This window comes from Homo sapiens, chromosome X (genome assembly GCF_000001405.40).
Source record: "Homo sapiens chromosome X, GRCh38.p14 Primary Assembly".
Taxonomy (NCBI): Eukaryota; Metazoa; Chordata; class Mammalia; order Primates; family Hominidae; genus Homo; species Homo sapiens.
In genome coordinates, this window is record NC_000023.11 from 40,544,748 (window position 1) to 40,833,105 (window position 288,358).

Below are 288,358 nucleotides of genomic sequence, written 5' to 3' on the forward strand. Positions count from 1 at the left end.
TAGGCCAACACTATTTGCTCAGAACACACCCCCCAGAAAGCACGGGGCAGCCACAACAACTGATCACCTTCCTAACCCCTTTTGAGAGTTTTGCCATCACTGAGGGCCCTTGACCTGAACATGTACTTGGTATATGAGCGGGGGCCTCTTGCTGGGAAACCATGCCAAAAATGAGAGGCAAAGGACACAGCTCAAGAGCAACCACGCTGCTCTCCTGAGTGTACAGGTACAGGAGCTCCTGCCTCTCCAGCAGTTGAGATGACCATGTTTATTTTGATGAGTCGTGTTTGCCTTCTTAGATTGATGACACTGCTGGCTGAGGTTAGAGAGCCATCTGTGTAAGAGGACACAGCAAAGTTCACTGGCCCACACTCACAGCAGATCTTGGCTGCATCCTTAGTAAGCCTCCCATGATCCTTGACTGCTCCAGGATTGACACGTCCCGTGAGACAATGGGCACTTTTGCAAAGAGGAGCAGAATTAGAAATCTCAGTCTGTTTCCTCTGCAAAGTGCCTTTCTCGCTCCAGATCCTGATTATTCTGGTTTGGCCTTGTATAAATGTCCTGCTCTGAACAACAGCTTGGATCCTCTGGTTGGGCAGAATGGGAGAATCAGTGCTGGACAAGGAGTTAGGGGACCCAGATTCAGACGCCAGCTGTGTCCCTTTTTTTGGAATGAAGGACTTCTTCCCCTAGCTTCAAAGAATGCCACCAGCAGACACCCTTCCCCCATCCCCATCAGGCCCTTAGCTATGGCCAGGGCCGCATCTTTTCCCAGGATAGCCCACATCTGATGACTGATTGACAAGGGGGAATTAAGGCTCGGCCCTCTTATTCCATCTTGGGACAGCTCCAAGGGTCATTCAATCTTTCAACCTCCTTATAGAGTGGGCTAAGACTTCCCTAAAGACTGCATCATAGCTCGACTTCTCCTTCTGCCCACTCTTGCTTTCTTCTCTTCCCTTCCTCAGTCATGGATCCCACAGGCTCTCCCTAATAAACCTCCCGCACACTAAAGTCCACTTCAGAGTCCTACTTCCCGGAAAGCCCAGCATGCAACAGGGACCCTGAGAAAGTTCAGTACCTTTTCTGAACTGTCAGGAGGTTGTCCGAGAGCCACAGAACTGTGTTTTGTGCTACCTCTCTTTGTGGTCATTTTCTCTCAGCTGCTCACTATAGATTCCACCAGCTCTTGGCAACTAGACCCACCAAGGAACCCAAAAAGGCCCAAGAACCCAGTCACAAAGATGTATTCATGCTGGAAGTGGCTGCTCACCATGGCAGGCTAGCAGGCGGTGCTGGGACACGGTCTATAGCTCTCGACTCCAATCCAAAGAGCATGGCTGTATTTGGTTTTCAAGCCCATTTGCTGCTTAATTCTAAGGAATAATTTCCCCACTCAGTTCCTTCAACCTGGAGACAGGCCTGGAAGGTTGTCCACTGGACTGCTTTATCCCACCATTGACCTTTTCTACCTCTCTTCCTATAGAGCAGCCCTGCCCAATAGGCATAGAATTCAAGCCACATATGTAATCTCCAATACTAACAGCTATATACACAAAAGTAAAAAAGAAACAGGTGAAATTGACCAAAACAATATACTTTACTTAACCCAATGTGTCCAAAATAGGATCATTTCAATATGTGATCAGCATGAAAATAAGGTATTTTAAATTCTTTTTGTTCATACTGTCTTTAACATCTGGTGTATCTGACATAGTACATCTCAGATTGGACTAGCCCCATTGCCCATTCTATTGGACTAATCACAATACAGTTTAGGCAACCGTATTGGACAGAGCTGGCATAGATTATACATCAAGAGAGTTGCAGAACAAGGCATATGAGAATCTAGGATTTTGTAGCAGAGCGCTTCGGTTTCTAAGGCCGATGAGTTTGAAGCCTCAACTCGTAGGTTTTTGCTGGCCCTTGTATCTCATTTTTCCATAAATTAAGGATAGGCCAGGCTCAGTGACTCAGCCCTGTAATCCCAGCACTTTGGGAGGCCAAGGCAGGCAGATCACTTGAGCCCAGGAGTTCGAGACCAGCCTGGGCAACCTGGCAAAACCCCGTCTCTACAAAAAATTCAAAAATTAGCCAAGTGTGGTGGTGCATGCCTGTAGTCCCAGCTGCTAGGGAGGCTGAGGTGGGAGGATCGCTTGAGCCCAAGAGGTCAAGGCTGCAGAGTTGTGATTGTGCTACTGCACTCCAGCCTAGGCAACAGAGCAAGACCCTATCTCAAAAAAAAAAAAAAATGGATAATGTAAGGATAATATTCTACCTGCCTCATAATATAGGTGTGAGCCTCTAACAAGATAATGCCCCTAAAGCAACAATGACATCATAGATTATCCCAAAACAATGGCTTTCGAACTGACTTCCCCCAACCCCAAGGCCTACCAGCAGCTAGCAACATTAGCCAGGACTGAGGCTTGTAATGTTTGAAAGCAATACCAAAGACATGTTTATTTAGAGTTGCATTTGTGTGCCTCTTACAAAGTCTTGACCAATTTTCTAATCCCAATCAGGAAAGGAAGCGTTTGGAGTGAGGTATAATGCTACGTGTTCCTTTAGAATGTAAAACGTTTAATTAGATGCCAAGAATTGAAAATCTTGATTCAGAGCCCGAAATGGCTAATAAGGTTTTATTGTTGCTATCACTTAGAGTTTTTATAGAACTTTAGGCTTGCAAAGTGCTTTTCAATCACTTGAGAGAATCTAAGTTTGTTAACAGCGAGATGAAAAAATGTTCCATTCATCAGGAGAGACAACATACATAATATTTTAAGTATTTAAGAATTATGACCCTGCTGTGAGAACTACTACAATTACTTCTATGTGGATACAAGAGATTCTAGTTATAGACATAGGACATTAATGCAGATACCAGTGTTATTACCCTGCTGAGTCTGCAAGGGCGAACTTTTGCAAGTCAGGAAATAGGAAAGTTTCTAAAACAAACATTAGCTGGCTCTAGTTACATATACGGAGCTTTTTGCCCACATGTGATTTTTGAACATTTTTATAAAGGGGCCCTTAAGGTTTTGTAGGTGATCATATTATAAAGTCATACATAGTTCCAAAATGGCATAATCTGTGGCCCTGGGTCCCTGAAATCTCCAGGATTCTGCTGTTGGGCCTCCTGCAATGGGAGACAAATTTGTACCAATTCCTCTACACATATTATCAGTGGGGCAGCATTGGCTGGAAAGCATGTGAAAAGCCAATTTCTCCTTCCCATGTATACCCAAGGCGAATTCAGGGCCTCTAGCCTGTTGGATGTATCAATTAGCTTCTGCTACAACTCAGCTCAGAGCATACAACAGTGAGTGTTGGTGGATCTGGATGGTTGGTTAGGTGACTCTGCTGATCTCACCTGAACTTGCTCACATGTTTGGGAGGCAGCTGGATGATGGCTGATCAAGCTTCAACTCAGCTTTGCCCTAAATGTTTCTCATCATCCAGCAGGCTAGCCAGGACATACTCTCATGGAGATGGAGCCTGGTATGGTGGTGCACGCCTGTAGTCCCACCTACTCCAGAAGCTGAGGCAGGAGGATCCTTGAGGCCAGGATGTTGAGGCTGCAGTGAGCTGTGATTGTGCCACTGCACTCCAGCCCTGGGAGACAGAGCAAGATCCTGTCTCTTTAAATCAATAGATAAAAAATTTAAAAATATCATGGAGATGGCAGAGGCCTAAGAGAGAGCAAGCTCCAATGCATGAGCCACTTCGAGCCTCTGGGTCATGCCTGCTAATAGCCCATTGGCCAAAGCAAAACACGTGCCTGAGACAATGTCCAGAGCAGGGTTAGATCAACGTACCTGCTATGGGAAGGCACTGCAGAGTCACATGACAAAGGGCACGGATGAAAGGAGGGGTGAGACTCGTGGCCATCCACACGTACTGCCATGGGTCGGGATGGATTAGAATCATTTTCACCAGGCACAGTGGCTCACGCCTGTAATCCCAGCATTTTGGAAGAAGAGAATGGGTAGACTGTTTGAGTCCAGGAGTTCAAGACCAGCCTGGGCAACACAGCAAAACCCCCGTCTCTACAAAAAATTACAAAAATTAGCCAGTCATGGTGTTGCGTGCCTGTAGTCCCAGCTACTGGGGAGGCTGAAGCAGGAGGATCACTGCTCTTGGGACGTCGAGGGTGAGTGAGCCATGGTTGTGCGACTGCACTCTAGCCTGGGTGACAGAGTGAGACCCCGTCTCAAAAAAAAAAAAAATCATTTTCTTGAAAAGGAAGATGCATTATTGACATATGCATCCATTTTGACTGAGAGAAAATGTTCACTGGAAACACCAAGCTAATGCCAAGCCACTACTTTCTGCCCTCACCTCTCAAAACAGTTAATAGGCCAAAGATCAAGGGAAATATTCCCCCAGCTTTATCAAAGTATGATTGACAAATAAACCTTGTATTTATTTAAGGTGTACAACATGATGGGGTTTTTTTGTTTCTTTTTTTTTTTTTTTTTTCTTTGAGACAGAGTCTTGCTCTGTCACCCAGGCTGGAGTGCAGTGGCGTGATCTCGGCTTGCTGCAAGCTCCGCCTCCCAGGATCACGCCATTATCCTGCCTCAGCCTCCCGAGTAGCTGGGACTACAGGCACCCGCCACCACACCCGGCTACTTTTTTGTATTTTTAGTAGAGACAGGGTTTCACCGTGTTAGCCAGGATGGTCTCGATCTCCTGACCTCCCAAAGTTCTCGGATTACAGGTGTGAGCCACTGCGCCCAGCCAACATGATGTTTTGATGTAAGTATACATTGTGAAATCATCCTCCTAATCAAGCCCTATTCATCACCTCACATATTTACCCTTTTTTGTGAAAACACTTAAAAGATGTCTATTAGTGGCCGGGCACAGTGGCTCATGCCTGTAATCCCAGCACTTTGGGAGGCTGAGGCGGGTAGATCGCCTGAGGTCAGAAGTTCGAGACCATTCTGGCTAACATGGCGAAACCCCGTCTCTACTAAAAATACAAAAATTAGCCAGGCATGGTGGCACGTACCTGTAATCCCAGCTACTCAGGAGGCTGAGGCAGGAGAATCACTTGAACCTGGGAGGTGGAGGTTGCAGTGAGCCAAGATCACACCACTGCACTCCAGCCTGAGCAACAGAGCAAGACTCCGTCTCAAAAAAAAAAAAAGATTTGTAGAGACAGGAGTCTCACTGTGTTGCCCAGGTTGGTCTCAAACTCCTGGCTTCAAGTGATCCGCTTGCCTCAGCCTCCCAAAGTGCTAGGATTATAGGTGTGAGCCACCATGCCTGACCAAGAATGCTTTTCAAGTGAACCCCTTCCTAAACAACACTAGCCCTCCTCCTGCCTGCCTCCTTTGAGTGGCCTCCACTTAACGCCCTAAGCACCCTGCAGAATTCAGCCTCAGAAAGCAGGAGGTCAGGAGTTGCAGGCCTCAGTAGCCATGACTTGGCTGTGTTTGGGCGGCTGCCACACATGCTGGGGAGAGATTCTGCTCTCTGCCATTCGGCCGTGCATCAGTTGGCCCCGCGCCAGGCCCACACTCAGGCCCGTCTGTCAGGGTGGCACCTGGCCCTCTCGCAGAAGCAGATGGTTTCCATTGATCTTTCCTTGCTAGTCTTTTCTGCATTAACACTCCAAACCAGCCCAGCTTAATCCTGGAACTTAATGGAATCCTCACATGTTCTAGTTTCCTGTATGTTTTCCCCGGTAGCCAAATTGTTTTTCTTTCTTCCTTTTTTTTAAAGTTTTAACTTTTCTGCAATAGTAGGATTATAAATGGATTTGTATATACAGAGGGAAAAATCAATAGCTTGTATTTTTGAGGACAAAATGTAACCTCACAGCAAAGCAAAGACAATTATGAAAAAATCATTTGTTTTTCCATTTCATAGGTCTCCACATACAGCTCACCTCACATCCCTAGACCAAACCGACCTTCACCTCCCTGGAGGCAGGAGACTCGGCCTAACAAAACCTTTCAGGGTGAGAGAGAAATAGGAAGGCTCATCCTTTCCTTTGCAGTGGCCCAGAGAACAATATGGATTGAAAAGTTTTGTTTTTAAAGAAAAGGCATGGAGCTGGGCGCAGTGGCTCACGCCTGTAATCCCAGCACTTTCAAAGGCTGAGGTGGGCGGATTACCTGAGGTCGAGAGTTCGAGATCAGCCCGACCAACATGGAGAAACCCCGTCTCTACTAAAAATACAAGAAATTAACCAGGTGTGGTGGCGCATGCCTGTAATCCCAGCTGCTCGGGAGGCTGAGGCAGGAGAATCACTTGAACCCGAGAGGTGGAGGTTGCAGTGAGCCCAGATTGCACCATTATACTCCAGCCTGGACAACAAGAGTGAAACTCCATCGCAAAAAAAGAAAAAGAAAAAGAAAAGGCATGATGTTTTCAGATGTTACAGATGTTCCAAAGGCAAAACAGCACGGCCGCCCTGAGGCTCCAGCTTGGGAAGAGACAAGTAGCTCTGGTGACCTGGCCCGGGGAGAGCAGGGCAATTTCCCTGGTGCCTGGGCCGGCTGATCTCTGCCTGCAACCCAGCTTCATGCAGGTTTAGCTTTGGCTAGCGAGGCTGCCCAGCAGCACCTAACAATGTGCAAATCACAGCCTTGGTTGGGCGCTCCTTCTGCTGTGTGCCCGAGATGCCAGCGTTAGAGTAAATAAAAGGGGAGGAAGATCTGGGCACGGTGGCTCACACCTGTAATCCCAGCACTTTGGGAGGCCGAGGGAGGCAGATCACCTGAGGTCAGTACCAGCCTGGCCAACATGGTGAAACCCCATCTTTAATAAAAATACAAAAATTAGCTGGGCGTGGTGGTGCACACCTGTAATCCCAGTTGCTCAGGAGGCTGAGGCAGGAAAATCACTTGAACCCGGGAGGCAGAGGTTGCAGTGAGCTGAGATCACACCACTGCACTCCAGCCTGGGCAACAGAATGAGACTTTGTCTCAAAAAAAGGTGGCGGGGGGTGTTGGTGGGGAAGACCTAGGAGCAAATACTTCAATATGCACAGACTAGCTCTGGCCAATAGAAATATACTGCAAGCCACAGGTGTGATTCAAAATTTTCTAGTAGCCTTTTTTTTTTGGATACAGGGTCTCTCTCTGTCACCCAGACTGGAGTGCAGTGATCAAGGCTCACTGCAGCCTCGACCCCCCAGGTTCAAGCAACCCTCCCACCTCAGCCTCCCAAGTAGCTGGAACTACAGGCTCATGCCACCATGGCTGACTAGTTTTAATATTTTTTGTAGAGACAGGGTTTCACTATGTTGTCCAGGCTGGTCTTGAATTCCTGGGCTCAAGCGATCCTCCCCGCCTAGGCCTTCCAAAGTGCTGGAATTACAGGCGTGAGCCACCATGCCTGGCGTAGTTTTTTAAAGTAAAAAGGAACGGTGAAAATAATTTTAATAACATATTTTATTTAACTCAGTACATCCAAAATATTATCATTTGAACATGTAATCCATATGAACTGTTATTAATGAAACATTTTACATTCTGGTTTTTGTACTAAGTCTTTGAAATCCAGTGTGTATTTTATACTTACAGGACATCTCAATTTGGAAGAGCTGAAAGCTTGATAGCCACATGTGGCTAGTGGCTGCTCTATTGGACAGCATGTGCCTGGGGTTTTTTTGGAAGGGGACTCAAGAAACAGTTTTAACAGGGATTGCCTCTCAGGAAGAAAATTAAGAGAGACTAGGGGAGAAGAGATGACAAGGTTACTTTTAACCATAAAGGCTTTTATAGCGCTTGAATTATGTGCCAAGTATATGGGTTGCATATTAAAAAAACACACACACCCTGATTTTTTTTGAATGATATATTCAGTGTTGGCAAGGAATAGGAAAATAGGCACGGTCCTACACTCTTGGCAAGAATGTATGCCGATCCCATCATTCTGGAGGGGGAATTGGCACAATTCTATGTCTAGAAACGTAGTCTAAAGACAGGAATCAGCTGGGCACAGTGGCTCATGCCTGTAATTCCAGCACTTTGGGAGGCTGATGTGAGCAGATCACTTGAGCCGTGTTCGAGACCAGCCTGGGCAATATAGCGAGACCTCATCTCTAAAAAAGAAAAGAAAAGAAAAAGAAATGACTCAACAAGAGAAGCCAGTATGTTATGAAAAAGGATGCTCACCTCAGCATCTTAGTTCCTACTGGAACATTGAAAACATCCTAAGTGTCATAAACCGATGTGCAGTGAAACTGCACCCTCTGGAGGGGGTGCCTTCTAAAGACAAGTGATCAGAGATTGAAATCACCAGTAGTCAAAACTGCCTCTGAAAATAACACAGGACAGCGACATAGCAGAGACTCAACACTAAATTCTACACAGCAAGGTCACTGTTTCTCAGAGTGAGTCCCAGATGCAGTAATTTGCTCACATGTAGGGGCCATACTGTGTGAGAAATATGTACCCTAGACACTAGTATCTCCTGGCAAGATTGGAGAGAGACATTTGAATTGAAAGCAGCGGAGGAAATAGAAGACTTGTGGCTTCCATGTCATGTTCATTCCTTGAGTGAACTGGTGGGCAAAATCACCCCTATCATTTCAGCTGTTTTCTCTTGCTCTGCAAAGTGTATACAGTGCAATTGACATATTTTAAAGGGTCAGATGATGTGACTCTGCTGCATATTGACATGTGACTATAAAGAAAACAGATGGAAAGGTATGCCCCCAAACATTATGTTTTTTAACGAATTATTTTTTCTTTTACCTTTTTGTTTTCATGTGCATTTATCTGTATTTTTACATTTTTCTCCAATGAACAGCCTGAGAGTGAATTTTGTATTACTTCTGGAATATAAAAATAATTGTTTTAAGTCAGTGCTTACCCACCACAAAGTAGCCCACCAAGGCCAGAAGAGTTAGAAGTTCATCTGGATCCCCCAGGGCCTCCTAAAAAGGGAAAATGGTGTGTTCTCTCCTTCAAGCCCAGGGTACATTCTATTTGCCACCACAGCCAAAGGGACTTGGGAGGCATTAGAGATGGTGCTGGTGCTTTCAGAAACTGCGGTCCTGCTGTGGCCCCCTGAAGACAGCAGCTCCCCTGCCCTAACACGATGCCACTGCCCCTGGGGTTCAAAAATATGAGAAACATCTCTTGCAGGGATGGCTCCCCATTCTGGGGACCCAGCTACCTCATCCCTTCCCCTGAGGGCTTCTGTCACCATCCCATTGATTGCCATGCCACACAGGGAGCTAGCGCAGCTGAACTACAGGTGAACTACACAGCAGGATAGACTTCGGTAAACACAGGACACCTTTCAGAGGAACGAGCAGAGCCTCAAAACACTCAGTTAGGTGCAGGTTGAAAGCGTGAAACAATCTCTTGCAGCAACTTGCTGCCATTTCCAGTCAGCAAGCTCCCGCCTCTGAACGTGCTAATAAGCATCACTCCCAGGTACCCACGGCTCACCTGGAGCATACAGCATCTCACTGAATGTGCAGAACGAGCCTCCAGCGGGCCGTCATCACTCCTACTCAACAGGTGAAGGAAGCCAGGCTCCGGGAGACAAATGAACTCACTTAAGTGTCTCAAGGTGCACTCCCTGGGAAGGAGACTCCTGAGGCAGAGTTGAGCCTGTAGGATGTTAAGTACTCTTGGAAAGAAGGAGAAAGAATTGGGGGAGCAGAAGGGAGGGAGGGTGGATGGTGGAGTGAGCTGTGATGCAGGCTCTGAGACAGCCTCAGCCATCCCCACGGGAAGCTGTGGAGCAAGACTGGCTTTTCAGAGTTGTCCTGAGTTGGGCCAACACATGGTTGGATTTTTAAGCTCTAGCTGGTCAACAAATGGGGATTTCCCCAAAAAGCGATGACCTTGATGAGGCACTTTCTGGAGCTGCTAAGGGCTGAGGGTGTCCGCAACAGCCCTGCCGATAGCAGAGGGAGCAACGGATCCTTCCTTGAAGGGGATCACCGTGACCACCACACCAAGGTCACCCAACTAATGAGTGACAGAGCCGCCATTGAGAGCAAGCAACTTATCAGTGCTTTCTGCTCTGCTACTGAGTTAAGCTGCCTCCTCTGAGCTCCAATTTTCACAGCAGCTCTGGCCCTCCACCTAGACTGGGTCCTCTCTCTCAGACCTTCTAGAAAAGAGCTAGCCCCTTTTGGAATCTAGATAACAATGCCGTTCCAGCTGCATGCAACCTGGGCCAAGTCTCAGGAGTTCCCTGACCAGCTATTCTAGTTTCTGAGGCTTTGGGGTCTTTTACTTTTGCCCCAGTTAAGCCAAACATGGCAACTTCTTCCTCTTTAGCCCAAGGGTGAGCCATTCTGCCCCCCAGCCCCCATCACCGCCATCACCTCTACAACCTCCTTCAGCCCCACCTCATTCTTTAGCAGTTTTAAGAAAGGCTGTTCCTAAGTGAATCAGCGCAGGAACAGAAAGGCAAATACTAGCCAGGGGTGGTGGCTCGTGCCTGTAATCTCAGCACTTTGGGAGGCTGAGGCAGGTGGATCACCTGAGGTCAGGAGTTCGAGACCAGCCAGGCCAACATGGCAAAACCCTGTCTCTAGTAAAAATACAAAAATTAACTGGGCATTGATGGCAGGCACCTGTAATCCCAGCTACTTGGGAGGCCGAGGCAGGAGAATTGCATGAACCCCGGAAGGCAGAGGTTTCAGTGAGCCGAAATCATACCAGATGGAGACTCTGTCTCAACAAAAAAAAAAAAAAAAAAAAAAAAGAAAGGCTGCTCCTAAGTGAATCAACAAAGGAACAGAAAGCCAAGTACCGCATGTTGTCACTTATAAATGGGAGCTAAACATTGAGTACACATGGTCACAAAGAAGGGGACAATAGACACCAGGGCCTACTCGAGGGTGGAGGGTGAGAGGAGGGAGAGGATTGAAAAACTACTTACGGGTGCTAATGCTCATTACCTGGGTGACAAGATAATCTGTACACCAAATCCCCATGAGAAACAATTTACCCTTCTAACAAACCTACACATGCACCCCCTGAACCTAAAATAAAAGTTGGAAAGAAAAAAAAAAGGCTGTAATTATCTGAAGGAGTTTTACCAAAACCTAAGGAAATTCACAAGGGAAACAAAGAACATTGGCAGTGCATAGTGGCAATTCCTAAGTATAGTTTTCTCATCCTGTGTTAGCTTACCAGGCATCAGTGAGCTGAATCAAAATCCTGATTCAGAGGTGCCCTTTTTCTTTTTCTTTTCTTTTTTTTTTAATTTTTAATTTTTAATTTTTTTGAGAATGAGTCTCCCTCTGTCACCTAGGCTGGAGTGCAGTGGCGTGATCTCAGCTCACTGTAACCTCTGCCTCCTGGGTTCAAGCGATTCTCATGTCTCAGCCTCCTGAGTAGTTGGGACTACAGGCACCCACCACCATGCCTGGCTAATTTTTGTATTTTTAGTAGATATGGGGGTTTCACCACATTGGCCAGGATGGTCTCGAACTCCTGACCTCCAAGTGATCCACGTGCCTTGGCCTCCCAAAGTGCTGGGATTACAGGCGTGAGCCACCGTGCCTGGCTCCCTTTTCTCTTTCTTCTTTTCTTTCTTTCTCTTTCTTTCTTTCTTTTTTTTCTTTTTCTTCCTTTCTCTCTCTCTCTTTCTTTTTCTTTCTTCTTTCTTTTTTTTTTTGCGTGTGTGTGTGTGTGTGTGTGTGTGTGTGTGTGTGTGTGAGACAAGGTCTCACTCTGTCACCCAAGCTGGATTGCAGTGGCCCAGTTATGGCTTACTGCAGCCTCCACCTCCTGGGCTCAAGGGATCCTCCCACTTCAGTCTCCCGGTAGCTGGGACTATAGACCTCAGCATCTCAAACAGCTGGGATTACAGGTGTGTGCCACCACACCCAGCTAACTTTTTAAAAAATATATTTTGTAGAGATGGGGGTCTCACTATGTTGCCCAGGCTGGTCTCAAACTCCTGGGCTCAAGTGATCCTCCCACCTCAGCCTCCCAAAGTGTTGGTATTATAGGCGTGAGCCACCGCACCCAGCTGAGATGACCCTTTTCACTTCTCAGGTGTGTGTGTGTGTGTGTGTGTGTGTGTGTGTTTTAAGGCAGGGTCTCACTCTGTCACCCAGGCTGCAGTGCAGTGGCACAATCACAGCTCATTGCAGCCTTGACCTCCTGGGCTCAAGTGATCCTCCCACTTCAGCCCCCCAGTAGCAGGGACTATAGGCATGCACCACCACACCCAGGCCACACCCAGGTAATTTTTGCATTTTTTGTATAGACAGAGTTTTACCATGTTGCCCAGGCTGCACTTCTCGGGTTTTTATGCCCCCTCTTCACCCCCCACCAGCCACACAGGGCAGGAGTTAGTGGGCCACTCATTCTTGTAGCCCATCCAGAGATGAGTGACAAGGAAGACAACCCACACAGGCAAACAGCAGGCCAAATCATACCCCTCACCCTTCCTTAGGGGAGGGTTCTTTCTTCCTTTCTTTTCTTTCTTTCCTTCCTTCCTTCCTTCCTTCCTTCCTTCCTTCCTTCCTTCCTTCCTTTCTTTCCCTCCCTCCCTCCCTCTCTCCCTTCTTTCTCTTTCTTTCTCTCCCTTCCTTCCTTCCTTCCTTCCTTCCTTCCTTCCTTCCTTCCTTCCTTCCTTCCTTCCTTCCTTCCTTCCTTCCTTCTTTCTTTCTTTCTTTCTTTCTTTCTTTCTTTCTTTCTTTCTTTCTTTCTTTCTTTCTTTCTTTCTTTCTTTCTTTCTTTCTTTCTTTCTTTCTTTCTTTCTTTCTTTCGATGGAGTTTCACTCTTGTTACCCAGGCTCCAGTGCAATGGCGCTGTGATCTCGGCTCACTGCAACCTCCACCTCCCGGGGTCAAGCCATTCTCCTGCCTCAGACTCCCAAGTAGCTGGGACTACGGGCATGTGCCACCATGCCCAACTACTTTTTGTATTTTTAGTAGACACAGGGTTTCACCATGTTGGCCAGGCTGGTTTCGAACTCCTGACTTCAGGTGATCCACCCGCCTCAGCCTCCCAAAGTGCTGGGATTACAGGTGTGAGCCACTGTGCCCGGCCCTGAGGACTGTTATTTCATTTGGAGAGAGTAGGATTCTGGGATCTAAATGCACACAGCAGTGGCTTGGGAACAGTGGTCTTGCTGGCTGGAGATTGGACAGAAATGAGTGGGTTGGGGGAAGGGCATTGATGTAGGAGCTGAGGGACAAAGGAAACAGGAGAAGAGGCAGAAATGGGTTAGTGATGGACAGGGACGGTAGCAGCCTTTGTCAGAATCCCACTTGTCCAGCCAAGTGTATTAGTCCGTTGGAACAAAGGACCACACACTGTCTGGGTTCACCATCAGAAGTGTATTATCTCAGTTCCGGAGGCTGGGAGTCAAGCTCCAGGTGTTGGCAGGGTTGGTTCCTCCTGAGGGCTATGAGGGGAATCTGTTCCATGCCTCTCCCTCAGCTTCTGGTGGTTTGCTGGCAATCTTGGGGGTTCCTCACCTTGCAGAAGCATCACCCCATCTCTACCTGCACCTTCTCATGGCATTGTCCCTATATGCATGCCTGTGTCCACATTTCTCCTTCTTATAAGGACACCAGTCACATTCGGGGGTACTGGGGATTAGAGTGCTAACACAGTAGGTTGGTGCAAAAGTAATTGTGGTTTTTGCCACTGAAAGTAATGGCAAAAACCGCGATTAATTTTGCACCTTTGCACCAACCTAATATATTTTGGTGGGAGGAGGGACACAGTTCAACCCCTAACACCTACTGATTCCAAACTTAGAGTGTGGGTGTCCCTGGCTTTTGTCTACACCGCATGCCTGGCTATCTTCTTCTGGTAACAGCACTCCTCTTCCTTTAGAATGAATCCTTCAGGCTGGGCACAGTGGCTCACCCCTGTAATCCCAACAGAAGGCGGTAAGGGCGGGAGGATACTTTACACTCAGGAGCTTGAGGCTTGCCTGGGCAACATAGTAAGACTCCGTTCTTCAACAAAAAGGAAAAACAAAAACAAAAAACAAGAAACAAATTTAGAATGAATCTTTTCTTTCCATACTGCTGCCAATAACATGACCCCATCTTCCCATTATATGGATGGGCACGTGACCCAAGCTGGCCAATCAAACTCTCTCTCAGCCCCTCTAGGTTCTTCAATTATTTAAATACTTCTAATGTGTGGATGGGGAAGGAGACTAGGCCTGTTTCTGAAAATTGACCCAGGCTCAGTCTGCTCCCAGTGTTTGCTCTTAGGGAAGTCCTCTACAATTACATGCCTGGATTGTTAGAAGTCCAGGGTTACTATGGCTGGGGAAACAGCGTGGCTTTGAAGTTGGAACCCCAACCTCCTCACTAACTGGCTGATTCAGTTTTCCATGTTGCAGTTTTCTCATCTATAAAATGTAATAACAACAGTGATATTTCTCTCAGCGCATTCTTACAAGGATCACATATGTGAGAATATGTAGGAATATTCTATACACATATTTATCATTATTAGAAAGGACAAATTTAGGAATAGGGGAGCCAAAGAGTAAGAATTTGTCCATATCAGGCCAGGTGCAGTGGCTCATGCCTGTAATCCCAGCACTTTGGGAGGCCAAGGCAGGTGGATCACCTGTGGTCAGGAGTTCGAGACCAGCCTGGCCAACATGGTGAAACTCTGTCTCTACTAAAAATACAAAAGTTAGCTGGGTGTGGTGGCACACACCTGTAATCCCACCTACTCAGGAGACTGAGGCAGGAGAATCATTTGAACCCGTGAGGCCGAGGTTGCAGTGAGCTGAGATCACGCCGCTGCACTCCAGCCTGGGTGACAGAATGAGAGTCTGTCTCAAAAAACAAAAAACAAAACACACACAAAAAAACAAAAAACAAAAACAAAAACACAGAACTTGTCCATATCTAAGCAGTCCTGGCTTAGAGATCTTGCATCATGCATCACCATGGAAGAGTGGGCCTCTCTCCTTTCTCCAAGCTGCCATTGTGCTTCTTATTTTATTTATAAGAGACAAGGTCTCTGCCGGGCATGGTGGCTCATGCCTGTAATCCCAGCACTTTGCAAGGCCAAGGTGGGTAAATCACCTGAGGTCGGAGTTCGAGACCAGCCTGACCAACATGGAGAAACCCCGTCTCCACTAAAAATACAAAATTATCCGGGTGTGGTGGCGCACAGGCAAACCTGGAAGGCAGAGGTTGTGATGAGCCTGAGATTGCACCACTGCACTGCAGCCCGGGCAACAAGAGTGAAACTCCGTCTAAAAAACAAATCAAAACAAAACAACACCACATCTACTCTAATTGCTCATAAACGTATTCAGTTACTTTTCCAAACTATTTTCTCACTCACTCTGTCACCCAGGCTGGAGTGCAGTTGTGCGATCTCGGCTCATTGCAACCCTCCACCTCCCCGGTTCAAGCGATTCTCCTGCCTCAGCCTCCTGAGTAACTGGGATTACAGGCATGCACCACCACGCCCAGCTAATTTTATTTCTTGTAGAGATGGGGTTCCAGATTGGCAGGAGTATCGAACTCCTGGCCACAAGTGATCAGCCCGCCTTGGCCTCCCAAAGTGCTGGGATTACAGGCGTGAGCCAAGGTGCCCGGTGGCTTCAAAGGTCTTTAGACCTAGGCAGGAAGATACGTACACACTTTTTAAAATTTTATTTTATTTATTTATTTTGAGACGGAGTCTCGCTCTGTCACCCAGTCTGGAGTGCAGTGGTGCAATCTCGGCTCACTGCAACCTCTGCCTCCTGGGTTCAAGCGATTCTCCTGCCTCAGCTTCCAGAGTAGCTGGGACTACAGGTGCACACCACTACACCCGGCTAATTTTTGTATTTTTAGTAGAGATGGGCTTTCACCATGTTGGCCAGGCTGGTCTCGAACTCCTGACCTCAGGTGATATGCCCGCCTCGGCCTCCCAAAGTGCTGGGATTACAGGCATAAGCCACCATGCCCAGCCTATGTATACACTTTTTAAGAGTCAAAGAAATGCAAAATCTGTTGAAGTGCTCAGCCTAGGTGGGGCTTATAGATTTAAGTGAGGAGACTAAAGAGGTAGTTAATGTGGGCTTTGAACACCCCTTGGAGTTATAGAATCATTGATTTAGCAACTTTCAATGTCAATGTATTCTTTTTGCCACTTCAAGCATGCTGATAAACCATTAGTTTCCTCGTGGGCAGGAGAGGAATTCCCCCGCCCAGCTCTCTCTAGTTCCAGAGCTTATCTGTGGCCAAAATTTCTGGTCAAAAGTAACTTCATTTCCCTGGAGTGATAACCATGTTCCTTAGTGGGTAACATCTTTCAACCCAGGTAAGATTTCTAATTAAGTTTAGAGATGTTTTAGAGTGGCCTATATTTTCTTATAAAGAATCTGAGGTGGCTGGGCACTGCGGCTCATGCCTGTAGTCCCAGCGCTTTGGGAGGCTGAGGCAGGAGGATTGCTTGAGTCCGGGAGATCGAGGGTGCAGTGAGCCATGATTGTGCCACTGCACTCCAGCTTGGGTGACAGAGTGAGACTTTGTGTTTAAAAGAAAAAAAAAAGGCCAGGCATGGTGGCTCATGCCTGTAATCCTAGCACTCTGGGAGGCCGAGGTGGGTGGATCACCTGAGGTCAGGAGTTGGAGACCAGCCTGGCCAACATGGTGAAACCCCGTCTCTACTAAAAACACAAAAAATTAGCTGGGCATTGTGGTGGATGCCTGTAATTCCAGCTACTCGGGAAGCTGAGGCAGGAGAATGTCTTGAACCCAGGAGGTGAAGGTTGCAGTGAGCTGAGATCGTGCCATTGCACTCCAGCCTGGGCAACAAGAGTGAAACTCCGTCTCAAAAAAAAAAGAAAAAAGAAAAAAAATACAAAAACAAAGAAGAAAATTATTCTCAGCAAATTGGGCATGATATGTACTTGTAATGTTTAACAAATTTAGCCAGTTGGAGAAACAGCCATGTGACTCTAAACGTCAAATATGTGACTGATTGTAGTTTTAGGATTTAAAGTTTAATTTGTACTATTGAATTGTACCAGAATATTCAGGAGAACTTTAAGTTCACTGGATTTAAAAGGTTAACTTGTTAGATCAATGTTATTTAATATTTGAGAAAGTTTTGTTCATTCAGACTGAAGTATTTTCTTTTTGTATTTTGGTTGGGTTTTTTTTGTTTGTTTTTTGTTTTTTTAAACAGGGTCTCACTCTGTTGCCCAGGCTGGAATGCAGTGGTGCAGTCACCGCAGCCTCAACCTCCTGGGCTCAAGCGGCCCTCCCACATCAGCCTTCCAAGTAGCTGGGACTACAGGTGAGCACTACCATGCCTGGCTAATTTTTGTTTTTTGTAGTGATCCTTCTGGTCTCCCAAAGTGCTGGCATCACACTCGTGAGCCACCACACCTGGCCCAAGTGAAGAATTTTGTTTTTCTTTTCTTTCTTTCTTTCTTTCTTTCTTTCTTTCTTTTTCTTTTTTCAGAGTCTCGCCCTGTCACCCAGACTGGAGTGCAGTGGCACAATCTCGGCTCACTGCAACCTCCACCTCCTGGGTTCAAGTGATTCTCCTGCCTCAGCCTCCCGAGTAGCTGGGATTACAGGTGTGCTCCCCCATGCCCAGCTAATTTTGTATTTTTAGTAGAGATGGTGTTTCACCATGCTAGCCAGGCTGGTCTCGAACTCCTGACCTCAAATGGCCCACCCACCTCAGCCTCCCAAAGTGCTGGGATTACAGGCGTGAGCCAGCGCGCTCGGCCTCTTTGGTCATCATTAATCTTTCATTCTCCCTTTCCTAGATAAAACATTGTTTATTCTTGTTGTGTTTTTTAAAATGTTTTATTTATATAATAGAGACAGGGTCTTGCTCTGTTGTCCTGGCTGGTCTCCAACTCCTGGGCTCAAGTGATCCACCTGCCTTGACCTCCTAAAGTACTGGGATTACAGCCACTGTGCCCAGCCTTATTCTTGTTGATTTGTATGAGGGAAAGGATATTTTCAAATTTCCAAAAGGATAGAGTTATTTGGGTTATTCATTCTTGTTACACTCTAATTTTGTTGTATTAAGGTCTGATAATTGGCTTATATGATACCTCTTTTGGAATATATTCAGAGTTTCTTTGAAGGCTAAGACTTGGTTAACTTTTATAAATTTTCCACAACTGAATAGAATATGTATTCTCTGTAAAGCACAGCGTTTTATATATTTCCACTGAATTCTGGGCCTGGAGTCATCTCGAAGGCTTACTCCCTTTATGTGTAGTGCCTGGGCTGGGAAGACTCGGCACAGCTGGGAGCTGATATAGCTGGGGCTCCTCCAGTTTCTGCTATCCCTCTGTGGTTTCTCTGCATGGTGGCATCAGGGAAACCAGACTTCTTATATTGTGGCTCAAAGCTCTGAAGACATTCCAAAAGGGATAGTGCCAGGCAGAAGTCATATTGTTTGTAATGCCTTTTGTGGCCTAGCCTTGAAAATCACACGGCCTCACTTCCACTGTGTTCTATTAGAGGCGACACTTTTTTTTTTTTTTTAATCTTGCTCTGTCACCCAAGCTGGAGTGCAGTGGTGCGATCTCGGCTCACTGCAACCTCCGCCTCCTGGGTTCAAGTTATTCTCGTGCCTCGGCCTCCCAAGTGGCTAGGATTACAGGTGTGTGCCATCATGCCTGCCTATTTTTTTGTATTTTTAGTAGAGATGGGGTTTTGCCATGTTACCCAGGCTGGTCTCAAACTCCTGGCTTCAAGTGATCATCCACCTGCCTTGGCCTCCCAAAGTGCTGGGATTACAAGCGTGAGCCACCTCACCCAGTCGCATTTTTTTTTTTTTGAGACAGAGTCTCACTCTGTTGCCCAGGTTGGAGTGCAGTGGCACCATCAAAGCTCACTGCAACCTCAACTTTCTGGGCTCAAGGGATCCACCCACCTCAGCCTCCTGAGTAGCTGGGACTACAGCCATGCTATTATGCCCAGTTAATTTTTTTATTTTTTGTAGAGACAAGGTCTCGCTATGTTGCCCAGGCTGGTCTTGAACTCCTGACCTCAAGCAATCCTCCTGCCTTGGCCTCCCAAAGTGCTGGGATTACAGGCCTGAGCCACAGCACCTGGACTGCCCCTGAGTTTTGTTGGTATTGATAAAAACCAGTAGTCTTTTTCTGTCCAACCATCCTAATTCACTGCAGCCCAGCCCCTGTCCAAGCCCCAAAGGCTCTCCAAGGAAGGCTGACCCCTCCCTCGTGGGACCCCTGGGATGAGGCACCAACAGCTGGGATCCCAAGTGTATGGCTCCTTGCTTTTCCCTGAAACACTCAGCTCTTGTTTCCACAACACGTCTGAGGTGTTGCAGCAGCAGCCCCAACCGCACCCTCGATAAGAATCTGCCTTTCCTGGCCGGGCGCAGTGGCTCACGCCTGTGATACCAACACTTTGGGAGGCCGAGGTGGGTGGATCATCTGAGGACAGAAGTTTGAGACCACCCTGGCCAACAACGTGAAACCCCGTCTCCACTAAAAATACAAAATTAGCCAGGCATGGTGGCGTATGTCTGTAGTCCCAGCTACTGGGGAGGCTGAGGCAGGAGAATCGCCTGAACCCGGGAGGTGGAGGTTGCAATGAGCTGAGATCGCACCATTGCACTCCACTCCAGCCTGGGTGACAAGAGCGAAACTCTGTCTCAAAAAAATCTGCTTTTCCCAACAACAATCCGTACCCCGATGTTGAGCTTCATCCAGCTTCTTTCTGCTTGATGAGTTCCCCAAGGGTTCCCACGTCCCCCGTCTGGCAGCTGAGCCCACCAAGAGCTCTCTCCACCCATCAGACAGGGACAGACCCTGAATTCTCTAATCTCAGGAATCTCTTTGACCCCTCACAAAAACTTGCTCTGGGATAGTCTTTGTGTACCAAGGGTTACTGGGAGAAACAGGTTATATTGAGACACAAAGAAAGATCTTGCTCTACCCGTCCCTGGGGCCAGTGGTTATCTGTTGCCAATAAGATTTATAGCAGTAAGAGGGGTGGACCAAGGTCAGCTCCAAGGTGATCTGTTACCTCCTCCTAGACAGACTGTGTTGTTGTTTTGCCTTCCTTTTGTTTGCTACTTAGTCTCACTCTATTGCCCAGGCTAGAGTGCAGTGGCACAATCTCGGCTCACTATAACCTCTGCCTCCCGGGTTCAAGCGATTCTCCTGCCTCAGCCTCCAGAATAGCTGGGACTACAGGTACATGCCACCATGCCCAACTAATTTTTGTATTTTTGGTAGAGACAGGATTTCACCATGTTGCCCAGGCTGGTCTCAAACTCCTGGCCTCGAGTGATCCACCCACCTTGGCCTCCCAAAGTGCTGGGATTACAGGCGTGAGCCACCGCGCCCAGCCATGTTCCTTTATTTTTTGAACTGGTAGTACATTTGCATGGTTCAAAATTCACAACGTAACAAAAGATATATAGTCTCCCCACTCCTGCCCTCAGCCACCCATATCTTCTCCCCAAAAGCAACCAATTTGATCAGTTTTTTGTGTGTTTCCTTCAGAGTTATTTTATGTATATACTAGCAAATATACATATATCTCTATATATTCCACTCCTTTTTACATAAATGGTGGTATGCAACACAAAATGTTCTGCTACCTTTTTTTTTCACTTAACAATATATCTACAATTGATCCATAGAGCTTTCTGTTCTTATTACAGCTTCAGAGTACAGTGTATTCTGAAGTATAAATGTATTCTAAGCTATTTAACTGAAAGTATTTTGCTGGTGGACTCTGGTTGGTTTACATGCCACTTACAAATACAGTCATGCCTCACATAACAACAGGGATACTTTCTGAGAAATGCATGGTTAGGCGATTTTATCATTGTGCGAAATCACGGAGTGTGCTTACACAAACCTAGATAGCCTACTACAGACCTAGACTGTATGGTGTAGCCTATTGCTTCGAGGCTACTAACCTATACAGCTTGTGACTGTCCTGAATATTGTAGGCAATTGTAACACAATGGTAAGTATTTGTGTATTTAAACATAGAAAAGACACAGTAAATGGTATGATTTTATGGGACCAGCTTCATATATGCGGTCTGGACTGTTGATTAAAACATCATTATATGGTGCATAACTGTAACTGTACTGAATAAACTTATAAACAGGACCCAGACAGCTTTTAACAAGTAAATTCTTTTGCTTAGAAATAAATTAAAATTCCAACTAAAGGAGGCATCCTGCTGTGTAAGATAAAGAATGATAAAATATCCCAGAGGATCAGAAAAGATACAACTTACTTTTGGCTGGCTCGGGACGAGGGAGACGATATGTGTGGAGTGAAAAGACTGAGTCTGGCCGGGCTCGGTGGCTCACACCTGTAATCCCAGCACTTTGGGAGGCCGAGGCAGGTGGATCACCTGAGGTCAGGAGTTCAAGACCAGCCTGGCCAACATGGTAAAACCCCTTCTCTACTTAAAATACAAAACATTAGCTGGGCTTGGTGGTGGATGCCTGTAATCCTGGCTGCTAGGGAGGCTGAGGCAGGAGAATTACTTGAACCCAGGAGGCAGAGGTTGCAGTGAGCCAAGATTGCGCCATGGCACTTCAGCCTGGGCAACAAGAGCGAAACTCTGTCTCAAAACAAAAAAGAAAAGAAAAGAAAAAGACTGAGTCTGCAAGAGGGGAAATCACAGATGGATTCATTTAGAAAAAAATTCAGTTACATTGAACTATGTATAGAATGCACGGTATTGGGGGGTGCATTTAATTGAGTTGTTAGCTCAATTAAAAAAAAACTCTAACTTAAAAACTCCAATATTAAAACGGCATTTTATATACTGCTTGCCTAGGAATGTAAGTATCAGGCTGTTCAAATAAATCACAGACCTACTGCAAAATCTGACCCAGTTCTTAGGAACACAGACTATAAAACACCGTAATGGAGGCAAAAATCCACATCAAAATCTCCTTTGTCTCGGAAGATTGGATTTAAAGAAGCCCTTCTCTATTCAGTGACACTATAACTGGTAAATTAGAATAATACTATTCTTGCCTTTTGTCATTAATATATGCTTGCCACTTCTTGGCAAATGTCTCTGGTTTCTTTTTGGTTGGTGGGTAGAAGGTGAGTGTAATGCAGTTAAGGTAGCAAATTTTCCCACAAACAGGCACTGCAGACATGACATCTTCCCACAATGCACTTGACGCTCTGAATTATTAATTAGGGCGTTATATGTATTGCTCAGTGCATGAGGTTATATTTAACTCCATGTACTGAACAATCTAAGCTTTCTACCTTCCTGGGTTTGAAAATTAATTTGTAACAAGATTTCTTGTGTGTTTGTTCAGAAAAACATTCTTGTAACAAGGGTGGGAAATCATTTTAAGCTGACCCAGAGAGGTGAAAAGTCAGTTGAGGTCTGGGATAGAATCCCCAAATAGGAACATCCATAATTAACTCCTGGCACCCCCAGGTTCAATCTTCCAGAAAATTCTGTCTAGAAGTATTGGGAAAGACATCAATCAGATCTGAGTTCAAATCTACATTCAGCCAAAATCTAAAATACGGCCAGGTGCAGTGGCTCATGCCTGTAATCCCAGCACTTTGGGAGGCAGAGGTGGGTGGATCATTTGAGGTCAGGAGTTCGAGACCAGTCTGGCAAATATGGGGAACTCCTGCCTCTACTAAAAATACAAAAATCAGCCGGGCGTGGTGGCAGGCACCTGTAGTCCCAGCTACTCGAGAGGCTGAGGCAGGAGAATCAGTTGAACCTGGGAGGCAGAGGTTGCAGTGAGCCGAGATTGTGCCACTGCACTCCAGCCTGGTGACAGAGTGAGACTCCATTCCAAAAAAATAAATAAATAAATAAATAAAAATACAAAAATATTTTGCAATTATTAAAAAGATTTTTGCAGACATTTTGTGAAACAGATGGTACTGCAGCATTTTATGTAAAGACAAAACACTGGAAGCAATTTAAATGTCTGTTGGAATGGGTTTGGAAAAATAAGTTATGATACGCTGATTATGTTGTGAAGTGACTTAGGCCAATTTGGTCAGGCACACATGGAAGCTCTCTGTAGCCACCATTAGTCCAAAGTAAGTGGAGCCTACTTATTCCCCACCTTGCTACTGGGTTAGAACAAAAGCAGGTCTCAGGTCCAAATTGGCCAAATATATTAACAAGCAGGCACAACAATTGTATAACCTCTTCGATGGACTCAAACCCAGCTCTTGGTCGTTCGTGCAAGGTTCATTTGCTGCAAAGGCTACAGTGTCCTGAAAACAGGATTCCTTTAGCCTTGTAGGTGGAATCAGGCAACAAGAATGTTCAAATTCATGGCTGGACAAAGGGCTTATTGGACATCTAGCCTTAGGTGCTACTGAGCATGGGCCACATGCCCATCTAGATTCAATCACCTTGGTTGTGTAAGGGTGAGGAGGATCTCTAGCATAGCTCACAGCCAATCCGTATACCTTGAATACTTCTTAATTCAACAATAAGAGCCTATTTCTAATAGCCATTGTGCAGATTGACTTGAACACTCATTATGCTCATTAGCAACATATCTGGCAACACCTGTAAAGGGCAACGGACTGTTCCAAGAGGGTAGCTTAAGGTAACTACAGTAACACACATTGCTAACACACTATCTGTATATTACAGACACCATAACACAGACAATAGAATACTATGCACCTATATACTTCCTGAAATGGCATGGTAGCTGAGATATTTTATCTTTTTTTTTAGAGAGAGACAAGAGCTCACTATGTTGTCCAGGGTGGTCTTGAACTCCTGGCCTCAAGCAATCTTCCTGCCCTAGCCTCCCGAAGTGCTGGGATTACAGGCATGAGCCACCTTACCCAGTTGCTGAGACATTTTAAAGTAAAATAAGCAAGAATGTGTAATGTGATATTTTTCTAAGAAAAAATTAAAAATTATATATATGATTGAATAGGTATAGCAGAAAGTCTAGACCAATATAGAACTTATTTTTACCTCTAGAGAGGGAAGAGATGACAGAATCCCTCCATGTTTTTCTTTTTTCTTTCTTTCTTTCTTTTTTTTTTTTTGAGATGGAGTCTTGCTCTGCCACCCAGGCTGGAGTGCAGTGGCATGATCTCGGCTCACTGCCACCTCTGCCCACCTCCCAGGTTCAAGCAATTCTCCTGCCTCAGCCTCCTGAGTAGGTGGGATTACAAGCGCTTACCACCACGCCTGGCTAATTTTTGTATTCTTAGTAGAGACAGGGTTTCACCATGTTGGCCAGGCTGTTCTTGAACTCCTGACCTCAAGAGAGCCGCCCACCTTGGGCTCCCAAAGTTCTGGGATTACAGGCATGAACCACTGCACCTGGCCCATGTTTTACTTTATGCATTTCTGTATTTTGAGGTTTTTTTTCACAAGTATGCATTACTTTGGTAACATAAATTTTAAAAATTAAACTTTTTATAAAGTGATGTTGCATAATAATTATGTGATGAGATGCTGATAATATATTGTTGGGTAAAATGGTATTCCATTAGCTATGACAGCCATTGTCTCCTTACCTATATGCAAACCCGTATGGCAGATTGTATTTTCCAAAGATGGCCACACCAATAAATATCCGAATCCACAGGCTCTTCTTACAATGTGACTTTGACTTTGACAAGCCTCTACTGATGGGTGGAGGGTCCATGTTCCCTCCTCTTGAACCTGGGCAGCCCCTTATATCTGCCTTGACCAGTAGAATAGAGAGGAAGTGATGCTCAGTGACTTTCTAAAGCTAGTTCATAAAAGGTGCTATGGCTTCCACCTGGTTTTCTCCTTTTGGGGACACACACCTTAGCCTTTGGAATCCAGAGTTTCCATGGAATCCATCTGGTTACCCTGAAGCCACCTCCTAGAATGTCCATGTGTGGAGAGGTCATGTAGAAATAGAGAGAGAGTTGCCCAATATGCCCCAACACTTCCAGCCCCCAGATGTTTGAGTCTTTCCAGCACAGGTGCCAGGCATGTGAGTGAAGAAACCTTAAAGATGACACCACCTCCAGCCACTGTCTGACTGCAGTGGCACTGAGAGACCCCAAGCCAGATGCCACCCAGCCAAGCTGCTCCCAAATTCCTGATCACAGAGACGTGATCCTGCCTCTACTAAAAATACAAAAATCAGCTGGGCATGGTGACAGGCACTTGTAATCCCAGCTACTCAGGAGGCTGAGGTGGGAGGATCTCTGGAACCCAGGAGGTGGAGGTTGCAGTGAGCCAAGATCGGGCCACTGCACTCTAGCCTGGGAGACAGAGCGAGACTCCATCCCAATAAAATAAATAAATAAAGTATGGACTTTATTATTAATACATTAATATTGGTTCTGACAAATATACCACACTAATGTATCATGGTAACAATAGGGGAAAGTTGGATGTAGAGTATATGAGAATTCTCTGCACTATCTTTGTAGCTTGTCTATAAATTGAGACCTATTCTAAAATAAAAAGCTCATTCAAACAAATTCTAACTGGAAAGTTGAACCGGGCACCAAGTGGAAAGCTGAACTGTGGATGAAGGAGAGAGCAAATGCCGCACGAGAAGTCTGAACACCACGAGAGTTAGGAACATGGGGCTGTAAGCTCCTCCAGGGTGAAGTCTCAGTCTGAGGCACCCTTCTCTCCCCATCCCCAGTGCCACACCTAGTGCAAACAGAACTCAACTTCTGTGCAGAAGAAATGGGTGAGGACAATGACAATGCAAAGCCAGGCTTCCATGCTCCTCTGTAGGCTCTCCCTAATACCCAAGAGCGGGTCAGTGCAAGGTGCTCCCGCAGGCCGCTAGGTGCAGGTTTCCTGGAATGGCCCTGCTGGGGATGAGGAAGGGTATCTAGAGACTGAAGATTTTTCATTAATAAGTCATCGCATTCATAAAGGGGAAGTAGCTACCAGAGGTGATGAGAGAAGAGGGAGCACAGTTGTTTTCCTGAGGCTGGTAATGGATCCTTAATGACCAATTCACACTCCCGAGTCTAGACTCTTTCCCCTATGGTCAGCAGGACGATGCTCCATAACTGGGGGAAGCTGGAGTGTGATCTCCCTAGAGGAGGGAGGGGCTTGAAGACTGCTGGAAGCTTTAAACAGCTGCAGGGATGGGGAGGAAGGGAGGAAGCAGTGAGTGGGGCAGGAGAAAGGGTGGTCAGGCAGGTTTGAGGGCCCACATGACAGCCACTTCCCAGGGGTAGGGGAATTTCCACAGCAGCAATCAGCAGCCCATTATAGAAAAAGAAGGTGGGCAGCCACATGCTGGGAGGAAAGGGAATCAGGCTGTGGTTTTTTGAATCATGGGTTAAAAGCGGAACGGGGAAGGCAGAAGAGACAGAAGCGGAGCTGGTGGGAGGAAATAGAGGACCTGCTCACGACATCAAGCACCTCAACCAGCTCCTGTCAGCTCCAGAGATTCTGTCTTAAAAAGAGTTGTAGCAGAGATGAAATCTTGCCCTGTCTTTGCTTTTGTAATTATCTGTGCTACCGGAAAGGGGTCCAGATCCAGACCCCAAGAGGGAGTTCTTAGATCTCGAGCAAGAAAGACTTTGGGGCGAGTCCATAAAGTGAAAGCGAGTTTGTTAAGAAAGTAAAGAAATAAAGAATGGCTACTCCATAGGCAGAGCAGCAGCTTAGGGTGCCCAACTGATAGTACTTATAGTTATTTCTTGATTATATGCTAAACAAGGGGTGGATTATTCATGAGTTTTCCGGGAAAGAGGTGGGCAATTCCTGGAACTGAGGGTTCCTCCCCCTTTTAGACCATATAGGGTAACTTCCTGACATTGCCATGGCATCTGTAAACTGTCATGGTGCTGGTGGGGGTGTCTTTTAGCATGCTAATGCATTATAATTAACATGTGATGAACAGTGAGGACGACCAGAGTTCACTTTCATGGCCATCTTGGTTTTGGCAGCCTTCTTTACCGCATGCTTTATCAGCAAGGTCTTTATGACCCGTATCTTGTGCGGACCTCCTATCTCATCCTGTAACTGAGAATGCCTAGTCCTCTGGGAAGGCAGCCCAGTAGGTCTCAGGCTCATTTCACCCAGCCCCATTCAAGATGGAGTCACTCTGGTTCAAATGCCTCTGACATCTGGAAATTGAACTTACTGTGATCCTTTTACTCCCAGAAAATTCCCTCCATTTCATACTTATGGATAATAGAAACCATCATTTGTTAATTTATTCATTCACTCATTCATTCATTCATTCCTTCATCCATTGCTGTGTGCTTACAATGTGCTCTGTGCACATTGGGCACTGCTAACTTGGAGCTGAACCACGTGGAAATAAGCTTTTTCTTCTTTACCCCTTCAGATGGGACATAAATTCTCAGTTTATTTCCCTAAGATTTAGCTCTGAAGTTATCAGGGCCCAGTGTTCACACAGTGCATTATAAACACACAATATTAAATAAAGGGATGAATGAATAGTGAATGAACAAATTCACAAATAATGTTTCCTATTCATGTGAGTTTAAATATACTCATCCACTAGGTGCAAACTGAGAATACCCTACTTTTGAAAGTTTTTAGATACAATTTGATATGGTTACATGCTTACATCTTTTTTCTCCCTTTCACACAGCTACGAACTCTAACTTGCATGAGTCTTAAGTGGACAACTTATTGCATTTTCACCTATGTATATCCCTCATGTAACCACCACCTAGATCAAGACACAGAACATTACCGGAACCCCAGACAGTTCCCTTATGCCCTTCAAGTCAGCCTCCCTCACCTTCAGAGATAATTAATATTCTGACTTCTATTACCATAGATTCAGAAGACACTCTGCATTTGATTAGGTTTTTTCAGGGGAGTTGGGAAGAACTATCCCAAAGTCACTGAAGTCAGTATCCAGTGTCTCAATGAGATGAAGTGCCCACTAAAACTTGGAAATAGGTTTGTCCTCTGCCTCAGTCGGGGTTTAGTCAGGAAAACAAGATATATCAAGTAAGGCCAGGCTCGGTGGCTCACACCTGTAATACCAGCACTTTAGGAGGCCAAGGAGGGTGGATTGCTAGAGCCCGAGAGTTTGAGACCAGCCTGGGCAACAAAGTGAGACCCCCCATCTCTAATTTAAAAAAAAATCTCAGGCCAGGCGCGGTGGCTCACACCTGTAATCCCAGCACTTTGGGAGGCTGAGGCAGGTGGATCACCTGAGGTCAGAAGTTCAAGACCAGCCTGATCAACATGGTGAAACCCCGCCTCTACTAAAAATACAAAAATTAGCCCGTCAGCTGAGGCAGGAGAATCGCTTGAACCTGGGAGGTGGAGGTTGTAGTGAGCCGAGATCGCACCATTGCACTTCAGCCTGGGCAACAAGAGTGAAACTCTGTCTTAAAAAAAAAAAAAATCAAGCCAGGCGCAGTGGCTAACACCTGTAATCCCAGCACTTTGGGAAGCCAAGGCAGGTAGACCACTTGAGGCCAAGAGTTTCAGACCAGCCTGGCCAACATGGCAGAAACCCTGTCTCTACTAAAACATACAAAAATTAGCTGGGCATGGTGGCACACACCTGTAATCCCAGCTACTGGGGAGGCGGAGGCTGCAGTGAGCCGGGATCATGCCACTGCACACCAGCCTGGGTGACAGAGCGAGCCTCTGTCACAAAAAAAAAAAAAATGCTGACAGATCTTAAGAAAAGGATGTACTCATCAGAAGGTGAGGTTTGTCAGTGGAAGTATATAGGGAGCCTGAGAAAAGAATAAGGATAAGAATAAGAATAAGAATAAGAATAAGAATAAGCAAGCAGTGTCCAGATGACAACATGCTCATTTTAGCCAAAAATATTTTGGTTACAAGTCCCCAGACACCCAATCAAACCAGCTGATGCAAAAGAGAAGGTTGACATCACATCCATTAGGATGGCTACTATCAAAAAAAAAAAAAAAAAAAAAGGAAAGAAAAGAAAAGAAAAAAAAACTCAGAAAATAGCAAGTGTTGCTGAGGATGTGACAAAATGAAAACCCTTGTGCACTGCTGATGGGATTGTAAAATGGTGCAGCCTCTAAGGAAAATAATATGGCAGTTCCTCAAACAATTAAAAACAGACTTACCACATGCTATGGTTTAAATGCGTCCCCTAAAGTTGATGCCTTGGAAACTTAATCCCCAATGCAACAGTGTTGAGAGCTGGGACCTTTAAGAGGTGATTAGGTCATGAGAACTCTGCCTTCATGAATGGATTAATGTTGTTATTGAGAGAGTGAGTTAATTATTTCAAGAGTGGGCTTGTTTTAAAAAGCGAGTTTGGACCTCTTTTGCTCTCTTGCTCTCTGTCTCCCTCTTGCCTTCTGCCATGGGATAGCACAGCAAAAAGGCCCTCGCCAGATGGCAGCACCTTGATATTGGACTTCCCAGCCTCCAGCACTGTAAGAAAGAAATACTTTTCTTCATAAATTACCCAGTTGGTGGTATTCTATTATAGCAACACAAAATGGCAGCTCCAGACACCATATGACCCAGCAATTCCACTCCTGGGTATATACTCAAAATAATTGAAGCAGGAGCTCAAAGAGATTTCTTTTTTTTTTTTTTTTGGAGACAGGATCTCGCTCTGTCACCCAGGCTGGAGTGCAATGGTGCAATCTCGGCTCACTGCAACCTCCGCCTCCCAGGTTCAAACGATTCTCCTACCTCAGCCTCCCAAGTAGCTGAGACTACAGGTGCCCGCCACCATGCCCAGCTAATTTTTTTTTTTTTTTGTATTTTTGGTAGAAACAGGGTTTTACCATGTTGCCCAGGCTGGTCTCGAGCTCCTGGGTCCAAGTGATCTGCCCACCTCGGCTTTTCAAAGTGCTGGGATTACAGGTGTAAGCCACCACGCCCAGCCTCAAAGAGATATTCGAACACCCATGTTCATAGCAGCATTATTCACAATAGCAAAAAGGTGGAGGGTGTCCATCCATGGATGAACGGATAAACAAAATGTGTTGTATCCCTACAACAGAATACTATTCAGTCTGAAGAAGGAAGACGATTCTGACACATGCCACAACATGAATGAACCTTGAGGACATTATGCTAAGTGGAATAAGCCAGTCACACAAAGATAAATACTGTATGATTCCACTTAGACAAAGTGTCTAGAGTAGTCAAATTCATAGAGACAGAAAGTAGATCAGTGGTTGCCAGGGTCTGGCATAATGGGGGAATGGGGAATTATTGTTTAATGGGTAGAGAGTTTCAGATTTGCAAGATGAAAGAGTTCTGGGGATGGACTGTGGTGATGGCTGCACAACAATGTGAATGTACTTAATGCCACTGAACTGTACAGTTAAAATGGTGAAGATGGTCAATTTTATGTTACCTGTATTTTATTACAATTAAAAATAATTTTTACGGAGGTGGTGGATCACCTGGGGTCAGGAATTCGAGACCAGCCTGGCCAACATGGCGAAACCCCGTCTCTACTAAAAATACAAAAATTAGTCAGGCATGGTGGCGCATGCCTATAATCCCAGCTACTCGGGAGGTTGAGGCAGGAGAATCGTTTGAACCCGGGAGGCAGATGTTGCAGTGAGCTGAGATTGCGCCATTGCACTCCAGCCTGGGCAACAGAGCGAAACTCCGTCTCAAAATATAATAATAATAATAATAATAATAATAATAATAATAATAATAACAATAATTTTTAAAGAAGAGGAGGTTGAGTTATAAGAATTCTGGGCCATCACACATAGTTCTAAATCAGGGGATGCAGCTGAGTCTCCCCACGGATGAGAAAATAATTTTAGAGCTGGCAGGAATTGCAGGCACATTTGGTCTTTCCTGTCTACTTGTCTCTGGATGTTTGCTTTGCTCCTCTCTTTCTGCAGCCCAGCTTCTCCACCTCTGAGTATGTGGCAAAAGATGGTAATTCATAGGTCTCCCTGTTCAACTGTTATACAAGAATCACTAGCATCTTTTGGCCTCAATCCCAGAATTCTAGGATAGAGAAGCCCATTGGCCCAGTCTGGGTCATGTGACCACTCCTGCTTTAGTCTGCCAGGGATGTGGACTCATAAAGTACAGACAGGGCCGGGCACAGTGGCTCATGCCTTTAATCCCAGCACTTTGGGAGGCCAAGGCGAGTGGATCACTTGAGGCCAGGAGTTCAAGACCATCCTGGCCAACATGGTGAAACCCCATCTCTACCAAAAGTACAAAAATTAGCTGGGTGTGGTGGCATGTGCCTGTAATCCTAGCTACTCAGGAGGCTGGGGCAGGAGAATCGCTTGAACCCGGGAGGCGGAGGTTGCAGTGAGCTGAGATTGCGCCACTGTACTCCAGCCTGGGCAACAGAGCAAGAGTCCGCCTCAAAAAAAAAAAAAAAAAAAAAAGGTACAGACAGGACCGTAGAGGTCATGGAAACGGTGGGAAGCTATCATAAATGGCAAGGTGTGGTCCTTGTAGTCATCCCCAATATATGGTTTATTACAGTGCCCTGTCAGTCTGAAACAAATATTCAGTCTGCTTCGTGTGTACGTTCCAGATGTGGACATGGATACAACAGAGCTTAATGCATTAAATATTTGCTCTGATTGTATACTCACCAAGTCTATTCTGACTAATTCAAAGAGTCCTATGTCACTTGCATTTTTGGAGAGAAAACACTAGCCAGGTTGACATGAATATGCAGACTACTACATACTTATATATCTCACTGTAAATGAACAAACTGCTGTTCGCAACATTAAGATCTTATGAGTTTATTATTTTGGGTTGATGTCACCCAGTTGGATTAACTCTCGGATGCTGATAGAACTGGGATTCTCAGGCTGGAAGGCCAAAGCCTGGCTTTTGCCTCATAGTGAATTCCCACAGGAGATAGCATCTCTACTATCTCTCGGAAGACAGCCATTAGCATGCCAACCACAACACTGGCCTTTCTTTGGAAACTTCCACACTCACTGAAGACATGTTTTGTAAACACAAGATTTTGCAAACATAATTTGAAACCACATACAAATAATTTCTACCAAGTCAAAAAGAAGTGCTCCTTCTCAAGACTCAAAAAAAGCAAACTAGATTTTTAAAACCTTTCTACTGGAAAATACAGCACACAAGTGAACATACAATATCAATGCTCAGAATATGGATAATCACAAAATGAACACTAGTGTGACAACCACCACCACCATTCAGAAATGACCAGCACCCCTAAATACTTCTCCATGTCTCTTTCAGACATATCTTTCTCCCCTCCACCCTGGAGGTAATCACTGTTCTAATTTTTTATGGTAACCATTTCCTTGCTTTTCTTTAAACTTTTGTCATCTATGCTGGATTCTTTAAAAATATAGTTTCTGGGTTTTTTTTTTTTTTTTTTTTTTTTTTGGAGATAGCGTTGCCCTCTGTCACCCAGGCTGGAGTGCAATGATGAGATCTTGACTTACTGCAGTCTCAACCTCCTGGGTTCAAGTGATCCTCCTGTCTCAGCCTCCCCAGTAGCTGGGACTACAGGTATGCGCTACCATGCCTGGCTAATTTTTTTTTCTTTTGAAACAGGGTCTCACTTTGTCGCCCAGGCTAAATTGCAGTGGCACAAGCTTGACTCACTGCAACCTCCGCCTCCCAGGTTCAAGCGATTCTCCCGCCTTGGCCTCCCGAGTAGCTAGGACTACAGGCACGTACCACCATACCTGGCTAATTTTTGTATTTTTTGGTAGTGATGGGGTTTCACCATGTTGACTAGGCTGGTCTTGAACTCCTGACCTCAAGTGATCCACTCGCCTAGGCCTCCCAAACTGCTGGGATTACAGGTGTGAGCCACCGCGCCCAGCCCAGACTTTCCTTGTTTTTGATGACTTCTGAGGAGCAGCAGTCAGATATTTTGTAGAATGCCCCTCTATTGGCATTTATCTGATGTTTTTCTCATGATTACACTGGGGTTATGGGTATGGGGGAGGAAGATCATAGAGGTGAAGTGCCTGCCATTATCATTGTATCACATCAAGGGCACACACTGTCAACATGACCGATCACTGTTGGTGTTGACCTTGATCACATCGCCTAGATAGTATTTGTTGGGTTTTTGCACTGCAAAGCTGCTCTCCCCTCCCCCACACCTTTCCATAGTGTATATAGTACCTTTTGAAGAACATAAATTCTTAATTTTAACTGCATGGTCTGGGAGAGGGGCATGATCTTCGCCTCCACAGGGCTCCTGGATGGGATGTCTCATTTGCAGGGATCAGCTCATGTTATCGCGCTCACTCCGGGATCACTCAGAACTCACTGCTGGACTTAATTGGGGGACGAGGGCGAGACTTAAGGAAGCAAATGGAATTATGTATTCTTTCAAATCTTGCATCTGGACCTCTAGTTTTGAAACTCAAGAGCCAAGAATTTGACATTTGTTTTCAGGTTCTCCTGAGAGTCCTCCCCTCAGGGCAACGGATGGCTGCAGTCTTGCCTATTTGGCCTGTGGGGAGGGTGGAGAAAGGCTTCTTTTAGGCTAACAAATGGGGTCATAACTTCAAATATTGTATTACCCTGCTACACACATATCCATCTCTAAATGCTTCAGTGGAAAAGTTAACCGCACATCACCAGTTGTTTACTGAGCGCTAAAGATTGAATCAGCAGGGCTGCATTCACGAAGCAGAACTGCTGACGATTCAGAATATGACCTTGAGTACATATGCCCTTCCCTAGGCTTCAATCTCTCAATCTATGAAACAAGGAGAGGGCTTCCGACAATGTTTATCTTGCTAAATTCCAAGGTTGTAGAGAACAACAATGCCCCTTTGCAACCTCAGGTGAAAAGGGCCCTTAGGTGTAAAGAATACACTATTCGCTGTTAGCTCAAAAGGGGATGTTATTTCTCAAGACATAAATGGATTGTGAAAGATTGTGAGGTTTTCTGGGGGAATGGGGGGGTGGGGACTTATTTTATATTCCAGTCTATTTACAAATTTTTTCATCTTCCTCAAATTCAAAGAAATAAGAATGTACTAGAAGTCTTAAGAACAGAAACATTCACTCCTTTCCCTGTTTCCTTAAGCTGGATGAAATGGCAGGAGGTCTGCTCCACTTTTAGCTGATTATGTCCCTAAATAAGGTTTAGATAAGTTCTTGCAGGGCCTGTGATTCAAAACCTGTTCTAAGACATGCAGGGAGATGGACAAAGAATTTTAGTTGGTGTGAAAAGATTGTGAATTTATCATGCTTAAAAATGAATTTTTAAAAATGATTAATTTTTTTCCGCCGGGAGCAGTGGCTCACGCCTGTAATCTCAGCACTTTGGGAGGCTTTAGTGGGTGGATCGCCTGAGGTCAGGAGTTCGAGACCAGCCTGGCCAACATGGTGAAACCCCGTCTCTACTAAAAATACAAAAATTAGCCGGGCGTGGTGGTTGGCGCCTGTAATCCCAACTACTTGGGAAGCTGAGGCAGGAGAATTGCTTGAACTCGGGAGTTGGAGGTTGCAGTGAGCTGAGATCGCACCACTGCACTCCAGCCTGGGCAACAAGAGGGAAACTTCGTCTCAACAACAACAAAAAAAGTGATTAATTTTTTTCGAGTCAGTCACATTAGAGTGGATGTTTTGGAGGGGTGCTTTAGACATTTTGGTTCTAATAATTTCACATGCCTGATGGAAAAATCTCTCTTCTCCCTTTCAGAGTTCTCTAAAGTCCCATTTGTACAAATTCTCCTCTAGAGGAAAAGCAAGTTTGAGAGTTTCCTGTTTCTTGACGTTAGGTGAGGAAATCGACTCTGTTCCCTAAATTTGAGAGTGGCTTTGGTAAGCATAGTGTGTTCTAGAAAGTTCAAACTATTTAGTGAGTGTTTCTCTTTTTTTGCTTTCTTTATTTTCTAATAATAAAAAGACAGGGCCTCACTATGTTATCCAGGCTGGTTTTCAACTCCTGGTGTCAAAGGATCTTCCCACCTCGGCCTCTCAAAGCGCTGGGATTACAGGTGTGAGCCACCACACCTGGCCTCGAGAGTGTCTTTCTGATTCAGTTTTCAGTTGGGCAAGGTTTTCCTAGGGTGGGTCTGCTACCTGGGGAACTCCTGGGGTCACTGTTTTTAACTCGCTCTCATTTTTTCATCCTCAGGAAACTCCAAGAAGAAAATGGGACTGGAAACTGAAGAAACAGTAAGGCATTCCCCCCCTCCCCCCCGCCAATAAGTCTGTCTTACATTTGTGCAGTAAATCATGCTCAAACGCCTTCAATGGCTTAGTGTAGGTCTCTTATGTACAATTTAAAATCCTCAATAAATGTGCCTAACTGAAAGTTTTAGCTCTGTGCCTCCTCTCTCATATAATCTCTTATTTGATTACTGATGCTTAACCTGACGGGGCTTTCTCCCCACCTTAACTACAGTTTTCACTGGAACAATCTCCCCATCTCCTATCCTTGGATATGAAATCATTTCCACCTTTCAAGGTCATCAGCTGGGGCGTCATTTTCTACCTACAGACGCTATAGTGTGTCCCTTCTTGCCTCACATCATAGGCAAAAGACTATGAACTGCGGGAGGGGAGGAGCCTGGTCTAATTACTATGTCTAGCCTTCATACATCCTCATAGAACACCTTGCCCAGATTGGAAACTGAGTGAATGGACAAATTAAGTAATTAATTAACTTTCTGTCCCATGACTCCTTGTAGATTGGAAAGTCTTTGGAGGTAGAGTTGCCAGACTTAGCGAATCAAAATATAGGATACCCAGTTATATTTGAATTTCAGATAACCAGTAATACTTCTTTTAATACAAGTATGTCCCATAAATTAATTGCGACATAATAACAAATAATCGTTGTTTACATGAAATTCAAATTTAACTGGGCGCCCTGTATTTTATCTGGCACCACTATGTGGAAGGCAGGGGTTCCCCGTTGCGCCTGGCTTCTTCCCAGTAGGTGCTCGGCGTCTGTATACTTGTTAGAGCGAAACCCCAACCAGCCCCGCCTTTCACAGCTGGCGTCCGTAGCCGGGCGGAGGCACACGACCAGGAAAGACAGACACCCTGGTTGGAGACCGTCGCTCGAGACTGGCAGAAAGATCTGCACTCGGGAGGCACCCTCACCCCGTGGGCTCCGGGACCCCTCGACTAGCTCCATCACCCATTCCGACTACCCGCCCTACGCTCCACCTCTTGACCCGTCATCACCGACCGGGGGGCGGGACTGCCCGACTTTTCAATCGCTGCCTACCATTGGTAGAACTCTCCATCCGTTACTTTAAGTCCCGCCTATCAGGCTGTCGCTTCCCAGGTTACGTCCCTTCCGTAGGCCGCGGCGTAACTGGTGATTGGTGGAGAAAGCGGCAGCTGTCCCAGCGGAAGCGACGAAGGGACGGGACCCGGGAGCCTGGACGAGTCCGAGCGCGTCACCTCCTCACGCTGCGGCTGTCGCCCGTGTCCCGCCGGCCCGTTCCGTGTCGCCCCGCAGTGCTGCGGCCGCCGCGGCACCATGGCTGTGTTTGTCGTGCTCCTGGCGTTGGTGGCGGGTGAGGAGCCGGGGGCCGGCAGGACGTGCCTGGGGAGGTCCTGCGCCGCGGGGCTTGGGGGTCGGGGGCGGCCGCGGGCGAGTAGCTGCGAGGCAGGTGCCGCAGTGCGGTCCGTCAGCGGCGGCCTCGCCTCAGCCGCGTCCCCGTCAGCATCTTCTCTGGATCGGCCGTGGCGGCGCGGCCTCACGGGCCGCCGGGGCCGGGGCTGGGCTGCGTAGGGGGCCCCTGAGCCTGCCTCCACCCTCCACTTTGAGGGCGGCGCGTCCGGCCGGCTTCTTGCGCCTGAAAAGGCCCTTCAGAGTACGGAGATGCATTTCTCAGTGAACTGGGATTGAGTCGCAGCCCGCTGCGAAGAAGAGAAGGCAGACTTTTTAGCTGCCACTGGCTGCCACGATGTTTTTGCATTTGTATGGTGCCTTCATTTCTAGTGGTTGTCATCAGTAATTGCTGAAATCCCTGCCCCTCCCTTCCCTTATGTATATTTCCGGATGCAAAAGTTGAGATGGAGTCATTATTTTTATATGACTTATATTTCTTAAGGCGAATACAAAGCACCTCTCAATAGTTTGTCAGAGTTCCAAATTTTAAGGATTTGGAAACAGGATGTGAGTCGCATTTTTAGGGTCACATGTCAATAAATGGTAGCTTTCTGAGTAGAACCTAGATTCCTAAGCATTCAGCAAGAGGTGAAGAAATCAGCTAATACGTGGCCTCTTACTGCATATCATGTGGTAATGTATTTCATTTGACAGCAGTCCTTAGAGGGCATCATCTTTGTTTTGCAGGGTGATCAACCTAAATAAATTACCCAACACTAAACAGGTTGGGTGCTGGATTTGATTTCAGATGAGGTGGTGCCAGCGCATCGGCCTTTTCCATTATATATGTTGTGTTGCACAAGTAACGCTATTACTGTGTGAGAATGTGGGAGTGATGGGGACTGAGACTGGAGGCACAGACAGTAGTGAACAAGAGGCCAAGTTGAGAACGGCTTGGAGGAATGGGTGCTCTGATCTCAGTGTGTCAGTTTAAAACCTATGGGAGGCCGGGCGCGGTGGTTCACGCCTGTAATCCCGGCACTTTGGGAGGCCGAAGCAGGCAGATCACCTGAGGTCAGGAGTTTGAGACCAGCCTGGCCAACAAGGCAAAACGCCATCTCTACTGCAAATATAAAAATTAGCCGGGTGTGTTGGGGCACACCTGTAATCCCAGCTACTCAGGAGGCTGAGGTACGAGAATCGCTTGAGCCCGGGAGGCGGAGGTTGCAGTGAGCCGAGATCGCGCCATTGCACTCCAGCCTGGGCGATAGAGCCAGACCTTGTCTCAGAAGCAAAAACAAACATACAAACAAACCAAAAACCTATGTGAGGTGTTGGGAGGTCCTGCTTGTGGAATGGCGATTTAATTCTGCACCAGTATGCTCTTGAAATCTGCAGATCTCTGTCCCTAGAGGTGCGGGGGTTTTGTGTGTTAATGATAGTTACGTTGTATCCATGCCCCAAACGTTTTCGAGTTCTTTGTTTCTTTCTTCTGTTTCTGGCTCTGGAAAGGTCTTTCTGATCTACTGAGATACTTTGAGGGAATTAATTTTAATTCAGTTTTTGAAATTTTAAAAATATTCCCTTTGATCCTGTGGTTTAACTGAACATCTATTGAGATTCCATGTTTTAATATTTTGACTGATATTATTTTGATTCAGTGAGGTATAGGCTTTTTTGTTTTGGGTCTGAGATAAAATAATTGCTTCTGCACATGGTTTGAACATGTTTTCCTTACTAGCATAGCCGAGTTCATACAGAACAAGAACCTGATCCTGTCAGCTTCTGAATTGCTCAGTCTTGTCAGATGAGGTTCAGTTATTATTTTCCACAATGACTAAATGTGATGTAGTGGAAAACATCTTTAAGAGCTCTGACTTCTCTATTCCAGGCAGAAACAAAAATAGAAATCCTTTAAAACAGTGTTGCCAAACTAGAGGGAGAACTAGGGACCTAGAGAGAGAGGAAGGGAACTAGGATTTTGAATACCATATCATGAGGCGTATTTGATAAAATTCAGATATTTAGCCTGGAGAAGAAAGGCCAAGGGTGAACACATGGAATTTGAAGTGATGTCATGTAGAAGAGGGAGATAGGATCCATTTTTTTATTATTATTGATTCCATCCACCATTCGTAGACGATAATAGCACAGTATAGTGGAGTTCCTAGAGGGAAGGACACTTAGCCCAGACTGGGGAGGCTGAGGAAAATTTCCCATGGGAGGTGCCTCCCAGGGCTAATGTGTTGAAAAGTTGGGGTGGGAAGAAAAGGTATTTGAAACAGAACAGCATGTGTAAAAGCATGGCGATGTGAGAGCAAAGGGGCAAGTAGTTTGGTGGGGCTGAAATGTACAGGATTAAGTTGGGGAGATACCAGAAATAAGGCTGATGAGGTTTCTTGGGTGTTAATGCTTTGGGTTTTGCCTCAGAGTCTCTGGGCAGTGAGAGAAGGCATTTAAGCAGAAGGGTGAATGATCAGATCTGTATTTTGAAGCAGTTATGGGAAAGGCTGGATTAGAGAGTGGCATGACAAGGGTCATAAGGCACCCAATTCTAGCAAACCTGGAGAGGGCCTGAAGAGTGTGCCCTGGACATAGAGGGGAAAGGATTTGTGAGATAAGAAAAAAAGATGAAATTCAGTGGCTAATTAGCTGTGTTGCTGAGGAAGATTTAAAGACGACTGATTCCAGCCACTGGGTGGAAGGAAGGTGGTATCATCCTTCAAGATAGAATACAGGAGAAGTGTGTGGAAAGATGGTGAATTGGGTGTGTTTTTGGTGTTTGCAGCCTTAGGAGTAGTTGGGCTCAGCCTGGGAGAGATGTAGAATAGGAAAGCAGTAAGAGTCAAGAATGGAGCCCTCAGATCTCCAAAGTGGAGTATGCTAGGTGATCCATTTGGATGCCAGATGAATGTACTAGAAATTCCATTTATATCCTTTTTGTTTTTGTTTTTGAGACAGGGTCTCACTCCGTCACCCAGGCTGGAGTGCACTGGTGTGATCACAGCTCACTGCAGCCTCGACCACCCAGGCTCAAGCGATTCTCCCACCTCAGCCTCCCTAGTAGCTGGGACCACAGGCGCATGCCACCATACCCAGCTAATTTTTTGTTTGTTTTTGTAGAGATGAGGTCTCAAACTCTTGGGCTCAAGTGATCCTCCTCCTCAGCCTCCCAAAGTGCTGGGATTACACGCAGGTGTGAGCCATCGCACCCAGCCTCTATCTTTTTTTTTTTTTTTTTCCTTTTTTGAGACAGAGTCTTGCTCTGTCACCCAGGCTGAAGTGCAGTGGCACGATCTCGGCTCACTACAACCTCCGCCTCTGGGGTTCAAGTGATTCTTGTCCCTCAGCCTCCCAAGTAGCTGGGACTACTCTTGTTGCCCAGGCTGGAATGCAATGGCATGATCTTGGCTCACTGCAAGCTCCACCTTCCGGGTTCAAGTGATTCTCCTGCCTCAGTCTCCCGAGTAGCTAGGATTACAGGCATGCACCACCATGCCTGGCTAATTTTGTATTTTTTTAGTGGAGACGGGGTTTCTCCATGTTGGTCAGGCTGGTCTTGAACTCCCAACCTCAGGTGCTCTGCCTCTTGAGTAGCTGGGACTACAGGCATGCACCACCACATCTGTCTAACTTGTGTATTTTTTTGGTAGAGACGGGGTTTCACTATGTTCACCAGACTGGTCTCAAACTCCTGACCTCAAATGATCTGCCTGCCTCAGCCTCTGAAAGTGCTGGGATTACAGGCATGAGCCACCACACCTGGCCTCATTTTTGTATTTTTAGTAGAGATGAGGTTTCGCCATTATGGCCAGGCTGGTCTTGAACTCTTGGCCTCAAGTGATCCGCCTGTCTTGGCCTCCCAAAGTGCTGGGATTACAGGTGTGAGCCATCATGCCTGGCCTATTTTTATCTTATCTCTTTTTGAATAATAATGGTCAGGTATTTTGTAGACTGTCCCTCAATTTGGGTTTATCTGATGTTTTCTCATTATTAGATTGGGAAAAATACTACACAGGTATCTCATCCTTTTAAAAACTTTTATTTTTGTATGCTTTGTAATATAGCACAAATCAAATACATAATCTATTACTATAGTAGAAGTATATACTTTACATGGAGAGGATGAGAGGGACAGAGAGAAGAAAGAAGGGCTACTTTCCAATTTTGGGCTGACAGGGTTGAAATCTAAAAAGTTTGGCTACCACTGCTTTAAAGGACAGGAAGGGAAAGAAACAGAGGAGAAGCAGCCAAAGGGATTGCAAGGAAAACCAGGAGCCGTGGCTGCATGAAGACCAAAGCAGGGGCTTTTCAAGGAGGGAGTTGCCAGTATCAAATGCTTTGGGAAGTTAGATAAAATTAAGGGATGGAAATTGCCTTTTGAGTTTGGGGAGTCGTTTCAGTGGCATGGTGGGCTTGGAAGGTGTGGGCGGCCAGGTGGGGTGGCTCACGCCTGTAATCCCAGCACTTTGGGAGGCCGAGGCAGGCGGATTGTTTGAGGTCAGGAGTTCGAGACCAGTCTGGCCAACGTAGTGAAACCCTGTCTCTACCAAAAAAATACACAAGTTAGCCAGACGTGGTGGTGCGTGCCTGTAGTCCCAGCCACTCAGGAGTCTGAGGCAGGAGAATCTCTTGAACCTGGGAGGTGGAGGTTGCGGTGAGCTGAGATCCTTACCACTGCACTCCAACCTGGGTGACAGCAAGACCCTGTCTCAAAAAATAAAAATAAAAAAAATTTTTAAAATTTTGTGGGTTAAGTAGTAAACTTAAAATGAAGTATAGAAGCAAACGGTGGTTGACTGCTCTTCCTGGATTCTTCCTCTGAAGGGGAGCAAGGCTGGTAGCTGGTGGAGACTGGTAGGACCAAAGGAGGTTTTTTATGGTTTTAGTTATAGAATGGGAGTGCCTTGAGCGTATTTTTATGCTGAAGTGAAAGGGCCAGTGGAGAGGGAAAAAACTGGTGGTTTGAAGTGTGACTTCATTCATTCATTAACTCAACAAGTACTTATTGAGCACCAATGTGTCGGGCTCTGTTCTCAGCCCTGGGGATAGTGTGTGAACAAGACGCACTGAAATCCCCGCCTTCATGGAGCTTGTATTCTATAGGGCCATCTTTTGATGGCTATTACCATATAGCCACCTCACTCCTGATGTGTTGTCTGTCCTAGAAGAGTGGCTTCCTTAACAAACAGTGAAGGAACAAAGGTCCCTAAAAAGACTGAACACAGGATTGTCTTAGTCTGGAGGAGGGACATCCCTGCCCTCATGTCTGGAGGGAGAGGAGTTACAGATAGGGGCTTATGCAGATAAATTTGTGGTGGGGAGAGGAAGCAGGTAGCTCAAGAAATTCCTCTGTTTTCTCTGTGAAGCTGGAGATGAGGTTATCTGGTGAGACTGAGTTGGGGAGTGATAGCATAGGAAGTTGAAAGTTAGGAAGCCCATTTCAGTTCAGTACAAGGAAAAACTTTTCAAAGGACTAGAATGTTAGGAAAATGGAGCCAGTTGCTGGCAAATGTAGTTCGTATATTGAGGTGGTGTCCCCATCACTGGTAGTATTGAAATAGAGGAGGGGTGACTTTCTGCCAGGTATCCCTGAGACATGCTTATACTTATAATAAGCAGAAGTTTGGACAAATGACCTTCCTCTGTATAGGAGTCCCTGACTCTAAGGTTTTCTAAAGCTCTGGGCTTCTGAAGGACTGTTGTACAGGCATGGAAGTTGAAACTACGAAGCTGGGGCAAAGTTATTTGGTATAGGTTTGCCAGAATTGAATGAGTAGGGCCGTGTCTCAAAACAAGGGTATCTCCAAATCAAAATATGGTTTTTTAAATGTGTATGGTACCTGGGGCTGGGCGCGGTGGCTCACGCCTGTAATCCCAGCACATAGGGAGGCTGAGGCGGGCCGATCACTTGAGGTCAGGAGTTTGAGACCAGCTTGGCTAACATGGTGTCACCCTGTCTCTACTGAAAATACAAAATTTAGCCAGGCATGGTGGCACACACCTGTAATCCCAGCTACTTGGGAGGCTGAGGCAGGAGAATTGCTTGAACCTGGCAGGCAGAGGTTGCAGTGAGCCAATATTGTGCCACTGCACTCCAGCCTAGGCGACAGTGTGAGACTCTGTCTCAAAACAAACAAACAAAATATGTGTATGGTTCTTGGGAAGCATAGGTCTCTTGGTTCCCCATTTTTCTTAGTGTTTGCAGTACTACTACTTTAGTGAACCAAGATATCTATCAGTTACAAAAGACCATTCCATTCTGCTAATTTTTTTGGTCTGTCTTCAGCTAGAGCAGTTTGGACATTCCTGTTCTGACAGCTGTGCCGGATTGAAATTTGTAACTCCCGTGTATCAGCACCAACCTGAAGCCTTTTATTTACTGTCAATACTGCAACACCAAAACATTTACTGTTGCTTCCAACTTTATTTCCATCCCCTGTTAGTGGTACTTTCCTTAGGTCAAGAGAATAACACTGATTCTTTACTAAAGTCTAATTTTCCCATACTAGGTGTGGCTAACATTTGTTCTAGACTTGGAGCCCATTTTTTTAATAGGAACCCCAAATTAAAAAATCAGCCAGGCATGATGGCATGCATCTGTAGTCCTAGCTACTCAGAAGGCTGAGGCAGGAGGCTGAGGCAGGAAGATCACTTGGGCCCTGGAGTTTGAGGCTGCAGTGAGTCATGCAGACTCAAACTCAGCTTGGGTGACATAGCCAGACCCTGTCTCTAAAAAAATAACTAGGTACAAATTTCATCCTTAAATGTAAACAACCAATCGTGTTCACTTTGGTTGCCCAAAGACTACAAAAAGCTCAGGGGCTCTGCCCTTAGGCCTGGCAGTGAAGCAGTTCCCAGGCAGAGTTTCTGTTTTCAAGGGTGCTCAGGATTTGGAGAAAAGTTCCTTTCAGTAACTGAAATTAGCTACTTGTCCCTGTGTAAGCTAGACATCACGAGGTTAATAGATAATGGATGAAGAGGCCAAATACCTCATCCTTAGCTGTGGAGAGCTTATAAAATAGTCCCTTTATTCTCATCTTTATCTTTTAATCCTGAATCCTTAGACTAGTTGACTTTATCATTACAGAATACCTTTTCTTACCCTCTTGACATGTCAACTACAAATACTGTTTCCTGGACTTTGTTTCTAAAGTCTGAAGTGTTTTTATGTTTCTACTTGTGACATGTATGCCCCCCCCCCCCCCCAACATTTGACAGTCCTTATTTCACTAGGGTTGCCTATGGGACATAAGGAAAGATGTTACCTATCCTAAGACATAGTAACCTGGTAAAATCTTATAGTGAAATAATAGGAACTTTATGAATTTGCATTGTGTAGAAAGGATTGATGGTAGAAATAATTTAGAGATTTCAAGCTTCTTCCTTTTTAGTCTGTGCCTGGGCTTTGTTTTTTGTTTTTTAAATTTTGGAGATATGCCACTGATTTCTAATTCCTGCCAAATTGCCACATGCCTCTTTAAGAGCCATCAGTAGGAAGGTGTCTATATCATTAGGAAACCCTGTTTTGTAGTTGTACCTTTGTTGATCTCTTTTTGAGACTTTTGTTTGTTTCTTGTTCTTATCAGGCAGACCCTGAACCAGAATAGGTTCAGAGAGGCTCTGATAGTTGTACTTTTGTTCCAGCAGAATGTGTGGACTTAAATTCTTAGAGTGATACTTTGAAAAAGAATTTGTTATTGTTTAGGACTCAGCATTTTGACCAGTCATAATTTAATACGCTAAGTCAGTGGTGAATGGGGAAACATGTATTATATTTAATAATTGTCAAGGTAAATGATTTATGATGTTGATAATTCATTTACTGATCTGTTTTCTTTTCAGGTGTTTTGGGGAACGAGTTTAGTATATTAAAATCACCAGGGTCTGTTGTTTTCCGAAATGGAAATTGGCCTATACCAGGAGAGCGGATCCCAGACGTGGCTGCATTGTCCATGGGCTTCTCTGTGAAAGAAGTATGTATATATTTTTTAAATGTTTGGAGCTGCTTTTAAGAACATTTTTACTGATTTCTGCTAATAGCCCAAAAAAGCATCAAACGAACGTAGGTACGTTTGGTACAGATTACAAAAGTTAAAAAGCTCATCTGGACCAGGCACAGTGGCTCACGCCTGTAATCCCGGCACTCTGGGAGGCCGAGGTGGGAGGCTCAGTTGAACCCAGGAATTTGAGACCAACCTGGGCAACATAGTGAGACTCCCATCTCAAAAATAAATGAATTAATTTTTTAAAAACCCATTTGTAGTTGGGAAGATTTTGGATGAGTGCTTCAAGCTTGGCTTCTGAAACAAATCATTAGAAATCATTAACTATATAATTATTTATTCATAGTAGTGAAATTCTTTGTATATTAGAGAATGCATCTGTCCTACTCTTAATAGGATATCTACTTTCTGGTTTTTTTTTTTTAGTATAGGCGATAGATTCACTATGAATGATAAAATATATATGCATTATGCCTGAGGTTAGGAAAATAATGTGGTCAGTAGCCATGGGGCAGCCAAGGACCTTGGTTTCCTAGAATGGAGCTATGACCTGTTGTAGTAATTGGCTGCTTATGTGATTGTAGGGGGCGGGAGGGTCTAGATCCAGTCAATGTGAGAGATCGAAAGGTAAGGGCTCAGAAGAAAGGAAATACAGCTTGCTCGGTGCTATCATCTCCTTCTCTTTGTAAGTCTGGTGCTTTTGATGTGGTCTCTAGATATATATCATCAGTCACTGAAAGGAACTTTTCTCCAAATCCTGAGCACCCTTGAAAACAGAAACTCTACCTGGGAACTGCTTCACTGCCAGGCCTAAGGGCAGAGCCCCTGAGCTTTTTGTAGTCTTTGGGCAACCAAAGTGAACAGGATTGGTTGTTTACATTTAAGGATGAAATTTGTACCTAGTTATTTTTTTAGAGACAGGGTCTGGCTGTGTCACCCAAGCTGAGTTTGAGTCTGCATGACTCACTGCAGCCTCAAACTCCAGGGCCCAAGTGATCTTCCTGCCTCAGCCTCCTGCCTCAGCCTTCTGAGTAGCTAGGACTACAGATGCATGCCATCACGCCTAGCTGATTTTTTAATTTTTTGTAGAGACAGGGTCTCGCTATGTTGTCCAGGCTGGTAGGTCTTTAACTCCTGGCCTCAAGCAATCCTTTCTGCGTCAGCCTCCCAAAGTGCTGGGATTACAGGCACGAGCCACCACACCCAGCCTGTACCTAATTCTTTTTTTGTTTTGTTTTGTTTTGTTTTTTGCTACAGGGTCCCGCTCTATCACCCAAGCTAGAGTGCAGTGGCCTGATCTCGGCTTACTGCAACCTCCACCTCCCAGGTTCAAGAGATTCTCCCACCTCAGCCTCCCCGGTAGCTGGGACCACAGGCGTACAACACCATGCCCAGATCATTTTTATATTTTTTGTAGAGACAGGATTTTGCCATGTTGCTCAGGCTGGTCTTGAACTCCTGGACACAAGGAATCTACCTGCTTCAGCCTCCCAAAGTGCTGAGATGACAGGCGTGAACACCACACCTGACCATCTAGTTCTTTACAACCTTAAACTTGACTACTGATGGCTATTAAAATAACTGAGAAATAATTATTAGTAAACTAATGATAGTTACTTTTAGTAGGAATTGTTTTATTTATAAAGATCTTAGTCTAAAGAGGATGTTTTAATGACCATCTTGCTATGTCTCTGTGAAAGATAAAAGTGATGCTGTATATGAGGGCAAAAAATGATGTGGGGGAAGAAAATTTCCATGGCTACATGAAGAAAATATTTTGTGATCTGAAATTTGAAAGGTACCTATGTTTTGTTTACTTGCTTGCTTTTTTCCACAAAAGGTGTCAGATGACTTACTATTGGACTTTATTTCAAATCTGTAAAATTTTAAGAAAATGAAGAGGGTAGAAATCAGCATTCTTGATTAGGGGATTGCAACGACTGCCACAAATAAAATGTTTACTTTCCCTGTGAATTTTCCTTGTCAGTGTCATCTCAGAACCCCTTAACTCTGCTTATTAGATGTTATTGGGGAGGTGGGTTCCTGAGTTGATAATTAAGCACCGCTTTGTGCTTTTCAATGTTTAGGACCTTTCTTGGCCAGGACTCGCAGTGGGTAACCTGTTTCATCGTCCTCGGGCTACCGTCATGGTGATGGTGAAGGGAGTGAACAAACTGGCTCTACCCCCAGGCAGTGTCATTTCGTACCCTTTGGAGAATGTGAGTATTTATTATAAAAAATTAAAGGGATGCATTTTACATTTTCCCTTGTCAGCTGTCATTATGAATTGCATTCTAAACATACTTCTCTTATCTGTTTTTGATGCACAGTTTCTTTTGAAATTCTTTGACAAACACAATTTCTTTTTAAGAAAATTACATGATGATTGTAATTAACTGAGGCTTGGCTGTTCTCTGTGGATGAGAGTACTGTTTAAGATAAGAGATAGAGAAATTGCCCCACTCAGAATAGCCAGAGGCTTGAAAAAGAGAGCCACTAAAGGAGAAACCAGTTGGGGTTGTATCCTGCTACTGTTTTTTTGGCCATTGTCTTGTCATCTTCCCTGCAGGATTTTACCTCTTTTCGTGTGTAAGGACACTGGAGGCTGCTTGCTGGCTCACTTACTCCTTCACTGGCTATTCAGGCAATGTGGGTGACTGTGCTGATCTAAGAGGCCCTCCTTCCATTATAAGCATATAGAAGTGCTTGAAAGAATGTCACAAAAAACATTTTTACTAGCATAACTAAATTTGAATGCAAGAGGGGGTGATATACACAGGTGTTACATATGGATGGAAAACTCAGAAGCCATAGTGGTGAGCAGAAGCTGACGCTGAAACTGTGTTTCCTGCAGAAAGCCAGGGACTAGAAATGCTGTCAACTTGTTCTTGAAAAGCAGACTAGTAAAACTAGTAAAGCTGGCTTGCTGCCCTTGGCTGTTGGACCCAAAGAGTCCCCTGAGATAAATTAGAATTAGAATTATAGGCTTATGCTGTGCAGAGTGGTTCTTTGCAAATTCACATGACCTGCCCCATAGGGACATCTCCATAGCCAAGGGCTCCTTTGGTCAAATACGGAAGATGAGTGGAATTTACAAAGCACCTGAAGGAAAAAAAATGCCATGAGAAACAGGTGCAACAAACAGAATTCATCTCCTTAGAACTACGGAGAATAGGCCAATTTCCAAGAGATCTAAAAATACATACATTAAAATTGTGAAAAAAAGGGCCAGGCATGGTGGCTCACGCCTGTAATCCCAGCTTTGGGAGGCCAAGATGGGAGGATTGCTTGAGGCCAGGAGTTTGAGACCAGCTTGGTCAACATAGCAAGACCCTATCTCTAGGGGGAAAAAAAAAGAAAGAAAGAGAAAAAATTTGTGAAAAAAAGGAAGGAACAGAAACTATGAGGGAGTTATAAGACATTTTTGATACATGGTGCTTTAGCTGATACTTCAAAATATTTCATAATTTATATTGTGATTCTTTAACCCATGAGTTATGTAGAAGTATTTTTTCCAAATGCATGGGTTTTAAAAAAGTAATTTCTAATTTTTAAATTTCTAAGTTCACTGCATTGTAATACTGTGGTCTATGTGATGCTGAAGTTTTGGGATTTTTTTTTTTTTCAGACTTTCCTGTGGTCGAGTATAGATTATTTCCAAGTACACATGGCATACTTAGAAAAAATTACTGTGCAGTAGTCCACAAGGCAAATCTCAACAAACAATAAAGAATCAGTGTCATATAAACTAACTTCTCTGACCACAATGCAGTTAAATCTGAAAATAATAATAAAATGATATCTTAAAAGGGTATTTGGAGCCCGGCACCATGGCTCACGCCTGTAATCCCAACACTTTGAGAGGCCAAGGCGGGTGAATCACTTGAGGCGAGGAGTCCGAGACCAGCCTGGCCAACATGGCTAAACCCTGTCTCTACTGAAAATACAAAAATTAGCCAGGCGTGGTGGCACGCATCTGTAGTCCCAGCTACTCAGTGGCTGAGGCACGAGAATTACTTGAAACTGGGAGGTGGAGGTTGCAGTGAGCTGGGATTGCGCCACTGCACTCCAGCCTGGGTGACAGAGCGAGACTCCATCTGGGAAAAAAAAAAAGGTATTTGGATCAACATTTCTCCTTTCCCCATCCACCCGTCTCCCCCAGCGTCTTCTAACCATCATTCTACTCTACTTCTATGAGTTCAACTTACAAGTGAGGTCATGTAGTATTTGTCCTTCTATGCCTGGCTTACTTCACTTAACATAATGTCCTCCAGGTTTATCCATGTTGCAAATGACAGTTTCCCGCGCTTTAAAGGCTGTATAGTATTCCATTATGTTTATATACCACATTTTCTTTCTGCTTTTTTCTTTTTTTTTTGAGACAGAATCTTGCTCTGTCGCCCAGGTTGGAGTGCAGTGGCGCAATGTCATCTCACTGCAACTTCTGCCTCCTGGGTTCAAGGGATTCTGGTGTCTCAGCCTCCTGAGTAGCTGGGATTACAGGTGCATGCCACCACGCCCAGCTAATTTTTTGTATTTTTAGTAGAGATGAGGTTTCATCATGTTGGCCAGGCTGGTCTCGAACTCCTGAGCTCAGGTGATCCACCCACCTCAGCCTCCCAGTGGATCTCAGTGCTGGGATTACAGGTGTGAGCCACTGCACCCAGCTGCACATTATCTTTATCCATTCGTTTGATTATGGACACCGAGGTTGCTTCCATCCATATCTTAGAAATTGTAAATAGTGCTGCAGTGAACATGGGAGTGCAGATATCTCTTCAGCATACTGACTTCAATTGCTTTGGATATATATACCCAGAAGTGGGCTTGCTGGATCATGCTTTAGTGATCTATTGCACAAAATGGTGACTATATTAAATAATAATGCATTGTGTATTTCAAAATTGCTAAAGGAGTAGATTTTAGATACTTTTACCACAAAAAAAATATAAGTATGTGAGGTGATGGATTTGTTCATTAGCCTGATTTAATCAGTCTACTTTGTAAACTTATAACAAAACATAACATTGTACCCCATAAATATATACAGTTACTATTTGTCAGTTAAAAATAAAATAAAAAGTATTTGGAAATAGTAACAAACAGAAGATAACAACTCCTCAGATTTAAAGCATATGGAACACCCAGTAGGCAAAAGCCAGATCCACACCTACATACGGTGAAATTGAAGAGTCATCAAGGAAATGGAAAATCTTAAAAGCTGTGAGGGAGAAAAGACACTGTCATTACAAAGGAATGAGAGTAGAAGGAAAGCAAGGAAAATGTAGTGATTGTGTAGTATGAGCTAGGCTGAGTATTATTTGCATTGTCATAATAATGAAATGATGCTGATCAAGTGAAAATTTTGATATAACTATTGGGTAAGAGTGGGGAGATAGAAACAGAAGCAGAGCGCATGGATGGCTCAGCGCATGGATGGGGCAGTGGTTGGTGATGTGAGAGAGCTAAAGCCTCATTTTCTATAATGGATAGTAAATAGACAAGACCTAAAATTGAAAAATCAGGAGATGTAATTTAAGTGTCTTATTTAGAGATGTTAAAAGCAAAAAAAGTCAACAAGAAAAGATAGTTGGAATAGATGCACTCCTAAATAATTCATGGGTTGAGGAGGAAATCACTGTGGAACTTTTTAAATTATTTGGAACTGAGTAACAATGAATGTAGCATTTATTTACAAAATTGGGAGGTGCAGCTAACGTGGTAAGAAAAGGGAAATTTATAGCCTTAAATGCATGTTTTAGACAATTTAGGTTGTCTAAGAATGGAAATTAATGAGCTAAAGAAAGCGGAAGAACTTCAGAGTAAATACACATAAAGTAGAAGGAAGGGAACAATACAGATCAAAAGGCAGATTATTTCACAGGGAGCATTTAAGTCATTTTTTATGTGATTTCTGTGAAAATCATTGCAGAAGATTTTCTTTAAAATTATAAAAATCCAAAATGCCATTTTGAGATTTTTATTAGCATGTAATCCAAAAATAAAGATTTAAAAACAGACTAGCCTCATTTTACATGAGAAGAAGCTGTGCTGTGTGAGGAGCTCATTTTATTGCTTGGCCCTGGTTGGCTGCTCAATGCTTTTCCTAGCAGAAGATGGTAAATGAGATAAAAGATTCAGGGGCAAACCCCACAAAACATAAAAATCAGAGTATCTTAGAATTCCATTTAACGAAGCTTCCATTTGATTAGCTAGCTGTTTTAGTTAGAATTTCAAGTCATACAGGTACAGAAATTTGAGGACAGATATGCATCTCCCTTACAATACAGTGAGAGAAAAACCATCATTCGATATTAAGCAGCCAAGCTTTTTACTTTTTGAGCTTAGCTGCCTATATAATTATTTCTTTTCCTTCATTGGTGTTCATTTGATTCATGAGCTGCTTCAATTTGATCGCTATGGACATGGTTCCTAATCTTCAACTTTCCTGAACCGAGCGCCATTTCACTAAGTGAAGTGAGGCTGGAAAGTTTGCATCATTTGCTCATGTATTCCCCTCACAGCCTGAGGAGGTAAACTCTATGATCGCTAAAGGAAAGCACCTATAGATGATTCAGGGCGGCTGCTAGCAGTATGCTTTTGCAACTTTGAACTCTCTTCCCCCTCTTCACTTACTCATTAACTCATTTTGAGAGAATTTGGGGAAGAGTTAATAAGCATCTTGAGTAAGAGAAAAAAATTATTTCATTTCACAGAATCATAAAATTGATCACTTAATATTGATGCTGGGCCTGGGCATGGTGGCTCACGCCTGTAATCCCAGCACTTTGAGAGGCCAAGGCAGGCAGATCACATCAGGCCAGGAGTTTGAGACTAGCATGGCCAACTTGATGAAACCCCGTCTCTACTAAAAATACAAAAATTAGCCAGGCGTGGTGGTGCGTGCCTGTAATCCCAGCTATTCAGGAGGCTGAGGCAGGAGAATCACTTGTACCTGGGAGGTGGAGGCTGCACTGAGCCGAGATCGCGCCACTGTACTCCAGCCTGGGCAACAGAGTGAGGCTCTGTCTCAAAAAAAAAAAAATGTGATGCTGGGATTTTATCAGTAAGACATAATCACATTGATTTCTGCCTGTATCATATTAGCGTTACTTTGCTACTTGTAAACATGAATCTTTAAGTAGTAAGGGAACTACTGAATGAAAGATCAATGTAAGAAATCTCCATTAAAACAAAAACATGACTGTACTGCTTGTTTTAATACAGTAATACTGGGAATGAAATAATTTTTTTAGGGGAAAAATAACTGTAATTTATTTTTTTAAATCATGTACTGCAAAACAAATCTATGGGGATAGAAGTCAGAATTTTTGTTACCCTTGAGGGTGGAGGTAGTACTTCGAGGGCGCTGATAGTGTTCTGTGTCGATCTGGCTGGGCTACCTGAGTGCATGCATGTGTAAACATTTGTTGAGCTGTTACCCCAAGATTTGTATACTATATTATATGTATTTTGCACTTTAATAAAAAAATTGAAGGAAAAAAGTAGGTCTTATCACCATTGGTTATTTCAATCTAATAATATCAACATGTCCTAAGATAAAGGCTTCAAAAACCTTGTGACATACTTAACACCTTATCTAAGAGTCTTTAGGCTATCTGAAGACAAATGTTAAATCTCATTAAACATTTTTAAAATTTTGAAATGAAAGATGAATTCCATTTTTATTTCAATTAAATTCAATACTCAGATTCCTCTAACCTCTTAAATGCAAATTAAATACTTTATTGTGGAATATGCATTCATCGTGGCACATTTAGTCAATATTGAAACCAAATGTATTGCTGCTTCAAATACATGAATGACCACCAGAAAATGGTTTGTGCTAGATATAGTGTTGTGTCCATCAGGTTTAAGTTATTTTCCACTGAGGCATGATGGGAGATACAGACTTGGCTTACCAGGGGGCTGTTTAATCTTCTGTGCCCTCAAAAGGGCTTGTTTGGAAATGATTTCGGGCTTCTAAATTTCCATAGAAAGTGCTGGAAAAAAGTTTAAGGCTTCTTTTTAAATACCATCTGAATGATTTTTCTTCCCACTTTGGTTCACATAATAATTGCGTTCTTACTCTTAAATTTCAGGCAGTTCCTTTTAGTCTTGACAGTGTTGCAAATTCCATTCACTCCTTATTTTCTGAGGAAACTCCTGTTGTTTTGCAGTTGGCTCCCAGTGAGGAAGTAAGTGATAAGGGTTTTATTCAAGACATTTTAAAAAATAAGCTTTTATTATTTGAAAATTATGAAATGTAATTTTATTATGAAAATATAAAACTAATTTATGAACAATGTTGTCATACCTCTGGGTATTGGAACTAATCTGTAGAATTTGAGCAACTTAAAATTTTCTATTCTTCTTACAGAGAGTGTATATGGTAGGGAAGGCAAACTCAGTGTTTGAAGACCTTTCAGTCACCTTGCGCCAGCTCCGTAATCGCCTGTTTCAAGAAAACTCTGTTCTCAGTTCACTCCCCCTCAATTCTCTGAGTAGGAACAATGAAGTAAGTGCAGTTATTCAATGAATACATGAATATCATTAATTTCCGTCTTTTTAAAAAATAGAGACAGGGTCTCACTCTGTTGTCCAGGCTGGTCTTGAACTCCTGGCCTCAAGCAATCCTGTCTTGGCCTCCCAAAGTGCTGGGATCACAGGCTTGAGCCACTGCATCTGGCCTCCCATTCCTTATACTACTTGAAATTTTGGAAATTTTGCTATTTTAGAAAATGAAAGATTGTGCACATTTACTGCTGGGGTAGATTCTTCTTTAGTGTAATTTTCTTATGACTCTCATGAATAAACTGATCCTTTTTGTGAGTTGAGCTGTGGTAAATAACATCACATTTTAGCACGAGGGTTGCCACCTATTAATTCAAACAAGCCAGAGGTCATAGATCTACTTGGTGACTGGTGGAGCTGTGTGGATCTGGTAACTTGGAAGCCATTGTTCACTGCCTCTGCTGATTTGTTGCCACATTTTTCTCATTCATTCTGGACATTGCAGTGGAGGGAGCCACCTCTACTTTTGACTCCTGTCCTTCAGTTTCTCCATCTGCTCATGCGCCCTCTTAACCATGTGGCATGCCACTTTCGTGGTGGCCTCCCCTTTTTATTTGCTGTGGATGACCAGGGCCATCATCCTTTATTCTCTGATGTGGAAACTATTCAAGGGAAGTGAGCAAACTGGGCCAATGGTAGGATGTCATTGCAGAGTGCCAGGATATCCTGATGCTTTGAAGGAAAACCACTGGAGAACTTGGATGCTTTATCATGGTTTTGCCAAAAATATAGCTATTGAGTGGCAGTCACTGTGCTAGGGAATGGCCATCACCTTTTTGTTAGGAAATAATGTTTTATATGCATTTTCAATTGAAGCAAACATACCAAATGGAAGATAATTATATAAATTCACTTATATGATCAACATTTGTAATATCCTGTGCCTTGCTTGGTAAATGGCAAATAAAGATCTCTGGTGCACATTTAAAAGAATGCTCTTTTTTTTTGGGCTCTCTGAAGGTTGACCTGCTCTTTCTTTCTGAACTGCAAGTGCTACATGATATTTCAAGCTTGGTAAGTAGGCTGCTCTAATTTTTTAATTCCATTTATTTTGGTTTCTAGAGAATCCTTGAATAATAGTAAAGGCAGTTGAAAAGTTTGATTAAGTATGCCCTAGATTTATGATCCCATGAAAATTGAAAAATTAGTGGCAATATTGGGAATTTTGAACACATCCATGTTATAGTCAAATTATTTTGCATTTCTGCTTTTTAGGGAGAGACAACATATCTTCCAAGAACACAAGCCTGGGCGTAAGAACACCCTGGCCATAGTCCTAACTTGGCTGTTGATTTCTTGTGAGACTTAATTCCTATCTATATCTTTGGGCCTAAAATAGAAATAATAGTTTGGACTAATAATGCTGTCAGTCAAGTCAAGAAGGGACGAAATCCGTCTGAAGGGTATTTTTTTGGTGAATGATTTTTTAAAAATCATCCTTGTTACTGAAATAGAAATTCTTATCTGTTTGCTACCTTCTGAAGTTGTTTTCCAAACTTTTTCAACAGGTGTTGGTTCGGGGAGTCTGGAAGTGTAGTGCATTCCTGGGATCAAACTGGTCCAGCCATCTGTTCTTTCATACGTTGGCCCATACCTGAGTTTTTAAAACTGAGGAATTTTGTTGAAAGCTTTTATTAAATATCCAAGGAGTCTTGTACTGCTCCTAAACATGAGATTCGTGTTGGATTTATCAGAAACGCTTATTCAAACCAGTTTCTTTTGCCACCATTTTAGACTATTTGCATGTTGTGGTACACTGGTATGGTTTAGTTTAGCCTAGTTTAGTTAGGCATAAAACTTTAACTGGCTGTGTTTGACGTCTTTCATCTTACTTTATCCGCTACCTTTTTTTGTTTGTTTGTTCTCCTAAGCTGTCTCGTCATAAGCATCTAGCCAAGGATCATTCTCCTGATTTATATTCACTGGAGCTGGCAGGTTTGGATGAAATTGGGAAGCGTTATGGGGAAGACTCTGAACAATTCAGAGATGCTTCTAAGATCCTTGTTGACGCTCTGCAAAAGGTAAATATCAATGCGACATGAGAGGTTGGAGTATGACCATTTCACTTTTAGCCTCTTAATAGAAAAATCTGCTGTTTCAAACACTGTTGATTGAACTCTTATTTGCCTTCTTTGGGGCTCCTCTAATTATACTGGCCAAGGATGGAGTAGGGTCAAAAATGTATATTGATATATTTCTTCCTAATGCTAGAAAGAACAGCATTAGGAAAAGTTATCTCACACAAAGCTTTACAAAATTATTGTGGTAAAATATATATAACATAAAATTACCACTTTAACCATTTTTAATTGTACAGTTCAGTGGTATTAAGTGCAAGTACGTTCACATGTTGTACAACCATCACCATCTTCTATTTCTAGAACTTTTTCTTCTTCCCCAACTGAAACTCTGTACTCCTTAAACACTATGAGATAACTGAAGTAGAACACCCAGCACAGTACCAGACAGTAGATGCATAATAAATGCTAGTTCCCCTCTGCCCTTGAAGTTCTTCACCTGCATCCTTTCAGTGAGGCTTCATATTTTAATCTTTATAGATGTTTGTGATTAACCAGAGACCACTTAGGAAGATTTCATTTCTCTTTCCAACTTCCCTTCCTCCAATTTATATGCTGACAAATTCAGTCTCTTCTTAAAGTAATTTTAGTCTAAACATTTGAATATATGTTAAAGCTTAACACTTTTCTGTATAGTTGAGCAAAATCAAAACCTTTAAGACTTGCTTATTGTAAGATGTAGTATATTTCATGAGCCAGGAGGTAAGTGTACATTGTTCTTGTAGCTGCACAAAAGCTTTAAAAATAATTTTAATAAGTATGTATTTGACTCACTGCATAAAATGATAAGTAGGAGGTAATGCATATGTTAATTAGCCAATGTGGACTTAAGCCATTCCACAATGTGTACATATTTCAAAACAATATGTTGATGTGATAAATATATATGATTTTAATTTGTTAATTAAAAATGAAAAAAGTACATAGTTGAGATTCCCAATAATGTTAATAACTAACTTTCAGTTTGCAGATGACATGTACAGTCTTTATGGTGGGAATGCAGTGGTAGAGTTAGTCACTGTCAAGTCATTTGACACCTCCCTCATTAGGAAGACAAGGACTATCCTTGAGGCAAAACAAGCGGTGAGTATATTTTGAGATCCTGCTTTAAAACTGTAAAATTAACTTCTTATAAAAAAAAAAAAACCAAGTCCTATATCACCTAAGGGTGACATGAATGAGCAGTCAGTAAATCTGAAAAACAATTTCAGTTAAAACGTAAGCTTCTTGTTCACATACATATGTGTGCTTTGCCAGTGATGATCAGTTCTTTAGGGTTATAATCAGATAATGCAAGAATTTGAATTAGGGATAAAAGTAAATCTGTCCAAGATTATAATTCAAATATCAGTACACACAAGGAGATATCAGAAGTTAATGTGGCGCCAGGTGCAGTGGCGTGCATCTGTAATTGCAGCTTCTCAGGAGGCCAAGGCAGGAGGATTGCTTTAGCTCAGGAGGAGTTTGAGGCCAGTCTGAGGAAACATAGCAAGACCCTGTTTTGAAAACAAAAAGAAGTGAATGTGTGCGGGAGTGGTGTGGTGCCCACATCCTATGGGCTCTGCTTTTCTAGCAGGCACATTGTCTTTGTGGCGTAGTCCCTCACTTACTGAGATCCTCTGTGTGCACCTCTTTATGATTTTGATTTACTTAACAGTTTTTTTGGGTATGGATCTTGCTTTGATTTTAAGCATTTAGAGGGTCAGGGTTAAGCATTACCATGGTTGCTGGCCATGGTAAAATACATATCTGTTTATGTGTATGTACGTGCACATTTACATACATACATATATACTTACAGCTGCAGCAGAACCTAGGGAGGGTGATGGGAAAGAGTAGTGTAGATGCTCCCTAACATCCTACGTCTGAGAACATTGCTTAGGGCTGGCTGTATCACTTGCAGCAGATAGATATCCACTCAATTACATACACCTCCGCTTCAGACCCATTTGCAGCCCTCACCCTGCTCAGTTTTACTGAAGTCAGTGTGGGACTTGGAGTCGGAAGGTCGAAGCCAGTGCCTGTTTGAGATAGTCTAGCGATTACTGGTTTGAGATTGTTTCTTTCTAAATTAAATTGGGGATGGAAGGACCTTTGTTTCAGACAGCATGTCAGTCTAGACAACCACCCAAGATTTCCCACCATAAAACGTCTAGAAATGCTAGATAAAAATAAAGATCTTTTAAAAAGTACATAGTTTGGGCTGGGTGTGGTGGCTCACGCCTGTAATCCCAGCACTTTGGGAGGTTGAGGCGGGCGGAACACCTGAGGCCAGGAGTTCTAGACCAGCCTGGGCAACATGGTGAAACCCCGTCTCTACTAAAAATACAAAAATTAGCCTGGTGTGGTAGCGGGCACCTGTAATCCCAGCTACTTGGAAGGCTGAGGCAGGAGAATTGCTTGTACCCGGGAGGCAGAGGTTGCAGTGAGCCAAGATTGCACCACTGCACTCTAGCCTGGGAGACACAGCAAGACTCCGTCTCAAATAAAAAAAAAATTACAAAAATAAAAATACATAGTTCAGCTCGCAAGAAAGGGAAATTCTCTTACAGAGTAAATAAAGAAGAGGAGGCCGGGTGCGGTGGCTCACACCTGTAATCCCAGCACTTTGGGAGGCCGAGGTGGGTGGATCACAAGGTTAGGAGTTCGAGACCAGCCTGGCCAACATGGTGAAACTCCGTCTCTACTAAAAACACAAAAAATCAGCCGGGCGTGGTGGCGCACGCCTGTAGTCCCAGCTACTTAGGAGTCTGAGGCAGACAAATCGCTTGAACCCGGGAGGCGGAGGTTGCAGTGAGCTGAGATTGTGCCACTGTACTCCAGCCTGGGTGACACAGTGAGACTCCATCTCAAAAAAAAAAAAAAAAACCGAATGTGGTAAGCAGGCCGCCCTAAGGATATTTGCCAGCTGGGTCACCAAGAGTCCTTTGGTGCCTTGTGTGTGGGGGATGGGAATGGACAACTCCAGATAAAGCTGGGGACCCCGAGAGAGCTGTGCCCTCAGTGAGAGGGTAGACTGGAAATTTTTGCCCACCAGCACAGGGAAACAGAAAGGCACCTGGGCTCTGGGTGGTCAGCACATGTGTTGAGAGTGGGGATGCCTCCCAGAGAATTCTTTTTTTTTTTTTTTTTTTTTTTTTTTTGGATTTTTTGGAGATAGGATCTTACTCTGTCACCCAGACTGGAGTGCAGTGGCACAATCTCAACTCACTGCAGCCTCCACCTCCCAGATTCAAGTGATTCTCCTGCCTCAGCCTCCTGAGTAGCTGGAATCACAGGCATGCACCACCACACCCGGCTAATTTTTGTACTTTTAGTAGAGATGGGGTTTTACCATGTTGGCCAGGCTGGTCTTGAACTCCTGGCCTCAAGTGATTTGCTCACCTCAGCCTCCCAAAGTGCTGGGATTACAGGTGTAAGCTACCATGCCCGGCCTATGAGATTTCTTTTTAGGGTGATAGAAATGTTCTAGAATTAGATTGTGGTGATAACTATGAAACCACTAAAATTCCTTGACTTGTACACTTAAAATGGGTAGGAAAAAGAACATGTTTATCAAAAAAAAAAAAAGGAAAGAAACAAAGAGGTCTTCATGGGCGTGAAATCCTTTAACGTTTGCCTCAGCTCTGAGCTCCCCGCAGGTAAATATGCATGCCTGTGTACCCATTCTCTCCTACATTTGAAATCACTCTCTTCCATTAGTTTAAGGAGACAGGAGTTTAAGGAACATTTACTGAGTACTCACAACATTCCAGGTGCTGGGGCTGTAGGGACAAATAGATCTCGGTTACATTTTCGTTCTCATCCTCACTGCCAGGCACCCTGCCCCCATTTCTCCCACCTCATTTGACTGCCGCCTCCTAACTTGTCTGAACTCATCTGTCTCTCTGCTTCCCAGCTGGCTCCTCCCAAATCCATCCTACACATTGTCATCAAAGTTATCTTTTTTCTTTTCTTTTTTTGAGACAGGGTCTCGCCCTGTCCCAGGCCGGAGTGCAGTGGCGCAATCATAGCTCACTGTAGCCTCAAACTCCTGGGCTCAGGTGATCCACCTGTCTGAGCCTCCTGAGTAGCCAGTTCTATAGGCTTGAGCCACCACACTCAGCTAATTTTTAATTTTAATGTTATCTTTTTAAGACAAACCTGATCATGTCACTCACTTTCTGCCTAAAGCTTGTCAATGGCTCCTTATTGCCCAGAGGCTCATGTCAGATTTTCTGTAGCTTCCCTGCTTCTAGCTTCATCTCCTGCTGTGTTCCTACTTTTAAAATTCTCTAGCCAGAATGAATGATATTTCCCAAACAGTGCCTTTGTCAGAATGAATTCAGTTTCCCAAACAATGTTTTTACACAGCTCTGTATTTTAAAAAAAAGTGTTAAGTGGATCATACATACATAAGTATATAACATATTTAATACTAGTTATTTAAATAATAAAAATAATAACACTGTATAGCTCCGTTTTCATATGGCTATAAAGAGCTACCTGACACTGGGTAATTTATAAAGGAAACAGGTTTGATTGATTCACAGTTCCACATGGCTGGGGAGGCCTTAGGAAACTTACAATCATGGAGGAAGGGGAAGGGGAGGCAGGCACCTTCTTCACAAGGTGGCAAAAGAGAGAGAAAGTGGCACACTTTTAAACCATCAGAGCTCATGAGAACTCAGTATCATGAGAACAGTATGGGGGAAACTGCCCCCATGATCCAATCACCTCCCACCAGGTCCCTCTCTCGACACGTGGGGATTACAAATCGAGATGAGATTTGGGTGGGGACACAGAGCCAAACCATATCAATAGCTTAAGAGAATGCTTGCTTCTTTGAAGCTCCCTATTTTCTCCCTCTACCCTCCCTCATCCAGAGGTAACTGCTGTCCTGGATATCATGTTAATCCCTTGCTTTTCTTTACAGATTGACTGCATATGTATTTGTTCTTAAACAGTGTTGTTTGGTTTTGCCTGTATTTGAATTTTATATAAATTGAATCATACTACATGTATTTTTCTGTGTTCTTTGTTCAGTATTCTTTTTAAGATTCACTCAGGCTGACAAATGTAGCTGTAGTTTAGTCATTTTACTGTTACATATTCTGCTTGTAGGGATATACCACAATTCCATTCTGTTGATGATTTTTTTTTTTTTTTTTTTGAGACGGAGTTTTGCTCTTGTTGCTCAGGCTGGAGTGCAATGGCACAGTCTTGGCTCACTGCAACCTCCACCTGCTGGGTTCAAGCAGTTCTCCTGCCTCAGCCTCCCGAGTAGCTGGGATTACAGGCACCTGCCACGCCTGGCTAATTTCGTATTTTTAGTAGAGACGGGGTTTCACCATGTTGGCCAGGCTGCTCTGGAACTCCTGACCTCAGGTGATCTGCCCGCCTTGGCCTCCCGAAGTGCTGAGATTACAGGCATGAGCCACTGTGCCCAGCCTTGCTGCTGATATTCTTATACATGTCTCTTGGTACACATATAGAAATTTTCCCTAGCGTATGGACTTACTGGATCACAGGATATGCACACCTTCAACTTTATTAGGTATTGTCCAGTTTTCCCAAGCATTTGGACTGGTTTATACTTCCACCATCAGTGCAAGTGTCGTCTCCACAAAGGCGCTCCTTCTTGCTTCCTCCTAGTATAAGTAGCTGTTATGCCACTTATGAAGAAATGTTTGTTAGACAAATGAATCACAGTCACTAGACTGGGATAATTTCCTATTTTAAAATTCTTCCCTCTTGATTTTTCTTTCTTTTCTATATTGTAGAAGAACCCAGCAAGTCCCTATAACCTTGCATATAAGTATAATTTTGAATATTCCGTGGTTTTCAACATGGTACTTTGGATAATGATCGCCTTGGCCTTGGCTGTGATTATCACCTCTTACAATATTTGGAACATGGATCCTGGATATGATAGCATCATTTATAGGATGACAAACCAGAAGATTCGAATGGATTGAATGTTACCTGTGCCAGAATTAGAAAAGGGGGTTGGAAATTGGCTGTTTTGTTAAAATATATCTTTTAGTGTGCTTTAAAGTAGATAGTATACTTTACATTTATAAAAAAAAATCAAATTTTGTTCTTTATTTTGTGTGTGCCTGTGATGTTTTTCTAGAGTGAATTATAGTATTGACGTGAATCCCACTGTGGTATAGATTCCATAATATGCTTGAATATTATGATATAGCCATTTAATAACATTGATTTCATTCTGTTTAATGAATTTGGAAATATGCACTGAAAGAAATGTAAAACATTTAGAATAGCTCGTGTTATGGAAAAAAGTGCACTGAATTTATTAGACAAACTTACGAATGCTTAACTTCTTTACACAGCATAGGTGAAAATCATATTTGGGCTATTGTATACTATGAACAATTTGTAAATGTCTTAATTTGATGTAAATAACTCTGAAACAAGAGAAAAGGTTTTTAACTTAGAGTAGCCCTAAAATATGGATGTGCTTATATAATCGCTTAGTTTTGGAACTGTATCTGAGTAACAGAGGACAGCTGTTTTTTAACCCTCTTCTGCAAGTTTGTTGACCTACATGGGCTAATATGGATACTAAAAATACTACATTGATCTAAGAAGAAACTAGCCTTGTGGAGTATATAGATGCTTTTCATTATACACACAAAAATCCCTGAGGGACATTTTGAGGCATGAATATAAAACATTTTTATTTCAGTAACTTTTCCCCCTGTGTAAGTTACTATGGTTTGTGGTACAACTTCATTCTATAGAATATTAAGTGGAAGTGGGTGAATTCTACTTTTTATGTTGGAGTGGACCAATGTCTATCAAGAGTGACAAATAAAGTTAATGATGATTCCAAATTTGTGTCATTGCAGTACTAAATCTATTTTATATTGTAAAAACCTAACAAAACAGGCTTTTCTTTCATCAGGATTGGCTGTTTTGTTGTACAGATAATTTCATGGTGTTTCTTTTACACTTGTTTATTCTCGCTGCCTCCTGAGATTTAGTACTAATGTAAGGAAGGCATTTTAATTACCATTCTTGTTACTGAATTTATATAGGATATATGAGAAATGCATACTTTATGTAGGAAAGGGTTACATTTTTCTATAGCTTTTTTTTTTTTAAATTAAAAACATTTTAGAGACCAGTCTTGCTAGGTTGCCAGGCTGAACTCCTGGCCTCCAGTGATCCTCCTACCTCAGCCTCCCCAGTAGCTGGGATTACAGGTGTGCACCACTGCACCCGGCCCTGTAGCATTTTTAAAGATGAATAAGCAACTAATTGGTTAGAATATGAAGGACTGTCTCAGGTAAAGGTTTAAGGTAACAATTTGTTTTCTTTTTCAAAAAACAGGATCTTTAACTTCATTATTATATAGCAAGATTATTTTAGTATGAGCATTGTAGCCCTGACCCTGGGATCCTTCCTTGTATTTAGTATTAGCTGTTTCTGCATCTTCTTTGCAAAGATCATCAAATTATTTATACATAGCATTGAGTTTGGCAGGTTTGAGAAGGTAGGGTTTATTTAGTTGTCAATTACTGCAAGATGCCCTTGACAATTACAGTTTCAAACCCCCATAGAGTGAAGGAAATGTTGGTTTTCTTTTTGCCTCTCATTGAAGTATAAATAATAGGGAAACTGATACTCAGCTTCACAGGGAAGAAAAACTACATTGTTCTAAAATCACTCTTCCATCCCTACTTCCTGCCAGAGTGATGGGGGTGAGGGTTTTCAGCTGTTTATCACCAAAACAGTTCCCACTCTGACCCCATGGAACGCAACACTGCCTAAGTGTAGGGAGCAGGAACCTATCATGCGTCAGGGTGGTTAGAATCCATTTGTCTTTCACAACTTTCTTATATAAACATTGCCGGAGAAGTTAGATTGTTATGATTAAATATGAAATAAACCAATGCCTTTTTAATTTAAAACTGATGAGACTTTAAGTTCTAGGGGAAGAAAAAAAAATTAATTACATGACAGCACTAATCCATATAGGGTAAATGGCATCAGCATCCTTCTATCTATGTTAGGCAGAGAGCAATTCATTAAAATAAATGTTCTGCCAAGATTATTATACCTGTTGCTGATGATTTGCTCTTAAATTAAGTCTAATTTGCTCAGGAACATAAATCACAGTGTCGATTTGTGTGAGAGGCAGAAAAGGCAGACTCATGGCAGACGATTCCACTGACAAAGAGAAAACCCAATCACTTTACATCTCATTGGTGGACTATTCTAGGTTTATAAAATATCTGAGATTCTGCATATGTAGATATTGCTTATGGCCTAATTCTATTAGGAATAATATAGAATTGATTTTTATTTTCTTTGGTTATGTGTTTTTTTGAAGGAATAATCTGAATCCATTTTCATTGATACCAAGTAATATGGAAACTGTAAACTTACTTTTTTTTTTTTTTTGAGACTGTATCTCACTCTGTTTCCCCGGCTGGAGTGCAGTAGTGCAATCACAGCTCTACAGCATCAACCTCCTGGGCTCAAACTATCCACCCACCTCAGCCTCCCAAGTAGATGGGACCACAGGCATGTACCACCACGCCTGGCTTATTTCTTGTAGAGATGGGGTCTCTCTATGTTGCCCAGGCTAGTCTTGAACTCCTGGGCTCAAGCAATCCTCCAGCGTCAGCCTCCCAAAGTGTTGGGATTACAGGCACGAGCCACTGCGCGCCCAGCCTAAACTTAACTTTGTTAGGGGGACGGAGTCTTGCTCTGTCAGCCAGGCTGGAGTGCAGTGGCACAATCTCGGCTCACTGCAACCTCTGCCTCCCAGGTTCAAGTGATTCTCCTGCCTCAGCCTCCCAAGTAGCTGGGATTACAGGAACCTGCCACGATGCCTAGCTAATTTTTGTATTTTTGGTAGAGACAGGGTTTCACCATGTTGGCCAGGCTGGTCTCGAACTCCTGGTCTCAAGTGATCTGCCCGCCTCAGCCTCCCAAAGTGCTGGGATTACAGGTGTGAGCCACTGTGCCCCACTCTAAACTTAACTTTTTATTTTATTTTATTTTATTATTTTTGAGACACAGTCTTGTTCTGTCATTCAGGCTGGAGTGCAGTGGCACGATCCTGGCTCACTACAGCCTCCGCCTCCCGGGCTCAAGTGATTCTCGTGCCTCAGCCTCCCGAGTAGCTGGGACTACAGGCGTGTGTCACCACGCCTGGCTAATTTTTGTATTTTTTGATAGAGACAGGGTTTTGCCCTGTTGGCTAGGCTGGTCTTGAACTCCTGACCTCAAGTGATCTGCCCGCCTCAGCTTCCCAAAGTGCTGGGATTACAGGCATGAGCCACCGCGCCCGGCCTAAATTTAACTTTTTAACGGACGATCAAACCAACAATTTTCCATGTAGGAACCAGGGTCAATGATCATGCCGACTGAGTCATACAGTGGCATTAAGCCTTCTAACTTTGGGCACAGGTGGTTTTTTTCTAGCCTTTTCATGACAGAATGACTGACTATTCTGTGTTTTCTTCGGAAAATACAGTCGTTGGGGAAGGCCATCAGTAAAAAGCATTGTGAGTAAAATGCATCAAGAGTCATACAGGTGAATTCAGTTCACTGCGTTACCACTTACAAGTTGAACAATCTTGGGCAAACCCCTTAATCTCTCTGAATCAGCATTTTTAATCTATATAATGGGGGTAGTAATACCCCAGGTCTATAAAAGTTAGCATTCAGTAGGAGAACACAAAGTTTGTGAATGCTTAATAAATATAAGCTACAATCTTAGCACTAAACTCAAGGAACTCTGCTTGGACCCAGCATTGTGCCATTGATAGTGCTAGCCAGTTTCTTGCAAGCAACAGGAACAAACCTTGTTTAAATTTTGCTAGTTGTCCTGCTAATGCCCTTTTACTAGACCAGGGTCCAGTCCAGGAGCACGCATTGTGATACCATGTTTTCTTAGTCTCCTTTCATCTGACACAGTCCACCTTTGAAGAGTATTGGCCGGTTATTTTATAGGACGTCCCTCGGTTTTGGTTTGTTTGATGTTTGCTAATGATTAAATTCAGGTTATACATTTTTAGAAAGAATACCACTGGCTGGGCGCGGTGGCTCATGCCTGGGAGGCTGAGGTAGGAGGACCACTTGAGTCCAGGAGTTCAAGACTAGCCTGAACAACATTGGGAGACCCTGTCTCTACAAAAAATACAAAAATTAGCCGGGCGTGGTGGCTCATGCCTGTGGTCCCAGCTACCTGGGAGACTGAGGTGGGAGGATCACTTGATCCCGGGAGGTTGAGGCTGCAGTGAGCCAAGATCACGCCACTGCACTCCAGCCTGGGCAACCCTGTCTGGAGTGAGACTCTGTCTCAAAAAAAAAAGAGAAAAAAAAGAAAAAGAAAAAAGTAGTATTATTCTGTAGTTACTGTTTGTGTAAGACAGGGGAAATAAGGAAACATGCATATACAGGTTGACTACCCCTTATCTGAAATGCTCGGGACCAGATGTGTTCCAGATTTCAGGTTTTCTTGGACTTTGGAATCTGGTTGAGCATCCCCAATCTAAAATTCCACAATTGGAAATGCTTCAGTAAGCATTTCCTTCATGTGTCATGTCTCAAAAAGTTTTGGATTTTGGAGCATTTTGGATTTCAGCCTTTAGATTTGGGATGCTCAACCTGTATCTTCTTACTTTTGTAACGAGAAACATAGGAAATATAAGCCAGAAAACAATAAAGCTAATTATAAGATGTAGGAGTAGACAGAATGGAATAAATAAGGGAGGAAACAGCACTACTACAACGAGTAGACCATTTTGTGTAGTTTTAATGCCAGAAGGTCAAAGGAGACAGCTTCAAGGGGCTCCCACTGTCCAAAGTTGGGCCAATTTCAACATCAAACTTAAGAGGACAGTAATAGATTATAACCCACTGAATAAAGTGAAATAAAATGAATAGATTACAACCCAGTGAATAAAATGACCATATTGATAATAAGTAGATAAGCAACTTAATGGGGAGAGAAGGGAGGGTATTCCTTATATTAGAATGCTGACTGATATATGTATATATGTATATGTGTATACATATGTATACACAAATACATTTGTTTATATATACATATATGTATATGTATATATTCACATATACATATATACATCTATGTACATGCGCATATACATATATACATATGTATATATGTGTATATGTACACGTATATGTATACGTATATATGTATATATGTACGTATGTTTATATACATATGTACATATATGTATATAAATATGTACATATATGTATATGTAAATATTGATTGGACAGTAAATATTGATTTGGACAAGAATCACTGATGAATGCTAAATCTATGGGGGAGAGAGTCTGATAAAGAGCAGGCTATTTAAATAGTCTTTTTTTTTTTTTTTTTTGAGACAGGGTCTTGCTCTGTTACCCAGGCTGGAGTGCAGTGACACAATCATGGCTCACTGCAGCCTCCACCTCCCAGGCTCAAGTGATCCTCCCACCTCAGCCTCCCAGGTACCTGGGACTATAGGTGTGTGCCACCATGCCTAGCTAATTTTTGTTGTTTTTTTAAAAAAAAAATTTATTTATTTTATTATTTTATTTATTTTTTTCAAAACGGGTTCTTGCTCTGTCACCCAGGCTGGAGTGCAGTAGCATGACCTCAGCTTACTGCAGCCTCCACCTCCCAGGCTCAAGCGATCCTCCAACCTCAGCCTCCCAGTAGCTGGGACCACAGGCCCATGCCACCATGCCCAGCTAATTTTTTTGTATTTTTGGTAGAGACAGGGTTTTTGCCATGTTGCCCAGGCTAGTCTCAAACTCCTGAGCTCACGTAATCCACTTGCCTCAGCCCCCCAAAGTACTGAGATTACAGGAGTAAGCCACCACGCCTGGCCCTAATTTTTATATTTTTTGTAGAGATGGGGTCACGGTTTGTTACCCAGGCTGGTCTTGAACCCCTGGGCTCAACCAATCCTCCCCGCACAGCCTCCCAAAATGCTGGGATTACAGGCCTGGGCCACCGCGTCCAGCCGGTAGTCCCCTTTAATCTGGAATAAGACAGAGAAACAAAACAAAAGATTGGAGGAAACCATGGTTCAATGGGGGCTGAACACAACCCATTCCCTCCTGCCTGTTCATTGTACTGGGGGACGGAGACCAGACTACAATGACAAGGGGCATTTTATAGCTAGAGAAACTGAGATACACAATACACTTAACTAACGTTCTTGTAGCTACTGGAAGATGCTGGATAACCATACAGCCTTCAGCCATTGTATTCACATGAGGAAAACAATGAAAAAGGCAAAATATTAGAATCAGGGCCACAGATGGCTCTAAAATTACTTTCAGCAGTAACTGAAAATAGCAAGCCAATATATCTGCCTATTGTTTTATTCATTCAGCTTCTCTTGAGCCACAGTGCTATTTATTCCCTTTGGTAGAATTTAACAGCAAATATTCCAGGAAGTCAGTACAGGACATGGCAAAAAAAAAAAAAAATTTCATAAAATACTCAAATCCTAAGTGTTTTGTTTCACAGCCATAATTCAAAAGCAGGTATGTTTTTGTAAATGTTGGCCAGTGTTCCATGGCAAATTTAATGAACTACATTTCTTATTTTTATTGTTTTAAACCACAAGACAGAAAATCACTTAAAAAATATAATGTTGCAATCATTAGAGTGATACTGACTCAGACAAGAATCGTCGATGTACGCTAAAACTAGCAGGTTAAATATTTAATGAGGAAATAGATATTTACATAGTCTCAAAGTATCTCTGCACAAATTACTTATTAATTATAAAGGGAAAAATACTAACTTAGCAGTAGAGAAACCTGGTGAACACTACCTTAACATCACTAATAACCAGATATCACATGCCTCCCAATGTAAGGCACTGGGGACATGTCGTTGCTGTAGTGTTTGTGCCAAAAATGAACACCCTGAAGGTAGCTGTCCTAGTCCATTTGGGCTGCAATTACAAAATACCTTAGACTGGGTAATTTATAAACAACAGAAAGGTACTACTCACGGTTCCAGAGACCAGGAAGTCCAAGATCAAGGTGCCGGCAGATTTAGTGTCTGGTGAGGGCTCACTGTCTGCTTCATAGATGTCTCCTTCTCTCTGTGTCGTCACATGGCAGAAGGGATGAACAAGCTCCTTCCGGCTCTTTTATAAGGGCACTAATTCCATCCATGAGGGTGGTGCCCTCATGACTTAATCACTTCCCCAAAGGCCCCACCTCTTAATATCACCTTGGCGGTTGGTTAAGTTCCAACCTACGAATTTTGGGGGAAGGCATAAACACTCAGATCATAGAAGTAGTCATGAGGAAACATTGAACCCCAATTGAGGGACATACTACCAAATTGCGGGCTTGAACTCTTCTAAAATGTCAAGGTCGGCTGGGCGCCGTGGCTCACGCCTGTAATCCCAGCACTTTGGGAGGCCAAGGCGGGCGGATCACCTGAAGTCAGGAGTTCGAGACCAGCCTGGCCAACATGGTGAAACCCCATCTCTACTAAAAATACAAAAATTAGCTGGGCGTGGTGGCACACGCCTGTAATCCCAGCTACTCAGGAGAATCACTTGAATCTGGGAGGTGGAGGTTGCAGTGAGCTGACATTGCATCACTGCATTCGCATCACTGCATTCCAGCCTTGGCAACAGAGCGAGACTCTGTATCAAAAAAATAAAACAAATGTCAAGGTCATGAATGCCGAAGTAAGGTAGAGGACCTGGTCTAGATTAAAGGAGACTAAAGTGACATTACAGTTAAATGCCATGTGTAATCCTAGTCTGGATCCTAGACTAGAAAAACAAAATTGTTATATTGGACATTATTGAGACTATTGGTCATATAAGAATACTGATTGTAGATTATAGTATTATATCAATGTTAAATGTCTTGATTTTGATGGGTGTATTGTGATAATGTAAAAGAAAGTTTACAAAAATCTATATGCTTAGAAAATACACACTGAGGACAGGCATGGTGGCTCACGCCTGTAATCCCAGCACTTTGGGAGGCTGAGGAGGGCGGACCACCTGAAGTCGGAGTTCGAGACCAGCCTGGCCAACATGGCGAAACCCCATCTCTACTAAAAATACAAAAATTAGTCGGGCATGGTGGCAGGCACCTGTAATCCCAGCTGGAGATTTGGGAGGCCAAGGCAGGAGAATCACCTTGAACCTAGGAGGTGGAGGTTGCAGTGAGCCGAGATCGCGCCATTGCACTCCAGCCTGGGTGACAGAGACAGACTCCGTCTCAAAAAAAAAAAAAAAAAAAAAAAAAAAAGAAAGAAAAAGAAAAGAAAAGAAAAAAGAAAATACACACTGATGCTCTTAAGAAATACTGTTAAGGGCCAGGGGTGCTGGTTCACACCTGTAATCCCAGCACTTTGCTGAAGCAGGCAGATGGCTTGAGCCCAGGAGTTCAAGACCAGCCTGAGCAACATGGCAAAACCCGTCTCTACAAAAAATACAAAAATTAGCCGGGCATGGTGGCACACATGTAGTCCCAGCTACTTGGGAGGCTGAGATGGGAGGATCACTTGTGCCTAGGAAGTTGAATCTGCTGTAAGCCATGATTGCATCACTGCACTCCAGCTTGGGTGATACAGAGAGACCCTGTCTCGAATTAAAAAACAAAAACAAAAACACCAATACCCTTTGGCTAGAGAGAAGAGTAAAGCGAATATGGCAAAATGTTAACAGTTGGTAAATCTAGGTGAAGGGTATATGGGAGCTCTTTTGAGCATTTCTTTCTCTGTTATACCTGTTTTAGACTTTTCTAAGTTTTCTCAGCTTGAAATTATTTCAAAATGAAAAGTTAAAAAGAACAATTAAAATTAAATAATGCCACCTCTATGGTCTGCTGCACTGGACTTCACTGAAGATTTGTGTAGGTCCAGGGTCGTTCCCATCAAGCAGGATTTCGTAGGAACTGTGACCAAGAATCTTGGTTAGAAGAAAGAGTGCGATGCACATTTTTCACAACTGGGAAAAGGGATGAAGCCATCGTTGTATTTACTTGTCTTCTCCCGGCATTTTCTTTTGAAAGATAACAGTAAACTTGCCAGCCATGTCTCGTGATTGAGTCACATAGGACCTGACAGCTTCACGTTTGTGAGGCAGCGCTGAGAGTAGAAATGCCAAAAGCATTAATGGCAAATAAATATTATTTGAAATAATGATAAATCTTTAGCTGTTCAGTCTCATCTATTAAGCACAGTGAACTGTACAGCAGAACTAATTTACCTGTGAGGAGAGGTAATCGCTGGACAACATTACTGATGTTCTCTAATCCTAAAGCTGTTTCGTCACTACCTTTGCTTCAGACACGTAAAATCCTCTGCAGTTTTGCTGAATCCTAGCCCTGTATCTTCTCAATCCACCTTGGAGACCCTTTTACCTCTAAGTATCCCTTCAACTGCTGGCCAAGTTCCAAGATAATATCTTACCCTCTATTTCTAGTGTAGGTCTGGCACATTTGTCATGATTATAACAATCAACAAATGTCTACTAGACACATATGTTATACAAAGGCACAGCCAAGCGTCTACCAGGAAAGTTACATACACATCGTCTGTACCTCCATTTTTCTAAATTTTCTGTAAAATGCCCCTCTGGGTGGGCAGGCCTTGTCTTGTTCAATTTGGGTCACACCCAGTCAACATGTTAGAAAGGTTTGGAGGGAGAAGGAATATTTCATTTGGTGATTTCTTCCCTGGCCTAAAGGAATTTAACTACATAGTTAGAAAGACGTAAACATATCAGAAGTTACAGTAATTTGTGTAGAGGAGTGAGGTGAGAAATAGGAAACCTTACTCCTGGTTTCCCATGAATTCGTTGTGTCACCATGACAGATGACATGATCTCAAGGCCTCATGCCTCCTTTGTAAAATGAGATGGATGAACTGGGTGATAATAATGACAACAGCTAAAATACACTGAGCACTTACTATATATCAAGGCCTATAGTAAGCACTTACTGTGGATTAACATGCTGAAACCTTGCAACACTGCTGTGAGGTAGGTACCACTATCATCCTCATTTTACAGATAATCCATGAGATCCTTTCAACTCCAAATTTCTATAATTATGTGACTTCAAGTTAAGTAATATGGTAGATTGCATTTTTCAAAGGTGGACACAACATTTCCCATCTTATATGCTCTCTCTATATATAGACACACACATACATATACATATATGCACACACATACATGTATACATATATGTACACACATACATATGTACACATACATCTATACATATATGTATACATACATATATATACACATACATCTATACATACATGCAAGCACACACGCACACACATGTATACATATATGTGCACATGCATACATATATGTACACACATGCGTGCATATATGTACACACATGCGCGCATATATGGGCACATACGTGCATACATATATGTGCACATACATGTGCATATATGTGCGCATACATATGTGCACATATATGCGCACATATATGCATGCATGTATGCACACGCACATATGTGCGTGCATATATGCACACATATGCATATGTGTGACACATGTATATGCACATATACACATATGTATATACATATACACGTGTGTGTGTATGTATACATATACACGTGTGTGTGTATGTATACATATATACGTGTGTGTATGTATACATGTATACGTGTGTGTATGTATACATATATACGTGTGTGTGTATGTATACATATATACGTGTGTGTGTATGTGTATACATATATACGTGTGTATGTGTATACATATATACGTGTGTGTGTATACATATATACGTGTGTGTGTATATGTATACATAGATACGTGTGTGTATGTATACATAGATACGTGTGTGTATGTATACATAGATACGTGTGTATGTATACATAGATACGTGTGTGTATGTATACATAGATACGTGTGTGTGTGTATGTATACATAGATACGTGTGTGTATGTATAGATACGTGTGTGTGTGTATACAGATACGTGTGTGTGTGTATACATAGATACGTGTGTGTGTGTGTATACATAGATACGTGTGTGTGTGTATACATATATACGTGTGTGTGTATATGTATACATATATAGGTGTGTGTATATATATATATATATATATATATTGTGTGTGTGGCTGGGCACAGTGGCTCACACCTGTAATCCCAATGCTTTGGGAGGCTGAGGTGGGAGGATCCCTTGAGCCTGGGAAGTCGAGGCTGCAGTGAGCTGTGATTGTGCCACTCCACTCCAGCCTGGGCGACAGAGTGAGACCAGATCTCAAACAATCAATAAAGTATTTTTAGAGATGGGATCTCGCTCTGTCGCCCAGGCTGGTCTCAAACTCCTGGGCTCAGGCAATCCTCTTACCTCAGCCTCCCGAGTAGCTGGAACTATAGGTGTGTGCCACTGCACCCAGCTCCTATGCTCTTCTTGAAGTATAACTTTGAGAAGTGGGTCTATCTACCCTCCATTGAATTTGGGTGGCCTTGTGGCTATGGAAAAAGTGATGTCATGTTGACTTCTGAGGCTAAGTCCATAAAAACCAATATAGCTTATGTTAGTTTTCTATTGCTATGCAACAAATTACCCCAAACTTAGAGGCTTAAAACAATACCTATTTATTAGCTCATGGTTTTGTAGGTCAGAATTCTGGGCACAGCATGACTTGGTTCTCTGCACAGGGTGTCACACAGCTGAAATGAAGGTGTTAGCTGGACTGAGTTCTTGGAGGAGCAGAGTTGAGGTGAGGACCCGCTTCCAAGCTCATTACATTGTTGGTTGAATTCAGTTCTTTATGGTCATACGACTAAGATCTCTGTTTCTTTGGTCAGCTGGGGGCTGCCTGCATTTTTTGCCATCCATCTTCAAAGCCGGCTATGGAGAATATCCTTCACGTCAAATCCCTCTCATGTTTTGAATCTCTGAATTCCGGTCTCTGACCTCTAGACCCAGATTTAAATGGTTCCTGTGGTTACGGGAGGCTCACTTTGTGAATCTCTCTATCGTAAGATCTACTGACTCAAAACCTCAATTACATCTGCAAAATCTCTTTTGTCATGTAATCATGGGAATAATGTCTAATGATATTCATAGGTTCCACTCACACTCAAGGGAAGATTATACAAGGGTGAGGGTCATTGGGGCCATCTTAGAATTCTGCCTACCCGATAGCTTCTGCTTGATTCTCTTGTTTACTCTTGATTACTCTTGTTTACTCCTGGAACTCAGCCACCATACTGCGAGGAAGCCTGAGCACCCTGTGGAATGATCCACATGGAGAGAAACTGGCCCCTTAACAGCCCCAGTTGAGCTCCCAGCCAATAACCAGCATCAACGTGCTATGTGAGTGAGCCATTTTCAAAGTGGATCCTCCAAGCCCTAGGCTGAAATATCCCCACTGGTGATGCATGGGACAGATGAGCTGTCCCTATTAAGTCCTGCCCAAATGGTAAATTTGGGAGTAAAAGAAAAGATTGTTGTTCTAAGCCACTAAGTTTGGGGGTGATTTGTTATACAGCAATAGGTGATCAAAACCAAGTAACTTACGTGAGACAGTCTGTAAGTACTGAAAGCTTCTGTGGAAAAGGAGCGGTAGCTTCTATTTCTTTTAGGACATTGGAGCATCTGGCAGCGTAGGCCTAAAATGTCATTCAATACATGCTTGCTGATTTATTAGTTCAAACTTATACTGACCTGATTTACAACAGTATACCAGTCATCCATATTTGGAAGCTCCGCATTTTAAAAGGGTTATCTAAAAATTATGCCACTTTCCTTTGGAGGAATGGCTATACTATATATTTTTAAGCCATATTTGTAAAATGTTTGGGGTGTAAATGAACACAGATAATGAATATTCATTTTAAAGGTACAATAGGCTTGTATGTAAATCACTACATAAAGCATTAGTATTTCAATGCATGTTCAATCACTTCTCAACAGTTGCTGTTTTTGTTTTTGGTTTTTGTTTTATTTATTCATTTATTTTTGAGACGGAATCTTGCTGTGTCTCCCAGGCTGGAGTGCAGTGGCACAATCTCAGCTCATTGCAACCTCTGCCTCTGGGGTTCAAGTGATTCTTCTGCTTCAGCCTCCCGAGTAGCAGGGACTACAGGCACGCACCACCACACCTGGCTAATTTTTATATTTTTAGTAGAGATGGGGTTTTACCATATTGGCCAGACTGGTCTCGAACTCCTGACCTCAGGTGATCCTCCCACCTCAGCATCCCAAACTGCTGGGGTTACAGGCATGAGCCACTGCACCTGGCCAACAGTTGCTGTTTTTATTGGAAAAAAACAGAAAGCACTGGAAAAATAATCACCAGTTTTGTCATTAAGGAATTTGCATCCACAGATATCAAAACTATTAGGTGAAGGAGAGGCCAGGAGAGGTGGCTCATGCCTATAATCCCAGCACTTTGGGAGGCCGAGGCAGGCGGATCACCTGAGGTCAGGAGTTCGAGACCAGCCTGGCCAACATGGCAAAACGCCGTCTCTATGAAAAATACAAAAATTAGCCGGGAATAGTGGCACACACCTGTAATCCCAGCTACTAGCGAGGCTGAGGCAGGAGAATTGCTTGAACCCGGGAGGTGGAGGTTGCAGTGAGCCAAGATCATGCCACTGCACTCCAGCCTGGGCAACAGAGCGAGACTCTGTCTCAAAAAAAAAAAAAAAAAAAAAAAAAGGAAACTGTTGGAGAATAGAATATCCATACACTCTCAAGGCGGCTCCCCCTGGATTATTTGAAGGGAAAAGGTAACTGTCCAATGGAGAAACCAGGCGAATAACTTTTTTTTTTTTTTAATATATTCATTTTGTTAAATGCATCTGGTCTGAACCATGGAAGATACAGAAACAGTTTCGAAGAGCATTTAACACTGGTTCTTTCAACTGTGGACTGAAAAAATATAAAGCATATGGAGACACTGAGTCTGACAGCTACTCAAACAAGTGGGCCAGAGCTGGTTTCAATGGTGCCAAAAGTACAGGTACTCTACCCCCTGCCAAATGATCCTACCAAAAAAGATGCCAGAAGCACACAGAGGAGATGGGTAACAGACACCTGGAAGGTACAAATTCTCCATGATATGACATTTTCAACATACTAGTGGAACCCATATATGTAGGCTCCATTCTGTCTTGAACAATTCCAAAATATTAAAGAAAAACATCAGGAAGTAGATAGATTACTTAGAGAAAACTTTGAGTTACTTTTAACCAAAGTTATTTCTACTATGCTTTATCACTGACTCAGTAGCTGCCCTCAAAAAAAGAAATATTTTATATATAATATGTATTTTACTAAAAGTATTTTTTACCCATTTCCAATGGGTTGATTGACCAATCTCACTAATCAGTAAGAGTGCTCAACATTTCCCATTTTGGGCCATTTCTATCACTCTCAAATTTTGGTGAATCTGCCCTAAGTTCCCAGCATCACAGCATTCGTGGATCTGAGTAGACATTCCGGAAAACACAGAGATGTTCCAATACTCTCTGTTCTTAATTTCATCTAATTAGTTTTAAAATTTATTCTCTACTCACAAAGAAGCATAAATAAAGGTTTCACTCTTATGTAAAGACCTGACAAAACATACAATGGTCCTCTGCTGATGTGGAAGCAAGGACAGTTTTCTACGATAGTCTGTTCTTTATAACCTATAACTGTTGTGGGAAAAAAAGAAAATCCATTTCTTATTGTAATTATTTTTCTTGTTTGAGGTTTCTTTTCCACACCCTGAATCTACAATGACCCAACCACAAGTTTGGGAACATTGCTTCTGAGGCCCATTCTCTGATGAGAAAGTTCAGTCCCACCTGGGGAAAGTACCTGAGTCCCAGCCTTTTCAGCCTAACATTACACCTAATATCTAAAGTAAGAAATCAGGCTAGGTGTGGTGGTACGCACCTGTAATCCCAGCCACTTGGGAGGCTGAGGCAGGAGAATCGCCTGAACCCAGGTGGCAGAGATTGCAGTGAGCAGAGATCGCACCAGTCACTCCAGCCTGGGCAACACAGTGAGATTCCACCTCAAAAATAAATAAATAAAATAAAATAAAATAAAATAAAATAAAATAAAACATCCAAGTATCCACCTTGGGTTGCAGGAAAATAGTTAATATTATGCATTTACAAAAAATGTAACTATATAATGTGAAACACCATAAAGTCAGATGGCACTGCACGAGGCATTTTTGCTTGTTTTTCTTAGGGAAAAGGAGTTCTACGGAAAATTCTCTCATCCTCCTCTCTCTGCCGCCGACTCCTCTATGTCCAAAGTTTTTTTTTTCTCCCCCCTGAGAGGGAGTCTCACTCTGTCGCCCGGGCTGGAGTGCAGTGGTGCAATCTTGGTTCACTGCAACCTCCGCCCCCTTGGCATTCAAGCGATTCTCCTGCCTCAGCCTCCCAAGTAGCTGGGATTGCAGGCACGCACCACCATACCCGGCTAATTTTGCATTTTTAGTAGAGACGGGGTTTCTCCATGTTGGTCAGGCTGGTCTCAAACTCCCGACCTCAGGTGATCCGCCCACCTCGGCCTCCCAAAGTGCTGGGATTATAGACGTGAGCCACCGCACCCGACCTAGGTTTTTGTTTAAAATTGGGCCTTTGTTCTTATTCAGTAAATCTATGTCACAGGATGAGCCAGGATTTAAATATATAATTTTTTAGTATCTTTCACGTCAAATTAGAAACACATATTTGGAATTTACTGCTGCAGTCTCTACTGTGCTTATCATGGTAGTGGCTGAAACTGGAAGACATTTTTTTTTAAACCCTGAAGTCATCCATACTTGCTACTTATTTAGTCTTCTTGCTTGGAATGAAAAGTATTCACGAATACCACCACCTAAGCACCTGTTTAAAATGAAACTCAGCCTTCAGCTTGCAAAATGATGTCTTTATAATTAAGCAAACAGCAGAAGACCCATGCAAGTTGTTTCTTTCTTCCTGGAGAAGTTGGCAGGATAACTGGAATCCTAGGAGCTCCTCTGTATTGAATTTGCCAAGTCCTGAGTTCAGAATTTTGTTTTTGAGATGAATATAAAAGCACCTAATGGTCAAGGAAAATTTTCTTCCTGTGATAAGGAACCTTTGCTTTAGTGTAGATGACCACTCCCCTCTGCAAGGTAGGGAGGAAGAATGTTCGGTTAGTTCCTTTCCTCTGGCCGATCTCTTTTTTTCTTCTCTTCGCACAGTCCAACAGATGCGCTCGGCCTCCCGGGAGCTAGCCCGCCCCCGGCCCAGAGGCCAATTTACAGCCGCACGCCTCACTCCACCATCCTCGCAGCTTCTCCGCGGATAACTTCTTAACCAAGTGGCCGAACTTAGTACCACCAATGCTGGAACAAAGTGACATCATGTGCCTTGCATTGTGATGCAACTAAGAATACAACATCTCTTGTGAAGTTGTTTTATCAAAAAATGTTTAACCTAAATCTAACGAGAAAACAGACAAATCCAACTTACAGACATTCTGAAAAGCGACGAGCTTGGACTCTTCAAAAATGTCCATGTCATGAAAGACAAAAAGCCAGGGAACGCTTCTAGATTAAATATTAATCAAAGGAGTTAACTAAACTTGAATTTTGATTGAATCCTGACTTCCCCCTCCAACAAGAAGGAAAAAAAAATACAGCCGTAAAGCTATAAAATTTAAATATGCTCTGCATATTACAGTGTGGATTATTGCATTGTGGTTAAGTAGGGGTCCATCCTTGTTTTTAAGAGACAGATGCTAAAATGTTAAGGTGAAATGTCACTATGTCTGCAAGTAACACTCAGGCAAATTGTGTTAAGGGCTAAAATTCTGAACCCGGTTGAGGAATTTTGTATCAACATCTAGTCAACACTGTCCAGGGACTAGGCAGAACAAGCAGTTTCCCTTTGCATGGCTGAGAAGCAGGCAGCCTGACCCTCTCCTCTCCGGGTGGCACGAGTAACCCTCAGCACTTAAAAGCAGCTGCAGGCCTGTGGGGAACGCAGGCTGAGGCTGTGGTTCCACTTCTGCCAGAGGACACACACATGCACGCATGCTGTATGCACTTTATGGCAGTCCACGGAAAGCGCAAAAGTGCAAGGGTGAGGCTGCGCCCCTCCCCTAACCCCCACAGGAACATACGACAGCAGCACGTGCTGTCTGGAGCACTTTACAGCAGTCACGTCTGCACAAGGGCAAACCCACGCCCTTTCACCCCCACAGAACAGCGGCAGCTGCTGTCTGGAGCATTTTACGGCAGTCAGGCAAAGGTGCAAGGATGAGGCCAGGCCCCTTCACTCTCTCAGAACCGCTGCACGTGCTTGTGGAGCACTTCACAGCAGTCATGCAGAGGCGCAAGGGCGAAGCTACGCCCTTTCATTCCCGCAGAACATTGGCATGTAGTCTGGAGCACTTTACAGCGGTTACATGAGGCGCGAGGGCAAAGCCACGGCCTCGCACGCCCGCAGAACAGGAGCACGTGCTGTCTGCAGCACTTTAACGGCATTCAGGCAAAGGCCCGCGGGTGAGACCACTGCCTTTCGCCCCAATAGCACAGCGGCACGTGCCGTCTGGAGCACTTTACGGTAGTCAACGCGAAGGCGCCAGGGTGAAACCACGCCCTTTCATTCCGACAGAACAGCGGCACGTGCTGTCGGCGCACTTTGTGGCAGCCACGCGAAGGCTCGAGGTCGCGAGCGTGTGCCCAGTCAGGGTCGGCTGCGGGTACTCGGCTTTGCGCTCTATTTCGTTGTGGTCTGGCTGTTGATCCGTAGGCACGCCTACGGCTATTCCATCATGGCGAGGATGGCGGTACTGTGGCGGAAGATGAGAGATAACTTCCAGAGCAAGGAGTTCCGGGAATACGTGAGCAGCACTCACTTCTGGGGTCCCGCGTTCAGCTGGGGCCTTCCGCTGGCTGCCTTTAAAGACATGAAGGCGTCGCCGGAGATCATCAGTGGCCGCATGACAACAGCGCTCATCTTGTACTCGGCGATCTTCATGCGCTTCGCCTACCGCGTACAGCCTCGAAACCTGCTGCTGATGGCGTGCCACTGTACCAACGTGATGGCGCAGAGTGTGCAGGCCAGTCGCTACCTACTCTACTACTACGGCGGCGGCGGCGCCGAGGCTAAAGCCCGCGACCCTCCGGCTACCGCCGCCGCTGCCACCAGCCCGGGTTCCCAGCCCCCGAAACAAGCTTCTTAAGAACTGAGAGGGCCTGATCTCATCTCTGCAGGTCACAAGCACTGAACTGCCATTCCTCCTGAAAAAAGACCAATGAAGACCTCGGTTTTGACTCTAAAACAGTGCGAATCTGACTTAAACCTGCAGTTTGATTAATAAAGAAATACAAAGTAACATTGAACCGAAGTTGAGTGTTGCCTTTTTTGTAAACTGAAAATGTTTTTTAGAAGGGGAGGGTGGATTAGCTGGTCTTTCTCTTCACAGGACCTGCAACTCAAGATAGTTTATATGGGGGAGGAAGACTTTGAATGAAAAGCACTTCACAGTATTCACTAACTCGTAGCTTTTTTGTTTTTTTTTTAAAGCTCTCTTGGGAACGTATTTCTGTTACTTGTTTTGGATGTCCAGAGCGAACAGGGTTGCTTAGTATCACACATGACTCACAGCTTGGTGCAGTCACAAATCTGTATATCAAAAAAAGTCTGGGGGCTCTTTCTACTGAGGGAAATGTTTCGAAGTGGGTTTTAAATGAATGTCGTGAGGTACAGTGCAGCCTCAAGAGAACCTAGGATCTCTTGGCGACGGAGAGCAATTATAGAATCTGCCATGGAGACAGGATAAACAATTCTGAGGACAATTGCCATCAACCCTGGATTCTAGGTAAATAGGTAAAACGACAAAATCGTTCTTTCCTCCTTTAGTTATCCTTAAAAACGGGGGAAATGGCAGTTTGCAAAACTGGTTACCTATCAACTCTGTTGAATGCTAGCTAGAGCTGGGGGTGAGGGGTCAGTGGTCAACAGCGGCAGCTCAGAGTATTCCCCTAGGAATCTTGGGGGTTCCTACGGATTCTTAAACCACAGAGCCGAGAAAAGGGAAACGAGAAGGGTGGGGTGGTGGGGCAGTAGGCTAAGGCCATTACCTACATAGCAGAGGCTGCCCTCTACGATTTGACCCAAAAATTTCCCCTGTCCCTGCCTCTGAAGGATGCGGAAAGTTCCAGAGTGTTTACTGGTGAACCCCAAAGTAGGTGTTTAGAAGTGTTTGAACCCTGCTTTAGATAGAGGTTTCAAATGCAAAGAAATTTAAAAGCACTATCAAAGATTCTGAAGACGTTAGTTCTTGGACAAAACAGGCACATTAGTGGAATTCTAGAAGATTCCCCTTTATCTTCTCTGGCATTAAAGCAGAAGTCCTCTTTGTGGGCAGTCTGTGTCACAGTTTCACGAAATTCTGCATGTGGGGACGGGGTTAGCGGGGGAGTGGGGGGTAAGGGGGTGGGAAACGAACTATGGGGGTAGTGTATTATCTATGGCCGTGTAATCACCCCAACACTTAGTTTAAAACAGTTATCTGACGTAATTTCTGAAGGTCAGGAATCTGGAAGTGATTTAGTGGGGGACTTCTGGCTCAGGGACTCTCAGCTGTCAGCTGGGGCTGCAGTCTCTGAAGATTTGACTGGAGCTGGAAGATCCGCTTCCAAGCTCATAGTTGTTTGTAGGAGGCTTCAGTTCCTTGTCATCTGGGCCTCTCCATATGGCTGCTTGTGACGTGGCTTCCCCCAGAGTGGTGTTCCAAGAGATAGCCCAAGATGGAAGTTCTAGCCTTTTACAGCTTCATCTTGGAAGTCACATACCATCACTTCTGCTGTGTTCACACAAAACAACTCTGGTACACTGTGGGAGGACAATATGAGGATGGGAAGCAGGCGTTGTTAGGGGCCATCCTGGATGCTGGCTACCACACGTGGTGCTAAAATAAGAATTCTCACGCCTTTCTAGTAGTCAGTAGGAAAGTAAAGCATGTAAATTTGTTGCTTACCTTCCCAAAGAGAGGTCACAAAATGCTCAGTTTACAGTTTTGTGGTCATTGCTAACATGCATATATCATAGAGCATGGGTTTGAGAAGCAGAAATCTCTGGAAGATAACAGTGGGTCTTAATGTTTTAGATAATTCAGACTACAATGCAGTATTAAAAACCAGTGCTTAAAGTTATGAAATGAGTAACTTTATATCCACTTCACTAATGATTTCATGAGTAGAAATTAATATATTTTTAGGTTGTCTTACAATATGCATTTTGTAATTTGAGTCTATTTCAATAAAAGGCCATTGTCTGTTGAAGACATTTCAGAGCCGGTAGGTTTCTAATTAACCTGGTGAGGGAAAAGGAGGTAATCTCTGCTGCTAATTTCCTATTACTCTATACTTACAATTTAGAGGTCAAAACGATTCGAGGAAATATCCAAAAGATTGCAACACCTCCACAATAATGCAATGCTCCACTTACAGCATCTAATTCATAATATGCCCACCCAACTAAGTTAGCTGGGTTCACTTAGACCCTTTGTTGTCTAGGATATTAGTGTTTAAAGCCAAGTAAGTAATTCATACTTTAATAAAAATGAACTTTTTAAATCATTAGGGTAACAATCATTTCATAATCTTCCCAAACTCTCAAACGTAATCCTAACCTTGGCAATTTAAACTGTCTACAGATCTCCACAACTTTATAAAACCAGTAACATTTTCTGAATTGGCAGAGCTAGTTTTCCAGTTTTTGTCACCAACACACTTTAGTCATTTCCCAGAATCAGGTGTTTTACTCTGAGTTGAATATGTAATGTCTTCCTCCTTAGGTACTCTGAGCTCCCTGGTGAAGAATAGGCTAAATCCAAAGAACTGCTTTATCTTTGCAACTATAATGCTAATACCATTTTTTTCCTCTAATTCTTTCAAAACTATGAGCCACATATTGTGTCCCAGGGAGAGGCTGAGAACAAATCATATTGCTGGACGAAGACAAGCCTCTTCACGATGAAACAGACAGCCCTATGTAGAAAGTGATCCACTTGCTGGGCTTCTTCCCACGACCCTGACAATTTGCAGGTGACCCTGGAGGTGGAGCTACAAAATGGAGGAATGGAGGCTACAACATAGTCCAGGAAATGCGACACAGCCAGCTTGCAGTTTGAATTTATATTTTATTATTTTGAAATACAAAAATTTAAAAACATTTCAAAATACACCAGTACATGTTTGTTGTAAAAATTTCACCTAGGAGGATATAAAATAGAAAAGCCGAATATTCCTTCTAACTCTCCCCTCTACCTCAATTCCCTTCAGAGGTAACACAGCAAAAAAAAACTGGGGAAAAGCAAACAACTTTCCAGACCTCTACTATTCTAAAACACAAAGAGCATTACAGCTTGCTATGCATTTTTTTTTTTGGGGGGGGGGGGTTGTTTTTTAGAGACGGAGTCTCCCTCTGTCACCCAGGCTGGAATGCAGTGGTGTGATCTCGGCTCACTGCAACCTCCACCTCCCCAGTTCAAGCGATTCTCCTGCCTCAGCCTGCCGAGTAGCTGGGATTACAGGCACGCGCCACCACGCCCAGCTAATTTTTGTAGTTTTAGTAGAGACAGCGTTTCGCCACATTGGCCAGGTTGGTCTCAAACTCCTGACCTCAGGTGATCCGCCCTACTCAGCCTCCCAAAGTGCTGGGATTACAGGCGCGAGTCACTGCGCCCAGCTGCTATACATTGTTAAACCTTTTGCTTTCTAGTTAATATGTCTTAGAGATCACTGCATGACCACAGTGCAGCATCGCTTCATTCTTTCCAACAGTTGCATAAGATCCTGTAGTATGGATGTGCTACACTTTAACAGTGCTGCTGTACACATCCTGTTGTGCACACCCTTGTGCCCAGGTGCACAGTTCTGTTAAATAGAAAGATATGAACAGGTTGATGCCTCTATATATGATGCTACATTGCCTTAAAGCCCTCTCTAGGGCTTTAAAAAGTTTTCGGAACCGTATCTTTAACAGAGCGGACAAATCCAGTAAGATGACAGTTCGTATACCATCATCCATACCTTACACATCCTTGTATTTATATCTACTTCAGTGGCTGGCACATGGTGGACCCTTGATAAAAGCTTCTTGGATAGATAGGCAGAAACTAACTAGACACAGGTATAAAATGGAAGCGTTCATAACCCAAAGTTCCTAAAATTAGAAGTCAGATCTTAAATTGGTTAGTGAATCAAGATTCCATTTGATCCCAAGTTTTGTACCTCACATCTAGAAGCTCTGAAATATTTCACTAAGTTTCCTCGTTTGGAAGAGTTGTGAGATGAATGAAATTTCTTTCTTTACTGTTGAAGTTTTCTCAAGGAATTTCATGAAATAAAGGGAGAAAGAAAATGTAAGACTAAAGACTAAATACTACCTGGACAGATTAAAGGAGGAAGTTACAGGCACATTTGCACTCATCTGGGCTTTACAAAGTGATATTAAGTGCATTTTAATGTAAAAATATACACCAAATAAACCCCTGCCCTCCACCCATTCTACAGATGACATCCTTGGTGGGCGGCTGGATAGGCACACATCTTCACTGGGCTTGGAATGGAGCCTTTCCTGCAGGCAGTGAGGAACATGGCAATTCTGTTCCTGAAGGTCCACAGGCAACTTGACCCAGTTAAGTACCACTGGCCTTGGAAACAAGTAGATGCGGGGAAAGGCGAAAGTGAGGCCGACTCCACGGACCACTGCCTATGATGGGGCAGTCATTGCGCAGTTTGGGAAACCAGCAGGAGGAACTCAGGAGTGGATGACTTTAGGGGTAAAAGGTATAGAAGAAGCATGAACGAATGTGTGAATTTGTTGAAAGAAAATGATGTCTTTGAATTTCCACAAGAATGTTGCAATTTCATTTTTAAATTTCGTAACAAAGGACCAGGCTTAGCTAATAGTATAACTAACATTTAGGCCTGTGAATACTCCCAAGCTATGAGGGGACCCTTCAGTCAAATATTCACTGAGCATGTGAGGGCCAGGCCCTGGGAGCTTACTTTTCAAAAGTGTACCATAAACCAGCTGCCAAGCGAGAAGCTCCCCTGCTCCTGCCTGACATCCCCGCTTGTAATGCTGGCCTGGGTCCTGCCTGTCCACTGGTCACTCGAGTCACCATTCTCCAGCTCCCCACAGACCAGCCTGGGCCCACCTCCTTGCCCTACTGCCTTAGGCTACTCCAACCTAGTAGTAACAGTTTTTGGGGTTTTTTTTTTTTTGAGACAGGGTCTTGTTCTGCTACCCAGGCTGGAGTGCAGTGGCATGATCATAGCTCACCACAGCCTTGACCACCTGGGCTCAAGGGATCCTCCCACCTCAGCCACCTGAGTAGCTGAGAATAAAGGTGTGTGCCACCATGCCCAGGTAATTTTTAAATTTTTTTGTAGAGATGGGGTCTCGCCATCTTGCCCAGGTTGGTCTCAAACTCCTGGGCTCAAGTGATCCGCCCACAGTGCTGGGATTACAGGCGTGAACCACTGCACCCAGAGGCAGTAACATTTCTGTACTAATTGGAAATGACTAGAAAATCACCTTTCAGGCAATGTTTCTTCTTGCTTTCCTCTAAAAAGGAAATATTTCTTTCCTATCCCAACATTTATATCCCAGCCCAGCCTTGGGGATCCTGGGTGAATAGGAATAGGACTTGCCTGCCAGTGGGTGGAGCACTCCAGGTGAGCCTCTGGCACAGGCCTGGCCAAACACAGCCTTTACTAAGTTAAGCAGCTACAGTTTAGTACCAGAAAAGAAATTCACCTTTTAAATAGCAGAAAATCCCTGGGTGGTAGCAAGTTTTGTTGTTGTTTTTTGTTTTTTTGGGAGACAGAATCTCGCTCTATTGCCCAGGCTGGAGTACAGTGGCATGGTCTCAGCTCACTGCAACCTCTGCCTCCCAGGTTCAAGCGATTCTCCTGCCTCAGCCTCCCGAGTAGCTGGGATTACAGGCACATGCCACCACGCCCGGCTAATATTTGTATTTTTTTTTAAGTAGAGATGGGGTTTCGCCATGTTGGCCAGGCTGGTCTCGAACTCCTGACCTCAGGTGATCCGCCCGCCTTGGCCTCCCAAAGTGCTGGGGATTACAGGTGTGAGCCATCACACCTGGCCTGGTAGCAAGTTTTGGCATAGAGTATCTAATATTTTTTATTGCAATAGATTATACAACCCCAAGTTTATAAATATTAAAATAGTTCCAAAGAGTTAGAGGAAAGTCCAGGACAAAACAACAAAAATTCCTTTTTGTTTGGGTACAATACTCTGGTAACTTTTTCCTTTTGCACAGAAAAGGATGTCTGAGATGGAAGCCATGCTGACTTTCACAGAACATGCCTGATTTTTGTTGACGGGCAACCTAAAATGAAAGAGAATGTTTTATTTATTTTTTTTATTTGAGGGGGGAAAAAGTAAAATGCTGAAGACAGTTACTCATTTTAAGAAGTTCTCCTTATGGAAATTGACTAGTCAATTGCTATTAATGCCATGGTAAGAGCTAGGCATCAATGGTGTCATTTTAAGGCAGAAATGCTTTTTGATTATGTTATAAAGCTGATTCATTTAATTCTAGACCAATGACTTCAGGTGTATTTGGCTAAACAGGGAGTTGATGCTGAATTACTTCACAGACGTAAGAATCATTAAGTGAAGAACACAAACCTCAGTGTCCTTTCTTTGAAACAATAAGGACAAAGGCAAACTTCAGATTAGATTGTTGTGTGTTCATGATGGCCTCACATGAGAGAATAGACATGAAAGAGATGAGGTGATTCTGTCCTTCTTTAACACCATCATCTGCCTGAACTCACCTCAGGCCTTCCTGTCAGGTGTTTGTCTCCCAGGTTCCTGTGAATCCAGTTTTTGATGTAGACAGAGGCTGTCTAGCTTCTGCATATCTTCTGTAAGGCCATTTCTAAGATCCTCATTGTTTCTCAGAAATTCCTTCACCACTTCCAGTCGATTTGAGAGCTGCAAGAGGAAACCATGCAATGTACAGCTTAGACGATTTTATAGCAGATTTGTAATTCAAATGAAAAACCTACTAGCTTCTAGACTGGCTCCTACTCACGTGCCCAAGAGACAGAAATCTTGGCTACAGGCATCTGTCCACAGACAGGTTAAAGTTTGAAAAACAAAACAAATCCTTTAAAACAAAGCATCCTCCACTCAAAAAATAAAAAAGTGACCCAGGATAACTGGTTCTGGGGGTACACAAGGGAATATTTGCTTGTCTCCTTCCATTTTTTTGCTTTAAAACTTCCTGCCTTTACATGAAAGGGCTTCATTTTATACATACACACCCGTGTGTGTGTACAAATAAATAAAATGCCCTTTTCTTTTGAATTCTGTACCTGAATTATTATATAGATGGATATATACATATGTTCATATATACGTGTGTACATATATATATACATGTGTATATATATGTGTGTATGTATATATATATACACACACACACACACACACACACACACACACACACGTGTATGTGTGTGTGTGTATATTTTTTGTTTTTTTGAGACAGTGTCTTGCTCTGTCACCCAGGCTGGAGTGCAATGGTGTGATCTCGGCTCACTGCAACTTCCGCCTCCTGGGTTCAAGCGATTCTCATGCCTCAGCCTCCTGAGTAACTGGGATTACAGGCACATGCCACCACGCCCGGCTAATTTTTGTTTTTAGTAGAGACGGGGTTTTGCCATGTTGGCCAGGCTGGTCTCAAACCCCTGACCTCAGGTGATTCGCCCGCCTCGGCCTCCCAAAGTGCTGGGATTACAGGTGTGAGCCACTGTGCCCAGCGATGAATGCTTTTAAATGGGGAACCCTCAACTGCAAGTTAAGTCAGGGTTATATAAATCTAATGAAGAAAAATAACGGAGCACCCTGCCCTAAGAGAGCAGTAGTTCTTAAACTGCAGAGCGTACATCACTGATTCCCATGCAGTAGGTCTGGGGTGGAACCCCAGCAAATACTCACGTTATCGTGAAGTAAGCAAATGAAAGAGCCAGATGCCAGATCATGGCTGCTGGGGATGGGAGGGAGGTGGACAGCTGTGGCCAGGACGCACGGGGAGCGGGGAGGGACAGGGAGGAGCTGCAGATGATCAAAGGGTTTCAGATTGGTCAGTAAGTAGACCGGGAATGTGCCCTTCAGGAGCTGGTTAATACACAGCTGGAAACTAGCCTAGAGCTCCTGCAAGATGCTTGGGCTTTAAATAATAAATCTGGAAACCAGAGACATGTGAAATGAAGATCACATGGATGACACTGTTCACAGCAAGCGTTAGGAACTGTGGGCACTGCATCGTTAGCTCTCAGTGACCGTGCCCGGTGCCCTAGACACACCTCAGGGTCTTCCTGAGGCTCTAATCAGATGTCCGTGATGGCACCAGCAGGGCCTGGGCACCACACGCATGATCACAGATGGACTTTTGCCCTCAGTGGGGTGCCCCTCCACTTGAGCGGAGACTTTCTCACATGATAACCCAGGAACGGTGGTCCTTGTGCTGCTACCTCCTGACCCCCCCTGCAGACTCTCAGGACTGATGTGCTCTGTTCCACTTAGTTTCTTTTCTTTTGCTCATGGTTTCAGTTCTCTTTTCCACCCCAAATTGCCTTTCTTTCCCATTATCTTCAACAGGAGTGTCCCATAGCTGACATTTCTTGAAACTTGTTTTCTCCTTTGTGAAATGCAACAAATGCATTTACTCTTGAAATGTGCTTAAGAGGTGTTCTGGCTGGGGTGATTATTTTAGCTTGGGGTTGGGAGGACGAATCAAAAGGAGGCTTTAAAAAAAAAAGTATTAAGAACAGGGAAGGTTTTGCATGTTTATAGGTAAAGGGGGAAGAGAAAGTAGAGATGGAAAAACTGAAAGTACTAGAAAAATTTGGAATGTAGAAAATTCAGACTTGGACACTGAAGCCCAGCTTTGTCACTTAACTAGCTGTGTGACTTTGGCCAAGACATCTGACCTCTCTGAGCTTACTTTTAGGTATACAAATTAAGGATGATGATAACAACACCACCTAGGATTCTTATGAGGATCAGAAATAAGCTACTAAAAGCACTTAGCAGCATCTCTGGTCCATTCCCTCCTTTTTAACTACATTCATTCAATAAATGTCCAATTTACTGACAGTCTACTACATGCTGGTCTACTGTTGGAGGTAAAAGACGCTCGGCAACTTCACTCTTCCAGTCACCTAAGCCAAAACTCTTGGCCTTGCTTTGATCTCTTTCTTTCTCTCACATGCCACATCTGCCCACCTTCACATCACCTCTACACTTCTACCTTCAGCCTGGCTACCACCATCTTTTACCTGGTCCACTGCAGTAGCCTCCTACCAGTCTACCTGCTTCTATCTCGGCCCCTCCCCTCCAGTACCCCGTAGTACCCTCACCACTTTAGCCAGTGGCTCCTTTTGTCATCCCAATGGCTCACAAGGCCCAGTAGGAACTGCTTCCTCTCCCTCCATTTCTCTGACCTCTTCACCCACTATTCTTTCAAGTCCTCTTCCCCTAGATACACGCATGGCTAATCCTCACCTCCTTCAAGGTACTGTTAAGTCTCACCTTCTCAAAGAGGCCACCCTAACTACCCTACTGCAACCTGACATTCGTCCCCACTCTGCCAATCCTGATCGCCCTCCCTCTGCTCTACACTGGATTTCTCCTTCTACTGCCCCACATCATTACCTTATTATGTTTACTGTTTAGTATCTGTCTCCCAGATACTAAACAGTATCTGTCTGTTTCATTCACTGATGCATACCAAGCTTCTAGAACTGTGCCTGGCACACAGTAGGTGCTCAATAAAAATTTCTAGAATATAACGAATGAAGTGCCATTTTCTATCCTTTCCCCAATGGCCTTGAGTACACACTGTCATCGTCCCTTGTCCCTAAGCTTCCCCACAGGTCTCTGTGAAGGTGGCTCCCTCACCAGGATTTAAGAAATCAGTCATGATTTTAAAGTCTGTGAAAATTATTTTCAAGTTTTTTAGCCACTAACTGTGCTCAATGTTCTTTAGTTGGATTTTTTTTTAACTCCCAGATCCTAACAGAGCAATGAGGGCTGGCAGGACTATGTGAAGGGCACTTAGGTGGCAGCCGAATTCTGGGGCAGATGAGCCCATGGCCGACACAAACTCCACATGTGTTACAAGGGGGCCAAGCAGCTGCTACTCCCATTTGGCTCCAAAGCAGAAAAAAAAATCTCACAGTCACAGCAATACATGCACAGTGTATTTTAATGTGAGCCCACTTTTTCTAATGTGCTATACCTTTAAGGGTCACCAAACGAATAGAAAATTGTGGAGATGGTGAGCTCTCTGTGGCACTCCATGATGTGTTTGCAGGAGCTGTCACACTGAATTACCACCATCAATCATTTTTCTCAACTTAGCTTTCTAACCCTACCCCTACATTTTTTGGCTGGTTGGTCTGTTTAAGAGATGGGGTCTCCCTACATTGCCCAGGCTGGTCCCAAACTCCTGGGCTCAAGTGATCCTCTCACCTTGGCCTCTGAAAGTGCCGGGATTACAGGCAAGAGCCACTGCACCTCGCCTTCACCCCTACTGTTTTAACAAAAACAAGAAACAGGTCTTGATAACATTTATAACAAAAGTCCTGGGGTCATAATATAATCACTGTATTTCCTGATCCCGGGATGCACACTTTTTCCTATTGTAACGTCTCAAATGAGAATGCATCTTACCATTGATAGTGTCTTGTAATAAACTGGCAGCATTATTTTTTCTTTCTTAGAAGTAACTGAAATAATGGTATGTTTTACAATTGACAGCATTTTACATTCATTGAAATCTGGTCCTAACAAATCCTCTGACTTTGGCAACTAACCCTAAAGAAGATGGAAAATCATATAGGGTACTGAACTTTCTGAAGACGTCAAATTTCATATATGTGGAAACCTGACCTCCAACTTTTTTGAGGTAACATGCCAATCAATCCTCACATTTTGACCAACTGAAATATTATGAGAAATGCCATGGTCTGCTGAAGAGAAAGCATGAAAAATGAGAATTTATCAACTCCACCTAGAGACTCCACCCAGAAGACAAGCCAATTAATCCCTATTTCCTTTCTGTAAAACAGATAATGGGGGTTCAAAACGTACAGCTGCCAGCTCCTCATTATATAAGATCTGCAGCACAGCAGGCGGGAAGCCACAGGATCAGAAGGGGGAGACCTGCGGGCCAGCCCTCAGACCCAGTGCAAGCTCCTTGGGGCCCTTGCCTCACATGCAAAGCAGGGGATATAAGATGACTGCCAGGTTCCCTTCCAGCTCTCAACTGACACAAAATCCTGGCTCTAGCTTCTGAAAACAGCAGCAGAAAGAAAACTGGGGCTCTAATGGCATTATAAAATAAAGACAGAGGAACTCAAACACATGGATTTAGAAAAGAGAAGATAAACATTCTAATACATCATTTTAAATACCTATGGTGTACCATGGTGGGCACACCCAAAAAACCAGGGGTACCAAGCCCTTGTGCTAAAGGGGCTCACCATGCTGAATAAAGCACCTGGATCAAAGCTGGAATGGTTAATACAGGCATAGTTATCTGCAAGGAGCACAGCTCCGTGAATTTGCATTTAATAAACTCTCCCTATGTTTAATGAGGTAACCAGCAAAACTACTTTCCTTGGACAAGGAGGAATGGAGAGGTGAAATGATTTTTCCAATATCTCCTGGTGATCTAGAAGTCTAATCCAGCCAGTGCTGAAATATTTCTGAACCTTACTGGAATATAATTCTACTACTGTTAATTTCTTTTATACCTTGCATGTGACAAAGGAGATTTGTTTCTCCTGTACTTGGGAGTTTAGACCATCATTAGTCTGCAGGTCCTAAACTAGAAACATTGATAATCCTTTAAACATTCCTCTCCCCACCTTCTCCACCCTTTTCCAGCCCCATGCCATGCTCCAAGTAATCTCCCTGGCCACCAATATCCATCGGTTCTGCTCAGGCACTGCCTCCAGAATCCAGTTCCTCCACAGCCCCTAGTTTCTGTTCTCTCTCACCTTCACACGACTGCAAGAGCCTTCTGGGTAATTGCTAGCCACTCATCCAACCTCCAACTACCACAAGAGTTAACTTTCTAAAAGCTATATCTGATCCTATCTCCCTTTCTTGACTGCTTTTTGGGAATGAAGCCCAAACCCCGTGGCATGGCCTAGAAAACCTTTTGGCATGTGGCTCCAGCCCACTTTACCATCCACAAACCTGGCCATAGCTCGTGTGCTCACCTGTTCTTGCCCAGGCTCAGACTATCCTTTCCTGCTTTTGCAAGTACTGTGCCCTCTGCCAAGAAGAATCTTTTTCTCTTGCCAATTTGTCAGACTCTTATTTGATTCTGTGAGCCACAGCTCAACAGCATCTTCTTGGCAAAATCTTTTTTGGCAATCCACCTGACCAGCAGAGAATGTCTAGAGCATTTTTTTCAGAATTCTATTGTAGCCTTTATCACATTTTTCCACTTTGTGGCACAGATTAGGCATTCAAATGTTTGCTGATGTGAAAGTGAAAATATTTGTTAAGAGGTAATATTACTCTGTGCCAAAAGCATATTCACACTTCTGGAAATTATTTAACTTATAAATCAAAAACACAATTAATTATTTGTTAAGATGAGCTACTCTTCCTCCCCAGAATCTTTCTTTGTGTTGTTAACTCACACAGAGCCTATAACACTTTTCTTTTACCTCTTCAGGCAACACCTCTTGTTCTTCTGCTTGAAGATATATCTCTTGAAGTTTCTCCTTTAGTAACTGCATTTCTATTTCATTGACTTGGCTCTCACTCAGGTAAGTTCCCATTTCACATTCACACCCATCTCGCTGATCTTCCTCGGGGATGTGAACAGCCCAGTCAGACGTCAACAGCTGAGGGATTGCCACACAAATATATGAACTGATTTCATGAAGAAGGCATTCCACTGAATTACTCAAATAATTTATAATTAAACACAATGAACTGGATCCATATTAATAGTGCACTGTGACCACAGAAAAGCTTCTCAGCCCAGCATAATTACAGATTTCATATTGGCATTCTTTCCCCTGCTTACATTCTAACACTTAGGTTAAATCTAATAAACTTCAAATTCTAAATGTGTGGCTGTTGTTGTTTTCTCTCTCTTCATTCTGTATGCCAGAACTATTAAACATGATTTTTACCTGTTCTATTCTGGAGTATACTGCCACAATCTCTGGGATGTTCTTGAATTCATTCAGAAAATTTTGGATCTTCATCTGAAAATCTCGAAGCCACGTAGAAGATACTTTCATCTCTGAAGAGTGCATGATCTCATTACGACATTTAATTACCTGCAGAAAGACAAAAAGATAAAAGGCTTCAAAATCAAACAATGGGGTAAACTGAGATCTTTCACTCCAAAGAAAAAATCATAGAGAGGCTTTGTTAATTATAAAATCAACAAGAGCAGTCTTCAGATGAGAAGGACTGGAACTTTCTTGGGATCATGGGCATAATCTGGCATGTACCTGTATCAGAGTGGAGGACACTTCAGCCCTCCAGCCCCGCAAGTTGGATCCACATTTAGTTTCATCCTGTCTAGAGGGCAGACACCAAGAAGTGAAGGTCTCCTTTTGCCTTCAAAGGTCAGGCAGGTAGCCTGAGGGAAGCTGGCCATGTGTAATGGTAAGGAGTCATCTCCCTACTAAAAGACTGGTTCAGGGCAAACTGGGGAGCAGAGGCCCTATCTCAAGGGGCAGCCTCTACTTAACACGTGGCTTGTTGCCATGGGAGTTACATGAGCCCTGTGTTCCCAGATCTTCTGATTTTTCATGAGAAACTGGAAATTTAGATTTTTATGACAACTAATTTGAAATTTTAAAAAATCATGCAGGACAAATAAGACATGACAATAAGCCAGATTATGGCCACAGGATTCTAGGAATAAAAAGATGGCTCCTGGGCAACAATTCGGCCTTTTCTCCCTCCTTGAGTCTCTGGAGCAGATTTCCAAGCAATCCAGAAATTCCTAACATAACCTGTAGGTACCTGTCAGTGCCGTTGAGGCTTGAGGGGGTGTTCAATCCCCAGCCACATGAATAATACATTAGTCAGGGTAAGAAATACAAATAAGCCTACAACTATTCTTAGCCCTTGAAGTCTTGTGGCCAGCTGGGTATTCCACATTCCCCCAAAATCCCTTAACTTAAAACAACCTGCCAAAGAGCAAGCGCATCAGCTCTTGGTATACCCAAAGGATGAAGCAGACAATACAAAAGTCTTTTAAATACTGTTGGAGCACCAGGAAGCTGGGTCCAGGGAGTTTCCTGATGTGGAAACCATGATGAAAAGAAAATAAACTTTGGCCTCTATCTTTAGAAAAATGGTCGTCTAATCATGTATTAATATATAATTCATATAGAGTCTTCCACAGTTTGGTTAAAAGATATCAAAGGGGTCAACTACTATGACAGTTCTTTGTTTCTGCCGATATCATAAAGGAGTCTCAATCCTGGTAGTTGCTGGTATGCAGACAAAAGATACATGCATTTTCTCTACCTATTATAACCAGTCCAGGTATAGCTATATACTCTTTCCAATGACCTTCAGGGTAATAAATGTATGAGTTGTTCTCTGGTGAACTAGAGAAAAATCTAAATTTCCCAGAGGAAATCTAACAAGCACAGTGATCTATTCTGACACTGTTATCCATCAGTGTTCACATTTTCTTCAGTTCCATACCATTTGGCCTTGCAGCTGCTTAGCCAATGAGATTCAGAAGGGTAGGATTCAAATGCTGGCATACAACAGGCAGAATGATGCAATGTTCTGTATTTTTTTTAATAAGGAAAATTACTTTGGTTCTGTTTATGGCAGAACAGGGAAGAGACTTTTAGGTTCATCTACTTCAGTGGCAAACGGCACAATGAGTTGTTAGGAAACTAATTCAGGAGAACTACTCTTGATTGCATTTGCACTGGGGTTCTTGGACATCACAGAAGACATGATATGAGCCACACTAGTTTGCTTAGCGATGCCAACTTCGAACCCAAGTCTAACTTTCTTTGTACACCACTGTTCCGGGGAGCTACTACGTGCTATACCTGCATGGTTGGCTTAGCATCACAGGTGTAGCTCATGACTGGCTCTCACAGCACAGACCCAACTGACTCAGGGTATGCTTTTGAATCTGACAGCTCTTACCTCTGTGACTTTCTTTCGATCAACCACGAAGTGATCGCAGGAGTTGATGAGACTTAAAAGAGCAACTGCATCACATTCCTCAGGTCCTTGTTTGTCTGCTAGTCCTCGGGGCATGAAGGCCTATAGCAAGGGAGGGAGGAGGGGGACCTGAGTCTCTTCCAACTCTAGGAGATGGAAAGGCAATGGTTACTTGTCTATTTTCCAAATGATGACTGAAGTTCTCTTATGCACTGAGGTTTCAACTTAAAGCCTCATGAGCCCAAAATGCAAGTAGGGAAACTGTCACAGCTAAACCTTGGCCAAGGGCAATAACTGAAGGGCTGTATTATCCCTGCTATTAGATACATATGATATAACAGGCTTTCCATTCTGTCTTAATGGCATATAAACAGAAAGCATAACTAGAAGGCATCTTTTTTCTTTTCCTTACTGAAATTTCAGTGGTTGAGTTGTTAAATAAGAAGATTTAAAAATAAAATAAAAGTGGACACTTTCTAAATGACTTGAGGAAGTTCCGTATGGAAGTATTATATTAAGAGTCTGGGCTTTGGAGTGCAAACTGGGTTCAAATGCCAGCTCTGCCATTTGCCAGCTGTGACCTTGGTCAAGTTACCCTCAGATTCCTTATCAGTAAATGGGGGATAACTGTCCTTATCTACTTCAAAGGATATTGTGAGAATGAAATAAGAGAATGCAGGTATAGCACTAGCACAGTGCTAGGCACGTGCTAGTAACCAGGACATCAATGTTGGCAATTATTATGTAGATGGTGCAAGGCGAGTAGGACCCACATAGGAGTTACAGATGGAATCCGGGGATGGGAGATACTAGATATGCCAGAAGGGCCTCAAGCTAGCAGGATCTTGCCTTTAGTAGGAATTTTATGGCACAGACCCCCAAAATGGTGTTATGGGAAAGCTTGGGCGTATTTCTTTCCTGAAATATTTCTCAACTTATACTGGGATGCAACAACTTTACTAGGCTAAGAATCACAAGGGTACACTCCTGCCAAGGGACTAGAACAAAAAGTTACTCGCAATAAGAACTCTAAATAGGCTGGGTACAGTGGCTCATTCCTGTAATCCCAGCACTTCGGGAGGCAAAAGCAGGAGGATCGTTTGAGCCCAGCCTGGGCAACAAAGCAAGACTCCCATCTCTATTAAAAAAAAAAATTAGCCATGCATTGTGGTGTGTGCTATAGTCCCAGGTACTCAAGAGGCTGAGGCAGGAGGATTGCTTGAGCCCAGGAGTTCAAGGTTGCAATAAGCTCTGATTCACCACTGCACTCCAGTCTGGATAACAGATCAAGACCCTGTTTCAAAACAAAAACGAAAACAAAAAACAACAAAAAAAACCTCTTTTATTTAAGAGACCTGTTCCATTGAAAACACATATCAATAGGCAAGCAACTACAATGCCTCCTACAGGGCTGCTCATGAAAGCATTCTGAAAAGGCTGGGGTAAGTGCTCATGTATGCCCAGGAGAGTCAGGGCTATGCTCCTGATGGTGGTGAAATCATACACCTGAGCCCCACATAATTCAGAATTTTGTAAACCCTGGCTGGCCCGTCAACAGGTACAATAGCCAGTATCATCACTATCTTTCTGTGCCTTAATAGCCACAGACAGGCCGACCCTCTGAAAGAAGTCTATTTTGGGCCGGGCGCACACCTATAATCCCAGCACTTTGGGAGGCCAAGGCGGGCAGATCACCTGAGGTCAGGAGTTCAAGACCAGCCTGGCCAACATGGTGAAACCCCATCTCTACTAAAAATACAAAAACCAGCCAGGCGTGGTGGCACGCGCCTGTAATCCCAGCTACTTGGGAAGCTAAGGCAGGAGAATCACTTGAACCCAGGAGGCGGAGGTTGCAGTGAGCCAAGATTGCTCCACTACTCTCTAGCCTGGGCAACAGAGTGAGACTCTGTCTCAAAAAAAAAAAAAAAAAAAAGTCTATTATGGATGCTACAAAGGTTAACAAAGAAGCTAACTAACTTATCACAGGCAAACTAATGCCATGAAACTGAAGAAAAGAAGCTCTGAAAAATACAAAAAAAAATTAGTCAGGCATAGTCGCACACGCCTGTAGTACCAGCTACTTCGGAGGCTGAAATGGGAAGATCACTTGAGCCCAGGAGGTGGAGGTTGCAGTGAATCAAGATTGTGTAACTGCACTCAAGCCTGGGTGACAGTGCAAGACCCTGTCTCAAAAAGGAAAAAAAAGAAACTGCTGAATTCAGCTGTTGCTGGGAGGAAAATGCAAAGTTAGTGGGGCCTTAGTCACCTCCGAATCAGGTGCAGTAGTTTTCTTTTCCATTATAAGGTAGGTCCTGTCTGGCATTTTCTCACCAATATAAGCCAATCTCTTCCATGTTAAAGTTTTTGTTTTGTTTTTGAGAGACAGGGTCTTGCTCTGTTGCCCAGACTGGAATACAGTGGCACAATCACAGCTCACTGCAGCCTCAAACTCCCAGGCTCAAATGATCCTCCCAACTCAGCCTCCCAAGTACCTGTGAGGATTACAGGCATGCATCACCATGCTTGGCTAATTTTTTGTATTTTTTGTAGACATGGGGTTTCGCCATGTTGCCCAGGCTGGTCTTAAACTCCTGGAGTCAAGTGATCCGCCTGCTTCGGCCTCCCAAAGTGCTGGGATTACAGGCATGAGCCACCGTGCCTGTCCTTGCTACAAGTTTATTTTAGTAATTATTCCCTTTCTTCAGAACTGGAAGCCAACAGGGAGGCTCTGCTGCATCCTTACAGTGAAAGCAGTGTCTTAAAATTGTATTGCATACCACCGTGTTCCACATGCCAAACGCACAGCAGTGAGAAACATGTTATTGCCTCTCTCTATCCTCCACTGTCTCTTCGCTGAGTAGGAGATGGGGCTGGAAAATAAACAGAGGCCCAATTGTGCAGGGCCTTATTGGCTCTGGAAAGGTGTGGGGTTTATTCTAAGGCCATCAGGAAGCCATCCAAGGGTTTTAGGCAAGGGTTATAGAACGATCTAATTCCCATTTGAAGACTGCACATGCTGCTGTGTGAAGGACCGACCACAGATGCTCAGAGCAGCAGAGGCCTGGTAGGAGAGGGTGAGAGTTGTGATGTGGAGATGGAAAAGAAGATTCCAAAAGTATTTTGCAGGTACAAACAAGGAGAGAGGGGGTACTGAGAGGGAAAGAGCTGAAACAAGAGTGACTCTAGAAAGTTGGTAATGGGGAACGGGCATAGGGTGGGGGGCAAAGACAAACTGTTCTACTTTAGAACTAAATAAAATGTGCTCCACAGGCGATGGAGTGGAGGGGGCAAGTAAGCAGTTGGATGTGTGCGTCTAGAACTCAGAAGAGAGGGCAGGGCTAGAGCCATCAATTTGGGAGCCAGTTAGCATTTAACTCCACAGGCCTGGACAATGTCACCAGAGAAGAAGGGAACAGAAGAGGCCTGGCCCTGAGTCCTGAGGAAGGCCAAAAGACATTCAGAAGGAGGCTGAGCAGGAAGAGCCAGGGAGATGGGAGGAAAGCCAAGAGGGTTTCAAGAGCAGCCAGTAATGCCAAATGGCTCTGGGAGGTAAGAGAGACGAGGTCACAGATGCAGTGGAGTGGCAGGGGCAGAAGCCGAGGCGGAGTTGGTTGAAGAGGAAGTGGGAGCAGAGGAGAAGATAACAGGTATGAAACCTCTTTTTTGAGATGCTCTGCTGGATTTGTGTATGGGAGGCAGATAGAGAAATGGGGAGATAGCAGGAGAGAATGGATCAAGGGACATTTTTTTCTCTTTTTTTTCTGAGACAGGGTCTTACTCTGTTGCCCAGGCTGGAGTACAATGGTGCCACCACAGTTCACTGCAGCCTTGACCTGCCGGGCTCAAGCAATCCACCCATCTCAGCCTCCCAAGTAGCTGGGATTACAGGCACACACCACCATAGCTGCCTAATTTTTTTTTGTATTTTTGGTAGAGACGGGGTTTCACCATGCTGGCCAGGCTGGTCTTGAACTCCTGACCTCAAGTGATCCACTCGTCTCGGCCTCCCAAAGTGCTGGGATTACAGGGATGAACCACCGCGCCCAGCCACGCCCGGCTAATTTTTGTATTTTTTTGTGGAGACAGTTATGGGGTTTCGCCATGTTGCCCAGGCTGGTCTCGAACTCCTGAGCTCAAGCAGTCTTCTCACCTCTGCCTCCCAAAGTGCTGTGATAACAGGCATGAGCCACCACATCCGGCCTCTTAAAATCTTATTTTCCAATTATTTATTCAAGTGTTTTTAAAAAAAACAGCTTTCTTGAGATATAATTCACCCATCTACACATTATAATTCAGTGGTTTCCAGCATATTTAAAGAGGTGTGCAACCACCACTACAGTCCATTTTAGAACATTTTCATTGCCTCAAAAAGAAACCCCATACCCATTAGCTATCATCCCTCATTCCCCAAAGCCCTGGCAACCACTAATCTACTTCTGCTTCTATAGATCTGCCTATTCTGGATATTTCTTTTCTTTTCTTTCTTTTCTTTTTTTTTTGAGATGGAGTTTCCCTCTTGTTGCCCAGGCTGGAGTGCAATAGCACAATCTCAGCTCACCGCAACCTCCACTTCCCAGGTTCAAGTGATTCTACTGCCTCAGCCTCGCGAGTAGCTGGGATTACAGGCATGCGCCACCATGCCTGGCTAATTTTTTGTATTTTTAGTAGAGACAGGGTTTCTCCTTGCTGGTCAGGTTGGTCTTGAACTCCTGACCTCAGGTGATCTGCCCACCTTGGCCTCCCAAAGTGCTGGGATTACAGGCTTGAGCCACCGTGCCCCGCCTGGACATTTCTTACAAATGGAGTCTAAATGGAATTTATATAAAATGGACATTTCATATAAATATAATATGTGACTAGCTTCTTTCACTCAGCATACTGTTTTCAAGATTTATCCACATTGTAACTTGTATTAGTACTTAATTCCTTTGTTACATTGTTACAGCAAAACAATATCCCATTGTACAGAGATACTGCATTTTAAAAATTCCATTCATCAGCTGATGGGTATTTGGGTTGTTTCTACCTTTTGGCTATAGTGAATGGAGCTGCTATGAACATCTGCGTACATTTTTTTGTATGAATGTATGGTTTCATTTCTCCTGGGAATATACTTAGGAGGGGAATTGCTGGGTCATGTGGTAACTGTTTAATTGTTTCTTTTAAAAAAATTTAAATAAACCATGGCTATATTAAAGCTTTTTCTATGGAGATGGGAATGAGCTGCAAGAGAGAGAGTGGACAGCTGAAGCCTCAAAGGCCTTGAGCAAGAGAAAAGGGATAAGATCCAACACACGAGTGGAGGTATGAGGCAATAAGAGGAGAGACACCCTTCCTCCTCTGTAGCAGAAGGAAATAGATGGTGCACATGGAGATTAGTTGGTGTTGGCAAAAAGAAGAGGAAGTATAGTCAGCCCTCCATATCCACGAGTTCCGCATTCATAGAATCAACCAACTGTGGATGAAAAATTCTCAGAAAAATAATACAACAGTAAAAAGTAATCGAAATTTTTTAAAAATATAGCATAACGACTATTTACATAGCACTTACATTCTATCAAGTATTATAAGTAATCTAGAGATGATTTAAAGTACATAGGAGAATGTATGTAAGTAATATGCAAATACCACATACATCATTTTATATCAGGGACTTGAGCATCTGTGGATTTTGGTATCCTTGGGGGTCTTGGAAGCAATACCCCATGGATAAGGAGAGACAACTATGTATGTCCAAGGGCCTCCATCAATTCCGTGAAGCATGAGCAAGGGCGGAGGAACGGGAGCAGGGATTTGCCAGGGAAAAGTAGTAGTCTCCAGAAACTGAAGCCTAGAGAGAGATGTGGCCAGACCGCTGGGGCTCATGATCAAGAATGAAAGTGAAACCAGTCAGTTCCCTTGTGAGATTCTTTCCCACTAATCAGAAGCAGAAAATGTCATCAGGACTGGAGTTGGGCCAGGCAAGTTCAGAGAAAGGAGAAAAAAAAAGCTGAGATAACAGCAAGGGACGGATTATAATGATGGGCCATGGAATCTGGGCTAGCTGAGGTGACAAAGGCAGGCAGGAGGACAGAGGGTGCTGGGTATTCAGGAAGCAGTGGAAGCCTCAAAGAGGCGGAAGTAGTATGGGGCACAGGGTTGGGGGCAGGGGTGCATGAATAAGTGTGCCAAAGGCCAGCAGGATGTTAGACACTGAGACTTTCTGTGCCAAGGTCCAGGGTGTGGGCATGCAAGCCGGAGGCTGAGGGGGAGTGAAGCAGAGGATGCTGGAATCAGGAGCCCAGAAACTGAGAGGATGGGGTTGGACTAGAAGGTCTGTAGGTGACAGCAACCAAGAGGAGCAAAGAGTGGTATAAGGAGGTAGTACAGGCTACAAGAGGATTCCAATGGTGTGAAAGCAGCAACGCAGACCAAACAGATGAGGGACAGGCATTGTAAAGGGCAGAGTTTTCTTTCTTTCTGTTTTTTTTCTCTTTTCTAGGTAGAAGTAGAAGTCAGCAACTCTATGGCTGCAGTGGAAAAAAATGGGGAAGATGGTGTAGGTGTGGTGGGTTTACCGGCTCGTGATACCCAAAAGTCTGGGGACCCCTGATACAGTTCAATTTTTTAAGACAGGGTCTTGCTCTGTCACCCAGGCTGGAATGCAGTGGTGTGATCACGGCTCACTGCAGCCTCGACTTCCCAGGCTCCAGTGATCCTCTCACCTCAGCCTCCTGAGTAGCTGGGACTACAGGCATGCACCACCACACCCAGCTAATTTTTGTATTTTTTTGTAGAGACGGGGTTTTGCCATGTTATCCAGGGTGGTCTTGAACTCCTGAGCTCAAGCCATCCTCCCACCTTGGCCTCCCAAAGTGCTGGGATTACAGGCATGAGCCACCGCGCCCGGCCCCAATTCCTTTCATTTTTTTTTTTTTTTTTTTTTTTTTTTTTTTTTTTTTTTTTTTTTGAGACGGAGTCTCGTTCTGTCGCCCAGGCGGGAGTGCAGTGGCGCGATCTCCGCTCACTGCAAGCTCCGCCTCCCGGGTTCACGCCATTCTCCTGCCTCAGCCTCCCGAGTAGCTGGGACTACAGGCGCCCGCCACTGCGCCCGGCTAATTTTTTTGTATTTTTAGTAGAGACGGGGTTTCACCGTGGTCTCGATCTCCTGACCTCATGATCCGCCCGCCTCGGCCTCCCAAAGTGCTGGGATTACAGGCGTGAGCCACTGCGCCCGGCCGTCCTTTCATTTTTGAGATTGGGGAGCACAAGCTGGCCCAGTGTCACACCACGGCAGCTGATCCAGGACTCAGATCATCTGCTTCCCAGGCACTGCTCCTTTCCAGTGCCCACCCTGTGCCTGCTGATAACTACTGGCATGTAGACTGACTGCTAAAGTCAATTTGTGTTAGGAAGCCACTTCTGGCTGTCCCTCTCCGTCCCTTACTGGGCAAAAAAATTTCCTACTCGATCTACTTAGTAAGTGACATTGCCAAGATCTGAAGACAGATCCGGCTGCCTACCCCATTCCCAGCTACCCAAAGTGCCTTTAACTGGGCACTTAAGGTGCTATTTTAGCCCTAACTTCCCTTGGCTTACTCTGTCATCCTTACGGCATCCTATAGCCAAAAAAGAGCTGATGAGCTGTTCAGCGAGCCTTACCCTCAAACAGGCCACACAAGAGTCTCCCTCCCTCCCTGCCTGTGCTCATGATGCTCGCTCTGCATCTTGCCCCAGTATCTCTTGTAGAACTCTTTCCTGTAACTTTCCAAGCAGGGGTAACAAACTCAAATGCCCTCAGGAAGCAGACGGGTAGAAGAAAGCTTCTACTTCACTAAGCTGGGTTGGGTCCCGCATACCACCCCTGAACCGCCTAGACCCTTGATCAATCTCTCTCTCTGCATCTGTTTATGAGGCCCCGGCGACCACAAGACCAGATAGCCACCCCGAGTGCTGGGTGACCCGCCGCTTCCTCCTTCCGTCCCCGCCTCAGGCGCTTACCTTGGCCACCTCCCAGGCGTCCACGGGCCAGCGGCCCGGCCGGCAGTTTCCCCAGTGCACATCTCCATTTCTGTTGACATGATGTCTCAAAATCTCCCTTTTCCATTCAGCGCACACCTGACACTGAGGCTGAAACTACAGGGGGCGGCGGTGAGGAGGGGCCCAGGAGGGAGGGACGTCGCGGTGGGCCCCGCATCGCGGAGGGAACAGGACACTTGCGCTCTGGGTCTGGGACAGGAACGGGGATGAGGAGGGGTGGGGTGGGGGCGGTGGTCAAGGCCCCGAGCCAGGTGCTCACCTGGCGGGCGCGAGGGCTGCACCGTGAGCCGCCGCGGCAGACGGCGCGGGGCCCCAGGCCGGGGGCTGCGGCGAGTAGGCCGCGGTGGAAGGAGAGCACCTCGCGGCCGACGAAACCCTGCAGGCAGCTGCGCAGCAGTAACAGGCAGTGGCCCGCCTTCACCCAGTTCTTGTACTCGGCGCAGTTGAGGCGCGCCGCTAGCTCCGACAGCACCATGTCTCCCACTTGGAACCAGGAGGTTGCGGGGCGTGGCGGACGGCAGTGCGCAGGCGCGGAGCCTGGGAAGTACCCGAGGCAGCGGCGCCTGCGCCGGCGGCAGCGACGCCTGCGCCTGCGCGGCGCGGTGCCACCGATCCCGGGGCGGGGCATCTTGACTTCCGGGGCACGTCGGCTCCACCCCACTTGGGTGACGTCTGACGTCTGACGTCTAACAACTTTGGTGCTTGGGGAAGCAGTTAACTATTTGAAACCCTTAGGCCCTCTTCGTCCCCCAAACAGAGACCCTGTCAGCATCCGATTCGACTCCCTCTCCTAATGTAGGGCACTTCTGTTTTAACTTTTTTTTATTGTCCAGATGTACAAGGTGCTCAGGGCACATTGCTTGAATCGTGTATGTTCTTTGCATTATACAATTCTAGAGTTACTGGTTCCTAAGCCCACAGACCAGCTGTAGCAAATTGAGGTATTAGTGAAACGTGACCGCTGGCTGCCTGCGGTGTGCCAAGCTAACCCAAAACTCAAAATCCCCCGCCACTGGACCACCCAGAAGGGGGCGTTTGCCTGTTTAGGGCAACACATCACTTGGATTCTAGAAGGCTGCACACCTGAGCCAGATAAGGGCATCCTGAAGCACCTAGCAAAGGTTAGACGATAATTATCTAGTATTCTTGATTATATGATAATTAGTGCTCCTTGCACATGGAAGTCTGATTTAAGTTCCAAAGAAGTGCCACAAAGGTCAGAAGGCACTGGGATTGTCAACTCCAAGTGACAAGTCAGGTCAGTTTTAGTTGTTTTTAATGAGCTTTCTGAGCTTGGAAAACATGTCAAAATTGTGTGTAGTTAAAAGCCTCTGAGGAAAGAGTCTAAACATTAAACCTTCCCGACTGTGGTTCACAGCAAAAATGTCCAGTGTTTAGGAGCACTAGCTCAGACTCAAACTGCCCCTTCTTAGCAGTTTGATCTTAAGCAACCTTAATTTGATCTCAGGCAAATTACATTTCTCTGGGCCTCCATTTACTCATTTTTAAGAAGAGGATATCAATAACCTACCACATTGGGTTGTTGTGAGGATTAAATACACATTGAAATATTAAGAAAATGCCTAGCACACAGTAAGCTCTCAGTAAATACTTGCTATTATTTTATATTGACCTAAATATGCCCTTTCATCAATCAGTTATATTCTTGGGCAAGGTATTTTAACAAATCACTGGCCACTTGGAAGTGGAGGCAACTTGCAGAAAATTGTGAGCATACCATGGAGTTCCTGGAGTTGTGCAGCACAGTGCTGGCTGGCCTCTGCTAACTTTGTCTTAATAACCTCAATGCTAAATCCATCCTAAGTAAATTTAAATCACATCCTTAGACACACTGTCCATTCTCAAACCGAATGAAAAAAAAATTCCACAAGAAACAATGAAATACACATTAACATTTTCCCTCTATGTCCCTTGAATGTAAGTTCTCTTAAAATTTTCTGTATACTGATTTTATATCAAGAACACTTGGATGATAAATAAACATTAAGGTAAAATGTAATAGGCACTTCTTTTGGGGGGAAAAACTATGAAAGGAACAACTTTTTATATTGAAATTGCATCAGAATCCAGGGTAGCAAAGTTATAACTTCTTGAAGTTATCAAATTAACCACAGTCCAAAGAATGGCTGTTAGTATCCTTTGGCTGAACAGATTACTGTGTTAATTAGAACACAGTTATTAGTGGTTCTTAAATTCAAAGTCATATAAATTTTAGTTTATGCTTGCACTTAACTCACTCAGTTAATTTTCAAACATAAGGTTCGACTCCTGTTATTAGCGACTTGACACGTTCTGCTGAAGCTCTCACTTTTCTTCTAATTCTGAAAGTACTTTTATACATTCTGAAATGGCATTTCAGCAGATGGAAAAATGAAGGTGGCAAATCAGGACCAATTTCTTATTTCAAGGTTAAATTAATACTAAACCAGACTATTAATGAAAACATCTTCATCAAAATTAACTAGAGAGTTGGTAGTTCTCTGAAACTTTGTATAAATTTTATTTATTACTGTAAATACTAAAATCACATTGAAAACACCTTAAAGTTAAGTCCCAACCCGATTATTAGAGAAAATCACTTGGGCATCCAGTCCCCTTGATCGAACCTGGGTAACAAAAGAGGCAAAAGACATGATTTGTGATGAAACTTACTATTCAAATGCTAAATGTTTTCAAGCTTTAATAAGGTATATATCAATTCCAAGTACCAAGCATAATATAAAAATTCAAATTCATGGGTTTACTCTTAATAAGCATCAAAAGCAAATTTTGCGCACTGAATCCTATCTTACTCTTGATTGGCACAATGCATTCAGAGATGAGTTATAATTAGGAAAAAAGAGTGTCCACTGAATGCATCATGTGTAAAAATGCAATTAACATTTCAAAACCACATTAAAAGGGAAAATACCTAAAAAGTTAACTCTTAATAAAATTATTTGAAACAATATTATCCTGCAGATAAAAATACATTTCTTGTATATACATGTAGATTTCTACATGAAAGAAAAGATTCAGCTCCAAATAGAAAAGGGCTGACCCTTGATAAAGACATCTTAGATTGCCAAACTGATGTGATTACCACTGTAAGAACTAAAAACAGAAGGATAAAAAGATTAAGTTAAAGGAAGGATAAAAGTTTAGTCAACTGCTCCTGAACAGTGGCAGAGTTGGGTGAGAAGTGGGAGATGAAGGCAGAAATAAGACAAAGAAGAAAGGCAAAGAAGGCTTCAACTCTGATTGAAAATGAGTGGAGAATCAAACAAAGTTGAGAACAGATATGATATAGGTACAGTGAGATACTTGAAACTAGAATTTGATAGTTGATAGTTATAGAAGCTCAATTAAATCATCTTGAAGTGGAATTAGACAAAGCATCTACATTTTAATGGAGAACCAGTATTACAGTGACCAGGTAACTCGGCATGGTATTATCACTTAAAAATTTTTCCTAAATACCATGAAGTCGGTAGAAGACCTTTGCATCAGACCATGTTCTTTGAAGCTTAAAAAAGTCCCTGACTGACTAGGAAAGACAGCACAGTGCTCCAAAAAGAAACCCTGCAGAGATGTATTAATACCAAAAACTCCATTTGACCCTGGACAGGCCCAGGATTCGGGATTCTTCACAATGAGGGGAATGGACCAGGTTTCTTCCAAGCAAAACATTCTATCGTTTTGTTGACAATGAATTAAATTGAAATTGTTTAGAACAATCCCAATTTTGGTGGGGAAGGAAAGGAGGATAAGTTAAGCAAGATAAAGAAAGCTCACAGAAACTTCATGCAGAGGTACAGCATTAAAGTTCTTTGTTTCCTAATTAATGTTGTATGCAGAAGTATTCTGTAAACTAAATTTTCCTGACAGAAAAGTTCCCACATCCTCAACAGATGAGAATGATTGCATTATTTGGGATCCTTGATCAATACGAACCACATACTGTCCCTTCTCAAAGACTAAGTTCCTTATTTTTCACCCAAATCCTATATATTGAAAGACAACCAAGGTGCTAAATGTTAACCACTAGTCAAGTTAGGAATGTCTGAAGAAAATATATTAACCTTGACATAAAGAAGATGTTTTTGGTCAAATTTCAGACATGTATTATTATAAATTAATAACTGGCTCCATCCACCAGGTTAAAGATGAAGGGAGGGCCTAAGATGTCTCTAGAGTTTATATACACACAAGTGAGTGTCACTGTTTTGTTTTGTTTTTGACCTAGTTTTATTAAATATTGCTTCCTTGGGGTGTGTTTATAACAACTCCCAGAACATTTCATGTAAGGATTCAAAGCGGTCATATTAAAATACAGCTTCAATATAAAGTTTATCACAGTTTTACAGTATTCAAAAATGACAGACCTGCCTTAAAAAACAAAACAAAAACCAAAAAAGGACTATTACACCCAAAACATAAGAAAACAATTAAATAAACAAGTTTGGCATTTTCATAACTTTATAGTATAAAACAGAATATTAAATTTATTACTGGCAAACGGACACTGATTTATTTCCTTTGAAATGTGTCCCATTTAAACACACTATACAAGTTCATTATACAAAAGATGGATGATCATTTTGATGAAAGAAGTGCACCCTGAAAATTTTTGCCAGTTTAGAATATTTAGCTCTTAAAGTTTAAAAAAAAAGTCCTTTTCCTTTTTTAAACTGAAGGCTGAATTCAGATTTTTTTTGTTGTCTCATCTGTCAGCCTTCCTGGTTTAAAAACAATAGTGTCTATGGACGCCCACCAGGGGGCAGTGTAAGATTAGCCATTAAATCACGAACAGCTGCAAATATTGTGCATTCACCTGCAACAGAGAAAAATGGTCATTAGCTATTCACAACACAGGAAAGATGTTAACACACCGGTAAGGGAAGGGGTAATTAAATCTAAAATTAGTGAGAACTTTAAAGATCAAAATAAAAGACAATTTTAACTGCCCAGATTATTGGGGATTAAGCTGTGGTGTTAAGTATCAGATTATATTTGGTTTGGATTTTTTTTCTCAGGAGGAAACTTCAAGCAAGTCCCAGTTAGGTTTGTATTTAGGAAGATATGTCTAGAGTTTCTGTTTAGAAACACTGTAGCATTAGATAAGCCTTTGAAGTTGGGCTTTAAGGCTACTGAGTGCTTATAAGGGCATTTTGGATATCATAAAAACATCTAGTTTATATTTATGCATTAGTTACAACTTTGGTGGTATCTTTCAAACGTTGCATTAAAGGCCAGATAAAAATGTTTAGGACAGCGCTGTCCAATAGAACTTTTTGTGATGATGGAAATGTTGTATAAGTGTGCCATGGCTATTAAGCACTTGTAATATAGCTAGTGTGACTGAGGAACTGAATTTAAAGTTTTATTTAATTTTCATTAACTTAAATTTAAATAGCCACATGCTGGCTAGTGGCAGTTATACTGGACAGTGCATGTCTCTGACATCTATTGGAGTTTTCTCCCAAAATTCAAGGAAATGGTCAACTTCCAGAGTTCAACATTAAAATCAATTAAATACAAAAATGATTTTCTTAAAAGCACTTCATCAGAAGAGAAGTGATGGGTGTGGGAGGTGGGGTGGGAGACTGAAGTATGGTACACCAACAATCCAAAAACAGGATTTGTGGGTGGGGAGGGTGCTGGCGATTCATCCTGTCAACTTCTCCTTTGCTCAAAGAAACCAAATACTCTGCTTCTTGTAATTATTACAAGTATTTAAATATTATAAACCAAAAGCTGGATCCCTTCCTCTACAGCATGGTCTAACACTGTATACAGTGGCTGAAAGTGGGAGAACTGAAGACCTCATGTGAACCATGGCCTTTCAGCAAAGGGCAGGATGTGCAGTGATCCTGTGCACATGAGAAGGTACAGAAAGAAAAAGGAAATCCAAAGGTCTGCCCAGTCCAAGGGGGGAAAAAAATGAAAACACTTCCAAAATATCTCAACAATTTCTGAAAAGGAGAAGTATTGTTTTTTAAAAAACACATTTTCATTATTGATAGGCAAGAAAACTTGCTTGATCCCAATAGGATCAAAACATTTTCCTTTTAATTTTAAATTCCACAAGACATAATACATAAAAACACATAAGATAATGACAGCCATCTGCTTGTGAAGGAATGGTGTTTATTATCAAGGTTCTACTGGACTGTTACTTTGAGAATTCTGATAGCTTTAAACTTTGATTCTTGAGGACCTATTTTTAGCTGAAAGAAGAGAGAAGTCAAAGGATGAAAGCAGAAAATTGTAAGAAGTAGAAGAAGTATTACAACAAAAGAAGCACACCCTTCTCTACTGCCCAGTGTATTCCTTATACATTAAAGTGAGAACTCGCCTGCATATCCAATGTGGGGAAACAAATAGCTAAATATATCATTTCTCTCCTGATTCCTAGTTCTAGAAAACTTTGGACACTGTAGTACCTAAAAATGTTTCAGAGAACAACTTTCCCTCATTTAAAAACATAATTGTTATTTAACTATTCTAAACAGAGAGAGATACAGAGAACTTCCTTAATATTAGAAATAAGCAAATTTTAAATTTCCTTAATATTAGAAATGAGCAAAATGGAAGAAAAGTTCTCTTTGCTGAGCTTTGTATTTTGCAACCCCAAATTTAGCACTGCCAGGAGTTACGTGTTAAGTGAAGTCTACTCCAGTATTGCAGGGACCTTGTTTATCTTTCCAGAAACATTCTGGTTTCCTCGGAAATGTTCAGTTTGAGAGCTTCATTGTGCACATGGTGAAAAGGTTCACTTGCACCCACCTGACACTTATATAAGAAGCCCAAAAAAGCAGTAATGCCATTTGTATCAGCTTTTATTCTTCACAAAACATTTAGAAGATACAGAACTTTTAATAATATTCTTCTATTCGTGATTGAACCATGAAATATGAGAAACCAACATGCATTTCAACTTTGTGATGTACAGAGTGGCAGGTATTGATGGTAGGGCAGGAATTCACAGCCGTGGAAAATTCTATCATCCTAACCTAGGTCTTTGTGGCAATGTGTGCTATAAATACAAGCTTCTGGCATTAGCAACTGGGTCAGTCCCAATAGTAAATCACTAACAAAAAGTCCAGGCAGCAGAGAAATGGACAAAAATGAAGAACCAGTGAGAAAGGAAGAAAGCGACAGGCAGACATTAAGAGGGCCACGGCAACCAGACCTCTATTGCTATGATTGGGTGGTAGAGTAGGTAAGGAGGGAGAAGAGAAGAGGAGAAAGGGGTGTCTCTCAAAAGAACTTTTATAACATATATGCAATAAAATATTGTCTACTGGTCATGTACCTTGTCGTGGTGGATTCATCTCTGCAAACCTCTTCAGAATGTTGCTGACCATCATGGGAGCAGCAACAGAAGAGTTCTGCTGTCTGGGAATGTCTGCCTGCTGGGTTGTACCTGAAGCCATGTCATAAATGATTGGAACTATAATACTAACAGGTTCTTGGGGAGGGACCGATGTTTTCTGAGTTAGTTGAAGCTGTATACACACAACACACACAAAGAGAATAAAAACATCATAAAACATCTGTCTAAATGTATCAAAGGTACTATCATTTACTGTACTTTCAGATTAAGATAAGCAAGCAAAAGAAAATTACACATGACAAGAAAAGTGACAAACAACTGAATATTATGGTTAAGATGCAACTGTGCTACACAATTACCTGGTTCAATAAATTTCTGTTTTATTACTAAAGGAACCAGGATGTCATGACATCTACGCTGACAATTAAGGAATCCTGGCCTCTATTTGGCAACAAGAGATAATTTATGCAGTTATCCAAAAGTTGCTCTATTATCATGTGGCATTTCCCTCAGAAGCTCTGTACATGCACACATGCTGGGTGGTACTTACAAAAAATAGCATTTTGGATTTCAGCACCACAGCAGGCGTCCCAGGAGGTGCAATCGGCGGCGCGCTGGGAGGGATCGTCAGGCAAAACTGAACATTCCATTTTAGCTGTGTTGCTTGGTCAGGGAACTATTTTGAGGGGGAAAAATCAAGATAAAGGCATATAAACATTTAAAATCATATTCTAGGTAGGAAAGTCTGAGAGGTTAGAATTTTGTTTCATACCCAATTATTAACAGAACATAAAGTTAATAACTGCACTTTTTCAAAACAAATACATACATGAAGTTGCTAACTGAAAAGTCAACTGTGGACTTATGTAAGATTTTCCCCTTCCTTCCCTCCCACTTCGTTAATTCCTAAGGCCTATGGATTCGGCTTCTGCAGGGTCTCTGACATCTGTTCCCTCCTCTCTATATTCATTGAGGCCACCATGTGCAGGGCTTTATTACTTCTCCTGTGCTCCCCTAACAGCTCTTTCCAGTGGCTGCCTCTTCCAGTCCATCCTCATACCACCATCAGATATAGGTCCTACAACATGGTTCCAGTCAAGCTCACAAATGTTCAGTGACATTTAGTGACACATGCTATCCCCCTACCACCCACAACTGAGGACCAACACCTAGCATTCAAGGCCCTTCTTAACTGTGCCAATCTAGACTTCCCAGTCCTGTTTCCAACTCTTTGCCTAAACAAACTAGTCAAACTGTGTGAAAGATTTTTAAATTATATCCATTGGTGCTTTTTTAGCCACATAAATATTTACTCCTTTAAAAATTCAAATGGATTTCTTTTTGACATAAATAATGTTTCCTACAGCCTATTAGATCAGAAGCCAAATGTTGAGACTATTAGCAAAAGAACACTGTTGCCCCAATATTTATAGTAAAACGCTAACTAAAAAAAGAGTGAGGTAATTGAAGTTACTCAAATCAACACTAGAAACATTAAAATGAAAAGATCACCGTAAGACTGAAAAAAATACATCAGCTGCCATCTGGATTCCATCTATATAACTACATACTTTCACAGTATATATCTCCCCATACAGAGAAGATTGATTATATGATAAATGAGCATCTGAAAAAGTTGGATCCATACCTCCTCATATTTGACACCAAAACAAAGTGAGACCCTGTCTCAAAATAAATAAATAAAAATATATTTAAAATTTTAAATAATTAAAAAAAGGAATCCAAATGGTATTAGAAAAAAAACTTTGGGAGGATTATTTCAAAATCTGGGAGTGAGAAGAATCTAACAATGATACAAAATCAGGAAAACTTAAAAACCAATATTGATACATTTCACTATTTAAAAGAAAATTTTGCATAGCTAAACCTACCAAAAGTCAAGTCAAAACACAAATGAAAAACGCGGAAAAAATATTTACAATGAATATCCCAAGGGGCTAACTTCGCTAATGTACATACCCAATTCCTACAAATCAAAAGACCTAAAAATCTACAAATTAGAAAGACCCAAAGTCTAAACGCTGATAAAACTGTTGACAAGGATGTGGGAAAAAGCCAGTACTCTCATTGCTGGTGGGAATATAAACTGGCATAACCTCTATGGAGAACAATTTGGCAAAATCTACCAAAATTACAATTACATATATCCTCCGACCCAGCAATTCTACAGGTATACTGGCACATCCATAAAAAGGCTCTTTATTGTGGCACTGTTTGTAACAGCAAAATATCAGAAGAAACCAAAATGGCCAACAAGTTGGGACTACTCAGCAATTTTAATACATTCATCTAATGAAATACTAAGCTTTGTTAAACAACACAAAACAAAGACATCCTTTATATACTTATATGGAAACATCTCCAAGATTTGTTCAGTGAATAAAGCAAGATGCTCCTCCATTTCGAGCAATATGCCAGGTTAGATATCCTGGAAATCACATCCACCACAAACACTAAAAATACTGGGGGTGGAAAGGCATCTTTTTATTTTTTATTTTTTGAGACGGAGTCTTGCTCTGTCAGCCAGGCTGGAGTGCAATGGTGTGATCTCGGCTCACTGCAGCCTTTGCCTTCTGGGTTCGAGCGATTCTCCTGCCTCAGCCTCCTGTGCAGCTGGGATTACAGGTGCCCATCACCACACCTGGCTAATTCTTTGTATTTTTAGTAGAGATGGAGTTTCACCATGTTGGCCAGGATGGTCTCAAACTCCCAACCTCACGTGATCCACCTGCCTTGGCCTCCTAAAGTGCTGGGATTACAGGCATGAGCCCCCATGCCCAGCCAAAAGCCATCTTTTTAAATGCTATTATGCATTGAATTGCGCACCTGAAGAAGACATGAAGTCCTAACCCCCAGCACCCATGAATATGATCTTATCTGAAAACCAGGTCTTTGGAGACGTAATCAAATTAAGAGGAGGTCATTAGAATGGTCCCTAATCCAATATGACTGTTGTCCTTTATAAGAAGAGAAGAGACACAGGCAGAGACACACACAGAGAGAACACCATGTGACGACAGAGGCAGAGGTTGCAGTAGCTAAGGAATACCAAAGACCGCTGGAACCACCTGAAGCTAAGAGAAACGCATGGAATAGATTCAACCCTAGGGTCTTCAGAGAGCATGGCCCCACTGACCCCTTGATTTAGGATTTCTGGTCTCCAGAACCGTGAGAGAATAAACTCCTATTGTTTTAAGCCACTCAGCTTGCCATAATTTGTTGTGGCAGCCCTAAAAAACGAACACGAATGCAGACTGAGCTATGCAGAAACTAAGGGAAATCCCCCAAGGGCCAACAACAAACCAAGAACAGATATTCAGTGCTCTGAAGGCAGCTGCTGCCCACGGAGCATCTTGCTGTCTCTTACTTTGCACTTCAGATTGACTGACTGATTGATTTTTTTGGAGATGTAGTCTCACTCGGTCGTCCAGGTTGGAGTGCAGTGGCATGATCTCGGCTCACTGCAACCTCTGCCTCCTGGGTTCAAGCAGTTCTCCTGCCTCAGCCTCCCAAGTAGTTGGGACTACAGGCATGTGCCACCATGCCTGGCTAATTTTTTTGTATTTTTAGTAGAGACGAGGTTTCACCATGTTGCCCAAGCTGGTCTGGAACTCCTGAGCTCAGGCAATCGGCCCGCCTCAGCCTTCCAAAGTGCTAGGATTACAGGTGTGAGCCACCGTGCACGGCCTTTTTTTGTGTGTGTGTGAGACAGTCTCACTCCATCACCCAAGCTGGAGTGCAGTGGCATGATCTCGGCTCACTGCAACCTCCGCCTCCCGGGTTCAAGCGATTTTTCTGCCTCAGCCTCCCGAGTAGCTGGGACTACAGGCTGTGCCGCCATGCCTAGCTAATTTTTTAGTATTTTTAGTAGAGACAGGGTTTCACCACATTGCCCAGGCTGGTCTCGAGCTCCTGAGCTCAGGCAATCTGCCTGCCTCAGCCCCCCAAAGTACTAGGATTACAGGTATGAGCCACCGCACCCGGCCTGCACTTCAGTTTTAATAGCTATTCAGGACACAAAGTCTAGGACCAACAAAGCTGAGGAGTCAGATTTTTAAAAATTATATGTTATAAATTTATACATAAACCATCTCATAATAAAAATGGAAAAAAGTACAAAACAGGATGTGTAAATATCATTTCATTTAAAATATTTATAAGAAGGCCACGCACAGTGGCTCACACCTGTAATCCCAGCACTTTGGGAGGCCAAGGTGGGTGGATCACTTGAGACCTGAAGTCTGAGACCAGCCTGAGCAACACGGTGAAACTCCGTCTCTACCAAAAAAAAAAAAAAAAAAAAAAAAAAAAGCCAGGCGCGGTGGCGTGCACCTGTAGTCCCAACTACTCAGGAGGCTGAGGTGGGAGAATCACCTGAGCCCCAGAGGTCGAGGGTGCAGTGAACTGAGATCTCATCACTGCACTCCAGCCTGGGTATCGGAGTGAGACCGTGTCTCAATCAATCAAAAGTTTATGAGAGCAATGTTATTTGCTTTTATGAATGGACCATCTCTGGAAGGAGAGGCAAGCCATGGTAACTCTGGTTGGCCAGAAGACAGTTGGACAGGGATAGAGGGGACAGGGATAGCTAGACAGGAACTGATGGGAAATTTCTCACTATATTATCTTGTTTTAAATTCAAAAGATAAAACAGAATTGTGTTACCTATTCAAAGATAAATAAAATTTAAGTTAAAAATTAAGAATTTAAGAGAAAAATAGAAGAAACTACATAGATGGGTGAAAACCAATAAACACTGCTCCCACCAACTCTAACCTCCTCAAACAAACCTTGCTAGAAATGTATATCTCTGTGACTTACCAGCTCCAGCTTCATAATGTGCACACAATCCCTGAGGATGTGTGTAGGAGCTCCTAATAGCTTGGTGAAGGCTATTAACGTATTAGCTTTAAATGGTGGTCCTGCAACCTACAGGGATAAATAAAGCAAGTTACTCTTCATTCTACATTAATGCTTCTGTTTCATTAATTATATTCAAATTATGCACTATTAAACACATACTCTTGTTTCAAAGAATTTCTCCAAAACTTGAAGTTCATCAGGTTTCCACTGTCCTGCATTTTCAGGTGTCACTTTTAGCTGAAGCGTTTGGTTGGTTTTGGGACTAAGAGCTACTCTGCATTTCAGTGCATCAGTCTTAAACATGATCACTCCGGGTTCATTAGAATTTATCAGCTGCAGCTACAAAACAAGGACACATCAAATTAACATGTAAGTCAAAGAGAAAATGAAGATGTTACTGAGAATTGTTCCAAAAGGAAAACCACTAAGTTGATACCTATTCCAAAACAAAGGCACCTACAGCATTGAGCATCAGCTGCTGGCAACACTGCAAAAAGAGATGCGATCAGACATTATGTGCCTCTTGATGGAAGAACATAACTCTACCTATGAAGTATTCTTGCAAAACAACATAAAAAAACTTGAGCCTGAATTCATGCAGTAGTTTGATCCAGAGGACTGACCAATGTGATAGAAAACATAGGGATCAAAAAAATACTAAGTGATTCCGAATTGCATAAGGATGAAGAAGGAGAACTAGATGGGGGAACCAAAAGTTGTAAGGGGACTTAGAAAAACTTATTTCGGTTCTGATTCAAAGTGTAAAAAATGAGACAACCTGGGAAATCTGGGTATCAACTAGATATGTGATACAGAAATTATTTTTTTTAGGTATGAGAATGGTGCAGGTTGTGTTTTTTGTTTTGTTTTGTTTTAAGAGTCTATACTTTTTAGAGACATATGCAAAAATTTTTATGCAAGAAATTATGTCTGAGATTTGCTGTGAAAATCTGGGGGGAGGAGTTCTAGATGAAACAATACTGATATTAGTTAACTGTTGGAGGTGGGTGATGAGAGTACAGAAGTTCATTATACCATTCTACTTCTGTATATGCTGAACATTTTCCACAATATCTTTTTTTAAAGTGGCACATTAGAAAAAAAGAAGACAGAGTACAATTACAAAAGGTTAGATCTGGATTAGGCTCTTATTCTAGCCCCGGGGGTCGACAAACTTTTTCTGTAAAGTGTTATATAGAAAAAGTTGCAGGTTTTATGCACTATATGGTCTCTGTCACAATTATTCAATGTTGTCATCACAGCTGAAAGCAGCTATAGACAATAAATAAATGAACAGGTGTGGCTGTGTTCCAATAAAACTTTATTTACAAAAACAGGTGGTAAGGACATAGCACCAGGGGCCGTAGTTTACTGACCCGTTTTAGCAGAGTATGTTGATTATGCAGCTGAGCAAAATGAGGCCAAAGAGCTGAAAGCTTACATAGATGGTAAGTGGCATAGCTGAGGCTAGATCCCGGGTCTGATGATTACCATTTTGAGTGCTAATTTTAGTTTATTTTATTATTTTTCTTTCTTTTGAATGCTAATTTATTCAAAAACGTTTCCCCACCAAATCTTAGTATGAAGGTTGCAAAATGGCTTTACACTAAACATGGAGTGAATATTTTAAACATTCACCATTTTTAATTCTTTTTTTATTTTTTGAGACGGAGTCTCGCTCTGTTGCCCAGGCTGGAGTGCAGTGTCACCATCTCGGCTCACTGCAACCTCTACCTCCCAGGTTCAAGCGATTCTCCTGCCTCAGTCTCCCGAGTAGCTGGAATTACAGGCATGTGCCACCACACCCAGATAATTTTTGTTTTTTGTTTGTTTTGAGAGTCTCGCTCTGTCTGCTCAGGCTGGAGTGCAGTGGCACGATCTCGGCTCACTGCAACCTCTGCCTCCCGGGTTCAAATGATTCTCATGCTTCAGCCACCTAAGTAGCTGGGATTACAGGCGTGCACCATCACACCCAGCTAATTTTTGTGTTTCCAGTAGAGATGGGGTTTCACCATGTTGGCCAGGCTGGTCTCGAACTCCTGGGCTCAAGTGATCCGCCTGCCTCAGCCTCCCAAAGTACTGGGATTACAGGCATGAGCCACCACGCCTGGCCTTGTATTTTCAGTAGAGATAGGGTGTCGCCATGTTGGCCAGGCTGGTCTCAAACTCCTGACCTCAAGTGATCCGCCCGCCTCAGTCTCCCAAAGTGCTGGGATTACAGGCATGAGCCACTGTGCCCGGCCTAAACATTCACCATTTTGACTACCTCATTAGCACATGCATCTACCAATAATAACAGTAATTATAAATAATGAAAATGCCTAGACAGTATATTAAGGGCTTTACATGAACTATCTCAAATTCACACAACTGTTATCAGTTAGGTAAATACTATTATCTGAAGAAATTTGCCTAAGCACACATTAGCAGGTAGTATGGCTGGCTACAAACCCAGGCAGCCTGACTGTAGAACTGGTGCTCTCAATTATAAATTATCTCCTAAGGCTATCAGCATAGGATAAGTTAGAAGTCTCTTTTCTTCTTTTTTTTTTAGAAGTCTTTTTTCTACGAGAGTTTTTAAAAATTCAATTGTTCATTTATTTATTTATTTATGAAACACAGTCTCACTCTGTTGCCCAGGCTGGAGTGCAGTGGCGCGATCTTGGCTCACTGCAACCTCTGCCTCCCAGGTTCAAGCAATTCTCCTGCCTCAACCTCCCATATAGCTGGGATTATAGGTGCGCACCACCATGCCTGGCTAATTTTTGTATTTTTTAGTAGACGACGGGGTTTCATCATGTTGCCCAGGCTGGTCTTGAACTCCTGACCTCAAGAGATCTGCCCACCTCAGCCTCTCAAAGTGCTGGGATTATAGGCGTGAGCCACCGTGCCCGTCCTGTTCACATATTTAAAAAGAAGCTTTTGTCCTTGTAACCATAAATAATTTTCTTCAAATTTTTTTTCTCTTTTTATTTTTTTAGAGACAGGGTCTCACTCGATCACCCAGGACAGAGTGCAGCAGCATGATCACAGCTCACTGTAACCTGGAACTCCTGGTCTCAAGCAATCCTCCTGCCTCAACCTCCCAAGTAGCTAGGACTACAGGTGCATGCCTGCTAATTTTTTAAATTTTTTGTAGAGAGAGGGTCTTGCTATATTGCCTAGGGTGGTCTGGAACTCTTGGGCTCAGTGATCCTCCTGCCTCAGCCTTCCAAAGTGCTGGGATTACAGGTATAAGCCACCACACCCAGCCAATTATTTTATTTCAATAAAGACTCAGAGTCAAAATCAGCCTCCCCGCACGGGCACTCCAGAAGGCAAATAATTACTGGTATGCTATTCTCTGCAAGGCCAGATCCTGTGCGCAGTGCTCCTGTGTGCTGCAGAAATCTATCTCCAGGTCCATGTTAGCCATATAACATAGAAGCCACAGCACAGCAAACTGTATAATGCAGAAATATGTTAACATAAGAATGGAAAAGAAAATAATGGAGTCCATTTTTAATGCCAGGTTAGGGTGAAAATCATAATTCTAACAAGCTTGTTAAAGGAGGGAAGGTGAAGGAATGTCACGTTAGTTCAGATCCTATCCTGCAGGACAATTTAGCATTTTACCCTTAACAATCACCACTTAGAAGGTCATTAGGTACCCATACCGTTTCTTGTTGAATAATTCTTTGAAGATGTCGTCTCATGATGACTGATCCAAGGAATCTCTCAAGTGGAGAACAAAGGTAACTACCTGCCAGGCCGGGCACAAGGCCTGGAGTTGGAGAGGGCAGCAGTAAAATGTTCAAGGCACTGTGAGTGAGGATGGTAGGTATGGATGCCGCCCAAGAGCGCTGAGGTAGTTTACGAGGTGGAGGCATGTTTGTTGGCATTGTTTGAGAACCTTTTGGGAAGGAAAACATGTTATGTCATTTACAAATACATACTATCTCATTGCTTCCTGTTTTGCTTTCATCATAAATCTTTGATGTTCTAAATCATTCTGTACTGTTTTAGTTACTCCTTGTGGTGTAACAATCATATATTAACAACCTGTTAGCAAAAATGGCCACTATTTTTCTCCTTCTTATATCCAGGCCCCTTGCAATGTGACTTTGCAGCAACTCCTTTAAGGGGTGGACTCTATTTCTCCACCTGAAACCTGGCTGGCCTAGTATTTGCTTCTGACCAACAGAATGTGGTGGAAGTGACACTGGGCTAGTTGTAGGCCTCAGCTTCTACTCCCTGCCTTAAAATCCTGTTGAGCCACCATGTGAACAAACCTCAGATCAAGTGTGAAACCACACAAAGCAGAGAGAAACCTTGCCATCTGAGGCCATCTAGTCCCAAACCAACCCAGCAGCTGACTACAGACACATGAGTGAGCTGCCCAGCAGAGTCTGAAAGAATCACTCAGCTGTGCTTAGTCTAAACTGCCAACCTGCAGAATTGTGAACCAATATATAACAATCATATATTGTTTTAAGCCACTAAATGTAGCAAAAGCTAACCAATAAATGTGTACAATTCTCTTCTCTGTTATTATGTGTGATATTGTGAAATATATATTTGGTCTTTGTCCTAGCTCCTGGCATACAAATCCTAAAATTTTTGGACTCTTCAAAGTGGTTAAGTGTCCTTTTGTATGCTAATGAGATGGCTGATGGCTGGCAGCCCCTAGGTAGCTTCAGGAAGGGGGCTGATCACAGGAAAGACACGGCACAATTAGAGGGTTGGTAGTTTCAGCCCCACCCCCAAAGTTGATCACCAGTGGCCAGTGATTTAATCAATAATGCCTACGTGATGAAACTTCCATAAAAACCCAAAAGGACAGAGTTTGGAGAACTTCCAGATAGGCAAACATGTGAAGGCTCACAGAGGGCATGGAAACTGCACTCCCCTTATGCATCTCTTCATCTGCATCCTTTGTAATATCCTTTAAGTATCCTCTCTCAAAAAGTAGGTCATGACTTTCAAATGTGAGGATGCAACAAGATAGGTCACTTTGGGTTATACTAAAAAAGAACATAAAAATGTTGATGATACTTACTTGTTCCAGCTCGAGGGGAATGAGAAGCATCTGGAACCGGAGAATGTAGTGAGGGGTTGGCTGGTGACATTCCAGGCATGCGTGCTGCTGGTGAGGGGCCAGACACTTGAGGAGATCCTGGCCAGTTCCCTGCTCGTCCACTTGGTGACACCATAGTGTATGGGGAACTAGGGTCAAGAGTTCCTATAAAAAAGGTAAACAAATGATTCTCAAAACCTATATTTTAATAACTGAAAATTATTTGACAGCATTCAAATCTTTACACAGTAATAATTTTATTTTTTCTTCCAATAAGATGTTTCACTGAAGCTTGATGTGTGTTAACATGTCATGCCTGAATCTCTATTTTGTGTAAGGTACTTTTTAACATGATACAAAAATTAGAAAAATATAAAGCTTGAGAGAGGATAAAATTTACCTTCACACAAGCTTCAATGTATGTAATATGTAACAATGTATGCTACTATATGCATTAAAATATTAAGCAAACAATCTCAGAGTTCCTTTAAAGGCAGAAATATTATATTTTTAAACCAACTTTGACAAACCATATTTTCATTCTACTCTAAGTAGAATGAGGAGAAGGAAATTTTCCATATTCTTTATTTAGACTACGTTGACTAAGAAATGAACCAAGACTCAAGTTTTGAAAGCAGTGACTTCCTGAACAATTTGATATTTAAATTTCACCCTCCATTGGTATCTACGAAGATATTCAAAAATAAAAAATAAATAAATTTCATCCTCCAGATACCTTCAACATATTATTTATATCCCTCTGTAACCAAATGACAAACTGAAAAAATACTTTTACCATGTATATGTCAGAGAGTAAATGGTCTTTACTTAGGTCTTACAAATGGGCAAGAAAAAACACAAGAACATAGGCAAAGCATATATAACTGGGAGGTATAAAATAAGAAACACCAAAGACCGGCTAGGCACGGTGGCTCACACTTGTAATCCCAGCACTTTGGAAGGCTGAGGTGGGTGGATTGCTTGAGTCCAGGAGTTCGAGACCAGCCTGGGCAACACGGCAAAACCCCATCTCTACAAAAAAATACAAAAACTAGCCAGGCGTGGTTGTGCACATCTGTAGTCCCAGCTACTTTGCTGGGGAGGAGGTTGAGGCAGGAGGATCACTTGAACTTGAGAAGCCGAGGTTGCAGTGCACTGAGACTGCACCACTGCACTCCAGCCTGGGTAACAGAGTGAGACTCTGTCTCAAAAAAAACAAAACAAAACAAAAAAACCAAAGACCAACCAAAAAAGGTTCAATTTTCTTCACTAATAAAGAAATACATTAAACAGTAAGATACCATTTTTCACCTATGAAAATGTCCAAGGTCTTTAAAATATGTAATACTCCCTGGCGATGATGCAGGATAACAGACATTCTTGTATGATGGCATGGGAAATGGTACAGCCTTTCAGATGAGCAGTTATATGTTTCGAAAGCTTTAGAATTTGTCAAATCCCTTGATACAACAATTCCACTTCTGGAACTTACTTAAGGAAATAATCATGGATATGAGCACAGATGGCACCATTTTTAATTGTGAAAAAATGGAAACATTCTAAACATGTAACAATAGGAGAGCAGTTAAGTCATGGTATGCCCAGACAAGCGGATATTATTACACCATATGGTATGATGATGTGGAGTTTTTAATGACGGAAATGTTCCCACAAATATTAATAGTAAAAACTAAAATCCCAGATGCTACACAGCTTAAAAACTGAGGAACCTGTTTATGTTCTATGGTATCATACTCATGATATATTAAGTGAAAAAAGGCACTGAACACTGTAAAGTATGCTGTTGTGTGTGTAAAGGAGAGGGGAAAGAACACTTGCATGTATTTGCTTGTGTATGCATAAAACAGCTCTGCAAGAATATCTACATGTTTCTGGGAAGAGGAACTAGGTGGTTAGTGGAATAAAAAGGAAACCTTTCATTGACTACTTGTTCTATTTTTTATCTAGTTGAATCAATTCAAAATAAAATTTTGAGTTCAAAAGTTAAAAAATTCAAGTCTCAAAACAATTCATATGTTAGGGTACCCATTGTTGGGGGGCAAGGGCAGGTATTTGAGGGGGGAGACAAGCAGCTTGGTAGACAGCAAGTGAGAATAACAGAAACGTGAGAGGGCAGGCAAGCAGGGCATGTGTGACAGGAAGGGCAAGGCAGAGCAACGGAGACAGCAAGGGAGAGTCCAAGGCAGAGACAAACTCACTGGTCGTTACCTCTGTGTGGTGGGATTAGATAAATTTGATTTTCTTTTTGCTTGAGCAATATTTTTGCTACTTCCTCAATAAACAAGTATTAATTTTGCAATGAAAAAATTTACTCAACAAAAATTATTTTCACATCAAGCTCTTATGCTATATCGATTTCCATGTATGGACTCACCATGTGGACTAGCAAAACTGGCCCCTGGTCCTATTGAGATTCCATGCGAGGATGGGGGAGGAGTTGGAACAAATGACGCTGGTGATGGGGCTCTCAAAGCCCCACTGGGGGAGCTGGCAGCATGCAGATTTCCTAATAAAGGAAAATAATTATAGATAATCTTGCAGGACACATTTTATGTCCTGTCCAAGGACCCCAAGTTAAAAATCTCCCTATAAATTAAAGAAACAAGTAGTATAGCTCCCATATATATAACACAGAGAAAAACTGGCACGATTTCATTATTGAAAGAGACTATTCAATTCCATGCGCCCAAATTCTAGCTCTTATATTGACTGATTAAAAAAAAAAATCCGGTGTACTTTTTATTCAGTTCCTCATTCATTCAACAAGAAGGCCTGAATGCCAACTTCATGCCAAGCACTGTTTCAGGCATTGGGGATGCAGCAGTTAACAAAAGAGACAAAAATTCCTGCCCTCACAAAGCTTATATTCTAATAGAATGAGAAAGACAAGTATCTGTCAGGTAAGTGCTATGGAAAAAAACACAACAGGGTAAGGGGACAAGATTGTGTAGTGAAGGAGGTGGGTGTTGTTCCTTATATACAGCAATCAGAAAAGACCTCTCTAAGGAAGGGGGCATGTGAGCTGAGACGTGAAGAAAGTGAAGGATAAGGCATGAGGATACCCAGGGGATGAGATATTCCAGCCAAACAGAGAGCTAGTGCAAATGCCCCAAAGGTGGAAGCAGTTATCAGGGAGGAAGCCGGTGTGGCAAGAACAGAGTGAACGAGGGGGGCAGTGGGAAGAGAGGACACCAGAGAGGTTGGAGGAAGAGGGGTGGGTCCCAGATCACATGGGGACTTGTGGGCCACTCTAAGAACTTAGGGTTTACCCTGAATGAGTGGGAATCCAATGCAGAGTTTGGAGCGGAAATCATGGACGAACTTCTGTCCCAGAAGGATCATTCTAGCTGCTGTGGGACAGACTATAGAGCAAGGGTAGGGGTAGGGACAGGAAAACCAGTTAGAAACAACTGCAATAATTCAGGTGAGAGAGGACTAGTGGCTTGGTAAAGGTGACAGACTATGGTAGTGAAAAGTGGTTGGATTCTGGGTAAATTCTGAAAATCAAGCTGATAGTATTTGGTAAATGACCGAACATGGGTATGAAAGAGACGTCCAGCATGACTCGAAGAGCTTCGGCCCAAGTAGCAGGAAGGAAGGGCCTGCCATTTACTGAGCTGGGGTGTCTGTGGGAAGAGGAGCACTGGGGCAGTGAAGAGATCCAGAGTTTAGTTTTGGCCATGCTGAGTTGCAGATATCTACCAGACATTACATGGAAATGATGCCGAATAGACAGCTAGAAAATACAATACTAAGGCTGGGTGTGGTGGCTCACGCCTGTAATCCCAGCACTTTGGGAGGGCGAAGTGGGCGGTTCACCTGAGGTCAGGAGTTTGAGACTAGCCTGGCCAACATGGCAAAACCCCGTCTCTACTAAAAATACAAACATTAGCCAGGCACAGTGGCATGTGCCTGTAATCCCAGCTACTCAGGAGGCTGAGGCAGGAGAATCACTTGAACCCAGAAGGCGGAGGTTGCAGCAAGCTGAGATCACGCCATGGCACTCCAGCCTGTACGACAGAGCAAGACTCTGTCTCCAAAAAAAAAAAAAAAAAAAAAATCAAAGAAAAAAGAAAATACAATACTAGACTTATGGAGAGACTGAGATTGGAGATATAAAAAACAGTGAAACGTTAACTTATTTAAAGGCACAGGACTAGTTTTAATTTAGGATTATGAAAGTGTGAACTATGGCTACCAAAACTATGAATAAATGCAACATTTAAGCACTTGCTACATTATCATAATTACCTTTAATATCAGCATGTTTCAAATTCTCTACTATAGCAGTCCCCGCCTTATCCACAGGGGATAGGTTCCAAGACCCCCAGTGGATGCCTGAAACCTCAGATAGTATTGAAACCTGTTTTTTTCCTATACACATATATGATAAAGTTTAATTCACAAATTAAGCACAGTAAAAAATTAACATTAACAGTAAAATAGAACACTCTTAGCAGTAGATTGTAATAAAAGTTATGTGAATATGGTATCTCTCTGTCTCTAAATATCTTATTGTACTATACTTGCCCATTTTTGGTCCTCAGTTGACCTCAGGCCAACTAAAACCTTGGAGAGCAATAAGAGGGGGGACTGTACTATGTGAGATAATTTCATATTTTTGTGTTCTGTAATACCTAAAGCACTGTCTTACTTTCAATCAGTATGTTGATCAACTTGACTAACCTTTAAGTGTTTATGTTTACTTATTTAGCTGTATGATCTGGACAAGTGACCTAACTTCCCCATGTCTCAGTTTTCCTCCATAAAATGTGAATAATAATAGGACCTACACCACAGGTTTGCTGTGAGGATTAAACGGGTAAAGTGCTTAGAATAGGGCTTGGCACATAGTAAGCACTATATGCTTGTCTACCACTATTATAATTATTTCAAAATATTTTTCCCTTCCTACTATATAAAAACAATGTCAACTCCTATCCTAGAAACACACTCCCCTGGGGTTCTACAATCCTGTTTCTCCTGTTTTGTCTACTTCCTCCCTAGCTGCTACTTCCCCACTGACCACTGGTATTCCTAGGGGTGGACTCAACCACCCACTTGGGCTTCAATGACCCTAGACATGACAACAACAACTTCCAAGTCTTCATCTGTGGTCCAACCATCTCTGATGAGCCATAGGCTCATACAGCCAACTGCCTACTGGACATCTTGACTTAGTAATCTCTGGGGACTTGCAAAATCAACAGGTTCAAGAGAACTCCCCCCTCCTTTCTCTGTGAAATCTGCCCGTCCACCACTCGTCACTTTCAGTTGTACAAATTTAACCCAGACTAAAATCCAACAATGGCTTCCTATTTACCCATACAATAAAGGCCAAAATTGTTAACAGCGCCCTGTCTCTCCATACACCAGCCATTTGGAAGAGTCTACCATCTTCTGGAAGTTCAGACTCCACACACCCTGCACAGTCTGCCTGAGATATCCTCCTTGTCCATGTCCCTGCACCTGGGTAACTCTTGACCTTTCAAGTCTCAGCTTAACCAGTGTCGAAAGGAGGGAGGCAAACAACGCATCCTCAAGAAAGAAACAATCGAACCCCCCTTATCGAATGCTCTTTCAGAAGCCCAAGTGACCCTTTTTGTAACACTCATCATACTTGGCATTACAGATGAAGACTGTTTATCTAGGAATCTAAGCAGAGGAAGCACAACCCACCCCCCAAATAAAAGTGAATTTAAAGATTTTTAAAATGAGGATCTATTTTTTTAAAACGACACCACTGAAGTAATGTGAAGAGCAATATGAGTGGCTAAGTGTGAGACATGGTGGGGGTGGGATCTGCCAGGGTGTGAGTGCCTAGGCAGTGTGGGATGTCGAGCAGCCCAATCTGGGCAACAAGACAGATTACAATGGACTGGTCAAAGAGGCATTTGTCATGTACCACGCCCCAGGCTAAACACTTTATGTGAACTATTTCATTCGATTCTCACAACATCTCTATGGAAAAGGTTTTATATTATTCTCATTTTACAAATGGAATTAGCTATTGAATAAGTGATGTCACTACATCTCCCACCTGCAGATTAACAGATTCTCTGGTCAATACAAATTTCTCATATATAGACACACATATACATATCTATAAGAATTTTTGTATTTTATAAAGGAGAGGCCGGGCGCGGTGGCTCACGCCTGTAATCCCAGCACTTTGGGAGGCCGAGGCGGGTGGATCATGAGGTCAGGAGATCGAGACCATCCTGGCTAACAAGGTGAAACCCCGTCTCTACTAAAAATACAAAAAATTAGCCGGGCGCGGTAGCGGGCGCCTGTAGTCCCAGCTACTCGGGAGGCTGAGGCAGGAGAATGGCGTGAACCCGGGAAGCGGAGCTTGCAGTGAGCCGAGATTGCGCCACTGCAGTCCACAGTCCGGCCTGGGCGACAGAGCGAGACTCTGTCTCAAAAAAAAAAAAAAATAAAAAAAATAAAGGAGAACAGTATGCACTGCAAATTCTGCTTTTCAAAGTGAAAACTTAAAAGCAGATGTATTTGTTGGGTTTGCTACTTAAAAAATTAACGTAGTTTTGTTTGCCCTGTTTTCTGATAAGCCCGAATGCCTTCAATTGGTACAAAACTACTTAATGTATTCTTTAGTTCAGTGGACTGATATATTTACACTAGATAAAAGGTTTTATTACACATGCTTTTAAAAATCATTTAATTTCTTATATTTTACAACCTATATTACATATCACATCTTTTATGCTAAAACTTTCTTTGAAAAAAACATCATTATGCTCTGGAAATATTACTAGGACCTAGTAGGCAACGGGTCATTCTCCCCAATAAATCTGATGACCTAGCTTCCTCGCTAGATGATAAGCTCAAGAGCAGGGCTGGTATCCGGTTCACTGCTAAATCTTCAGCACCAGGCAGCATTTGGCACAGAGTAAGTGCTCAAGAGATACCACTGAATCATTCAGTTAAAAGCAAAAATTTGGCATTCTCAAGCACTTTTACGGTGCACTTCATAGGGCTGCCAACAAAGCCATTATGTCTGGACAAGCAGACTATGCACTGCCTAACTCTGGAGCTTGGGGGCAGGCCACCCTTCACCTATTCCGTGGCTTAGCAAACTTTTTCTGTAAAGGGCTGTCGTAGTGGGAAAGCAGCCATAGACATTATATAAACAAGTGTGGCTTCATTCCAATGAAACTTTATTTACAAAAACAGGTGACAGGCAGGATTTGGCTCATAGGCCTTAGAGTCTGTCAACCTGTAACATAGATCATGTTGTGATTAGCACCCCCTGGAGTTGTGCTGTGAGTCTGGCTCTGGGTGACATTAATTTAAACCTTTTAAAGTGCTCCCAAGCCTGGACACAGATTTCACAAACCTTCCATAATAAATGAGTGACAACTATCTAGCCATAGACTAGAAAGGGAATTCTCTCTGAAGCCTGAGACTAGATGCACAGTGCTTCTCAATGTGGGGTGTGTGTGTGTATTTTGGATTTGAAAGTTGAACATGACAAGAGAATAAGTAATATCTTACCTGGAGACTGTGTGTGCATCATTGAGGGAGACTGATTGACTGTGCTATGATAAGATGTAGGGGGTGAAGTAAGAGGATAAGCACCTGATGTTCCTGGCTGCTTTGGAAATGGCTGAAAAGAAGAAAATTAAATGTTGGTAAAATGGCCAACCGCACGGAGCATAAGAGTGTGGCTTTCACTAATTATAGCTACAGTGTTAATATTTACACACTTTGCTGGTTACCAAATAGGAAACATGAGATATAAAAGTGTGCAAAATAAATACACATCACCAGCACAAGTCTTTATAAACCCCGACTTTCGAAATGTTTTAAAATAGCAACATCCTCTTTCCCGATCTTGCAATGCTTTCTATCCCTCAAGATGTTTTTTGCTCATTTTCTATCTAGCATATAACCGATTTATCTCTATTATTTATCTACCATTTCATTGATTCTAAGACATTTTCCCCCCACACTTTAATATCTCTAAAATCAGGGTGTGTCTTTCCATTTATGGGATGTTAGTTTAACTGGCAGTGTTTTTTCTTTCTGAGCGGTAGATAAAAACTGATGCATCTTACATTTGGTGGCATTTAGTATCAATGAAATATGGTAGCTCAGCCTGACCTTTACTCATCTTTATCACTATCACAAGGTAGTTGTAACATTTTACATATTTTCTAGTGGCAAACGAGAGTTTCAGTTGTTCCTAATATCAAATGTTGGAAATAATTATCAATTTTTTTCTTAAAACCATTTTTGTGGGTGTGGAGTGTTATCTCATTGTAGCTTTAATTTGTATTTCTGTGATGGCAAATAATGTTTGAATACCTTTTCGGTGCTTATTGGCCACTTGGACATCCTATTATGTGAAATGACTTGAATCTTTTACCTACTTTTAAAACCAGATTGTCTACTTTTTTTTTTTATTGATTCTTTCTAAGCTATCTTAAAGAAATTATAGAATTCAGGCTAACTCATAAGGTACAAAATCATATATTTGCCCATACTGTTTTATCCAATAATGCAGAATGTACCTTTATGTTTGGAGATGTAAGCCATACTAACTTGTTAATTAAAACTATGATATTCATAAGCTTTTCTATTTTCTTCCTTTCCTTTCTCATAGACTAGCTTATGCACTAAAACTGCATTTTATATAAAAGAAGAAAAGCTACCTGCTAACATCAAGTAAAATGTACATGAATCCCTTTATGAACATTTTTTTCTCACAACTGTCTTATCAGGGAGACAAATAGTTTACAAATAGAAGCATAGCACAGATATCTGATAAACAGAAAAAAACTGAAAACTGAAACTGCTCAATCAAAGGCTCAATCTTTAGGAGGTACATAAAGCCAAAGCCACCAACTAAAGACATTTAACCATGGCAGATGAATATTCTTTTAAAAGGATTCTGACTTGGTATTAAGTGTCAAACTTTTTAACTTAAAAACAAACAAACAAAAAAGCTCTACCTACAGGTTGAATAGAGAGCAAGAAAAGGCAGAAAATTCCTCAAGTTTTCCCAAAGTGACAAATCATTCTAACTTTTCTAGAATATCCTAACCTTTGGCCAATCTACCCACTTCTAATCCTTCTGCCTTAGCCTGCAACTATTTTCCTACTTAGAAATCTCATGTTCAGTATGAAATGTTACTGGGTGTATATTGCTCTTAGCCAAATCAGAATATCTAATAAACTAGCGCTGCAGGCTCTCACTGTGTCAAATTATGATTTTTTTCAGTAACAAAAGCACTTTGGCAGGCCAAGGCGGGCAGATTACCTGAGGTCGGGAGTTCGAGATCAGCCTGACCAACATGGAGAAACCCCCTCTCTACTAAAAATACAAAATTAGCCAGGCATGGTGATGCATGCCTGTAGTCCCAGCTACTCAGGAGGCTGAGGCAGAAGAATCACTTGAACCTGGGAGGCGGAGGCTGTGGTGAGCTGAGATCACGCCATTGCACTCCAGCCTGGGCAACAAGAGCGAAACTCCATCTCAAAAAAAAAAAAAAAAATCATTATAGAGGGGCCAATGAACAACTTATTTTGGGAGAGGGAGAGAATAATGGACCACATTCTCCCTCCATTCCCCCTATAACATTGGCCCTGCTACGGCCATGGTCATCAGCCAGCCCAACTCAGTTACTTCTTTCCCCCAAAGGATGTGGCTCATCCCCTGCTCCATATCAGGTACAGGAAAGATTGAAAATGCAAGAAAGTGGCTTCCACAAGAAAAAAGCTGCTCTGATATCCGCTGGGCCAAGGTACTTCTCTCCCATGGTGGCCCAGCATCTTCAAAGGGCTAGTATCTCATCTGAGTCAATGTCTGTCACAAGAGCCCCGCACCTCGGCTACACAGAGACATTCGCATAGGCCTTTACTGAGCTTCCCTGTTCTACATGAAGGCCAAGAAGGGAAACAGTGACAAGGCAAGTAACCCTAAATAGCTGCCAGGAACAATACAGCTTCCACAAAACCCTCCTTCTAGTAAGAATCTAGTACTTTTTCAAAGATTTAAGCACTGGAAAGTTGTAGTCACTAAGTAGCCAGACCAGAAGCTAAGCAATAAAATAAGCTAAGAGGATTCTCTGCACAATGCTGGTTTCAAGCAATGTTATTCATGAAAGCTTCTGGATGAGAAGCAGTGAGCTATTTCGTAAACCAAAACTAAAGGATGTGCCAAAGAGCCTTGCCTACAGGCTGTGTGCTCATATACAACTAAAAATGAAGCCCCTGAAGACTCCGGCCCAGAGTCTACAGCCCCATTGAGGATTTTCCAGACTAGGGAGTCACAAAGGACTGTTGAAGGGCTAAACAATCACTGTTCACCTTCTATTTCAGGAGGGTCAGTGAGAGAACAATGGCTAGCCTAGGGGCCTGTTCAACTCTCAGACATGTGAAGGTGACAGGACAGAACTGAAAGCTCTTATGGTTCTATAATGTGGCTTATCCAAATGGTCTTGAGGACAGAACCCTGAAAATTTGTCCACCTGTTCTCTGTAGGAGTCCCTACTGAACATCGCTAGACATTTAGTCTACTGTGCTCTACTTTAATAGCATCTGTCCTTCAAGACAAGGTAAGGAAACTCTCTCAAAGATCTCAGATCCTGCGGATGGTATTTCCATCTCTGGAATCATATAACATCATTTTAAGTGTGTGAATGACCTGAGATTAATGCTGTTTCCAACACTATTCATTTCTTGTCACTGGAAGTCTCCTCGCCTCCTTCTGTAACTCTTTATTTCATAAGTATTTCCTGGGCATCTCAGGCCCACCAAGGACCTCCTTGTCTTTCAATGAAGTCTTGACACCTATAGAACCTGTGAAGTTACAGAAATGTGATACCACTTGGAATTCTGGCTAGATATTACCTGTTGCTGGGGTGGTGGCTGGAGCTGCGATATTAAAGAATCCATCATATCTCCTCCTATAGGAGAAGGGGGATTATCGTCCTCATTTACAGACCTTCTTCGAGCATCCTGATTGCTGTCAACAAACATATTCAGGAACGTCTACGGATATAAACAGGTAAAATTTAGATTATTTTACCTAACATTATTAGTAAAATATTTTAAATTATTTAGAATATTTAAACAGAAACACAGTATGTTGATCCTTGAAGATCGTTACTAGGACAACCTAGAAGAAATATTGTTAATTTTGAAGCGGGAAACTGAGGAAAACAGTTAACAAAAACAGCATCTAAAAAAAGTCATATTGACTAAGAAATATTGTGTGAGCAAAAAGTTGAAGAAAGAAGTACATCCTGGCACCTCTTACCATCAGATCATAATATTTTCTTATTAACTTCTAATCCAGAAATGGGGGTAAAAAATGAAAAGCATATTGGCCATAACTTCAATGACTTGGAAAATTTCCCAGCTAGTGAGCCATCTCACTTTTTAAACTAGAAAATATGAAAGGAAAACTGAGTAAGAAACGATCCAATTTTTTCCTTTTTTATATTATATAATTTAATCTTGAACCATTAAGAGTGGGACAGCCTTGTTTTACATATTGTCAAAACTGAGCAAAGCTATCAGAGTTTGTGTTTCAAGCACAGATTCTCTTTAACACTCCTCACATCCCCAGTATTCGAATATACACATATTTGAATCATAAGCTTATCAGAATCACTAGAGAGCTATTAATAGTCCATAGTGGGCTGAGCATGGTGGCTCATGCCTATAATCGCAGCACTTTGGGAGGCCAAGATGGGAGGATCCCTTGCGAGACCAACCTGGGCAATAATGGCAAAACCTCATCTCTACAAAAAATAGAAAAATCAGCCAGGCATGGTGGTGCACACCTGTGGATCCAGCTACTAGGGAGGCTAAGATGGGAGGACTGCTTGAGCCCGGGAAGTTGAGGCTGCAGTGAGCCGTGATCCCACCACTGCGCTCCAGCCTGGGCGACAGAGTGAGACCCTGTCTCAAAAAAGAAGTCTACAGTCTACTTTTAATTAAAGATGATGGGCTCACAACACACATTGCATTCTTTCCCCACTAAACTACTGGAAAGAATTTTTTGAAGCAATAAGTAACAAAGACAAAAAGAATAGGAGAAGAGAAGAAACAGCAATACATCCGGGAGGCTGCAAAGCAGATGGCTGAGTAGCAACTAGAACCATCCAATGTGAGAAAGTTGTATCCTAAGTAAGCTGTGGGAAAAGCCAAGAAGCAAGCTATTTCCATCCAGATCCCTGAGATACTTTGGAACTGGCAGTATCAGGCACTGATATGGTTTGGCTCTGTGTCCCCACCCGAATCTCATCTTGAATTGTAATCGAATTGTAATCCCCGTGTTGAGAGAGGGACCGATTGATTGGATTATGGGGACAGTTCCCCCCATGCTGTTGTGATAGTGAGTTCTCACCAGATCTGATGGTTTTATAAGTAGCAGTTTCCCCTGCTCTCACGCTTCTCCCCTGCAGCCATGTAAGGCGTGCTTGCTTCCCCTTTACCTTCCACCACGATTGTAAATTTCCTGAGGCCTCCTAGCCGTTCTTTCTGTTAAGCTCGTGGAACTGTGAGTCAATTAAACCTCTTTCCTTTATAAATTACCCAGTCTTGGGTAGTATCTTTACAGCAATGTGAAAACAGACTAATATGGGTACCTTTGGAAGTGGGGATAAAAGTGGGACTAATAACAGAAGGACTAAGTGAAAGTCTAAGAGACACTTAGACCCTCCCAGATCCTCTGCTATTCTCACTGAGCTCGGTTATCTCTTCCACCATGGAGGAGGATCTCTGACTTGAGGGATGCCAAAGACCAACTCAGAGAAGGACTACTATATAAAAAATGGGGATCAAAGTCTACATAAATTTGAGAATACTCGTTTTTTCATTTGACTTTCCCAATATTGAAAGCAAGATGCATACCATCTATGCAGAAGATTTGGATACTCCTGTCTTGGTACTCACACCAGCCCAACAAAAAGACCTAAAGCTACTGATATCGGGAGTTTCCCAAAGAAATGGCCCAAGGAGATCATCCTGCAATGAAGACCACAGTCAATAAGTCTTACCTTTAAATAAGAGCAGAGAGTTAAGAATCGCTTAACATTTGAGGAAAGACACTAATATAAAAGAAATCAATACCACACCCCCCCACACACAAAAGCAAGGTGAATAAAATAGAGATTATGTAGGATAAAAAGAAAAAGTAATGTTGCCATATAATAGAATGTTTAAAATAAACATTTAGAAACAAAAAAAACCTTTTGAAAAAATTTTTTAAAGAATGGCCAAAATAAAATATTGGTAGAAATAAAAAATAGAGGGATTAGAGGAAAAAAGTGAGGTATCTCCCAGAAAAAAGAGACAAAAAAACAAAAGAAATAAGAAAATTGGAGGACAAGTCCACAATGCCTAGCATCAGAACATTAGGAGTACTCGAACGAGCTAACAGAGAAAACAATGGAGATGAACCAAGAAATAGTGCAAGGAAATTTCCCAAAGCAAAAGGATATTAAGTTTTCAGACAGAAAGAGCCCACTCAAGTCACATAATGTTCAACAGTGTGAACTCATTACACATCTCAATAGTCACAATGGAAGCCAGGAGACAATGAAGTAGTACCTTCAAAATTTTTACAGACAATGATTGCAACCTAGAGTTCTTTATCTAGCCACTTCAGTTAGATGAGGGTAAACTAAAGATGCTTTCAGGCATATGTGATTTCAAATTAATTCCCCACCCCCCATGTACCTTCTCCCAGTAATCAAAACAATGAAGTAAACCAAGAAAAAAAACAAGGCGCCCACCACACAAGGCATGCAATGTGCAACATAAAAGAGAAATGAAGGAATCTCCCCTTTCATCCTTTTGCAGATTCTTAAGTGAACACTGTGTAGAAAGCCCAGACTGCTATCAGTCCAAATTGGAGCAGGTCAGAGGCCTATTGAAGAGATTTCTTCAAGATGAAATCAATAAGTTATCTTGATATGTTTGAACATACTAAAAGGAGTTACATAACTAGGAGAAGAGTTTAAGGTTAATTAGTGATAGGTACTACAGAGAAAGCGAAACCAAAAAAGACCCAATTAATAATTCCCAATAAAATAAAATGTTGAGCAAGACAGGAAAAATAATCATAGTAAGCTTGGTTGCAGCAGCGCTTACATATTCATAACTGCACAAATGCTGAAAAATAATCTAATCAAAATTGCTACCTAACCATGTTACAAAGATAGGAGGAAAGACAAATGTGTTTATGCACTGAGAGCAGCCTGGAAGGGGGAAAGCACACATAAAAAAAAATTTAATAAGAATTAAAGCCTGGGCAACAAGAAGAAACCCCATCTCTACAAAAAATACAAAAATTATCCGGGTGTGGTCCCAACTACTGGGGACGCTGAGGTGGGAGGATGGATTTAGCCCTGGTGGTTGAGGCTGCAGTGAGCCATGATCATGCCACTGCACTCCAGCCAGGAGGACAGAACGAGACCCTGTCTCCAAAAAAAGAAAAGAAAAACAGAAAAAAAAAATAGAAAAAAGAATACTCATCTTCCATTGTGAGAATCAGATAATGCCCTCAACCAAAAAGTAAACAAATAGCAATGTAGGCATTCTACTTAGAGATAAAGATATAAATACCAAGAGAATCAGCTACATAAGAACTGAAAACAAGGCATCTGGGGAGCAAGAAAATGACAAGAGTGGGTTGCAGGAGACTATTTTTCAAATCAAGCCTTTTAGATTTATTTGACTCTAGACTAAAAACACATACAACTGAGCTATCACATCAGTTAACCACTCTGGCAGTTGTGGTCCAGGACCTTACATTTTTAAAAAGCATCAGGCCAGGCACAGGTTACTGTGATTCTAGCACTTTGGGAGGGTCCCAGGACCTTACATTTTTTAAATGCATCAGGCCAGGCACAGATTACATCACGCCTGTAATCCCAGCACTTTGGGAGGCTGAGGCAGGTGGATCACCTGAGGTCAGGAGTTCAAGACCAGCCAGGCCAACATAGTGAAACCCCATCTCTACTAAAAATACAAAAATTAGCCAGGTGTGGTGGTGCATGCCTATAATCTCAGCTACTGGGGAGGCTGAGGCAGGAGAGGCACTTGAACCCACATGGCTGAAGTTGCAGTGAGCCAAGATTGTGCCGCTGCACTCCAGCCTGGGTGACAGAGTGAGACTCTGTCTCATAAATAAATAAGCATCACAGTAGAATTGATGACCAAACCTTTTCAAAAATCAATGATAAAAACTACTTTTAAAGTTCCAAAGACCAAACACAAATTGTTTTTAGTATCTTCACCCTACTGATCAGAAGGTAAGAATATAAAGAAAAATACTTTTAATCATCTCATACACATAAGCACAACACTTTATCAGAACTTCTAGCTCCTTCAGAATGACGTTATACAGATGATGAGTTAACACTGCTACTTACTAAATTTAAACAGGAATTTGTTGCTTTTCCCCATTATTTCCCCCTCAAAGAAACTATTTTAGAGATAATTTTTATGTTTACTCATGTTATAACACTAAAGTCTGTTACCTTTAGTCCTGGTGCAGGATAGAAACCTTCAACTAGTTTGCTGTTATCAAAAAGACTATAGGCACCATCCCGTATTGCCACAACACCTCGACTCCGGCAGTATATATCAATGCAATACATGTTCCTGAAGGCCAGTCTGATGTGGGTGGACGACTGTGGCAGAATGGAGAAGCACTGGTAGGCAGTATTGGTTCTCTGGGTCAAGCCCAACATCGGCACAGTGGGGAGTTTGTTGATGGCATTTAATGGAGCCTGAGTATCAAACAGTACCTATAAGGAACAAACACAGTGAGAGCAGCCAGTTTCTGTACAAATGTTAAAACCTCAGAATTTTCAGTGTATAACTGTCAAAAATGAAACAACGTCCTTCTGGCACATTCCATAAAACTTCCCCTTGAAGAGAATGCAAACTAGATCACTGGGTCCACACTGAATCAAAGAAAATTCTCAAAGAAGTGTTCAAGATATAAAAGACAAAATTATCAGCCTTAGTCATTAAAGACAAGTCCCCATGATCTTTTGAAGAGTTTTGCCTGAGACACTAAATGCTGTTTTTTGTTTGTTTGTTTTTTGAGACAGGGTCTCATTCCGACACCCAGGCTGGAGTACAGTGGCACAATCACCGCTCACTGCAGCCTTGACCTCCCCAGGCTCAGGTGATCCTCCCACTTCAGCCTCCCAAGTAGCTGGGACTACAGGCGTGCATCGCCACAACTGACTAATTTTTGTATTTTTGTAGAGACAGGGTTTTGCCACATTGCCCAAGCTGGTCTTGAACTCCTGAGCACAAGCAATCCTTCCGCCTCGGCCTCCCAAAGGGTTGGGATTACAGGTGTGAACCAGCACGGCTGGCATACTAAGTCTTATTTTTAGACAGAAAATAAACTTAATTACCTGTAATAACTGAACCACATTTGGTGTTTTGTTGAACATTTCTTGAAGCTGATGGAGAATGGTATTGTGACAGTTACTGCAACCTGAGTTTGGGCCAACAGTTCCCAAAGAAATGTGGAATTTTTGATGGATCGAATTCCATTGGATACTAATCTAAATAAAAAAGATTACATGTTTCAGAAACTGAGAAAGTAACAGATTCAAGTAGGAGAAAAAAAAAATGTTAAAAGTAAGGCAAAACGCCAAAAATCTAAATGGAATTTTTTTTTGGAAAACAAGCAATAAAATAAGACTGGATTCGAACTCCAGATGTGCTGTTAATATTGAACAGTACACTCCCTGACCATGTGTTAGTCCTCTTTTACTAAATAAAACAGAAAGGCGCTAAAACAACTTTATTAAACTTTATTTGAAAATTATCATTAGTGTTTCTTTTCGTTTTTCTCTTGAACTGAAGAAGAGTCACACTTTTGGTACCATCAACTAAGGAGCACTGTCATAAAGGGGAAGGGCGCCACTCTGGACACAGATACACTTGGTTAACAGATTTTAAAAAGCTCAAGTAACCTGACATTACTTGACGTAGAAGTCTAGAGAGAAACCAGCTGGCTGCATTTTTATACTACATTTCTAGGACTTTACATATGAGGTGGGAAAAAAAATAAAGAACTATAGATTACAGGAAATACTTCAAGATTAAGTTAAGATGAAATAATGTTAACATTCATGTGACCAAAAGCAAAAACATACCATATTGTTATAACCACTCATACACAATTTTCCTTACAATAATCACATTGCCAAGCAAATCTGTAATCAGTGAAGAAAAAAATACAAACACCATCAGTACATTACCTTGTCCAAATTGCTTCAAGATTATATACCCCATCATAGGGTATTATTTTTGTTTTCAATTTTAAAGAGTTAAGCATTATAGTATACTATATTTATAGCCACAAAGCATTTAAAATTTACCATTTTATCCCTAACTTTTACTTGAGCTCTTACTTATATTAAGGTAATTTTCATGTTTTTTTAATTCTTGATTTTTAAGATTCATAAGACAGGAACTTCAGCATTTTAATCAGACTTACTGAGCTTCCCTTGGTGGTTCCATAACACAAGATAAGTTTTCGGTAATTATAAACACGAACTTCTGAGAAAATATTTAGATGAGCAGGTATGTCTAAACAGAAGGAAACAAAAAGGAGATTAATATTATACATGTAAAATTTTAAAATATAAATTTGAGTAACAGGGCATTTTGGCAATATTATATGCCCAGACAGGTCTCTAGTTAAGTAATTTAGTTTTTTAAAAAAAGCAACAGCACAAACAGATAATATGCTTCCGTTTCTACAAAAGGGGGCAAGGGTAGGTGAGATATACTGAAGCAGTCTAGCATAGTGGTTAGAGGGTTCCAATTCCAACTCTGCCACTCACTAGCTATGGGACTTTATGCAAAGTTCTTAGTCTCTGCAACTTGTTTTCTTCTGTAAAATGAGGAATAATACCTACCCTCATGATTGTGATTGTGAAGATTGTGAAAACTCATTTGTTAACACAAGCAAACTGTTTATAATATTGTATGCCACACAGTAAATAAGCACTATTATTATGATATGGTATACCTGTGTGTAAAATTTTTGCAAACAAAAGAAACTTAACAGTGGTTGTCTTTAGGGGAAGGAAATTGAAGTCTGAAGTGAAAGGAATACTTAAGTTTTATTAGATATACTTTGATTTTTTTGCTTGGAACACTGTGCATGTTTCACTTCAGTTAAAAAAAGGGTGAGGGCTTTTTTTTTTTAATTTATTTAAAAAGGAGATTATCTCCACACGTACCTGGTAGAGAACGTGCAAATTCCAACACACACTCATATAATCGTGCAATGCTATTCCAGTCATTAAGAAACATTTCAACCACCTTTCTACCACCAACAGGCTCAGACAACAGATTTTCATATGTCAGGTAAACGTGCCGGGATGGTCCTACAGGATTAAAAGAGAATATTAATAGTAATCGATACCAAAAAAATCCAGAAATATGCAAAGACAAAATGTGTGAAACATCTCACCTTGCTCCCTAGTAGAAGTGCCATTAAGTGGACAATTTGCAAACACTAACTCTGCTACCCAAGTGCGGTTATTTCTACCTTGTAATCGGAAAGTGCAATCAAGAAGAGAGCGGTCCAGAGCCTTTTGGGTTTCCTCAGTTATACCCTTACAGGGAGGAATTCTGGTGATAAAAGACAGCATATGAAGTATACTTTACACAGACAAAGCACAATGTACACAATGACAGACAAGGTATGACATTACAGCTTCAGTTCAAACTCCACTTCTAGATACCTTCTGCAAAAGGAGGAAGCAATTCACAGCAATTAATAGTATTTAATCCATTTCCATTCACATCAATATGGATTAGAACTCTCATTTTAACAGTGATGCTTGTCTTTATTCATAATTTTGTTCTTTAAAAAAGACTACAATTCTACAGAATGAAAATCAAGAATACTGGTTTTCTACAAAATCTATCTAGAACATCCTCAAGGAAAAGCTAAGGGGACCAAATCCTTATAAAACCACTCTTTGAAGACAGAATGATATAGTACAAAGAATAAGGGCCTTGGAGTCAGAGACCCACATTCTAACTCTGACTCAGCCACATTTAATGTCTCTGAATTTCCCAGCTACAAAATAGAGATGAAGAATTACCTTATGTGTCATTGACGAAGAAAATGAAAGTGCTTATGGTGGCTGACACAGCAAGTATTCATATGTTTTGTTTTTTAAGAGATGTTGTCTTGCTGTGTTGCCCAGGCTAGCCTTGAACTCCTGAGCGATCCTCCCACCTCAGCCTCCCGAGTAGCTAGAATTACAGGTGCACACCACCAAGCCTGGCCCCATGTATGTTAATTCTCCCTTGCAGTAAAACCAAATCTTGGTCACTGACTGAATAACCATGATAAAATTCCAGGTTCATTATCCCCACTTTGCCACCTCCTCCTCTGTAGAGGTAACTCTTATTTTCATAGAGCTTTACATGTGTTAACTCATTTAACATACATATTGTCACACATACATCACATATACAAGAGGAATGTAGTAGCTTGGTGTCTTAAAATACCTACCTATCCATTTTCCTTCTACCGTTTTACAAACTATCTCATTGGTCATAAAACATGATGAGGTAATATATTTTAGCTATTCATGAGTTATTTCAGTGAGATGAAATAATGAGATTACTTAATTATATATAACCTTTAACTCATACAGAAGGTGGTTAATTCTCAGATTTGGTATAATAAATATTTATATTGAGGCAAAAAAACAACAAATATAATTGGAATTAGAGAATCTTGGTTCAGACCCCTTAATTCAGAATATAACAAAGTTTCTCAGTCTTGGCAGGATTGGCATTTGGGGCTGGAAAATCCTTTGTTGCGGGGTGAGGGGGCTGTCTTGTGCAGCCCAGGCCTCTACCTACTAGGTGCCAGTAGCACTTCCTACTCCCTCTTCTCAGTTAATGATCAAAAACATCTGCAGACATTGCCAGAAGTCCCCTGCAGGGCAAAACTGCCCTGGGGTTGAGAACCACTGACCTGGAATAAACAACTTAAGAGAGCAAAAAATAGATTGCATGTGCTAATTAAAACTTCTATCACAGCTCCTCTTCAATATACAGCTTTTGAAGTTTTTCAAAAGTTAATCTTTCACACTACATACTTTTTATCACTGCCAGAAAGATTTTGTGCAACTGTATTTTGGGTAGTTATTACAGAAATTGCATAAACTACCTATCCGTTCTTCAACGTGACAGGTATACTGAGGACTTGCCTGCCCTTACCCCTCACGACATAGCCCTCTCCGTAGGAGTTATAAAGCAGCCAATTCAGACAGATTTTTTAAATCTCAAGTTTGAAAATATAAATGCAGTACATTATCTTCCTTTCAAATAAAACAGGTTTTTCACAAAATCTATCTAGTTAGAAAAGGAAAGCACAGAAGCCAGCATGTGTTCAAGTGAGAACTAACATCAGTGTAAGCCTCTTTTCCCATTTATGCTCTTAGGGACAGCGGAACCCTGAAAGTGCACTGTATATCACTTTAATCTGTGATGCAGATACAATGAGCTCTACCTCAAGGAATTCGTAAAATAGTTACTTGCTTTTAAGGTTATGAATGGAACAGAATGAATAAAAATAAACTGTAACTTTTATCTTCCCAGCATGATCATGTGAGGGGAAAAAAGCAACAACCCGAAACCAGGTTCCCCAAAAGGAAACCTGACAAAATTGTTACAAACTTAAAATACTGCAAAATACTATTATAGTACCTAAAAATTAAGAACCGAGGAAGGTATTTTCTGGACAATGGATTAACCTATCTGAAAATTTTTACCAATTCAAAAATGTTTGATTTACACAGCTGCTCCTAACCAACTTTTCTCCTGTACTTCTCAGTACTAAACAAATTGAGGAGCCAGGCTATGGTCTTTTAAGGTCTGGCAGATGTGTGTCAGCTTTGTTGTGAGGGCTTTTACAAACATCATTAACCCCACTATGGCCCTGCAGTGCAAAACCAGGGAGATCACTGACAGTGCTAGCAAAAGCAGCATGAGTGTGCCTAAAAGGAAAGTGAAGAGGTTTTTATAAAGATTGCACACGTGTATGAAGGACAAGCTGGGCTGCACAACTTGCAAAAAAAGAGCTGTGCCTGTGCATTATCAGCATAAGCTACAGGAGGCAAAGAAACAAAATGGAGGAAATGAAAAACCCTCGTGGGTGTGGCCAGAGGACCTTTACTACTGCACATGACTGTGACATGAGTTCAACGAGAAGGTGGGAAGTTTGCTGAAGCGTTCAAAACTAGGCACCATGAGCATGCTGCTCTCTCAAAACTTGTGTCCCAATCCTAATTTGGGTTATAGGATCAAGGCTCTTGAATTTGCACAAGGCAACAGGTCCATGAATCATAGCAATCAAAGAAATTTACTATGATCCATTTGATACTATGATTGCAGAGATGCATCAAGGAGGCCTGCTTAACAAATTTTCAAGGGGATAAAGTAGAACAAGAACAGAATGTATTTTTGGCAAAGAGAAGGAAAGTGTGCCAATTTTAAAGCTTTGAAGTATCAACTCATATTCATATTCAATATTAATATATCCAGAACTAAAAGCTTGTTACAAGAGTTTCTAAAGAATAAATGCATGAGTCCAATTCCATACTCATTAGGTCTATATAGGATTTTAATAAAATCATGTTGAGACATTTATTATTTACATTTTTTTCTTCTTCACTTCTATACCCTACCCCAATAATGGACAGCACTTACTGGACCAACAGTCATCTTTAACATATCCGTTTATGTATATTTTCCTTTACATTTTAAAATAAAGAAAACAAAAGCCAAGATTAAAGACTTTAAGAATTATTATAAAATGAAGCTAAAAAATATAAAGTACTTCCTTCCTAGGTAGGACTCTTACGCATTCTCTTGAGTTCAAGAAGAAAGGAGACTGAAATTTCTCTTGTAAAAATGCCGAGAACAAGATATTTTTAAAATTTCACAAACCATGAAAAATACAACTAAGAGAATAGAATGCAAATGTTAACATTATCAACTTATCTACAGGTGCCTAGAAGAGTAAAAAGAAAAAAAAAACCTATATTCAAGGCAAAGCAATTCAAAACCAAATGCAATTGGAAGTATTGCATTTTCCTACTGATTTCCATTTTAAGACTAGCTCTCTCTCTCCTGAAAACGTTTTTGTGGAAATGTTGTTAAGATAGCCAGGAAGAGGAACTATTCTAGTTCAATTCTGTAGTATCTAAAGTGAGCACTAATGACACATGGGTTATGTGACACTATTTGCTAGCTCTATCTACCTTCCACGGAAACAGATTCCTAGATAACAAATGGTAAAGCCCCACTGCTCAAATTGCAGAGCTGCTATGTCTTAGCAGACAGAGGAATTCAATAAATAAAAATTGCTTATATAATTTATATCATTAAGCAACATCTGGGAAACAATAAAGTGTACCCCTCCTTTGCAAAGAAACCTGTTTCCTGGACCAAAAAGGTTGATCTCTTAGATGGTATTCTGGCTTTGCAAGTCCATACTGGGTCACTTTTAAAGCACATGTACCACATTAGCTTTACTTCTAAGCATCTTTTGGCTCCTCGTCCTTTGTCCATTAGAACTTAAGCCCTATGCCCATCTCCTTCTGTATACTCTTTCCTGGTGATCTAATTTACTACCCCAGCTCAATTACTATCACCATGGTGATGACTTTATCTACTTCTCCTTCCCAGATCTGTTACCTGAGCTTGAAACACATCTCTGCCTGCCCAAAGGGTATTCAGGCACCTTAAACTTAGCAAAGTCCATTCAAACTCACATCTTTGGTGTCCCTGATCTCAGAAAACACTGCCACCATCCATCATTTGCCCAAGATAAAACCAAGAATCATCTTTGCCACTTTCCCCTCTTTCTCACCTTCAACACCAATCTAATCATAACTCGTGAATATTTTCTCTCCTAACTCCTTGTGGAACGTACCCTACTCTGAGCTACCAACAACTCTAATGTGAACCACTTCAACAAGTGGTTTCATTACTTTAGTCTTGTTCCCATTCAATTTATTCTCCATATTGCTATCAGGTTGAGCTTTCAAAAACACCTATCTAATGATGTCAGTTTTAGCTTAAAATCATCTGATAGCTTCTTAGTGCCATTAGGATAAAGCCTAAATTGTTGAAGGACATTTACATAGGCCTAAAGGATGTGACCCCTTCCTGCGTACATTTCCAGCCTCATTTCTCCCATCTCCTGCCATGCCGAACTCCTTTCAGCACAAAAATGCCAAGCTCTCTCTTCCCTCCAAGCCTTCACATTAGCAGTTATCCCTCTGGTTAGGACCTCCCACTGCCTCTGCCCCACTTTCCTCTGACTAATTCTCACCTCTCCTTCAGTCCAAGTATAACTGGTACTTCCTCAGGGATACCCTTCCTGACTTCTGAACTAGCCCATATTCCTCTGCTTTATGAACCCACAGCATTCTGAGGGGATGTCAGAATTCAAGCCTGACACACAGTCACACTCAATGCATATCTGCTGAACGAATCAAAGAAATGCAGAGAAAAGACATCCAAAAATACCAAGTGAGGCCAGGTGCAGTGGCTTATGCCTGTAATCCCAACACTTTGGGAGGCCGAGGTGGGTGGATCACTTGAGGCCAGGAGTTCGAGACCAGCCTGGTCAACATGGTGAAACCCCGTCTCTATTAAAAATACACAAAAACTAGCTGGGCGTCGTGGTGTGTGCCTGTAGTCCCAGCTACTCGGGAGGTTGAGGCACGAGAATTGCTTGAACCTAGGAGGCAGAGGTTGGGAGGCTGCAGTGAGCCAAGATCATGCCACTGCACTCCAGTCAACCTGAGCAACAGAATGAGACTCTGTCTCAAAACAAGCAAACAAACAAACAACAAAAAAAACAAAACCAAGTGATGCTGGATTGCCACTCCATAGATTAAAGGAATCTTCCCCCAGACCCTAGTAACTCTATGCAGAAATCCACAACACCCACAGGTTCTGAACACTGCTTTATGTTGTCTCATGAAAGAGAAGCAGCTTTCAGAGTGTGACTGCAACATGTGGCACCAAGTGAAACATATGACAGGGGCTTACTTTAATAAGCGAATTGCATGGCTGAAGCCATCACCTTCCACTTGCACTCCTTGATGTGGAATCTCCAGATTGGACAACTAGAAAGAGAAAAACAATTATATCAGACGACCAATTTTACAAAAACAACTACCATTTCTAAGTACTACGGTCTCTATTCTTGTGGCACCTGTTCTAGGACCATCCTTTCCCCAAGTTACAACATATTAGGCATGAGTATTATCCCCATCATTAGATTCCCTGGGAAACGACATGAAGTCCAGTGGAACTCAAAGCTGTCCCAGTGCATCTAGTTTAAGAAACACCTCCACAAGTGGCAAATATTCAAAATTTAGGAGATTAGTCTAATTTTTGCAGGGAGCCAAAAGTAATCTAGAATCAATTTTAGTAGTTCAAGAGGCCACAAGAATGGTTTCTCGTGTAATTCTCTTCTGTTTGTTCAAAACAATGTTTGAGTCACTGTCATAGCTTATTTCTAAATGATATTTTTTAGTTTACAACATTTCTGAAATACATTTTTAAGAATTAAACTACTTCCTATGTGAAACCCAAGAAAAGATTTCCAATTTGTGCATTTACCCAATGACATCTCTTTCCCAATTAAAGGATTCAGAAAGCAAATTAAAAAGATAAATGCAGAGATAGTGCCTGAAACCCTTTCCATGGGACTGCAAGTAATTACAGTATGCCAGAAAGTCATCTGATCTAAAGAAATGCTTGCCTTTGGCAGATATTCCCAGGTCTTGCATGACAGACTATTTATATCTACCATGTTCTGGAAAGGATTTAAGGAAGTTCCAGGTATTTGAGTGAGCCCTGCTCTTTGGGCCTGGGAAAGGGAAAGGTTTAGAAAAATAGCTGCTACCAAATAGGAAGTAGGGGTTCAGATTCAAAAGGAAATGAAGTGTGGGCCAGCTCAAAAATGTTGCTGCTATTCTATCAATCAGATATATAAACATCCGGCCAGATGCGGTGGCTCACACCTGTAATCCCAGCACTTTGGGAGGCCGAGGCAGTTGGATCACCTGAGGTCAGGAGTTCAAGACGAGCCTAGCCAACATGGTAAAACCCCGTCTCTACTAATACAAAAATTAGCTGGGTGTGGTGGTGTATGCCTGTAATCTCAGCTACTTGGGAGGCTGAGGCAGGAGAATCGCTTGAATCAGGGAGGTGGAGGTTGCAGTAAGCCAAGATTGCGCCATTGCACTCCAGCCTGGGTGACAAGAGTGAAACTCCATTTCAAAAAAAAAAAAGATATATAAACATCCCTTATAAGATGAGATTTAGTTTTAGTTATTCACATCTCAGCCTAAATTACTTTAAGCAGAAAATATACTTGCTTTTATCTTTAACATAGCTAGAATGTTCACTGAGAATAAAAAGTAGGTAAGTTTTTAAGAGCTTGACTGAGTTCAATAGAGAACTACAGAATGTTCATCTGTGTCCCATATGTGCAGCAGGTATAGGAATACAGAGAAGGTGGACAGAGAGGACGTATGTCTACAGTCATTAACCTACGTAGGCCTACAAAGACACACATTTTTGCCAATTCTGGCCTGTGGGTAGGGGAAGAGAGGATATAAATGCATTGCTTTGCCTCAGCACCACATATCCATCTTCCCTTCCCACTGCAAAGGTAGTAACTGAATGATATTCATATAATCAATCCAAATAACACAATAAAAGAGTCCAAGAACACAGTCAATTACATAGGAAACATGGACACACTCCACAGTTTAGGAGCTAAGGCCAGTATCCAGATAAGAGGACATTCATCAGGCTCACAGTTCTAGGAGCTGGGTCATCAAGGACATGAGTATTTATTTTAGGTGCCTGTTTCTAGGCTTGGGTTTCTCTCTGGGCTCTTTACAATTTCACACCTTATCCTCTGCCTACAGATCCCAAATTCCTGTAAAGCAGGAGTTGGCAAACAACAGCTCATGAGCCAAATCCAGCCCACTGCCTGGTTTTTTTGTTTGTTTGTTTTGAGAAGGAGTCTCGCTCTGTCACCCAGGCTGGAGTGGCTTGATCTTGGCTCACTGCAACCTCCGCCTCCCAGGTTCAAGCAATTCTCCTGCCTCAGCCTCCCGAGTAGCTGGGATTACAGGCGCCCGCTACCATGCCTGACTAAGTTTTGTATTTTTAGTAGAGACGGGGTTTCACCATGTTGGCCAGGTTGGTCTCAAATTCCTGACCTCAGGTGATCTGCCCACCTCGGCCTCCCAAAGTGCTGGGACTACAGGCATGAGTCACCGTGCCCGGCCCACTGCCTGTTTTTGTAAATGAAGTTTTTTACCGTAACACAGCCATGCTCATTTGTTTAAATATCAGCTCTGGCTGGTTCACACTACAACAGCAGATTTGAGTAGCTATAACAGAGACCACTTGACCGACAAAGTCTAAAATATTTATATTTGGCTCTTTACAGAAAAAGTTTCCCAATCCCTGTTCTAAAGCATGAAAGCTATTTTCAACAAATCTTCCCAAGGCCATCATCATCAGCCCAACTGAAAAAGTCCATTTTCACATTTCCAGGTCTCTCCTTCATTCACAATAACTTACAGAGGAGGGGATTCTTACAAAACATAAAACTTTAACCTACAGGGAAATAACTGGGGTTTTAGTGTATCACTTTTGAGGGGCTACCCATCCTTGGCCAAACTCCTTTTTGGAAATACAAAAAGTGCAGGTCTGTTACCTCCCTTTCACGTTTGAGGATTATATTGGATATCACAACTGCGTATTCTTTCAAGGCACTAATTCTGCATAAATCTATTGCTTCTCCCATGTGAGAAAAGTAAAAATTTAGTTTAATATTCTTTCTGATCTGCTTCTTAGAAAGGATCCCGGTTTTACTAGGGCTTAATCAATATACATGGCTTTACCAACTCAAAAATAAGCCACCTGGCTATCAACTAACCATCTCTAATAGGCTTAAACAATGCTCCTACTAAGAGGTATAAAAGTAAAATGTTAATTCTTAAAAACTGTCCACTTGCTTTTCTTTAATTTTTTTAAAAGAGACAAGGTCTTGCTATGTTGCCCAGGCTGGTCTTGAACTCCTAAGCTCAAGCAATCCTTCCACCTTGGCCTCCCAAAGTGCTGGGATTACAGGCATCAGTCACTGCACTCAGCCTGTCCACTTTTTCTTTTAATCTTTTTTTTTTTTTTTTTTTTTGGAGACAGAGTCTTGCTTTGTTGCCCAGGCTGGAGTGCAGTGGTGCAATCTTGACTCACTGCAACCTATACCTCCTGGGTTCAAGTAGTTCTCCTGCTTCAGCCTCCCAAGTAGCTGGGATTACAGGCGTGTGCCACCACACCCGGATAATTTTTGTATTTTTAGTAGAGACAAAGTTTTACCATGTTGGCCAGGCTGGACTCAAACTCCTGACCTCAAGTGATCCACCCGCCTCGGCCTCCCAAAGTGCTGGGATTACAGGTGTGAGCCACCGTGCCCAGCCCTGTCCACTTTTTTTAACTGGGAAAATTTTACATTCAATTTCCATAAAGAGCAGAAGACCCAGAATCTGGAATCAGAGAGATGAAATAATTCAAGTCATGTTTTACATGTATACCATTAGATGCTATGATTGTAACCCTACCACTCCTCCCAAAATGAACAGGATCACAAACATTCTGCTTTTCCTAATGGAATCTATATATACCCTCAGCAACACATTTTAAAAACTACTCTTTCATTTGGGGTATCCAGAACTGTTCCAAAAAACTTACCTCCAACCGAAGTCCTACAAATGGCATATTTGTATCACACATAGCGACGAAGTGGGCTAAAACTTTATTGAAGGCACACATTTCTCCTGCTCGTTTTGTTTTCTTGGATTCTACTGGACATGGATCATCAGACAACTAGAATTTAAGTAAAGAACACAAACAGGTAAAAAAAAAAAAAAAAGTACATGTGATGCAATTCATTAAGATAGTTAAAATACTGGAAGAAAGCTCAGGGTTAACCAAAACAAATGTTATTGTATTTACTGAGTAAATACTGACCTAAACACTGGTAATTTATTAGTAAATATTTTGTGTTTCACAAGTTCTCTCATGGAAAATGGTGGACAATTATTTAATTAAAACAGAAGCATTTTCAAGAAAATGTAGACAATTGTTACTTAAGCCTTATTGCTGCCTCGTCTCTTAAAAACTGTATCTTAGTTCTTTCTCATATTAAAAATGAGTAAAGAACACAACCAAGTTAACACACACAAATTCTGTGCTCATTTTCATATGGAATCATACCTTGCGCTTGGCATTGGTTCTGGTCTGTTTCCCGGTTTTTGTACGAAAAACCAAGTCCTGAATGTTTTCCTTGAACTGCTGCAGCAGCAATGCCATTGCAGGGCTGTCTTCACGATCTGCAGCATTCACAGACATAAAGTAGTACTTGTACGACAGTTGTGTGGGTTTATTGGGAACCTCCAACATCTCCACAACCTAAAAATCCCAAAAAGAAATAAGACTTAGAGAAATAAGAAGTGTCAGATATTTTCCTCCGTACATCATCAAGTAAGGCTCAGAATTATAAATCTAATGTAGATGTCTTAAAAAAAAAAAAGGTTAAATCAATCGTATCAAAAAAAAGCATTCCTAGCAAATACATAATTTGTTTTCCAAAAAGTAGATGAGACCAAAGAAGAATGATAAAAGCAAAAGCAACCATAAACTATAACAAATGGGGCATTTAAACTATTATGTATTAAGTGTTCTTGATATTCACACCTCAGCTTATAAATTGAAAAAAACAAAAACAAATTTGCCTAAATCCAGTAGGTCTGTGATATGGTTTGGCTTTATGTCCCCACCCAAATCTCATCTTGTAGCTCCCGTAATTCCCATGTGTTGTGGGAAGGACCTGGTAGGAGATGACTGAATCATGGGGGCGGGTCTTTCCTGTGATGTTCTTGTAATAGTGAATGGGTCTCACGAAATCTGATGGTTTTAAAAACGGGAGTTTCTTTGCACAAGCTCTCTCTTTGCCTCCCACCATCCACGTAAGCTGTGACTTGCTCCTCCTTGCCTTCCACTGTGATTCTGAGGCCTCCCCAGTCACATGGAACTGTGAGTCCAATTAAACCTCTTTCTTTTGTAAATTGTCCAGTCTCAGGTATTTCTTTATCAGCAGTGCCAAAACAGACTAATACAGTCTGCTAGATTTTCTAGAATGGTATCTATTTTAAATTGCTCTGCTGCCTCCCTTAACCACTCAAACATCTTAAAAATTCCATTATTAAGGCAGAGAAAAATGACAACCATCCCTCATACTTGGAAACATGTAAAAACAAACCCTAATTTTTCAACTGAAAAATATGGTCACTGTGAGGGTAACAATATTGACAGTTAACACTGATACAAAGCTTAATATGTGCCAAGTATTGTCCTAATACTTTACAGATGCTAACATATTTAATCTTCCTAATAACCCTGTGAAGTAGGTTTGTTTGTTTTTTTGAGACAGAGTCTCACTCTGTCACCCAGCTGGAGTGCAGTGGCACAATGTCAGCTCACTGCAACCTCCGCCTCCCAGGTTCAAGCGATTCTTGTGCCTCAGCCTCCCAAGCAGCTGGGATTACAGGTGTGTGCCACTACACTAGGCTAATTTTTTGTATTTTTATTAGAGGTGGGGTTTTGCCATGTTGTCCAAGCTGGTCTTGAACTGCTGACCTCGGGTGATCCACCTGCCTTGGCCTCCCAGAGTACTAGGATTACAGGCATGAGCCACCGCAACTGGCCTATCTTTATTTTTGTGATGAGGAAACTGAGGCACAAAAAAAGCAAGTTACTTGCCCAAGGTCACACACGTAGTAAGTGACAGACTCATGCTTTGATTCCAGAAGTTTGGCTCCAGAGGCCTTGTTCTTCCTACTATACCTGCTTACTGTTTCCAAGGTCTAGCTAAAATTTAAGAAAAGTCCCCTAAATGCTTTAGTGACAAAAATATATGCCATTAGGAAAGGCTCCTGACCAACACACATTCTTTTCCATTTCTCTTCCTGCTTCCTTTCTCCCTTGCTCCCCCTCCTCCCCACACATACTCTTCAGGAAAGCATCACACTGATGATGTACCTCAGGAAATGTTAAAAGTCAAATGGCCATTTCACCAAAGAAGACAGGATGAGCACACGAAAATATGCTCAACATCTTCAGCCATTAGGGCAGTGTAAATTAGGCCTACGATAAGACACCACTACATACCTATCAGAATGGTTAATATTTTTAAAAAATTCTAATGACTAACTGTTGGCAAGCATGAGGAGCAACGAGAACTCTCATATATTGCTGGCTGGAATGCAAAATAGTACATCACTTTGGAAAACAGTTGGCAGTTTTCTACAAAGTTAAACACACATTTACCATATGACCCAATAATCCCACTCCTAGTTACTTATCCAAGATGAAATAAAAAATGACAACTTATGAACACACACAAAAATCTATATGCAAATGTTTAACAGCTTTAGTCAAAATTACCCCAAACTGGAAACAACCCCAATGTCCTTCAATGAGTGACTCATTAAACACAAACTGTGGTACTCCCACACCATGGAATGCTACTCTGCAACAAAAGGAAGGAACTATTATACACACAACAACACAGATGAATGTCAAAGGTATTATGCTGAGTCAAAGAAACTGGACGGAAAAGGCAAACCTATAGAGACACAAAACAAGTCAGTGATTACTAGTTGGAGGGGGCTGATTATAAGGGGTATTATGTGGCAATTTTGGGGGATAATGGATCTGTTCTGTGCCCTGAGATGGAGGCTACACAACTGTATGCATTTATCAGAACTCATGCTAAAAAGTCTGTATTTTTACTTTATGTAAATTATATCTTAATAAAGCTAACCAAAAAAGAAAGGTAAAATGGCAGAAAGACATTTAAGGGGATATCAACTGCAGCAAGACTTTCCTCTGTTCTTCTTAATGTCCATGTTAGTAGTTCTTTCCACTTCCATGAACATATTACCCCTAAGTGATAAATCTAGAGGACGAGGAATAATCTACATTCAGTTTTGGTCTAAGCCATATGAAACAAATTATTGCTTTATAATAGATCACTGGTCACTGACATTAAAGCGTGGTTAAATGTCATAAAATAATAAATTATAACCATTTTTGTCTTATTTTGTGCATGGCTGATTATAAGAGATCTTTGTATGTTCATGGGTTTCGCTATGATGCATGTATTCTGTATTATCATTTCACATGTAGACCAAGCAAGCTCACTGAGAACTGAAACAATAGTCTTTTGTAGTGGGCCAAATCTAGTTCTACAGCTGCTGTTTTAAAATTCAGAAAAAAGTAAAATTCAGATCAATGACAGACTCACTAGTCTACATAAGTATCCCGAGCTTAAGATATGTCAGCCTACAATGGTGTCCTTTTAAAATAGTATCTTTTAAAAGTACAGGTCAAAACCTTAAAAAGTTCACTCCCATTACTTTCAACAAACAATCTTGAATTAAAATTTTTATTTTATTTTTATAAGCGACGAGGTCTCACTATATTGCTTAAGCTGACCTCAAACTTCTGGGCTCAAGTGATCCTCCTGCCTCGGCCTCCCAAAGTGTTAGTTTTACAGGCATGAGCCATCACACCTGGCCTGAATTAAAATTTGTAAAACATAGATTCTTAGCCAACATATCTACTTGGTATATACAGAGATTTTTTTTTTTTTTTTTTTGAGATGGAGTCTCACTCTGTCGCCCAAGCTGGAGTGCAGTGGCATGATCTCGGCTCACTGCAAGCTCCGCCTCCCGGGTTCACACCATTCTCCTGCCTCAGCCTCCCGAGTAGCTAGGACTACAGGCGCCCGCCACCACGCCTGGCTAATGTTTTGTTTTTGTATTTTTAGTAGAAACAGGATTTCACTGTGTTAGCCAGGATGGTCTCAATCTCCTGACCTCGTGATCCACCCGCCTCAGCCTCCCAAGTGCTAGGATTACAGGTGTGAGCCACCGTGCCTGGCCAGAAATTTCAACAAGCAAGAAAATATATTCAGGATGGGTTCATATTTAAAATTATTGCAAATTTTAACTAATTCAAAAATAAAGAAACTAAAAAACATACAGAAACAGTGAAAAAGGAATAGAGAGGACCTTACTGTGCACTAAAAGGAACACATACTCAATAAAATGAAAGATGCCTTCAATCAAAGAAGGATGAAAAAATAAAGCTAATTCAGCCAGTCCATATTTGAAAGGTTTCACTATACAAGTTAATATTTCAAGTGAAACAAGTTTATCTGACATCAAAACATCGCCAGACCTTCATAGGAATTGGTCTTAAATTTTTTATTCTTACAGAGATGTCTCATTCCAATCAAAGACTAGGCCTCATCACAGGACAGACCCTAGAGTGAGGGATGGGGTTATACCTTATGTTCCCCAACTGAGACGTGACATTCCTCTCTCCCCAATTCTAAACCCCTGGGTTTCACTATACCAAAGTCAAATATTCAATAAAATTCATTGGCAAGTTAAACAATAAGTCATTCAAGATACTAACAGAATTACTAAACTTGATCACTCCAAATCACTCCTTTGCATACTTACAATGTAGTATTGTGGAAGGCGGGTAAGTTTAATGAACAGTTTATTCTTAGAAAGGTTTCCAATAGGATGAGTTGAGTAATTGGAAAGCTGCAATGTTTCACTGCTTATCGTAGGCAGATGTTTTATAGACTGCTTGCAACGCTGTTGTCCAAGCCAAAACCTGAATTTAAAAGTGATAATCCACATCAAATCTCAGACTTTTCTGATTATCTGTGCCCTATCGATTTACAAATGATTAAAGACCATTAAAAAAACAATTAATTGAAATTTAACTGAACTAATAAAAGGACACATGGCCATAATGACAAATCATTTTTTCATAGTTTTGCACTACTGTCAATTCTAGTTTTAGTTTAAGAAGTTTAAACTGCAATGTGAATGATCTTAGTTATAAGGTAGAATTCACTGTAAGGATGAGATACTATGTTAGTTTATTATTAAGGAGTGACAGATTTCCTACGGTTTAAAGACAGCACCAACTAATCTCAACATTCTTTATATAGCCCCAGTTTTTAAATTGTGTATGTGTGAAGTGTGTAGTATACCTAGCGGGTCCCAGTAGTATTAACTACCTTTGTTCCCACGTTCCTTTCAGGTAAGCTGCCAGATTTCACTGACGTTTTTAATATAGTACTCCTTTTATTCCTTTTATTTGATTATCTATCCTTGAAGCTAGGATATCATATAATATGTAAAAAAGGGATAAAATGGCTGGTTCACAAACTCCACTGATGCATAATGAAACTACAGAAAATAAGAATTTTCACAGCAGCATAACGATGCCACAACATCCCAGCTCATGATCAGCAGACTTGCCTTGATGAATAGGGCAAAGACCAGGTTGGGTGCTGATACATTTGTGTGGCAAGTTGCATGTGGTACAAACTGTATACCAGTTATGTGCAGTAAAACCATGTTATAATATATGACATTTTAAGGGTAGTTTGTCAACTGTTCTGGAAACCATTTTGTTTTTTTCATTGAAAGACAAATTTAACTACAACTCTACGGATCAAATGCAAGAACTGGTTACTGATGAAGGAATGAAGATAAATTTTGAAAATATACCATCACTTGCTTCATTTTGAATAAAAGTTAAAAATGAATATCCTGAACTTGCTAAAATTTATTTCAAATCTCTACTTTGATTCCCATCAACATACCTTTGTGAGAATGATTTCTCTAGTATGTATGTTATTAAAAGGAAAACATAAGAAACATCTCTCATGATTAGCATTATCATCAATCCAACGTGGACAAGTTATTACAAACAAGAAACAAGCTCATGTGTCACATTAAAAATTCTAAATACTGATATACAAGGTGGCCTTTTCAAAGTCAATCTGGAATTGCTATTTCACTCTTCATTATTTGTTATGATTCTGAGGGACAAAAAACTTGAGTCTAAGTGACTTTCTATATTAATTGCCTGTGTATACACTTTCAATGAAAAATGTACACAGTTTCTATAATTTTCTTTTTTCCTATGTTCTGATTATATTTACTGAAGTATAACTTTATCTGTTGATTCTAATAAAAAACATTGGGGCTTATATCTTATACATGTTCTTTCATTTCTTTTTTCCTAGAATTCATTTTTATTGCACATTATTTAAAAAAGTAATCACATGAACAAATAGATGCTCAACATCATTATTTGTTGGGGAAATATAAATGAAAATCACAATGAGATACTTCTTCATACTCATTATTAGGATGTCTATATTCAAAGACAGTAACAATTGTTGGCAAGGATGTAGAGAAATGGAAATTCTCGCAACATTACTGATGAGGTTGTAAAATGGCACAGTCACTCTGGAAAACAGTTTGGCATTTTCTTTTAAAAGCTAAACAAATTACTGTACGCCCTAGCAGTTCCATTCCTTGGTTCTACTCCAAGAGAAAAGAAAACATAAGTCCACATATAGACTTACACATGAATGTTCACAGCATCATTATGCATAATAACCAAAAAGTGGAAACAACCCAAATGTTCATCAATTGATGAATGGATAAACCAAATGTGGTATATCCATACAGTGAAATATTATTCAGTCATAAAAAGGAATGAAGTACTGATACATGCTACAATATGGATGAACCTTGAAAACATTATGCTAAGTGAAAGAAGCCAGTCACAAAAGACAGCATATTTTGATTCTACTTTATATGAAATGACCAGAAAAGGCAAATAGAAAGTGGATTCATAGTTTTCTGAGGTTGGGAATGGTTATTAACTATAAATGGACATTTCTTTGGGGTGATGGAAATGTCCTACACGTTCTAAAAGTGGATTGTGGTGATGCTTGCAAAAGTCAGTAAATTTACTACAAATCATTGAATTGTATACTTAAAATGGGTGCATTTTTATGGTATGTAAATTATACCTCAATAAAGTTATTTTGAAAAATCAGTGTCCCATGATAGATTAGTGATAAACTGGTCATTCACCACAAATCATCTGAGAAACACTATTATAAGTGACAATCAGGGGACTTTTCTTATAAATAAATCATGTAAGTTTACATACAGGCACACATTTGGTGAGTTAAAGGCTTTTGGAACTTAACTTTCTGGTTTTAGTTTATATTTTGGGCAGCTAGAACTGCCAGATAAACAACCTCAAGTTATGCAAGATGTGAATTATTAAGCATGTTAGGATATTTAAACCTTGCTTATTTAGCCAAAATGCACAATGATGCTAAAACACTAAAAGTTTTAGAAATCATTACCCAGATTAATGACTGATTTTTTTTCACATACAGATACACTAAATAGCTGCTCAAAAAAAAAGGCTCACATAATATTATCTATCTACTGGCTTTAAAAATCATGCCCTGCGCTGGGCACGGTGGCTCACGCCTGTAATCCCAGTACTTTGGGAGGCCAAGGCAGGCACATCACACCTCAAGTCAGGAGTTTGGGACCAGTCTGGCAAACAAGGTGAAACTCCGTCTCTACTAAAAATACAAAAAATTAGTTTGGCATGGTGGCACACACCTGTAATCCCAGCCATTCGGAAGACTGAGGCAGGAGAATCCCTTGAACCCGGGAGGGAGAGGTTGCAGTGAGCCGAGATGACGCCACTGCACTCCAGCCCGGGCAAGAGAGTGAGACTCTGTCTCAATAAAAAATAAATAAATAAATAAAATAAAACAAAAAATCATGCCCTGAATACAAAAATTGGCTGGGCATGGTAGTATGCACCTGTGGTCCCAGCTACTTAGGAGGCTGAAGTAGAAGAATCGCTTGAGCCTGGGAGGCAGAGGTTGCAGTGAGCTGAGATCACGCTATTGTACTCCCCTCCAGCCTTGGTGGCAACAAAGTAAAACCCTGTCTCAAAAAAAAAAAAAAAAAAAAAAAAAAAAATTCATGCCCTGCTAATGAAAACATTACTTGGTTATATTGAATTTTTCAAATATTGGCTAAAGGGAAGGGCAGAGGCTAAAAGATTATAAAAACAATAGATCCCACTTTATAGTCTTTTCTTTAGATACCGCCCCCCCACCGCCTTCTCCATTTGCCAGTTTTGGTTTTAGTCTCTGAATTTTTTTTTTATCCTTTGGAATTCTATTAATTTTAAGAAAGAGTTTGTTAGAGTTGCTATAAGGGTACCTTTGTGTACCAGAGTGGTAATGAAACTCCACAGAATTATATCTAGCTCCATTTTCAATTTTATTTAGTTTAACAGTGTGAAGCATTTAAAGGATTTTGAGACAAATTGAATGACTGTATTCGAGAAGCAGAAATGACTATTTTGAAAGTGTCAGTTGGTAGTCAACCATGACGATTACCCTGGATAAGAACAAATAGGACTTTATTACAGAGAACACTTGATACAATAAAATTCATTGTGTAAGTGATTTGTAAAGTGCTTGTATAGAAGAAAATGTGGTAAGGGATGAAAGCTGAGTGTTATGCCCTTCACACCTATATTTGCTCTAGAGGAGAATTTGATATGAGAAACTGACATCTTGGAACTATTCCAAGAGAATTTAGATTCTAAGGTACCAAACGGCACTTAAGTTTCATGTCATAAACCTTAAGGACAGTGAATGACCAAGAGTAATGATGGAGAAGAAAACATATCTTGTCAAAATAAGTTTCCATTTTTAGTCTTGAGCTATATAAATAAGCTTACTTAAGTTGCTGAATCCAGGGTATGATTCGTTTCATATCATCATTCACAGACTTCTCCATGTCATCCAGAGTGGCCTGGTCTACAGAATAAAGCACTTCATTAATTAATTGCTTATATGAGAAACAAAATCTTTATCTAGGTAGTGTAAAACAAATAAAACAAATGAAAATTATTGTTTAAGGCAGAAAATCATGTTGTTTTTGAGTCAGAGAAAAATTAAACTAAATGTACCATTAGATATAAGCCAACCTAATTTGTTTTCCCTCTTTAACTTTTAGGGAGCATTATAGATATGACAACTAATGGCAAATGTACACTGGCAGAAAGAACAAGTAACAAATACATGAATCCATTCTTTGCCTATATTTTAATTCCCCAAACTCCTAGTCTACTTAATCAGTATTTTTAAATTATAAGTATTTAAAACTCATAGTATTATTAGACTTAGAACCTTAAAAATCATAAAAACAAAAAACTCCACTGAAATATTTACTTATGAAACACAAATGATCTCTGGCATATGGAACAGCTGCTGGCTGAAGATCAGCTTGCAAATTAAGTCAGAATTTTTAATGACACTAGAAAATGCTAGTAAACAGAATAATGAGCAAAAAAAAGCAAGATACAAAATGATTTTGATTAATGGGGACAAAGTATAGAAAAAATTAGAAAAGCACTGCTATGGGGTCAACTATGTCCCCCCAAGATCCATATGTTGTACCCCTAATCCTCAGTGTGATGGTATTTGGAGAAGGGGTCTTTGGGAGGCAATTAGGTTTAAATGAGGTCATGAAGGTAGGGACTTCATGAAGGGATCAGTAGCAGACTTATAAGAACGGATGCCAGAGAAGTCGCTCTCTCAGCCATGTGAAGACACAGCAAGAAGGCAGCTGTCTATATACAATCTATATACAAGCTAGAAAGAGAGCCTTCATCAGAAATCAACCATGCTGACACCTTGATCTTGAATTTCTGGCCTCCAGAACTATGACAAAATAAATTTCTGTTGTTTAAGTCACCTAGTCTATGATATTTTGTTAACGGCAGCCTGAGCTGCTAAGACAAGCATACATCCCTAAAAGACTATTTTCTGTTGCTTTTCTAATTTTTGTGTGTTTAAGTTTTTTATTTATGAGTATGTACTATGTTAATAATCAGAAAAACAGTTAAATATAAGTTTTGTTTTTTTTTTTTTTTTTTGAGACGGAGTCTCGCTCTACCGCCCAGGCTGGAGTGCAGTGGCGCGATCTCGGCTCACTGCAATCTCCGCCTCCCAGGTTCACGCCATTCTCCTGCCTCAGCCTCCCGAGTAGCTGGGACTACAGGCACCCGCCACCACGTCTGGCTAATTTTTTGTGTTTTTAGTAGAGACAGGGTTTCACCGTGTTAGCCAGGATGGTCTCGATCTCCTGACATTGTGATTCGCCCACTTCGGCCTCCCAAAGTGCTGGGATTACAGGCGTTTGAGCCACCACGCCTGGCCTAAATATAAGTTTTTAAGAACAAACAACATTTGCCTTATTTGGAACCCACAGTTAAAGTAATTCATAAATGCGTCATTTAGCCATCATAAATGTGATGTCATTCAAAGTAATTAGTTCAGTTTTCCATGAGCAGCCCATAGAAAAAAAATCTATAGCTATAAAATATAACCAGAAAGCCCTTTATTTTCAACCTTTCTAGCTGAATATTAATTTCAAATAGCAGATGTCCTAATATATTCAAGAACACTGTCCAGTAGCAATACAAAAACACTAAATTCTTATTTCATCATTTCATAACACTGACTCAGTAACAGAACAAGTAAGAAATCAAACTTTAATTTCTACTGTGTTTAGGCCAGAAAAAAAAATCCTTTCCTCCAGGATTCTGTACCTCAAGTCATCTTAGATGTTTCTACTGTCATAAAAATGTTCTTCAGCCACAAATGACATTAGAATTCCTTATTGTGATTTCCATGTCACCCAGTGGTAAAATAGAAACTGAGCTACTGGGATAGATAAGTTAACCTAAAAAACAGCAGCCATCAACATTATTAATTTTGCATAAGGAAACACGAATGTGCGTTATACTGGGAAGTTTAACATCTGCTACAAGAAAATCCAAAGTAGTTAAAACGGCCCCGAGGAACTGACATCAGTCAGAGTTATGGTTTCCATACCCACTTTCAACACTGCATATACCATTCTTTCTAATACCTAATGACAGAAAATGTTTATTTTGTTTTTGTTAAAAATAATTTTTCTTACATTGAATGATTATATCATTTAGTAACTTACCAAGTCCATAAAGCATCAATTGAAACATTCCAGAATGTAAATCTACAAAAATGTGCAGACACTCTGAATTACCACAGGGCTCCAAGATGGGAACAACAAGAGCTGGGAGTGCAGTCTCTATGGAAGCTGAACAATCAAGAATTAAAAATTATTTTTCTATCTGAATATTTTCCAGAAAAATTATTTCTCAATCAATGAGTACAAACAAACCAACTATTGAAGGATCCTAAATGTTAGAGGAAAAACATGATTTTGCAAAATTTGCAATAGTATTATTATGTCAGTTAGCAGCTCAAAAAGGAAAGAATGTAATTTTCAAGGTGACTTGAAACAAACATGCCTGTCTCAAATACTACAGCAAAAAAAATCCAAAGTTTCTTAAAGAGGGTTGAAATAGCTAGTGAAAATTCAACTTCATCAGTGAGCTGAGTTCTAGTTTTACTTTCACTTGGTAATTACTAATAAGCTAATTAATTTTTAAGGATTTTCTCTTTTGTATAATGGAAAGAAAACTAGTTGTTTATAAACAGAATAAATATCTTCTATGGCCTCATGATTTTCAATGCCATTCCTCATAAAAAAGAGGTATTCTGGCAATTAGAGCCCATGTGTTTAAACTAATAAATATTATTGATTACCCAGGAAGAAAAATTTTTTTCAAGTCATTTGTATACTCCATTTCAAGTCACAGATGAATTAAGAACATAGGCAATTGCTAAACACAAATCCCCAAAGCTGACAATATGCCTGATCTAGAGTTTCACAGTATTTCCACGAGGCCCAATTAACTTTTCTCTTAATTCTGCAAGTGACATAATGAAATCCAGTAAACAAGCAAAACACTGAAAACACACTAAGTGCTGATCAGATTGAGGGGTTGTAAAAGGAATATGCTCTTCTTGTTACCAAGTTCCTCTGAAGCTACAGCACAGAAAAAAAAGGCAGATACAGAGGAGAATGGTGATGCAGGTGCTCGGAAGGAGAGGTAACGTGGCAGGCGCAGAGGGGAGTGGCGATGCAGGCCTTTCACCAGGCGTGGCTTCTGCCTGCTTTTTTGTCAAACAAGGAAAATAACATCTTCCCCTCCATGCCACAGGTTGTTAGGAGCAAGAAATGACAAGGCTGTAAAAGTGCTTTAAAAAGCAAAGTGTTTGACAAATGTATATTATCTATATTCCTTTTGAATCAAAGAAACAAACCAAAACCTTTTACTATAAATTTTCAATAATTCAAATGGATGACATTACCATTGGTACTGTCTACACAAATTATCAAACAAATTAATAAAGTAAAAGATTGCAGAAGACATATTTAATTAGAGAGAAATAAATTGCTTTAAAACATAGGGTGAGCATCCTAAACTCCAAAATTTGAAATGCTCCAAAATCCAAAATTTTTTGAGCGCTGACATGATGCTCAAAGGAAATGCTTAATGAAGCATTTTGGATTTCGGATTTTCAGATTTGGGATGCCCAACCAGTAAGTACAAATGCAAATATTCCAAAACCCAAAAAAAATCCGAGATCTGAAATACTTCTGGTCTCAAGCATTTCAGATAAGGGATACTCAACCTGTACATCTAATACATATTTGTATACAAAATGTTTAACATGCAAATCCAGCAGAACTCTGACCTGAAAAAAACAGAACAAAAAGGGCAAAAACAAAAATTTCTTTTACCATATAATTCAGACCAATGTGACAAATTAGTTCAAATCAGTGACATTTTGCTGAACTTACTATGTTAATAAAAAGTTATTACAAATGTGAAACAGAGTTGCTGATTTTTGAAACATTTCCATAGTGTCACAATTCCTGACAGGGTAGGAGTGAATTCTCTAAAGCAAAACCATTTCTAAAGCGTGGCAACAGAGTAAAACTAGTTCTGGGAATTGGGGTAACAATTATAATTTCAATCTAATTACCACAATTGAGTATTCTTAGAAAAATAGGGCATCAGAGAAGAATACAGATAACACAGTTCAAAAGACAAGAAATACTCTGATACAAATCGATGTACAATTTTTTGACTACCAATGTCCATATTTTTCTTTACAGAAAATAAAATACACAATGCCCTAAAGCATTTAAAGGCAACAGGTTTTAGGTATACAAAAATGGGGAAACTTGCAAAGAAAATAAAGAAGAGGGAATTAAAAGCAGTGTAAGATGACAGGACTTGCTGCTATTTCGTCCTGCCAGAACATATATATATCTCCTTTTATTTCTATCATTTATTGAGAACAAGATGAGAATGGATAACAGACAGAATATAAAGTGTGAAGAGTGAAGAGCGGCAACTAAGCTCAATTAGGAATGGCTGTGTGTGGTTCATAGCTTCCAAACTGATCATGATGCCCTGATTATAAGTGCTGAAGGGTAGAGTACAACATAAGGGAGCAGCACCCTGGCTTTCAAGAGTTAGGCAATGCTGCCAACTGGGCCATATCTCAAGTTACCTTTAGTACCTTGCACTGCTTTTTTGGAACTTATCTCCAAAGTCCTGCCTCCTCTCCCCTAAACCATTTCTACCCCCACGAAACCACATGCCTGAGCTGCTCAAAACCTGAAGTCTATGCCTTCCCCTAGCCTTCCCTTGAAATGCTCCACTCTCTGAGCTACTCATTTCCTTGGGTTATTCCAGTTAGGTGTTAGAAGAAAAGCCAGCTGATTTAAGGGTGACTGCGCTAAGGGATTCTAAGAATAGACTATGTAGTCCCTCATCCCAGTAAGGATCTTAATAAAGCATGCTCGCCCATCACAAAAAAGGATCAAGTAAGACTACATGGAGAGTATAAATGCATGCACATGAATTTAAAGAACAAGTTAAAGCACATGCCCTAAGATGGTGGGTCGGCAGACCCTTTCCTCTAGCAGTCCTCATTTCTAGAACTGTCCTGATTAAAGCAGAACTGAGGAGATCAACCCCGCATGCAAGCTTCTCCCTTCCTTCCAAATTATAGTCCCTAAGTCACCCTTCTCTAACACCTGGGACTCTACAAAACACCTAGGGCTTGAAAACCACTGGTGTAGCACATTCCTACTAGAGTTTAAGATCTAGGAAGAGCCTGGACTATTATAATATCCTCAAATTTCAGATGAGGAGAATGGCCCAAATAGTGTAAATGACTTGTTCAAGAGCAGACAGCTGAACTCAGATCTCTAACATTTCTACAAAAAGGAATTTTACACTTGGGTTCTGAAGATTTCTCTAAATTTCTCTTTAGAAATCTTCAGAACCTAGGTGAACAGCACACAAAACCATTCCTATGTAAACGTATGCTTTGAGTTTATTTTTCAAAGTAATTTAACTATCCCTTGGCAATCATAGTTTTTTGTTTCTGTTTTTTAACTTACTAAGTTTTTGTTCTGTTTTTTAACTTACTAAGCCTTGCTTACAGATGATACTAAAGTAAACCAGAGCCTATCAAAAGATTACAAACTCCCTATTTTCTGGAATCTCAACAAACGAAGTTTTGAAAAATTAGAAAAATTAAGATTGCAAAATACTTAAAGTCTTCTTTAAGAACAAAAGAGTTGGACATGGTGGTTCATGCTTGTAATCCCAGCACTTTGGGAGGCCAATGTGGTAGGATTGCTTGAGCCCAGGAGCATAAGACCAGCCTGTTCAGCAGGCCATGGACTTAAAATAGATACATAGATGGATAGATAGATAGATAGATAGATAGATAGATAGATAGATAGATAGAGACCAGCCTGGGCAACACAGTGAGACTCCATTTCTTAAAAAAGAACAAAAGGGGAATTTCAACAAGGGTGACAAGACAATTAAACAGGAGAAAATAGTCTTCAACAAATGTTACTGAGATAACTGCATATCCTCACGTAAAAGAATGCAAACAATAACAAGTATTGGTGAGGATGTGGAGAAAATGAAACCTTCCCACATTGCTGGTTAGATTGTAAAGTGGTGTTAAACACGTCAAAAGGTTAAACAGTTACAAGACCCGGCCATTACACTCCTAGGTGTACAGCCAAGAGAAATGAAAACTTACGTCCACATAAAAACTTGGGCATGAATGTTCATAGCAGCATTATCCACAATAGCCAAAAAAGAAAAACAACCCCAATGTTCAACAATGATGAATGGATAAACAAAAGATGGTATAGCCATACAATGGATTATTTGACAATAAAAGTGAATGAAGTATTGAAACATGCTGTGAACCTCAAAAAAAATGTGTTAAAAACAGTATGTAAGAGACCACACATTATGATTCCATTTATATGAAATGTCCAAATAGGCAAATCTATAGAGTTAGAAAGTAGATTAATGATTGCCAAAAGGGAGGCAGGAAGGGAGAGGAGTGAATGGGTTGTGACTGCTAATGGGTACACGGTTTCTTTCTGGGATGATTAAAATGTTCTAAAATCAAATTGTGGTGATAGTTGCACAACTCTTTCAGTAAAAACCATTGAATGAGGTAATTATATGTGAATTATATCTCAATAAAGCTGTTAAGAAAAAAAGACGAAAAGGCAGTGGTGGTTAGTAGCCTTTCTAATTCCAGTGAGAGTTTCAATTATACTTTCCAATCATAATTTTTAGGTCTGTATTTAACATCTTTGCTTGAGGGATTAAAGGGGAGGGCCTTCTACTGAAGCTTTTAATTAAATTAAGATAATGAAGTACTGATAAAGCTAATGTTAAACCCTGATAGGGCTAATGGACAGGCACCCCCAAGACACATCTAACCAATACATTCACCAAATTTCTGGCAGATCCTTTATTTCTTTTTTAAGGCCCATATTTGCATTTTTGTTAAGTTAGGCTGCCCCTCTCCTTAGTCTCTTTAAAAATATAAGCTAATGCTTTGGTTTATCTTAGATCCCCTCTTTCACCTCTATCTTTTCACTTTCCTTGAATGAGTATGTATTCTAAATACACACTTATTTTTCTAACTTTCTGTCTTTCCTTCAGGCAATTTTTTAAAATCTATTTCTGTCAAAGTGATTTTAATCCAGAGTTACTAGTACATACCTAAGAAGCTGCTTCTTTAAGTATAATGGATTGAGCTGAGCTCTGTGATGACAAAAGGCAGCACCTTCGTTACTAGCACTATTAAGACTTCCTACTTATAAGGCACTTCACTTACGTCATCTAACTTAATTAAAGACTGTGCACTGTGGGCACAAGGTAATTATGGCCAAAAACAATTGGGGCAGGGATAGTAAATATGCCCATTATGATGTTGCGAACCTATATTCCCAGAATGAAAGGGTTTACTTTCTAAATGACTGTCCCTCAAAGCTCTGAATATACTTACTAGGTAATTAAACTTGGAAGATTTTTCACTATGTCCATGTATCTGCATTCCTTATTTGAACTGTTAATAATTTTTAAAAATTTTTTAAAAAGACAAGGGATGAATTCTGCTTCACTCAAAGGGGCATATTTTACAAGTATATTATAAATATTTGGAATGCTGTTTTATCACTAGAAAAAAGTTTAAAAATAAGGTTCATATTAAAATGTTAGCTCATGTTTCATAAAGTTTTTCTTTTTTATTTAAAAAATTTTATAAATAGAGACGGGGTCTCATTTTTTGCCCTGGCTTGTCTAAAGCTCCTGGCCTCAAGTGATCCTTACATCTCGGCCTCCCAAAGTGCTGGTATTACAGGTGTGAGCCACCATGCCCAGCCCCATTTCATAAAGTTTTAAGGAAATCCAATACACAAATATTTCAAAAATAAGGCCAAGCTAAATAAGTAACAAGGGAAAAATTAGCATAAGTTTGGCAGATCACAAGTTAAAATGCAGAAATACCAGCTTCCACAATAAAAGCAAAATATCAAGAAAAAGTCATATTAAGATTCTCATCAAATAAAACTGGATTCTAGTTTAAACAAAAGAAAAACAAATGTCAATTTAAAAGAACCTACAGTTTTCATTGGCATTGAAGCCTCTAAGAATGGCCTTCAGTTCTTGGAGCTTCTGATGAGCTCTTGCATGGACACTGTCAATCAGGAGTTTTTCTATTGATAAGTGGTCGATCTGCATAAATAAGAACAACAAATTCAAATGTGCAATTTAAACATTTTTACTTTAAAAGCCCAAGAGTAGATTACTGTGCTTCAAAATATTTCCTTTTGGAATCACACTGATTAAGTGTTAACCCTAATAGAAAGCAAACTTAAAGTTAAAAATTAACTAATATGGTATTGAGTTAAAAATTAACTTACAATTGATAGCTTAAAAACTATAGTTAACATTTTGGTAAGTAATAGGAGAAGATATTACAAATCAGTTATGGTGCTCTAATGCCAGACCTTAAAATTAAAATGGTATCTGATCTAAATTATAAAATATGAAAGAATATCTTAAAAATTATATATTATAGTATCAGATGTTTTAAAAAAACAAATGTAAGAAGTGTAACATTTACTTAAAATAAGTTTCATAAAAGGTTTTAGGAAGAATTAGATATTTTTAAAAATTTGTGCTAAGAGTTTAAGGATAAATGGCAAGTTACATTCATTTAAACCAATATGAAAATATATTGAGATCTTTTACCTTCATGGCTCTTTCTACTAATTTGGAATCAGAAGCTGGCAAAGGAGGATCGTGAAAAATCTGTAAAGGCTTGGAGACATCATTCTCATCAATTTTAATTGTAACTTTGTGAACAGATGCTGTTCCAGTTTTTCTCCCAAGAACCTGTTGACTAAAGAAAAAAATGAAATGAAGAATTTTTTTCAACACAGTCTGTTAACTTCTAGAATAAAATAGAGACAATCCATTGTGCAGTTTAGCCACAGCCTGGAATACGGCAGGCCCCCAGTGTTTGTGGAGGGAATAATAATGGGAAGATAGCTATTCTGTAATCCAATACAATATTTGATTTATTGCATTTAAAAAAGACATATAATTTAAAAATAAAACATATGCACACATGAAAAAGAACCCCAAAACAAAAACTACCTGTCTTCTAAGTAGTATCTACTCACCTCTGACTCCTTTACAGAAAATGGGGGTCATTTGGGATAATAAGATGCCGGGGTGGGGAGAAAAACAGGAATCAAGTAAAGTTCAAACAGGGAATTGAGAGTTACAAACAGTCCAATAGGAATTTTCTCCCAAAGAAAGTTTTTAACAGGCACAATTCAAAGTGGAAAACTGTGATAAGCATGCATGTTTTAAAAAATGATACCCAACAATCTAACCTAATGGTCTTTTCTAACCTAACGGTCTTTTAGCTATTTGGTATAAACCCAAAGTAAACTAACCTCTCAAACTTTTTAAGAATAGTAAGTCTTAGTACAAACAGGTAAATGTCTATGTATTTAAAACATGTTCTAAGACAGGTGTCAACTATGGATGTCCTATGTGGTCTACATAATACTATGGGACCTTACTACACAAAAGCATGTTACTAGAGGTGCATAGCTATTGGTATACAGTCATTCCTTGGTATACTTGGGAGACTGGCTCCAGGATTCCCGTCCCAATACCAAAATCCACGCAAACTCACGTCCTGCAGTCAGTCCTGCGGTCAGCCAGCAGAACCCACGTATAGGGAAGGTTGGCCCTATACGCAGGTTTCACATCTTGCAAATTGATCTGCATATAAGTGGACCCACACAATTCAAGCTTGTGTTGTCCAAGGGTCAACTGTATATTAAATCAGATGTATGAGAGAAAAAGAGAAATAAAAAGAGTATTTACAGTCATAGCACGAACCCACCAGAACTGATTTTACTTACTTCCAAACTGAAAGGGAGAGGCACTTTCCAGCATGATACCTTTCCACCTGCACAAGGTCTCCCCACCGTTCTCGGATTAACATTAGAGTTTGGGAATGTAACACTTCTAACTGAAGTGATAAACAGAAAGAATCTGATAGATGTTGTTAAGTAAAATTAATACATTACACCAACAGTCAATCAAGTCCAGGAGAACTTCATTTAAGGAAGGTTCTCTTATTGAAAACCTGGAGAAAAATTTCTGAAGAAAATTTCTGAAATGATTATTTCTCCAATGCCTCATCGTAAAAAGTATTATAATTTATAGCATAATTTCAGAAAAAGGTTTTATATTTAATTTTAAACCAATATAAAACCATAAAGTCTGGGTTGTGTCTTAATTCATCATAGTTTAGAGAACATGGATTGACCAAATAGTACTATTTTTTTCACCAAACAGTACTTTTTTATTATTATTATTTTGTGTGTGTGTGTGACGGAGTCTTGCTCTGTCATCCAGGCTGGAGTGCAGTGGCATGATCTCGGCTCACTGCAACCTCTGCTTCCTGGGTTCAAGCGATTCTCCTGTCTCAGGCTCCCTAGTAGCTGGGATTACAGGTGCCCGCCACCACACCAGGCTTCTTTTTTTTTTTTTGGATTTTTAGTAGAGACAGGGTTTCACCATGGTGGCCAGGCAGGTCTTGAATTCCTGACCTCAAGTGATACACCCGCCTCAGCCTCCCAAAGTGCTGGGATTACAAGCATGAGCCACCGTGCCCAGCCTCAAACAAGACTATTTTTAACTAATCACTTTTTGCTTTTACCTGCAAAGTCAACAGTAAAATTTTAAATTTGGTTTATTACAAACATATCACTATTCTTCACTATTCTCCAGCCCTATCTGCACCTCAAAAAGGGTGGGGGAGATGGGGGCAAGGAATGTAGGCTGCTACAGTTCAAGACTAAGGACAAATGAAAAATGTGGGAGAGGTACCACAAAATCCTTACAAATATATGTCTCAAATTTCAGAAGGATACGTAGGCAGTTGTACATATCCTGAAGAGGTTTCTCATCAGCAAAGAGCCTAGACTGCACCAGTTGATGGATGAAGCTGATTTGCATGCTATGAACCAAAGCTCGCCCATCTTCCGTTGGCAGAAGAAAAGAAAGCAGTTAATTAAATAGGTGTACAAGTGTGTCACTATACCAACTAAGGAAGCACATAATAACAATGAATTTTTTTAAAAAGCACTGAAATTATCTACAGAAACTTGACATTGTACTCTGAGAAACACTGAAACTTCCACGGTCAACAGGCAGTTACAATTATAAAACTTGCTTCAAATTACAGGATAAATTGCTGCATGCATTTATTATTTTGCAGGAATATATATATAGAGAGACAGGATCTTGCTCTGTCACCCAGGCTAGAGTGCAGTGGCATGATCATGGCTCATTGCAGCCTCAACCTCCCTGGGCTCAGGTGATCCTCCCACCTCCCAACCCCAGCCTCCCAAGTAGCTGGGACTACAGGAACACACCACCACGCCCGGCTAATTTTTAAATTTTTTGTAGAGACAGGGTCTTGCTATATTGTCTAGGCTGGTCTCAAACTCCTGAGCTCAAGCGATCCACCTGCCTTGGCCTCCCAAAGTAGTGGGATTACAAGCATGAGCCATCATCCCCAGCCGGGAATATTTCAATAATATAAAAAATCAAACATTTAAACTAATACTTATGATTTAAATCACTACTTATGATTTACCTCCTGTTTCCTTATCCTCAACTAGAATTTCTAGCTTGAGAAGACGCCATGGAACATCAGGGTCATCTCCCATCACAGTCAAGGTGGCTTCAAATTCTCCTTCAACACGAAACTTCACCCGGCCATTTGCTTTTAGAAGAAAAAGATGAAGAAAAAGAAGTGTACTTTGCTAGAAAATGAGAATCTTCCTCCTGACCTAGAATTTTCAGTCTTACTTATAAAAATTTTTAAATAGATTGAAGGTTCTTTCATAAGGTTCCAACAATTCAATGGTTCCTGAATAAGAAGTAGCCAGCTTCCAGGTCAAGAAATGAAAGGCAACTCTTCTAACATAAATGAACAATATTTTCTTGAGGCACAACTCTGGGGACTCTTCTCTCTTTCCAGCCCCACTCCCAAGCTGCAAATACCAGCACTGTATTTCTAGGTACTAAAGAGAAATGATACAGCTGGCAAGTCGTAGAATCAAACACCATAAAACTGTCAGTCAAATCTTCATGATGCTATTTTTCCTTGAATAAAACCCAAAAAGCTGTTTAGGAAAATATTCTAACATGCAAATTCTGTCACCCAGGCTGGAGTACAGTGGTGCAATCTTGGCTCACTGCAACCTCTGCCTCCCAGGTTCAAGCAATTCTCATGCCTCAGCCACCCGAATAGCTGGGATTACAGGTGCGGGCCACCGCACCCAGCTAATTTTTGTATTTTTAGTAGAGATGGGGTTTCACCATGTTGGCCAGGCTGGTCTCAAACTCCTGACCTCAAGTGATCTGCCTGCCTCAGTCTCCCAAAGTGCTGAGATTACAGGCATGAGCCACCGCACCTGGCCATCAACTCTTAAAAAAATAAATTTCAGATACATACCAACTGTAAGATTTGCTAACTGAGGAGGAAGATCTGTGGTTACAAGCCGATGTCTAAGAATCTGATTCAGCTGATGGAGTGTGGCTTGTTTTTCAATTTTGGTAATTGGGTCTGGAGGAATAATTTTGTCCTGCAAAAAAATTTAAGTGATTTTTAAATAATGTACAAACGGGGATTTTTTTTTTCAATCTTTTCCTGTCTTTATACAGTGTTGCGTACTTTACCTAAGAGAATCTTAACACTCATTTCTGCAGTCTACTTACAAAAACAATGGCCATTACTATCATGCATAAGAGCAACAATGATTCTAGTCATTTAGCTAAGATCATAATACAACATGACCTCCCTTAATGCTCTATTTATAAACCAACTAAATATCACTTGATAGCTTCCACAAGTTCTTACAAGTATAAAATACAATATGGCACCAAGTCAGTAAACTACCAAAACAATAAAAGTTTAAAACACTTTCAAAAAGCAACTAGCATGTAGCATTTTCACATCTGAAATAGATGTTATGTCTGCACATCCGCGCATCCCTGGGGGAAAAAAAAATAAAACCTTCACCCATTTTGATATCTACTCACATCTGGCCCCAACTTATTTCAAAAAAGCACAACTTTAGTTACAGAGAAAAAAAGCAAACTATATGTACTGTTTGTTTTAACAATGTTTTTTGCTGGGCTACTTAATAATACAATCCAATCCAGTGCCAAAACCTTTAGTTTTTAGGAACATGGGGGCAAGCAAAGAACTTACCCTAATGCAGGTTGGCAGCCGTGGGTAAGATCCAGTAGTTAGTACATCAATGGCATATGGGATGGCAAAACTAGGCAGGCGTGCATGGACCAGAGCATCTCTAGCTAACGAGGCCAGGCGATCAGCAGTGTCCACAAACAGGATGGCTTGCTGATCTAAAAAGCTTGAAATCATCTTTAAAGTAAAGGGTAAATGTATTAAGCATCCCTGAAAACTATCTCCTTTTCACACTAAATATTGTTAAATCATTCCAAAGTAAACTTCAAGGGGAATTAGTATCAGTTTTCCATATTTCAAAGTAGTTCTTCAAATATTCTCCAGTAACTTGAAGAAGAAATATTTAATACACTAGTATTTGATATTAAGAGCAATAATTTTCTGTCACTTTAAGTAAAAGCTTTCTAATTCATTTCTCCATCCTTAACATTACACACACATAATATCAAAGTTAGGAAAAATAAGTAGAATAAAATGGTTTTTTCCTCTTACAGACTTCCAGAGTTGGTTGGTAATGAAGGAGTTAAAAGCATGGACTCCTAGACCTAGACTGCCTTGTTCTCCATTTTAACTCTGCTACTTACCAGTCTTGTAACCTTGGGCAAGTAACTTAACCTCTTTGTGCCTCAGCTTTTTTCAACTGTAAAATGGAGGTGATCATGATTCCCAATCTCATAAAGTTGTTCTCTGTATTAAGAGATAATGCAAAATAGAGAACACAGAAATCCACACATAGCCAACTCATTTTCCAAAAAAGCACCAAGAACATACACTGGGGAAAGGACAGTTTCTTTAATAAATGGTGATGGGAAAACTCGATAACCATCATATGCAAAAGAATGAAACTAGACCCCCATCTCTCACACTATACAAAAATGAACTGAAAATGAATTAAAGGCTTAAGCATGAGACCTGAGACTATGAAACTACTAGAAGAAAGCATTGGAAAAATGCTCTAAGACATTGGCCTGGGCTGGGTGCGGTGGCTCAGGTCTGTAATCCCAGCACTTTGGGAGGCCAAGGTGGGCAGGTCACGAGGTCAGGAGATTGAGACCATTCTGGCTAACATGATGAAACCCTGTCTCTACTAAAAATACAAAAAATTAGCTGGGCGCGGTGGCACGAGCCTGTAGTCCCAGCTACTCGGGAGGCTGAGGCAGGAGAATTGCTTGAACCCGGAAGGCGGAGGTTGCAGTGAGCCAAGATCGTGCCACTGCACTCCAGCCTGGGCGGTAGAGCGAGACTCCGTCTCAAAAAAAAAAAAAAAAAAAAAAAAAAAGGACAGACAACAAAAGCAAAAATAAACAAAAGAGATTATATCAAGCTAAAAAGCTTCTGCACAACAAAAGAAATAATCAACAGTGTGAAGAGACCACCCACAGAATGGGAGAAAATGTCTGCAAAATATCCATCTGACAAGGGATTAATATCCAGAATACATAAGGAACTCAACTCAATAGCAAAATAAAACCAAATAACTCCATTTAAAAAATGAGCAAAATACCTGAATAGACATTTCTCAAAAGAAGACATACAAATGGCCAAAAGGTATTATGAAAAAATGCAACATTACTAATCATCAAGGAAATGTAAATAAAAACCACAATGAGATATCATCTCACCCCAGTTAAAATGACTATTATCAAAAAGACAAAAAATAACAGATGCTTGTGAGGATGTGGAAGAAGGGGAACCCTCACGCTGTTGGTGGGAATGTGAAGTACTACAGCCACTACAGAGAACACTATGGAGGTTCCTCAAAAAAAAACTAAAAATAGGCTGTGTGTGGTGGCTCACATATGTAATCCTAGCATTTGGGGAGACAGAGGCAGGAGGATTGCTTGAGCCCAGGACTTGCAGACCAACCTGGACAACATAGGGAGACCCTGTCTCTACAAAAAATTAAAAAACAAAAAAATTAGCCTGGCATAGTGGTGTATGCCTGTGGTCTCACAGCTACTAGGGAGGATCACTTGAGCCCAGGAGGTTGACGCTGCAAAGAGCCATGACTGTGCCACTGCACTCCAGTCTGGGTGACAGAATGAGACCCTGTCTCAAAAAAAAAAAAAAACCACTAACAACTAAAAATATAATTACCATATGATCCAGCAATTCCACTGCTGAGTATATATATATTCAAGAGAAAGGAAATCAGCATACCAAAAAGATATCTGCACTCCCAGGTTTACTGCAGCACTACTCACAATAGCCAAGATACAGAATCAACCCAAGTGTCCATCAACAGATGAATAAAGAAAATACAGTACATATACACAATGGAATACTATTCAGCCATAAAAAAGAATGAAAGCCTGCCGTTTGCAACAGCACGTATGGAAGTGAAGGTCACTATGGTAAGTGAAATAAGCCAGGCACAGAAAGACAAGTATTGCACATTCTCTCTCCTATGTGGGAGTTAAAAAAGTGGATAACATGGAAGTAGAGAGTAGAATGCTGGTTAGGAGAAGCTGGGAAGGGGGGAGGAGGTATGAAGAAAAGTTGGTACAAAAATATAGTTAAAAGGAATAAGTTCCAGTATTTAATAGTAGAGTAGGGAAATTATAATTAACAATAATTTATTGTATATTCAAAACGACCAGAAGAGAAGAACTGTAACATTCCCAACACAAAGAAAAATGTCTGAGGTAATTAATATCCCAATTATCCTGCTTTGATCACTATGTACATGTATCAAAATATCACATGTACCCTCAAAATATGTACAACTATGATATATCAATTGAAAAAAAAAAGAGTTAACACATAAAAAACCTTTAGAACAGTGCCTAGAAAGAACATAGAAAACACTCCAAAACACCCATTATGAGATACAGGTCAACTTCATGCCCAATACAGAAATCCTTTCCATCAGTTTTCTACCCAATGCATTTCATAAGGATACCTAAACTAGTAGAGCTCATCACAGAGCTAAAAACTACCTCCCTAAAACCTTTATCTTCTAGTTCATGGTTTTTTTGTTGTTGTTGTTTCATTTTGTTTTGTTTTTGAGACAGAGTCTTGCTCTGTCGCCCAGGCTGGAGTGCAGTGGCATGATCTCTGCTCACTGCGACCTCCACCTCCCGGGTTCAAGCAATTCTCCTGGCTCAGCCTCTTGAGTAGCTGGGATTACAGGAGTGCACCACCACCCCCAGCTAATTTTTGTATTTTTAGTAAAGACGGGGTTTCACCATGCTGGCCAGGCTAGTCTCGAACTCCTGACCTCAGGTGATCCACCCGCCTCAGCCTCCCAAAGTGCTGGGATTACAGGCGTGAGCCACTGCACCCGGCCATCTTCTAGTTCTATTCTAGAACAACACTTAAAGTTTTCTCTCTCATGTCCTTCAAACAGGCTGTCAGTGGCCAACTTAAAACATAGTACCCAGAATTAATACCAACATCACACAAACACAGTGCTCTACAATTTCTCAGTGTTTTCAAACATTTTATTTGATTTTTGCAACTCTAGGAAGTACAACCAGATAATTACTATGATCTTAGAGATGAGAAAATTGAGGCTTAGGTTAAGACACTTGCCCAAAGAAAGTCAATAATCAGAAGAGCTGAAACAACAACAACAAAAATATTTCTTCTAATTCTTAGTTAGACCCAATATACAGCATGGTCCAGTAAAAATGCTACCTTCTATGACTAGTACAATGAATTTCTATCAATGCCACCAACACTAACTTCTTATTAACAGTCATGACACTGCTAATACATTCTCAACTTTTTAACTGGCTTTTACTCAGATTTAGGCCATCTCACATCTCCCTTAACTCAGGTCACTGTAAAAATGCTTATCAGACCAAGGTCAAGCTCAAAGAGTACCAAAGACCTCCCCGGCAGAAAGACATGCATCAACCCTACTGGGATGCCACAGTTTATCCAGCCCCTATCACTCCACTTAAACATAAACAATTAATGAAACACTCTCTAAACTACTTCACTGAACTCAAAATACACTAGCTTCAGCTACATTCCTTGAACTTAGAAATACAATTAATAAAGATAAAACTTGGCTGGGTGTGGTGGCTCACACCTGTAATCCCCAGCAGTTTGGGAGGCAGAGGCGGGAAGACTGCTTGAAGCCAGGAGTTCGAAACCAGCCTGGGCAACCAAGTAAGACCCCATCTCTATAAAAACTTTTTAAAAATTAGATGGGCACAGTAGTGTGAGTGCCTGTGGTCTCAGGTACTCAGGGAGGCTGAGGTGGGAGGGCTGCTTGAACCCAGAAGTTTGAGGTTGCAGTGAGCTGTGATTACACCACTGCACTCCAGCCTGGGTGACAGAGTGAGACTTCATGTCTTAAAATAAATAAATAAAAGATAAAACTTGAGTTTTGAGTAACTGATTAGTGAATCCATTCACATAGTCTTAGTTCACAAAGAACTAATCCATGTTATTTTTAGGTATTCACACACCAGCTGTGAATATGTTTAATAATAATCTCCTTTAGAATTTAACACCAAATAAATGTTTCTCTAAACAAGATACACAAATGGCCAATAAGCACATGAAAACAGGTTCAACATCTCTGGTCATCAGGAAAATACAAATTAAAACTTTAATGAGATGCCACTTCATACCTACTAGGATGGCTAGACTCAAAAAGTCAGGTAACAACCAGTGTTGGCATAGATGTGGAGAAACTAAACTTCCATACATTGCTGGTGGAAATGTAAAATGGTGTGGCCACTTTGTAAAATAGTCTGGCAGTTCCACAAAAAGTTCAACAAAGAGTTACCATATGACCTAGCCATCCCACTCCTAGGTATACAGTCAAGAGAAATAAAAGCATACATCCCAACAGTTGGACATGACTATCTACAACAGCATTAGTCATAATAATCCAAAACTGGAAACAACCCAAATGCCTATTAACTGATGAACAGATAAACAAAATGTAGTATATCCATGCAATTCAGCCATAAAAAGGAATGTAGTGACACAAGCTACCACATGAATCAATCTTGAAAATACTACACTAAAAAAAAAAATGCTAAGTTAAAGAAGCCAATCACAACACAACACATTTGATTCCATTTATATGAAATGTTCAGAATAGGCACATCTATTGAAACAAAGTACATTAGTGGCTGCTTAGGGCTAGAGGAGAGCTGGGGTGGTAACTAAAGGGCACAGGTTTTCTTTCTGAGGTGATTAAAATGTTCTAAAATTGACTGTGATGATGGTTGCACATATCTGTGAATATAACAAAAACCACTGAATTGTATACTTTAAGTGGGTGAATAGTATGGTATGTAAATTATATCTCAGTAAAGCTACTGAAAAAAATATCTAGGAGAATGAGAGATATTTTATCTTTTTCTTAGGCAAAACATTATCCAGGTTGTTTTACCATTAGTCAGAGTTCCATAAACTATGGATCTATACACTCATAACACATCTGGCATGGCTAAAGATCATTATCAAGAATCTCTAACAAACTAGTTAAATAATCATTAGGTTGAGAACAGAAGTGCTGAAACATGAACAATCCCTCTAATTCTCATTGATGGACTTTATCCCTGACATAAACACATCTGTATCTACATTCAGAAAACAAAAATGCTGAGAGGGTCAGAGCAAGATGGTGGAATACAAGCCAACACCAGTCACCCCCTCTCCAGGAACACGAAATTTTTACTATCTGCACACAGAAAAGCACTGTTACAAAAACCAAAAATCAGGTGAGCAATCACAGTACTTGGTTTTAACTTCATATCACTGAAAGAGGCATTGAGGAGGGCAGGAGAGGCAGTCTTGAATCCCTGACACCACCCCTCCCCTGCCACCCCAACAGAGGCCCTGCACTTAAGGGAGGGAGAGAATAGTGACTGGGGGACTTTACACTGAACTCAGTACTGCCCTGTCATAGTGGAGAGCAAAGCTGTGCTGGGCCAGAGGGAGCATTTGGACCAGCCTTGGCTAGAGAATTGCCCATCGCAGCGGTTGGAACTTGAGTTTCTCAGCAAGCCTTGCTAATGTTGGCCAAAGTACTCTGGAGTCCTAGGTAAACATGAAAGGCTGTCTAGGACACAAGCACTGCAATTCCTAGGCAACTCCTAGTGCTAGGCTGGACTCAGAGCCAGAGGACTAGGTGGCACATGACCTAGGGATACACCCGCTGGGGGGCCTAAGGGAGTGCTTCCACCACCCTTCCACAAACCCCAGGCAGCGCAGCTTTTGACAACAAAAGAGACTCCTTCCTTCTGCTTGAGGAGAGGAGAGCAAAGAGTAAAAAGGACTTTGTCTTGCATCTTGGATACCAGCTCAGCCACAGTAGGACAGGGTACCGGGCAGAGTAGTGAGGCCCCTATTCGAGGCTCTAGCTCACAGATGACAAAGACACACCCTGGGCCAGAAGGGAACCTGCTGCCTTGAAGGAAAGGACCCAGCCCTGGCAGGATTCATCGCCTGCTGAATAAAAGAGCCCTTGGGCCCTGAATAACCAGCGGCGATACCCAGGTAGTATGCCGTGGACCTTGGGCTCTGAAATGTGCTGACTTCAGGTGTGACCAAGCACATTCCGAGCTGTGGTGGCTATGGTGAAAGACTCCTTCTGTTAGAGAAAAGCAGGGGGAAAAGTAAAGGGGACTTTGTTTTGCACCTTAGGTACCAGCTCAGCCAAAGTGCGGTAGAGCACCAAGCAGGCTCTTGGGGTCCCCAAGTCCAGGCCTAGGCTCTTGGACTGCATTTTTGGACCTCCCCAGAGCCAGAGGGAAGCCCACTGCCCTGAAAGATGAGTCCCAGGCCTGGCAGTATTCACCACAAGCTGACTGAAGAACCCTTAGATTTTAAGTGAGCATCAGTGGTGGCCTTGCAGAACCCCTCCCATGAGCCGGTGATGGCCAAAGGGGGAGGCTCCTCTGCCTGTGGAAAGGGGAGAGAAAAGCAGGAAGGAATTCGTATTGTGGTTTGAGTGCCAGCTTAGCCGCAGTAAGAAAAGAATATCAGGCAAATTACTAAGGTTTTTGACTCTAATCCCTGGCCACCAGACAGCATCTCTGGGCTCACCCAAAGCCTGGGGAAACTTGCCATCCCAAAAAACACAAACCTGACTGGCTTCGCCACCTGCTGATCATAGAGCCCTAGGGCCTGGAGTGAAGGTAAGTGGTAGCCAGGTTACCAGTGTAACCAGTGGTTACACTGAGCCTTGGGCAAGACCCAGTGCTGTGCTGACTTCAGGTCTGAGCTGGTACAGTCCTAGTGGTGGTGGCCATATGGGTGCTTACATCACCATACCCCCAGTTCCAGGTGGCTCAGCACAAAGAGCAAGACTTTGTTTGTTTGGAAGAAACTAAGGAAAAAGAACAAGAGCCTTTGGTTGGTAATCCAGAGAAATCTTCCAGATCTTATCCAAGACCATCAAGGCAGTACCTCTATGAGTCGGCAAAAACCACAGCATTATTGAGCTTGGGGCCTAAGTACCTTTGAATATCTAGAAAGCCTCCTCAAGAAGGACAGACATAAACAGGCCCAGACTGCAAAGACTACAATAAATACCTAACTCTTTGAGGCCCAGATCTAAAAGCATCAAGATCATCCAGGAAAACAGGACCTCACCAAACGAACAAAAGAAGGTACCAGGAACTAATCCAGGAGAAACAGAGATATGTGACCTTTCAGACAGAAAATTCAAAATAGCTGTTTTGAGGAAACTCAAAGAAATTCAAGAAAACACAGACAATGAATTCAGAATCCTATCAGATAAATTTAACAGAGATTGAAATAATTTTTTTAAAAATCAAGCAGAAATTCTAGAGTTGAAAAATGCAATCGGCATACTGAAGAATGCATCAGAATCTCTTAATAACAGAGTTGATCAACCAGAAGAAAGAATTAGTGAGCTTGAAGACAGGCTATTTGAAAATACACAGTCAGAAGAGACAAAAGACAAAAGAACAAAAAAGAATGAAGCACACCTACAAGATTTAGAAAACAGCCTCAAAAGAACAAATCTCAGAGTTACTGGCCTTAGAGAGGAGGCAGAAAAAGAGAGATAAGGGCAGTAAGTTTATTGAAAAGGATAACAACAGAAAACTTCCCAAACCTAGAGAAAGATACCAACATTAAAGTACAAGAAGATTATAGAACACCAAGCAGATTCAGCCCAAAGACGACTCAAGGCATCTAATAATCAAACTCCCAAAGGTCAAGGATAAAGATGGGATCCTAAAAGCAGCAAGAGAAAAGAAACAAATAACATACAATGGTGCTCTCTAATATGTTTGGTAGGAGACTTTTCAGTGAAAACCTTACAGGCCAGAAGAGAGTGGCATGACATATTTAAAGTGCTGAAGGAAAAAAACTTTTACCCTAGGATAGTATATCCGGTGGAAACATCCTTCAAGCATGAAGGAGAAATAAAGACTTTCTCTGACAAACAAGATGAGAGATTTCATCAACATCAGACCTGTCCTACAAGAAATGCTAAAGGGAGTTATTTAATCTGAAAGAAAAATATGTCAATAAGCAAGAAGAAATCATCTGAAGGTACAAACTCACTGGTAATAGTGAGCACACAGAAAAACACAGAATATTATAACACTGTAATTGTACTATGTAAACTACTCCTATCTTCAGTAGAAAGACTAAATGGTAAACCAACAGGAAATCGTAACTACAACAACTTTTGAAGATACAGAACTTTTGAAGACAATAAGAACTAAAGAGAAACAAAAAAGTTAAAAAGGAGGGAGATAAAGTTAAACTGCAGAGTTTTCATTAGTTTTCTTTTTGTGTGTTTGTTTATGCAATCAGTGTCAAGTTGTCATCAGTTTAAAATAATGGGTTAAAAGACAGTATTTGCAAGCCTCATAGTAACCTCAAATCAAAAACCATACAATGGGCCGGGCGCGGTGGCTCACGCCTGTAATCCCAGCACTTTGAGAAGCCGAGGCAGGTGGATCACCTGAGGTCCGAAGTTCAAGACCAGCCCGGCCAACACGGCGAAACCCCATCTCTACTAAAAATACAAAAATTAGCTGGGCATGGTGGCATGCACCTGTAATCCCAGCTACTCAGGAGGCTGAGGCAGTAGAATCGCTTGAATCTGGGAGTCAGAGGTTACAGTGGGCCAAGACTGCGCCACTGCACTCCAGCCTGGGCAACAGAGTGAGACTCCGTCTCAGAAAAAAAAAAAAAAAAAAAAAAAAAAATACAATGGACACAAAAAATAAAAAACAAGAAATTACATCATGTCACCAGAGAAAATCACCTTCATTAAAAGAAGACAAGAAGGAAGGAAAAAAGAGAAGACCACAAAACAATGAGAAAACAACAAAATGGCAGGAGTAAATCTCTACTTATCAATAATAACACTGAATGTAATGAACAAAACTCTCTAATAAAAAGGCACAGAGTGGCTGAATAGATTTTAAAAAACAAGACTCAATGATCCGTTGCCTATAAGAAACATACTTCACCTATAAAGACACACATACATAGACTGAAAATAAAGGGATGGGAAAAGATTTATATGTCAACAGAAACCAAAAAGGAGTAGGAGTAGCTATACTTAGGCAAAATAGATTTCAAGACAAAAACTATGAAAAGAGACAAAGAAGGTCATTAATGATAAAGGAGTCAATTCAGCAAAAGGATATGATTGTAAACATATATGTATCCAACACTGGAACACCCAGATATATAAACCAAATACTAATATTATTAAAGAACAAAATGTCAATACAATAATAGCTGGAGACTTCAACACCCCGCTTTCAGCATTGGACGGATCTCCCAGACAGAAACTCAACAGAGAAACATGGAACTTAATCTGCACTGTGGAACAAATAAACCTAATAGATATTTATGGAACATTTTATCCAAAGGCTGCAGGATACACATTCTTCTCCTCAGCACACAGATCATTCTCAAGGACAGACCATATGTTAGGCCACAAAGCAAGTCTTAAAACATTCAGAAAAACTGAAATAATATCAAGCATCTTCTCTGACCACAATGGAATAAAACTAGAAAACAACAAGAGGAATTTTGGAAACCATACAAACACACGGAAACAATACACTCCCAAATGAACGGTGAGTCAATGAACAAATTAAGAAGAAAATTTAAAAATTTATTGTAATAAATGATAATGGAAACACAACACACCAAAACCTATGGGATGCAGCACTAAGAGATAAATTTATAGTTATAAGTGCCTACATCAAAAAAGAAGAAAAACTTCAAATAAATAACCTAATGATGCATCTTAAAGACTATAAAAGCAAGAGAAACCTGAAACCAAAATTAGAAGAAATAATAAATATCAGGGCAGAAATAAATGAATTTGAAATGAAGAAAACAATGCAAAAGATCAATGAAACAAGAAGCTGGTTTTCTGAAAAAATGAACAAAATTGACAAACCTTTACCCAGACTCACAAAGAAAAAAAGGGAGAAGACCCAAATGAATAAAATCAGGGATGAAAAAGGAAACATTACAACTAATACCACAGAAATTCAAAGGATCATTAGTGGCTACTGTAAGCAACTATATGACAATAAATTGGAAAATCTAGAGGAAATGGATAAATTCCTAGACACATACAACCTGTGAAGACTGAACCATGAAGAAATTCAAAACCCGAATAGACTAATAACAAGTAACAAGAATGGAGCTATAATTCATTATATTAATTATAATTTGTCTCCCAGCAAATAAAAGCCCAGGACCTTATGGCTTCACTACTGAATTCTACCAAACATTTAAAGACAAACTAATACCAATCCTACTTAAACTATTCCAAAAAATAGTGGAAGAGGGAAAACTTCCAAACTCATTCTACAAGGCCAGTATTACCCTGATACCAAAACCAGACAAAGACACATCAAAAAAAGAAAATTACAGGCCAATACATCTGATGAATATTAATACAAAAATCCTCTCAACAAAATACTAGCAAACCAAATTGAACAAAACATTAAAAAGATCGTTCATCATGACCAAGTGGGATTTATCCCAGGGATGCAAGGATGGTTCAAAATATACAAATCAATCACTGTGATACATCATATCTATAGAATGAAAAACAAAAACCATGTGATCATTTCAACTGATGCTGAAAACACATGTAATAGCATTCAACATCCCTTCATGATAAAAACCCTCAAAAAACTGGGTATAGAAGGAACATGCCTCAACATAATAAAAGCCATATTTGACGGACCCACAGCTAATTATCATGCTGAATGGAGAAAAACTGAAAGCCCTTCCTCTCAGATCTGGAACACGACAAGGATGCCCATTTTCACCACTATTATTCAACATAGTACTGGAAGTCCTAGCTAGAGCAATCAGACAAAAGAAAGAAAGAAAGGGCATCCAAATTGGAAAGGAAGAAGTCAAATTATCCTTGTTTGCAGATGATATGATCTTATATTTGGAAAAGCCTAAAGACCCCACCAAAAAACTATTAGAACTGATAAATTCAGTAAAGTTGCAGAATACAAAATCAACATACAAAACATCAGTAGTATTTCTATATGCCAATAGTGAACAATCTGAAAAACAATCAAGTTTTTACTCCTTAACGCTTCTTGAACATAGCATAAAACTTTATTTTTGGTAGATTTTAGCATCTTTGGTACACTGCACTGCATGTCACTTTGCATTCCAAAGAGTGATTCAACAGTCAAAAGACCATGAGGTTCTCGAAGGCAGGGACTATTCCTTATTGAAGATTCCATCCTCTGTGCCCTATACCCTGTGCTTATTAGAGGTTTAGAGAATTAGTAGATAAACAAACAGAAAAATGCTGTTATCAGCCTCTGTGACCTTGAAGAAGCCATGTAACTTCTAGGAACCTTATCATTTTGTCATCTGTAAAACTGGAAAAAAAAAAAAAAACCAACTCTGCCATTCTCACAGGATGTCAAGAATTCATAAGCAAAATTTAAGGGAGAACCTTGCAAATTCTAAGGAATAGCACGAATATAAACTAACAATTTTCCCCCTTTAGTTCCAGTCTCATATTTAAAGTCTCCTCACGTAATGATGTCTCCAGCTATCTCCTCTTCTTTCTGATCAGGTGTCCATAAACAAATACTAAGTTTCTGCAGAAATATACATTATCATTCAGAAATATGATTATTCACATGTCACTCAAATCAGCAGGGATAAGTTAAAGCTAAAATGTAAAACTATGTCTATCATAACATTCGAAAAGTTATTTTATACAAAGTAAAATAAAAAGTTTAACTCACCGCACATTTTTCCACTTTGCCAGCATTATTAGCCCATTTCACTAAAGCTAATAATCGAACGAAGAGTTGGCGTGTCCGGCTAGCAAACTGCACTATTTCTATTTTCCTATAAAATAAAACAACTCTTAATGAACCAACATATTAGAAACAGTATTTCACAATTTATTTCAGCTAAGCAAAAATAAATAAATAAATAAATCAGCCTTTGCTTACAACCACTACAAAATGAGCCACCTAAAATATTTATCTAAATATGAACTATTGTCACATTTTGTATATTATCTGCATATGCTTTTTCACCTCAGAGCAATAAACCCAATAGAATGTTTTAGCAATAAGTCACATTTTAAAATTAATTTTATATTGTAATAAAAGTTGTTTACAAAAATATACTAAATTCAGTATATGGTGGTAGAAGTAAACTGCTTCACAGAAGGGATTAAATGAGGAGTTATGAATTATAAGTTCATAACTGAAATTAGGAGTAATTTAATTAGTAAGTAATTAGTAACCCTTTTGGTAAGTGAAAGGAATTGAAACTGATCTTTACCAAAGCCTGAAACTGTATTCATTCTACAAAAGGGCACCAGTTCCCATCCTGCACCAGCATGAAAGATTGAGCAATTAAAGAACTTAACTATGTAACTCTTTACCAAACTAATTTCAATGACAAACTTGGATACATTAAAAAATATCCAAGCAAAGCTAAAGAAATTATGTTGAGTACTAAAAATAAAAGGTCTGTCCATATCTAGTTTTATCCTATACTCACTATTATTACTTTTCCCCTAATACTCATCAGTACTTTTATCTCATCCTAAAATCCCAAAAGCTTTACTAATGTCAATCAACGTGTTAGCTAGATCTCTCAACTTCATAGCAGCTATAAAACTGATAATCATATCTTTTATGGTTTACTTTAAAACACTGAAAAAAATATTCAACAAGCCAGGACCGATGACCAGACCCAGCAGGACACCAACCTCCCTCCAAGTAGACTCTGACCTATTAATCTTAGTACAGCTGTTCAATGACCTGCAGATCCAGTCCACATCTCTGCATCTTGCCAATACCACCACCATGACGCAATGCACCAAAGTAAAAGTTCTTGCTGAAGTACAATCCTGACTGAAGGCTAGAGGCTAGCTCCTACTGAGAGCACACATAGCCCACAAGCACCCTAAAAGGCTCTCTTAAAAATCGGCCAGCAATATGATTAGTGGTACTATAAAGAGAAGAATCAAGGGCATAATTATGACTCTTTGCCAGTGTCTACGAAGGATCATAAGACAAGACTGAGACATAGCAGAAATGTTAAACACACATTAAGATCCAGCAGATCTCAGGGCTGGGAACCTCAGTACCTTTCACTCTAACTCAGCAATGGCTTATAGAGGATGCAAGGTCTCTGCTCCTCTCACAGAGCAAACACACTTGTCTATCATTAATTCGGTTTCCCAAATGCAGTCCTCTACTACAATGGAGATGTCCCCCTTTGTAAACTATAGTAACATGGTTTTCTGACACCATGTTGTCTCAAGTGCTAGGCAACATGAGTCAGTTTTTCAAAGGCCCAGTTTCCCTTCATACCCCAGAGCGGACAGAACAAATCCTTGACTTAACGTTTTCCTCCTTTAATACTGACCAGCCAAACCATAACACAGGTTGCCCTAGTTGTCTCTTTCACTTCTACCTTCTTGATCTCTAATTCGATCAAAAAGTTAAGTTGGGGTTGGCAATGGAGTGTTGCCATTAAGAAATGCTAAAAAGTTGCCAAGTGATTTGGTATAAAAAAAAAAAAATCAACCAAGGAGCATAAGTAGTGCCAAAGATACGGTCAAGTACCATATACTTTAGTTACAATTTAAATCTCCATCAAATGATTTCTTTGAAACTTTAATTTCGCTTGTTCCTTTGGCCTCTGGAAACATTTTAGCCTTAAGTTAAATCTTAAGCTCCAAGCTCCAACTGAACCAAAATGTTAACTATGTAACAGTAGGAGCAGTAGGCAAATGTCAACTCTCTAAAGATACTTAATAGCATCATTGTTGCAAGTGATAAATTAGCAGCCAACTTTCTTTTTTTTTTTTGAGACAAAGTTTTGCTCTGTGGCCCAGGCTAGAGTGCAGTGGCGTGACCTCGGCTCACTGCAACTTCCACCTCCTGGGTTCAAACAATTATTCTGCCTCAGCCTCCTGAGTAGCTGGGACTACAGGCGCCCGCCACTATGCCCGTGGCAGTCAACTTTCTAAAGCCAGTCTGCTGCTCCTCAGCATCTTCCTTTACAGACTATACCTTCTTTATCTTAATATCACCCTTAGGGACTTGACCAGGTCAGTCACTCAATAAAGGTTTGTAGAACAGAAGATTTAGAACTGGTCTCACAACAAGTATTGTTAAGGGTGAGGAAATTACATTTCCCAGGACTCCCTAAATACATGGTGTGAAAAATCATTCTAGACTCTTTGGGCCTAGGTTTCCAATCCACAGCCCTACACCACCCATACCCACACACCAACACTCATAGATTGATCAATAAAGAGACTTTAAGGGTTTTTTTTTTCCATACTCACCTTTCCACATCAGATTTCCTTGGCAGTCTAAGAAGAAAAAAAAAAAACGGATTAGATACATGCATACCTTCATTCTAATGTGATAATAGTCTTTACTTTGACTCTATTAAATACGTTAATGTTTCAGAAAAACTGGGTAAACAGCTACTACAGGCTCATGTAGCTACCTACTCTTTTTTAGATTTATGAGTTTCCAGCAGTATGGTTATAAGGCAAAAACCAACAAAAGAACATTTTTCTCCATTCAAAATACTTCAAAATGTATTGCATGAACCTTAAACATTTAAAAAGCCCAAGTCCCACATTAGCACACTATATCATAGGGTGTCAGAGAAAAGATTATTTTAAGACCAAAATGGTCACAGATGCAGAAGAACTTACTACTTGGTTGCCAGCCTCCCTGTATCCAATGGATACCTGTTTCCAAGCAATAATCCCTCCACATTGTGTTATGGTGGACAAAACTGGAAGCTAAGCATACAAAAGGACCAGTGTATGTCAAGGGTTTTACAGTAATTATGCTGCATGGTGGTTAGATGAAAAATTTTTATTGCTTTTAAACAGCTCCAACAGGATTTTTAAGTTTCTTTTTGCTAGTCCTCCAATACTGATAGCCAGCAACCAATGTCAACTTCTTCCCAGATAAGCTATACCATTTAACATTCACATCCACTGATGCCTAGAAAGATCCTTAATGCCTCCTGAATTGCCACATTCTGTTAACCTCTATCCCACAGTCCAAGATTCAATGGCCTAAACAACTCTCATGCCTCTCCCACAGCTAATCAGTTCTTGAAGTACACACACCCAGCCATTTAGATTGTCTCCCACCCACGTGCCACAGGAACAGAAAAACTAAAACTACTTCCAGAGGTTCAAAGTACAAGGAGGAGAAAATATTAAAATGATCTCTGGCTTATAGTTACCTCCTACTCTTAGGGTAGACGGTGAGATGGAAGTTAAAGTTATGGTCAGAATGATAAAGGGAACTAGGTGGGGGCTGGAAGGGCCAGCAGACCGGAGAGATGAAGCAGAAATTAAGGCCCTGTTAGAAGACTGCAAATAAAGGCAGCTACTGGCAAGTTCCTCTACAAGCCAAACCTCTTGAGAACACTCCTTGAGAAGCCACAGCCCTTGTTTTCACCTCAAGGGAGGGGGAGAATGAGAACGATGGGTATCTATAAGGGGAGAAGGGGAGCAGAGTTTCTGGGGGTAGAAAGAACAGGAATCATTGTTCCCACTCCTCCTACCTGCCTCAGAGACCCTAAAAGAACCATCTCATGTCAGCGGTAGTATCAGTTCAGGGACAAAAGACAGGCTTTGCTGCCTGCCTCCCCTTTCCCCTATTCCTCCTAATCTATTTGAAATTCTTTTATGGATAAGAAAGCTACCATTTAGAGTAAAAGTTCTAAAATGCAAATGTTGGGAAGTAAGGCATAGAAACTTATTTACACCAAAGCACAATAAGACAAGATTACATGACTGAGATCCTGGCATTTTCTGAATTAAAAGAAGTTTAAAAAAAAGGGGGCGGGGGGGTCAGGTACGGTGGCTCACACCTGTAATCCCAGCACTTTGGGAGGCTTGGTGGCGGGGGGGTGGGGTGCAGATCGCTTGAGTCCGGGAGTTTGGGACCAGCCTGGGCACACATGGCAACCCCATCTCTACAAATAATACATATTAGCCAAGTGTGGTGGCAAGTAGTCCAGCTACTTGGAAGGCTGAAGTGGGAGAATCACCTGAGCCCTGGAAGTCAAGGCTGCAGTGAGCCATGATTGTGCCACTGCATTCCAGCCTGGGTGACAGAGCAAGACCCTGTCTCAAAAAAAAAAAATAAAGAGTAGAACCTAGGTCTCTAAAAAGTCAAGGCAGAGAGTAAACTCTAGGATGAGAGCATGTATGTTGAGGGGGAAGGGAGGTGGACAAGCAGAAGGAAAAAACCCAGAAATCTGAGACCAAAACAAAACCACCTAAGTTGCCAAGGTTGTCCTTTTTACCTTCAATAGTTCACACACAAGCATCACATATTACTGAAGTAACTGTTTCCCTAAAGACTCATAAAGTATACCTCGAACACTGGCTCTACATTAACATATTAATCCTGACAGTTTTTAGGGAAAATACACTATTTAGGAACTTCCATGGTAAGTTCCCAAACTAATTAATTAATAATTACCACAATCAAAAGTGAAAAAAGTTGTATACCTGTGTATCAAGAACAAAAATAACTTTTCCTATTAAATTTCCCATGGTTTACAATTCTTTTTGAACAATATTTTTATTGATGCATTAAGCATGTACAGTTTCACAGTACATATAATTTCATACATTTATATAATTTGTAAAGATCAAATCAGTGTACTTGTGATATCCATCATCTTAAATATTTGTTTTTTCTTTATGCTGGAAACATCTGAATTATTCTCATCTAGCTATTTTGAAATGTACAGTAGATTCTTGCAAACTAGTCACCCTACTGAGTTATCAAACACTAGTTATTATTTCTTCTATCAAACCATATATTGATTTATGACAATTCTAAACATTCATTCATTCATGTATTAAATCAATAAATACTTAGTTAAGCCCTGTGTGCCAGGCATTGTTCTAGGCACCAGGGAAAGTCACAAACAAATCAAAATCTCTGTCCTCATGGGGTGGGAATGGACAACAAACTAATAATGTCAGGTGGCAATAAGTGCTGTAAAGAAAAATAAAGCAGCAAGTAAGAAGGACAGAGTGAAGGGGCAGAGTACTATTTTATAGGTGGTCAGAGAAAATCTTTCTGATAAATTGTATGTAAACAAGGACCTAAAGGACTAATGAGAAAGCAATTCACACAGATTTCTAGGGAAAAAGCAAAGGCTCTAAGATGGCAGTGTGCTAGGCACTAACAAGAAACATCAAGAAGGTTTGGAGGCTGGGCACAGCGGCTCACGCCTGTAATCCCAGCATTTTGGAAGGCCAAGGCGGGTAGATCACCTGAAGTTGGGAGTTTGAGACCAGCCTGGTCAGCATGGTGAAATCCCATTTCTACTAAAAATACAAAAATTAACCAGGTGTGGTGGTGCATGCCTGTAATCGCAGCTACTCGGGAGGCTGAGGCACAAGAATCACTTGAACCCGGGAGGCGGAGGCTGCAGCAAGCCGAGATCACACCACTGCACTCCAGCCTGGGCAACACCGTGAGACTCTGTCTCAAAAAAAAAAAAAGGTTTGGGAGGCAGAGGTGGGAGGACTGCTTAAGCCCAGGAGTTCAAGATCAGCCTGGGCAACATAGTGAGACTCTTGTCTCTACCAAAAATAAAAAAATTAGCTGGGCGTGGTGGCGCATGCCTGTAGTTCCAGCTATTTGGGAGGCTGAGGCAGGAGGAGCAGTTGAGCCCATGTCGAGAGGCTGCAGTGAGCATGACTGTGCCACACTGCACTCCAGCCTGGGCAACAGAGTGAGACCCTGTCTCAAAAATAAAAAAGAAACATCAGGAAGGGTAATGTGGTCGGAACAGGATAAGCAAAGAGGAGAGTTTCAGGACATGCAGTTAAAGAGGTAAGGGACAAACCAAAAGTGGTTAAGAGGTTGGAGAAAAAAAAAAGGTTAAGGAACAGAGAAGGCACATCATGTAAGGCCTTAAAGGTAAGATGACCACATGTTCTGGTTTTCTGGTTTGCCCAAGACAGTCCTGGTTTATGCCTCTTGTTCTGACATTATTATCATCAGCCCCATTATGCTCAAAAGTGTCCCGGTTTGGACTATAAATTTTATGGTCACTATACAGATGATTATCAATATTTTTTTTTTTTTTTTTGAGATAGGATCTCACTGTCACCCAGTCTGGAGTGCAGTGGTGCGAACATGCTCACTGCAGCCTCAACCTCCTGGGCTCAAGCGAACCTCCTGGGCCCAAGCAATCCTCCCACCTCCACCTTCCAAGTAGCTGGAACTACAGGCTTGGGCCACCACACCCAGCTAATTTTCTATTTTTGGTAGAGACAGAGTCTCGAACTCCTGGGCTCAAGTGACCCCCTCCCCTGCCTCAGCCTCCCAAAGTGCTGGGATTACAGGTATAAGCCACCACACCTGGCAATTATCAACACTTTTTAATCTCAGTGAGATGGGGAACCATCGAAGGGTTCTAAGCAGAGAAATTTTAAAAGAATCATCCTGGCTATTTTGTGGAGAAGAAACTATAGAAGGGGCAAGGGAACTACAGAGATACCAGTGAACTGACTATTGCAGTACACAGGTGAAGGATTAGGTGGCTTGGACCAGCACTTGGTGGAAGTGTTGAGAAATGGTCAGACTCTGAAGTCAAAGATAACAGGACTTGCTGATGTATGTAGGATGTGAAGAGAGAGGAGCCAGGAGTTATTCCAAAATATTTGGCCTGAGCAACAACAGGAAGAATGGAGAGACTAGTGAGATAGCAAAGAAGGTTCTGCAGGAGGGAGGACAGTGGAATCAGGAGTTTGGTGCTGGAGTTGCTATGTTGAAATGCCCATCAAGATACTGAAATGTAGGCATCTGGATATAGAGTCTGGAGTTCATCAGAGAGGTCTGTGCTGGAGATACAAATATGGGAACCATCACATAAAGGGTGTGGGACTATAACTACATACTTATTCTACGGCAATAAAACAGATGTTCCTCTCTTCATAAGCCAAGTCCTAAAATAGTAAAAAGACAACCACAATTCAAGGAATTTCTACAAATCCCCTATGGAAAAGCAAATTACACCACCGATAGCAGCAGTTTTCAACATTTTTTTTCCCACAGCTCTATATAGGCACATACATGAAACTTTCTCATGGATATTCTTGGATTTTTATGAAATCCAACAATAAATGGTGCAGAGAGGTATATCATTATAATAGTCCCTAAACCTGACAGCGATTTAAATTTCTCATTAGCCATGGGTAGGCTTCTTTAACACTACTTTTTTCTGTCCCATTCAAAAAAGTACAATACATCAAAACTGAGAATGACGTTTTACAGGAGTTAAGTAGAGCCTACTCTTTCAGTCATCTGCAAACAAGTATCTGTTATCAGTCTCTAAAAACAAATTACTGTGACGCTTTAGAGCCTAATATCTGCATACTAATGTATCTCAATTGATAACCCTGATCTGAAGTCTTGCAATAGATAAAAAATAAAATTCTGATTAACTTTTTCTGAACCTGGGTTATAAGATGTACAACAGAGTCCCAAAATGTTACGGTGCCTTTTCTTCACACACTGAAATTCGTTAGTATATTCTGATCCTATTCTGAAGGGATTAACAACTTAATCATGCCCCAAGGCATTTCATGGGTAACTAGGTGATTTATAAACCCCCTTCATACTCCAAGAAATAACAGACTACTTACAAAAAAATTTTACTCACACTAACTTCATTAAGACCTCAAACACTCAAAAGTTCCAGAAAAAAAGTACTTTGAATTCAAATTTGTATTTTATACACAACGTATGTAGCTCCTGCATTAACTTAGAAGCAATAACAGCTTACATTTAAAACGTATCGTCAAGAGGCTGTAATACAAATTTCCCATCTATAGAGTTTTTTCTAAAAGCTCGAATATTATGTATTCCAGCCAAGAAATCAAGAGAGTTCTGTTGGGAACTCGGACAAAAATTTCACACAATTTTCAGTGGAAGTGTAACAACACGCAAAATTAACAAGTCTCTGTTGCATCGTTGCCAGGAAGACCCCAGATACAAAGCTTCTTCTCCACCTCTGCTGAACCCCAGGAGTTCAAAAATTCTAGACTAAGCAGTCCAGCGGAGAACACAGCAGCCTCTCGGGGAGAGGGAGGTGCAAACGTCTCAGCCGGTTGGGCGGGAAGGGGGGCTGGGGAACAGGCAGGGGTTTCGGGGCACTTACAGGTCCGTCAACACCATAAGCTCCGAGTAGGCCCGGTGCAGCAGAAATTCAATGAGGGTGCTCAGCCGGTAGCCCGGGCTAGCCGCAGCTGCAGCGGCCGCCGCCACGGCGGCTCCCGGGGGAGGAGGGGCTGGGGCTGACGGGGGTCCGCCGCTGCCCCCGCCGCCGCCTCCGGGCGGGACCAGCTGGTGGTTCTCCAGCTGCACTGGGGCCATGGCGGCGCAGGACCGGGCTTGGCGCAACGGCACACGATGCGGTCCTCGAGCCTCCCGGGCGCTCGGTCACCGCGCCGAAACGGGAGCGGGCAGAGTCGCCACCGCCTACCGCCGGGCCGCCTCAGAACAGGAAGCCGTGCGCCGACCGCGGAAGCCCGCCCCCATGTAGCGAGAAGTCCGCCGACCCCAGGGACAGGAGCGAGGGGCGGGGGGAGGCGGGGATGGGGGGGAAGCAGGGCGGCCCCGCAGAGGGGAAGCTGCGCCTCCGCAAACGCTCAGAAGCAGCTTCGCCAGACAGCCGCAACGTACATGTTGACTGCCCGAGGCGGAAGTCGATCGGCAGAGCGGAAGGGGGACCTGCAGAGGACCTTCCGACAGGTCTGTGTCTGTTCTCTCAGCTGTCTAGCACCGCAGCGCTGGGGGGCGCGTGGGAGTGAGGCGGTACCTGTGAGCGCGCGGGAGAGCGGAAAAGGGAGCCGCGCGCCGCCGGAAACCAGGGTGAGGGCTGAGCCGGAGTCGTCACCGGGAACGTCAGCAGTTGCCCCGCCCTTACCCTCGCCGCTCTCCCTCCCGCCTCCGCCCCCTGGCGTTGTAAAGGCGACAATTTGCCCAGAGAAATCCACCATCGCTTCCTAAGTGGGGCACAAACACAGCCAGGGGAGGCCTCCTCTAAATGTTCGTGAATTCTGGTTCTGGAATCGCGAAGAAATGGGAGCGGCCGCGCGCTTGTGATTCTCAGGCCTTTGCTCCTCCCATACACGTCCACGGCGCGTTACGTGGGAGAACGTTTTCGCCCCTTTTTTTTTTTTTCCAAACTGTGGGAAAAGGTGCTAGAAAATATGATTGCGGGTAGAGACAGGGCCGCTGGCAGAGTAACTCAATTTTAATAGAGTCGGGTGTATGCTGAGGTCGTCACCATCCCCCAAATCCTGTCAGTCCCACACAAAAACGGCCCTTAAATCCCCTGCCACGGGCTCTCATATAGTTTTTGTCCTTGCTCTTGCAGTCACCGCTCTATTCTGAAGGGCTTTTCAGTTCATCCATGCCTACCGACACTCCCGTCCCCCCCATCAAAGTCCACGTTTAATTTTTTGTACCTGCTTTAAAACAGCGATTCTCAACCTTGGCTGCACTTTGCAATTATCTGAGGAGCTGTTTTTTAAAAAAATACTTAGATATATGGGTTCCACCCCTGTAGATTCAGATTTAATTGGTCTGGCTTGAGGTCTGGGCTTGGGGAATTTTTGAACTTTCCTAAGGTGATTCTAACATGCCCTAACGTAGAGATTCACTATTAGAAGCATTCGTTGCTGCGACCCCTTTCAAACATCTTTTTGCAGTTTCATCTCCTCTTGGTGTAAGAGATGTTCATGATGTTCCCTAAGGTTAGAATATTCTTACTGTCATCACTTGGGTAATTCTTTATCATTGTTGAAAGCGGTTCATCTGCTTCTGAAGGTGTAAGCTCACTTGTTCCCTCCCTTGGTGGTCCTAAAGCACATTGAAACAGAATATCATTGTGCTAGTTATTAAAATGCATTGGGATTATTTATACCCCTTACAGATACAGTTGCTGGAAGGCAGCTACCTTATTTTTAAATATTATTTTTATTTTTAATTGATAGTATATACTTATGGCATACAATGTGATGTTTTGAAACATGTAACCATTGTGGAATGAGCAAATCAGGCTATTAACATCTATCAAATGATATACATACTTACTTCTTTTGGTGAGAACATTTAAAATCCACTTTTAGCAACTTTGGAAGATACAAAAGGTTATTGCTAATTGTAGTCACATTGCTGTGCAATAGATCACCAGAACTTATTCCGCCTATCTAACTGAAACTTTGTACCCTTTGACTAATATTTCCCCTTTCTCCACCCACTGTCCTACCCGGCCTCTGGTGGTAACCACCATTCTACTCTTTACTTTTTTTTTTTTTTTTTTTTTTTGAGACAGAGTCTCGCTCTGTCGCCCAGGCTGGAATGCAGTGACGCGATCTTGGCTCACTACAACCTCGCGTCCCAAGTTCAAGCGATTCTCCTGCCTCAGCCTCCTGAGTAGCTGGGATTACAGGCACGTGCCACCACGCCCAGCTAATTTTTTTTAAATTTTTATATTTTTAGTAGAGATGGGGTTTCGCCATGTTGGCCAGGCTGGTCTCAAACTCCTGACCTCAGGTGATCCACCCACCTTGGCCTCCCAAAGTGCTGGGATTACAGGCATGAGCCACCATGCCCGGCCTGAATTTCATTCTTTTTTAAGGCTGAATAGTATTCTGTTGTATATTTATACCACATTTTTTAATTCATTCATTGGTTGATGGACACTTTGATTCCGCATCTTAGCTATTATGAATAATGGTGCAATGAACATGGGAGTGCAGATATCTCTTCAACATACTGATTTCAGTTCCTTTGGATATATACCCAGAAGTAAGATTGCTGCATCCTGTAGTAATTCTATTTTTAGTTTCTTAAGGAACCTCCATACTGTTTTCCAAAATGGGTGTACTACAAATTTACATTCACATCAATAGTGTACAAGGGTTCCTTTTTCTCCACACCTTCACCAACACTTGTTATCTTTCATCTTTTTGATTATAGACATTCTAACAAAATTTGTTTGCTCCCTACACAAATTAATTGTGTGGTTTTAATTTGCATAGAGAGGCAGGCAAAGGCTACTCTGCTAATGGCTTTAGAGGCCACAGTAAGAAGTTTGGGTTTTATTCTAAATGCAAAGCCATTACAATGTTCTCATTTTTTTCTAGGTTGGTCAGACCATGCCCATGGTTCCTCCTCTCGACTTCACTATGAATGCCGCATCTGTTGAATGAATGCAGTTTCTGCTCTTGCTTTTGGATAGAAGTGATTGCAAATCTTATCAAAATAATGAAAAAAATTACTTTTCAATTCCTTTTCAACCCTTTTGAGTCTGAGGGGCAGCTGTACATTAAATGAAACCATATGTATCATAATTTCATTTTTCCATCAAAAGAGCTTTAAAGGAAATTCCCCTTTTTCTCCATGTTTTCAATATTTTTTGTTCCTTTTGTTAAAATCAGATTAATCTCATGAAACATCTGAAGCATTTAAGTCAATTTAAGAGCTGAGAAAATATCATGCTGCTAGTTCTGAAACGATCTGAAGTGTGAATCAGGTGATCACCAAATAGGGGAACAACTGAAAAATGTGAATGAAAGAAGTATGTACCTATACTATAGTGTCAAATATTGTACTGTAAGCTTTAAAATGATAAATTGGAAACTTTCCAAAAGTGGTTTGAATATGGGTCATTTATTTAGTAACTCAGCCAAACATGCTAACATTTTCTTTCCTTCCCCATTAATTTATTTTACTAGCCCTTCCTATGTTTGCCAAGTGGCTATGTTACTGAAACCAGCCCAATTGTCCCATAGAACCGATGTTTACAGTCTTCTAAAATAAACATAGATATTGACCCTTCCAGTTTTAAAGCTTGAAACTTATATTTGTCTTAACTGAGTTCCTTCCTCGGGAAAATAACCTTCATGCCTCCCAGATAGTTTCAAGAAACTGAAACCAGGTCACCATATCTAGACAATGAGAAGCCAGGTCCCTCATCCTTCATGATTTCCTTACCTCTCCCTAATTCCTGTTTACCCACATGTAGTTACATTCCTTTCCCACTATATAAACCCCCAATTTTAGTCAGTCAGAGAGATGGAATGACTACTTCCCTGGCAACAGTCGTTGTCTCAGTGATTGGCTTTCTGTGCAGGGAGCAATGGGACCTAGACCAAACCCCTGGCATTTTGGTAACACTATCTGGTTGGGAGGTGGGATATCACTGCACTCAGGAGCTTTCATTTACTTTACCTCTCTGGTCTCCAATAATTCAAGCACAGTAAGTTTCATAGTCCTATTGCTGAATTTTCACCTTATTTTTCTTTAGAACATTCTTTTTGATAAATAGTACTTTTCCATTTTTAAAGATACCTATTCAACTCACAGAAATTTCAATAAACTCCCCATCTCCTGCCACTTATTCCCTTACTACACTGTAACTTCACTACATAGTACATGCCATTCCCTCCCACTGAAGATAGCTTGCATTATGTTGCAGATACTTGAAATATTGTTTCCTGGCTGGCTTCTCATCCTTCAAGTATCAGTTTAATGATAAAATCCTCAGAGAGGCTTTCCTGACTATATTACATTAGGCATGTACAAGGAACTTCATTGCAGCTTTATTTGTAGAAGCAAGAAAATATGAACAATCTTAACTGTCTCTCAGTAGGAGAATAGATAAGTAAACTATATTTTTGCCCAGGCATGGTGGCTTATACCTGTAATCCCAGCACTTTGGGAGGCTGAGGCCAGCTAATTGCTTGAGGCCAGGAGTTCCAGACCAGCCTGGCCAACATGATGAAAACTCCGTCTCTACTAAAAATACAAAAACAACAACAACAACAACAACAACAAAAACAAATTAGCTGAGCGTGGTGGTGCAAGCCTGTAATCCCAACTGCTTGGGAGACCGAGGCACAAGAATTGCTTGAACCCGGGAGGCGCAGTTGCAGTGAGCCGAGATCCGCCACTGCACTCCAGCCTGAGTGACAGAGCAAGACTCTGTCCCAAAAATAAAAATAAATAAATAAATAAATATATTTTTATGTAACTGTTCAAATGTATTACAGCTACGTAAACTGACATGAATACATCTTAAAAACAATACTGAATAAAGAAAAGCAATCTTTCTGATACCACTTGTGTCCATTTTAAAAGCACACAAAAGCCGGGCACGGTGGCTCATGCCTGTAATCTCAGCACTTTGGGAGGCCGAAGCGGGCAGATCACCTGAGCCCAGGAGTTCGAGACCAGCCTGGTCAACACAACAAGACTCTGTCTCTACAAAAAATGCAAGAAATTAGCTAGGTGTGATGGCATGCACCTGTGGTCCCAGCTACTCGGGAGGCTGAGGTGGGAGGATTGCTGGAGCCTGGGAGGCAGAGGTTGCAGTGAGCTGAGATCACACCACTGCATGCCAGCCTGGGCAATAGAGCAAGACCTTATGTCAAAAAAAAAAAAAAGAGAAAAGAAAAGCACACAAAATAATACTCTATAATTTAGTATATTGTGTAGTAAAAGTAAAAAATATAAATGGGGATGATATATACCACCTTCAGGATAGTAGTTACTTCTAGGGAGGGCTAAAGGATAAGATGATGCTTTATTGGTTACTAGCTATTTTATCTAATGGATTTCTGGAAGAAAAACATAAAGGAAATGTGACAATATTAATATCTATTAAATCAGGGGATAGAGATCTGATTGTTAATATATTCTGTACTTTTCAATATTTTTAAATATTTCATAATTTTAAAACATTTAAATTTAAATGTTTCTATCAGTATAATTTACACTAGCTACCATTACAAACTCCAAAATCTTGGTGACTTAACAGAGTAAGAGTTTATTTCTCATGCTCATGAATCTCAATAAAGATGTACCTGATGGGGATGGTCCTCTAAGTAGTAACTCGGAGACCCAAGCTTCTTCCATCTTGGGAAGCCATCACTATATGAGAATTTTTTTTGTGTGTGTCCACCCATGTTCCATTAGCCAGAATTAGTCATACAGCCCATTTAAAGGCTAGGGACCTGGAAAATATGGTCTTCTTGTGTGCTTAGGGAAGAAATGAAATAGTATGATGAACAGATAGCATTGTTTTTACCACAATATTAAAGTAGTCTCCTCTTTTTTTCCCCTTAGAGCACAGCCCCTGAAATCAGACTGCTTAGATTCAAATCCTAGCTCTACCACACACTATCTGAACGCTCTCCAGCAAGTTACTTTACTTTGCGTGATCTCAGTTTCTTCATCTGTAATAATACTGCTTACCTCAAAGGATGATTGTGAAGAATTAATGAGTTGACATGTGCAAAGGGCTTAAAATAGTAAGTGGTCTTCATCCTTTGATGATCAAACAGTAAGTGATCATCATCATTTAGGATCAGTAAGTCTTGTATTTGCTTATTCACCTAATAACCTGTGAACTTTCTTCTTCTGTCCTCATGTGGCTATCTTTCTGATCTCCCCACCTACCATAGTGCCTAGCTACCTGGCTTTAATGAATGAATGGGATGAATATATTTTTGCACCAACCTAATATTTCTTCATTTATATGCTATAGTTCTATTTGTATTACATTTACTTTTGTAGGATTAATATTGACTTACAGGCTGGGCGCAGTGGCTCACGCCTGTAATTCCAGCACTTTGGGAGGTCAAGGCAGGCAGATCAGGAGGTCAGGAGTTCGAGACCAGCCTGGCCAACATGGAGAAACCCCGTCTCTACTAAAAAAAAATACAAAATTAGCCGGATGTGGTGGTGGGCACCTGTAATCCCAGCTACTTGGGAGGCTGAGGCAGGAGAATTGACTGAACCCAGGAGGCAGAGGTTGTAGTGAGCCGAGATTGTGCCATTGCACCCCAGCCTGGGTGACAAGAGCAAGACTCTGTCTAAACAAACAAACAAACAAACAAACATTGACTTACATATATTTACATGAAATAAAGTGTCAGGATTTTTTTGTGGAGGGGAGAGGGGACAGGGTCTCACTCTATTGCCTAGGCTGGAGTGCCATGGCACAATCATAGCTCACTGCAACCTCTATCTTCTGGGCTCAAGTGATCTTCCTGCCTCAGCGGAGACTACAGGCACACATTACTGCACCCAGCTGATTTTTAATTTTTTTTTTTTTTTGTAAAAAGGAGGTCTTGCTATATTGCCCCAGCTGATCTTGAACACCTGGCCTCAAGCTGGCCTCAAGCAATCCTCCTACCTTGGCCTCCCAAAGTGTTAGAATTACAGGTGTGAGCCTCCATGCCTGGCCTCAGGATTTTTTTAAAAATGCTTCAGAAAAAAATGTTGGGGAGTTACATGAAATAAGATTAGCAGAATGTTGACAGTTGTTAAAGCTGATGATGAATACATGGGCGTTCATTATAGTCTTCTTTTCTGTGTTTCAGAATATACATAATAAAAGTTCAAAAAAAAGACTGGAAATGGGGAGCCAACTAAAGGCCCAGATCTTTTCTCTTTCCTAATGAACAGCCTTTAATATATATCTATTCATTTTCAGATTTAAAAATTTCTAATTTACAGAGTGTCTAACATAAAAAAGAAAACTACACGGAAACTTCAATTATAATTGCCTATGAAAGAGATAAAAGTGTCAAATATTTTAACAGTTTTGGTTTCAGGCCTTGAAAAGAATGTTTCTGAGGAACTCTTAAAAAAAACTTATACAATTTTATAATCTTAAAATTTTCTAGCTATGCTAAAATTCAGTGTCTTTTAAATAAATGTTTTCTAATGGGTGAACAAAAGAAGAAGAAAAAGAAGGGCATTACTAGAAATAGAAACGAGGAGGAGGGAAGGAGTCCATTTAGAATTATTATATTCTTCATTAAGAGATAAAAATCTTGTCTTGCCTTGTTCTCTTTGTTGGAGAAGAGCCCCCTCACCTCTGGAAGGGGCAAGGAGTAAACCTGCCATCCATAGCTGCTCAAAATAAACAATGAAATCAGAGTAAGACACCAGGGCAAATAGCAGGGGCATGAGCATGGTAGCTCTGGTTCCAGTGCCTCCAAGTCTCACGGAGTGTTGTGATGAGCATGGAGACTATATGCACAGTGAGTTGTGCCATAGCTAATGGAACCCAGGGCTGAGGGCTCCATGCGTTAATTCTTACCAGTCAGATTGAAGCAAAGTTGCCTTGGTGCACATATGAGGAAGGAGCTGAGGTGTCATGCACAGCCAAATAGTCATGTTATTGTGAGGGTGTCAGGTATGGCTAAACAGTGCTGCTATTGTGAGAGTGTCATGCACAGTGAAATAGTTCAGATCCTGCCATACCTACATGAGTGTTCTGTTTTTATAGCATGAGGATGGGGATGGTAAACCCAGCAGCAGCGTTGTGTTGCCAATTGCAGCTGCCGCCTGACTCAGGTGGACCATGTGATTGTTTTGCCATGCTGCAGTGCTACATCTAGGGGACAAAGAAAGCATTAAATGTTTCCCCCCTTCCCACACCTCCTGGAGACTAAGGTATTCCTTCCCCAGGTCCCAGGTTTATTGCTCTTTCCATATAGTCCATTTGTTTTAAATCAGTAGCCACTATTTCTCCTTTCGCCCAGCCATCCACCACCTCTACCCAGATGGACGAAGGCTCATGGGAACTGGGCACCATGGGTAGAACTTGCAACAGCCTGTGATGTCCTCTAACATTGCCCAAGCAGGCCACTGTAGGGATACTCTAGTGCCCATGAATTTCACCAACTATTATCCTCATGGCCAGCACTCTTCCATATCCAACACCTGAAACCAAGTCATAGCAGAAGCAAAAGGTTGCAGTCACCTTCCTCCTGTTGCCTAACCTTAGGCTGAAACCAGTCAGGCTTACCAGGCACTAAGGGCCAGTGGAAAAAAAGAATAGGGGTGGCTGAAGATTGTCAGGATGCAATCATAGATACATAGCACCAGTCTCCCATTCCTCCTACCCCTTCCATCCTGGCCTTCCCTAGGCAATGGGAAATTTTGAATATAATTGATCAGAAAACTCTTTCAGTCATGTGCATATTCTAGGAATATCTAGTGTAGGTAAATTGTCACACATGTCTATGAGAAAGAAAAAATTTAATAAACTATTTATTTCACTTAAAAATATAGAGACAAGTAAGTTTAAATAATAGCCTTTGTTACTGTAGTTACATCCAGTGAGGAGCGAAGGGGGAAGAGCCCCTCATAACCAGCAGATCTTGTGAAAACTCACTCACTATCACAAGAACAGCATGGGGGAAACTGTCCCCATGATCCAATCACCCCCAACTGGGTTCCTCCCTGGACATGTGAGGATTATGGGGATTACAATTCGAGATGAAATTTGAGTTGGGACACAGAGCCAAACTGTATTATTCTGTCCCTGACCCCTCCTAAATGTCATGTCCTTTTCACATTTCAAAACCAATCATGCCTTCCCAACAGTCCCCCAAAGTCTTCACTCATTTCAGCATTAACGCAAAAGTCCAAGTCTCATTTGAGACAAGGAAATTCCCTTCTGCCTATGAACCTGTAAAATAAAAAACAAATTAGTTACTTCCAAGATACAGTGGGGGTACAGGCATTGAGTAAATGTTCCCATTCCAAATGGGAGAAATTGGCCAAAACAAAGGGGCCACAGGCCCCATGCAAATCCGAAACCCGGTGTGGCAGTCATTAAATCTTAAAGCTCCAAAATGATCTCTTTTGACTCCATGTCTCACATCCAGAGCACGCTCATGCAAGGGGTGGGCTCCCACAGCCTTGGGCAGCTCCTGCATGGGCTGGCATTGAGTATCTGAGGCTTTTCCAGGTGCATGGTGCAAGTTGTTGGTGGATCTACCATCCTGGGGGCTGGAGAACAGCGGCCCTCTTCTCATAGCTAGCTCTGTAGACCCTTAAGATTGGGGATAGGACCTATAGTCTTAGTTTAATTTTGGACACACTTGTTTCCTAAAAGTATACTACAAAGTCTGATTATAAAATCTTCTGTTAGTATTTGTCTGGGTTACAGTGTTCATATGTGTGATCTTCAGAGTCTTAAATGATATTATTCAGTCACTGTCACATAAATTGACTCAAAAGTTCATCTTACAGTGAAAGAAACATGAAGGATTGACTTTAATCCAACTATCCGAATAGCCTTCCTATCAATGGAACTCAGACAGTGGCGCAGATCTGGATTTCACAAAATAATGTCCTGTGGTCCGAATTTTATAGCCCTTGGCCAAAAGAAAGGACTAAGAAAGTACAACCTAGCTCAGAGTGAGAAAGTGTTACAGAAATCTGTCCAGCCATTCATTAGACTGGAATAATACACAGATAAAGTCAGCTACACAGTTCAGTATCAGGGGATGGTTAGGCCTTAGTGTGGCACACTTAGCAAGACTGTGCAAAGATCTTTGAGACCTATGGCGGACTACCTCACCTGTAAACCAGTAGAAAGATTTGTACAGAATTCATTTTTACTTCCAGAAAAATTAGCCCATTATTTCTAGTGATTTTTGAAGAAGATAGAATTGAGCCAAAAGGGAAGGAAACTTCAAATTCTAGGATAAAAGTAAAGCTTAGAGAGAAAACAATGCTCCTGAAGAAAATATGGATTATAATTTTAGTTTTGCTTTGATATTTATGAAACATGCCAAAATTACTTCCTTTGGATGTTATCAAAAGGCATAAATGAAATGTGAAAACATTTAGGTCTGCATTAAAAAAATATAGGAGGAAAAATAAGAGGAAAGATTAGAGCCCTCCAAACCAGAGATAATAGGCTAAAATTTGAAAGAAAATATAAAATCAGTATATTTTAGACAATTAGAAACCTAAAAGAATAATTGAAATGCTAAGAAAAGAACAAGACAATATGACAAAAAGAAAAGACAGACTAGGGAAAAATAACCATAGAAATGTAAAGATTAAAAAATTCGGAATTGCTTCTGAAAAGCAATTTAGTGAAAAGCTAGAAAGCAGATTAGACAGCTAAAAAGAGAAGAAATAAACTGTACAATAGACTTAAGGAAATTTTTCAGAATGCTGTGACACGGAGTTACCCAAAGACTGAAAATATTAAACAAGTTAAAAAGACCTAGAAGATAAAACGTGTAAGGTTCAGAGCAGTGTTTATGGAATGCTATCTTTGATGTAAGAAAAAGGAAAATAATATGTATTCATATATTATTATATTACCATAACAAATTCAGAGGATACACAAGTAGTACATCTGTTTGAATGTGGTTGTGGTGAGGGAAATAGTAGATTTGGGCAAGGGTGGGACTGAGACTTGCATTACTGTATACATTTTATATTGGTTTAATTCACAAACCATGTCTGAGTCCTCTGAGAAGCAGAAGCCAACATGGGATTGGACATGCAAGGATTGATTGGAGAAATCCTCTGAGGGTAAAAGGGGAGGGAGGGATCCCCAAGAGGTGGGAAGAGGCTTCAGGCCACTCTGCAGGTCTGATACCAATGAAAGGAGCATTGCATAGGCAGAGTCTAAGACTGCATTGAGATTCTAAGAAAGGTTCGGCCAAGTTGATGAGGCATCCTGAAGCCAAAGTAGCCTGTCAGAGGAGTCACATGTCTTACAGGAATGGGTCTACCTTATTATCCCTGCCATGCGGAATCATTGACTGAAAGCAGCCTGTGTGAAGTGTGGTCTCCATGTTAACAGGCGGTAGATTCGTAGCGCAGCAGCTGAGGCCATCTGTCAATTATGCTTCCTGTAGCAAGAGATCTGAGTGGCGTATTTTCATAGCTGCCACACCATGGGACTACATTTTGTATTCAAAGAAGGGCAAAATAAAGACATTTTCAGACAAAGATTAAAGGAGCTTATCATTCACAGACTGTCACCCTGAAAACCTCTAAAGGATTCACTTTAGAAAGAACTGTTTTGAATCCTGAAGGACAGTGTAGGATGCAAGAAGCAATGGTGAGCAAATAAATTGGTAAACCTGTGGGAAAGAAGTTAGTAAATATGCAGATAAATCTAAATAGACATTGACTATTAAAAAAAAACTAAGAAAATGGAAAAAAGCAAGAAAAATGGCAATAATGATTGAGTATATTTTTAAAAGATGGAGTTAAAATATTAGCAATAACATGAAAAATTGGAAGGAGAAATTGGAGGTAGAGTATTTCAAGGTCCATGCGTTAGTCAGGGGGACAGTAAAGATATAGATTAACTTTATTTTATTTTTATTATTTTTTTTTTTTGGAGTCAAGGTCCCACTGTGTCACCCAGGCTGGAATGCAGTGGCACTATCACGGCTCACTGCAGTCTCAACCTCCGGGGCTCAAACAATCCTCCTGCCTCAGCCTTTCAAGTAGCTGGGACTACAGGCATGCACCAGCACATGCCACTAATTTTTTTGTATTTTTTGCAGAGACGGGGGTCTCACTATGTTGCCCAGGCTGGTCTCTCAAATTCCTGGGCTCAAGCAATCCTCTGGCCCCAGCCTCCCAAAGTGCCGGGATTACAGGTGTGAGCCACCAAGCCCGGCCAATATAGATTAACTTTAGATTTCAAACCAAGTATGCCAAATTTAAGAGAAACTACTACAAGAGCACAAATGGGTTATATGACTTCCAAGCCAGAAGAGGAAAAAGAAGAGAAAAAATGAAGCATGGCGAATCCAATAATTGGCATGAAATGAGGAGGAAAAAATAAAGCAAAAGAATGGGAAATAGCATAAATTAAGAAAAAAAGAAATACTAATATATCAGTAATCACTATAACTATGCATTATTTTATTTGCACTAGGGATATCCCCCTTGTAAAGAGACCAAATAAATTGCAGGTCAGTTCCTTTAACTCTTTCCTTCTTGCAAATGTGTGTATGGGCATGCATGTGCATGTGTACACACGTGTACATTTACACACATATTTGTTTCCACATCTGTCTCTCTCTCTCTCTCTCTCTCTCTCTCTCTCTCTCTCTCTCTCTATATATATATATATATATATATATTAAAGCCATGAGTTCATACTGATACCTCATATTTCAATCCAACACCAGAGGTTCATTCTAGTCTTCCCCCTTTCCATATTTGTAACTTCCTTTTCTGACAGTGAACAATCTGGCTCAATATACTTATTTGCTCAATCCTAGAATACATAGAAAGTCGTTTCAGAATAGATAATCTATACCATTGTGAAAAACTAGCCTTCTGGGTTTGGAGGACAGTGGCAATACTGCCTCATTCTGAATCTCCCTACTCACCCCTCTCTCCACAAATAAACCTCATGAAATAAAGCAACATATGACTGATATAGTTTAGCTGTGTCCCCATCCAAATCTCATCTTGAATTGTAGCTCCCACAATTCCCACGTGTCATGGGAGGGACCTGGTGGGAGGTAATTGAATCATGGGGGTGGGTCTTTCTTGTGCTGTTCTCATGATAGTGAATAAGTCTCACGAGATCTGATGGTTTTGTAAGGGGGAGTTTCCCTGCACAAGTTCTCTCTCATCTGCTGCCATGTAAGATGTGCCTTTCACCTTCCACCATGATTGTGAGGCCTCCCCAGCCACATGGAACTGTTGAGTCCATTAAACCTCTTTTTCTTTATAAATTACCCAGTCTCAGGTATGTCTTTATCAGCATCACGAAAATGGACTAATACAGTGACTTATTCCTTCATCAGTATTTGGTAAAAGAGAATATTCTGATGTTTAAATTACTTGTAAGCAAAGAAATAAACCAAATTCTAATAGAGCTCCTGCCATCTGCCTGCTGCTGCACGCCTGTGGGTGCAGAGTGCAGAGGAGAAGAGGCGTAAAGAAATGCCATGAAAAAATATAGTGGGGCATAGAGGACTTGGATAAGGCACGGACAAAATAACCCTTAGAAAGAGAAAGCCAGATAAGATAAATGCCAAAATATAGAATATAGGTCAGGATATGGTAAGTTCATGTTAGTTTGTTATGCAACGATAGAAAACGAATATGGATTTTAGTACCTGAAAGTGTGGTGCTGCTATAAGAAATACTTAAAAATGTGGAAGTGTCTTTGGAACCAAGTTTGAAGAGGATTTTGTGGAGCATGATAACAGCCTAAGTTGCCTTGAACAGAATGTTAGTAGAAATATGGACTATGGGAAGGCGGCTGGTGAGGCCTCAGAAGGAAGTGAGGCTCATGTTATAAGAATCTGGAGGAAGTGAGATCCTTGTTATGTATTGGCAGCAAGCTTAGCAAAACTGAAACTTGTGTCCTGCAGTTATTTGGAAGGTAGAATTTGAAAGCAATGAACTCACATATTTAGCTGAAAAGATTTCCAAGTAAAGTTGTTTTTGCTTGTTGTTTTTTTTTTGGTTTTTTTTTGTTTTTTAGAGGCAGGGTCTCCCTCTGTTGCCCAGGCAGGAGTGCAGTGGTGCAATTATGGCTCACTGCAGCCTCAAACTCCTGGGCTCAAATGATCCTCCTGCCTCAGCCTCCTGAGTAACTGGGACTACAGGCACGTGCCACAACACCTGGCTAATTTATTTTTATTTTTATAGAGATGGGGTCTCACTGGATTGGTCAAGTAAAGTGTTGAAGGTGCCATCTAGTTTCTTCTTGCCGATTATAGTAAAACCCAAGAAGAGAGTGACAAATTGAGGAAAGGACTGTTAAACACAAAGGAATTGGGTAATTCTCAGCATATCAAGATTGACGAAGACACTAAAATTAAGAGACAAAAGGTTAGAGTATTTGATCACAAGAGGTTTATGCTGTGCCTCACAGATCTCATTCAAATCAGTGGCTTCTAGGAAGCTTAAGGGTGTCCCTGAGCCATCTCAGCAGCAGCCAAAGCTAGAGAAGGAATGATCTCTACCAGATTTGTGGACATGGCTTCTGTTCAATGTAGTGAATTCCTATGACATCCACTCAAAGCAGACAAGGTTCTTGAGAAATTTGTATCAGCAGAAATACTGCCAGCTTGGACTGAAAGTGACAGAGTTTGAAGTGAAAGGAAGCTGTCAAACTCCCAGAATTCCTCTGGCAGAAAGGAGGTTGATAAAACTACTCAGCTGTAAACACATTCTACCTTTCATGAAAAAAGGACGGCTCAGAGAGAGGAACTGAAAGCCCAGGGGGCACAGGCGAGAGCCAGAGGGCAGAACTGAAAGGCACGTGGAATTATTTCCAAGTCTTGAAACCCAAGGGAGTTTCCCAGCTTTTAAAACTGCTTTGGACTGGTGATCCTTTTTACCTTCCATTTTCCTCCCTTTTGAACTAGAATGTCTGTAACTCTTACCCTATGCCTGTTCCATCATCATGTGTTGGCAATAGATAACTTGTTTCTACAGTTTCATAGGTCCACAGATGGAGAGAAATTGTGCCAGGCGTCTCACCCACACCTAATCTAAGTGATTTGATGATGAGATATTGGATTTTTGAATTCATGAGATTTAGATGAGAGTTTGGACTTTGAGTTTAAGCTGTAATGGTATTGACACCCTTGGCAAATTTGGGAGAAGGTGAATGTATTTTGCATTTAGGAGAGACATGAATCATTGGGGGCCAGAGGGCAGACTGTGGTAAACAGAATTGTTCTTTTTATTTTTTTATTTTTCTTTTGAGACAGGGTCTTGCTGGGTCGCCTAGACTGGAGTGCAGTGGCGTGATCATAGCTCACTGCAACCTCGAACTCCTGGGTTCAAGTGATCCTCCCTCCTCAGCCTTCTGAGTACTGGGACTACAGGCATGCATCAACACACCTGGCTAATTAAAAAAAAAAAAAAACTGTAGAAACAGGAGTCTCCCTGTGTTGACCAGGCTGGTCTCGAACTCCTGGCCTCAAGTGATCCTCTTGCCTCAGCCTCTCGTAGTGTTGGGATTACAGGCATGAGCCACCTTGCCTGACCTTGATGTTTGATATATGTTTACATTGTGGAACGATTAAATCAAGCAAATTAACAAATTCACCACCTCAACTACTTAAACATCTCCGCTTTCCATGTCTACCCCTCTCCTCCAGCCTCTGGGAATTGCCATTGTACTCTCTACTTGTATGAATTTGACTTTTTAAAATTTCACATGTAGGTGAGATGGTGTGATATTTGTCTTTCTGTGCCTGGCTTATTTCACTTAACATAATGTCCTCCATGTTCATCCATGTTGTCACATGTGACAGAATTTTATTCTTTTTAAAGGCTGAATAGTATTCCATTGTGTATATATACCACATTTTAAAAAATCCATTCATCCATTGATGGACACTTACCTTGCTTTCAAATCTTACCCTCTGTGAATAATGCTGCAATGAACATGGGAGTACAGATATCCACTTTGACATACTGATTTTAATTCCTTTGGATTCCTTTTTTTTGAGACAGAGTCTCTCTCTGTCACCCAGGCTGGAGTGAAGTGGCGCGATCCTGGCTCACTGCAAGCTCCACCTCCTGGGTTCACGCCATTCTCCTGCCTCAGCCTCCCGAGTAGCTGGGACTACAGGCGCTCGCCACCACGCCTGGCTAATTTTTTTGTATTTTTAGTAGAGACAGGGTTTCACTGTGTTAGCCAGGATTGGATTCCTTTTAATCCCAGTAGTGGGATTGCTGGATCATATGGTAGTTCTATTTATTGTGGGGCTTTTTGAGGAAATTCCATAATATTTTTCATAATGGCTATATTAATTTATATTTCCACCAACAGTGTACAAGCATTCCCTTTTCTCTACACCCTTGTTAACACTTATTATCTTTTGTTTTTCTGATAATAATTCTATTATCACCTATTCTATTATAGATTTCATGATATTCTATCATATCACCTCACATTCGGGTGTAAGATGATATTTCCATTGTGCTTTTAATTTACATTTCCCTGATGATTAGGGATGATAAGTGTTTTTCATATATCTGTTGAACATTGGTGTATCTGTTTTTGAGAAATGTCAAGTCATTGGTCCGTGTTTTAACTAGTTTGTTTTTTTTTCTTGCTATTGAGTTGTTTGAGTTCCTTATTTTGGATATTAGTTTCTTGTCAGATGTATGGTTTGCAAATATTTTCTCCCAGTCCTTGAGTTGTCTCTTCATCCTGTTAATGGTTTCCTTTGCTGTGTGGAAGCTTTTTAATTTGATCCAATCCCATTTGTTTATTTTTGCTTTTGTTGCCTTTGCTTTTGGGGCTATTGTGGAGCATTTCCCCCATGTTGTGGAGCATTTTCCCCCATGTGTTCTTCCAGTAGTTTTACAGTTTCAAGCTTTATGTTTAAGTCTTTAATCCGCTTTGAGTTGATTTTTGTACATGGTATAAGAGTCCAAGCTCATTTTGCATGTGGATGTCCAGTTTTCCCAACACTCCTTATTGAAGAGATTGTCCTTTCTCATTGTGTGTTCTTGGCATCTTTGTCAAAAATCAATTGATTGTAAGTGCTTGGGGTTATTTTTGGGCTCTATTCTGTTCTATTGGTCAATGCATCTTTTTTAATGCCAGTACCATGCTGTTTTGATTACTACAGCTTTGTAATAGATTTTGAAGCCAGGTAGTATGATGCCTTCAGCTTTTGCTTTTGATCTTTGGGCTCCAGTTTTTTTGCTCAAGATTGCTTTGGCTATGCAGGGTCTTTTGTGGTTCCATACAAATTTTAGGATTGCTTTTTCTAGTTCTGTGAAAAATGACATTGTAATTTTGATAGAGATTTAACTGAACCCATAGATTGCTTTGGGTAGTATGGACATTTTTTAACAATATTAATTCTTCCATACATGAACATGGGATACTTTTTCATTTATTTGTATCTTTTCTATTTCTTTCATCAATGTTTTATAGTCTTTAGTGCACAGACCTTTCACCTCCTTGGTTAAATTTACTCCTAAATATTCAATTTTTTGATGCTATTGTGGATAGCATCAAATTTTCTTAATTTCTTTTTCATATAGTTTATTTTTAGTGTAAGGAAAGGCTACTGATTTTTGCATGTTGATTTGGTATACTGCAACTTTACTGAATTCATTTATTAGTTCTAACAGTTTTGGCATGAGTTTTTTGGGTTTTCTTTATGTAAGATTATGTTGTCTGCAAACAGGGGCAATTTAACTTCTTCCTTTCCAATTTGGCTGTATTTTATTTCTTTCTCTTGCCTCATTGCTCAAGCTACGATTTCCAGTACTATGTTGAATGGAAGTGGTGAGAGTGGGCATCCTTGTCTTGTTCCTGATCTTAGAGGAAAAGCTTTCAACTTTTCACTGTTGAGTATGTTAGTTGTGGGCTTTTCATATATGGCCTTTATTGTGTTTAGGTACGTTCCTTCTATGCCTAATTTGTTGAGAGTTTTTATCATGAAAGGATGTTGAATTTTCTCAAATGTTTTTCCTTTCTGCATCTATTGAGGTGATTGTATAGTTTTTGTCCTTCATTCTGTTATTATGGTTTATCACATTCATTGATTTGCAAATGTTGAACCATCCTTGAATCCCAGGGATAAATCTCATTTGATCACGGTGAATTATCCTTTTAATATGCTGTTTAATTTGGTTTGCTCATATTTTGTTTAGGATTTTTGCATCTATGTTCATCAGGGATATTGGCCTGGAATTTTCTTTTTTGGTAGTGCTATTGCCTGACTTTGGCATCAGTAATGCTGGCCTCATAGAATCAGTCTGGAAGTATTTCCTCTTCTTCATTTTTTTGGGAAAAAGTGTGAGGAGGATTTGTATTAGTTATTTAAATATTTGGTAGAATTCGACTGTGAAGCCATCTGGTCCTGGGCTTTTCTTTGATGGGAGATGTCTTATTATTGAGTCAATCTCATTGCTTATTATTGGTTTGTTCATATTTTCTGTTTCTTCTTGATTCAGTCTTGTTAGGTGTATGTTTCTAGGAATTTATCCATTTCTTCTAGGTTAACCAAATTTTTGGCATATAACTGCACATAACAGTCTCTTATGGTCCTTTGTATTTCTGTGACATCAGTAATATCTCCTCTCTTATTTCTGATTTTCTTTATTTTAGTCTTCTCTCTTTTTTTCTTAGTTGGTCTGGCTAAAGGTTTGTCAATTTTGTTTACATTTTCAAAGAACCAACTTTTAGTTTGGTTGATGTTTTCTATCATCTTTTTAGCCACTATTTCATTTATTTCTGCTCTGATCTTTATTATTTCTTTCCTTCTACTGATTTTGGGCTTAGTTCGTTCTTCTTTTTCTAGTTCCTTGAGGCATAAGGTTAGGCTGTTTATTTGAGATTTCTTTTTTTTTTTGATGTAGGCATTTGTTGTTACAACTTCCTTTGGTGATGTCTGTGTAGCCTTGCATTTGAAGGAGCAAACCCTTCTTTCAGTCTTTACAGATACATTTTGGCAAGTTAAAGTGTTCTCCTGTTAGGTATTGTATTAGTCCATTCTCACGTTGCTATAAAGAAATATCTGAGACTGGGTAATTTATAAAGAAAAGAGGTATAGTTGGCTCACGGTTCTGCAGGCTGTACAGGAAGCATAGTGGCTTCTGCTTCTGGGGAGGCCTCAGGAAGCTTCCAATCATGGCAGAAGGCAAAGGGGGTATGAGGTGTCTCACATGGTGGGAGCAAGGAGCAATAGAGAGAGGGAGGAGGTGCTGTACACTTTTAACAACCAGATCTCATGAGAACTCTATCAAGACCATGAGGACGGTACAAAGGGGGATGTGCTAAACCATTCATGAGAAATGCACACCCATAATCCAACCACCTCCCACCAGGCCCCACCTCCAACACTGGGGATTACAATTTGACATGAGATTTGGTGGGGGTACAAATCCAAACCATACCAGGTATCTGGGTTGATGAGATTGCCTCCAGGATCCCAGTTGAGTAGGGTTGAATCTAGATCATGTTGCTGGTGCCGGGTCTGCAGTGGAGACCAAAGTTAGTGGGCATGGGTCCTATATGGTTCCCTAGTGGAGTGGACTATTTCCAGGATCTTGGTCTGTGGGGCTGGTGCTAGGATGAGGATCCACTTCAGGATTCACAGATGGCAGGCCTGTTACCAGGTGCACTGATGGGTGTGGCTTCCTCTGTGATTCTGAGAGAGCTGCTGTTGGATCACTGGATGAGTCCCTAGGCTGGCCATATTGCTCTGGTCCATGGCTGAGAGGGGCTAGAACAGAGACACAGGATTGTTTCAGGGTCCGCAGCTGAGATCGAGATCTTCAGTCCTGTCTCCAGGGTCAGGGGTGGGTGTGTCTCCCGGTGGGCTTCTGGGTGAGCAGACCTGCCATCAGACTGCAATTGAGAAGGGCTGGAGTCTATTTATAGGGCTGTTTCAAGATCCACAATGAGATCGAGGTCAAGGAATCAGCCTTCAGGGACACTGCGAGACATGCCTCCCTCCAGGACCAAGATCCAGGGACTCAGAAGGGCACGTCTCCTGGCGGGATCCCAGCTGGGCAGAACTGTTCCCAGACCACAGCTGGGAGGGGCTGAAACTGAGCTTCAGTGCTATTTCAGAAACTGCTGTGTGACTGATATTGGCAAGCCCAACCTGGTGGCACCATCAGGCAAGACTCCCAACAGTTCCCTATGTGGGAAGGATTGCTCCAGGACTGCAGCTGAGAGGGGCTGGAGCTGAGATTCAGGGCTCCTTTAAGAACCACTAGGAGACAGAGTTTGGCAAGCCTGTCCCAGTGTGTCTCCCAGCAGTTTCCTGCATAGGTGGAATAGCTCTGGACTGAAGCTGAGACAGAGCCTTTTCAGGGTCTGCTATGGGATGTAGGCTGGCAAGCCTGTCCTGGTGACATAGACAGTCACGTCTCGCAGCAGTTCTCTGTGCTTTTGGGTTTGTTCCCAGACTGGGCTAGAGTCAAGCTTCCGCGCCCCTTCAGGATCTGCTGTGGGAAGGAAACTGGCAAGCCTGTCACAGTGGCTCAGACAGGCTAGTCTCCCAGCAGTTCTCTGCGTGGGTGGAAATACTCCTGGGCTGTGGCAGAGAGGAGCTGGAGCTGAGACAGGGCCCCTTCAGGATCTACTATGGGATGGAGGCCAGCAAGCCTGTCCCAGTGGCACATATGGGCAAATTTCCCTCTGGGTCCTTGTGCAAGTAGTACTAATCTGGGACCACTATTGAGAAGGGCTGGGGCCCAGTTACAGGATAGCTTTTGGGTATACTACCTAGACCAATTTTGGCAGGCCTGTCTGTTGAGGCACTAGTGTGCCTGATTCCTCCCAGACCCTTGGCAAATGGTTTTGGTAGCAGGCTCAAGGCCAAATGGTGTTGTAGCCAAACCCTTAGAAGAACAGGGCTATTTCCAGGTATGAAGCCAGGATAGCAGTCAGCTGGTCTGCCACCTAGGTATGGGTCTGCACTCTCAAAATGACCCTCCTAGGTCTTGGGCTCCACTGGGTTTCACAACTTCCTAACTGTATCCCAGGGATCCCACAAAGACACTTTTGTCTGTGGATGGGTACAGAATTCTTGTTGTGGGAGGATATGAGCGAGGGAACCTCCTATTCTGCCATTATTGCTCTCTCCTGTTTCCTGTTACAAGTTTTTTAGCTTAACCTTTTATATTTAGGTCTCTATTCCATTTTGAGTTAATTTTTGAGTATGGTATGCATGTAGATATCCAATTTTCTCAGCACTATTTGTTGAAAAGACTATCTGTCCTTTCCCCATTGAAATGCCTTGCACTTTTGTCAAAAGCCAATTGACCATAAATGTAAAGGTTTAGTTCTAGATTCTCAATTCTGTACCTTTGATCTGTATGTCTGTCTTTATGCCAGCACAACACTGTATTGATAACTGAGCTTTGTAATAAGTTTTGAAATTGAGAGGTAAAAGTCCTCCAACTTCGTTCTTCATTTTCAAAATTGTTTTGGATATACTGGATCTATTTCATTTAATTTCAGGATCAGTATGAAGTCAGAAACTGTGAAGGGTCTGAGATTTCACCCTACTTGCAAACTAACAAATTAGTTTGTGAACAGTTTCACATATATATGCTGACAGAAGATATCAGACCCCTGTGTTAAGGACAGATGGTTTATAACTCATGGCAAAAGCAGCATCCGGAGTACCAACTCACTAGTGCCTAATTCCCCACGCCCCAGTTCTCCACAGGGCAACACAAATGAGAGCCAGATGTTTACCTGCATAAACAATGGGTTTCACCATAGGAAAAAAAATCCCCAAATTAGGAGGCTCTGAAGTTATGTAAGGTTTGCTGGCACATCTGCCCATCCTCCCCTTTAGGAAGGGAGAGATAATGACTTTATCTTTTCTCTTGAATATAAACAAATCTTCACTGGAGAGGGGAGTGGAAGGCCTCTAGGTTTATTATCCTGAAATGTAAGCAAATGTCTACTGGGTATACACAGCTCGAAATCTCTAGCTTCCAAGGCCTTTGCCATTCAAACATGCTCTTTGTTCAGAAGACCTGGACTGTGTGGAGCTGTGAAATATTCATGGAGAATTGTCTCCCAGCAATCAATTTGTCAATTTCCTCAAAAAAAATCTGTTGGAATTTTGATAGAGATTGTGTTAATCTACAAATCAATTTGGAGAGAATTGCCATATTACTGAGTTTTCCAATCTATGATCATGGGATGTCTCTCCACATATTTAGGTCTTCTTTAATTTCCCTCATCAGTATTTTTAAATTTTCAGTGTACATGTCTTACACTTATTTTGTTAAATTTATTCTTAAGTGTTTTATTCTTTTTAATACAATCATAAATGGAGTTATTTTTTAATTTCACTTTTGGAATTTTTATTGCTCATAGTAATACAATTGATTTTTGTATACTGACTTAGTATCTCATCACTTTGCTGAACTTATTAGTTCTAATAGTTGTGTGTGTGTGTGTGTATAAATTCCTTAGGATTTTCTACATGATGATCATGTCATTAGCAAATAAAGACAGTTTTACTTTTTTACAATCTACATGCTTTTTAATTTTTTTTTTTTTTTGAGACAGAGTCTTGCTCTGTTGCCCAGCCTGGAGTGCAGTGGCGTGATCTCAGCTCACTGCAAGCTCCGCCTCCCGGGTTCATGCCATTCTACTGCCTCAGCCTCCCGAGTAGCTGGGACTACAGGCACCCGCCACCACACCTGGCTAATTTTTTGCATTTTTAATAGAGATGGGTTTTCACCATGTTAGCCAGGATGGTCTCGATCTCCTGACCCTGTGATCCACCCGCCTTGGCCTCCCAAAGTGCTGGGATTACAGGCGTGAGCCACTGCGCCCAGCGATGATTTTTAATTTTTTTGCTTGATTACACTAGAACCTCCAGTACAATGTTGAATAGAAGTGGCAAGAGTGGGTATTCTTGCCTTCTTCCTAGTCTTGGAGGCAAACATGCAGTCTTTCATGATTAGGTATGATGTGAGACAGAATTAGGAGAAATCCAGGGGGCTCTGGAGGATCCAGGGATCAGATTGGAGGCAGATAGGGCAGAAACAGTTGGAAGGGGGTGGGAATCAGGTGTGGCTGTGGAGTAAGCTATTTAAGTCCGGATTCAGTCTCTGCTAGTTCTTATCACTGGACCTGAATACAGGAGCACATCTGGATTAGAAGATGTCAGACTCAGAGGATCTTCCCAAAGGCAAGCACCAGATGCATTCACGCAGGAAATGAACCATGTTCACTGAGAAGCTACTGGAAGACTTGAACATCTTTTTTAATGAGAACCTATACCCAAACCCCAGCCTGCAGTGGGCTTCGAAAATTGACATACATCCAACAGTACTGGAGGTCTGGTTCGAAAACCACAGAGCAAAACTTAAGAAAGCAAAATGCGAGCATATTCAGCAAAAACAAGAAACTCAACAACCATCAATACCAGAGGGTGAAGTCAAGACTAGTGCTGGCCTGAGAAATACACACACGGTACTCAGATTCCCCAATGCTGTTCATCCTGTCGGCCTGGTGTATATGAATCTTTGGACACCCTTGTTCCAACTCATTCTGTACCCCAACCTTAAGGTCCCTACAAATGACTTCCCTGGCCAAAAAATAGTCCATTTTGGCTGCTGCCAAGATCCTAACATATACTGCCTCTAGCCCGTTTTGGAATCCCAAGTTTGTTCTCCAAGCTTCAATTCTAGTTCTTCTGCCTGTTCTCTCTACGAAGTCGAGAGAGATGCTAAATACAAAAAAAAATATTGTAAAAACAAAACAAAACACTTGTGGTTTTTGTGGATACTCTTTATCAGGTTGAAGGTTGAAGAAGTTCCCTTCTAAGTTTGTTGAGAATTTGTGTTATGAATTTGTATTTTTCTGTGTCTATTGAGATGATCACATGGCTTTTGCCCTTTATTCTATTATGTTCATTTCCACATGAATTTCATTTTCCTGAACTTTTACAAGGGAAATATAGATTTTATAACTTTATGACTAGAGCTCTCCTGTTGTTTTTGTGAAATGTCAAAAAATATGGTGGCTTAATTTCTGAGATCTCCAGACTCTGTTCCCCTCCCCTACTTTTTCTGGCCCTGTTCTTTCTTTCGTCTCTATTGTCACTTTAGATTGATCAGCAAGTCTCCTCAGTGTGGATCTTTATCCTCAAAGGATGCTTTGGCTGGTTAGTTCTAAGAGCTTATATGACCCAGACTATTTTAGATCTCTTATATCTTATTGCAGACCATTGCTATGGAGGTTTACCCCTACAGTTTTAGTTCCTGTTCTCACTTTGGCTCTCTGAACTTTCAGTGAGTACCTTTTGGTTATTTTGTTGTTCCCAGGTCAGTGAGATGCCCTGTTGCTTCCCTAAGCATGTTTCTGTACAGATGCCAATACCATAGGTATTGTAGCTATCACTGGTCCATCCCTACTTGCTCATATATATCTTTTTACTCTCCAAAACTTATTTTTTATTACTATACAAAATGTGCACTCTCCTCTCTTTTTGTGTCTCCCACCCCACCCCCCAGAGAACAGTACATGGTGTGCAGGGATGGAGTGACCAGGAGGCTTTTATCCTGCACCCTGCCCACAGGCTAAGCTCTGCCCCAGGTCTTTTCAGGCATTTAGATACACCCGTAGCCTGTCAGGCTGGGGCAAAGGTGTCCCAGCTCACATGTACTCCTTGGCAGAGTTGGACTTAGAGTAAGAGTGAGGTACACAGTACCCAGTTTTGCTCTTATTCCCAGAACAAGAGCAAGAGAATAGTACACCTCCTAGGGGGGTCAGAGAAGACTCTGCCCAGCCAATAAAGATAGCAGGACCAGACTCATACCTAATATTCAAGGGGATCAAGGGGTTGTAAAAGTCCGTGACAATCTGATGGCCATACCAGAAGAAAGCTACCAAGTCAGCAAGACCTGCCATGATGAAAATGACACCTCTAATCATGCCTATACTGCTATAAAGAAATACCCAAGACTAGGTAATTTATAAAGGAGAGAGGTTTAATTGACTCACAGTTTAGCATGACTGTGGAGGCCTCAGGAAACTTACAATCATGGTGGAAGGGGAAGCAAAGACCTTCTTCACATGGCGGCAGGAGACAGGAAGCATGTGAGAGAGCAGGAAAAACTACCATTTATAAAACCATCAGGGCCAGGCACAGTGGCTTATGCCTGTAATCCCAGTACTTTGGGAGGCTGAGGTGGGTGGATCACCTGAGTTCAGGAGTTCCAGACCAGCCTGGCCAACATGGTAAAACCCCGTGTCTACTAAAAATACAAAAATTAGCTGAGTGTGATGGGGGATGCCTGTAATCCCAGCTACTTGGGAGGCAGAGGCAGGAGAATCGCTTGAACCTGGGAGATGGAGGTTGCAGTGATCTGAGACCATGCCATTGCACTCCAACCTGGGCAACAAGAGCGAAACTCCATCTCAAAAAACAAACAAACAAAAAACCATCAGATCTTGTGAGAATTCACTCACTATCATGAGAAGAGTGTGGGGGAAACTGCCCCCATAATCCAGTCATTTCCCTCCCTCAACATGTGAGGATTACAATTCGAGATGAGATTTGGGTGGGGACACAGAGCCAAACCATATGAGCTATACAGGCCTTCTTCACTTTGTCATTTCCCCCACAACACATGCACTTCATGCCCATCGTGGCCACACACATATGGTCAGGAAGCCCAGCACCAGGTATGCCACCATTAGGGCTCAAAGGTCCTGCATGGCTGCTGGCAGGGTGAGCACCAAGTCATACATTTCACAGCTCATCAAGCCCATGCTCTGCATGATGTAGTCCATCCACAGTCCCTTGTACATGGCCTGGGCTGTGATGATGCTGTTGCCCACACATGAGCTCATCTGCCACTGCGGGATGGCGGTGCAGGCCACAAGGCCCACCCAGCCTAGCAGAGCCACGGAAAAGTTCAGCAACTGCAGGCCCAAATTGGCCATTTCCACTCTCAGAAAGAAACTGGGGGTGCTGGGCAGGCAACCCTACAGTAAAACAAATAAAACTTTGGGGCATCCCCACGAAAGACATCTTGGGGTAGAGTTTTTAAGTCATCCAAAGAGACAAAGAAGTTTTTGGCTGGGTGACCGCAAATCTTGTCACCCGAAGTACACACAAATTGACCCCTCTGGTGAAGTGATAGTCTCACAGCACAGGGAACAGGCCCATATTTTGTGTTTTGAGGAAAACAATTTATTGTCTAGCTTCGTTGTACAAATAACTGTTACTTTAAAAGAAAGCTAACAGCTGGATAAGTTGAACATGAAAATGGGAAACCAAAGAACAAAAGTGAGGTATGGCAACCCCTGGGACTATGATAGGAGTGTGTCGGGGGAGGGGGAATCACCTTTGTTAGATCACATCTTTGCACCAGGTGGCAGAAATAATTGGGAATGGAAAGGAGTAAACAAACAACAACAACAACAACAACAACAAAGGTGACACTTCACCTCTATTACTTCAACTACTACTTTAACTTACTAATTTGTGTTTTCTAAATTTAATAAAAAATTGCATTACATTAGGGAACCTGGAATCATATTGCATGCAGGTAGTTATGGGTGGGGAAGAAAGGAGATTAATGAACTGATGCACTGGTGTTGCAAGAGATGTAATTTGAGTCCTTCAAAGAAAATGCTTGACGTTTTTATCATGGTGAGATAATGAGACCTGTTATTATAGTAGATTCTCTGTTCAAGGAGGGAGACCTTGAGAGTGGATTTTACTCACAACTGCCATCAGTAGACAAATAAAATAAGTGAATGTTCATGACCTAAGTACAAGTGTTACTCAACAAAATTAATGAAGTCCAACAAATTTGAAACCAGTAAAAGTCATCTAGAGGGTCTCAGTGGATACTTTTTATTTTATTTTATTTTGAGAGGGAGTCTTGCTCTGTCGCCCAGACTGGAGTTCAGTGGTACGATCTTGGCTCACTGCAACCTCCGCCTCCCAGGTTCAAGCGATTCTCCTGCCTCAGCCTCCGGGGTAGCTGGGACTACAGGCATGTGCCACCATGCCTGGCTAATTTTTGTATTTTTAGTACAGACGGGTTTCACTATGTTGGCCAGGCTGGTCTCAAACTCCTGACCTCAAGTGAGTCACCTGCCTCGGCCTCCCAAAGTGCTGGGATTATAGGCGTGAGCCACTATGCCCGGTCATTGATTTTAAAAATAAATATTTTAAAATCTGGCATGCCATGTGATTAGAATCCTCAGTCACTAAATCAGGAAATTTCCATTTTAAAAAGTAAAATGTTGGTCTTTTGGATATTTCAAGCCCTCCTCCACACACACTATTCTTATCCCAAGACTTTTATTTCAGCCATCATGTAACATCTTAAATTTCTCCACAAGTAACTTTATATTTTTGTCTTAAAATCCTCAAATGTTTAAAATCATGCATTTTAAACCTTTTAAAAGTCCTAGTACTCTTAGTAATTTAATGGTGTCCAAATGTGGAAGTGTAACTTCAATTCATTAGCTGAGAATAACTTTTTAAAAATTACAGCAACTAAAACAATAAGGATTACCAGAAAGCATTTGTGTTGATTACTGAGCTTCCATGATAAAAAGCAGTAGATATACTTCTCAAGTCATTATATTTTATTTAGGACCCACAGAAGCAAACTCACATACTTATCAAATATTTTAATGTAAATGCATTAGAAAGCAAATCTTAATTTTTATTTATGTATGTATCTATTTAGGGACAGGGTCTCACTATGTTTCCCAGCCTGGGGCATAGTGGCACAACCATAGCTCACTGCAGCCTGGAACTCCTGGGCTCAATCAATCCTCCCACCCCAGTCTCCTGAGTAGCTGGGACTACAGGCACATCGCACCACACTTAGCTAATAAAAAAAGAAAAAATTAGAGATGGGGTCTCACTATTTTGCCCAGGCTGGTCTTGAACTCCTGGCCTCAAGTGATCCTCCTACCTCAGCCTCCTAAGTAGCAGGGAGGGGTTACAGGTATGAGCTACTGTTCCCAGCTAAATCTTAATTTTTGAATCAACTTAGTTTCAAATATCTTTCTGACTATCTGTAATATTCCAATTAAATGCCATAATAGCTGGTTTTGCTTTAAAATTTGGGGAAGACTAATTAAAAGTTTTGATAAGGAAAATTAAAAATACATTGCAGAGTGATGATGTCCAAATAAATTGAAAATCAGACTTAAAATTAATAGGCAAGTGCCTCATTAACACCATCAAGCAATTCTGATATTTGAGGAACACAGATGCTAGTTCCAGAATCCTCCCCTGCTTCTTTCTTTATCCTTCCAACTTAATTTGTACATGTTGTCAACAGAGAGAGATTTATAGTAAGCAGAGTTTGATGAATAAAATTGTATGCCTACTAATATCTGTATCTAAGAAATACTTAGCTTATTTTATTTAAATCTATTCAAAATTGAGATAACACTGAAAAGGAGATTACAGTGAAAGATTTGTTTTTCTGGATATCAGCCTGTCTCTCAAATTTCTAGGGTGGAGAACCGGGGAAGGAGAGGAATGAAACAAGAAAGGAAACAGATCACAAAGGAATTACTGACAGGAGAAAGAATAATACATACCTAAGAACAAAACATACAAAACCCAACATTATCAAATTCTCCAGTCTGAAGAAGGAGGAGCCCACATTCACAACTCCTATAAACACATTGAATGAGGATCTGACAATGTTATATTTTATTGTTTAGAGTTATACCCATTGATACTGTTCAAAGGCTGGGATTGAAGGATGTGGAAGAAATAACTTGTCAAAAATATTTGCTGGCCAGGCACAGTGTCCCATGCCTGTAATACCAGCACTTTGGGAGGCTGAGGCGGGTGGATCACCTTAAGGTCAGGAGTTGGAGACCAGTCTGGCCAACATGGTGAAACCCCGTCTCTACTAAAAATATAAAAATTAGCCAGGCGTGATGGCATACGCCTGTAGTCTCAGCTACTTGGGAGGCTGAGGCAGGAGAATCGCTTGAACGTGGGAGGTGGAGTTTGCCACAAGCCGAAATTGCGCCACTACACTCCAGCCTGGGAGACTATTTCAAAAAAAAAACAAAAACAAAAACAAAACACTACATGTTGTCACTTATAACTGGGAACTGAACAATGAGAACACATGGACACTGGGAGGGGAACAATACTCTGGGGGCCTGTCAGGGGTGGGTTGTGGGGAGGGAGAGCATTAGGAAAAATAGCTAATGCATGCTGAGCTTAATACCTAGGTGATGGGTTGATAGGTGCAGCAAACCACCATGGCACACATTTATCTATGTAACAAACCTGCACATCCTGTACATGTACCCCGGAACTTAAAATAAATAAGTAAATAAATAAATAAAAAGAAAAACAAAAACAAAATTTGCCCAGTGACCAGTATAGTCCTTAAAGCATAATATTCAGCCAACAGCTCCCTGTTCAAACACAATCAGAGTAGGCAACATGATTCATTTAAAATACTTACTTAGCATCTACTATATGCCAGGGATGATTCTAAATACTGAGACTAAATAAAATAGGTAAAAATTCCTGCCTGCATAAGATTATATTCTGGTAGGAAAAGCCAATTGAAACAGGATCAATAAGTAAAGTTATAGAATACAGATATAGATATAAAAAGAGCTATGTCAATAATGTTAAGTACTAAAGAGAAAACAATAAAGCCAGGAAGGGAAATAGGATGTTTGGGCAGGAGTGGCAGTGGTGGTGGTACGGATATTAATACAAAGGTGACATTAGGTAGTAGCTGAAGGACGTGAGGATATTCTGGAGAAAGAGCATTCCGGGAAGAGTAAATGCCAAAATCTTGAGACAGGGGCTTGTCCAGTGTGTTGGATGAATTACAAGCAGGCCAGTTGGCTGGAGTGATGAGGTCAGACAGGTACTTGAGGGCAGCTCATGCCCAGCCCATTGCAAGGTCTTAGAACTTGACTGTGAGTGGGCTGGAGAGACACGGGAAGGTTTGGAGGAGTATCATCATCTGAGTTATGATTTTAACAGGATCACCCTTACTGCTGTGATGAGAACAGAATGAATCAAGAGAGGGCGTTTGTATTAGTCTGTTCTCATGCTGCTAATAAAGACATACCTGAGACTGGGTAATTTATAAAGGAAAGAGATTTAATTGACTCACAGTTCAGCATGGCTGGGGAGGCCTCAGAAAACTTACAATCATGTCAGAAGGGGAAGCAAAAACATCCTTCTTCACATGGTGGCAGGAAGGAGAAGTGCCGAGCAAAAGGGGGAAAAGCCCCTTATAAAACCATCAGAACTCGTGAGAACTCACTCGCTATCACAAAAACAGCATGAGGGTAACCATCCCCATGATTCAATTACCTCCCACCGGGTCCTTCCCAAGACACGTGGGGATTATGGGAACTACAATTGAAGATGAAATTTGGGTGGGGCACAGCCAAATCATATTGGCGTCCTTTTAAGGTTAGAGATATAATAGCTTCTTTGTGGGTACACTGATGGAACAGTCCAGTAGAGAGGGTAAAACTGATGATGCGAAAGAGAGACGGGATATGTAATAACTTATAACTTATCAGCAATTTAGCAAAGACAGCTAACCAGTACCTTAGGTGACATGGTTTGGATGTTTGTCCCTTCCAAATCTCATGTTGAAATGTAATTTCCAGTGTTGGAGGTGGGGCCTGGTAGGAGATGATTGGATCATGGGGGTGGATCCCTTATTTACGGTTTAGCTCTATCCCCTTGGTGGTAAGTGAGTTCTCACTCAGTTCATGTGAGATCTGGTCATCTAAAAGTGTGTGACACCTCCCCACCACCACTCCTGCTCTTGTCGTATGATGCTGACTCTCCCTTCACCTTCTGCCACAATTGTAAGCTCCCTGAGGCCCTCACCCAGAGCAGATCTTGGCACCATGTTCCTTGAACAGGCTGCAGAACCATGAGCCAATTAAACCTCTTTTCTTTATAAATTATCCAGCATCAGGTATGTCTTTATAGTGACACAAAAACAGCCTAATACATTAGGCAATCCAAATGTATCTAACATACTATATAATTTACTTATTTATCATATTCGTTGTTCATTGTCTATCTGCCCCCACTGGAATGCAAGCTCTATGAAGGCAGGGACTTCTGTTTTTTTCATTTGCTTATCTATCCCACGCACAGGCTGTTACCCAGCACATAGCAGGTGCTCAATAAATTTTTGCTGCACAAACATATTTTATGGGCATAAAGAGAAAAAACAGTCTGTCATATAAGTACAACCACTTAGTTTGGAGTGTGGAGCAGCACTTGGGGATGATGAAAAGAGATGGTGCCTAAAGAAATACAGAGAGAAATGCCAAGCTAGCCATTGGCAAGCCACCATTCCATGGGGACACAGAAATACATTGTCTTTTTATCCTTCATGTTTTCTGCTTATTTTTGAAATCCCTTTGTATCCAGAGTAAAATGTAGGGAAGGAGCTTCATCATCTGTCACGTGTTTACCTGAAGTATATGCTTGATAAATATAGCAGTTTGAAAGGCTGCCTAGATGGAGGGTTCTACACTGTTTTTCACAGAGCTCACCAGGTCAGTGATTCTGGGGTTAGGCCATGTAAATCTCCTAAAGCATCCCTATTCCTGAAATACACACACTTATCACTGAGAATCACTACAAAAGATGAAATATTTTGAATATCTTAAAGGATATTTTTAGGGAAGCATTACATATTCACTTGGCCAGACAACAAAAGTCAGTTCTCTCGATGTTTTTATACAATATGCTGAGTATTCTCTCTGACAGTTACCAAGGCCTAAGGGAAAGTAAAGCTGCTGTGACACAGTGACACTCTTATCCGGAGCATAAAATAAATGTCAGAGTCTCTCCTGTAGTCTGCAAAACTTAAGAAAGGGCATATTCTCTATAACACAAGCTATAATTTCTAATGCTTAAAAGGTACCTTATTTGAAAATAATACAGATTAAATTGCTATTTCAAGGCTGAAACTCACATATTGCTTTGAGCTTAAGTGACCATTGCTCAGAAAATAAACTGGACATTATTGTAAGTGATAAATACACTTATCTCTTTGTTATAGAGAATAACACTTGCTTTTCCTGTCCTCAAAGAAACGGTTGTCGTCATCGTAACCGAATAAGTTACAGCTGAGTTCATCATCGCATTCACACAAGCCTGCCATTTTAAACAAGGAAGAATTACTGCAGTAAACAACTTTATAAATAGAATGGATAGAAGCCATATTTTCCATTTATTTTATGAACTTATTTTTTTAGAAATGGGGTATCACTATGTTGCTCAGGTTGGAATGCAGTGGGTATTCACAGGTCTCATCATGCCCCACTGCAGCCTCAAAGTCCTGGCCTCAAGTGATCCTCCCACCTCAGCCTCCAGAGTAGCTGGGACTATAGGCACGCACCACCACATCTGGTTAGAAGCCATATCTTTTAAAAGATTTCTTGATCCTTGAATCTTAGGGAAAAGGCAATTTTGATATCTCTTGTGACAGAGATGAACTGATCTGATAGGTTACTGGGTTTTTCTTTCTAATTAACATACAATATTATTGACGTTTTTGTGTGCATACACTTCTGTGAATTTTAACACATTTATACATTCCTGTAACCATGCCACAGTCAGATACAGAACAATTACGTCACTCATTCCCCACCCTGCCAACTCCCTTAAACTCTATCATTGTCACAGGAGTTGGCAAACTACACCTGAGTCAAATCTGGTCCATAGCCTGTTTTCTTAGGGCCCAGAAGCTAAGAATCATTTTAACATTTTTAAAGTGTTGTAAAAAGAACAAAAACAAGAGACAAAAGTAAGGAATATGTGACAGAGACCGTATGTGGCCCGCAAAGCCTAAACTATTTACTATCTGGCCCTCTACAGGAAAAGTTTGCTGTCTCCTGCTTTAGGATCACACCTTCCCCCAACTACTAATCCTTGGAAATCACTGACCTGTTTTCTGTCACTGTAGTTTTGTCTTTTCAAACATAGCATATATATTCCATTTATAAATAGAATCATAGAGTAGGTAGCCTTTTGAGTTGTTGTTGTTTTTGAGACGGAGTCTCACTCTGTCGCCCAGGCTGGAGTGCAGTGGCATGATCTCGGCTCACTACAACCTCCGCCTCCAGGGTTCAAGCGATTCTTGTCCCTCAGCCTCCCAAGTAGCTGGGACTACTCTTGTTGCCCAGGCCGGAGTGCAATGGCATGATCTTGGCTCACCGCAAGCTCCACCTCCTGGGTTCAATTGATTCTCCTGCCTCAGCCTCCCGAGTAGCTAGGATTACAGGCATGTGCCACCACGCCCAGCTAAATTTTTTTTTTTTTTTTTTTGAGACGTAGTCTCACTCTGTCGCCCAGGCTGGAGTGCAGTGGCGTGATCTCGGCTCACTGCAACCTCCGCCTCCTAGGTTGTAGCAGTTCTCCTGCCTCAGCCTCCTGAGTAGCTGGGATTACAGGTGCGCACCACCACACCAGGCTAATTTTTTTTTTTTTTTTTGAGATGGAGTCTCACTCTGTCGCCCAGGCTGGAGTGCAGTGGCGCGATCTTGGCTCACTGCAACCTCCGCCTCCTGGGTTGAAGCAGTTTTCCTGACTCAGCCTCCTGTTTAGCTGGGATTACAGGCACGCACCACCACGCCTGGCTAAATTTTTTTTTTTTTTTTTTTTTTTTTTTAGTAGAGACGGAGTTTCACCATGTTGGTCAGGCTGGTCTCAAACTCCTGACCTTGTGATCCGCCCGCCTCGGCCTCCCAAAGTGCTGGGATTACAGGCATAAGCGTGGTGGTGCCCAGCAATTGTTTTTATTTTTAAAACAGACAGGGTTTCACCATGTTAGCCAGGCTGGTCACGAACTCCTGGCCTCAAGTAATCTGCCGACCTCGGCCTCCCAAAGTGCTGGGATTACAAGCGTGAGCCACCGTGCCTGGCCTCCATTTCTATTCTTTTGTTACTTTGAGAATATTACATAAACGGAATCATATAGTATGTGACATTTTGAGGTTGGCTTTTTTTGACTTAGCATACAGCAGAATACCCTTGAGAACCATCCAAATTGTTGCATATATTAATAGTTAATTGCTTTTTAACTGCTGAGTTATCTGTGGTATGGATGTACCACAGTATGTTTAGTCAACTATAGAGGAACATTTTGATTGTTTCAAGGTTTTGGACATTGCAAACAATATTGCTATGACCATCTGTGTACAGGTTTGTATGGACACAAATTTTTATTTCTCTGGGATAAATACCCAGGAGTGTGATTGCTGGGTTGTATTTTTAGTTTTTGCCCATTTTAAAAATTGGGCTGTTTGTTTTCTTACTGTTTGGTTTTGAGGGTTCTTCGTATACCCTGGACTGGACATACAAGTTCTTTTTTTAAAAATGGATCATACTTTTGGTGTTGGGTCTAAGAAATCTTTGCCTAACCACTGATGATGATGATTTTCTCCCGTGCTTCTTCCTAAAAGGTTTACAGTCTTATGTTTTACATTTAGATATGGAATCAATTTCAAGTTAATACACTGTTGGTGGGACTGTAAACTAGTTCAACCCTTATGGAAGTCAGTGTGGCGATTCCTCAGGGATCTAGAACTAGAAATACCATTTGACCCAGCCATCCCATTACTGGGTATATACCCAAAGGACTATAAATCATGCTGCTATAAAGACACATGCACACGTATGTTTATTGCAGCACTATTCACAATAGCAGACTTGGAACCAACCCAAATGTCCAACAATGATAGACTGGATTAAGAAAATGTGGCACATATACACCATGGAATACTATGCAGCCATAAAAAATGATGAGTTCATGTCCTTTGTAGGGACGTGGATGAAATTGGAAATCATCATTCTCAGTAAACTATCACAAGAACAAAAAACCAAACACCACATATTCTCACTCATAGGTAGGAATTGAACAATGAGAACACATGGACACAGGAAGGGGAACATCACACTCTGGGGACTGTTGTGGGGTGGGGGGAGGGGGGAGGGATAGCTTTAGGAGATATACCTAATGCTAAATGAAGAGTTGATGGGTGCAGCACACCAGCATGGCACATGTATACATATGTAACTAACCTGCATATTGTGCACATGTACCCTAAAACTTAAAGTATAATAATAATAAAAGAAAAAAAAAGAAAAAAATTTCAAGTTAATTTTTGGAAAAGAGATGAGGTTTAGGCCCAAGTTGACTTTTTTTGTATATGGATATACAATTATTTTAATACCATTTGTTGAATAGTCTATTCTTTCTGCATTGAATTGCCAATGTGGTATTAATATTAATATATCATACAATGGAATGTTATTAGGCGTTAAAGAAGGAATGAAGTACTCATACATGCTACAACATGGATGAAACTTGAAAAGATTATGCCAAGTGAAAGAAACCAGTTGCAGAAGATCACATACTGTATTGATTCCATTTATATAAAATGTCCTGAATAGGCAAATCTATAGAGACAGAAAGTAGATTAGTGATCGCCTAGGGCTTGTGGTTTTGGAGGGTAAATGAGGAGTGACTGCTAATTAGTACAGTTTCTTTCTGCTGTGATAAAAATGTTCTAAAATTGTGGTGATGGTTGTGAAACTTTTAATATACTAAAAGCCATCAAATTGTACACTTTAAATGGGTGAAATTGTATGGCATGTTAATTATATTTCAATAAAGCCATTATAAATGTCTGGGGGGGAGGAGGGGAGAGGAAAGGGTCTTGCTCTGCCACTGAGGCTGGAGTGCAGTGGCACAATCATGGCTCACTGCAGCCTTGACCTCCTGGGCTCAATCAATCAAAACTTTTTAAAAAGAAGGAAGAATGTTTATGCAATCAAGCAATGACAGAGCACAGCAACAAGCAAAAATTAGGATAACTGAGCAAGAGGTAAATAGTTTTGGACAATTGTAGAGCAATAATATTAGTAAGAGGTGCTCAGAAAGCAATGTAGTGGGCCAAGCGCAGCGGCTCACGCCTGTAATCCCAGTACTTTGGGAGGCCGAGGCGGGCAGATCACCTGAGGTCAGGAGTTTGAGACCAGCCTGGCCAACATGGTGAAATCCCGTCTCTATTAAAAATATAAAAATTAGCCGGGCATGGTGGTGGGAGCCTGTAATCCCAGCTACTCGGGAGGCTGAGGTGGGAGAATCACTTGAACCTTGGAGGCAAAGGTTGCCATGAGCCGAGATCGTGCCACTGCACTCTAGCCTGGGTGACAGAGTGAGACTCTGTCTCAAAAAAAACAAAAACAGAAACAAACAAGCAAAAAAAAAAAAAATATAGTGAGTTTATGAAGTGTTGAATGAGCTTTGAACATAAAGTTCTTTAAAATGACCCAAGCCTATTACTCATACAGCGCTGGTGGCAGTATACATTGACGTAACATTTATGCAAAGCAATCTGTTAATTTATATCAAAATTAAAAAAAAACAAAAAACAAACCTAAGAGTCTTTTGTACCATTGAGTGGGGGCAGCAGAAGTCTATGAGATTTTCTTCTCCTTGCCCTAGCATTCATTCACTCCTCTTATTCGATGTGTCTGCTGAACTATCCCTCTTCTTTGGTCTGAATTTTAACAATTATGCATTTTAAGTGTAAGATGATGATTGTTTTAGACAATTGGGTGATAAAAAGAAACCAGTAAAGTTAACTTTAAAAGCACCAGGGACCGGCCGGGCGTGGTGGCTCACGCTTGTAATCCCAGCACTTTGGGAGGCCGAGGCGGGCGGATCACAAGGTCAGGAAATCGAGACCATCCTGGCCAACACGGTGAAACCCCTTCTCTACTAAAAAAATAAAAAATAAATTAGCCGCACACGGTAGCAGGCGCCTGAAGTCCCAGCTACTCGGGAGGCTGAGGCAGGAGAATGGCGCGAACCCGGGAGGCAGAGCTTGCAGTGAGCCGAGATTGCGCCACTGCACTCCAGCCTGGGCGACAGAGTGCCCAGAGACTCCGTCTCAAAAAAAAAAAAAAAAAAAAGTACCAGAGACCAAATGAGAGGACAGGTAAGCTAATATAATGAGTACCTGAACTTGTACTTGCAAATGACTAAGTACTTGTGAAGCTCTTATTTTGTTGAGATCTTCTCTTACAGTTATGGATGGCCATATGACTAAGTGCTACTTAATGGGATGTAAGCAGAAGTTTTGGGTGGAGGTTCTGGGAAAGCTCTTTTAAAAGGAGGTTGACTCACCTGGCAAGCGTCCTGTTGCCTCTTCTCTTTTCTCTCTTCCTCTTTCCTTCAGCCTGAAATGCAGACATGATGGCTGGAGTTGCAGTGGTCATCTGGCAACCATGAGGCAAACTTTAGAGTGGAAAATGTGTGCTAAGAAGGACAAAGCAGCGAGACAGAAGGAGCATGGGACTTGGATGACTTCATGGGCTTGACATGCCACTAGTGGATTGCCTACCTCTGCCTGCAAAAGACAGAAAATAATCTCCCAATTTATTTAAGCCACTCTTTATTTAGTGTCGATTGCTAGCAGCTGAACACAATTCCTAAAGCATTCACTAACATCCATGTGGTGGCATCATCTTATCTTCAATACCCTTCTTCAGATGATGCTAGTGTGAACCTTACATGGAATATTTTGAACCACTGAGTTAGGGCATTGTGTCTCAGTCAATCTCTCCCTCCACTTCCAAACATAGTGCCTGATAAATAGTAGGTGCTCGGTTAAAATGGATTGACCATTCATGAGCCTGGCTAAGTCTTGAGCCATGCTAACTCTCACACACCAATCTTCAATTTGGCCAGGCTAGCTAAATCGAAGACTATAGCCATTGTGGTTCCTTGAACACAGTGAACAAACTTTACTTCACTTTGAAGGTAGTAGAGTCCAAAACCATCACAAAGGTATTTAATAAAGAGCCAATGAAAACATCAGATTAAGACAACTCAGAAAAGGCGATGATGATAGAGAAGAAATTATTGCTGTTAAATTAAGTTTAGCCTAAAGCTGCCACCTGATATATTTTAAGTTCAGCCTAACGGCATCTCCTCACAGAGTGACCTGTAACCTAACTGGATGTGTAAACAAACTATAACCTACTCTGGTGCCAACCACCGAGTTTTGGCTAATCACAGGCAGCAAACTGTTCAAATCGTGTGTGTAACCAATCTGGCTGTTTCTGTACCTCGCTTTCTTTTTGCTGCCTGTAAATCTTCTTCTTCCACACATTCGGAGCACCGGAGACTCTCTGAACCTATTCTGGCTTCCTGAACTGTGAATAGTTCTTTGATCAATTAAACTCTGTTAAACTTAATTTGTCTAAGGTTTTTCTTTTAACACCACACACCAAAAAGTAACTATGGAAGGTAATGGACATGTAAATTTGTGTGACTGTAGTCATCATTTCACTATATGTATATGTATATCAAAACATGTTGTACATCTTAAATATACACAACAAAAAATAAAAGACGAGATTCCAGACCTGCATTTCTTTTTCTTTCCTAATCCAGCTCTCTGTGGTATATTTTGTGTCTCTTGTTCATCTCTCCTGTCCTTTAGAGTATAAATGCTCATCTGCTTCAGCATTTGTAAAACTATCATTTTAAAATAAAGTGACCTACATAAATAAGTAATTACCATGGATGAATAAATAATAAAGGAAGGAGAAGGGAGTACACACACATGCTCATGAGTCACACACATAAAGAACCAGCAGTGGCATTCGGCTGGGTCACCAGGATAGAGGAAAATCACCAGGAAGGAGAGAGGAGTCACGCAGAATATGCCTGGGGAAGAGGAAGGTTCACATAAATATTAGAGGAAGGAAGCATTACAAACCAGATCGGAAATTTTGTCTCTGACTTTCAAAAATGCATTTTTAAATGCCTGGAGGGGCTGGCATCTAGCTCTCCTTTCAGACTGTGGGAACTGTGTTATCCCTATGACAGACCTACAGCCAAGGAAAATAAAATGCAGTCAGCCCTTCAGCAAGAAATGTCTGGAGACCATGTCTATAAGGAAGAAGACATGAAACAGTTTAAACTATAGAGCAATGAATTTCTCATACATCTTTTCTTGCGACCTAAGATCAGGAGCTTCTGACCCTAACGTTATGGAAGAGTGTTTAGCTCCTGATTTGAAGAATATGTGGCATATGATAGAATGTTCAGAGACAGCAGGGTCAACTGGCAGGAATAAGGCCGTGAGAATTCATAGATTTGGACTTCCTGTCCATATTCTACTTCTAACTTTGCCCATTTCAACTTTGCTTCTTACATTTTTGGCTCAGCATCTTTTAAGAAACTTTTATTTTTCACGTCATTTTCTTTATCCTACTTCTTTATATTGAAAATTTTTAATCCTGTAGAAAAGTGTAAAACTAGTACAATGAACACCCACATACCCTTTACCTAGATTTGCCAATTATTCACATTTTGTCAAATTTGTTTTCTCTCTATTTAACTGTATTTCTGTTTTTGTGTAAATGCATACTTTTTTGTGAAAGATCCGAGAGGCTTAAACATAAGTTTCAGACATCTTGACATTTTACCCATACATACTGAGAAAGACATTCCTCTACATAACTATAATACATTTATCACACTCAGGAAATTAAACATTGATACTGTACTGTTATAAGCATTCCACATTCCTATTTCTTATAATAATAAGAACAATAATAACTAATAAAACTAATAACAATAGTGTCCTTTATATTGTTTTTCTTAAATCCAGATCCAATTAGAAATCATACATTACAGTTAGTTGTTACATCTCTTTCCTTTCTTTTTTTTTTTTTTTTTTTTTTTTTTGAGACAGAGTCTTGCTCTGTCGCCTAGGCTGGAGTGCAGTGGCACCATCTCGGCTCACTGCAACCTCTGCCTCCTGGGTTCAAGCAGTTCTCCCAAGTAGCTGGGATTACAGGCGTGTGCCACCACACCTGGCTAATTTTTATATTTTTAGTAGAGATGGGATTTCACCATGTTAGCCAGGCTGGTCTCAAACTCCTGACCTCAGGTGATCTGCCCGCCTTGGCCTCCCAAAGTGCTGGGATTACAGGGTGAGCCACCACGCCCGGCCCTCTTTCCTGTCTTTTAAAGGTTATCCCTGAGCTTTTTTTTTTTTTTTTTTTTACCTTTTGTGACATCGACATTTTTGAATAGTCCAGGTCAGCTGTTTTGCATAATGTTCCTGAATTTGGTTTGATTATTTCCTAATGAATAGAATCTGTTTTGGGAGGAGAGGGCAGGAATATTTAATGTGTGATCTGTGTCCTTAGTGCATCACATCAGAGGGCACGTGATGTCAATTTTTCCCATTATTGGTGACATTAAATTTGATCATTTGGTTTAAGTGGTGTCCACCAGACCTCTCCATTATAGAGGTAACTTTCCCCTTTATAAAATTATAACTAGTGGTACTTTGAGACTGTGACTATATTATTCTCTAACATTTCACTTAACGATTTTACATCTATTGATGATTCTTGCCTGAATCAATTATTACAATGGTGATTGCACAATGTTGGTTTTTTAATTCTAACAATCCTGCATTAATTAGTTGGCCTTCTTCTGTAAACAACTTTCCCGTCTCCTCCTCCCTACCTCTTAATTTTTTAAAGAATAGGGTTGGTTTGAATTCTTTATTTAATGTGTTATGATCTGTTCCAGTCCTTAGTTATTTTAATACTCAAAACTGTCCCATATTTAGCAAGTGAGAGTCCTTTTAAGCTGGCTTCTGCCTTCTTTCTGGCATGACTTTATCAGTTTTGTTTTTGTACAGTAAGTCCTCACTTAAGGCCTTCAATAGATTCTTGAAAACTGTGACTTTAAGTGAAACAAAGTATTAAAAAACCCATATTCCTTCCTTATCAGTGTTATAATGAAACAATGTTATTCAAGGACCTGCTGTACACCATTTCACTTGAAGTTGCAGTTTCCAAGAATGTATCAGTGAGGTTAAGTGAGTACTTACTGCACTTCCATATTTTGTGCCACAAGATATTCCAAGTTCCCTTTATACTTTCCCCACTCCAGCCTAGAATCGTCTATTTCTCCAAGAAGCCCTGGTTCTGTATAGTGGGAAATAATTTCTACAGACTAAGATCTGGGCACTAGATATGCTCATTGCTATCAAGGTATTATCCACAGATTTTTATTTTATTTTATTTTATTTTATTTTATTTTATTTTATTTTATTTTATTTTGAGACGGAGTTTTGCTCTTGTTGCCCAGGCTGGAGTGCTATGGCATGATCTCGGCTCACTGCAACCTCTGCCTCCTGGGATCAAGCGATTCTCCTGCCTCAGCCTCCCGAGTAGCTGGGATTACAGGCATGTGCCACCACGCCCGACTAATTTTGTATTTTCAGTAGAGATGGGGTTTCTCCATGTTGGTCAGGCTGGTCTCGAACTCCCGATGTCAGGTGATCTGCCTGCCTCAGCCTCCCAAAGTGCTGGGATTACAGGCGTGAGCCACCCCACCTGGCCTATCCACAGATATTTTAAACAGAAAAGAAATACCATCGAGAACAGTCATTTCAGGTGGGCTGTGTAAGGCTGAATTAGACAAGAATGTATAAAGTATAAGAAGAATTTTAGAAGGTAGGTAATATTTCTGATAATGGTTTTCATTTATGTAAGATGACCTAAGTGCATGACACCTGGTAATGTCAAAATTGACACTCATATTAAAAAGCCATATTGAACATGCCATGCTCTCATCAGCATGGTAATATGCATTTTCCATATATAATCTAGAATGTAATTTGCATCATTTAACATAATTTTTTTTTTTTGAGATGAAGTCCTGCTCTGTTGCCCAGGCTGGAGTGCAATAGCACGATCTCAACTTGCTGCAACCTCCCCCTCCCAGGTTCAAGCAATTCTCCTGCCTCAGCCTCCCCAGTAGCTGGGATTACAGGCGCATGCCACCACGCGCAGCTAATTTTTGTATTTTTAGTAGAGATGGAGTTTCACCATGTTGTCCAAGCTGGTCTTGAACTTCTGACCTCAGGTGATCCACCTGCCTTGGCCTCCCAAAGTGCTGGGATTACAGGCGTGAGCTACTGCACCTGGCTCGATTTAACATACATTTTAACCCCACATTTATTTATAGTGAAATTTTCTGCCTAGGTTTGAAACCTTATTCACACTTACAACTATTTTGGGGTTTTATTTGAGAAGAGGGGGAGAAAAGACGAATGAAGAAAGAGAAAGGAAACACAAGGTGCTTTAATTAGAGAAAACCACTGGATTTCTGGTAGTTGAATCTATCATCTGAATGAGTATTGACATAAAGCATAGGTTTATAGGTTTATAAAGGGATTTCCTTAATTCTCAGGGAAGCTGTGTGGCACAGGCTATTAACTATCCAATACTGCCCACTCCTCTAGAACTGAGCAAAGTAGGGATCTTCATAAATTATTTTTTAAATGATTATTGTATATGTAACCCACATAAAGCTGAGCTGTACCATGGCCCAGTCATAATATAGTGCTGTTTTCAAAGAAAACAGTTCAATATTCGAGAAACAATTTCAAAAGTAATTTAAATTTTAATAAATCATCTTAATTTTATTTTATTTTTGGTAAAACATTTTTTAAACTCCAAAGGGAGGTTCTATTTATATTACATGGGAAAACTTTTATAACTCTTTCCCCCACCATTTCTCCCTCTCTTCCTATGCCTAACTTCAACATCTTACGCACGTGGCAGAAATCCTCTGTCCAAAACCCTCCATCCTGTCTCCAAAACTCATTTAGAGCTAGCTGTTTTCTTTTTCTCCCTCTTTTATCACCTTCCAGATCTCATTTCTTTTCTTCTAGTATCCCCTGCCCTTTTTAAAACAGAGGTTTTTTTTTTTAAGCAGTTTTAGATTCAGAGCAAATGTAAAGGGAGGTACAAATATTTCCCATACTCCCTTCCCCCATACATGCACAGACTCCCACATTATCAACATCCCCCACCAGAGTGGTATATTTGCTACAATTGATGAACTTACACTTGACACATGATTATCATGCACAGATCAGAGTTTACCTTAGAGCTGCCTCTAATGTATATTCTATGGGTTTGGACAAATGTATAGTGACATATATTCACGTGGAAGTAACTGATTTGTTTTTTATTTTATAGGCTCATCGGCAGAAGGGATTTGCCTCTTCTCAAATGAGACTTCGGACTTGGACTTTTGAGTTAATGCTGAAATGAGTGAAGACTCTGGGGTACTGTTGGGGAGGCATGATTAGTTTTGAAATGTGAAAAGGACATGATATTTGGGAGGGGCCAGGGTGAAATGATATGGTTTGGTTTTGTCCCCACCCAAGTTTCATCGTGAATTTTAATCTGAATTGTAATCCCCACGTATTGAGGAAGGGACCTGGTGTGACGTGATTGGATCACGGGGCGGTTTCCCTCATGATGTTCTCATAATAGTGAGTTCGCAAGAGATCTGGTCGTTTGATAAGTGTCTGCTGCTTCCCCCTTCACTTTCTCTCTCTCCTGCCGCCATATAAAATGTGCCTTGCTTCCCCTTCGCCTTTTGCCATGATTGTAATTTTCCTGAGACTTCCCCAGCCATGCAGAACTGTGAGTCAATGAAACCTCCTTTTATCATAAATTACCCAGTCTCTGGTAATATCTTTATAGCAGTGTGAAAACGGACTAATATACCATGTATTTAAAGGACTTGAGTGTTATGATCTAAGTTTTTGGTCACTGCAGCCAGCATTACGGGGTAACTCAAGTCCAGTAACACTGTGGCTCTTGTAGACTCATAGAGGTGTCACCTTGTTGTTCTTGGATAAGATCCAGAAGAATTCCTTGTATTACCAGGCAAAGATTCTTGTTCTCTTCCCTTATTTTTTCCCAAACAAATGGAGCCTCTCTCTCTGTGCTGAGCTGCCTGGAACTGGGAGAGGGGTGACACAAGCACCCCTGTGGCCACTACTATTGGGACTGTGCTGGGTCAGACCCAAAGCCAGAACAGCACTGGGTCTCACCGAAGGCCTGCTGTAACTACTGCCTATGTTTGTTCAAAGACCTAGGGTTCTACAATCAGCAGCTGGTGGAGCCAGCCAGGTTTCCGTCCTTCTCTTCAGAGTGGCATGTTCCCACCAGCCCTGGGCAGGTCCAGAGATGCTGTTTGGGAGCCAGGGCCTGGAGCCAGAAACCTTAGAAATCTACCTGGTGCTCTATTCTACTGCAGCTGAGGTGGCATCCAAGCCACAAGACAAAGTCCTTCCCACTCTTCCCTCCACTTTCCACAAGCAGAGGAGTCTCTCCCTGTAGCCACCATCACCCCAGAACCATGGCAGGTACTACCTGGCTAAAGCCAATGTTCACTGAAGGGCCAAGGTCTCTTCAGTCAGTTTGTGGTGAATGCTGCCAAGCCTAGGACTCTCCCTTTAGGTCAGTGGGCTCCCCTCTGGCCCAGGGCAGGTCCAGAAATGCTGTCTAAGAGCCAAGGCCTAGAATCAGGGACCCCAAGAGCCCATTTGGTGCTCTGGCCAAGCTGGTACCTCAGGTGTAAGACAAAGTCCTCTTTACTCTTTCCTCTCTTTTTCTCAAGCAGAAGAAGTCTCTCCCTGTAGCCACCACAGCTGAGAATGTGCTGGGCCATACCTGAAGCCAGCATGTCTCTGAGTCTCACCCAAGGTCCACGGCAAGTACTGCCACTGCTAATTATTTAGGGCCCAAGGGATTTTTAGTCAGCAAGTGATTAATCCTGCCAGGACTGGGTTCTTCTCTGCAAGGCAGCAGGTTCCATTCTGGCTCAGCGTGTGTCTAGAAATGTCATCCAGGAGCTGGGGCCTTGAATGGAGGCCCCAGGACTCTGCCTCATGGCCTCTCCTACTGTGGCTGAACTGGTATCCAAGTGGCAATAAATGTCCTCTTTACTCTTCCCTGTCCTTTCTTAAGTAAAAGGAAGGGATCTCTCCCAGAGCTGCAAGCTGTGCAGCCCGGGGTTAGGGGAGGGGTGGCACAAGCATCCCCTTGGCTACTCCGGCTGGTGTCTCACTAGGTCGCATGCCTCCCAAGTGTACTGGCTCCAAGCCCAGCACAGCACCAACACTTGCCCAGGAATTGCAGTTCTTGTGGCCTAGACTGCCTTTCAAATTTATGTAGGACCACAGAGCACTTTAACGCATGGTGGCGAGGCTTGAAAGAACTCAGATTCTGACTGCCGAGATGGGTGATTCCCTTCTGGCTAGGGCTGCTCTAAATGCTCCGTCTGTGGGCACCAGCTGAGTTCTGCCTGGTGTTGCTTTCCACTGTGACAGGGCAGCACTGAGTTCCAATGCAAAGTCCCACCATCACTGTGCTCTCCTTCTCCCAAGCCCACAGATTCTTTCTTCCACACCATGCAGCTGCTTCTGGGGGATGGAGAAGAAGTGGTGTCAGCAATTCAAGACTGTCTTTCCTACCCTCTTCAGTGCCTCTTTCAGTGATAAGAAGTTAAAGCCAGGTACTGTGATCACTCATCTTTTTGGTTCTTAGGAAAGTGCTGTTGTTTGTGGATAGTTGTTCAATTTGGTGCTCCTACAGGGAAGATGATCAGTGGAGCCTTCTATTCAGCCATCTTGCTCCTCTGAAAAGCGTTTTGAAAATGTCCTATGGAAGCTTGACTTTCTGGCACTTTCCAAGGAATGGGTTTTCCTTCTTATGAAAAAGAAAGATTTTATTATATTTGTGATCACTGTTTTTAAACAAGCTCTGTCAAATGTAACTGTATCTTTCTATGGAGATACCCGCATGTTTGTAATCAGAGAGTATAAATAACAATTGCAAATCCCATCTTTATACTTCAGGGTCTCCATGGCAACATCACCTCGTCCCCTTGTAGATAGGCAGAGCCATGTGATTTGTTCTGGCCAATGTTCTGTGAAGGGAGGAGTCATTCCTGGACTGAGGTGGTGAAAAGTTCACCTGTGATTCTGTCTCTTCCTCTGCTGGGGGACTAAAGAGGCTGCATGTTCCAGACAGTATAGATACAAGGTGTTGAAGCCTCTGACAGCATAGGTACCTGGGTGACTGAAACAGACTTTTGTTGTACTGTATCAGGCCACTAAGATTCAGGGCTTGTTTGCTACCTCATTCCTTATAATCAGCCTCTCCTTGTTTTTCATATCTATTCACTATAAGTAACATTTTAAGCTAAACTATTTAAGTTTAGCTTGGGCCCTAAATAATCAGCAGTGGCAGTACTTGCCGTGGACCTTGGGTGAGACTCAGAGACATGCTGGCTTCAGGTATGGCCCAGCACATTCTCAGCTGTGGTGGCTACAGGGAGAGACTTCTTCTGCTTGAGAAAAAGAGAGGAAAGTGTAAAGAGGACTTTGTCTTACACCTGAGGTACCAGCTTGGCCAGAGCACCAAATGGGCTCTTGGGGTCCCTGATTCTAGGCCTTGGCTCTTAGACAGCATTTCTGCTGTCTAACTATATATGCATTTATATGCATCTACCAAAAATCAAGTATATATTATGTATATTGCTATGGTTTGGCTGTGTCTCCACCCAAATCTCATCTTGAATTGTAGCTCCCATAATTCCCACGTGTCATGGGAAGGACCCAGTGGGAGGTAATTGAATCATGGGGGAGGATCTTTCCCATGCTGTTCTCGTGATAGTAAGTCTCATGAGAGCACATGCTCTCTTTGCCTGCTGCCATGGAAGATGTGACTTTGCTTCTCCTTTGCCTTCTGCCATGATTGTGAGGCCTCCCCAGCCATGTGAAACTGTGAGTCAATTAAACCTCTTTCCTTTATATATTACCCAGTCTTGGGTATGTCTTTATTAGCAGTGTGAGAACAGACTAATACATGTATATAATATATAAATTATAAAAGTAATATATCAAGCATGTATATGTTATATACATCCACTAAATATATTAAATATATATAATATATTCTCCATACCTCAGCTGTGACAGCTATTATCAGTTTGATTCATATGCTTCCAGGCTTTTTCTATATAAAGGTATGAAAGCATTCAACATCTAGGTTTCATATGGCAACTTTGTCACTAATGTCAAGCTTTTTACCTTTATTAACTAACTCCAAATCCCCAAAGGAGAGTTAAAAGTTTGTTCTTTTAAATGTTAAAATATTAAAGTTTGTCTTCCACATTTCGCTCAGAGTGAAAACTGCCTTATGTCTCCTTCTTCGGCCTCAAATAGTTCTTTCCTCTTGGATGAGTTGTTAGAGTTGATCATTGAGAGGGCAAGAGAGCCTTCAATCTCCCTGGCTCTTGACAGCTTCTTCCTTTTGCTGCAAAGGTTGAAGAAGGAAAAGAAAGAAATTTCCAAAGCACAGTGTCCCAAGTATAGCTCCAGCAGGAAGAGGCGTTTTTCCAATGTACTCTTCTTAGTTTCCCCACCTCCCACCATCTCGTTAACCTTTTCTTTTCTTTTCTTTTCTTTTTTTTGTTTTTTTTTTTTTTGAGACAGAGTCTGGCTCTGTCACCCAGGGTGGAGTGCAGTGGTGCGATCTCCACTCACTGCAACCTCCGCCTCCCGAGTTCAAACGATTCTCCCACCTCAGCCTCCTGAGTAATCCCGAGCTGGCATTACAGACATGTGCCACCATGCCCGGCTAATTTTTCTATTTTTAGTAGAGATGGGGTTTCACCATGTTGGCCAGGCTGGTCTCAAACTCCTGACCTCAGGTGATCTGATCACCTCAGCCTCCCAAAGTGCTGGAATTACAGACATGAGCCACTGCACCCGGCCTCGTTAACCTTTTCAACTAGACTACTATAGTAGATAATATTGCAGTCTCACAATTAATCCCTTTTACCAGCCCAGAGATTACTGTGGACACTCCCCATGCATACTGGTGGCTTCCTGCATCTCTCTGTGCCTTCTGGATGATTAAGCATGCTGAAAATGTCTGGGAATTAACAACCTCGGGAAGAATACTCAGGACCTCCACTTATGGGGGATAAGAATAAATAAATACATAAATCCGCACTTAATGTCATCAACAGGTTCTTAGAAACTGCCACTTTAAGCAAGCAACATATAACAAAACCAATTTTCCCATAGGCTAATTGATATAAACAAGAGTTAAGTTCCTGTAGCATATTTCTGGTCTTCAAAACATGACAAAACTTCTAAATAAAGACCCAAAACACTTGTAATTTAGCAAAGATTAACAAAAACCAGTAAGATAATTATTTACCCAATTTTTGGCACATCAGTGAGCGATGACAGTTGTGGTGGTAGTGGGTTAAATCAAGGAATAAATGTTTGCAAAGCAAACATTGTAAGGAGCATCTCATACCACCACGCAGTTCAAAACCAAACAATCATAAAGAGAGCAGGCTCACTGAGCGCTTTTTTACCGCATCTTTTATTGATTGTTGTGGACTTTATGAATTTTTATTTGACAATAATTTGTATTCATTCATTCATTCGTTTTCCAACCTGTTTATTCTAGTTCAGGGTCACGGGTGGCCAGTGCCTATCACAGCAGCTCAGGGCGCCAGGTAGGAACCCACCCTGACCAGGAAGCCATCTCATCATGGGCGGCACTCACACACCCATACTCACTCAGACTGGGGCCATGTAGGCAAGTCAGTTGCACCTCATGCGCACAGCTTTGGGATGTGGGAGGAAACTGGAGTACCTGGAAAAAACCCACACAGACTCCACACAGATCCTGGCCTGGCCCCAGCCAGGAATCAATTTTATTTTTTCTCATCAACCTTATAACAAAACAGCGTTGAATAAAACAGTGTTATTGGAGGACTTACTGTAAGCCAGCTTCTTTGACCCCCAGTGGCACAGTTCTGAGATATCTTGTACTCCCTGTCTCAGAGGACTCCTGCCGGAATTGAGCCTCAGTTGCCCAAAGTAATAACTTGCCCACTGACACACCCTTTATTAGCTTCCCTCCTTTCCTTGTCTCACTTCCTCACTCTGTCACTGTACTTCCTGGGATCACCTCCTAAATAAACTACTTGTTTCTAAAACTTTGTCTCAAGATCTGCTTTCGGGGGAGCCGAAATGAAGACAGCCATAAGGAAACTTGGTTGACTACAACACTACCTTATATCTCTAAAGGCCAGAACTCACAACTTCTGCCTAGGCTGGGGTTTCTACTTTACCCTGAGATGTCAAGATCAGTCAGGAAGTATGTTAAAAATACTGAAATATGTGAATGATTTCCTTCGTAAGTATGAGTTAGAGTAAATCCAGTTACTCTGTGAACAGTGCCATTCTGTCTCACTGAGACAAGGTGTGAACTTATAGCTCGCTAGGAATTGGTCCCACCTGTGTCACCCATCTTCTATGTTTCAGTGGAGAAATTCCTAGGCAGGTTTTTTTTTTTTTTCTTAAAAGGTCTGCATTCAGTCACTCAACAAGTATTCATTGTTTATTAAGTGCCAGGCATGATGCTAGGTAGTGGGTATCACATTATAAGTATTAAAATTTTTATATGAGTAGTTGGTAACTATGATACATTAATTTAGAAACTTTAGTGGGATGTATATACTTAATTATGTTCTTTAAATGTACTAAAAAGGAAATCGTGACTGTTAGGCAAATACTGTAAAATGGCTCACTTAACTCCTATTCTAATGTTGGTGGTATTTCAGGTGAAACTTTCCCGTGGGGTGATGGTGTATTTTTACTAACTACATTTTCCTGGCTGCATTATTTCTGGCTGAGTCATATCCAATCTCTTTCTGCTTAAACTAGCTAGAATGAACCTGTTGTCCATAACTATGAACTTTGAGTAAGAGAACTGTAAACACCAGCTGAGGAAAAGGTTGCAAAAGATACACACACTGGTCTGGGGAACAGGAATATGGATGAACCTATAGGAGAGGATACAGAGCGTGGGGACTTTTGTGTTTCATATTAATGACCACCAGAGAGCATCCACATAGGTGCACAGCATGATCCATCTTGTGTATGTCAGCCAACCTCTTTCCTCGGCCACCCTGGTTCCTGTGAACAGAGTAGTCATGGTGGCAGTGATGGAAGCTGTATATGGGCCCAACAACATGTACTCCCTTTCATCATGGCTGATCTAACTACTGTCTCTGCTAAATGCCCAACCTTCCAGCAGTAGACACCAAAGCTGAGCCCTCAAAATGGACCATTGCTCTGGGAGATCAGCCAGCCAACAGCATATGTTGTCAAACTTTTGAATTTTTGCCAGTCTTGTAAGTGAGAAACATTATCTCTGTATCATTTTAATTCGCATTTCTCTTACTGTAAGTAAAGTTGGATATCTTTTCACATATTTAAAGGCTGTTTTCATTTCTTTTTCTGTGAATGGTCTATACATATCTCTTACAACTTTTTCTATTTCTTTTCTTCTCAATTTAAGAAGTTCATTATATGTTAAAGATGCTTACTTCTTGATTGATATAAGTTGCAAATATTTTTTTCCAATTGGTCATTTGTCTTCTCACTTTTGTATAATGTTTTCTGACATGTAAAATGTTTTTATTTTTATGTGATCAAATTTATCTTTTTCCTTATTGCTTCTGGACTTTGAATCATAGTTAGGAATGTTTTCCCTCTCCCAGACTTCAAGGGATTCACCCTTATTTTCTCTTATTATTTGTGTAGTTTCATTTTTCACACTGAGAATTCTTCTCTATCTGGAATTTACCAGTGTAAGGAATAAATTGGATCTTATCTTTTTCTGTATGGCTATCAAGTTGTTCCAGTGCCACTTATTTAAAAAGTGTTTCTTGGGCTGGGCGCAGTGGCTCACACCTGTAATCCCAGCACTTTGGGAGGCCGAGGCGGGTGGATCACCTGATGTCAGGAGTTCGAGACCAGCCTAGCCAACATGGTGAAACCCTGTCTCTACTAAAAATACAAAAAATTAGCCAGGCGTGGTAGCGGACGCCTGTAATCCCAGCTACTCGGGAGCCTGAGGCAGGAGAATCACTTGAACCTGGGAGGCAGAGGTTGCAGTGGGCCAAGATTGTGCCACTGCACTCCAGCCTGGGCAACGAGAGTGAAACTCCGCCTCAAAAAAAAAGAAAAAAACAAAAAAAACCGTGTTTCTTTTCCCCATGATTGAAATAAGCTTTTATCATATACTATATTTCCATGTGTGTGTGGATGTATTTCTTGCTTGCTTTATATTCTGTTCCATTTGTCAATTCATATGTCAATATCATAGTGATTTAATTATAAAACTTTTAAATATGTTTTCATATCTCTTGGAGCTAGCCCTCCTCATCACTTTTATTTCCTAAGGAATGTCTGTTCTTACTTGTTTATTCTTCTAAATAAACTTTATAATCAACATTTCTGGCTCCAGAAAATAAGACTGATGAAATTATATTGAGATAGTGTTAAATCTGTAGATTAGCTTACAAAGAATTGACATTTTTATGTTGTTAAATTTTTCTATCAAAGAACGTGGTAATCTACTTATTCAAATATTTTAGGAGTGTTTTATAGTTTTTTCATAAAGATTTTCCACATTTCTTGTTATGTTTCTACTAAGGCACTTTATTTTATTTTGCTCTTGTAAATGGTGTTTTCTCTTCCATTATTTCTTCTAACTGGTTATTGATTAGAAGAAATATTGTTAAAATGTCCATACTGCCCAAAGTGATCTACAAATTCAATGTAATCCCTATCAAAATTCTAACGACATTTCTTCACATAAATTTTTAAAAAATCCTAAAATTCATATGGAACCACAAAAGACCCTGAATAGCTAAAGCAATCTTGAGCAAAAATAGCAAAGCTAGAGGCATCATACTAGTTGACTTCAAAATATACTACAAATCTATAGTAATCAAAACTGCATGGTACTGACATAAAAACAACACACATAGATCACCAGAACAGAATATAGGGCCCAGAATAAATCCACACATTTACAGTCAATTTATTTGTCAGTTTTTGACAAAGATGCCAAGAACACACAATGGAGAATGAACAGTCTCTTGATTATTATTTGCAGTAATTTGTTCATTGACTGTTTTAGGTTTTCCAGGTATATAATAATATCAGCTGCAACAAAAAAGATAACATTTTACTTCTTTCTTTCTCCTTATGATGCCTCTACTTGATTTTTTTTTCTAATTGCTTTGGCTAATACCTTCAATACAATTCTTAAAACTAGTGGATCCGGACCAGGCGCGGTGGCTCACGCCTCTAATTCCAGCACTTTAGGAGGCCGAGGAGGGCAAATCACTTGAGGTCAGGAGTTTGAGACCAGCCTGACCAACATGGTGAAACCCCATCTCTACTAAAAGTACAAAAATTAGCTGGGCATGGTGGTGTATGCCTGTAATCTCAGCTACTCAGGAGGCTGAGGCACAAGAATCGCTTGAACCCGGGAGGTGGAGGTTGCAGTGAGCTGAGATTGCACTACTGCACTTAGTCTGGGTGACAGAGTGAGACTCCGTCTCAAAACAAAACAAACAAACAAAAAACTAGTGGATCCAATGGGCCTTCTTATCTCAGTCCTGACTTTGGCATGAAAACCTCCCTTATTTGATTATTAAGTAAGATGCTGTACTTTGGGGGGAAATATATAAATATATAATCATGTTAAAGAAATATCCATGAGGTCCTGTTTTATCATTTTTAACATAAGTGTCAACTCCTAAATTTGTAAGTGGTAAAAAAATGAGTCACATTATTTATCTAAAAGAAAATCTGTTAATGTAACACATGATCATAGTAACTTCACAGACAAGTGTGTTCAAGAATGTCTATTCCAGGAGGTTTATAATCCCAGGGGAGGGGTGCCGCATGAGCCAATCACAGAATAATTCAAAGGCTCTAGGATGGAGAGTAGGGACAGTATAGTATAGTGGGTCCCTATATTAAAAAGACTCAGGTTCGAGTTCGAGTCCTAACTCTGCAACTGTGATCATGGGCAAGTTACTCAGCCTCTCAGGGCCTCAATTGCCTTTTATGTAAATGAGGATAATGATGCTAAGCTACCTGAAGGATTGCTGTGTTTAGTGAGATAATTGCCCCTGAAGATTTAGTTTAGGACTTGGCACATACTAAAAGCTCATTAAGTGGTAGCTCTTATCATTAAGTGCTAAAACAAGTAGTAAAGATAATAAATGCTATGAGGGGGTCTCTGGAGGAGGGGGGCATTTAAGCCAATTCTTTGAAAGCTTTGTAGGGTTTGAATAGACAGAGGATTGAGGAGGAAAAAGAGGACTTTCTAGGTAGGAGGGGAAAGATCTTTAAAATGTAAACGGTCATGCCAAAACAGTAGTTCATTTTAATTTGTGTTTTTTTAAAGTTCCAATTGCTTTTTTTGTCCAGCTGCCTTTTAAAAGCATCATTATTTAAAATCAAGCTGGGCATAGTGGCTCACACTTGTAATCCCAGCACTTTGGGAGGCCAAGACTGGCAGATCACTTGAAGCCAGAAGTTCGAGACCAGCCTCGTCAACATGGCAAAACCCCGTCTCTACTAAAAATACAAAAATTAGCAAGGTGTGGTGGCGCATGCCTGTAATCCCAACTACTCGGGAGGCTGAGGCACAAGAATCGCTTGAACCCAGGAGTTGGAGGTGGCAGTGAGCCGAGTTTGTGCCACTGCACTCTAGCCTAGGTGACAGAGTGAAACTCTGTCTCAAAAATAAATAAATAAATAAATAAATAAATAAATAAATAAAGCATCATTATTTAAAATTTGATTTGCTGTCATTACATTTTGCAGAATACTTGAATATGAATAGCATGTTTTATTACGCATATGAGAGAAAAACATTTTGAATCAACTTCCATGCTGCCTATCTTTAAGGCCCCCATTGGCTTCCTCATCCCTTATAATTTTTGTCTAGCTGCTACTTTGCATTTTAATTTGACCCTGCCTTTTATTTATTTGCACTTATTACCAGAGTGCTTTCTTAAATTAAAATTTTTTGTGTGTTTCCTATTCAGTATTTGATGACTGTTTATTACTGTAATTCATTGTTCAGAAAAATGTACCACATCCCACATCCATCATTATACTCCATTCTCCATGGGGTCTAAACCATTTTACGGAGTCATTAAATGAATATATTATTTGGGAATTAAATGAATGGAAAGAAAGGGAAAGGGTATCCAAAGGTGGTGAGGAGGTGAGGGAGGCAGTGGTGGGACTTATTCAAAGCACACCCTCCACTGCAAGCAGGAAGTACATAAAAAGCCTGAGCCTTTCCCTTTCCCCTACCTCCCCACTCTGCCCACTAGTCCTCTAATTTAGTGGAAACTTGCATTAATCTCTTTTTCAGACTGAGATTGGGAGTGTGCAGGGTGGTTGAACAAAAATTTGTGAAACATGTTGGTTGTCTCAGGTTTTGTTATCCAAGAAGACTGATATGGTTTGGCTATGTCCCCTTCCAAATCTCAACTTGAATTGTAGCTCCCATAATCCCCATGTATCATAGGAGGGACCCAGTGGGAGGTAATTGAATCATGGTGGTGGTGGGTTTTCCCATGCTGTTCTCATGACAATGAATAAGTCTCATGAGATCTGATGGTTTAATAAAGGGCAGTTCCCCTGCACAAGCTCTCTTGCCTGCTGCCATGTAAGATGTGCCTTTCCTCCTCCTTTGTCTTCTGCCATGATTGTGAGGCCTCCCCAGACATTTGGAACTGTGAGTCCATTAAACCTCTTTTTCTTTATAAATTACCCCGTCTCGGGTATTTCTTCATTGCAGTATGAAAATGGACTAATACAAAGACCCTGAATCAAGAATTTGAATGCCAATAGTTCATTTGAGAGGTGAACCTCAAAAACAACAGTGGGGAAAGGGGGAAGTAAAAAAGGAAGGAGAAGGAAGCCATGTTAAGGAGAAGGAAGGTATGTTATTGTCCAGAACTATAAAGGGTCATGTATTCATTTAAAATTTGAAAAAGAATAAATGCTTACTGGAGAAATTCCAGAAAAGATATATATGTATACAGATTATATGGATGTATATTATTATATGATATAAATGTCAAGAAGTGTGAAGGTTCTGAGATTTTACCGTACTTGCAAGCTAACAAGTTAGCCAGCCACAGATTCATAGATGCTGGCAGAAGACAGGAGACTCCTGGTTTAGAGGAAAGGGATATATTACTCATGGCACAGCAGGCAGTTCCCCACATTTCCACAGGGTGATGGGGAATGGCCCATATGGATGCTGCACATGCAGTATTAATCACCAAATTCCCATCCCTTTTCGACTAGGGCTGCTCCGGGGACCTTAACTCCATGGCACTTCTGGTCTATTGACCATTCTACCACACCCAGTTGTCAGAGCCAGTCCTGACCAAAATATGGAATTGGCTTTGATTACCAACTTCCCCTTCTCCAAACTTTCCCCAAGGTGACTGTCTCTACCTTCCCCAAGGAGAAAGTGGGTCCACATCTTTATGTGTCTTGGTCTCTTCTTTTATTCTCAGTGAAGTCTGCCATGGTAAACTCTTCATCTGCACTAGAGAGTAAATGGCTGGGAACAGCTGTGTTATCCTTGGAACTGGGATCAATGTCTTAAAGCTAAAGATTTAAACACCTCATTTAAGTGAAACGGGAGAGTTCCCTGATTCCCCTTGCGGATGTGTGATGGGGTGTCGCTTGCTTGGTCGCTGGCAGCTCAAACCCCTAGGGAGAGCATGCAGCTGGGCAGATGCAGAGGCCGTTGTGAGCACTTTTGGGCTCCGGCCCCAAGACAGCTTCTAGGGATGGGTGTCTGCAACTCCCGAAGCCCAAGTGGGCATGTGTTATCAAGCTCTTTCAGATTTGCCATCTGCAGGTGGCTTGTATGTTAAGCAGCTCAATGGACCCTCTGCCTTATTGCAAGGACTGGGGGGCAGTGTAACAGCCTTCTGTATCCTGAGTTATTGCCCAGTGTACCAGAAGAATCGGATCACACGTGGGCTCGAAAGATGAGTGCAAGATTTTATTGAATGGTGAAGGTGGCTCTCAGTGAGATGGATGGGGAGTCAGAAGGGGGTGGATGGAGTGGTAAGGTGGTCTTCCCCTGGAGTCAGGCCACCCAATGGCCAGATTCTTCTCTGACCGCCCCTAGCTGAATTCCCCTCAGCATCCAGATGTTACTCCTCTTCTCTCTTTCTCTGCTGCGTTGTTCCACTGTCGCTGGTCTGCTGGTCCCAACATTCAGCCACTTGTGTGTGTGCCCACTAAGGTCTTGGGTTTATACAGGGGCAGGATAGGCGGGGGGGACATGGCAGTCCAAAAGGCAACTTTTTGGGTGCAAAACCAGAAAAGCCTGTCTTCATTTAGGGCCGCAGGTCTTCAGGCTTGAGGGTGGGGTCTTTGCCGGGGAGCCACCTTCTTCTACCCAGTATTTCCCCGTCTCCTGTCCATCTCATTTCCCCCCTCTGAAGAGGTACATCTAACTGCTGTTAGAATATGTATGACAACTGACCTTAGCTACTTCCTGCTGACAGGGAGCATTGTTTTGGGGAAAATAGCAGTCAGATTCCTCTCAGAGGTCTATCTAAGGGTCCCCAGCAAAGCGGAGCCATTGTCTGAGGCTCTGGTTGCCTGACCATTTGGAGTTTGATGGTTTCTAGGTGTGAGAGAATAAAACAAGTTTTATAAGGTTAAGTATCCATGGGTTAAACGTGTATTATATAAGGAAAGAATCTAGTGCCAAGGGTTACAGAGATAAGAAGTGAGGCCGGGTGCTGTGGCTCACCCCTGCAATCCCAGCACTTTGGGAGGCCGAGGCAGAGGGATCACCTAAAGTCAAGAGTTCAAGACCAGCCTGGCCAACATAGTGAAACCCCGTCTCTAAAAATACAAAAATTAGCCGGGTGTGGCGGCGCACACCTGTAATCCCAGCTACTTGGGACGCTGAGGCAGGAGAATTGCTTGAACCTTGGAGGTGGAGGTTGCAGTGAGCCAAGATCACACCACTGCACTCCAGCCTGGGTGACAGAGTGAGACTCCATCTCAAAAAAAAAAAAAAAAGAAAGAAGTGAAATATACGAATTATTCTGAAAACATTATTGTGCTCTGTGGTATAGAACAGAACAAAGGTAAGAACAGCAAGCATAGGCAAGACTATAAAGAGGATACCCATGGAAGGCTAATTATTAACACTTATCTTTTGTGATTTTTAGCTTGAGGTCCCCAATCTCTTCACATTGGTACTTTGGGTGTTCTTCTGGGTCAACGGAGGTGACTCTGTTGGCTTCCCAAGTCTTTACTTGGGTATAATGAATCCAAGAGTCTATTCCAGTGACCTTCACTGCCACAGGAGTAGAAAGGAGTACAGTGTAGGGTCCCTCCCAACCTGGGCCTATAGAGAGAGAAAGGGAAGGGATATCACTTTTACTAGCACTAGGTCCCTTGGGTTGAACAGAGGTGGCCCTGGTTCACGGGATTGGGCCTCCAACAATTGTTTCAGTTCCTGTTGGAAATGGACCAAAGAGGTTATGTGCTTAGTTAAATTAGAGGTTTCTTGGTCTAGCAAGAGATAACTGGTGAGAAAAGGCTATCCACACATCATTTCAAAGGGACTCAAACCTAGCTTTGAAGGAGTGTTTCTGACATGTAGCAGGGCTATGGGGAGAAGGGTAGTCCAGGGGAGATGAGTCTCCTGAGACGGTTTCCTGAGGTGCCTTTTGATAATATCATTTGTCTTTTCTACCTTTCCCGGGGATTGTGGTCTCCAGGCATAATGAAGATAGTACTGTAGAACCAAGTGCCTTTGAGACCCCCTGGGTGACGGCCACCTTGAACGAGGGGCCATTATTGCTCTGGAGATACTTAGGAAGTCCAAAGCAGGGAATTATCTCATTGATTAGTACTTTTATCACCTCAGAGGCTTTCTCTGTCTGACATGGAAATGCTTCTACCCAGTTAGTGAACGTATCTATTTATAGTAGGAGGTACTGGATGCCCCTTGTCTTTGGCATATGGGTGAAATCCATTTGCCAGTCTTCCCCAAGGTAGCCGCTTGTCTTTTGAGTTCCTGGCCAAAGACGCTGTCGATTAAGGAGACTGTTTTTAAGGCAGATCTTGCCACCATTAACAACTTGTTTAACTCTTTGTATTAGATTTTTACCTGAGAACAATCTCTGGGCCAGTTGATAGGTTTTATCCTTACCTAGGTGGAAGGCCTAGTGAAGGCTTTTAAGTACTTTCCATTGGTTGGCAGCTGGTAGATGAAGCTTATTGTCCTCCGATTGTAGCCATCCTGAGGACTGCAGGATGTATCCCCAAGAGGTGGCCCATTCTATTTCTGCAAGAGAGTATTGAGGTTTTATTTCTCTGATGCGGCCCTCCCAGATCAGTAGGGCTTCAAGTGGATCAGAGACCTGGGCCCCCTTGCTGCTGATTTAGCTGCTTTGTCCTCCAGCCTATTTCCCTCGGCTATCTCATCCATCACTCTTTGATGGCCTTTACAATGTATTATTGCCAGCTCCCATGGGAGGAAAACCAAGGAAAATAGTCTTATTAATTTCCTGATGGTATTCAATGGGAGACTAATTAGCTGTGAGGAAGTTCTTCTCTTTCCAGATAGTAGCATGGGCATGGAGGACTAGGAAAGCATACTTAGAATCAGTATAAATGGGCCAGGCGCGGTGATTCACGCCTGTAATCCCAGCACTTTGGGAGGCCGAGGCAGGCGGATCACCTGAGGTCAGGAGTTCAAGACCAGCCTGACCAACATGGAGAAACCCTGTCTCTACTGAAAATACAAAATTAGCCGGGCATGGTGGCGCATGCCTGTAATCCCAGGTACCCGGGAGGCTGAGGCAGGAGAATCGCTTGAACCTGGGAGGCAGAGGTTGCAGTGAGCTGAGATTGCGCCATTGCACTCCAGCCTGGAAGTGCAATGAAGAGGAAACTCCGTCAGAAAGAGAGAGAGAGAGAGAGAGAGAGAGAGAGAGAGAGAGAGAGAGAGAGAGAGAGAGAGAAAGAATCAGTATAAATGCTGTTTTTCCTTTGCTTAACTTGAGCGCCCTCTTGAGGGCAATTAGTTTGGTTAGTTGAACACTTGTGCCCTAGGAGAGGTGCACTTTCAACTATATCGTTCATATAGCTGTTGCATACCCTGCTTTATGGGTTCTTTGTTCTACAAAAGAACTCCCGTCCGTAAAGAGAATCCAGTCTGGGTAAAACAGACTCGGGGCTGTTGCAGGGGGCACAGTGGGAGTGAGATCAGCTCTTTGGTTTGTGTGGGAGCTGGGTGGGGCCTGTGACTGCCGGCTTTCCCCCACTTCCCTGACAACTTGCATGACTCAGCAGAGGCAGCCATAATCCTCCTAGGAACACAACTTCAGTGACCTGGGAATCTCACCCCCATCCCCCATGGCAGCCGCAGCAAGACCCGCCAAGGAGAGCACGCCTAGCCCTGCTCCCACCTGATGGTCCTTCACTACCCACCCTGGTAGCAGAAGGCAAAGGACATATAATCTTGGGAGTTCTACAGCCGTGCCTACTGCCAGTCCCTCTCCACACTATTATAGTTGATGCTTTCTGGAAAGCACCACCTCCTGGCAGGAAGCCAACCAGCACAAAAATAGAGCATTAAACCAACAAAGCTAAGGACCCCCATGGAGTCCATTGCACCCTCCACCACCTCCACCAGAACAGGTGCTGGTATCCATGGCTGAAAGACTCACAGATGGTTCACATCACAGGACTCTGTGCAGACAACCCCCAGTACCAGCCTGGAGCCGGATTGACTCACTGGGTGGCTAGACCCAGAAGAGAGACAACAATCACTGGAGTTCAGCTCACAGGAAGCCACATCCCCAGAAAAGGGGGAGAATACTATATCAAGGGAACACCCCATGGGACAAAAAAATCTGAACAACAGCCTTCAGCCCTAGACCTTCCCTCTGACAGAGGCTACACAAATGAGAAGGAACCAGAAAACCAGCCCTGGTAATATAAGAAAACAAGGCTTGTCAACACCTCCCAAAAATTACACTGGTTCACCAGCAATGGCTCCAAACCAAGAAGAAATCCCCTATTTACCTGGAAAAGAATTCAGGAGGCTAGTTATTAAGCTAATCAGGGAGGGACCAGAGAAAGGCGAAGCCCAATGCAAGGAAATCCAAAGAAATGATGCAAGAAGTGAAGGGAGAAATATTCAAGGAAATAGATAGCCTAAAGAAAAAACAATCAAAAATTCAGAAAACTTTGGACACACTTTTAGAAATGCGAAATGCTCTGGAAAGTCTCAGCAATAGAATTGAACAAGTAGAGGAAAGAAACTCAGAGCTCGAAGACAAGGTCTTTGAATTAACCCAATCCAACAAAGACAAAGAAAAAAGATTAAGAAAATATGAACAAAGCCTCCAAGAAGTCTGAGATTATGTTAAACACCCAAACCTAAGAATAATCAGTGTTTCTGAGGAAGAAAACAATTCAAAATGCTTGGAAAATATATTTGGGGGAATAATCAAGGAAAACTTCCCCAGCCATGCTAGAGACCTAGACATGCAAATACAAGAAGCGCAAGGAACACCTGGGAAATTCATCACAAAAAGATCATCGCCTAGGCGCACTGTCATCAGGTTATCCAAAGTTAAGACAAAGGAAAGAATCTTAAGAGCTGTGAGACAGAAGCACCAGGTAACCTGTAAAGGAAAACCTATCAGATTAACAGCAGATTTCTCAGCAGAAACCCTACAAGCTAGAAGGGATTGGGGCCCTATCTTCAGCCTCCTCAAACAAAACAATTATCAGCCAAGAATTTTGCATCTGGCAAAACTAGGCATCATATATGAAGGAAAGATACAGTCGTTTCAGACAAACAAATGCTGAGAGAATTCGCCATTACCAAGCCACCACTACAAGAACTGCTAAAAGGAGCTCTAAATCTTGAAACAAATCCCGAAAACACATCAAAACAGAACCTCTTTAAAGCATAAATCACACAGGACCTGTAAACCAAAAATACAAGTTAAAAAGCAAAACAAACAAACAAAGTATGCAGGCAACAAAGAGCATGATGAATGCAACGGTACCTCACATTTCAATACTAACTGAATGTAAATGGCCTAAATGCTCCACTTAAAAGATACAGAACCGCAGAATGGATAAGAACTCACCAACTGGCCGGGTGCGGTGGCTCTCTCCCGTAATCCCAGCACTTTGGGAGGCCGAGGTGGACGGATCACAAGGTCAGGAGATCGAGACCATCCTGGCTAACAAGGTGAAATCCCGTCTCTACTAAAAATACAAAAAATTAGCCGGGTGTGGTGGTGGGCACCTGTAGTCCCAGCTACTCAGGAGGCTGAGGCAGGAGAATGGCGTGAACCCGGGAGGCGGAGCTTGCAGTGAGCCGAGATTATGCCACTGCACTCCAGCCTGGGCAACAGAGCGAGACTCCATCTCAAAAACAACAACAACAACAAAAAAACAAAAACAGAACAAACAAAAAGAACTCACCAACCATCTGCTGCCTTCAGGAGACTCACCTAACACATAAGGACTCACATAAAGTAAAGGAGTGGAAAAAAGGCATTTCATGTAAATGGACACCAAAAGTGAGCAGGGATAGCTATTCTTATATTAGACAAAACAAACTTTAAAGCAATAGCAGTTAAAAGAGAAAAAGCGGGACATTATATGATGGTAAAAGGCCTTGTCCAACAGGAAAATATCACAATCCTAAACATACATGCACGTAACACTGGAGCTCCCAAATTTATAAAACAATTACTAATAGACCTAAGAAATGTGATAGACAGCAATACAATAATAGTGGGGGACTTCAATACTCCACTGACAGCGCTAGACAGGTCATCAAGACAGAAAGTCAGTAAAGAAACAATGAATTTAAACCATACCTTGGAACAAATGGACTTAACAGACATACACAGAACATTTCATCCAACAACCACAGAATACACATTCTATTCGACAGTGCATGGAACTTTCTCCAAGATAGACCATACGATAGACCATGAAATGAGCCTCAATAAATTTAAGAAAATTGAAATTATATCAAACACTCTCTCAGACCACAGTGGAATGAAACTGGAAATCAACTCCAAAAGGAACCTTCAAAACCACCACGCAAATACATGGAATTAAATAACCTGCTCTTGAATGAGCAAAAGGTCAAAAACCAACTCAAGATGGAAATTTAAAAACTCTTCAAACTGAATGACAATAATGACACAACCTATCAAAACCTCTGGGATACAGCTAAGGCAGTGCTAAGAGGAAAGTTCATAGTCCTAAACACCTACATCAAAAAGTCTGAAAGAGCACAAACAGACAATCTAAGGTCATACCTCAAGGAACTAGAGAAAGAAGAACAAACCAAACCCCAAACCAGCAGAAGAAAGGAAATGACCAAGATCAGAGCAGAACTAAATGAAGTTGAAATTTAAAAAAACTAATACAAAAGATAAATGAAACAAAAAGCTGGTTCTTTGAAAAGATAAATAAAATTGATAGACCATTAGCAAGATTAACCAAGAAAAGAAGAGAGAAAATCCAAATAACCTCGCTGAGAAACAAAACAGGAGATATTACAACTGACACTACTGAAATACAAAAGATCATTCAAGGCTACTATGAACACCTTTACACACATAAACCAGAAAACCTAAAAGAGATGGATAAATTCCTGGAAAAATACAACCTTTCTAGCTTAAATCAGGAAGAATTAGATACCCTGAACAGACCAATAACAAGCAGAGCGATTGAAATGGTAATTTAAAAATTACCAACAAAAAATGTCCAGGACTTTTTCTGTCCAGGACAGAAGGATTCACAGAAGAATTCTATCAGACATTCAAAGAAGAATTGGTATCAATCCTTTTGACACTATTCCATAAGATAGAGAAAGAAGGAACCCTCCCTAATTCATTCTATGAAGCCAGCATCACCCTAATACCAAAACCAGGAAAGGACACAACCAAAAAAGAAAACTGGCCAGGTGTGGTGGCTCACGCCTGTAATCCCAACACTGGGAGGCTGAGGTGGGCAGATCACGAGGTCAGGAGATCAAGACCATCCTGGCCAACATGGTGAGTCCCCGTCTCCACTAAAATACAAAAAATTAGCCGGGCGTGGTGGTGCGTGCCTGTAGTCCCAGCTACTTGGGAGGTTGAGGCAGGGGAATCACCACTTGAACCCAGGAGCTGGAGGTTGCAGTGAGCTGAGATTGTGCCACTGCACTCCAGCCTGGTGACAGAGCAAGGCTCCGTCTCAAAAAAAAAAAGAAAACTACAGACCAATATCCTTGATGAACATAGATGCTAAAATCCTTAACAACATACTAGCTAACTAAATCCAACAACATATCAAAAAGGTAATCCACCATGATTAAGTGGGTTTCATACCAGGGATGCAGGGATGGTTTAACATACACAAGTCAATAAATGTGATACACCACATAAACAGAATTAAAAACAAAAATCACACGATCATTTCAATAGATGCAGAAAAAGTATTTGACAAAATCCAGCATCACTTCATGATTAAAACCCTCAGCAAAATCACCATACAAGGAACATACCATAATGTCATAAAAGCCATCTATGACAAACCCACAGCCAACATGATACTAAATGGAGAAAAGTTGAAAGCATTCCCTCTGAGAACTGGAACAAGAGAAGGATGCACACTCTCACCACTCCTCTTCCACATAGTACTGGAAGTCCTAGCCAGAGCAATCAGGCAAGAGAAAGAAATAATGGGCATCCAAATCTTTAAAGAGGAAGTCAAACTGTCCCTGTTTACTGACGATATGATCGTTTACCTTGAAAACCGTAAGGACTCCAACAGAAAGCTCATAGAACAGATAAAAGAATTCAGCAAAGTTTCCGGATACAAGACTAATGTACACAAATCAGTAGTTCTTCTATACACCAACAGAGACCAAGTGGAGAATCAAATCAAGAACTCAAGCCCTTTTACAATAGCTGCAAAAAAATAAAATACTTAGGAATGTAGCTAACAAAAGAGTCGAAAGACCTCTACAAGGAAAACCACAAAACATTGCTGAAAGAAATCATAGATGGCACAAACAAATGGAAACACATCCATTGGGTAGAATCAATATTGTGAAAACGACCATACTGCCAAAAGCAATTTACAAATTCAATACAATCCCCATCAAAATACCGCCATCATTCTTCACAGAGTTAGAAAAAACAATTCTAAAATTCATGTGGAACCAAAAAAGAGCCCACATAGCCAAAGCAAGACTAAGCAAAAAGAACAAATCTGGAGGCATCACACTACCTGATTTCAAACTATACTATAAGGCCATAGTCACCAAAACATGGTACTGGTATAAAAACAGGCATATAGATCAATAGAACAGAATAGAAAACCCAGAAATAAACCCAAATACTTACAGCCAACTGCTCTTCAACAAAGCAAACAAAAACATAAAGTGGGGAAAGGACACCCTTTTCAACAAATGGTGCTGGGATAATTGGCTAGCTACACGTAGGAGAATGAAACTGGATCCTCATCTCTCACCTTATACAAAAATCAACTCAAGATGGATTAAGGACTTAAACCTAAGACCTGAAACTGTGAAGAGTCTAGAAGATAACACTGGAAAAACCTTTCTAGACACTGGCTTAGGCAAGGATTTTATGACCAAGAACCCAAAAGCAAATGCAGTAAAAACAAAGGTAAATAGCTAGGACCTAATTAAACTGAAGAGCTTTCGCATGGCAAAAGGAACAGTCGGGAGAGTAAACAAACAACCCACAGAGTGGGAGAAAAATCTTCACAATCTATACATCTGACAAAGGACTAATATCCAGAATCTACAACGAACTCAAACAAATCAGTAAGAAAAAAACAATCCCATAAAAAACTGGGCTAAGGACATGAATAGACAATTCTCAAAAGAAGATAAACAAATGGCCAACAAACATATGAGAAAATGCTCAACATCACTAATAATCAGGGAAATGCAAATCAAAACCACAATGTGATGTCATCTTACTCCTGCAAGAATGGCCATAATCAAAAAATTAAAAAACAGTAGATGTTGGCATGGATGCAGTGATCAGGGAACACTTCTACACTGCTGGTGGGAATGTAAACTAGTACAGCCACTATGGGAAACAGTGTGGAGATTCCTTAAAGAACTAAAAGTAGAACTACCATTTGATCCAGCAATCCCACTACTGGGTATCTACCCAGAGGTAAAGAAGTCATTATATGAAAAAGATACTTGCACACGCATGTTTATAGCAGCACAATTCACAATTGGAAAATCATGGAACCAACCTAAATGCCCGTCAATCAATGGGTGAATAAAGAAACTGTGGTGTATATATATATATACAATGAAATACTACTCAGCCATAAAAAGGAATGAATTAACAGCATTTGCAATGACCTGGATGAGACTGGAGACTGTTATTCTAAGTGAAGTAACTCAGGAATGGAAAACCAAAACCAAACATCATATGTTCTCACCGATATGTGGGAGTTAAGCTATGAGAATGCAAAGGCATAAGAATGATACAGTGGACTTTGGGGACTTAGGGGGAAAGGTGGGAGGGGGACGAGAGATAAAAGACTACAAATAAGGTGCAGTGTATACTGCTTAGGTGATGGGTGCACAAGGATCTCACAAATCACCACTAAAGAATTTACTCATGTAACCAAATACCACCTGTACCCCAACAACTTATGAAAAAATAAAATGATTTTTTTAAAAAGACATAATCCAGTCTGGGTTCTCTAAGGGGGTTTCCTTGAGGTCCTCTCTGGCCACATAGGTTTGTGCTACTATTTGTTTGCAGTCATGTTCAAGTTCTCCAATTTCCTCTGGGAGGAAGGTGGCTAGATTTAGGGAGGGACAGGTTCTTAATTGGACCACAGATCCTTCTAATAACAGAGCTTGATACCTCAGGAGGCAGTTGTCTGTTAGCCAGAGACTCCCCTTAGAAGACAGTAGTCCTGCCACATTAAGTTATTCCCCATGGTTAACTTAGTAGCCTCTGGTACCAGCAAGGCTGCTAGTGTGATTTCCCGGAGGCAAGCCACCCATTCTTTGGTTACCAAATAGAGCTCCTCACTCAGGTAGCCTACAGGCTGCTGGGCTAGACCCTGGGCCTGTGTTAGGACTCCAAGTGTCATTCCCTTTCTCTCTGACACATAAAGACTAAACATTTTCCCTATGGGGAGACTAAGGGCTAGTGCCTTAAGCAAGGCTTGTTTTAATTGGTTGAAGGCCTTTTTAGCCTCCAGTTCCCAAGTTAGACAATGAGTTTTAGCTGCCTGAGTCTCCTTTATTATGTGATAAAGGGGATGAGCCATTTCACCGTACCCCAGGTATCCATACTCTGCAGAATCTTGTAATGCCCAAGAATCCCCTTAGTTGCTTGAGGGCTTTGGGGAAAGGAAAGGAGGAGATAGGTTTAATCCTCTCTTCGCCCAATGTTCTGGTCCCCTCTGACAAGACCAAGCCTAGGTACTTCACTGAAGTCTGACAGAGCTGAGCTTTAGATTTTGAAACTTTATATCCACTGTTAGCCAGAAAATTAAGAAGAGCCTTACTGCTCTCCTGAGAGATTTCCTCAGTTGGAGCACAGAGGAGAAGGTCATCCAAATATTGCAAAACTTTAACCTGAGGATAAAGGAACTCAGAGAGGTTTCTTAATAATGCCCGCCCAAACAAGTGGGGACTGTCTCAGAACCCCTGAGGTAACACTATCCAGGTTAACTGGGTGGTTTGGTTAAAGGGATCCACAAAGGCAAACAAATACTGGGAGTCAGGGTGTAACAGTATGCAAAAGAAGGCATCCTTTAGGTCCAGGACTGTGAACCATTTAGTTCCCTCCTCAGGTATTTGGGCTAGCAGGGTATAGGGATTGGGAACCACCAGGTGTGTTGGAACCACAGCCTCATTAACAAGGTAGAGGTGCTGAACTAGTCTCCATTCCCCATTGGGTTTTTGTACCCATAATAGTGGGGTATTACAAGGGCTGTTGCAGGGTTTGAGGATGCCTTACATCTTCAAGTTATCTATGATGGCTTCTAGCCCTTTCCTAACCTCTGGTTTCAGGGCATATTGTTTCTGGTTAGGAAAGGAGGTGGGATCCTTAAGATGGACCTGGACTGGTATGGCAGTGGTGGTTCCGCCAATCTTCCCTTGAGTTGCCCAAATTTCTGGGTTAATATTGGTCTCCACTGGGGGAGACAAAGACTTTGCCCAGGGGCCTTCAGGATGGTGGTCCCCATACAGGCCAGGATATCCCTTCCCAGCAGAGGAATTGGGCTTTCAGGCATAATTAGAAAAGCATGGGTGAACAAAAGGTCTCCCCAGCTACAACTAAGTGGTTGGGAGAAATATCAGGTTAAAGATCTTTCAGCGATGCCCCTCACAGTTGTGCTAAGAGAGGAGAGGAGGCCCAGATTGGAGAGGAGAACTGAGACTAGCCCCAGTGTCCAAAAGGAAGTCCACTTTCCTCCCTTCAATTTCCAGAATTACCTGGGACGCCTGGATGGTAATGGTGGTCTGGACCACCGGAGCTGGGGAAAGGGGCCCTGGGACCCCTCAGTCCTGCTCCTGGACTATTTGGATGATTGGTTCTGGACCCAGTGATCAGCATTCCTGGGAACAGTCCACCCCCCAGTGGTGCCCACTGCAGATTGGACAGGGTCAAGGTGGCTTTCTCATGCCAGCTGGGTAATCCTTTTTGAAATACCCTGGCTTGCCACATCTGTAGCAATTAGGTGCACCCTGGGAATTCTGGGATTTGTGGGCTTGCCTGGTGGCCATTAAAGCCTCTGTCTCTTTTCTGTATTTCCTCTCTCTCTCCTGGGCCTCCCTATCTCTATTATAAAAGACTGAAGTGGCTACTTTCAGGAGGTTCTCTAAAGCACTATCTGGTCCCAGAACCTGTTTTTGCAGCTTCTTCCTGATATCAGGGGCTCCCTGAGTAATATATTTGTCCTTTAGGATTATCTGTCCATTGAGTGGATCAGGAGATAAAGAGGTGTACTTTAACAAGGGCTCTCTTAACATTTCCGGGAAGGCAGTGGTATTGTCATCAAATCCATGGTCGATCATGGACAACTTAGTATAATTGAGAGGCTTGGTTCTAGTCCTACGTAAGCCCTCCATTATGCACACCTGAAAGTGTCTCCTCTTCCAGTTTTCTGTCTTGTCACTGGGATCCCATTTAGGGTCATCCCTTGATACTGCTTCTCTTCCAGTTGGATAATGTTTGCCCCCTTCCCTGATGCTATATGTGATGCAAAGCTTATCCCCAAATCTCTCTGCTGCTTGCAGAGTGGCCTGATTCTCAGCGTCTGTCAGGGTTTGATTCAAAAGTAACATAACATCTCCCCAGGAGAGTTCAAATATTTGGGTGAAATTGTGGAAAGCCTCTATATATCTGGCAGGGTTATCTGAAAACTTACCAAGATCCCCGTTACATTGCTTTAAGTCCTGTAGAGAGAAGGGGACCTGGACTTCACTGGACCCAAATTCACTAGGCACCTGTTGGAGGGGCAAGAGTGAGACGGGTTTGTCTAAGGCAAGGATTTCTAGGAGGGGGCAAGTGAGAGGCCGAAGCTGGACAGGGAGGTTGGGGTGGACCCGGAGGAACAGGGCTGGAGGGAGCTGGCTCCTCTGCTGAAGGTGCCTCTGGGATTCGTATCTTTAGTTCCCTGGGCTTGCCCCTTGCAGCCTTCCCTGAGATGGCAAACAGGAGGGCTGGGTCCATTCTACACTGTCAGCAAAGGTCTGGATTTCCTTGCAAGTTATAGGAAGCCTGCACAGATGGGACCTTAGACCAGCTGTCCTCACATCTACAGAAAAGGTCCAACTGCTGGATGATACAGAAATGAATGGTTCCTTCCTGAGGCCAACCCAGTTCTTCATAATTTGGTCAAACCTTTGTGCAGAGGGCTATGAGGTGTTTTTCCTCCAGATTCTGAGGATCAAAGCAGTCCCAACAGTTCAGGATACATTCCAGAGGAGTATAAACTGAGGATGGAGAAGAGAGCTGGTTGCCCATTCTGAAAGACAGGGAATAAAGGTATCCCTGACTTCTCTTCCTTCTTTCAGTGAAAAACTCGGGGTGCGATGGAGACAGAAAGTGAGCATCCTCCTTTTCTCTTCCATCTTTTTATCCCCGAGTCCCAGCGACCTTGGCAGGTGCTGCGCAGGAGTGCCCATGCAACATGCACCCATGAAGCAGGGAAGGCCTAGAGAATAGGCATTATCTGCACTGACCTGTGCCTCTGTCTTCCCCTGCTGTTGACAGCCTTTGAGTTCCCTGGGCCTCATTTATGCCATGGAGCATGGCCTCCTTCCACGGGCGTGGGGTGTTCAGTTGGCAGGAATCGGACCTGTCCATTTACATTGTGCCTGTTGCCTGGCTTTGGATCCCTCAGATCTGGTTTTCCTTTCTAGGGCCTCAGCCTGAAGCTTGGAATTGAGTTTGGGACTAAAAGGTATTTTAAGGGGCTGCATGTATCTGTTTAGATTAAGGCTCAAATGGGCCCTGCCAGCAGGAGCTGCTCCTCTGTTATTTTCCCTATCAACAGCAGAGTGCAGAAGAGGGGAAACCCTCTCACTTAAAAAAGAACAGACAAAAAAGAAAAAACACAGTTTAAGGGGCAAAAGGGGAAGGTCCTGGAGGAAGAACCCCTTGCTCAGTGCAAATGGGTTCCTTCAGTCATTGTATCTTTCTCCCAGTTCAAGCCTGGCTGAACTACTTGGCCAGAGGAGGTAGAGTTACAATGGTGTGGCAGATGGAAAACGATGGCCAGCCAGCCCTGCAGGGTCCCAGCAGTGGCCGTGATTTTCTCCTGTCCCTTGTGGCCACTGGGCATGGCCGGTGCATGCTGTGGACATGCCCAGGTGCCCGAGCTGGGAGGGGAGGGGGGCACCTGTGGCTGTAGAGGTGGAGGCGGGGATCGCACCTCGAAGTAAAAACAGAAACCATATTGTTCTGATTTGCACCTTTGGTAGCTGAGCCAAACGCTCACTCCATTTAATATGATAGCCGCAGCCTGTAGCTAAACTCTTAACATTATAAAGGAAGAGATAACAGCCATTTCAAACCGTGGGTGAAAAGACACCAATCAAAGTCTGGGGGTCTTGACCGGTGTCTGTCAGAACGGTAGGGGACAGAGTTCAGCAAGGGATGCCTTTGGTTGCCCCAGGTCTTTACTCAGGTCCCATGCAGTGGTTAAACCTCCCTGAAGGGAAACACAGCCTTTTGCCCACGGGAAAGAGAGAGAAGAGGCATATCTGACAGTTTCGCATTTGTACTCACCTTCTGACGAATATCCCGGATGGGGCCCCAGTTGAAACGGGAGAGTTCCCAGATTCCCCTTGCAGGACGCATGCGACAAGGGTGTGGCCTGCTTGGTCACCCCGCAGCTCAAACCACTAGGGAGAGCATGTGGACGGGCAGATAAAGAAGCAAGTATGAGCGCTTTTGGGCTCCGGCCCACGGCAGCATCTAGGGGTGGGTGTCTGTGACTCCCAAAGCCCAAGTGGGCATGTGTTACCAAGCTCTTTCAGCTTTGCCATCTGCAGATGGCTTGTGTGTTAATCAGCTCAATGAACCCTCTGCCTTATTGCGAGGGCTGGGGGGCAGTGTGATAGCCTTCTGTATCCCGAGTCCTTGCCCAGTGTACCGGAAGAATCGGATCACACATGGGCTCAAAGGATGAGTACAAGGTTTTATTGAGTGATGGAGGTGGCTCTCAGTGGGATGGATGGGGAGCCAGAAGGGGGCAGATTGAGTGGGAAGGTGGTCTTCCCCTGGAGTCTGGCCACTCAGCGGCCAGAATCATCTCCTACCACCCCCAGCCGAAATCCTCTTGGCATCCAGATGTCCCTCCTCTTCTCTCTCTGCCACAGTGTTCCGCCATCGCTGGTCTGCTGGTCCCGACATTCAGCCACTTGTGTGTGTGCCCTCTAAGGTCTTGGGTTTACATAAGGGTAGGATGGGGGGCATGGCAGGCCAAAAGGCAACTTTTTGGGAGCAAAAACAGAAATGCCTGTCCTCATTTAGGGCCGCAGGCCTTCAGGCTTGAGGATGGGACCTTTGTCGGGGAACTGCCCTTTTCTACCCAGTATTTTCCTGTCTCCTGTCCATATCATAAGGAGACCTCAGATATCAGATGGCAAATGGAGGAGGCTACGGGATGGAGGGAAAATGCCAACTTCACCAAGAATGGGATTTCCTGGATGATTCTCAGGTGTCTCGGGAGGTTTAATGCCCTATTCTGCTGAGTGCAGCCTCCTAGGCCTTGGAAAAAGAGCCCAGTGACATCCCTGCATCCTCCTACTGCTTCCCTTTGATTCAGCTCTGTACTTAATCACTTTGATTTCTTGATAAAATTTATAAGAGCCCAACAATCTTCCTACATTTACACTGTGTCCATTTTCCTCTCCCTTCCCTCCCTAAATTATAGATCACTGGACTGAAAATAAAATTCACTTGTTTCAGATAGATGAGTCACACCATGACTAAAGTACAGAGACTCCATTCTTCCTTCATCCTGTAGCCACCTAATGGGTTCACCTTGCCCACTGCCTAGACAGAGCCAATTTATCAAGACAGAGGAATTGAAATAGAGAAAGAGTAATTCACGCAGAGCCGGCTGTGCGGGAAACCAGAGTTTTATTACTACTCAAATCAGTCTCCCTGCGCACATTTGGGGATCAGAGTTTTTAAGGATAATGTGGTGGGTGGCGAGGGCCAGTGAGACAAGAGTGCTGATTGGTTGAGTGAGAGATGAAATCGTAGGGAGTCAAAGCCGTCCTCTTGTGCTGAGTCAGTTCCTGGGTGGGGGCCACAAGATCAGAGGAGCCAGTTTGTCAATCAGGGTGGTGCCGGCTGATCTTTTTAGTGCAGAGTCAGCAAAATACCTCAAGCATTGATCTTGGGTTTTGTAATAGTGATGTTATCCCCAGGAGCAATTTAGGGAGGGTCAGAATATTGCAGCCTCCAGCTGCATGACTCCTAAATCATAATTTCTAATCTTGTGGCTAATTTGTTAGTCTTACAAAGGCAGTTTAGTTCCAGGCAAGAAGGGGGTTTGTTTTGGGAAAGGGCTGTTATCGTCTTTGTTTTAAACAATAGAGTATAAACTAATTTCCTCCCAAAGTTAGTTTGGCCTACAGTATAAACTAATTTCCTCCCAAAGTTAGTTTGGCCTACGCCCAGGAATGAACAAGGACAGCTTGGAGGTCAGGAGTTAGTTAGGTCTTTCACTGTCTCAGTTATAATTTTGCAATGGTGGTTTCAATCCCAGAACGTTCCACTGAGAGGGTAACAGCTTGATTAAAGTACAAAGACTCCTTTCTCCCACCATTCCCAGCCAGCGACCCCAGAGAATAGACAACTCGGCATAGCTTACAGACTTGTGACCAGCTAGCACCACCCTCAGGGAAGCCAGCAGCATGGGTTGGAAGGACCTCAAGTCCCCAAGAAACTAATGAACAGAGCTCCTTGGGCTTTGTTCTAATGTCCAAATTTACCACTGTGGTCCATACTGCTAAGCTGTGTCTTTCCACTCTTGCTGAGGTCTATCTGAATTTCATTCACCCCAACTTTCTTTTTTCCAGGCTCGCTCTGAGCAAATGAAATAAATATAGTCATGCATCACGTAAGGACAGGTATATGTTCTGAGAAATGTGTCATTAGGCTATTTTGTCCTTGTGTGAACATCATGGAGGTACTTACACAAACCTAGATGTATAGCCCACTGTACACCTAGGTTATAAGGTATAGCTTATGGTTCCCAGGATACAAACCCGAACAGTCTGTGGCTGTATTGAATACTGCGTGTAATTGTAGCACAATGGCACATATTTGTGTATCTAAACATATCTAAACATAGAAAAGGTAATGCCTTGTGCTTTGATGTTACCATGGCTACAATGTCACTAGATGATAGGAATTTTTCAGCTACATTATAATCTTATGGCACCGCTGTCATACATGCAGTCCATTGTTGACCAAAATGTCATTACAAGGAGCATGACTATATATATATTCCATTTTCCAGTGATTTTTTATAAGATAATTTTTTTCTTTTTTTTTTCTCAGTGGATATAATAGTGGGTCAGGAGATAAGTATCTAGGACACTTAGCACCTTGCTATTATTATCGTTGCTATTGCCTACTGAGACTGTTCAGAAAAGGTCTGGTGGTTTCAGAAATACATCCTCTTTTATGACATTTATTTTTCTGAAACTTGCATTAGTTATCTGTAGATGTTTTTAATCATCTCTTCTAGACTGTCAAAGGTCAAGTCAAACATCCTTATATCCCAGGCCATACTCTGCTGTGCACTTAGTAAGTGCTCAATTAACATCCATTGGCCGGGTGCAGTGGCTCACACCTGTAACCCCAGCACTTTGGGAAGCTGAGGTAGGTGGATTGCCTGAACTCAGGAGTTCGTGACCATCCTGGGCAACACAGTGAAACCCTGTCTCTACTAAAATACAAAAAAAAAAAAAAAAAATTAGCCAGGTGTGGCAGCGTATGCCTGTAGTCCCAGTTACTCAGGAGGCTGAGGCAGGAGAATTGCTTGAACCTGGGAGGCGGAGGTTGCAGTGAGCCGAGATCATGCCACTGCACTCCAGCCTGGGCAACAGAGCAAGACTCTGTCTCAAAAACAAACAAACAAACAAACAAAAACTGTTTCTATTCCAGGGGGAGAGGGTGTTGGTCAAATATCAGGAAGTTGCTGCCACCCAGGAACTGAAGCTCATGAGCAGATACTTACTGCTGATATTACCTGGACCACTGCTGCCACTGCAACTCCACAGATAGAATGGCTTCTGCCTTCTTACTGCTTTCTAATCTAACATGACTGCCTCCTGTTGTCAGAACCCAACTGCAACCCAGCTGCCAAGGGAGTCTGGGAAATGTGTACTGTAGGCTTCCAGCCCTAGTGGTATAACACAGAAGGTTAGTATGGAGCTGAAGGACAACAGACATCTGGGATAGATGATCAGGTGAGTGCTGATTCCACTGAACCCCCTGCAGTGGAAGAGGTATGTAGGAGAAGAGCTGATCTCCACATTAGAACTTTGCTGCAGTCCCATCTTGGGGTCTGAGGCAGGAATTGCCTAGCAGCTGTCAGTCCTGACCACTTTGGAATAGCAGAGCCAAGTGGAGGCAGAGTTCCCTAGTCCCATCAGCAGTCACTGATGCCTCCTCACATGAGAGCCTGGGACTCTAGGGTGAGTCATCACCTCTTTCCTCAGAAGTTCATCACTTCAGTTAAAAGGCAGAGAGAAAAGTGGCAGATGGGAACACAGCAGGTGCAGTAATCCCAACCTACTGAAAATGTAAGTTCAAACCATTTAGCAATTTAGACCATAATGATCTTTTACTTTGCCCCCTTTCTACTGTTTCTGAGATTGGGAAGGTTGGCATTTATGGAGTGAATCTGGGAAGAGGAAAAAGCCGGATCTGATCCCATCCATATTTATTGAGCGGAATTATCTAGTCTGGTTGTCTCTACATAGCTTTATCTCATGAGATAACAATTACTGCTTTCCTTGACACTACTCATATGGATGTGGCTTTGTGGAACCAATTGTCTCTTGCTAAAGCAGTGGTAGACGCAGGAGGAAGATAAGGGAAGGGGTACCCAGAGAACCTGCGACTGGCCTGTGCCCTGGGAGAACAGGGTGGAGCCAGGGGAAGTTTACGCTGTTTGCAGTGGGGAGGAGTCTGGCCTCTTCAGTTCCTGTGTGGTGGCCTGGGATTCAATCTGTGAGGTGGGGGGCCTGTCAGCAGGACTCCATCTCACTTTACTGGGTTTTTTTTTTTTTTCATTTTTTCCCTTTTCACCCAATAAAATCCTGCTCTACTCACCCTTCAATGTGTCCACGTGCCTAAATTTTCCTCATCGTGGGACAACCACCTGGTTTTAGCTGAACTAAGGAATAAAGTTCTGCAACAGTGGGGCAGGGAAAGCAGAACTAGGTATGGTTGCTCTGGCATTGACAGCAGAGATAGTTTTCCCTCTCTGTGTCTGCCTGTTGCCAAGCCTTGAACATAGGCTACAGAGCCCAAAGAGATTATGACAGAGCCTGGAGCAGTATGTGACCAAGACACCCTTATTTGTCTTTGGCATACACCATTTTTGAAATAAATGAATAAAAAGAGATTTGAATTCCCCTCCCTTAACCAGAAATGTTTTACTCTGGTCTGTCAAGAGAGAAAAAAAATGTGTAGGCCAGGTGCAGTGGCTCACGCCTGTAATCCCAGCACTTTGGGAGGCCGAGGCGGGCAGATCACAGGTTCAGGAGATCGAGACCATCCTGGCTAACAAGGTGAAACCCCGTCTCTACTAAAAATACAAAAAATTAGCCAGGAGTGGTGGCAGGTGCCTGTAGTCCCAGCAACTTGAGAGGCTGAGGCAAGAGAATGGCATGAACCCAGGAGGCGGAGCTTGCAGTGAGCCGAGATCGCACCACTGCACTCCAGCCTGGGCGACAGAGTGAGACTCCGTCTCAAAAAAAAAGATGTGTAAATTTCCTTGGCAGTGTCTTTAGTCTACGTGGAATTGATTTTTGTGTGTGGTGTGAGATACGAATACAGTTTATTTCTTTTTCTTTTACACACAGAGATCCAATTGTCTCAGACAATTTATTGAAAAATGCATCTCTTTTCACTGATCTGAAATAACCGCCTCTGCTGTATATTGTGTTTGTGATTGTGTAGGCCTACTTCTAGGCTTTCTATTCTGTTCCATTAATCTCTTTATCTGTAGTACAATACCATACTGTCTCAATTACTATACCTTTATATTGACTTTTCATCTGGTAGAGCAGTTCTCCTTGCCTTGTTTTCCTTTGGGAGTAATTTTGATATTCTTGTCCATTTGCATTTCCTTATAAATTTTAGAAGCAGCTTCTCAGATTCCACAAAATGCTTCTTGGGGTTTTGATTGGGTTTGCATTGAATCTATAGATCACTTGGGGAAGAAGTGACATCTTTACAATATTAGTCTTCTAACCCATGAATATGGTATATTTCTCATTTCATTTAGATCTTTAATATTTCCTAATAGTTTTATAATTTTTTCCATAGAAAATCAAAACATTCTATTTTCCTTAATGTTCCCTGAAGTTGAGGTATACTTCCTATTCACCTTTACGTTAAAGGAATAAATTCTTTGGGTGGGGGCTCCATATCGTTTCACTCCAGAAAGCACCATATTCACATTTTCAGTGAACATGTTGTAGACTACAGTATGAATGGAGGTGCTTTCTATTGTTCTATTGTTGGGCAACATGGTGGTACTGCCTGCAGGGTCCCAGTGTTATAGAAGAAGGGTTTCCTATTAAATGTTCCACTTTGTGTGTGCCCTGATCATAGTCATCTCTTCTTTGCACTCCTTGAGACAAGAAGTTCAAAAAATTAGGTAATGTTGTTATAACAAAACTTCTTTCATTACTATTTACTTATTTATGTGGATAATTTTTCTCAACACTTTCATCTACAAAAATGAAAAATAGGGATAATTGATGTTCAACGTGTCTCATTTTAGCAATAAATACTAGTCATCCATGGATACATAGACTATTAAAAAAGCCCATCCAACTTATAAGCAATGTGTTTTAATTTTTAAAATCTGTAATAAATTTATGTAGTTTTGATCAACTGGGTATGACTAATTATTATAATGATAACTTAATCTAGAAGAACAATTATTTAACACTTGGAGCCTTTTGATCACAGAAAATTAAACACTTATTTTAATTTTCAATATATCTATATTTGTATATACCTATGTACACATACATATGTAAACACATATTTTTGCTTTCGTAGAAGTATGATAGGATGATTAATAAAAGGTTTTTAAACCTAAAATATATTACATTAGCATAACATTTCGTGGAGGAGGTGAAATAGAATTATGACTTCTAGGAGAGAAAGGAATAATATAACATATCCAGCTGTTAAAGAAGAGCTTGTTCGAGTATTTACAAAAATTGACAATGGTGGATATTAAACCACTACAGAATTTAGTGGTGGATATTAATCACTACAGAATTTAGCAACCATTGGATACATTTGATAAAATAATGTATATTTCATTTTAAAATTTCAATTTTAAAATGTTGGAAATTGTATCCTGTGATGGAAATTTCTGGCTGTCCCCCAAAATCTATTCTCTCCATTATAGTAACTGATATACTGCTACCCAAGTAGGGACTAAATTTCCTAGTCTCCCTTTGTTACCAATGGAAGGCGTCCAGGTTCTTGGCATTTTGAACAAAGAATTGGACAAAATACACAAACAAAGCAAGGAAAGAATGAAGCAACAAAAGCAGAGATTTCTTGAAAATGAAAGCACACTCCACAGGATGGGAATGGGCCTCAGCAAGCGTCTCAAGGGCTTGGTTACAGAATTTTCTGGGGTTTAAATACCCTCTAGAGGTTTCCATTGGTTACTGAGTGTACACACTATGTAAATGAAGAGGATGAAGTAAAGTTACAATGTCATTTACTTGGTGTACAACCTATGTAAATGAAGAGGATAGTTCCTGTCATAGCTGACTTGGTCTTAGACAGTTGGGGTTTTTCCGTTTAATTTAGTTCTAGGAAGTCCTTAGGTTCCCTGACCCCGGACCCTATTCTCCTGCCTCATTTCCCCCCTGAGAGACATGATCCCCATAAATCTTCATGGGACGCAGAGGGACCGATCGTCTTTCTTCTGCAACTGCTTCATGCTGGTTTGGAGCGTAGTCCCTACCTACTGGGGATCAGGGAACTCTCACCCTGCTCTGTCTAGTGGAGATAGGGTAGCTCCTTGATGGCCAGGGGTGGTGTCTTCACCTGGAACTGGTGATCATCTGAAGCTTGATGGTCTCCAGGCAAGAGGAAAGCAATTTGGTTAAAAGATTTAATGGGGGCCAGGCACGGTGGCTCATGCCTGTAATCCCAGCACTTTGGGAGGCCGAGGCAGGCGGATCACCTGAGGTCAGGAGTTCGAGACCAGCCTGACCAACATGATGAAACCCCATCTCCACTAAAAATACAAAAAATTAGCTGGGCGTGGTGGCGGGCGCCTGTAACCCCAGCTACTCAGGAGGCTGAGGCAGGAGAATTGCTTGAACCCAGGAGGTAGAGGTTGCAGTGAGCCAAGATTGTGCCACTGCACTCCAGCCTGGGCAACAAGAGTGAAACTCTGTCTCAGGAAAAACAAAACAAAAAAAAGATTTAATGGGAACTTCAGGGGTTGGATACCTATGCTGTCAGGAATGTTTGTTATAGAGATTTGCAGGAGAAAAACAACCTGGTCTGTTCTAGGATCTAAGTGTTTCCTTAAAGTCTTAGCACAAGTGACTCCACTTTGGTTTGGTTTGTTGGGGCCTAATGCATGAGCTCAGTACAAAACAATGGCCTCCCAGAATTTTGTTTCAAAAAAATTGCCCCTTTTTGGTCTGATTCTCACTTGGGTGAGAGTGTGACCAAAACTTAGGGCCTTAGCATCACTCTCAGTTACCATCGTTTTGGGTTTCTCAACTCAGCATGTCATTCATAGGTTACAGCGTCCTCCTGGTCACACATTTCTTTCAGCTCTTGTCATTCCAGTTGAAGAAAGACCAATTTGACATTCTAGACATCTCTAGAATGCATACAAACATTTAAAACCTTTGAGAAAATACAGCTAACAAGGTAGACTATTATTATGACTATCAGGAGGATAATAATAAGAGTTTGGAGTTTGATCCTTACCCAGGGTCCCCATAATCCAAACCATCTAAAATCAAATAGATCAAAGAACGAGCTAGATAAAGAGTCTACTCACTTAACTAAGCAATCTCTTCATTAATCCCCTACCACTGAATCTCTATCATTTTCATTTGATGTATTTCTCCATAGGCCACAAGTGCCAGCAGCTGCACAGATACTTCTTTATTCAGCCAATTCTATCATAACTTTCACAAAAGAATTTAAAGTCTGTTGTGTAACTATAGCCTTTACGGTAGATGTTCTCAGAAGATCCACTCTTTGGGTTTGAGATTGTGAAGGGGTTGATTGTCCTCCATGAACCATAAAAACCTTTGTTTACCTGGTGAAAATACAAAGTAGCATAATAATCTACTGTTATAACATCAGCCAGAGCGAGACTCCATCTCAAAAAAAAAAACAAAAAAAAAAAAGAAAAAAAAAAACAGAAAATGACAGTTGAATGAAATCCCTTTGTAAATGTTTAAGTGGCCCACCCATCAGATAGCCAAATGTACCTGAAGCTTTGATTGTCTTCCCAGGAATATGGATTTGACAAACCAAACATTGGTTATAAACTATTTTAGTCTGCGTATGGTGGCTCACACCTGTAGTCCCAGCACTTTGGGAGGCCAAGGTGAGTGGATCACTTGAGGTCAGGAGTTCGAGACCAGCATGGCCAACATGGTGAAATGCTGTCTCTACTAAAAATACAAAAATTAGCTGGGTATGGTGGCACATGCCTGTAATCTCAGCTACTCAGGAGGCTGAGGCAGGAGAATCACTTGAACCTGGGAGGTGGAGGTTGCATTAAGCTGGGATCATGCCATTGCACTCCAGCCTGGCAACACAGTGAGACTTCACCCCCCAACCAAAACAAAAAACTATTTTGGCAACTTATACGTCACCACACCAATATGTATTTAATTTGGAACCTTTAATAACAAAAGTTTCAGTGGCTGTCCTGGTTCTCCATGAATCTATGCTTAACATTGGACTTATGTTCACTTGAATCACTTGCTAAAATATAACCTGAAGAAGATTAAATATTATTTTTTATTTTGACAATGCTTCCCATGTAACTTAACATGTCAAATAATCCTGCTTACCTCTCTTTTGGATGCTTCAGGGGCCCTCTGTAGCATCTCAAAGTTAGAGGTCAGAAAATACAATCTTGAAGCTGAAATTTGATTTTGGGAAGCCTATTAAATATGTTAAATGTTTAAAATACTTCATATTATGACATATTGAGATGAATTAAGAATATTCACAAATAGTTTACAAATTTTGGAGAAATTAGGCAGAGAAAGAGAAATATGACACAACTTCTATTTACAAAAGTATACTTAATCCTTAAGTCCAGCATTATCACCATACATCCTGTGCAATCAAGAAATTCACTCTAGGCACATGACCAATAAGTACTACAGTGCCAGCACTATCCATGCAAAACAGTAAACATAGTGTGAAGCAATGCAAGCATGTATGTGAAATTTGGCTCCACACTTAGTGGAGCTGGCTTCATGCTTAACTATATTAAAAAAAGAATTGCCAAACTGATGATGCATTTCTTTACAATATTTCTTGTTTTACTTTAATCAAGACTAAGAGGTTTAACTATGAAAATGTTAATTAGCCAAATGTCTCCAATTCTCTATCAGGTTTTAAGGAATATTTTATTATCTAAACTTTTTCCATAATTTTAGAAACATATTTCCCCATATCGTAACCCTTTTTTTATTGGAAATTACCTAGATATTCAATGAGCATCAAAAATAGTTTCAAGATTATAACTTACACAAAAAGTTTACCTAAAACATTTATCTCATTTACCATACTCAATTCTTTCATTTTTAACAGTTTATCTAGATTACTTCTATAAACTGAAATATTAGACACTATCATTGTTTTTAATAGCCATTGAACATCAGGTGCTCACCTAATCCTAAGTAAGAGTCTCAAAGTTAAATACATAGGTATTTTTGCCAGTAACTCAGAAGATTTAGCTAACATTAAATTACTCTCATTTGTCAAAAAAAAAAAAAAAGGGCATGCAAACCAAGATAATTTCATTTTGACTGGGTTAGTAGCTTTATAACCTTCTATGCCCAACATTGACATCTCAAAACACCTAGCAAAGACAAACATAAAATCCAGACAAAAATGTATGCTGACAATTCTGTAGGTATTTCTATTTTTATTTTACCAATAATTTTAAAACCAGCTTGTTTAGTAAAGTTATACTTAAGTCACATGAACTTGAAAATTGCTTAGACTTATTTACTTAATTTATGAGTACTCTTACTTATAAGCCAATTTGGTAGATGCAATATATAACAATAAGTATACATACAACTAAACACATCTAGACATGTATACACACACACACAAATGAAGATCCAATAGCTTTTACCTTTGAACTCTAGCCATGAGATAGCAATACAGGCTTAACAGTTTTACTTTGTTTGCCCTAATAGATAATCCAATAAAGGCTCTGAACCAAAATTTTGGGTAAAGCAGTTTCCATGGCAGTTTCATTTGTAAAGGCCAAACCTCCCCAGACTGCAAAGAACACTGGGGACAAATAGTACCAAAGGAGAGCATCACACATAAACCAGGCCCTGCTTAGAACAGCAGCACAAAAGCCTGGATACATGCAACTCCATCCCACTTTCCATTCAACAGCAAATTCCAGATTCTAAACAATATGGGAGCCAAACAATATTGCAACTGTGAGAGAAAATTCTAAGGAGGGCTTAGTACTAGGCCTCAGAATCTCTGCCGAGGGCATCCTCTTTGGGGAGGTTGAGATCTGGAGGATCCCCTGGGGTGTCCCCCTTTGGGGTCCAATTTTCTAGTGTCAGAAATCTCTAACCTTAGGTGGGGTGGGCACTGGTGCCACTTTGCATGCATTCCCTCCAGAGGCAACGGCCTACTATGAGCTTTCCTTTGGTTCCTGGGTGTAATCCCGACTTTTAGCATCCTTATAATTTGATAAGGCCACACTTTCCCGTGTTTCCCATTCACTAGAGTGATAGCCATGAACTGTAATGACAGGAATTGGAGGCTGGGTAAGTTTCCTTTGTCCTTAGCCAACTGAGTAGCCGAAGGGAAGAATTTAGCGTAAGAAAAGAAGGTTTAAGTCACCTGAAATGCGTGTGAGGTCCCCCTGGGGGAGCGACTCCACAAGTAGGGATCAGGGACCAAAACTGGAAAAGTCAGAAAAGAGTCCTTCCCCTTTCTGGGCAGGGCAACTACCCTGTTTCACTCCTTGGCCTTCAGGCAACACTGGAGAGTGGCCCCAGCCAGAAACCTGCAGTTGCCTCCATGTTTAGGCGCTGCCCACCAAGGGTCCTGAGTTGGAAAGGAAGAGAGAGAGAGAGTTTCCCTTGTACAGAGCAGAAAGAAAGAGGAGAAAAATAAATCCCAAACTTTGGGCTTATCTCCTGGCTGGCTCACTAAAATATGTACCAGTGGAGGGTGTCCAGGTTCTTGGCGTTTTTAACAAAGAATTGGACAATACACACAAACAAAGCAAGGAAAGAATGAAGCAACAAAAGCAGAGATTTATTGAAAATGAAAGCACACTTCACAGGATGGGACTGGGTCTAAGCAAGCAGCTCAAGGGCCTAGTTACGGAATTCTCTGGGATTTAAATACCCTCTAGAGGTTTCCACTGGTTACTTGGTATACGCCCTATGTCAATGAAGAGGATGAAGTAAGTTACAAAGTCATTTACTCCGTGTATGCCCCCTATGTAAATAAAGAGGATATTTCCTGTCGTAGCTGACTTAGTCTTAGAGAGTTGGAGTTTTTCCATTTAATTTAGTTCTAGGAATTCCTTAGATTCCCTGCCCCCAGTCCCTATTCTCCTGCCTCACCTTGAAACTAGATGTTGAAAAAGAAAAGAAACTTTTTATCTGAGGAATATGAGCCCCTTTAAATTATCAAGTCCAGAGAGGCAGTGAAATATGACAGTAGTCACATCTCACTCTGTTTGAGATAAGTAATCACCTCTTGAAGTCACTTGCTATGTGGGTTCTAGACTGACGGATGCCAAGTAGCCATAAATTAACCTAACAATGCCATATTCTGGACACCATAACTCATACCTTGTAGTTCAACAATGTATAGCTAATTACTAATCAATGTTATTTCTGTAAACCAATGAGATTCCTATCAAACAACTTTATATCAACCCACTCTTTGTTTCCTTTTGCCTTTAAAATCCTACTTGTAACAAAATCGAAACAGAGTACTTCCCAGTGTTTCCTGGGCCGCAGTCCCCAACCTTGGCCCAAATAGACTCTCTACTTGTATTAATTTTGCTTGAGTTTATTTCTTTAGGTCAACAATGTGACCATAGGTCTGAGTTCTCATCAGTAGAATTTGAGCAGAAATAATGAGTACAAGTCTATTGCTTAAGAGACAGTTCCTGGCCCTGGATGATTCCTCCTTCTCCTGTTCCACTGGCTAGAATGAAAATGACTACAGTGACCTTGGAATTCTCATATTAAACATGGCAGATCTGTCAGAAGCCTGGATCACTGTCTGACTATGTGGAAACCTAGAAGCCTCAGGTTACAATGTGACATGAGAGAAACAGACTTCTCTGTTTTTTAAGCCTCTAAATTTGATAGAGCCTTTTTGTTACAGCAGCTAGGCCTGCCTTAACTACCACGACAGTTAGTACCATGAAAGTGGAGCACTACTATAACAAAAACCTAAATTTTATAGCACTTGCTTAATTCTCAGGCAGTGAGTGATGAAGAAATAGTGTGAGCCAGAAAGCTGGGAACCTCAAGATAACTGGTAAAACTGTTACCTATATTATTTAATAACTTAGAAGACAGACCACATGCCTACCAGTAGCTCTCTGGTAAGATCCTGAATGCTAACTGGTAGTGGTTTAGCAAGGTATTACAAGAAAGAGATAAGCTCAGGCAAGAATTGGTCAGTTTGCAAACAGAAGTGAAAGAGAATACAGAGAATCTTTATATTAAAAGCCTGACGGGATTGGAAAATCTAATTGTTTCTGGACCCAAGAGGTAAGCCTCTTATTCAAAGTTTATTTCAATACGTAAGCAAAATATTTATGGGGAAAAAAAAGAAAACAAAGTTCATTAGGTTGGTGCAAACGTAATCACGGTTTTTGCATTGTTGAAATTTGCCATTTGATATTGGAATACATTCTTAAATAAATGTGGTTATGTTACACATCATTTTAAGGCACTTTTTTTTGCTTTTTTTGGTAATGACTTACTGATTGCTGTTTATTTAATATTTATTTTAGACTATGAAAATGATGTTAGACAAAAAGCAAATTCGAGCAATTTTATTCAAATGGGTCATAAAGCAGTGGAGACAACTCACATCAACAACGCATTTGGCCTAGGAACTGCTAAGGAATGTATAGTGCAGTGGTGGTTCAAGAAGTTTTGCAAAGGAGACAAGAGCCTTGAAGATGAGGCACATAGTCACCAGCTATTGGAAGTTGAGAACAAATTGAGAGCAATCATCGAAGCCGATCCTCTTACAAACTACACAAGAAGTTGCCAAAGAACTCAACATCGACCATTCTATGGTCGTTTGGCATTTGAAACAAATTGGAAAGGTGAAAAAGCTCAATAAGTGGGTGCCTCATGAGCTGAGTGAAAAAAAAATCGTCGTTGTGAAATGTCATCTTCTCTTATTCTATGCAACAATGAACCATTTCTTGACCCGATTGTGATGTGCGACAAAAAGTGGATTTTATACGACAACCAGTGATGACAGCTCAGTGGTTGGACCAAAAAGAAGCTTCAAAACACTTCCCAAAGCCAAACTTGCACCAAAAAAAGGTCATGGTCTCTGTTTGGTGGTCTGCCGCTGGTCTGATCCACTACAGCTTTCTGAATCCTGGCAAAACGATTACATCTGAGAAGTATGCTCAGCAAATTGATGAGATGGACTGAAAACTGCAATGCCTGCAGCTGGCATTCGTCAACAGAAAGGGCCCAATTCTCCACAACAACACCCGACTGCACATCACACAACCAATGCTTCAAAAGTTGAATGAATTGGGCTATGAAGTTTTGCCTCATCTGCCATATTCACCTGACCTCTCACCAACTGACTGCTATTTCTTCAAGCATCTCAACAACTTTTGGCAGGGAAAATGCTTCCACAACCAGCAGGATGCAGAAAATACTTTCCAAGAGTTTGTCAGATCCTGAAGCATGGATTTTTATGCTACAGGAAAGAACAAACTTCTTTCTCGTTGGCAAAAAGGTGTTGATTGTAATGGTTCTTATTTTGATGAACAAAAATGTGTTTGAGCCTAGTTATAATGATTTAAAATTCATGGTCTGAAACCACAATTTGCATCAACCTAATATTTCAAGACTCATTGAAACCTCCATGTCAAGCTTAAGACAAACAATGGATCCAGCACTGAGGTAAGAATCAGATTATGATAATCACCCCTCCCCCCACAGAGTCTATTGTTTCATATCACATCAAGTTAGCTGCCTTTAATAAGAGATGAGAGTCATGGAAACAATAAGGAAGCAAAGAGTAAAGCAGATCTAAGAATTATGTCCAGGAAATTACTTTGATTGTGGATCCTGCCATATAAAAGTGACTGGAAGCAAACTAAATGGACACCTACTTTCATATTTCATCAATTTTAAGACACACTTTTTTTACATTTTAACATTCTAGAAAACAGGAGTATTTTACAAGTGATGGTGAATTACAATCCCTGTTCGTCAAGCATCTGTCCTGATGTATTTGTTGAAACATACAGGAATTTAGCCATAGCAATTCATATTGTCATCACTTAAGTTGAATTATATGTACTGTTGGCTGGGCACAGTGGCTCTCACCTGTAATCCCAGCACTTTGGGAGGCCGAGGCGTGTGGATCACTTGAGGTCAGGAGTTCGAGACCAGTCTGGCCCACATGGTGAAACCCCATCTCTTCTAAAAATACAAAAATTAACTGGGTGTGGTGGCACACAACCTGTAGTCCCAGCTACTCGGGAGGCTGAGGCAGGAGAATCACTTGAACCCGGGAGGCAGAGGTTGCAGTGAGCCAAGACTGCATCACTGCACTCCAGCCTGGGCGCCAGAGTGAGACTCTGTCTCAAAAAAAAAAAAATTATATGTACTGTTGATACAATACATGTTCAGTTGCCATTTTAAATATTTTCAAAAACATTACACCATCATTTGGCATTGAAATGAAAATGTACTGTATTTGCAAAAAGGTGCAGAACAGCAAGGCATGAATTTTATATTAGTAACAGTTCATATTTTCTCGGTAGGATCAAAAAAGTGTCAGCATCAAAACTTGCAAAGTAAGTACCAATGGCTGGGGAAATCACAGAGACAATAGTGGAACATTATTAATTCAGCACTGCCAACTCTACATGGCACAGAGGATGGTAATATTTGAGAAAACTTGGAACAGCAAGGACCGAGTTGTGAAAATCATACAGCTCCCATGAAGGTTATTTCCTCAACTCCTTCTTCACATGTAATGATGGGGAATAATGGACAAAGAAGAACATCCCAGAGAGCAAAGCCAGGCTCCCCAGAGGATAGTGGTCAAGATAATTTTTTTTTCCATCAGCAGAATCCAGGACAGTCAGATAATCTGGTCAAGGAATTTAATCTACTGTCAGGGCTGGGAGTCTTTGCATTTCCTGCTAAGTGGGCTTAACAATCACTATGGACCAATGACTACTAGTGTTTCTAATTCTTCTTTTTCCAAATAGGACTTTCCTTATGGTTATCCTCTCCCACATCACCACTGGATATTGGGGAGGGAGGGAACAAATAACTAGTCTTTAAGTTTGTAGATCTACGGACCACGAGGAGAGCCACACTCACTAAAACCCAGTCTCCCTTCTTCCATAACAATAGAGTTGTAGCTCAGATGTGGCTGCCCAGCCTGCAACTATAATTCCCAGCCTCCGTTGCAGGAAAGCCATGGTCATGTGACAAAGATTTCTCCAAGGGAATGTGAGCGGAAGTGATATAGCAACTTGAGCTTCCCTTGCTTAAGAGAAATTCCCTGGCCATGGGATTCTGCTCTTTCTTTCTGCTGTCTAGAATAGTAACCACTAGAGTGATCTTAGAAGTCACATGTTGAGGATGAACCAGTCTGAAAGTTGAAACCATTATATAAGAGATTGAAACTGCTGTTGCAAAATTATAACTGAGAAAATTATTACAATAAAAGAGATCTGACCTAACCAACTCCATCTTGCTTCTAACCTCCAAGCTGTCCTTGCTCATTCCTGTGTGTAGGCCAATCTAACTTTGGGCGGAACTTATAGTTTAACTTTGATACAAAGATGGTAACAGTCTTTTTCCAAAACAAACCACCTTTCTACCTGCGGACTAGACTGCCTTCATAGGACTAACAAATTAGTCACAAGATTAGAAATTATGGTTTAGAAGTCATGCAGCTGGAGGCTACAAGATTCTGACCCTCCCTAAATTGCTCCTGGGGTTAACATCACTATTGTAAAACCTAAGATCAGTGCTTCAGATATTTTGCAGACCCTGCACTTGATTGATCAGCTGGCACCACCCAGATTGATAAGCTGGCTCATCTGATCTTGTAGCCCCCACCCAGGAACTGACTCAGCGCAAGGGGACAGTTTTGACTCCCTAAGATTTCATCTCTGACCCAACCAATCAGCACTCCCAACTCACTGGCCCCTACCTACCAAATTGTCCTTAAAAACCCTGATCCCCAGCCAGGTGCAGTGGCTCATTTCTGTAATCCCAGCACTTTGGGAGGCTGAGGCAGGCAGATCTCTTGAGCCCAGGAGTTCGAGACCAGCCTGGGCAACATGGTGAAACCCTGTCTCTGCAAAAAATATGAACACTAGCCGGGCATAGTGGTGCACACCTGTAGTCCAAGCTATTCAGGAGGCTGTGGCGGGAGGATAGCTTGAGCCTGGGAGGTAGAGGTTGCTGTGAGCTGAGATCACACCACTGCACTCCAGCCTGGATGACAGAGTAAGACCCTGTCCCTGTCTCAAAAACAACAACAAAAAGCCTAATCCCTACTGATTTGAGTCCTAACAAAACTTCAATCTCCCATACAGCTGGCTCTGTATGAATTAAACTTTCCTGCAATTCCCATGTCTTGATAAATTGGCCGTGTCTAGCCAGTGGACAAGGAGAACCTATTGGGCTCTGTATAAAGTGAAGTAGAGGTTCCTCTTCAAAGACTTTCCTCCCCATTTAATTAGGAATAAATAGTAACTTCTCTTAGAAGCAAAATTTATTCAAAGACCTCTGCTAACATTCTTAAATATCTGCTAGCCATGGTAAAGAAATCAATATACTTTATGTTCTTAGCTCCCACAATTTAGCCTAAGTATTTGTCCTGGCATGCTTATACTGGTCCAAGCAAGCGTTAGGTCATAGCCTGTTCCTCTTCCTTATTTGAAGGTGTTTTTACTTTTCTCAGCATTCCACAAGTTACTTCCTCCTTCCTTTGTTCTCCTCTGCCTTTGCCTCTTTTAAAAAGTTCTGAGTTGCTAGCCAATCGGGACAAATACAGAGTGTAAGGTCCCGTTCCAGCCAATGGAAACCGGACACAGCAGTAGCGTGGACATGGCAGGTTATAAATGTTTGGTGTACTCTCGTGGCAAAACTGCTGGCAAGTGTACCCTTTCTGCAAGAAGTAAAAATGGCCTTGCTGAGAAAATTAAATTTATGTTCAAGTGCTATTTCTTTATGGCACCGGGGAAAAAGCATTTCAAAGAGACTCCTTAGGCCCATCCTGGGACTATATTAACTTCTTTATTCTTTAAACTACTAAATGTTGGGGACCTCTTTGTTATAACATGTAGCCTTTCACCATAACTAACATACATAATTAGCAACTGTTTAAAGTTATAATGAAAAATATGAGAAAACTTCCAAATGTATGAAAAGGTAAATAGTTTGTTTAAAAACGCTTTTTTCTTTTAAGGAGTCATAAACGAAAAAAGTTTAGACTCCTAGAATAGTTTACACTTGATTGTCTATACTTCTTCACCTTCTAGTCACTCACCAACCTATTGTACCTTGCTCCCTCCCTCTCCAGAAAGAGAAGATGGAGATTCCAAAGAGGTTGATATATCAATCACTTGCTCTGCCCAGAGCAACCTCTAGATATATCCATTGACTTCTCTGCCCATAGTCCCTTCTAAGGGAACCTACCCCACCTTCAGCTCCTATTGAGACAGCTTCCTATTTTGTTCCATATGACCTAGTGTGCCCCCTTCCCTACCACCAACCATGATGATAGCAGACTTGGCCAGGGTGGGCACCTGACCAATGAGTGATAGTCAATCCATAGGTAGACCAGGAACCTATGATGTAGCCTGGCCCAAAAGCCAAACTGGCTTTATCATATTACCTCTCTTGGGTATCTGAACTGGAAAACATGAAACAGATGGCAAAGGAAGCTAAAGATGAGCACATGTTTAGAGAAAGGCCATGAATTACTGCTGGGACCATTAAGGGTCAGAACAAACTCAGATTACAAAGAAGCATAAACTGTGAATTGGCAAAAGCTAGGAGTTAGAGCTATGCAGAAAAGAAGAAAGGAGTAAACCAGAGAAGGCATTCTGTTTCATGCCAGTTATTTTTATTTTTCAGTATTTTTGGGGTTTTTTGTTTTGTTTTGTTTTGTTTTGAGACAGAGTCTTGCTCTGTCACCCAGGCTGGAGTGTAGTGGTGGGATCTTGGCTCACTGCAACCTCTGCCTCCCAGATTCAAGTGATTCTTCTGGCTCAGCCTCCCAAATAGCTGGGATTACAGGTATGTGCCAACACACCCGGCTAATTTTTGTATTTTTAGTAGATACAGGGTTTTGCCATGTTGGCCAGGCTGGACTCAAACTCCTGACCTCAGGTGATCTGCCCGCCTCAGCCTCCCAAAGTGCTGGGATTACAGGTGTGAGCCTCCGCACCCAGCCACAAGCCAGTTATTTTTAAAAACCTTCAACTACAAATATATGGGAATTCTGGATAAACATAACAAATATCCCTTAAAATGCATAGCAGAGGTGAAATAATTAAATGTGAGGGGAGACAGGACAAAAAGAAAGTTGAAACCAAGTTGGCAAACTTGCATTCATATTTTGGCTGCCCTGGGGTAAAAGCAAACAAGAAGCAACGCAGAGATGAGAGATAAAAGGTCCCTCACTGAAAGGATGAATTATTATTCTACTCACCAGCAAGGGACATGATGAAGATACTTGTCAATACAAGCTAGACAATTTTTGCCCTTCCTCCTGCAAGTAGAACCTACATCAGTTGGGGAACACAGATGAACAGTGTCTCCAATGTGGCCTTCTGGGCAGGTGATACACCTTAGAGTTCTGGGTTCTGTCTGAATAATTGAGTCTGGTCCTCATTTTTGGAGAGCTTGACTGTAGGGCAGTCAATCCAGCCTATTCTATTTGTCCACACCACCAGCTTGAGGGCATGTGTCACCTCATGGAATGACCGAGAGACAGCTATAAGAATGGGATTGGGGAAGACATCTGAAGATGCTGACAGGTGGTTTGTGTGAAAGTTAGCTCTTTGTGTTAAAGTCAGCTCTTCCACTGTTTCTGATAGACTTCTCAGTAGGACAAAGGACAATGGTGACCAAATTGTAGTTAAAGCTGTCTAGCAGAGGACAGCAGACATAGAAGTCAGTTTAATTTAAAGTGTACAAGCAAAACAGTTATGGAGAGCCACACCAGGGAATTTTTCCTTCAAGAGGAAGGCTCCAGGGGTGTCTCTAAAAGATGAAAGATCATTAATGTTCCTCCTTCCCCTGTTCGCCTTGGCATCTGGGGTGTTTCCTCCCCAGGCACTGGCATTGTTGTTCTCCCTCCACCTCCATAAAATTGGTGTGGCCTATTCCAGCAGTTATAACTTCACCCTTTCCCAGTCATCCATTACGCATATCCAGACCTTTTGTCCACAAAGGTCAGATGCAAGAGGGACAAGGATATTTTAATAAAACTTATAGAGACCCAGTATGTTCCCCCACTTTGGCCCTCCCATGTGGGTCATTGTAGGGTGGGGGGCCGGTGAGCAGTGTACTCAACCAAGTGGTCATTATCCTTATGATCTAGATGATGGCAGTCCAGCAAGAGAATCCAGATGGCTGAACTAGAATTAAGTTTCAATACTCTAGGTCCATTTTGAGCTGAGCTGCCATACAGAGAGTAAACCAACCAGGCTGGCTTGGGTTTCCCTTAAGGGAAAGAAAGAAGCAGCATGCCTAGAAATGATTACAAAAGTATTGAATTTTCAAAATAGATCTCTATAAACCTGACCCCTTTGTCCTGATCATTACTTAGGCAATAGCTGAGAAGGGACAGTTTTTTTTTTTTCTGGGGACAACTGCATTCAATGACAAATTGCCTTATTAAGGCATGTAGACCAGGAGGAGGTGAGGGAAGTAGAGTCAGAAACCTTTTTTTTTTTTTTTTGAGATGGAGTCTCGCTCTGTTGCCAGGCTGGAGTGCAGTGGCGTGATCTCGTGATCTCAGCTCACTGCAATCTCTGCCTCCCAGGTTCAAGCGATTCTCCTGCCTCGGCCTCCCGAGTAGCCGAGATTATAGGCGTGTGCCACCATACCCAGCTAATTTTTTTGTATTCTTAGTAGAGACGGGGTTTCACCATGTTGGCCAGGATGGTCTCGATCTCCTGACCTCGTGATCCACCCGCCACAGCTTCCCAAAGTGCTGGGATTACAGGCGTGAGTCACCATGCCCGGCCAGAAATCTTTTAAAGTAGATTTTGGAGGAGGTTGATCAGACTCAACAATACCAGATGCCTTTGGATGGTAGGGAGCATGGAAGGTCCATTGAATACCTTGACAATCAGCCCATTGTGTGTGGCTTTTGCAATAAAAGGGGCATTATTGTCGGCCTGCAAATGGTCTGGGAAGCTGATCACATGACATAGATTAGTTTCAAGGGTCACAGTGATCTGTTTGGACTCTGCTGATCAGACTGGAATAGCAACACAGTAACCTGAAAAAGTGTCAACAGCAGTGAGGCCCTGCTGATAGGCCCAAGAGGGGATCAAAGGTCCAATGTGGTGCGGTCAATCTTGCAGGAGCAGTGCCCTGTGCAATGTGGGCTCCTTTGCTATGAGACAGGAGTCCCAAGTCTGGTATGCCACGATAGCCTCGGCATCAGAAACATAAAGTCCTTCATTTTGTGCCTAGTTTATGAGGGTGGCTGTCTTGCCGTGTCTAGTCCAGGCAGCAATGATGGTAATCTGGGCAGTGCAGGTTTGATTAGCAGCTTGCTTGGTCTCATCAGAGAACAGGCCTTTCCATGGGCATCTACATGAGTGACCCAGATGGTTTGATCAGCCAGCCATTTGTTTCCACAGTACATGGCCCCAGAGAAAGATGTCTTTAAACTGTCAGGCTATCATTTTCCATGTGGCAAACCAAACAAATAGGCCATCGGCAATAGTCAAGAAGTCAGTAAAACCATAACAAGGTTCATCAAAGGAAGTATTGGTCGGAGCTATGAGAATGGCCTTGACTCTGCCCATTAAGTGGAGCCACATTCATTTTTGCTTCTGCATAGCTGGTGGTGAGGTCGAATAGCTGCAGCATTCCAGTAGACACTACTGGGTTTCAGTTTAGTTGAACCATCAGTGAACCAGGCCCAGGCATTAGAGAAACTTCTGTGAATCAACGGTCCCATGGAGTCAGTGGTTTTGCTTCAGGCAACCAAGTGGGGGATAATTGAATGGGGATAACTGTTACTTTTTCATCTAAGTCAAGATGCTGCTTGGACCAGGTCAGCTGCTTTCTTGAATACATTTCCTTTTGACAAGGGAAGCTTATTGGGCCCATTCCGACCTGTTAGTCACTGAGTTTGAGTTAACCCACCCCAAAATGGGGATATAAGGCTGGAGAGTCACAAGGCCTCCATGAGGCAGGTGTTCAGTTTTGACAAGAGCCGTAGCAAGCTAATAGCTGGTTTTCAAAAGGGTTGTTTCTAGTAACCATATCAGGGAGACGACTAGTCCCAAACCCCAAGGGGTATTTCTGGGTGGAAGCTGCCTCCCTTTGTCAGAGACTTCAATCAGCAAAATCATCTGCCATGATCATTAAGTTTATAGCACCCTAAAGGTAGAGAGCATGCCACAACTTGCAGGACAGCTTCAAACACAATTTATTGGTTTAAGCCCCACTCAAAGGATGCTGATTTGGCAGGTTCACTGATATAAAGATCAAGTAGCATGACTGAGTGAGGCACATACTGTTTCTAATACTCTAAGAGTCCAATAAGGTACTGGACTTCCTTTTTGATTTAGGGGACCAAAGAGATAGCAGTTTTTCCATGACCACCACAGGGACTGAGTGTTATAAATCCATCCACATAGTTCCAAGAAATTTTGCTTGGTAAGCCAACAAGTCACCATCTGTATAGTGAAAGCTTCGGACATCAAAAGGTAGAAGAACTCATGCTAAATCCTGACTCACCCACTGGTGACAAATGGCAGGAGAACTTAGGTACCCCTAGGGGAATGCCTATAATCATATATTGGAGGCCTTGCTACGTGAATGTGAACTGATATTGATCCTCAAGTGTCAGTGGGAAGGTGCTGGTAAAAGTCTAAGACAGCAAACCAGGTGTTATCAGCCTGTGTAATGGATTAATTTGTAGTTGCAATATCTGGAACAGCCATGGCTCTGAAAGCAACAACAGATCAGTCAGCAATAATCTACTGTAAGCCTTCACCACCTGCTTCACTGGCCATACAGGGTTATTATATTGAGATAATGCCTTATTTTCCACCTCTGATGCCTTTAAGTCCTTAATCAAGGCTATGATTTCCCTTTCTCTTCCTGGGGTTCTTTAGCTTCTGTTGGACCATCAGGGAGGAGACAGAGAGGTGGGCTGAGAAGCAGTGTATACCTCCCATAAACATTTCTCTATATGCCACTCCTCTGAATCCTGAAAATCTCCCCTCACTCAACCCTGGCACTTATGGGATGGGGATACAATACATCAATTCCTACTGTACATTCAGATGCAGAAGTAAAAACCACAGTGCACTGAACTGGCCCAATGGACCCTACCCACAAGTTAGATTTCCTTCTTCACTGTGAACCCTGCCTAAGCACCATTAGCTGGATCTGAGGGCTTTTGCCTTCCCCAGGTCTGGGTAGGATAGTGACTTGAGCACCTGTATTCAACAGAGCCATAGCAGTTTGAATTTCTCACTTTCCCCAAATTCCCCTTGGATGAGTAGACATGGTTTTCAATTTTCTTTAGGGTCAGGAAAATCTTGGCCCCACCTCTAATAATCTTTCTTTTTAAAGTAGCTGAGTTTGGGGTAGAAGAGTGGGGAGGGATCAGGGACATGGAGGGAGAGAGTGGCTCTAAGCTATTAAATAAAAAACTTTGCATTTAGGGAGTGTGGCAGAAGCTTATGGTGCAACCAAAAATCTTTCAGTGTTTTTTCCTACTCACACTTTATACTGACTGAATAGAGATCCTGATGGTTGACACTACCAATTTCAGCTTTGGAGACCCCTTCACTCAGTCATAGCTGCATGTTTTATAGCTGAAGCTATTGGGTTTGTGACCCCTAGCTGACTTGACCCAGGCTTGCACAGCAGCAACCTTCTTTGAGAATTCCACTTTAATTCAGGGCCTCTGCTGCCCCATCACCAAGATAACATCTCTTATGTTCTCACCTGGTTTCAACACAAGCGAAGTTTTCCAGGGCAGCAGCATCTACCTAGGTTTGATGGGGTCAGCTTCTCATTCTCCAGTGGGTCACCTTTGCCAGCACTGTAAACCCAAATTCAAGGCAGTGAGAGCCTGAATACTACTCAATGCCTCATCTACGGTTTCCCATAGGAGTTTGTCTGTTTCAGGGAAATCTCCCTGAAAGGCCCACAGCTCCCTTATTGCAGCCAGGATCTATTGCAAAAAAAAAAAACCAAAAAAAAAAAAAAACAAACAAAAAAAACCTCTAAGACCTTCTACTGTTCTCTCCTAGTGGATCTAAGGCAGACACGATGGACCGCAGGAGGGGCTGAGCCATAAGACCCAGTTTACGTTGCCATTCTTCCTTGACAAGCATTACTAGCCGCACTTCCTCATCTCCCAAGTGAACCAGCCAAACTCCTAATGATGTGCCTGGTTTCTGCCCATAGTGGTCATGAATTTCCCTCCTTCCACACATCTCTGCAATTGTTGTCTAAAAGAGGGCAGAATCTTTTATGTGCACCAGACAATACCTAGTACTAGTTGTTACAGTGGGGCAGACCTGAGGGTAACTCCAAATTGTTCAGGAAGTTCTACACCTGCATTAGAGTTAGCAAGAACCAGGGCACCATTTGAGCAGTGGTCTTTGAATCTGCTTGCTGGTACTCAGCCTGCATCCACCTCTTCAATCCCCATCATGAACAGGCAATAAAGTGAAGAACTATTTATGGCCTAGTTGAGCAGATAATTTGGTCAACATATTTCAGCGACTTTCTTCAAATTTGTTTTCTTTTTTTTTTGAAACAGGGTCTCGCTCTGTTGCCCAGGCTGGAGTGCAGTGGCGCGCTCTTGGCTCACTGCAGCCTCGACTTCCCAGGTTCGAGCGATTCTCCCACCTCAGCCTCCCGAGCAGCTGGGAACACAGGCACACATCACCATGCCCAGCTAATTTTTGTATTTTTCGTAGAGGCAAGGTTTTGCCACGTTGCCCAGGCTGGTCTCAAACTCCTGAGCTCAAGAAATCTGCTTGCCTTGGCCTCACAAATTGCTGGGATTACAGGTGTGAGCCATCACGCCCGGCCCTCAAATTTCATTAAATTTACCCACAATATCCTCATCCTTCTCCTTCTAGAAAGCCATGTCTCTGTCAGTATCCCGCCCTCCTCACTAAAGCTGTCAAGAACTATAAAAGGTCTGAGATTTTGTCCTACTCAACAAGCTAACAAGTCAGCCCACTACAGTTTCATGGAATCTGGTAGAAAACATGACACTCAGAGATGGACAGTGTTTTACTGTAGAAAGGTCAGTCACCAGATATCAACATTTTGGCACCAGTTTCTTGAGCCCCGATTATGTAGGGGAACTCCTCTGTGCTGGTGCCCTGAAAACCGTGCATATATCCTCATAGGCCATGTAAGCAAAGCTCAACTGCAAGCTGATCCATGCCGTGGCAGAAGGCTCTGTGATCCTCCCCAAGCATGAGAGGATAGGCAGTCTTGTGAGGAGCTGCCATACCGCCATTTCTCACTTGCCTTTCTATTTTTTTTTCACAGTAGCAAGAACATTTATTATAAAAATAGGTGGATAAAATAAGTGTGCTTTAACTTCTGGATATATGACAAATGCTATTGTGATGCAGTTTTTCAGTGCAGACATGTGGCTCTGCAATGATGGGGATGGGCCCCCTAGTGTGATGTGCAGCCACAATACTCCATTTGACAAACCTCCTGGTTCAAGGCAGAGAGGAGACACCTTATTCTATAGAACAGGATGGGGCTTCCACCCTGGGGACCATACAAGTGGCTCCCATAGGCAGCCACGCCTTTCTGGCAAGCTGTGGCATACCCAGGTGCAGGCTGGGGGAGGGGCTGGCACACCAGCCCCAGATTGCTCTGGCTTCAGCCTGATGGAGACACAAGACTAGGACCTCCCTCTGCCAGATGTTCCTGACCCCATCTCCACCTCCAGCCTCTAGCCTCGCTGGGAGTTCCCTGTGACCCAGCCTGTTCCATAGCCAAAGGGAGACCAAAGTGAACGATCACAGTGCCCCGCACCTATTCTAGGGGACTTGGATCTCAGTAGAGCTTAATCCATGGCATCTGAGAGCACCCACCCTGTCCCTGAGGGCAGCTGTGCCGGGCCAGGGGGCCGCAAGGGCATGGGTGGAATCTTGGTCACTGGCAGCACTCAGCCACGTGCCTGAGGAGCTCTTCACCTTGTTCGTCACTGAAGCACTGCAGGCAGTGAGGGCACTGAAGTTCCCCCTGGCCTCTCTGGGCTGCGCCAGGATGCCCGCCCTCTGCAGGGGGTTCCAACCGCCTGGGACCCAGTCCCAGGCCTCCAGCCACCAGGCACGATAAGCTCCACTGCATCGGTGGCCAAGTACTTGGCAGTTTTGCTCCCAGCGTGAATCCAGCCGGCGTCTGGCTCTTGAGAATCCTGTCTCCAGGACACCTGGTGCAGCAAAGAGGTGACCTTTTCCTCCAGTTCCTGAATCCTACCTTGAGCCTGTTCCCGATCTGCCCTTTCTGACATGAAGTCATCCTTGTAAGCGAGAATCTGCTATTCCAGTATCTGCACCCATTCCAGTGCAGCATCCCGTGCCGTCCTCGAGGCTGCCAGCTTCTACGTCAATTCTGCACAGTCGTTTATTTTCTCTTCCAACTATCTGTTGAGCCGGGAGATCTCCTTCCTCATCAGCTCGGGCTCATGGGGGGGGGGGGGTCTGCAGCCCCCTGAGCTGTGCATGGAGCCCCCTCATGTATTCGTCCCTGCTGACATCGTATAGCTGCCACTTGGCATAGAGGTCTTCAACGTGAGTCACCTTCTGTTTTAACAGTCGATTTTCTTCCTCAGTAACACTCTGGACAGAGGTGTCCCTACCTGTATGTTCTGACTTTCAGGACTTCTCTCCCCCACGTTCCTTTGTGCATGCTGTCGTTCATCCAGACACTTGGCCAGATGCTGACACATGTGGGCAGTGGAGGTCAGCGTCCTCCGCAGCTGGTGGGTCTCATTGGCCAAGGAGCTGCACAGAACGTCACTGGCGGGGTGGGCCGGTTCGCCCTCCGCCATGCTCCTCCGCATCAGGACGACTTCCTTCTCTCGCTGGTGCTGTGGCTGGCTCAGCAGCTGCTGCATCTCCCTCTCTTTCGCTTCTAGTCGCTCAGTAAGCCTCTCAATTTCCTGGCGCATCTGGGCCTCCGCGGCGCCGTTCTCCTGCCGCTGCAGCTGCTCCCGGAAGTGCGCCACCTGCTCCAGCAGCGCATCCACCAGGGACGGCGCAGTGTACCCCTCCAGCGCGGCCAGCCTGGCGTGGAGGCACGCGATGAGGGAGTCGCGGGCGGCCAGCTGGTCCTGCAGGCGCCGCAGCCGCTACCCGACCTGGTAGCACAGGCCGCAGAGCTCTGCAGCTGCGCGCGGGGCCCCCTCCCGG

The 288,358-nt window shown here is 41.8% G+C and overlaps 4 protein-coding genes, 1 long non-coding RNA gene and 3 pseudogenes across 22 annotated transcripts in view, besides 24 other annotated features; 4 read left to right on the forward strand and 4 right to left on the reverse strand.

Annotated features, from left to right (window-relative positions):
* Nucleotides 26,283-26,372: an enhancer, noted in NCBI's record as "active region_29544". NCBI's record gives its function as "activates an Ori minimal core promoter by ATAC-STARR-seq in GM12878 lymphoblastoid cells {active_cell/tissue: GM12878}" and the evidence as "EXISTENCE:reporter gene assay evidence [ECO:0000049][PMID:35858748]".
* Nucleotides 26,383-26,462: an enhancer, noted in NCBI's record as "active region_29545". NCBI's record gives its function as "activates an Ori minimal core promoter by ATAC-STARR-seq in GM12878 lymphoblastoid cells {active_cell/tissue: GM12878}" and the evidence as "EXISTENCE:reporter gene assay evidence [ECO:0000049][PMID:35858748]".
* Nucleotides 29,070-29,364: a silencer, noted in NCBI's record as "tiled region #11517; HepG2 Repressive DNase matched - State 13:Ctcf". NCBI's record gives its function as "represses a minimal TATA promoter and a strong SV40 promoter by Sharpr-MPRA in HepG2 cells {active_cell/tissue: HepG2}" and the evidence as "EXISTENCE:reporter gene assay evidence [ECO:0000049][PMID:27701403]".
* Nucleotides 35,723-35,872: an enhancer, noted in NCBI's record as "active region_29546". NCBI's record gives its function as "activates an Ori minimal core promoter by ATAC-STARR-seq in GM12878 lymphoblastoid cells {active_cell/tissue: GM12878}" and the evidence as "EXISTENCE:reporter gene assay evidence [ECO:0000049][PMID:35858748]".
* Nucleotides 35,923-36,132: an enhancer, noted in NCBI's record as "active region_29547". NCBI's record gives its function as "activates an Ori minimal core promoter by ATAC-STARR-seq in GM12878 lymphoblastoid cells {active_cell/tissue: GM12878}" and the evidence as "EXISTENCE:reporter gene assay evidence [ECO:0000049][PMID:35858748]".
* Nucleotides 36,223-62,101, forward strand: ATP6AP2 (ATPase H+ transporting accessory protein 2). Its single transcript, NM_005765.3, has 9 exons — nt 36,223-36,355; nt 44,239-44,369; nt 46,487-46,618; nt 52,502-52,597; nt 52,780-52,917; nt 53,934-53,987; nt 54,845-54,994; nt 56,015-56,134; nt 60,814-62,101. The coding sequence occupies exons 1-9, from the start codon at nt 36,319-36,321 to the stop codon at nt 61,006-61,008; spliced, it is 1,053 nt and encodes a 350-aa protein (NP_005756.2). The 5' UTR covers nt 36,223-36,318; the 3' UTR covers nt 61,009-62,101.
* Nucleotides 36,293-36,602: a silencer, noted in NCBI's record as "silent region_20763". NCBI's record gives its function as "represses an Ori minimal core promoter by ATAC-STARR-seq in GM12878 lymphoblastoid cells {active_cell/tissue: GM12878}" and the evidence as "EXISTENCE:reporter gene assay evidence [ECO:0000049][PMID:35858748]".
* Nucleotides 78,681-79,389, forward strand: MPC1L (mitochondrial pyruvate carrier 1 like). The gene has a single exon (NM_001195522.3). It carries the CDS (start codon nt 78,819-78,821, stop codon nt 79,227-79,229), a length of 411 nt encoding a protein of 136 aa, NP_001182451.1. The 5' UTR covers nt 78,681-78,818; the 3' UTR covers nt 79,230-79,389.
* On the reverse strand, nt 82,174-102,814 carry CXorf38 (chromosome X open reading frame 38). Of its 9 annotated transcripts, none has more exons than XM_005272589.4 (7): nt 102,558-102,814; nt 102,260-102,394; nt 94,262-94,381; nt 92,260-92,409; nt 91,786-91,965; nt 85,867-86,026; nt 82,174-83,829 (listed from the first exon to the last, which is right to left on the reverse strand). In XM_005272589.4, the coding sequence occupies exons 1-6, from the start codon at nt 102,771-102,773 to the stop codon at nt 85,868-85,870; spliced, it is 960 nt and encodes a 319-aa protein (XP_005272646.2). In that variant the 5' UTR covers nt 102,774-102,814; the 3' UTR covers nt 82,174-83,829; nt 85,867. The 9 variants fall into 9 exon arrangements, with proteins under 9 accessions (XP_005272646.2, NP_659407.1, NP_001317384.1 ...); NM_144970.3 differs by having other exon boundaries at nt 82,174-85,415; NM_001330455.2 differs by having other exon boundaries at nt 94,262-94,425.
* Nucleotides 99,490-99,784: a silencer, noted in NCBI's record as "tiled region #4034; HepG2 Repressive non-DNase unmatched - State 23:Low". NCBI's record gives its function as "represses a minimal TATA promoter and a strong SV40 promoter by Sharpr-MPRA in HepG2 cells {active_cell/tissue: HepG2}" and the evidence as "EXISTENCE:reporter gene assay evidence [ECO:0000049][PMID:27701403]".
* Nucleotides 100,078-100,307: an enhancer, noted in NCBI's record as "active region_29548". NCBI's record gives its function as "activates an Ori minimal core promoter by ATAC-STARR-seq in GM12878 lymphoblastoid cells {active_cell/tissue: GM12878}" and the evidence as "EXISTENCE:reporter gene assay evidence [ECO:0000049][PMID:35858748]".
* Nucleotides 101,995-102,194: an enhancer, noted in NCBI's record as "active region_29549". NCBI's record gives its function as "activates an Ori minimal core promoter by ATAC-STARR-seq in GM12878 lymphoblastoid cells {active_cell/tissue: GM12878}" and the evidence as "EXISTENCE:reporter gene assay evidence [ECO:0000049][PMID:35858748]".
* Nucleotides 102,445-102,594: a silencer, noted in NCBI's record as "silent region_20764". NCBI's record gives its function as "represses an Ori minimal core promoter by ATAC-STARR-seq in GM12878 lymphoblastoid cells {active_cell/tissue: GM12878}" and the evidence as "EXISTENCE:reporter gene assay evidence [ECO:0000049][PMID:35858748]".
* Nucleotides 102,715-103,014: a silencer, noted in NCBI's record as "silent region_20765". NCBI's record gives its function as "represses an Ori minimal core promoter by ATAC-STARR-seq in GM12878 lymphoblastoid cells {active_cell/tissue: GM12878}" and the evidence as "EXISTENCE:reporter gene assay evidence [ECO:0000049][PMID:35858748]".
* Nucleotides 102,715-103,030: a biological region, named in NCBI's record as "ReSE screen-validated silencer GRCh37_chrX:40506849-40507029".
* Nucleotides 102,850-103,030: a silencer, noted in NCBI's record as "fragment chrX:40506849-40507029 (GRCh37/hg19 assembly coordinates)". NCBI's record gives its function as "represses an EF-1alpha promoter that drives an FKBP-Casp9 reporter gene in an ReSE screen in K562 erythroleukemia cells {active_cell/tissue: K562}" and the evidence as "EXISTENCE:reporter gene assay evidence [ECO:0000049][PMID:32094911]".
* MED14 (mediator complex subunit 14) lies at nt 103,558-191,412 on the reverse strand. Of its 9 annotated transcripts, XM_047442643.1 has the most exons (32): nt 191,111-191,137; nt 184,572-184,598; nt 181,999-182,104; nt 170,371-170,473; nt 169,790-169,963; nt 169,031-169,160; nt 168,167-168,295; nt 167,439-167,546; nt 166,422-166,554; nt 165,232-165,382; nt 164,601-164,712; nt 158,697-158,822; nt 156,418-156,496; nt 152,277-152,436; nt 147,961-148,155; nt 147,436-147,570; nt 143,707-143,783; nt 138,089-138,249; nt 137,856-138,002; nt 137,105-137,196; nt 136,011-136,163; nt 135,117-135,386; nt 130,474-130,614; nt 127,114-127,225; nt 121,973-122,104; nt 119,560-119,742; nt 118,178-118,413; nt 114,681-114,860; nt 114,480-114,587; nt 110,188-110,313; nt 109,617-109,809; nt 103,558-107,132 (listed from the first exon to the last, which is right to left on the reverse strand). In XM_047442643.1, exons 5-32 carry the CDS (start codon nt 169,961-169,963, stop codon nt 107,059-107,061), a joined length of 4,017 nt encoding a protein of 1,338 aa, XP_047298599.1. In that variant the 5' UTR covers nt 170,371-170,473; nt 181,999-182,104; nt 184,572-184,598; nt 191,111-191,137; the 3' UTR covers nt 103,558-107,058. The 9 variants fall into 9 exon arrangements, with proteins under 9 accessions (XP_047298599.1, XP_047298592.1, NP_004220.2 ...); XM_047442636.1 differs by lacking the exon at nt 170,371-170,473 and having other exon boundaries at nt 190,975-191,412; NM_004229.4 differs by lacking the exons at nt 170,371-170,473; nt 191,111-191,137 and adding an exon at nt 190,451-190,795.
* Nucleotides 131,359-131,510: a silencer, noted in NCBI's record as "fragment chrX:40535358-40535509 (GRCh37/hg19 assembly coordinates)". NCBI's record gives its function as "represses an EF-1alpha promoter that drives an FKBP-Casp9 reporter gene in an ReSE screen in HepG2 liver carcinoma cells {active_cell/tissue: HepG2}" and the evidence as "EXISTENCE:reporter gene assay evidence [ECO:0000049][PMID:32094911]".
* Nucleotides 133,854-134,064: a silencer, noted in NCBI's record as "fragment chrX:40537853-40538063 (GRCh37/hg19 assembly coordinates)". NCBI's record gives its function as "represses an EF-1alpha promoter that drives an FKBP-Casp9 reporter gene in an ReSE screen in K562 erythroleukemia cells {active_cell/tissue: K562}" and the evidence as "EXISTENCE:reporter gene assay evidence [ECO:0000049][PMID:32094911]".
* Nucleotides 185,624-185,673: a silencer, noted in NCBI's record as "silent region_20766". NCBI's record gives its function as "represses an Ori minimal core promoter by ATAC-STARR-seq in GM12878 lymphoblastoid cells {active_cell/tissue: GM12878}" and the evidence as "EXISTENCE:reporter gene assay evidence [ECO:0000049][PMID:35858748]".
* Nucleotides 190,165-191,086: an enhancer, noted in NCBI's record as "H3K27ac hESC enhancer chrX:40594164-40595085 (GRCh37/hg19 assembly coordinates)". NCBI's record gives its function as "activates a minimal SCP1, AML or CMV promoter by ChIP-STARR-seq in naive H9 embryonic stem cells {active_cell/tissue: H9 hESC(naive)}" and the evidence as "EXISTENCE:reporter gene assay evidence [ECO:0000049][PMID:30033119]".
* Nucleotides 190,403-190,782: a silencer, noted in NCBI's record as "silent region_20767". NCBI's record gives its function as "represses an Ori minimal core promoter by ATAC-STARR-seq in GM12878 lymphoblastoid cells {active_cell/tissue: GM12878}" and the evidence as "EXISTENCE:reporter gene assay evidence [ECO:0000049][PMID:35858748]".
* On the forward strand, nt 190,943-193,951 carry MED14OS (MED14 opposite strand). Its single transcript, NR_169211.1, has 2 exons — nt 190,943-191,043; nt 193,446-193,951. It is a non-coding gene; the product is annotated as an MED14 opposite strand (long non-coding RNA).
* Nucleotides 191,043-191,132: a silencer, noted in NCBI's record as "silent region_20768". NCBI's record gives its function as "represses an Ori minimal core promoter by ATAC-STARR-seq in GM12878 lymphoblastoid cells {active_cell/tissue: GM12878}" and the evidence as "EXISTENCE:reporter gene assay evidence [ECO:0000049][PMID:35858748]".
* Nucleotides 191,043-192,007: a biological region, named in NCBI's record as "H3K27ac hESC enhancer GRCh37_chrX:40595086-40596006".
* Nucleotides 191,087-192,007: an enhancer, noted in NCBI's record as "H3K27ac hESC enhancer chrX:40595086-40596006 (GRCh37/hg19 assembly coordinates)". NCBI's record gives its function as "activates a minimal SCP1, AML or CMV promoter by ChIP-STARR-seq in naive H9 embryonic stem cells {active_cell/tissue: H9 hESC(naive)}" and the evidence as "EXISTENCE:reporter gene assay evidence [ECO:0000049][PMID:30033119]".
* Nucleotides 205,073-205,152: an enhancer, noted in NCBI's record as "active region_29550". NCBI's record gives its function as "activates an Ori minimal core promoter by ATAC-STARR-seq in GM12878 lymphoblastoid cells {active_cell/tissue: GM12878}" and the evidence as "EXISTENCE:reporter gene assay evidence [ECO:0000049][PMID:35858748]".
* Nucleotides 205,223-205,312: an enhancer, noted in NCBI's record as "active region_29551". NCBI's record gives its function as "activates an Ori minimal core promoter by ATAC-STARR-seq in GM12878 lymphoblastoid cells {active_cell/tissue: GM12878}" and the evidence as "EXISTENCE:reporter gene assay evidence [ECO:0000049][PMID:35858748]".
* On the forward strand, nt 213,684-214,342 carry DPRXP6 (divergent-paired related homeobox pseudogene 6; annotated as a pseudogene).
* CLDN7P1 (CLDN7 pseudogene 1) lies at nt 216,166-216,744 on the reverse strand (annotated as a pseudogene).
* Nucleotides 272,071-272,572: an enhancer, noted in NCBI's record as "NANOG hESC enhancer chrX:40676071-40676572 (GRCh37/hg19 assembly coordinates)". NCBI's record gives its function as "activates a minimal SCP1, AML or CMV promoter by ChIP-STARR-seq in naive H9 embryonic stem cells {active_cell/tissue: H9 hESC(naive)}" and the evidence as "EXISTENCE:reporter gene assay evidence [ECO:0000049][PMID:30033119]".
* TNIP2P1 (TNIP2 pseudogene 1) overlaps nt 286,470-288,358 on the reverse strand; it is a 1,980-nt pseudogene continuing 91 nt past the window's right edge. The window contains exon 1 of the transcript NR_027761.1: nt 286,470-288,358. This exon is cut by the window's right edge and continues 91 nt beyond it. The product of NR_027761.1 is annotated as a TNIP2 pseudogene 1 (transcript).

Excerpts from the sequence above, each read along its gene's own strand:
- MED14 (XM_047442636.1), bottom strand. The coding sequence starts at position 191,291 with ATGGTGGATTTCTCTGGGCAAATTGTCGCCTTTACAACGCCAGGGGGC. Across the intron at positions 166,555-167,438 it reads GGATATGTACAACTGCCTAC|ATTCTTTCTGTTTATCACTT; the intron begins GTATCCTTCTGA and ends AACATCTATCAG. Across the intron at positions 110,314-114,479 it reads ACATTATGAAGCTGGAGCTG|TTCCCTGACCAAGCAACACA; the intron begins GTAAGTCACAGA and ends CCCTCAAAATAG.
- MPC1L (NM_001195522.3), top strand. The coding sequence starts at position 78,819 with ATGGCGAGGATGGCGGTACTGTGGCGGAAGATGAGAGATAACTTCCAG.
- CXorf38 (XM_005272589.4), bottom strand. The coding sequence starts at position 102,773 with ATGGTGCTGTCGGAGCTAGCGGCGCGCCTCAACTGCGCCGAGTACAAG. Across the intron at positions 91,966-92,259 it reads TATACTCCAGAATAGAACAG|CTGTTGACGTCTGACTGGGC; the intron begins GTAAAAATCATG and ends GCAATCCCTCAG. Across the intron at positions 86,027-91,785 it reads AAGAGGTGTTGCCTGAAGAG|CTCTCAAATCGACTGGAAGT; the intron begins GTAAAAGAAAAG and ends TTCCTCTTGCAG.
- ATP6AP2 (NM_005765.3), top strand. The coding sequence starts at position 36,319 with ATGGCTGTGTTTGTCGTGCTCCTGGCGTTGGTGGCGG. Across the intron at positions 46,619-52,501 it reads TTTCGTACCCTTTGGAGAAT|GCAGTTCCTTTTAGTCTTGA; the intron begins GTGAGTATTTAT and ends CTTAAATTTCAG. Across the intron at positions 56,135-60,813 it reads TCCTTGAGGCAAAACAAGCG|AAGAACCCAGCAAGTCCCTA; the intron begins GTGAGTATATTT and ends TCTATATTGTAG.